This window comes from Coenobita brevimanus, chromosome 97 (assembly GCF_032717465.1).
Source record: "Coenobita brevimanus isolate Jiangsu-jjx chromosome 97, ASM3271746v2, whole genome shotgun sequence".
In the NCBI taxonomy this organism is placed as follows: domain Eukaryota; kingdom Metazoa; phylum Arthropoda; class Malacostraca; order Decapoda; family Coenobitidae; genus Coenobita; species Coenobita brevimanus.
The window spans coordinates 50740253-51018808 of record NC_137050.1 but is presented as its reverse complement, the minus strand read 5'-3'; the positions used below and the strand labels follow the sequence as shown (position 1 = coordinate 51018808).

At 43.1% G+C, this 278556-nt stretch overlaps 2 protein-coding genes across 2 annotated transcripts in view; both read right to left on the bottom strand.

Moving 5' to 3' along the window:
- Nucleotides 1–76518: 76518 nt before the first annotated feature.
- Setd3 (SET domain containing 3) lies at nucleotides 76519–213949 on the bottom strand. Its single transcript, XM_080283360.1, has 12 exons — nucleotides 213875–213949; nucleotides 213092–213204; nucleotides 193685–193792; nucleotides 184920–184996; nucleotides 178689–178830; nucleotides 163805–163996; nucleotides 154807–154930; nucleotides 141078–141201; nucleotides 134086–134227; nucleotides 115959–116144; nucleotides 98110–98261; nucleotides 76519–76714 (listed from the first exon to the last, which is right to left on the bottom strand). The coding sequence occupies exons 2-12, from the start codon at nucleotides 213201–213203 to the stop codon at nucleotides 76592–76594; spliced, it is 1482 nt and encodes a 493-aa protein (XP_080139486.1). The 5' UTR covers nucleotide 213204; nucleotides 213875–213949; the 3' UTR covers nucleotides 76519–76591.
- A 28135-nt stretch (nucleotides 213950–242084) lies between these two features.
- LOC145413696 (putative neural-cadherin 2) overlaps nucleotides 242085–278556 on the bottom strand; it is a 72326-nt gene continuing 35854 nt past the window's right edge. Inside the window, exons 7-27 of the mRNA XM_080283351.1 lie at nucleotides 275648–275881; nucleotides 275206–275381; nucleotides 274702–274848; nucleotides 273263–273439; nucleotides 271919–272318; nucleotides 270434–270636; nucleotides 269070–269233; nucleotides 268529–268697; nucleotides 257248–257463; nucleotides 256800–256943; nucleotides 256273–256403; nucleotides 254179–254524; nucleotides 246434–246667; nucleotides 246007–246345; nucleotides 245522–245861; nucleotides 244598–244775; nucleotides 244159–244391; nucleotides 243814–244002; nucleotides 243489–243668; nucleotides 242436–242603; nucleotides 242085–242200 (exon numbers count right to left, since the gene is read on the bottom strand). Of these exons, the coding sequence (XP_080139477.1) occupies nucleotides 242085–242200; nucleotides 242436–242603; nucleotides 243489–243668; nucleotides 243814–244002; nucleotides 244159–244391; nucleotides 244598–244775; nucleotides 245522–245861; nucleotides 246007–246345; nucleotides 246434–246667; nucleotides 254179–254524; nucleotides 256273–256403; nucleotides 256800–256943; nucleotides 257248–257463; nucleotides 268529–268697; nucleotides 269070–269233; nucleotides 270434–270636; nucleotides 271919–272318; nucleotides 273263–273439; nucleotides 274702–274848; nucleotides 275206–275381; nucleotides 275648–275881 (4484 nt within the window). The remainder of the gene's footprint in view (nucleotides 242201–242435; nucleotides 242604–243488; nucleotides 243669–243813; nucleotides 244003–244158; nucleotides 244392–244597; nucleotides 244776–245521; nucleotides 245862–246006; nucleotides 246346–246433; nucleotides 246668–254178; nucleotides 254525–256272; nucleotides 256404–256799; nucleotides 256944–257247; nucleotides 257464–268528; nucleotides 268698–269069; nucleotides 269234–270433; nucleotides 270637–271918; nucleotides 272319–273262; nucleotides 273440–274701; nucleotides 274849–275205; nucleotides 275382–275647; nucleotides 275882–278556) is intronic.

The window sequence follows — 278556 nt, the reverse complement described above, 5'->3', positions numbered from 1 at the left end:
CAGTCAGACTGGGGAGGGAGATGTCATAATATAAAGAGATTTCACAAAATAAAAAGATGCCACAATGAAGTGAGATGTTACAAAAATGAGAAGGGTCACACAAAGGTTTACGAGACTCCCTATCATCTTCTTACCATTATATTTCTCTGTCATGCTTACATTGTCCATACCAGTAAGGTTTAATTAATCTATCTATCTATTGCCAGATGCCTCAATCCCGTTTGGGGTGGCCACAAACAAATCGCCTCCAAGTCGCCCTGTCCCCCACCATTTCACTCCCCTGCTCCCAACTCACACCCCCCTCTCTCATATACCTCTCCACCCCATGCCTCCATCTCATCCTCGGCCTCCCCCTCCCTCTTCCCCCCTCCACCTCACTCACATACACTCTCTTCGTCAGTCTTTCACCCTCCATCCTCTCCACATGGCCAAACCACCTCAGTGTGTTCCTCATAACGCTCCCTATCACATCCACATCAACACCACAACGTTCCTTTATATCCTCATTTGTCAGCCTATCTCTCCATGTGACTCCACAGGCTCCTCTTAAATAACTCATTTTCCACTGCTCTCACTCTTGACTTGTGTCCTTCCAACAACGTCCAAGCTTCACTTCCGTACGTTAGAGTTGGTATTACAATACTGTCATGTAGTAACTTTTTCACTTCCATGCTCACTTCCCTGTTTCTTATCACTGCTTTCAAAGAACCAGCAACCTTTCTTCCCTGCTGTACCCTTTCAAGCACTTCACCCTCCAAACCTCCATCCTTACTCATCACACTACCCAAGTACTTAAACGTACTCACATTTTCCAATTCCTCACCATCCAACCTCGCTGTCCATTCACTGACTTCACCTCTCTCAAAGACCATCACTTTACTCTTCCCTACATTCACCTTCAGATTCCGTTTCTTACACACTCTCCCAAACTCATCCACCAAGCCTTGCAGCTCCCCTTCGTCTTCACTCAACAACACAGCATCATCTGCAAACAACAGTACAGGGAGTTTCCAAATACTATCCTCTCTCACCAGGACCACTCCAACATCCACTACCCTACCTTGTACCTCTTTTATTACCCCATCCATGTACAGATTGAACAACCATGGAGACATGACACATCCCTTTTTCAACCCAACTTTCAAGGAGAAAAATTCACTTAGTTCACCATCCACACGCACTGCAGCCTTCGCACCATCGTACATACTCTTCACAGCATTCAACAACCTCCCATCTACTCCATATATTCTTAACACTTTCCACAATCCTTGTCTATCCACCCTGTCATATGCTTTCTCCAAATCCATGAAAGCTGCATACAACTTCTTTCCCTTCTCTAGAAACTTTTCCACTAAAGATCTAAGAATGAATATCTGATCTACACAACCTCTTCCCTTCCTAAAGCCTCCCTGTTCTTCTCCAACTAATTTCTCTGTTCTTTCTCTAACTCTGTCAATAAGTATCCTACCATACACTTTTCCTATTATACTAAGAAGACAAATGCCCCTATGATTACCACACACTTCTTTTTCCCTTTACTTTTGTACAAGGGAATAATTATACCTGACTTCCAATCCTCCGGGACTCTACCTTCCTCCCAGGCTAATCTGCACATCTTCCACATCCATTCTACTACTATCTCTCCCCCATGCTTCAGCATTTCACCACACACTCCATCAATTCCTGGGGCTTTCCCAGATTTAACTTTCTTCATTGCTTCCACAACTTCTATCCTACTGATTTCTTCCTGTCTTCTCACCTCCCTCCTTCTCCCAGCCATTCCCCAGCCACTTATACTCGCATTACTTCCATTCTCTACGTTCAACAATTTCTTGAAATGTTCTCTTCATCTGCTCACTTTTTCTCCCTTCTCCACTAGTAATCTACCATTTTCATCTTTCACTCCCCTGCTAACTTCACTTTCACCCTGTCTTACTCTTTTCACCTCTTTCCAGAACATTTTCTTACAGTCCCTCCACTTTACACTCAAATTCCTTCCAAATTCCTCATCCACTCTCTTCTTACTCTCTCTTATCATTTGATAAATAATTTTTCATACAACTAATTAAGTGTGCACTAAGAATACAGATATCCAAATACAGCACTGTAAATCATGATGTGCACGCTTCAGCGTATCAGCATACTGAAACAATATACAAGAAAATTCACTCTGCCATTCTTCATACTGAACTGTACTTCTAAACATATGGTGCTTGGTTGGGAATTAATATTTGGACATTCTACTATTCATATTACTTATGAAGGTTTTGGTGAAGTTGATCGTTTTTCATTTTTGAAGGCTCCAACATGCTTGCATATGTTGGTCTTGGTCACCTAATGGCAGCTTTCCATGCTGCTCGATCTCTGGCAGCTTCCCTATTCAGTCCCTTAACCCTGAGGTCACACTCAATGTTAGCCACTATTAGAGGGATAAATATGAATATGAAAGTAAATACTGTACCAGTACTCTGATTCAAATGAGAAACAGTTGAAAGAATTATTTAGAAAAAATAATGGAAATTATTCTGTTGTTACTGCAATTTTCTGCAATCAAGAAATCCTTCCATTAATACTGAGAGGTGTTACTATATATTCTACTTTCATTACTACATTCTGATTATTCAAGGATATACAGTAATGCTGATTACATTGATACAGAATAACTCATACTTATATCTTATACTGTCACCTGAGAAATTCCTACAGTTCTGTCACTGACAGTTCTCAAACCCATATGTGAGACGTCCACTGCATTAGGAAAAAAAATGAAGTTGTTTACTGTCCTGTGTTGGTGATGATGGCAGCTCTTACATTTATGCTGTGCTTACTGTTTTAGTGTTAACAATAATACTCATTCACTACAATAACTGATGCATGTGATTTGATAACCACATTAACTGAGTTATCGGGTAAAAATACAATTCATTATCTGATAACTTATTCTGGACTTATAAATACACAGTACAGCAATGCTGTCTTTATAAATGTCACACATATCCTGTCTTTTCAGTGTCAGAGTTTATAATGTTCAGTAACTCTGACTTCATCATCCAAGGATACTTTCCATCATAATACTGTATTGTAAGCAATATGCAGAAACCATAACACAGCTGGTTCTCAAATACATCAATTATAAGTTACTATGTACAGAAGTAGAGAAGCAAGCCTTACATTCAGTATTAACACATTCCTGCACCCGGCCTGAGGTGATTCTAATCCTCCATCTCGCACCAGTGTTTTACTAATGAGCGTACCTCACTTTTTTTTTTAACAGATAATGGATGTAAAAATTACTGGTGGAATAAGTCACGACGCTGGGAATTTTAACCTTACTGCCCCACCCTGCATACATTTTTTTTTTTTAACACCTTTCTAAAGCTCTGATTTTAAGCTGAATGCAAAGCAAGGAAAACTCACTTCTCTGGGAAGAAAGTATGGATGAGGAAAAAGAAACCTAAAGTAAATGAAGATAAACATAACTGTAAAGACACAGAATGCAGAGAAAAAAAATTACCATGCCATCCTGATCTTCTTTTGAAAGGAATCCAGACATGGAGGTGATATGTGAAAGGGGAAGGAGTGGAAACGGATTGTTCCAGTCAATCAAATGTGCTGGTCATGGAAGTGTGGGAATTTGTACAGAAAGGGGAAGGGGCTTGGAAATATCTTATTCAGCACAGTATTATTCTTTGTAATAAAACAAAAAGTACTGACTGCCTAATAACCTTTGTACAGTTCTCCTAGGCAGTGGAGGGGTGGCAAGCTTTGCAAATTTGTGGAGGATAAATCTTACTGAGGGGCTGGGTTGATGGGCAGTAAACACAGCAGGGAACAATGCCAGACAAAATCTTGGCTGCTGGCTTTATACTACCATTCTAAAACTGCTTTTGAGCAATTTTCAAACTAATGTTTTTTGGGTGTGATATCACTGTTGCAAAAGTGGGGGTGAAAAAGTAAGATGCAGAGATGACATCATAGGTACAGGGAAGTGTATAACAATGCTTTTATCATTGTGAAAGTCTTGACCCTTCATCTGCTCATCCATAATAATTTCTTGAACATTCTGAAATTTATGACTGATAAATATATTGTTCTCTAAAGAAATATATATATATATATATATATATATATATATATATATACCCCAAAGTTAGTTAACTCTATTACTACTAGGGGTTTCCAAGCAACAAAAATCTGGCATTAACCAGAATCAAATAACTACTGTAGATGTGGAAGGACTTGGGTTATTCGGTATGGTATCCTTAGTGATATACAGTAATGTCAGGATACTCTTGTGCCAGAGAAAACTTAAGCAATGAATCACCTTCCCTCCCTCTTGACAGGTTACAGTGCCTATAACCCTAATGCACTGCAGTTTGTATATTTCAATATTCCTTGTACTAGATCAGGTTTGGTTCACATTTAATTCAATAGTCAATATCTTATCAAAATCTACTGACATACAAAAAATTCATACAATTGGCAACATTTTTATTTACTCACCCACTGGACATAGCCGTTTTATTAACTTCCTAACATCTTTTCTGTATACAATTCATGAACTTATGTACAGATTCTCAAGCAGTACATTACAGTACTGTATACGGTTGGCAAATGCACCTCAGAGCTGCAGTGTTTAAAGGTAAAATTGCTAATTTTCTGCCAACCTTTATGGTAAGAACATTATTTTTTTGGTGTAGAGTCTCAAGACTGCTAGGAAATATTTATATTTTTGAGTGATGTAGATGGATTAGTCTGTGCTGACTTGCACTGTTATGCAGTGTCTGTGCAGCAGAGATTGTACCAGTAAAGAAAATTATAGTACTGTAGAAGGGACATTCTTAGTTTCTAGATAATGTCAAGAGACTGTATTGTGTATGGAAGTGTGTATGAGTACTCACACAAAAAAGCAAAGCAACATTCCAGTGGTAAACACTAGAGCAATTTATGTTCCAAATGTAAATCATATTCTGTTCAATATTTTCCTTTCATATATTGTTCTAAACATTGTAACACAGACTTGTTTGGCTGTGAGTGTGTGTAGCCTATGCAGTGGCCATCCCTTGACAGTATACCACTATTAATTTTTAGTCTCCCTGAGCACAGGAATTAACACTCCTCAGATACCTTACACAGATTAACAGTAATGAAGGAAGAGGTGTTTGGTTCCAAGTGATAAGTTTGCCATGCTGAAGGAGACGAGACATTTAAAGACTGTAAGTGGTAGGGAGAACCCGTACTAATGGAAGCTTGTCTGTTAATATCGTTACCACAAGACAAAATGTAATGTTTCAACACCACAGCTGTGAAAAACCTTGGTAATATCTCATTTACAATAATTAGTGTTCAGTGGGTGAGGGGAAGTTTGGCGTACAAAGTAACCTGTACAGTATACCTGATACTGTAACAAAGCTGTTACAGTTATTAGGCAACTTATATACCATAAACTCTCCATTCACAAGGTCAGTAGTCAGATTCAACATTTTGATGTCTACCTGATCAATCAAACTCAGTGTGTGTGTGCATGCATGCATGCATGTCTCTGTCTTTTGCTCTCTGTCTGTCTTACTTTAAATGTCTGAAGTGAGTCGTCTAGGCCTGGGTCCCTACACTCTGACTGGGGCAATAAAGGATTAGATGATGGATGGATGAGTATACAATCTCTCTTTCAACCAAGATGAATGATTTAAGTAGGTACCACTGAGTTACATACCTCAGTTATTACTGCATGTTAGTCCCAGATCTTTCTAATCAAACACAGCAGCCAAAATCAGAGTTTATGGTCTGTTACCAATGTGCAGTTACACCACTTTGTACTAGGCATATAAGAGGCAAACTTCCCCTTTTAGAGCTGTGAGCAAGAAGATAATTATAAGCCTGTATATAAGACAGATATTTGTGCAGAAACTTCAAGTAGATTTTACCATCAAGTATCAAGAAAATTGTCTGACTTAATGATTGTGATGGAAATGTACAAAATTGTCCAGTATGTCTGTAGGTTATAGGAAAGCTTTTAGTGTCTGCCGTGCTTTTACAAACATGTGACAGTGCTCTAATCACGACAGAATTTTAATGTACAGTGTGTGGTTACTTGTAGTAGTTTATATTTCCTCTCTGTTTTAAGTCCCTACAATCACCAAACCAATGTTAACAGTAACCTTCCTAGTAATCTCAATTCCGTGCTGTATTTCTGTCATTTTGGAGATTTCATAATGCCTCTTTCTTAGCAAAATATTTTGCCTATTACATCTTATTTTCCTCTTGTAAGATGCTGTTATTGTGAATGCCTAATGCCAATCTGTCTGGCTGAGCAGACCCACTGACCACAGGTAAGCAACTGGTTCTATGGATCCGTCCTACAGGTACGGTATAGTACATACACTGTAGAGAGAACTGGTACCCCTTATTGGTAAAAAGTGTTTCACCGGGATAGGACCAGGGTTGTTCTCAGGGCAAGGTGCAGGAAGCATGAGGAGGTTTGGCTCCTGAGTGGACAACTCAGCTGCTCCACCCAGGGTCACAATGCTACCACATGCAGGCTCCTCTTCAGCACCTGCTTTTGTAAATTACTGATGCAAACTAAGGCCATACTTGAAAGAAAGAAATATTAAGGAGAAAGATAAGGTGTAATATGCATACCTTAATTGCAGAGAAAAATGTACTGTATTATGAAATCTCCAGAGCCATTCCAAATATGGCCCTTAGTGTAATGGTTATGTGTAATGATTTGTACAATATCCTGACCATTACCCCTGTACTGCACCAATACACCCACAACATTTGGGTTATGGAGGCACTTGTATCACACCTATCAACAGCCTTACCCTTCTCTACATACACACTTTTATACATCTTGGCAGTTCACATCACTACACATGCACACACACAAATGCTCATCACAACCCTACACAATAGACCTGGCTCACTTACTTGTACATCCCCCTACCTTTACATAATACATCCCTCACTTCCTGGTACCTTTGTCGTAAATTGTTTCTGAAGCCCTATCCACTCGGTTATTGTCGGGTGTCAGTAACTGAACATAATGAGCCCATAATTAGCTAGTGAGCAATCATAACGAGTCCACACTAGAACATCTCGCTCATCCGCACATAACTTAGTGACAACAAAATTACTCTCTTGTGGCTCTATAAACAACAGGATGCTGTTGTGGGGTTCAAATAAATATGTCAATAAAAAATAAATCAATAAAAATCCCAATATCAAGAATGACACTGAGGTTGAAGTACGTCACCAATATGGAATGGAAGAAAAAGCAATTGGACCAGAGATGTGGAATTAGTGAGCTGATTAAAAAATAATAATAATAATATAATAAATTAATAAATAAATAAAGTGAGGTGGTAGGGCTACAGAGGTACATAGTATCTGGTACAAACACATAAATACACAAACCTATACAAGCCATATCTACATCACAACTTTTAACTCCCTCACTCCAATAATATTCATATTTTATTGTTGCTACCGTACTTTCAGAGGTTTAAATTAAGTTTGGCTGAGACTTTTCACACTGGATGGGTTAAGTGGGGCTTGCAATAACCTTTTCAATATGAGAGGCCTTTCTTAATATGAATTTGGAAGTAGCAAGACTAATTTTAACTAACTGATCATCACTGAGTTGTCTTTATCTGTGGCAGTGCGTATGCACCTCTAGATCCTACTAGATATTTTGAACTTTTCTACAAGTTAGCTAGTCAGATCACCAAATATTTTCATGACTCAGAGGCAAATATCTCTTGCCTCTTTCAGGTTTAGAATTTTGTAGAATCAACTGCATTTTTTTTTTTTTTTAATAGGTAAATTTTGCACTGTTCAACCAAAGTGAAAATTCAAACTGTCACTTTACCTAGTTCCAGACTGTGTTATTAGGGTAAAATATTTAAATTTTCTGTTGTGTGTTTTGTCTGATGTGAATGTACTCAGTGCAAGAAGACTACAGGTGTTGCTAAAAATAAGGCTTGTGGAATTTAAAGAATGGCATGCCAGTGTTTATAAGATTTAGAGCATACTGTGAGTTAACTGTACTCAACCATATTAATTTTAGGTCAAACAAAATGAATAACAGGACATGCTGCAGGTTGTACACGAGTGACTACATCATTACTGTAAAGAAATTCAAAAGAGTTACCAGTACTGCACTGTGACTAATCCCTTCAGCCTAACAACTGCTCTGATATTTTACTTTTACTAACCTCCAGACCATTATATTTAATACAGAAGATATTTTTAAAACTTGGGGGGGTTCAATATCAGACAAATTACCTTCTTCTCAGCTAAAGATCCGCCCTATACTGAATAAAATTATCTGGTGGTCGTGTGCTTAGAATACAAAATGCTATCACGTTGAAGGGGTTAACTGATGAGAACCCACTTTACTGACTGGCAAAAGTATGCAGACCCAAGAGCCATTCTTTCTGCACACCCTCTACACACACTTTAGCTGGAGGGTAATAAAGGACAAGACCCTATACCTAATGCATACTTATCTAAAGTTAACACCACCAATGCAGATGGCTGTTATTTTACTCTTACTATCTCCAAGTGATTTTATTTAGCTCAGGAATGATGTTTCAACCTGGGGACACAGATATAGCCTACAATAACCCTATATGACTAAGGTTCTTAAGCTAAATGAAACTGTTCAGCAGCCACAATAATAAAACGTACATTGTTCCGCCCTACCTCACCACATCCTAGGGTTGGAAAAGAGGTTTAGATGATGATGAGGATGAATTATTTAACCGAGTCCAACTGTGAAGTGTTTGGCAGCTCCTGGATATGTAAACAATCTCACACACTACTTAAGCAACAGAAAATTAATGAATATACCCCAAGCCATTTGTAACTCAGTGTACACCTTGCTCATACGTTACTCCTGAGAGGCGTAGTGTTGGTGCTGATACTGTCAATACCTGCAATGTATGGTGAGCAACTGTGCTGGTGTGTGTACGGTAGTGTATGGAAGGAGCGTACTTGGAATACCCTGATATAGTATTAATGATACTCCTGTCTGCTGGTGAAGCACTTAGAAATAACTGAGTATAAAACCAAACACAACATACTTAGTTTCTACTCAACTAGGTCAAATTTTTATCACTTATATTGTACTTATTTCTGCTTCCACATGCTTTTTCCTGACTGTAAGTCTGTGTGTGCCAAAGACAAAATGCATAATAAAGGTCATTGTGACTACATGACTCTTTCTTATCCTATTTTTTTACAGGTAATGAGAGCACTATTTTACAGCATAACACTGGTTTATATTTCATACATACATACATTACTGTACACCATTAATATCAATATTCATCATGATATTTTATGTACTAACTCCAAAATACAGCAGCCATACAACCTCCAGCATGGCTCACACAAATACCTGTCCTCTACCTGGGTGTCAACATCTACTTGGTTTTTCATTCATCCATCCTACAAAACTTCTACTGGTGTCATTCATCACGCATCTGGAATACTGTTCAATAGATCAGCATAAAATAATGGCTATACATTCAGTCATGCCCTTTCTTATAATATCTCACTCTTCAAATTCTTCCATCTCCACAGAGTATATATATTGTGTGTCTGAATTTTCATATTTTTCAGTGTTATGCACTATATACTGTAAGTGCTTGAAAATAATATACAACAGGTTCCAGAAAACTCATGTTATTGGCATAAATGTTAATGACATGATGCTGAAATACATGTAAAAAACATTAACTGGTTCTGCCACTCCTGATTTTGACCTTATATATTTTTCTCTTTTAACTTCCAATGCTTTTATTTTTCTGGATGAAACGGAGATTTGCTAGCAAATCACCTAAATAAGGGCTTTGAATAATACGACACTTCTTACACCAATCAGCTGATGGTGAATTTCACCCTTAGTAAGTCTGACTCATTGAATTCAGACCAGTATTTTAGTAAGTTCAACTCACCTCAATATGGGTTTGTAATTATACCTGGTATCTAACAGATCTAACCCCATTATGCTGTAAGTGCAAGTTTGGCGCTTCAAAGTGTCAAGTTTTAGCTCTGTTCTGCATTATGTATCCTTCAATTCCAATGATGCACTGGCACTTCCTATGAAATCTCCATTATTCAAGTGATACCTAATACTATCTGAGAAAATGGGAAGAGATTTTAAGTTGCTGACATCCGCAGAAAAATTACTGTTGAAGTTGTTATTTGCAGAAGCCTACTGGATATTAAAATAATGTTTGCCACAGAGAGGTATGCAAACACAGAATCCATCCATCCATCATCCAATCCTACATTGCTCCATGAGGAGCGCAGGAGCCCAGGGCTAGGCAGAAAAGTTCTGGTAATCTGAAAATTTGTACTTATCAAGAAGTCATGATGGAAATGGCAAAGATGAAAAACATCACTGTTTAAAACAGCATTATTTTTCACGTCATTTGCTTAGTTCATATGATGCACGTTTTTATACTGGCACAGAGTACTTTATGTGTGTTCAACTTTTGTGATTCTCTTTTTCAGTGACAAATAAAAGGTACCATATCCAGTCTTTCCTTTACATGCAAAGCCCCACATCCACTGCGAGGCTGGACTGCACTGAATTAGGTCTGGCTTACGGAAAACAAGTCTACAGTATTCATTACATGCCAATTCTCCCACCAGTTCTGAGGTTGGGCTATGTGGAATTTGTTTTGACTAGTGGGAAACAAATCTGTAGTGTCCTTCATTGACTTTCATGCTGCCTGATGTAAGCCAAGTCGAATGGGGCCCAGTAAATCTCACAACCACCTACACACACCTCTGCTCATAAATGCTCAAAAGCCTTTACTGCTTTTGCTGAGTACCTGTACTTCAGCACAAATTACATTATGTAATCTTGTACAATACAATCTACTAAATCCACAAAACTGTCTGAACATAGTAGTTACCAGTTAGGCAAAAGGGCAATGGCCAAAGTTGAAAACATGACAGGATGAAGGACTAAAACAACAACAACTATATATACATTAGTAACCTACTGATGAAGCAGTGATGATGCAGGCGTCTGATGATCAAACAGACACTTCTGATGATGGTTTGACATGTTGGGGAAGCTTCTGGAGTTCATGCTGTGGATGATACACTCATTAGCAAAGGAAAAACTATTCAATATTAGGCAATGGCAGCATTAAAAATAAATTACTTGACTGCAATCCAATACACTGATGTTAGTAACAAACCATACAAAGTATGGCTGTATGCACAAGTTAGAGTAAGCACTTCACTCATGCATTAGAAATGATTCTGCTAATTTAGTGCGCTCTGGTATGTATTGTTTACTGGCTTCACTTCATAACTCTAAATTCATGACATGGCACCTGCCGCTCCATAGCTATGCACTCCAATGCCCAGCAATTTCATTACCAAATAATATTTTCTTACACGACACATGGGAGCACCCATCATCCACTCACTCAGTGAAGTACTGCCTTCGGGTCTCTCTACACTACATGACAGGCCAGATGGTTTCTTGTGAACCAAGAAACCATTTACAATGTTGGGTTGGGTAGTGCCTCGCTATGCAGTCCCTTATCCCTGGGGTCACACTCAATTACCTCATCCCCAGTCTTTTTCGGTCTGCCTCTTACAACCCTGCATCAGATGTTCACTCTTCTCACCTTCCCCACCCAACTGTCATTCTCCATCCACTCCCCATGCCCAAACCATCTCAATCCATCCCTCCTCATCACAACACCAATTCACTCCAGTCCCATCCTTCCTCTCAACTCTTCAATCATAATCCCCCCACGACTAGAAGAAAATGACAAATTCCATTTTGCCTTCATCCAAGTGTAGGGACCTGAGATTGGGCTACCATTAATTCAGACCAGAGCCCCTGGTGCCTCAACATGACAGAAAAACCCCTGGCCATCTCCTGGACTTCAACCACAGCATATGCCACAATATGCTCTGACCAGGGCACTCTACTAATTGCACCACCAGATGTAATTTACTTGGACTTGGTAGGGGAGGGAAATGGGGACTTATTGCATAATGATTCCTGACCTTCAGCTCAGATGCACAATGTTCACAACCACCCTGGCTTTCATTCATCAAACATTCAAATTTCAACAATACGCTTAAATGGTTCTCACCCTGGTAACTTTCATAGCGACACCCTCTGGAAGATTACGCTGGATATACTCAAGGTAGGTGTAGCAGTAGACTGTGTGAGGCGCGGGAGTGATAAAGTGAGGAAATGGGTTCTGGCTTCATACTGCACTCGGTGTTTCTTGTGGATGTGCACCGACTTCAGTAATGTCCATCGTTTTATGTGCTTTGTGGGCCAAGCTCTGTGAAAGATATAAGCTTTTATACTGATTTATATTTTTCTCTATTGGGCTATAGAGTTACTTGTGGAGAGGCATACAGATATTTCTTAAACTATATTTCAGTTAAACAGGGAGGCTTGATCCTGCGGCTGGATACCTTCACATGGTGGAACTGACATAGCAAAAACTGCCTGGTTATTCAAACATTCTCAACTCCATCCCAATCCCCCTAAAAGAGGATGGTGAACTGTAAGAGAAATCCAGTTTCAATCTACAGTCCACCCAGATCACATTCAGATAAACCTGGGGTCACAAGTTCACAACAACAACAACAACACAGAGGATTCAACTTTTGTCTTATGGCTTACAGCCTTGGTGGGGAGAAGCTGAGTTTTCAAGTCTGTAATTAATGAAACTTTTTTTTTTTAACCTAGGGATAAAGGAGACTAAATGCCACCAATGAATTCCACATGTTTCACAAGAAGCTACCAAAAGAGGTGAGAGTAGGAGTTTGGAGGTACTGTGTCCCCTCCCCCTTTGTCACGGTGTAGAGATACGACACGCTCACCACCCAACACCTGTGTTTTGAACAACCTCATTCCTCTTATACCATGTAAGGGGAGAATGTACAACTGCAGATGATATTACCACTTCACTCTTTCGTCAAACGGTTAGGTGACCCCACCATAACATTCTGAAACTTTGCTGGGCACCACAGATTGCACCACTGGGTTTTAAAACTCACTGTTCACTAACCTCATTATTTATCCTACTGATTTATAGTATTGAAATGTATCAATATTTATGCCTATAATTCTACCTCAAGATTTCTTTCTCCTTGGCACAAAACAGATGCAACAGCCTTCTTAAACATTTTCCCACCCTATGTGAATGCAAAAAAACTGCTCTAAAATGATGGTGATACTGCCACAATTACAATGCTACTGAATAAGGTAGGTATAAGACTAATCTACTGCCTATCTTTAGCTAACAACCTTTATCCACTACCCAGAAAATGTTACCAAGACAATGAAGGTGTGTAAAAATCAGTCACCAAGTCTCTACGATTACATATTTTTTGTATTACAGTATTTCTTCTGCCTAAAGACATTTACATTCAGCTACGGCAAGATTTAGGATGGGGGTTGGTAGAGATATGTTTACCATGTTGAATAAAACCATCTGAAGGTAACAAGAACAAACTATAAAAGGACGAAGCCATATGGAAAGGTTACGTATAAATGAGGCTTGGGGTGGAAGACAATGAAGTGGACTTATGATTAACAGGAAGGAATGAGCCTAAGTAAAAGAGGGTCACAGTGTCAAGACAATGGGGACATAAAGAGAGAGAGAGAGAGAGAGAGAGAATGTGTGTGTTTAGGGGCTCTGAGTTTTGCTTCCTCATTCTCCAGTGTTTCTTTGGATGTTATTCATGGAAGTTGGTATTTATCAACTTTTTATGTTCACCAAAGGATTGCTTAAAAAAAACTGCACTGATATTTTTGCAACTTAAGCACATATGATGTAGTTCATTTACATAATGTTTTTGACATATCAGATAGAGCCAGGATATCGGGGGCTTGAATGGTGAGCGAATCGAAGCGTGGCCCATTGGATCGGGCAAATTTGGCCTGTCTGGACGTTGTTACTGTGCACTCTGCCCTAGGGTGGGAAAGGAGGTCCGGATGATGATGATGACTGACCTTTTTTCCCACATGGCTAGGGTAAGGTATGATCCTTAACATAATGGATGGATGGAGAAGCTGCAATGAATTATAAATGATATGAAATTGGAGATGCTATGGAACACTTGGAATGAGGAGATGCCAAGAGAGGGGTGGAAAAGTAGTAAGACCAACCCTCCACCCACCTATGTCTCTGTTATGCAATCTTCTCCTCCCCCATCAGGAGCACAGGGGCCTGGGATGGGCTAATTAATTTAGATAATTAAAGCAAGAGTCATTATATCACTCACACTTGAATGGTATTCTGTATGCAATAAACCCCAACTACATCTCATATTTAAAGCCTGATGTGTCACATATGGTTAATAAGACAAAAAGTAGGTTGAACTAACATGTCCTGAACTGTACTTCCGAGGTGAGATGCAGCGGTGGAGAGGAAGGTGAGGTATGATGGTAGCACCGCTGGGTCATGTCCTCGGCACTCCACATCAATTACGCTATACAGACGGTCAGGCTCACCATCATCCACAACCTGCAATAATATCATTACCTATTAACACTTTCACTCCAGTGATGTACTTTATGTTTCTGCTAGCCCTAGATGATGTTATTTAGCCAAGGCAACACTTTTTCACAGTGGAAGGCAAACAATGAATACCTTCAGCCCTTTGCCAAAGGTTAAAATATGCTGCATTAATAAATCTGTCTAGTTTTAGCAAGAATACAATAAAAATGTCACCTGACCAAAGGTGTTAAGAGGAAAAGCTGGTACCGTAACTACTGATCAACATCTTTTTCTTGTCACACACCAGTACAGGGTAGTTACATAAGTCTTGTCATACACAGTCATTCATAATTAAACATGCCTGATTTACTGTACAGCATATATACAAAATATTGTATCCAACTGGAAAAATTAAGCAAAAAAAACATAGTACAGTACTATACCATACTGTACACTTACAACACAATGACATACATCTGCAAACTCTGGTTATATGCAGGATTGTCATTACTTACTTGATTAACTCTGTGATTTACAGAAATCTATCTATCTATCTATTGCCAGACGCCTCAATCCCATTTAGGGTGGCCAAAAACAAATCGCCTTGTCCCCCGCCATTTCACTGCCCCGCTCCCAACTCACACCCCCCTCTCTCATAATTTCCCTGTTCTTTCTCTAACTCTGTCTATAAGTATCCTACCATACACTTTTCCTATTATACTAAGAAGACAAATGCCCCAATGATTACCACACACTTCTTTTTCCCCTTTCCCTTTGTACAAGGGAATAATTTTATGGTATAACTAACAGCTAAACAGAGCATCTTCACACTGTCTTGTATGCAAACAATATCCATATTGAAATTATAAAACATAAAAGAGAACATTAGGCTGAAAGAGACGCCAAAAAGTCTCTTAAGCCCACAAGACTCTGGCCACAAGGGAACAGATGCCTTTTAGCACCTCTTCCTCACTAGTTCACTTTTGAAAAAAAGACATCAATATTCTTTATGTTGTGTAAGCAGTATACATCAATAATAAAGACATGAATGACATACTGTAACGGGGTGTATAAAAGCCCGCACTGCCTAGATGCAAAGAGGGGACCTTCTCTTTGGCTCAGTGGTAACGTGTGTGTGTATCAAGCACGAGGGTCTGAGATCGAATCTTGGTCAGACCAGTGATTAATTTGTTAAGTTTCAGATCAGTTATTACAATACCACTGTATATTTGAGTGTAATGTACTGTGCAAATTAAATAAATGAGTATGAGTACCAGGAAGTCTCCTAAGCTGACGAGACCATAATCAAATGGCAATATTCATATGCTGTCTATCATACAGTACTGGAAGATGCTAAAGATATTGGAAGATGCTAAAGGTGATCAGAAAGAAATTATTATTCTCATATATTATTCTCTTTAGGGAGAAACATCAGCATCATCATCACCATTAAAATCACAATCATCATTACCATCTTCTTGGCCCTTTTTTCCACTTAAAGACAGGGTTATGTAGGATCCAGAAACAAGGAAATAATAAGTACAAAGGTGGTAGAATTATGAACTTTTGTTATTCTTATGCAGTTGGTGTAGCAGAATCCAGACCAGGCCAACCTGTGATTGTCAGAGGCAGAGTAAGTACCACACCTCATTCTGTACATTCCACTCCAGTATCGATGATAGTTCTCTTTTACCTCTCTCTCTCTCTCTGTTACTGGTAGTAACATAAACATCTGGTGTTCATATTCTTGGAAGCCAGGATATGTTGGCTTTACGTAAATGATGCAACCAGTAGAATAGTGCTTCAGTCATGAGGGCCCTACCTGTCCTTTATAAACACAGTATATGATAGGAGAGTGTCCTTATAGTGAGAATGGTTAATGCCCACAACATAATTACTTCTTTTTTAATACATGATGATTATTTCAGGTTGTACATTCACAATCTGTTGGTGCTACAGCAATGCATTCATGGATTGTTGCTACACATGATGGTGTGGTAGTAACAGCACACTGTGACTGCAAAGGTGGTCAAGGTGAAGATTATTTTTGTTTGGATATTATTCATATCAAAACACAAACAATATTACAGTAAAAGTCCAATTCTTCGGCATCCAATTCCCCGGCAAATCTGACATTTCGGCAGTTTTGAGAAATAGTCCCATTTACGAAAATCCCTGATCGTTCGGAAGATTTTCCGATTTTTTTCGTCAGTCTTGAAATTCTCCATGAGTCCTTAGAGCCTGTTGCAGGACCTTCTACTGCTGGGGACTTCTTCCAGCAGTAGCAGAGTCCAATCAACCCCTTCTATTGTACATATGTAATTAAGGAACCTACTATAAGTTTAGGTAAGTGCATGTGAACTTGTAGGCCTACTGTACCATTACATTTATATACAGTATGTTCACTAATTTCTTTATTTTCCATATTCATGTATAGTACTGTATTCATTACAGTATTGTACAGTATCAAACAGTATACAGTACTCTCTCCAAGCACATTTGTAATGATATGAGTAGTGATGATAGTGTTCACCGAAACATATAAGGTATTGAGATGGTAGGGTTTTTGATAATTCGGCACTAGCCTGGTCCCATAGATGCCGAAAAATAGGACTTCTACTGTATTATGTGGTTTCTATAGTTATTAGATAGTAGCTCAGTATTTGTTTTTATATTCATGATTCTTATCTTACAGTAGTTGGCATTTCTGAACACAAAATCCAATTCTCCATAACAGTTACACATCCTTCCCCTCAATTATCACCTTTTTGGGTGCACCACCACCTGTCCCACCCCTCTATTCATTCAACAATATTTACAAATGCTTCTGTCCCCCACCACAACAACTTTAGTTTCCTGCCAATAACCCGAACCCATGAATCGACAGTACCCATTCTACCCCATTTCAGCCAAATACTCATCCTACTGCACTCTTCCACCTTTTCTAATCTTTTTTACCTTTATTACTACCCATTCTACCTATTCTCCCACCACTACAAGCAGCCAACACCCTGCCACAGGTCTAAAAAATAAAAAATGCTTTTTCAAGCTCACCACTCCCACAACACACACACAATCGTAACCCCAACATAACCTTCTCTTCATCCACCATTCTTTTCCTTTCCTGGTACACTTTTTTCTGCACTACACTCCTATTCATTAATCCTACAGCACCTTCCACCCACCATAAATCCAGATCTTGAAAAACCCGAACCCAAAATCACCACACCTAACACCAAGCCAGCCACCTCACTTTTCCAATTACCTTATCCACCCATTCATTTCTCCCTTTTATTCCCATTCATCATCTTTTAGCACATTTGCCTACCTCTACATGCACCCATTTCTCCAGCTCACAGCCAGCCAAAAAATGCATTTCCAACTCACCACCATAATTTTCTCCTTTCTGCAGTTAATTTCTTTCGTGCTTCTCCCTGACTTGGGATCTTCAGTATACCATAATTGGTCTTATTTCCACAGCCGACAATGCAGCAAAAGTGTGGCATTGTTATTCGTTACGAGACAAGTACATACACCACGTATAAGTCTCCAGAATCTGAAAATATTCACCCACGTACCAAACCAAAACACTCACACTCCGCGCGCTAACCCATAATGCACCAGGATGATGACGTCACAAATGTTTATGAATCGCGTTGTTGTACCTCCTACTTTGTGTGGGTTCCATATTTTCTTCATTTCCTTCCTCCCTCCTATTTGGCGCTGTGTCTCTTTTTCCTCGATTACTCATTATCCTCTTGCATGCAGCTTGAGTCGGCACAGAAAATACAAGTGTAGCCACGAGCACATGATTGCAAACTCATCCTCGCCAGTAGTACTAAACACCACCCGTCTGAGGGCCCACGAACGGGACGCTGTTGCACTAAACCGCGGTCAGTTCAAATCGTTTCTTGATGCCCGTCGACTACACTCGTATTCCGAAGTGAAAGGGAATAATTCATAGGACTATAGTCATAAAGCGCAGCGAAAGGGTTATGTCAGATTAGTGTAGGTTCAGTTACGTTAGATTAGTGTGGGTTGTTAATGGTAGATTAGCGTAGATTGTTACATTAGATAAGAAAAATGCAAGAATTATCATCCTGAGAATTACGTTAGATTAAAGAAAAGAAAAAAAATGTAAGAATGATCATCTATTACCAATTTGGAAGTCCCTGGTCCTCCCTAAACTGGAGTACCCGTCTCAGCTGTGGTCTCCACACAAAATTGGTGAAATTCAGCAAGTGGAACAAATACAGAGGGTCTTCACCAGAAAACTGAGACTCATAGGTCAAAATATACAGATGGCAGTTTTGGGCTGTTTAAAGTGAAATGAGTAAAGCAAACTTTGAGCTTTTGAAATCGGCGGGTTGGCGCCAAAATTGTACACGTGCGCGTGGATAAGAATGTTTTATCTTTTTATATTTTTTCTTTCACTGCAAACAAGGTTGGGAAATATTAAACTGGAAAAAATTGGACCAAACTTGTCTTTTTCGGTTAATAGTAATTTGCTAATGGACGTTTTATGAATGCCAAGCAGATCCCGACGCCATTTTGAGAGCGCAGGACAGCGTGGTAAGCATCCGACTTTAATTCACCTTCTTTTATTAGTCACAGTTAATTTGCAAGCATTACTTTATTTACTGATTTTAGGTAGGCTATTGGTGATCACTTGGAGGTGGGTATGGTAGGGAAATGTTGATGCTTTTAGATGACTGATGAAATTGGAACTGGAGACGCCGAAGGAATTGGCTTCGTAAGTATCCGTCCTAATTCAAGTTTTTGACTACTTACACATGTTTTGCCCCCTTTATTCATGTTACTAGTTTTAGTAAAGGTAATAGAGATAACTTTGAATGAGGTATCATAAGGGTTATTGGTGTTTTGAGATGGTAAATGGTGATGGAGTGAAGAGACGCCAAAGAGGCCGGCGTCTCACGTGAACAGACGCCCAAGAGGCCGGCGTCTCACGTACTTAGCTTTGATTCCAAACAACCATTTTCAACCAAGTTAGCTACATTATTGCACTTGTTAAATTTAGACAAGTTAATATTGTTTAGAGGTTAGAATGGTCAGGAAGTTTTAGTGTTTTATGGTGTAAAATTGTTGACTGCTTTTCAGGTTACGTCCCCATCTGAAGGGAGAAACCTGTATTTCGTCCCGGCAAGGATGCTGCACCGCTCCAGTTCCTTTCCTTCCCATATACAGGATACAGGTAATTGACTTACGTTTATCTACATAGTATAATTAGATAACAGCCGTTTGCACTGATGGTGCAAAAGCAATGACAGGCCCAGTAAAAGGTGTTTTGGCTCTTATTAGAAACGTTGCTCCAGGCAGACACTTGCCCTAATAGACGTGCACTTGCAGTAATGAAGATGCCATGCGAACTAAAGTTATGCTGGATGAGGTATTCAAGGTGGTAAATTTCATCAGAGCTAGACCACGAAATTCGCAACTGCGTACGGCACTGCTAGGAGATGGGGCCCAGTCATACTGCTTAGTTACTGCACACGGAGGTGCGCTGGTTATCCCGCGGCAAAATTCTTTCGCGTGTGTGTGATACGAAAGATGCGATTAGAATCTTACAGGAAACAGTTTTTCTCTGTTAAATAGTGACGAAGCCTGGTTAGTGAAACGGCTATCTTACTGTACAGATGTTTTAAAAACTAAATGAACTGCACTTGTCATTGCAAGGCTCAGATGTGACATACTGAAGGTTCAGGACAAAATTGAATCTTCTCAAAGTAAACTTTTAGGTTGATTGTGCAAAGGCAAAACAAAGTGAATGTTTTCCAACTCTTCATCTGTTCCTGACTAAAAATTCCTTGCAGTTGGATGGAAGTTCAGGAGAATGCATTGTTCACCATTTAAGGCAATTAAGTAATACTTTGAGGGAATAATTTCTCAGGCAGGCAGACCCTCTGTCCATTTATGGATTCTGGTTCTGTAATAGGACAAACCCTGTCTGTGAAGGAAAATTAGCAGCTGATTGAAATTTTAATTGATCAAACGCTTAGAACAACATTTGATAAAGACTCGCTGCATACCTTTTGGGCAAAGCTCTTGCACGAGTATCCTGATATTACAAAACGAGCAATGAAACATCTGATGCCATTTGCAACACCGTATAGGTGTGAAGCTGGTTTCTCACGCTATATTGCCACTAAAAACAAATACACAAGTTGGATGTAGAACCTGATAAAGCGCCTGCAACTAACAAGCATCCTTTCAGATAGATAGTCTTTGTCACCAAAAGCAAGCCCATACATCACACTGAAGACTGTAAGAATGACGAAGCTATGCAATGATTTTCAGTTGATTCACATCATTAAGTGTGTGTGTGTGTGTGTGTGTGTGTGTGTGTGTGTGTTTTCGCGCGCGCGCCAAGAAGCAACAGCGATTGAGAAGCGTTCCGGCAGATGTTAAAGTTTGGGAAACACTCTTAGATTTCAGTTAAGGAAATCTTCGTGTTTTTATGAGAATAAATGTAAGAAAGTGTAGATAATTAGCCACCTATAAGTCTGTATATATTGACTTCTTGCGGGTAATTTATGTACAATAATATGCCTGCTAGTGTTAGATAAGCAAATGGAGATAACTAGGATATAAATGTTAAGGGAATTTTTATGTTTTAAGATGAAATTGTGTTACTGTGAGGTGATGAAAGTTATCTTGATATCCTGATCTAACTCTTTATTCACCTTTTTCTGTTATTCATGTTAAATAAGTTATATAATAGGGATAAGGAGGATGAGAGTATGGTAAAGAAATTGGTGTTTTGTGATAAATTATTGACAGGAATAGATAGATTTTAAGTTTTTTCTAGTTGCAGCTATTTTATGAACACGTTCCTGTTTACTGGTAATTATAAGTAAGTGGAAATTAGGATTGATTGAGGCTACGATTGGTGCTATTGTGAGGTGAAGTCTAAGAAAGTTGTTAAGTCCCCATCTCTAATTCCTCCTTTGACCTACTTCCTGGTACAGCTTGTGTATTCAGCTATTGTGAAATCAGTTAATGGAGGTAAGAAAGAGGTGAGTATGGTTAGGGTATTTAAGTGATTATACCATTTTTACCATAAATTGTCACATCTCCGCCTTGAATACTGGGTTTTAACGAGAGATTAACCCAAGAATACGGTGCCAGTCACGAAGAAGTGCTATGGAATGGATGTAGAGCCGTAGAATTGTCTTTTTCTATCATTAAGTTGTGTGAAATATGCTGCAAAGGACACATATCTCAGCCAAGTTAGTGTAAAAACAGTATAGTTATTTATTGATCGTTTTTAAGTCGTTTCAAATTTCGTCCAGTAAGTCACTCTTTATCCCGTTCTCTTCTGCTACTTAGAGGTATTTTGCGCACACTGTTATGCTTACTAATGTTTGAGAAGTGAATGGAGATTAGTAGGATATATGTGAGGATAATCTTGGTGTATTATGTGATTTATTGTGAGAGGTACACAGAAGATGGTTGCCGTGGTAATTTTTCTATTCTGATCACATTTTGACCACATGAATAATTTACTTACATTAATTATACTTATTAATGTTAGAAAAGGTAATGGAGAGACCTAGGATATAAGTATACTAAGGCATTTTTGGATTTTAGGTTGATGAGTTAGTGGTAGGTGGTGGCGACCATCATCCACTCACTTGATGTAGTGCTGCCTACTTCTTCATTAGCCATTATCATTCTTTTTCTGTGCCTGCCCTCCTCTCTTCCTATTTCTCCCATCTTTCCTGTCACTACTTAATGCTCTTCTTTTCGTTACAGGTGGCTTTACATTGAGTGACAAGCCAAATGGTTTCCTGCAAGCCAAGGAACCATTGACAACAGTGGGTGGTAACCATATAACCAAACCATACGTGCTCCCTATGTGTCAAGTGGATTGGTGGAGGGTTAGTGCCCCTCCCTGTAAAACAAATAACTCAGAGTCAAATGGCCACCCCGTATGGGGATTATGGCGTCTGGCAATAGATAGGTTGATAAGTGGTTATATTGTGAGACCAGATACCAAAGGACGTTGCCATAGCAAGTATTCTGAGATAACTTTGTTTTGTCCTCATCACAGGCTATTTACACAATGTATTATACTTATTAATGTTAGATAAGTTGGTGGAGGTAACTAAATTAAAAGTATGGTAAAGGAATTTGCTGTTTTATATGATTAATGGCTGTCGGTTTTTGAGGGTTTGTACCCAGATTTTTAGACAAGAAATTCCTGCTCTGATTTGGCCTTTCTTGCCACTTTAATTTACTCCCATTATTCTACTTACTAATCTGTAAGTTAATAAGATAACTTGGATTTGTTCTTTAGGGGGGAAATTTTGTTGTTTTTGGATAGTTAATAGTTCTCTGCTATTGATAGGAATTTTTGAAATGTTATCCTTTTCCAATTACACTTTTTGTCTACTTGCAGCTGATTTTCTTACATTATCTTATTTATTGCCAGGCACCTTAATCCCGGAGGCGTAGAGGATGGCCACAGACACCTCCACGTGGCCCTGTCCTGTGCCATTTGGCTGTCCCCTCTCCAACTCATCCTCCGCTCACGTCGCCCTGTCCCTGCAGTGTGACTGCCCTCTCCTACATAGCTGCATCCCTCCAACTAGTTGTTAGCATTAAGTGTGCCAGTGCTAGTTGCTGATAATAAATATGTTGCAGGAGGTAAATAGGAGTAAGGCGGTTTTTAATGCTTATGTTTCGCGATCATGTCAAAAAAATATAATAATAATAATAAGTGACAAATGTTAACTTGCTCTAATTACTGGGGACACTTTCCGTTTGCAGCTAATAATCTTACATTGTTATGTACTCTTAACTTTGCCCAGTTTGTTGTCCTTTTGCATCCTATTAATTTCATGTAGCTTAGTGCCAGAATAGGACAGTACTACTGCTTTACATTCTTTCCAACCTGATGAAGCTGATAATCTGGTAGGTCTGATGGTCCCCCCTTGAAGTGGGATTTCAAACACATAAAAGAAAATTAGTGAAGTAGCAGGTTCTAGTCCAAAAAAATGAAAACTCTTTCCATTTTACACTGACTTGGCCCATAATTTCACACCCTTGCATTGCTTTTCTTCATGACGCCCAAATGGTAGGGAAGAACAGCATCAGTGTGTCTTACGTCCCATGTCATTGGTAGTGTATGTTAAATGATAAAAAAGTGTGCGGTGGGCCCAGAGTCGTTCAGTTGGTCCACTTGGTTTGTCCCATTGAACAGGCTATCTGGTATGTACAATGGTTTGTCCAGGGATCTCAAAGCGTCCATTAAATCCCATGTCTGGTGTAGCCAGGTACAGTACAGCCAGGGTTTAGTGTAGTAAAAACAGCTTCAGTACATGTATGTGGGAGTTTAAACCTGGTATCTGGTCTAGTGGGGTTTGGGAAAGCGGGGGTTTACTCTTCTGGAAACAGCTTCAGTATATACTTGCCCCTACCCGACTAATTGTTCCCATCACTTACAGGTACATGATTACGTGTTGGAGTGTGTTATGCAGATGGGGGCAGAAGAACAGTGTGTTACGACAGTGCTACTCAGGAGATCGGAGTGTGTTATTAGTGTTATTCAGAGATCAGAATGTGTTACTAGCATGGTACTGTAAAGATCGGAATGTGTTAAACTGTTAGTCAAAAGATCGCATTGTGTTAACACAGTAGTGTGTAGCTCAAAAGACTGTGTTTATACTGTAGTGCGTAACTGAAAAGATCGAAATTTGTTACTTGTACCTTACTGTGTTACTCAAAAGATCAATGTGTTAATATATACTGTTACTGAAAGGATCAGAACGTTTTACAGGTGTGTTACTGAAAAGACTGGGATGTGTCACTATGTTACTGAAAAGACTGGAATGTGTTGATGTGTTACTCAGTGATCGGAATGTGTTAATAATGTCACTCAAAAGATTGTAATATGTTAATAATTTGTTACTGAAAAGATCGGAAAATGTTAATAATGTGTTACTCAAAGATCAGAATGTGTTTTTATCGTATTCAAAAGATCAGAATGTGTTACTATATATACTCCATTTCACCAAGTTTGGCACCATGAGTGATGTCCTCAACACCTGTAGTACACACATACATTCAAACGTAGCCAAAGTTAATAAATCATGTGCACATGGTTATGTATGTACGTATGTATGCAGTGTCATGTGCACCAAATCCATTACTTTTGGTTACTTATGGTCACGACTCATTACCTTTGGTTACGTATGTACGTAAATATGCATGTAGTCATGTGTACATAATGATCCATTACCTTTATGTGTATATGTATGTATATATGTAGTCATGTGTACATAATGATCCATTTCCTTTGGTCACGTACCGGTATGTATGATGTATACATGTATATATGCACATACGTATTTAGTGTCATGTGTACATATTTATCCACTGACTTTGGTGGTTATATATGTATGTAGGTAGGGTCATGTGTACATAACGATCCATTACCTTTGGTTACGTATGTATGTACAAATGTATGTAGTGTCATGTGCACATAATGAGCCATTAACTTTGGTTACGTATGTATATGTATGTATGTAGTGTCACGTGGCATAATGTTCAATTAACTGGTTATGTATGTATATATGTATGTTTGTGACCAAGGCCGACACATGCAAGCATGTTGGAGCCTTTAAAAAACGACAACGTACCACTGCGTACAGATGACTGGAAGCCAGCCGCTCCACCACCTCGTCGTGCTGTGGTGCACATCTCACTGGCAACTGAGTAGCGTCATGGACCAGCACTCAGGGGTCCAGCGTGCTACCGTTTCGAAACATAGCTCATTACGTGTCTGACTCAGGCTGGCTTACTCTCGTCTGAATGTAGTAATTCTTAAAAACTATACAAACTGTGTTATGAAATAATATGAAATATTTGTTGTCATGCTTCATTTAAAAAACTTTGTACGGTTAATTATGTGTGTAATGGGCGTCAAGAACTGGCCAATGGAGTGGCTTGTTATCGTCGTGCCACAGTGAGCTATTACTGAGTTCATTAGTCATTCCTGATGTCTAATTTGCGCATATTGCTTGTACTTATCTAAAGTGACAAATATAAGGTTATAAGGTTATCGCCCTTATCAGCTTAATGGCTTATGTGCACATGACACTACATACATATACAGTATACATTCATTCGTAACCAAAGGTAATGGATCGTTATGTACAATGACTACCTACCTACATACATACATACATACATACATACATACATACATACGTGGCCAAATGTAATGGATCACTAAGTGTACATGACTACATACATACATATTTACATACATATATACGTAACCAAAGGTCATATGCACATGACATAAGTAACCCAAAGTAATGGATTATGTGCACATGACACTGCATACATACATACATACCTAACCAGGGGTAATTGATCGTTATACACTACTTAGATCCATACAGACGTAACCAGTCAGTGGATCATTATGTGCGGTTCGTACATACATACATAAATAGTTATTGGCTCATGCACATGACTACATATAAATAAATACATGCATATATACAGACAACCGAAGGCAATGGATCATTATGTGCACATGACATACATACATAGATAGATACACACGTAAGCAATGGTAATGGATTATGTGCACATGACACTACGTACATGCATACATAGGTATACACGTAACCATAGGTAATGGATCATGTGCACACGACACATACATACATACATAGGCTAACCAGAGTTAACCCTAGGGAAAAAAATTATACCAAAAATACAAGACTACATTTCATTAGTAGAAATTAAACCATATGGAAATGTAAACATAAGTCATCCTTGATATATTTACCAAAAAATCGTAAAGAAATGGTGCCATTAGTACTATTTTGGACTAAATTCTAAACGGGAACTATAACAAATTAGTGGAATTGGAGTCATTTGTATTGCATTATGAATTAGGGGCAACAAGGCCCCAATTAACCCTTGTTGAACAATCATGAAATGTCTTAGCATGGCTGTCCAGCGAACGCAGCCCTCTACCCTGAGTGAATGAAAGTTGACATTTATTGTACGTGCGTTTTCAGGTTTATGATAGTGATACATATATATGTTATGTACTGTAATGCATTTTGTATGTGAATTTATTGATACATGTGCATTGTGTCATTACAACATGTACACTCGCTCCAGAAAGTATCGGTGCAGAATATGTGTTAAATATTATGACACACTGAACAAAGGAAACTGGAAATTGCGGTTCTGTCCTCCCACACGCAGGCATCTCTGACGATAGATGACTGCTATATCAGGCACCTCTTATGTCCTTCATAATGAGTAGGCAATGGCCGTAAATGTTATAATATATACAGGTCTTAACGGGCTGTCACTGCCACATGGTCCAATCATTCCGGATGACATCGGACCCACAGTGCACCGATACTCTCTGCAGCGAGTGTACATATTACATATATGTATATTTTTCTATTTTCTTATCGGTAAAACTATGTACTGTAGTTACCTGCTACTGCATGCACAGAGTGCAAAGGACACCAGAGTGCCATGGGCCTGGCACTGCTGAGCCACTCCCGGACATTGAGGAGACTGGCACTGCATCTTGTGGTATCACACTAACATTAGGAGGTGCCTTTTGTACGTCACTATAGCACCATTCACAGACATAGCTGTATCTCCCACATTTTCAGTACATTGTATCACAGTCTCCGGTTCTTCACCATCCATGTCAATATCGTGGCTATCGAGGGGTTCCATTATAATTTCCTAAGGGAAAATGGTACTAATGACCATATCCTCCAACTCCAGGTCAGTCAACGCCCGTGGTCTTGAGCGTGACCTAATGACTTATCATGACTGCTGTAAAAATAGAAAACAAAACACACACAAATTAGCCACACACACTGTTAGATGTTATGACTAGTAATATCACCATATTTCAGCTCTAGACACTCGCTGATGTTCAGTAGATTAGCACACAAGCGTAGGTAATGACTGTCAAAATATTTGTGACAGACAAGGTCTACTTCACTATCGGTAACCCTGGTTCATACCACTACTACTTGCCACGACGTAAATTTACAGAGGATGTGGGGATCACGTGTACTCCCTCGCATCTGGTCCAGGACTGCTGGTGCTGCATGCAAGTGTTGCTATGAATGCTTCAATTAACGTGTTATTGGCGGAAGTTCAAAGCCCCGAATCACTGTGGTATCAATTGGATGCAGTTACATGTCATTGGATCGTTATGTGCATATGACAACATACATACATTCATAGATACATGATTACATACATGCATACATTCTTGCATACATCCATATATACGTAACCAAAGGTAAGGGATCATGTGCACATGACACATACATACAGACATAACCAAAGGTAAGGGATCATTGTGTACAGATGACATACATACATTACTAAAATTAATGAATCGTATGCACATGACACACATACATACATGTGTAACCAATGTTGATGGATTGGTATGTGCACATGGCATACAATTATACATACGGTACATAAATAACCAGAGTTATTAGATCATGTGCACATAACACTATATACATATACATACATAGACATAGAGTTAGTGGATCATTATGTGCACATGCCATGGATACATGTGTACTTCACACCAGAAATTCAAGGTCTCATCAGACAACGGGACACATTGCGACACTCCATACACAAGACACCGTACAACAAATACAAATGCAAGAACTCACTCAAATAACCCATAAAATATCAGAACAGCAAGCACTAAACTGGAAAAATTACCTCCAAACACTTGACCGGAAAACAAACAAACAGCAAAGTCTACGAAACACTAAACAGCATCACACTTTCCAACAGCAACACCACACAATCACACGCTGCCATCACAACAAGAGACACCATACCCTCAAACAAACAACAAGCAAACACTCTCATCAATCACTTTTCACAAGTCAGCCATCTAAACCCCCATCCCGAAGACCGACGTATCATCAGACGTAAGAGACAGTTCCCTACAGACCCAGACTACGCACCTTTCACTTACAACCAGATGAAGCACGTCATTAACAACCTCAAACACTCATCTGCCGGTGGACCAGACAACAGAAGCAACATTCACCTTAAACACTTATGACCACAAGGCATACAAGCACTCACCAACATATCAAACTACAGCTACTCACACAACATAATACCCAACATCTGGAAATATGGCAATATATCATCACCATCCCTAAACCCAACAAAGGCCCCACGTTACCCTCCTCACATCGCCCCATCACACTCCTCTGCACCCCTTCTGAAGTCACTGAACGACTGACACTACAACTAGTCACACCTCACATTCCCCTAGCCCAGTCACATCATGGCTTTAGGCCACTACACCCCACAAACACCCTTCTTACAGACCTTACACAGAGTTTTCGATGGCATGAATTCAGCTATGCCACCACACAGAACAATCCTAATCACGCTAGACATTAGCAAAGCTTTTGATGCCATCCCCCGCCACAACCTCACAAACAAAATACTCAAACATGCGCAGTAACAAAACGATGGCTGGCAAACTACTTAGCAGGCAGATGTGCACACGTAACATTTGCCGGTCAGTCTTCTGACCCCCACACTCTTTAACCTATACATGCACGACGTACCCACACACCACAGATACACATAGTTTGCTATGCAGATGATATAACACATGTATGCACCAAAACGCAAACACAGCTGCACACATCATTCAACCTTACCTCAATACACTACACGAATGGTTCACCACAAACAGGCTCAAACTAGCCCTAGCCAAATCTACAGTGACTCTTCTCACAAACTGGACAGCAGAACAGTCACATCCCACACCTCACCATAAACAACACTCCCCTACCACACACACACACACACACAAAATCCTTGGTGTAAAGCCTGGTACACACACGCGAACAGAACATCGTAACGTAACCCCGTCGTGTAACAAAAACGCCTGTGTGGACGGGACCTCGTAACGTCACTGGTAACACCCGAGCGAACATATATGTTACGCGTTGAGGTTCGCTGCCGATCCACCAATTGTCGGTTTTTGCGCGTCGCATCAAAGGATGTTACAGGGTGAGGTTATGCAATGTGTGGACGGGACGTGTGTCCGACACCTATCAACTGGGTACAGCCGCTACACCGAGTCTGCTCAGTAATCAGTATGAGGCTGGTCCCTAAACATAAAAATATATAACACAGGTTCTTAGAGTAATGTACCACTGTGACTGCCCCCATTTTCTTTCCTTTCTCTTCACTGTATGATAATGTATATAAATATACGCGGCAGCTGCGACAGGTAAACTTGCCATTGTCAGTACAACCTCCAAACACGGACTGACTCCGACTGATAGAGGTGGGACGCATGACAGTTCGCGACGCGACGAGGTTCGGTTACGGACTCATCATTTCCACACCTTGTTACCCGAATCTTCGTCGCCCAACACAGCCTTGTTACGATACGGTGTCCTGTTCCCGTGTGTGTACCTGGCTTAACATACAATACATCAGTGTCATTTAAACAACACATCACAAACATTAAAAATAAAATAACACCAAGGCTCAGTGCTTTGAGGTCACTTGCCCATACAACATTCGGACACAACAAAGACACCACCACCACAGTATACAAACAATACATACGTTCAGTGATGAATTATGCAAGCCCTGCCTGGGCTTCTAACCTCACCAAAACACACTACAACACTCTACAGACCATACAGAACAAGGTCCTAAAAATAATCACACGCTGCACTGCTACCACACCCACAGACCACCTACATCAAGAAACCAAAGTCCTCAAAGTCAAGGATCACCTAGACATGAGAGGCACCCAGTTTCTTGCTGCAGCCTCCACAAACCTACAACATCCACTACAGTACATGGCAGCACATCCACCCACACCAAGGAACATCAAAACTACACCCAGCACACGATACCATACACAAATACTGTCATCTCTCCCCTCTCGCCCACCTCAAACCAGCTTCCAGAAGCATATCCACACTCAGATCACTCGCCGCTCCATTCAATCTCTTAAAGACAACACATCTCTTAAAGACACAGCTGCATGCACGGGCTCCTGACATCCACCCTTCTGAATCCTATCTTCCTCGTGAGGACAGGGTCCACCTGGCCAAGCTGAGATGTGGGCACCATCCAGCCCTCTTAAGCTACCATAAGAGGCTGGATGACTCCGTCGCTGATGCCTGTCCAGGATGCAACACAGCACCCCATACTATTAAGCACATTATGGAAGACTGCATTGCACACAATCACCTACGCCAACAACACAACATACACTCTTTGAGAGCTCTGTGGGAAAGCCCTGTCTCGGCCATGGCCTTCCTAAGGGACTCGGGGCTGTTCGGCCAGACTGCCTCGGGAACAACTACTACTACAATTGTGTACTTAATGGATGATGTGCACATTATGTGCACATGACATACATACGTAACAAGTTAATTGATCATTATGTGCACATGACGTACATACACATTCATATGCACATGGATCATTATGTGTACATGAATATGTGCACGACACACACACACACTCACACAAACACCGATATTACGCAAGTATTGCATGGAAGGAGGTATGAAAAACCGTAGACTTTTTTGTATGAAGGCTTTCGCCTATTTGTACCTATTGAACGCCGTTGTTTTTAGCATATTTATTGCTTGGATTCGATAGGTAATGCCTTAATCTGTTGGGTATTTCATTTTGAGACGAATATATATTTACGTCACAAATTCATGTTTTTGTTCCGATATTTTTCCCATTTGTGCCTATTGAACCCAATTGGTTTTAGCATATTTATTAATTGGATTTGATAGGTAATGCATAGATCTACTACCTGTTTCATTTTGAGACGAATCTGTAAGATATTTGCGTCAAAAAATCATTTTTAACCAAAATTACCTATTACCTATTTCCCCTTGAGAGGTAGGTGGATGAAACCTTGCTCAGTCGATCGGGAAGGAAAAAATAGGTCTAGTTTATATTAAGGGGCGACGTGTTCGCTCCATTTTGCTCTAAAATGCACCGTTTTCGAGATATGGCCGATTTTCTGTTTTTTGCCTCAAAATCGGCCTCCAAACCGCTAATTTTCACCGCGATTTTGTGCAAGGTGACCGTCTTCCTCCTCTCTTATCTTCTTCCCTTTCCCTCACCTCGTCCTCCGAATCATTCCTTCTCCCCAAGTCCCCATCCTACGTCTCCTGCTCCTCTTTTTCTTCCCCCCCACCTCCTTCCCTTCCTCCTCCAACCCCTTCTCATCCCCCCCTTCCCTCCCCCTCCTTTCCTTTCATTTCCCCTTCCCTCCTCCTCCTCCTCCCCTCTCCTCTCCCTCCCCTCCTCCTACCCCCTCCCCCTTCTCCCCTCCTTCCCTCTCCCACCTCCGCTCCTCTCCCCTTCCCCTCCGCTCTTCTCTCCCTCTTCCATTCCCCCCTCCTCCTCCTCTTCTCATCCCCCCCTTTCCTCCCCCTCCTCCTTTCCCCTCCCCCTCCGCCCTCTTCCTTCCCCTCCGCACTTCTCTCCCTCCTCCTCCTTCGCCTTCTCATCCCCCCTTTCCTCCCCCTCCGCTCCTCATTCCCCCACCCCCTCTCCTCCTTTCCCCTCTTCCTTCCCCTCCGCATTTCTTTCCCCCCTCCCCTCCTCCTTCCCCCTCCCCTCCTCCTTCCCCTTCTCATCCCCCCTTTACTCCCCCTCTGCTCCTCATTCCCCCTTCCCCCCCTCCCTCCTTCCCCTTCCCCTCCCCCGCATTCCCTCCCCCTCCTCCTTCCCCTTCTCATCCCCCCTTCCCTCCCCCTCCCCTCCTTCCCCTTCTCATCCCCCCTTCCCTCCCCCTCCTCATCCCCCCTTCCCTCCCCCTCCTCTCCTTCCCCTCCTCATCCCCCCTTCCCTCCCCCTCCTCTCCTTCCCCTTCTCATCCCCCCGTCCCTCCCCCTCCTCTCCTTCCCCTTCTCATCCCCCCTTCCCTCCCCCTCCTCTCCTTCCCCTTCTCATCCCCCCTTCCCTCCCCCTCCTCTCCTTCCCCTTCTCATCCCCCCTTCCCTCCCCCTCCTCTCCTTCCCCTTCTCATCCCCCCTTCCCTCCCCCTCCCCTCCTTCCCCTTCTCATCCCCCCTTCCCTCCCCCTCCTCTCCTTCCCCTTCTCATCCCCCCTTCCCTCCTCCTCCTCTCCTTCCCTTTCTCATCCCCCCTTCCCTCCCCCTCCTCTCCTTCCCCTTCTCATCCCCCCTTCCCTCCCCCTCCTCTCCTCTCCTCTCCTTCCCCTTCTCATCCCCCCTTCCCTCCCCCTCCTCTCCTTCCCCTTCTCATCCCCCCTTCCCTCCCCCTCCTCTCCTTCCCCTTCCCTCCCCCTCCTCTCCTCTCCTTCCCCTTCCCTCCCCCTCCTCTCCTCTCCTTCCCCTTCTCATCCCCCCTTCCCTCCCCCTCCCCTCTCCTCTCCCTCCCCTCCTCCTACCCTCCTTCCCTCTCCCACCTCCGCTCCTCTCCCCTTCCCCTCCGTTCTTCTCTCCCTCCTCCATTCCCCCCTCCCCCTCCTTCCTCCCTTTGTCATCCCCATCCCATCCTTTCCCCTCTTCCTTCCCCTCCGCACTTCTCTCCCCCTTCCCCTTCTCATCCCCCCCTTTCTTCCCCCTCCGCTCCTCATTCCCCCTCTTCCTTCCCCCTCCCCTCCTTATCCCCCCTTCCCTCCTCCTTCCCCCTCCCCCTCCCCTCCTTATCCCCCCTTCCCTCCTCCTCCCCTCTTCTCTCCTCTTCCTTCCCCTCCGCACTTCTCTCCCCCCTCCCTTCTTCCTTCCCCTTCTCATCCCCCCTTCCTTCCCCTTCTCATGAAGTAACATGTTGGCTATACACCAGTACTTATGACACAGAAAAACCATTTTGTATGCATCAATTTATTTTGTACTTTTGTGTCAGTTACAATTTAACAATATACTCGTTCATCTTAACCTGGCCGAAAAGGTAAGTAGCACTGAATATGGCTGCTTATAAAAATTCTCAGAAACACCGAACTCAATATATATTACCAGTTCAGACGGGGGGGGGGGAGGAAGAGGGATAGAGACAGGCAGAGGAACTGGGTGAGAGAAAGAGGGGGGGGGGGACAAAGAAAGGGAGCCAGATGGAGTGGGAAAGAAGAGAGAGGCAGTGTAAGGAAAATGATATCAGCCAACAGGTTCCCTGGACCATCCTCTATCTCATCGCAGCCAACAACTAGGGGGCGCGGTAGCGCGCTGGACTTGTAATCGGGGGATTGCAAGTTCGAGCCTCGCCCGGGCTGCCGCGCCGGGAGGGGTAGCTCCCGCCTGTAACCCTAGCGGGGCTATATAGTCCAATACAGGGCTTAGCTCAGGGGAACTCCATTTTCTCCCATTTCATCTCGGCCAACAGCTCCCCTGAATCCTCGATCTCATCTCGGCCAACAGGTCACCTAGGCCGTTTTCGATCTGATTTCAGCCAGCATATTACCTGGGCTGACCTCAGTCTGATCTCGCCCATTACGCATCCTGGGCCGTTTTTGATCATCCATTGGTTCCCTGGGCTGTCTCTGATCTGATCTAAGCCAACAAGTTACCTGGGCAGTCTACGGTCTGATCTTGTCCAATAGGTGTCCTGGGCTGTCTTCAATCCGATCTTAGGCAACATGTCAACTGGGCCACCGCTCCTTGATCAGATCTCAGGCACCAGTTGATAATCAACAAGGTCTCCTCCATCTGAGCTCAAGCACCTCAATAATCGAGGGAACTGGCGTAAGTGCTTCAGCATTCCGCCGAGCGGCACCCTGAGGGACAAAGGTCGGATACAGAGTGGTCATCTGGACAACGCCGAGAGGCCCATTGATGTCCTATTCCCTTGTCCCTCTTCCCAGACCCCTTATTCAGTACCTCATGTGTATGTGTGTGCCCTCTGGTGCTCGGCAGTGGAAGGAGACGGGCAGGGGAGGAAGAGGGTGAGAAAGAGAAAGGGAGGAAGAGGGGGGGGGGAGGAAGTGGAGAGAGAGAGAGAGAGGAAGATGGAAGAGACAGAAAGGGAGGCAGGAAGAGTGGAGAGAGAGAGAGAGAGAGGAAGGGGGTGAGATGGAGAAGGGGAGAAAAGGAGGCAGATGGGGAGTGAGAGAGAGGGGGGGGGGACAGGAGGGGCAGTGAGGGAGAAGGGAGGGGCAATGAGAGCAGGGGACAGTGAGTGAGAGGGGTGGGCAGTGAGAGAGGTGGGACTGAGTGAGAGATGGGGGGGCAGTATGAAAGATAGGCAAGGGGGGGGAGGAGGCAGTGATAGAGGCAGTAAAAGACTGGGGGGAGCAGCGAGGAGGTGATAAGAGAAAGTGGGGGTTCAGTAAGTAGAGGAGGGGGCAGCAAAACAGAGAGAGAGGGGGGGGGACAGTAAGCGAAAGAAGGGAGTTTAGTGAGAGGCAGTATGAGAAAGAGAGGATAGTAAGAGACAAGGGAGTTTAGTGAGGGGAAGTATGAGAGACGATAGTAAGACAGTGATGGGAGTTTAGTGAGAGGCAGTACGAGAAAGAGGGGATAGTGAGGGAGTGAAGGGAGTTTAGTGAGAGGCAGTACGAGAAAGAGAGGATAATGAGAGTGAGAAGGGAGTTTAGTGAGAGGCAGTTCGAGAAAGAGAGGACAGTAAGAGAGAAGGGAGTTTTGTGAGAGGCAGTACAAGGAAGAGGGTTAGTTGGAGAGAAGGGAGTTTTGTGAGAGGCAGTACAAGGAAGAGGGTTAGTTGGAGAGAAGGGAGTTTGGTGAGAGGCAGTTCGAGAAAGAGAGGATAGTAAGAGAGGAGTTTAGTGAGAGGCAGTACAAGAAAGAGGGTTAGTTGGAGAGAAGGGAGTTTAGTGAGAGGCAGTAAGAGAAAGGGGGTGGGGTTCAATAAAAGTGAGTGGGGGTAGTAAGAGAGAAAGGAAGTAAGAGATAGAGAGGGGGCAGCAGGAGGGAAAGGGGGGGATTGCAAAAGGGAAATGGGCGGTTGTTAGAAGAGGAGGGGGCAGAAGAAGAACAATAGGAACCTAGTGCCAAAATCCAGCACAAAGCCGGATCATCGGCTACAAATTGTGTACGTTAGGTGGGCCGGAAGAAATGGATCAATGGAAGGAGTATATCATATCACAGATGGGGCTATTGAAATAAGGAACAGAATTAGATGTCGGAAAGAAGACCAACAGAGGTAAGGAAGGACATGATATTATGGAGGGAAAAATACGATGACTCTCGGAGAAAGTCTGCAAGAACGGGGGGACGTTGGAGGCGAGACAAAAATGGAAATGCAACACGTCGCTGTAGTGTGTAGAGTGGACAATCAAGGAGAATATGGCGTACAGAGAGAATGGTATTGCAACGAGTACAAAAGGGAGGGTGACCACCAGACATCAAATAAGAGTGGGTAAGTCGAGTATGACCAATTCTAAGGCAAGCTAAAGCTGTCTCCCACCTCCTATTACGGTGGCAAAGGGTCGACCATGGAGAAATAAACGGTTTAACAACACATAGTTTGTTATTAGTGATAGAGTCCCAACAAGACTGCCACCGGTGATGAAGGAAGGATGACAGAGCAGGAAGAAGGTCAGAGACTGGATTGAAGAAGGAAGGAGAGACATCCCTGGTAACTCCCATACGAGCCAACTGATCAGCACGTTCATTGCCCACGACGCCCACATGTCCCGGGACCCAACAGAACTGGACTCTTTTACGACGAGAGAAGATACGGAACAACCATTCCAAGATACGAAGAACTAGAGGGTGAGACGCAAAAGGTGACTGAAGAAGGGTTAGAGCACTATATGAATCATATCACAAATGAGGAGGCACGACAAATATACCGTAACGCAAACAAGAGGGCATATAACTCTGCTGTTAGAACACCTGCATAGGTAGGAAGGCTAAAATGATAAAAAGTGTCAGGAAAGAGTATCACGAATCCAACGCCAGCAGGAGTTTTTGAACCATCAGTGTATACAGTATAGGGACTGCAGAGGAATGTTGGGAGAGATGGTCTGAAAACCGAGAACGGAGAATGAATGGAGGAGAATTGGACTTGGAATAAGGGAAAATGGAAGGAGGGGGCAGAGAAAGAGGAAATAAGAGGGGGGAAAGAGTAGTAAGATTGGAGGGGAGAGAGAGAGAGAGAGAGAGAGAAAAAATAGAGTTACAGAAGGTAATTTTGATCTATCAAACTACATACCAATTCCAATAACTTCCATTCTCAGTAAAGTTTTTGAGACACCTCAGGGATCACTCTTGGCGCAAACCCTCTTTCTCATTCATATTAATGACCTATCTGTCATGCACAACCCAATACATTCTTATGCTGATGACTCGACCCTTCACAGTTCTTTCACATTTATTACCTCCTTTACACAATTTGATATTATAAACTCTCAAATAAACACAGCAATTTCTCAGAACCAGGACCTTTTTTAAAATTAATCAATGGGGGAAAAAGAAAAATCTGGTTTCATTTAATGCTCAGAAAACTAAGTACATTCATTTCTCCAACACAAAGAATCCCTCAGACTCTCTCATAATTTTAAATGATGTCAATATTCCCATATCCACTACAATTGATATCCTAGGTGTTACTCTAAACCCCAATCTAAGCTGGACAGCTTATGTTAAATCCCTTGCAAAGGGTGCTTCTAAAAAAAACTGGGACTTATACAGAGTTCGTGAGTTCTTCACTGACGAGCAGATGGCCACAATATACTAAAGTCATGTGTGTTCTCAGATCAAATACTGTTCACCACTGTGGAGTGGATGTGGAGCGGTTGCCTCGAGGCAGTTGGACAAAATTCAAAATAATCCTATTAGATTAATCAATAATCCTGCCATAACACACACATACAAATTCACGTGACATATACTAATGCTCATCTGTTGTAGTAGAAACATAAATATCCCCCAGAAATGTCACTGATATTGCATCCATGTCCACAAACTTGTAACTCTGATTAGTGATTGCACGCAACTTGTAGGGAAACATGAGTACAGCATCCATCATCCAATCCTATGTTGCCCCATGAGCAGCGTAGGAGCCTGGGGCTAGGCATGTTGGTCCTGACATTTAAGATGAGAGTGTAGCAACCCTAAATAATAAACATGTCAACAAGCAGTATTTGTATCAAAACACTGTAAAAGGCAAATTTTCCTCTCACTTCCAAGCTTCCACTGATAGCAGATTGGCAAAGCTTGGAACCTTGGATGACCGAGAATGGATCTAAACTGCCCAGGCTTGTGTAACAGGACCTACCTATATATATTTTGAACGATTTTGTTAATAAATTACATCAATGAAGGATGACACTATCAAGGTCAAGTGGCAGAGCAGCAGGGTAAGTGTATATACTCAGGACAAAGCACCTGTATGCTGGTCAGTCTGCCACATCTGACATACAGTAAACTCTCAATTTTGTGGATCACTGACGGCAAAACCCTGTACACTGTTTGTAAAATATGGCCTCATACCTATGACACCAATTACAAAACTTTATACTGTACAGATATATTTCACTAACATATAAATATACTGTATATGCATTCATAATAATCATGAAAGCTAAAGAAAAACAAAGAAATTAAACATTACAATAATTAATAGTGCATAAAAGAATGCATAAATCTCCCCCACACATCCGGCTTTATCACAAACACAAAAAATGACATCATCCGATATTCTGGTCTTTTATTATCCAAATTTTTTTCTTTTTTAAATAATGAACAAAGACAATAAAAGATATTATAAAAAAGGAATGAGTGAATTTAGAAGAAAGATACTTAGAATGTCATGGAAGGGGATTTACAAACCCAATTTTGGCAGTGTGGAGAGGTGAACAATGTAGTCCTGCTGTTGGTTGGATATCATCATCATTACCTGAACCTCCTTTCCCACCCAAGGGCAGGGTGAAGAGTAGCAATGTCCAGACAGCCCAAATTTACCCAATCCAATAGGCCAGGCTTCCATTCACTCATCATTCAGGCCTCCGGAATCCTGGCTCTATCTGATATGCCAAAAACATCCACCATGTTCTGTAGCTTTACACAAATGTTCCCAATAGGGTCAATACGGACACAGTCACATTAAAAAGGGGTGCCGAATGCCTGATCATGTGCTTCTCCTCACAATATTCATTCAGCCAGCTCAATCTCTTGTCAGTTTCCTAGCCTCACCGACTTCCAAGCCTCTCTTCCTCACACACTCATCCACCATATCCCTTCACCTTCTCCTTAGCCTACCTCACCTCCCCCCTCCTTCAAATTCACTCAGATATACCATTTTCACCACTCTATTGTTATTCATTCATTCCACATGACCAAACCATCTCAGTACACTCTTTGATTCTGGCGTCCACAGACTTCCTCATGCCACATCTTTCACGAATCACATTATTTTGTATCCAATCCACTCTCTGTACTCCACATACATTCCTCATCAGTCCCACCTCCACTGCTCTTACTCTTGACTTTTCATTTCCATGCCACACCATAGTCTCACATCCATATGTTAAAGTTGGCATTAACACTCCTTCATGTAATCCTCGTGCAGCTGCAACACTCAAGCCTCGTTTCTTATCGAGGCCCTCATTACATCAGATACTTTACTTCCTTGTGTCACCCGACTTTTAACTTCTTTTGCACATTTTCCTCCCTTTTTTATCACTGTACCCAGGTATTTGAACTCTCTCACCAACTCCAGTCTCTCTCCATTCACTGTTACACTGCACTGGGAGTCACCTTCTCTCTCAATAACCATCACTTTACTCTTTTCTACATTTACTCTCAAGGCATGACGCTCACAGACATCAGCAAAACTGCACTAGCCTACCAAGTTCTTGTCTGGTATTTGCAAGCAGTACTGCATCATTAGCATACAACAAATTTGAGATATGCCATCCATCACCATTCATTACCAACGCCATCCCTCTCTCCATTACTCGTGTTTTTACTTCTCCCATCACCCCATCCATATACATATAGAACAACCATGGAGACATCACACAACCTTGTCGAACCCCACACCAATCGTGAACCATTCACTCCAATGCCCATTAACCCTTACACATGCTTCACTACCATCATAAAAACTCTTGATGGCACCTAGCAGCTTACCATCTACACCATACATGCACAAAACCTTCCACAATCCTTCTCTTGTCTTCTTTGTCATATGTTTTTTCCAGATCCATGAATACCATAAACTCCTTACAGTCATTCTCACAAGCCTTCTCTCCACTATCTGTCACACTGCAAATATTTGATACTCACATCCTCTGCCACTCCTAAAGCCACCCTGTTCATCAGTCACTAGGACTTCTGATCTCTCTCTTACTTTCTCTAAAATAATTATTCCAAATACCTTCCCTACCACACTCAATAAACTTATGCCACAATCATTCTTGCACTCACTTTGCTCGCCTTTATTATTTGTACAGGGGTACAATCACAGTATAGTTATATAACAACATAAATCAGAAGACTTACTTTATGTACATACAAAGTTGTTTCAATACAACTCTATATCAACATTAATCAGCAGAGACTCACTACATGCATAATTCTTTAAACAGTACATGACAACTCACGGCCTCCACTTCCAACACTCCCTCCTAACCAGTTGGCAGGATTTAAAATGTGATATAAGAACAGCAATTTAAACATGAATTACATCAGCAATTTTTAATACATTAAATGGCATGTCAAAAATACTTAATTTCAGTTGTATTTATTTGTTCACTTATTAAAAATACACAGGCAGTCTTCAACTTACAACAAAGGCCCCATACAGCCTTCACAAGCACTTTCGAGTTGCAACCGACAGCAGTTGTAGTCATCAGTGGTGGCATTCCCGAGGATCGCACACACAATAAACTGATTGTGATGCCAGCGGTATGAATAATGGCACTGAATGTCAAATTAATAATACTGTACATCTGTAATAAACAGCTGTGTCATCAATATATGAATGTACTGTTAATTGTTACATGTTGTTGTTTACAGTGTCTTTTACTGCAAAGATATATATATCACACTGTACACAGTTTGCTACCAAGGATGCACTTGTTTCATCTCAAAGCCAAGCCTACAACCTGTTTTCTATGTGATGCTAAAGAATGTTCCATAACGTCAAGGTGAGGCTGCTGTGCCAACGTGACGGCAGCTGAGACATTCATGGAGGAACTGTTTTTATTTGTTTATTACTGCTGTTCTGCAATTATTTAAATACTCCTCTATATTCTGAGTTAGTTATTTGCAGTATTTATGCACATTATTAACTATAAACGTATCTGCACACATGTGTGACTGTAATGTGTACAATACTGTATGTCAAACTTCTGACAGTACTGTACTGTATAGGCATTTTTGCCATGTGACTGATCCATCAGAAAACAACCCCGTCATAAGTTGACGACTATCTGTATTTAAACTGGCAGCAACTGATAAATAAACATTAAAGTAAATACACAGGTAAACTTGTGTTGGTCAACAAGCTGGCTGGTAACCATATAAGTAGGTACATTTGGAGGTAGGTTAACTGATGAGAGTACAAGTAAATATGTATGTGTGTAAACCAACAAAGGTTACCTGGTAAATATGTATGTGGGTAAACTGAGAAGTATACAAGTAAATATGCAGGTGGGTAAACTGTTAAGTATACAGGTAAATATGTATGTGGGTAAACTGAGAAGTATACAGCTAATATGCAGGTGGGTAAACTGTTAAGTATACAGGTAAATAAGCAGGTTGGTAAACCAGTAAAGGTAACCAGGTAAATATGTAAGTGGGTAAATTGATAAAAAGGTAATCAGATAAAGACAGTTGCATGATTTGGTGAATGGGCAGGTGGGTGAATAGTGGGTACCAATATCACCACTACCAACACCAGTTACCAGTATCACAATTACAACCATCATGAACAACCTTTACAACTACTAGCACCATCACAAACAGCCTTTACAACTGCCAACACCATCACATTTAACAGGATCACAACTATCATCATCACCACCACCAATACCTCCACTAAAATTATCAACATCACAACTACCACCACCAGCACAATTACTATCATCACCAATTTTGAGGGAGACCAATTCCTGGCATAAGGTTATCAGTAACTGTCGGTCCATTAATAACAAATGAACCCATCATAATACACCAATACAGAAATTATCAAAATCAGGCCAACAATCACCACCCGAACTATCCCACACATTTCCTGTGACAGCGTGGACAGCCGCCACTGGCTGACCAACGCTGACACATGCAAGTAGGTTGACGCCTTGATAAAAATGAACGAACAAACGTGTATACTGTACTGAACAACGGTAATATCCCCACTCCTTGTCAAGATATAATCTACGATATTTGTGTGTGACACTGACCTATATCCCTGATACACACACACCTATATCCCTGGCACACAGCATTTACCCTACCCTGACAGAGATCTGTAACCCTTTTCATCTTAGTTGATGGCAAAGTGTCTTCAAACAGGAGGGAAGATTTGACTAACAACCAAGGAGACTACTTCCTAACTAAATAACTAAGGCTCATCATATTTCATGCAACCACAACCTGGTAAACAAGTTGTGGGAGTGGCCCAGTTCTGTCAGATAACAACAAACCACTAGAGTATAACAGGACTGATGATCAGGTGCCAGGCACACAAACCCTAACCATCATTCAAATTAATTTCTTCTGCCATCACACCACCACCATCTTAACACATATAACACCACCACCACTATCAAAACATCATTGAATGGGCCTGGTACAAACCATTAACAATGTCTAGAATAAACCATTAGTAATATCTGGTATAAGTCATAAGAAATGCCTGATATAAACCATTAACACAGCCTGATATAAAGCATTAATAATGTGTGGTATTTTGTTTAAAAATAGTACACAAATAAGGAACCTGCCTTACTGTAGCAGCAGTACATCTAACACCAGTCCATCAGATTATTATTTGTTACTGATGTGCAATGTAAAGAGCCACAGCTACACTGCAATGGCATAAAAGCTGCACACATCTTGTTGCCATCATGAAGCCAGGATGATGAGTTGAGGTGACTCCACTGCTGATGATGGACAACACTGCACTGCAAGATAGTACTAGTTAATGATGCAACACTTCTATTATTACCACCAGTCATAAGGTCCACCTTCATTATAAATCTCTCAAAGTTCATTAAAAAAATATCTACATAAAAGTTCCACTGTCACCCAATAAAGCTGATTTGACAGTTTCCTCCAGTTTACATTATATTGTTGTTTTGTACTCAGTGTGTGGTACTGGGGGTGCTTTTTTGTGGAGGCACTGTTATTTCCCTCACCCTCCTCCCTGTCCCTTGAAAACTGGATAGTGGGCTGCAGGAAAAAGACAAGTTCAGCCTGCAGTCCACCAGATTCACATCCAAATACAGCCAGAATCACATCATCATCAAATCCTGTGTTGCCCCATGAGGAGCATAGAAGCCCAGGGCTAGGCAAGTTGGTCCTGACATTTAAGACGAGAGTGACCAGCCTCACTCATCCCTGAGTGGCATTACGTGGGCAATAAACCCCAACCACCCCTTGGATATAAACCTACACAGAATCAATCCCATTGGAGTGCCATAATTACCCACTAAACCACCAGATGCCATAATCTGGTTATATGGTCATCACCCAGCATGGTAAATGGTTTCCAGGTGTACAGGAAATCATTTGGGTTGTCACTCAGTGTAGAGTCACACACATACAGAAGAAAAAATGAAGGAAAGACTTAGAAAAGAGGAAGGAAGAAAAGAAGGGGCAGGTATCAGAGAACACTACATCAAGTGAGTGGATGGGGAGCAACCCCACCTACCACAATAATTATATATACTGTGGAAAAAAAATAAAAAATAAAGTATGCTTATTAATATTTTCAACATAAATGATTATGAACTGCACATGAATTGTATGTGCACATTACTGAAGATAAACAGGTTATCCTTGTGGCCAGTGATATGGACAATACTTCCATAGCTTATTTAGTCTTCACAGAGATCAAATATATTAAACCCCTGTAGCAACGTTGGGTCTGGTTAGTACTTGGATGGGTGACCGCCAGGGAACACCAGATGCTGTTGGCATCCCTACGTGTCAAGTGGGGTTGGTGGAGGATTAGTGCCCCTCCCTGTAAAACAATTAACTCTAAGCCCTTGACCACCCCGTTTGGGATACATGGCGTCTGGCAATGGATGGATGGGACTAAGAACCCTAACTGAGCTTTAAAAAACTAACTGGGGAAATGTCTAGACTGCCAGGTTAATGCTGAGTGAATACCAGATGTGGCATGTAATTAGCTGGTTTTGGTGTTTGGTTGACCTTTCCAGCCACAGAAAACATCAGCAGTACCAAGGGCCAACCACAGTATGGGATTCCTTGTGAGGAAGCATGGAAGTGATATATTTCATTTTCGTTTTTAAAGGCTCCAACATGCTTGCATGTATCGGCCTTGGTCACCTAATGGTGGCTCTCCACGCTGCACGATCCATTGCAGCCTCCCTGTTCAGTCCCTTAACCCTAAGGTCACACTTAATGACCTTGTCCCATGTCTTTCTTGGTCTACCCCTCATAACCCCACCCCCAATATTAATACTTCTCACCTTCCTCACCCAATGGGGTGCTTTGGAGCCGCCACTGAAGTGGTCAAGCCTGCCACTGACAGTGAACAGTCGCACTCTCATGAATCATTAATAATTTATCTTTGTGTGGACTTATGATTCAAATTAATGTTTGTAATGTGTAGAGGAATTATTTTTTTCTCAAATAATTGAGAAGATATGAAGGCAAACTACTTATTATTTTCATAGTAATACGTAAAAAATATTTATCCAGCTAGACTAGCATCAACTGAACTCCAAGATCCTCATTTATTTTGCATTAGTAGTCTTTTATTGTACTGAAAGAGGTGGAGTTACATTACTCACTATTGGCTGGAACGAAATACTTTGTAATTGCCCTCTTCAAGTCGATTACTAGCCAACATAAGTAAAAAATCGGTACGACGCTCGTAACATCCCAAATATCCAAGTGGCGCATGCGCATTGAAGGTTCAGTCCCAGGGACAAGATAGACTCTGCTTTTGTTTACTAATATTGCGGCACCCAAGATTTCGTAATATTCACATTTGAGGACATCAAGAAATTTCAGAAAGGCTGTCTTAGATAAATATTTTTACAGATCAGCTTCTAACTAACTGCTCTATGCTGCAAGATATTACCAAATTCTTCTGTTACTGTGCTTTCATTTCACCAAAAATTTTGTGTGCATGTGGGACAAGGGGGATGTTGTTGATAGTGAGGTGTGAGTTATGACTGTGTTCTACCATAAAAGAGGCCATTCTGAGTCTTTTTGTAGTACACCAGTCATGAAGTGTGTGTGGGAGTGTTAAGTCATCTGGGTAGGAAGCAGTGTGTACTTTGTGAGTGAAAGTGAAAAGCACATATTTTTATATATATATACATATATTTTTCTATATATACTTATTATAGAGAATATATTCTATTCTGTATTGATTAGCCACTTTGAGAAATATATACATACTGTATATGACACTATATTATCCAAATTGTTTATTTTGTAATTTCATCATTCATAATCTGAGGAAATTGATGGCCACCCCTATTAATGCACAGGGGAACACAACAGTACGATCCTGACATCTCAGATTCTCAGCGTGCGTCCTCTCGACTTCAGTCCAGCCTTCCGACCTCTCTCACAGCAGGCAAAAAATGACTGTTGACCGTTCCTGGATTTGGGACGGTTTGTCGAAATCGTTGATTGAAGGCGAATTTAGCCACTAATAAATTTAAGTCAGTAAATCGTCTCAGAGGAGGAAAATATGACTTTCCTCATTGAAACCATATATTAAGAGATACAAATCTACTCACTTCTAAAGAATTAACATAGAAAACATTAAATTATAAGGGATGAATGAGCTGACTAGTTGCTAGACTTGCCAGATTAGAATATTTTTACCTTTTTGTATGACTCATACAAATGAATAAGCTCTTGTTGTGTGTATTCATCAGAGAGTGTAAGTGGTTTTGTAAGTAGGAATGACATTAATCCTATCACAAGTGCACACAAACAAATGCAGCATATGATTCATAAGCATGCCTGTCCTACGACGTCTGTGGCAGGCTCGACCATGACGATTGTCAATTGTCTTCCACCCCATAAAGTACCCCATTATCATCCCCCATCCTCTCCACATGTCCAAACCACCTCAATCTACCTCTCCTCATCACAACACTAATACACTCCAGTCCCATCCTACCTCTCAACTCTTCCATCGTCAACCCAGCCCCTCCAGGCCTGGGACGCAGAGACGCACTGCACATCCACCTAATCATTGTCATTTCTGTACGTCTGAGCCGGCGAATATCTTCCTCCTTCACTGCCCAGGTCTCACTACCATACAGCATTACACTCCTAACACATGCTGCATAGAAAGACCCCTTAGCATGTAGGGAGAGTCCTCTCAACGTCAGGGGAGGCAAGAGCTCCCTGAACTTCTTCCAACCACTTCTCACCCTAGCCACAGAGCTAGCTCCAGCCCCACCTCCAGCACACAACATGTCTCCTAAATAACAAAACTCTTCCACACACTCAAGAGATTCACCAGCAAGTTCAATCCTTTCACATCTGACAATCTCCACCTGCTCACCCCAGCACACAGTTCACATAAAATCAGCATTATCTCGCAGTCTACCTCTGATACCACTACATCGCTTATGCACCCATTTATCACACACACCGCACAAGATGGAATTACTTCCCAAGCCCTTGTGGCAAACTGCACATGGCCACTCTCCCTCGTCTTTGACAGTACCACCACCAACCCTAGATATCATCACTTTAAGTTTTATCTGCATTTACCCTTAAACCCTTTTGCCCCATACCATCTCTCCACTTCCTAAACCTTTCCTCCGCCTCCCTTTCGTTCTCTGCAATCAACACCAAATCATCAGCATACAACAACTCCCACGGGAGTCCGTTTCTAAAGTCACGTGAAAGGGCTTCAAGTACTATGATAAACAACATGGGACTCAAGACTGACCCCTGATGCACACCAACATTCACAGAATCTGAAATGATATGACTTGACTGCTGTATGAAACACTGGTACAAATTACTGGTACAGTATAAATAGAGTAACTCACCTCTGAAGTTGCAGTGAATATCTCCTTTAGTAAAACAACATCCTTCATATTTCATTCTTGGTACAGCCATATGATTCTGCTGTGGCATACAGGACCCCTCACACAGTACAGATGTTATGGCACAGTGTGGCCAGCACCAGTCAGCCAGGGTCAGTAACTGGTGCCATTGTGACTCCAAGGATGACAATGGTCAAGTCAGTCAGCCACAACATTACTTGTCAACATTACCACCTGCTGCCATCAGCAGGACAAGAGGGTTGAAGGGGCAGGTAACCATCTACTGTTGATATTGGCACACCACTGAAGGAGATGAGTTCAGTTAGTGGTGCAACAGCTGCATAGTATATACTGCTACTACAGCAACACGTTACTACATCAAACTAAAGGAAGGAACACCCAGTCAGATTAGTATAGATTTCCACAAACTTTCACAGTACAATATTAAATGTTGTAGATACAGTAAAAGTCCAATTCTTTGGCATCCAATTCCCCGGCAAATCTGACATTTCGGCAGTTTTGAGAAATAGTCCCATTTACGAAAATCTCTGATCATTCGGCAGATTTTCCGATTTTTTTCGTCAGTCTTGAAATTCTCCATGAGTCCTTAGAGCCTGTTGCAGGACCTTCTACTGCTGGGGACTTCTTCCAGCAGTAGCAGAGTCCAATCAACCCCTTCTATTGTACATATGTAATTAAGGAACCTACTATAAGTTTAGGTAAGTGCATGTGAACTTGTAGGCCTACTGTACCATTACATTTATATACAGTATGTTCACTAATTTCTTTATTTTTCATATTCATGTATAGTACTGTATTCATTACAGTATTGTACAGTATCAGACAGTATACAGTACTTTCTCCAAGCACATCTGTAATGATATGAGTAGTGATGATAGTGTTCACCGAAACATATAAGGTACTGATTGGGTAGGGTTTTTGATAATTCGGCAAATTTTGATTTTTCGGCACTTGCCTGGTCCCATAGATGCCGAAAAATAGGACTTCTACTGTATACTGAACCACAGTCTGGTACAAATGATGAATTTGGTGTAAGCATGTGGGTTTGAGAACCCTTAATATACATACAACATAGCATAAAACACTACACAATCCTGGAAACAAGCACAAGAGTGCAAAGAGCAAGCTATATATACTTAAGCGGTCCAAAACAATAGTGAAGCATCAATTATTCCACAATTTACTGCAGTGGACGATATATGACACAGTGCAACAGGGTAAATGGACAATCGAATACAGCAAAGGTCAATACAGTAAGAGTTTACTGTGCTGTGCTCTCTTGAATAATTACCACAGATTTAAAATATGACCACAACAAAGGCAGCACTGTACAAGATTACAGTACTGTACTGATACAAAATTGGCTAACATGGAAATGGAAAAGTAATTTATAAGAATTTTTATTAAAATATATACAGTATATATATTCTTCAATGAATCCCAGAAAGATCTCCCTGATGCCAAATAAAATTCCCTGGAGTTAGGCAGAATTATATATAACATTATATACACTGACAGCAAGAATATGATACGAAAAGCATCACACTGAATGCAACAATTAAAGTGAACAACCTGGCACTTCAAGCATCAGTGCCATGACCTGTGGTTTTTCACATACAGTATACTGTATAGCCTGTGGGATGGAGCTAAGAATTTCCCAGGACTCAATTATGACTACAAAATAGCACCCTGAGTAAGGAGAAATGGCAGACTCAATTCTGTATGATGGAAAGACAAAGAATTGTGAGTGAATGAACTACACACTGAGGTAGTAAAGTCAAATGGACCAAACACCTGGAGAAGTAACAAGGAGCGAGAAAAAGCCAGGAGGAGTTCCAAGCATTGGGAAAAAGTTACTCCAATGTACACCAATTTAGGTCATAAAACTTAGGGTCAAGGCAAAGCCTTCACAGCTCAGAACATTTAACCTTCAAACTGATGATGTATTTTGTATTGTTTTTGTGATGGACAGTAATGCAGCTTTTACCAACCCCATCACTGCTACACAACTACCCAAAGCTGCATGAAATTGTCCAATACTAACATAACCTGTAAAACACGTATAACACTGGTTTCAAGGATTAATATTAAGACAGTGACCTGCTGCCTTGCCACAGTTTTACATGATGGAGAGAGAAAGAGAGAGAAAGGTGGGGGGGGCCTGTCTCATTTCCACCTTCAGATCACAGGGGTGTGATATTCTGCAACCTTATTCTTGATCATTCAAGGAACCAATGTCCCTGGCAACATCTGTATAGAACTACCCCTTGACACCCATGAAGTCATGTGTCGATGTATGTTTCTTAGCAATCCGGTACATTGCTATAATGATGAACAATAAGTCAGACACATACTGTATTTGGGATAACGACGGCAAAATGGTCACAAACTCACCAGAACGATGACTCCATTATCCTGGTGTCAACTGCCTCTAACCCAAACACTATTCTTCATCTCTTGTACCAACATGTCTCTCTTGGTCATCACATGGTCCTCTGTACTCATCTCCCTCACACTGAAAGAAAAGTGTAAAATTATGACACTACACACCAACTTTTTCTCTTTTAGCACCAACAGGGTACTTAGCTATCAATTAAAATTCCTGTACAGAAAACTCCAAAACCATATAAACACAATTTTCAAATACATTTCAATTACTAGGGAACTGTGCAGCTGAAAACAAACTTCATTACTACCCTGATAATTCTCAGCTGATGAAAAGGTGAGGTAAACAACACACAAGTACTCTGTGTTAAGTCAGGAATGAGTTTCAAAATAGTAACGTTATTATATACTGTACTTAAAGACACTGTAAAGTGATACCAACTGATATAACAGAATAAGAGACAGCAAATACATTCTGTTCATGTTTATAGGAACAAATGAAACTTGAGTCACTTTATATTTAAAAAGATACTGTAAACGACACCAACTGACACCAGAATTACAGACTACAGATACATTCAGTTCAGGTTTATAGCAACCAATGAAACTTTATTAAGCAATTTCTATAGGTTACCAAAGAGTAGCACAATACAACAGAAAATGGTAACTATAGGATGTACCACTATCACAAAATCAAGAATGTGTTTTTCCCTATAAATTAAGCTTCAATTAGTGTTGAGGTGTGCACTTTAATTAATAAACTCTCCCGGTTAGGATCCTCATAAATACAATACCCAGTTTATGACTAACTTATGCCTCACCAGGGCTAGGACTACTGGTATAGATTGTTCTTCTTTGGCTTCCTCCTCCTGGGTTGGTTTGGACTGTGTAACACTGTATTACTATTTACCCTCCCTCTGCTGCAGGAAATGTATGGCCTTCACATGGTGGCACCAAACCAGGCACTTCCTCTGTCCCATTACAGAATCATCCATCACCTCACTCTCTATCCCTCAAGAGGAGAATGGTGAATTGCTGAAGCCCAACTTCACCTATAGTCCATCAGGTGAACGTTCAGTCGAGCCTGGAGCTCCAGCAATGCCTGTGTTTTTACTGAGATACAACCCCTCACTTGGAAAGCTCCTGGCATATGCAGTCAAGCATTAGGCTGTGACCACAACCATGATACATAAACTGTACACATGACATACTAATACAAAATGTAAATCTTATGAACAAATTATGAAAATTTTATGGTAAAGATGAATTTTCACAATTATTTAATTCAATGAGACCCAAGTTCCATGGAAGTAACTAGTATGATCCAATGGTTGAGTTTACTGATACCAGTGGTGGTCCCACAGGGGACAGTGGGTCAATCTGGACCCAAAACCCAACTGTCCCCAAATTGTTCAGGTTAGATTTGCTTTAGCTCCCGGCTGAGGAAGCAATAATTATTCCAAGACAAATCAAATAAGTACTGCCTGAGGGCCTCCCAATCCGCAGCTCCAAAGTGCCACAGTCAACGTTTCTTTGGGCGATCCACAGGCCGTACCGGAACGATAGTACAGGTCAAGGTAATGAGGTTGTGATCGGAGGAGCCTAACGTAAAGGAAAGATTAACAGCGTATGCAGAAGGATGTTGTAAGGAAGAAGTCAGGTCAAGTATGTTGGAGCTCTCCAAGGCAGTCAGGGATACAGGTAGGGTACTGAACAAACTGCTCTTGGTCATTAAGGATAGAAAAGATGTAGGCTTGTTCACCAAGTGGATCAGTGAAAGGGAGAGGAGAGCCAAAGATGGTGGTGAACACTAAAACCTAGAATGGAGATTTCAGAGAAAGGACAAGTGAAAAGAATGTGTTCCATTGTAGAAGATAGTCGAAGAATTTTTCATAGCTACAATACATTAAATCTAAAAACAGTTTATAAATCAACCTGAATACACAATTTTAGACTATCATAAAAAAAAAAAATCATATAATATATACTGTATATATATATATATATATATATATATATATATATAAATATATATATATATATATATAAAAGCCATTGTTAAACTGGCGTTTGGCCACCGTTAGGTGGGGTATGGTGGTATTTCTACCCCAATCGTTAAGCCGGGGGGTGTCACATCTAGGGGTATTATATATTGAGGTATTACTGTAATATGGTCTGCTGGCTACATGTAACAAAACATTAAGAAGACTTACCGTAACTGATTTTGTCATCAGGTGCCTGGCTTCAGGCTGGAGCAGAGCAGCAGAGTACGAGGCAAAGCAGGAAGCAGACGATTCTGGGTGTCAAAATTATCTTCTCCAAAGGCAGGACCAACAACTGAAAATAAAGTCTGTGCTGTATACATTATCATATTAAAATAACCTTCCAACTCTAATCCACTCATTAAGCAATTCTGCCAGTGATAAAACCCTCCTACTTCAGTGGATCCTTTCTCACCCAGTCTTCAGGTGCAGTTCCTGGTAAAGAGACCTTTGGGCCCTGGTGCTAATAAGGACTCCAGAAAGTACGCTGGAGTGAATTTCCCCCCGCAAAATTGACTAAGTGACAGTGCATTTTTACTACAGTACCCTCGCGTCCAACATGGTAATATTGTCATGCATGGGTCACGTGTTGGACTAACAATAGAGCTTATGGGGAAAAATGAATTATGTCAGCAACCCAAGGAAAAGTCACCCTAAATACCTACCATATACCTATACATATATTGGTACTACTGTAATTATAATAAATGTTACTGTACTATGAATGATAACTAACCTTTTAGGATAGTGCTGGTGGGCTTGCTGGGAATGGAAGGTGATATCCAAGGCTGTAGGTAGTCCTACTGGTTCCCCCAAAGATGGCTGTTGGCGTCACTAGCGGGTAATGGCTGCTGCTCCTCCTCAACCTCCCTCATAAATCCTTCGAAATCACATTCAGAATCACTATCCTCGTCCACATCCATGGAAGGTCCTGCTTCTGCCTGTTCTAGCACTCTTCTCTCTTCCTCCTTTTGCTGGAAGAAGCTAGTGATGAGTGTCTGAGTCCTCTTGTTAATGTGTCTCCTGTACAGATCAGCATAGTAACGCACACTGTTTTCCACGGTATGTATCACTTCCTGGCGTCGGATTTCATTAGGATCCCTGTTCATGGCCTCCTTGAGAATTTCAACAGCATGAAGGATCTCGGTAACAGCCTGCATCTTCAGGGGTGGAGCTGGAGGTGCGCTGGAGTCTGCAGCAGTGATTCTCACCTCCTCTACCTGCGCCTCGTCAACTGCAGCAACTCGACGAACAGCTTCGTCCAAGGTGGTCTCCTCTCGGCGTTGCACAAGGTCTGTTAAGTCCTCCTCTGCAACCTCCTCACAGCCTGGGACCCTCTGAAGTTCTGCCAAGGTTGCCTGCCTGCTGTCCTCAGGGCGCTGAAGTGAATCTTGTTGGTGAGAAGTGGTGAAGTACGGAGTTAGCTTGTGCCAGGCATGGTTGATTGTTGCCACGTTAACACTATCCCAGGCAGCCACAATATTGTCAACACAATTTTTCATGTTGTACTTTTTCCAAAACTGTACAACAGTCATAGCAGCAGGGTTACTTGAAGTAGTTGACGTCATGGCAGGGTGGGGATATTCCTAAGGTGGTGATGCTGGCAGTGGTGTGGCAGCGCTTGTTCCTGGTACAGGTGAGTCAAGTTCAGGTGAGGACGAGCGAGATGATGCTGGTGAACTGTCGGGGCTTCCACCCAATTCTGCCTCCATCTGCTTCACTTCTGAAAAAGTTTCTGTTGCTTTCTGAAGATGTCGGCTTAGTCTCTGATTGTAAAACATCTTGAAGTTACTTATGACCTCCTGGTCAAGAGGCTGCATAAGTGACGTGGTGTTGGCTGGTAAAAACACCACCTTCACTGCTGGGTCTACGTCAGCCAAGATCTGAGGATGTCCACGGGCATTATCTGCTAACAGGAGGATTTTCTCAGGAAGTTTCAGAGCTCTCATCTTGCATTTTGCATCAGGGATGAAGTGTTTCTTAAACCATTCTATACAGGATACTACCGTCATCCAACCTGAGTCATTTTTATGTCAGATAACATCCAGATCTGCCATAGAGCGGTTGTAGAAGCACCTGGGGTGTGCCACCTTGCTTATCAAAAATGGTCTCATTTTATGAAACCCGGAGCCATTGACGGTTAGGAGTAGAGATACACGGGACTTGTCGACCTTCCTGCCTCGTCCCTGGCAGCTGGTTTTCATGATGTAAGTGTTGTTAGGCATCTTCTTCCATTGTAGTCCCGTCTCGTCCATATTGTACACTTGATGTGCTGTGTACCCTTCCTTCTCTATGATGTTCTTCAGTAGAGCTGGGAATTCTGAGGCAGCAATGTGGTCTGCTGAAGCAGTTTCTCCATGCAACTTGGCCCGCCATATCTCCTTCCTTTTCAAAAACGATGCAAACCACCCTGTAGAGGCACGGAATGAGTTAGGCTGTGACCCAGTCCTCCTCGTAGCCACACTATAGAACTTCTTCGCCATCTCCCTGATGTTCAAAGAATCTACAGGAACACCCTCTGCCTCCTTCCTCCGTGTGTACATACTGAGGTACCGCTCCATTATAATGATTGCTGAGTCAGTAGGCCTGCACCTGGAGTCAAGTGGCCCGCCTCCGTAAGCCTTCACTGCCGCCAGGATCTTGTCTTGGTTTTTTATTATTGTTCTCACGCTGGCTTCATTCTCGTCATAGGCCTTGGCGATGTCCACATTCCTCTCCCCTTTCTTCTTCCTCTCAATAATTTCTAGCTTGGTGGCCTGAGGGAGGTGCTGCCGCTTCTTGGGGTTCTCAGAAGGCTTCCTAGGCATCGTGAGTGGGATAAAATGCAGTACCAAGGGCAGAAATTTAGAAAATGCTGCGAGAAAAAAGCACCGTCCAGTGCGAATTAGGAGTGGAGCTGTGGCGGGAGAAATTTAAACAAAACATCACGTGACAGCAGAACCGTTTTTAATTGGGCGGCATCACGATCACGTCACGATAGCAGGCGGGGAAGGCTACTTGATCAGAAGTTTTCATTGGCTATCATCATCATGGGAATGTCCAGTATGGCCGTGTTGGACTGGGGGTGATCGTGCTAGAGTGAACTCTGCGGATTTGGCCCACTTCTCGGAGCTCTGTGCGTGTTATGCTAACACACTCGTGTTGCAATAATTAAATAATATTAATTAATTGCTCACCGTGCTGGACTCGAATCGTGCTGGACTAACGCATGCTGGACGCGAGGGTACTGTACAAAACTTAGGGAAACATTAAAAATTCACCCCTATTTCTACTGTACACTTTAGGATGTCTTAAATATATCACCAAGCCTCTAAATCTCCCCGAACTTCTACGTAACATTGGCAAGTACCTAAACGTAACCTAACCTTTCGATGTCAACAGTACCAGGGTTCAACATCCTTTCCATAGGCCTTCATTATTAGCACCATATTTTACTGATCATGATCCTCAACATTCAAGATGGAGAGATGGCAAGTTTACGCCTAGATAAAATAAACTGAGCATAGCTGATGTCTAATGGGTTACGGCACTGCAGTAGGATGAGGCCCGTGAGAGCTTATATCTGAGAGACAGTTGAGGTTTACTTATTCCAGTGCCATTTAAGAGTAAATGAGTCTGGTCATCCTTGCCCTAACCTCTCTGTGGCAGGGAACATAAATATACGGTACACAATGTGTATCCTGCATGTCCAGCTTATTTCAAGTGTTGGTGGCAAGGCTGGACTGCAGTGCCATCAAATAAACTCCTATTTTTATGCCTGCCACCCTCACAACAACAATTAAAGACTGAGGATCACTTAAGAAGTTAACCTACTGCTTCTTCCAAACAACAGAGTAGTATCAAGGTCACATGTAAAGCCTGTATCACCAAACCAAAGCAACAACCACCACTTCACTGACAAAGGTCACCTCAAAACCAAACAAAAATAACTGATAGCAAAAATAAACTAAAAATAATATCATTGAATACAAAACTGTAGCTACTTTGTGTAAATCTGAGCCAAGCTTAGGTGGAAGAACTACAAGAAGACAGAAACTAACCAGAGGATTAAAGAGGAGATAACATTTCTGTACTGCCCTTGTAAATCTGAGTCAAGTAAAAGCCAAAGGACCATGGAAAGTGACTAATAAAGGTGAAAAAGTACTGCATTGTTCATTAATATCTGGGCCAAGTTAAGGTGAAATGACTATAGAAACAGGGTTACTGGATACAAGGCATGAAGTACCCGATTGTTCATGACATGAATGACGTACACTACATACACAATACAGTATCTTCCTACTGATATTGCTAATGATGTCATGATGTTTTAAGCCTAGGTTATTAGGTTAATTTGTGTGTAATTTTTTTTTTTTTTTATACTAGGAAGGAACAAAAGGCCAGGAGCCTGCAAACTGTTCCTTCTATAAAAAAAAAAAAAAAAAAAAAAAGCCAAATTAAAGATATGATCATCTCAAGGTGGGTAAATATGATCAGGAGGGCAGGTGGGTACACTAGAGACTGGATGGTTAGGGGACGAGTGGGTGGGACGTAGGACAGGATTAAGATAGGAGGTTGAATAAGTGTTCAGTGGAGGGTCGGAGGGAGGGAGGGTGTGGGGCGGGTGATCATTGTGTGTGTGTGTGTGTGTGTGTGTGTGTGTGTGTGTGTGTGTGTGTGTCGGCTTGAAGTATGAGTGACAAGACAGTTTGAGTAGGTGTGGACGGATAAAATCATGTATTCCGTGGTTAGGACCGTTAGAAAATAGATGAGAATGGGGTTGCTAAAGGAGAGAATGGGTAGACTGTGGGTAAGTGTGTCGACATAAAGGATGTGTAGCCAGTGTCAGGAGATAATATGGATGAGTGTGGGTAGGGGGCGGTGGGTGTAGTGCACGTACACTGAATATGTGAAGTGAATACAGTTGTTCCTTAGCTGAAGGCGCTTAAAACAAAAACCTGCTCTCCCTAGAACACATGCACAAGGCCTGGCTGAAGGACATGACCGCCGGAAGTTGGTTTTACGTTTTCACTTCGTTTTAGGTATAGGCTGGTGGGACTAGAGGTGTGACCTTGCCGGCAGTGTGGCCCCAACTTGTAAATGTTGTCCCTACCCCCAAAAAATCAGCAGAACGTAGTTGTTACCAATGTCGTTCACATTTTAATTCCTGGGTACTTTGCATAGGAAAGAACGTAGATCGTCGGCAGTGCCAAAGATAGAATGATGATAACTGTTCCATAACTGACCAGTCAATCCTGTATTAAACATCAGAACAGAAGTGTGGTTGGGCTGTGTGGATAGTTGGTGCAAAGTAATCCTAGGTGAGTGGAGGTGGAGCCAGAGTTCAGAAAAGCAGAGTCGAGTTTGGTAACCATACCAGAGCGAGAACACTGCAGCTAAGAGAAAGCAAAATTGAAGGGCGTCAGTGAGAAGAAAGGGAATGTAAAGGGAAAAGTCTGTAATTTCACTTTGTTCAGAAGAGCAGTATGTGGAGAGCCTCTTGCACATGAGGATGTAAAGGGAAAAGTTTGTAATTTCAATTTGTTTAGAAGAGCTGTATGTGGAGAGCCTTTAACACATGAGAACGCCAGAAGAGGATAAAAAATATCCTTATCATTTTCCCCGCTGCGACTCTACGTGTCAAGTGGGGTTGGTGGAGGATTAGTGCCCCTCCCTGTAAAACAATTAACTCTAAGCCCTTGACCACCCCGTTTGGGATACATGGCGTCTGGCAATGGATGGATGGATCATTTCAAGATGCGTGGACACACTGCGTTTGAAAGACTAGAGATCATAGCTAGCAGGAAATACAGAGGGAGACAGTTCCAGAGTTGACCTGTTGTATGTGGGACTGGGAGTAACAGATAACTCTTGCTTTGTGCACAACTAATTAAAAAAAAAAAACTATCTACACTATAAATTATAACTAGGAATAAATTCCCATCTCTCCCTACAACTAAAAATAAATGAACAACAGAATATGATGCTAGTCATTCCATACCTTACTAGGTAAGACTGTACTGGAGGATTATGTACAGCCTTCACTAACCTCATACCAGGGGACTGATGCTGGAGTAGGGAACCTTCATGTGGTGGCACTGGCTTCTACACGGGAAGAGACCATGTTTGTTTACATTTCGCCACGGCCGGCTTAGTGACGTCATTGCATACCATCTATAACCAGTCTCTGAAACTTTATGATAATTCGCTGCATATTACGTGGCTATCTTTTGATGCCCTTGATATATAATGAGTGTTTTTGCGGCTAGTGTGAGGAAATTCAACGGTGTGCATTTGTCACCTGGCCGCGGCTTACCTGGGCCCACACTTCACACGGAGGAATTTCCTCACATTATCCGTAAAAACACTTTCATTATACATCACAAAAACCACAAGATACCTACGCAATAGGGAGTGAATCATCACTATGTCTCTGACACAGATTATTGGCGATATACGGTAATTACACTGCACCAACCGCAATGCATCTAACCTCCGTCGTCAACCAAACCAGGTTCCAATAATGTTGCAACAGTGCACAGCATATATTACATACAAACATTTCTTGTACCTGTAAGTTCAAATACAGCTTTTCCTAAATTGTATATATATATTTTCTAATGCAATGATCTTTTCTACGGCAGTAAATACGTTCATTAACTGCCGAAATCTCCAAGTGTCTGTATGTGTCGAAGGATTTGATGTTTTCAGAGGAGTTATGGTGAAGGCGGGAAACCTTCGAATTTTGGGAAAACTTCAAGGGTCGTTTCCAAGCATAATAATATCGCCTAAATGTAGAAAGATTAAGCTAGAAATAAGGCTGTCTATTTAAAGGGTTAATGGAGATGATGAAATCCTGCAGTATGAGATATTTTACCTAAATAAATATGATGAAAGTTGTGTAGATCAGATATTCATTCTTAGATCTCTAGTGGAAAAGTTTCTATAGAAGGGAAAGAAGTTGTACATCAGTTAAATATGTATATACATACAGTATACACCATCTTCTTCATCATCCAATCCTACGTTGCCCTATGAGAAGCATTGGAGCCCAGGGTTAGGCAAGTTGGTCCTGACATTTAAGATGAGAAAGACCAGCCTCACTCATCCCTGAGTATTATTATGTGAGCAATAAACCCCAACCACCTCTTGGATATAAGCCTTCATCAGCTCAATCTGATTGGAGAGCCATAATTACCCACTAAACCACCAGGTGCCAAAATTTGGTTATATGGTTACCACCCATAGTAGTAAATGGCTTCCTGGTGTACAGGAAACCATTTGGCTTGTCACTCAGTGTAGTCACCCACAGGCAGAAGGAAGAAGACATTAAATCACCCAGGGGCATGAGGTTCATGGAATGTGGGAAGCTTGAGGGGAAGTCGTTGAAGCATTCAGTAGGAGATGGGTGGATGTGGCCTGTTTGCAGGAAGTCCGGAATTAGTTGCAGAAGAACAGGGAGGTTTTAGAAAGGGAAGAGGTTGTGTAGATCAGATATTTATTCTTAGGTCTTAAGCAGAAAAGTATCTAGAGAAGGGAAAGAAGTTGTATGCAGCCTTCATGGATTTGGAGACAGCATATGACAGGGTGGATAGACAAGGATTGTGGAAAGTATTAAGAAAATATGGAGTAGATGGGAAGTTGTTGAAGGCCGTGAAGAGTATGTATGAGGGTGAAAGGATGATAAGGCTGCAGTGCGTGTGGATAGTGAATTGAGTGAATTTTTCTATTTGAAGGTTGGATTGAAACAAGGATGTGTCATGTCTCCAGGGCTGTTCAATCTGTTTAGGGCCTGGGCGGGTATACCAGAGCCTGGGCAAATATACCAGGGCCTGAGCGGGTATACCAGGTTCTGGGCAGGTATACCAGGTTCTGGGCAGGTATACCAGGGCGTGGGAGGATATACCAGGACCTTGGCGCGTATTCCAGGGCCTTAACGAGTATCCCAGGACCTTAATAAGTTTACAAAAGCCTGGGCGGGTATACCAGGGCCTGGGCGGGTATATCAGAGCCTGTGTGAGTACACCATTGCATGACCGGGTATACCAAACTTTAGACTGGTATATCAAAGCCTGGGCGGGTATATCACGGCCTGGGAGGGTATACCAGGGCCTGAAGAGGTATACCAGGGCATAGGCGGGTATACTAGGGCTTTGCTGGTATACCAAGGCCAAGGCGAGTATACCAGGGCCTGCGCGGATATAGCAGGGCCTGGTCGGGTTTACAACGATCTGGGCAGATATACAAGGGCCCAGGAGGGTATACCAGAGCCTGGGCGGGAATACAATGGCCTTGACGAGTATACCAGGCCCTAGGTGGGTATACCAGTGCCTGGGCGGATATACCAGGGCCTGGGCGAGTATTCCAGGCCCTAAACGGGTATACCAGGGCCTGGAAAGGTAAACCAGGGCCTAGGCGAGTATACCAGGGCCTTGGCAAGTATACCAGGGGATAAGCGGGTATACCAGGGAATGGGCGGGTATACCAGGGCCTGGGAGGGTATACCAGGGCCTGGACGGGTATACCAGGGCCTGAACGAGTATACCAGGGCCTGGAAGAGTATCCCAGGGATTGCGTGGGTATACTATAGCCTTAATGAGTATACCAGGGCCTTAACGAGTATACCAAAGCCTGGGCGTGTATACCAGGGCCTTGGAAAGTGTACCAGGGCCTTGGCGGATATACCAGGGCCTGGGCGTGTATACCAGGGCCTGGGCGAGTATACTGGGGTCTGGACGGGTATTCCAGGCACTGGACGGGTATACCAGGGCCTCGGCGAGTATTCCAGGGCCTGGGCGGGTTTGCCAGGGCCAGGGCGGGTATACTAGGGCATAGGCCGGTATACCAGGGACTAGTCGGGTATACCAGGGCCTGGACAGGTATACCAGGGAACGGGCGGGTATACCAGGGCTTGGGCTTGTGTGCCAGAGCCAGGGCGGGTATACCAGGGCCTTGGCGGATTTACCAAGGCCTTGGAGGGTATACCAGAGCCTGGGTGGGTATACCATTTCTTGGGTGGGTATTCCAGGCCCTGGGTGGGTATACCAGCGCTTGGGCGAGTATACCAAAGCCTGGGAGGTTATACCAGGTCCAAGGCGGGTATCCCACGTCCTTAACGAGTATACCAAAGCCTAGCCGGGTATACAAGGGCCTTGGCAAGTATACCATGGCCTTGGAGGGTATACCAGGGCCGGGGCGAGTATACCAGGGCCTGGGCGGGTATACCAGGGCCTGAGCGAGTACACCAGGGCCTTAACAAGTATACTAGGGCCTATGCAAGTATACCATGACCTGGGCGGGTATACCATGGCCTGGGCGGGTATTCCATGGCCTGGGCGAGCATACCAGGGCCTGGGCGGGTATACCAGGTCTTGTACGTGTATAAAAGGGCGCGGGCAAGTATACCTGGACCTGGGCGGGTATTCCTGGACCTGGGCGGGTATACCAGGGCCTCGGCGGGTATATCAGGGCCTTAGTCGGTATACCAGGGCCTGGGCGGGTATACCAGGGCCTGGGCGGCTATTCCAGGGTCTTAATGAGTATACCAGGGCCTGAGCGAGTATACCAGGGCTTGGCAAGTATACGAGTGCCTTGGCGGTTATATCAGGGCAAGATCGGGTATAACAGGGCCTTTACGAGTATACCAGGGCTTTGGCGGATATACCAGGGCCTTGGCGGGTATACCAGGGCCAGATCAGGTATACCAGGGCCTGGGAGGGTATACCAGGGCCTTTTCGAGTATACCAGGGCCTTTACTAGTATACAAGGGCTTTGGCGGGTATACAAGGGCCTTGGCGGGTATACAAGGGCCTTGGCGAGTATACCAGGATCTGGGCGGGTATACCAGGGCCTGGGTGGGTATACCAGGGCCTGAGCGAGTCTACCAGGGCTTTAGCAGGTATACCAAGGCCTGGGCTGATATACCAGGGTCTGGGCGGGTATAGCAGAGCCTGAGGAGGTATGCCAGGGCCTGGGCGGGTATACCAGGGCCTGGGCGGGTATACCAGAGCCTGGGCAAATATACCAGGGCCTGGGCGGGTATACCAGGTCCTGGGCAGGTATACCAGGGCCTGGGAGGATATAACAGAACCTTGGCGCGTATTCCAGGGCCTTAACGAGTATACCAGGACCTTAACAAGTATAAAAAAGCCTGGGCGGGTATACCAGGGCCTTGGCGGGTATACCAGGGCCTGGGCGGGTATATCAGAGCCTGTGTGAGTATACCATTGCATGACCGGGTATACCAAACTTTAGACTGGTATATCAAAGCCTGGGCGGATATACCACGCCCTGGGAGGGTATACCAGGGCCTGGGCGGGTATACGGGGCCTGGGTGAGTATATCAGGGGATTGGCGGGTATACCAGGGCCTGGGCGGGTATACCAGGGCCTGGGAGGGTATACAGGGCCTGGGTGGGTATACCAGAGCTCTAATGAGTATAGGCTACCAGGGCCTTAACGAGTATAGCAAAGCCTGGGCGAGTATGCCAGGGCCTTGGCAAGTATACCAGGGCCCTTGGAGGATATACAAGGGATTGGGAGGGTATACCAGGGCCTGGACAAGTATTCCAGGGCCTGGGCGCGTATACCAGGCCCTGGACGGGTATACCAGGCCCTGGACGGGTATACCAGGGCCTGGGCGAGTATACCAGGGCCTGGCCGGGTATGCCAGGGCCTGGCCGGGTATGCCAGGGCCTGGGCGGGTATACAAGGGCCTGGGCGGGTATACAAGGGCCTGGGAGAGTATATCAGAGCATGGGTGGGTATGCCAGGGCCTGGGCGGGTATACCAGGGCCTTACCTGGTATACCAGGGACTGGGCGGGTATACCAGGGTCTAGACAGGTATACCAGGGCATGGGCGGGTATACCAGAGCTTGGGCTGATATACCAGGGCCTGGGCGGGTATACGAGGGCCCTGGCGGATATACCAGGGCCTAGGAGGGTATACCAGAGCTTGGGTGGGTATACCATGGCCTGGGCAGGTATACCAGGCCCTGGGTGGTATACCTGGGACTGGGTGGGTATTCCAGGGTCTGGGCGGTTATACCAGGTCCAGGGCGGGTATACCAGGGCCTTAACGAGTAAACCAAAGCCCGGGCGAGTATACCAGTTCCTTGGCAAGTATACCAGGGCCTTGGCGGATATACCAGGGCCGTGACGGGTGTACCAGGGCTGGGCGAGTACACCAGGGCCTGGGCGAGTATACAAAGGCCTGGGCGGGTATACCAGGGCCTGGGCGGGTATACCAGGGAATGGACAGGTATACCAGGGCCTTAACGGGTATACCAACGCCTGGGCCGGTATACCAGGGCCTGGGAGGATATACCAGGGCCTGGACGGGTATACCAGGGCCTGGACGGGTATACCAGGGCCTAGGTAGGTATACCAGGGCCTAGGTAGGTATACCAGGGACTGAGCGGGTGTACCAGGGCCACGGCGGGTATACCAGGGCCACGGCGGGTATACCAGGGCCTCGGCGGGTATACCAAGGCCACGGCGGGTATACCAGGGCCTGGGCGGGTATACCAGTTCCTGGGAGGGTATACCAGGGAATGGGCAGCTATACCAGGGCCTTAGCGGGTATGACAACGCATGGGCCGGTATACCAGGGCCTGAGCGGATATACCAGGGCCTGGGCTGGTATACCTGTGCCTGGGCGTGTATACCTGTGCCTGGGCGGGTATACCAGGGCCTGGGCGGGTATACCAGGGCCTGAGCATATATACCGTGGAATGGGCGGGTATTCCAGTTCCTGGGCAGGTATATCAGGGCCCGGGCGGGTATACCAGGGACTTGGCGGGTATACCACAGTGTTGCCGGGTTCACCAGGGCCTTGGCGGATATACCAGGGCCTGGGTGGGTATACTAGGGCATGGGTCCGTATACCAGGGCCTGGGAGGGTATACCAGGGTTTCGGGGGTATACCAGTGCCTCGGCGAGTATACAAGGGCCTGAACGAGTATACCAGGGCCTTGGCGGGTATACCAGGGTTTGGGAGGGTATACCAGGGTTTGGGCGGGTATACCAGGGCCTGAGCATGTATACCAGGGCTTGGGCTAGTATACCAGGGTCTGGGCGGGTATACCAGGGCTTGGGCGGGTATACCAGGGCCTGGACAGGTATACCAGGGCCTAGGCGGGTATACCAGGGCTTTGGGCGGGTATACCAGGGCCTGGCAGGTATACGAGACCCTGGGCGTGTATACTTCGGCCTAGGCGGGTATACCACGGATTTGGCGGGTATAAAATGGCCTGGGCAGGTATAAAACGGCCTGGGCGGGTATACCAGGGCCTGGGCGGGTATACCAGGGCATAGGCGGGTATACCACGGCCTAGGCGGGTATACTAGGGCCTGATCGGGTATACCAGGGCCGGGGCGAGTATACCAGGGCCGGGGCGGGTATGTCAGGGCCTAGGCGGGTATACCAGGGCCTGGGCGGGTTTACCAGGGCCTGGACGGGTATACTAGGGCCTGGGCCGGTATACCAGGCCCTGGGTGGGTATACCAGGGAATGAGCGGGTATTCCAGGGCCTGGACGGGTATATTAGGGCCTGGGCGGGTATACCAGGGCCTTGGCGAGTATACCACGGCCTTGGCGAGTATACCACGGCCTTTGCGGGTGTACCAGGGACTGGGCGGGTATACTAGGGCCTGGGCCGGTATACCAGGGTCTGGGCTTGTATACCAGGGTCTGGGCTTGTATACCAGGGTCTGGGCGGGTATACCAGGGCCTGGGCGGGTATACCAGGGTTCGGGCGGGTATACCAGAGCCTGGGCGGGTATACCAGGGCCTGGACGGGTATACCAGGGCCTGGGCGGGTATCCAAGGGCCTGGGCGGGTTTACTAAGGCCTGGGCAGGCATACCAGGGCCATGGCGGGTATACCAGGGCCTGGGCGGGTATATCAGGATCTGGGCTTGTATACCAGGGCCTGGGCGAGTATACCAGGGCCTGGGCGGGTATACCAGGGCCTGGGCGGGTATACCCGAGTCTGGGCGGGTATACCAGGGTTCGGGCAGGTATACCAGGGCCATGGCGGGTATACCAGGGCCATGGCGGGTATACCAGGGTCTGGGCGGGTATACCAGAGTCTGGGCTTGTATACCAGGGCCTGGGCGAGTATACCAGGGCCTGGGCGGGTATACCAGTCAGGGCGGGTATACCAGGGTTCGGGCGGGTATACCAGGGCCTGGACGGGTATACCAGGGTCTGGGCGGGTATCCAAGGGTCTGGGCGGGTTTACCAAGGCCTGGGCAGGCATAGCAGGGCCATGGCGGGTATACCAGGGCCATGGCGGGTATACCATGGCCTGGGCTGATTTATCAGGGCCTGAGCGGGTTTATCAGGGCCTGGGCGGGTTTATCAGGGTCTGGGCGGATTTGTTAGGGCGTGGGCGGGTTTATCAGGGCCTGGGTGGGTTTATCAGCATCTGAGGAGGGATTATTAGGGTATGAGGAGGGTTTATCAGGGCCTTGGTGGGTTTATCAGGGCCTGGGTGGGTTTATCAGGGCTTGGGCGGGTTTACCAGGGCCTGGGTGGGTTTATCAGGGCCTGGGCGGGTTTATCAGGGCCTGGGCGGGTTTATCAGGGTCTGAGGAGGGTTAATCAGGGTCTGAGGAGGATTTATCAGGGCCTTCGCGGGTTTATCAGGGTCTGGGCGGGTTTATCAGGGTCTGAAGAGGGTTTATCAGGGTTTGAGGAGGATTTATCAGGGCCTGCGCGGGTTTATCTGGGCTTGGGCGGGTTTATCAGGGCCTGGGCGGGTTTATCAGGAAGTGAGGAGGGTTTATCAGGGTCTGAGGAGGGTTTATCTGGGCCTGGGAAGGTTTATCTGGGCCTGGGAAGGTTTATCAGGGCCTGGGATGGTTTATCAGGGCCTTGGTGGGTTAATCAGGGTCTGGGCGGGTTTATCAGGGCCTGGGCGAGTTTATCAGGGCCTGGCCGGGTTTATCAGGGTTTTGGTGGGTTTATCAGGGCCTGGGAGGATTTATTAGGGTCTGAGGAGGGTTTATCAGGGTCCTAAGAGGGTTTATCAGGGTCCTAAGAGGGTTTATCAGGGCCCTGGGCGGGTTTATCAGGGCCTGGGCGGGTTTATCAGGGCCTGGGAGGGCTTATCAGTGCCTGGGCGGGTTTATCAGGACCTGGGCTGGTTTATAAGGGCGTGGGCTGGTTTATAAGGGCCTGGGCGGGTTTATGAGAGCCTGGACGGTTCTATGAGGGCCTGGGCGGGTTTATGACGGCCTGGACGGGTTCCTGAGGGCCTGGGCGGGTTCATGATGGCCTGGACGGGTTCCTGAGGGCCTGGGCAAGTCTATGAGGGCCTTCACGGGTTTATGAGGGCCTGGGTGGGTTTCTGAAGGCCTTTTCTTGCTTCTGAGAGCCTGGGCGGGTGTCTGAGGGCCTGGGCGGGTTTACAAGGCCTGGGCGGGTTTATGAGGCCTGGGCGGGTTTATAAGGGCCTGAGCAGGTTTATGAGGGGCTGGGAGGGTTTATGAAGGCCTGGGCGAATTTTTGAGGACCTGGGCCGGTTTATGAGGGCCTAGGCGGGTGTATGAGGACCTGGGGGTTTATGAGGGTCTGGGCGGGTTTATAAGGTCTGGGCCTGTTTATGAGGGCCTGGGAGGCTTTATGACGGCCTTGGCCTGTTTATGAGGGCCTGGGCGGGTTTATGAAGGCCAGGGTGGGCTTATGATGTCCTGCGCAGCTTCATGACAGCCTGGGGTGCTTCCTGAGGGCCTGGGCGGGTTTATAAGGGGTTGGACGGGTTTATGAGGGCCTGGGCGGATTTATGAGTTTGGGATGGTTTCTGAGGCCCTAGGCATTTTATGATGGTCTGGGCCGGTTTCTGAGGGCCGGGACGGAAAGCCTGGGCGGGTTTATGACGGCCTGGGCAGCTTCATGACAGCCTGGGCTGGTTCCTGAGAGCCTGGGCGGGTTTATGAGGGCCTGGGCCTGCTTATGAGGGCCTGGGCGGGTTTAAGAGGGCCTGGGCGGGTTTATGAGGGCCTGGGCAGCTTTATGAGGGCTTGGGCGGGTTTATGAGGGCCTGGGCATGTTTATGAGGGCCTGGGCGGGTTTATGAGGGCCTGGGCAGGTTTATGAGGGCCTGGGCGGGTTTATGAGGGCCTGGGCAGGTTTATGAGGGCCTGGGCAGGTTTATGAAGGCCTGGGCGGGTTTATGAGGGCCTGGGCGGGTTTATGAGGGCCTGGGCGGGTTTATGAGGGCCTGGGCGGGTTTATGAGGGCCTGGGTGGGTTTATGAGGGTCTGGGTGGCTTTATGAGGGTCTGGGTGGGTTTCAGAGGGCCTGGGTGGGTTTACGATGGCTAAGGTAGGTTTATGAAGGTCTGGGCGGGTTTATGAGGGCCTGGGCGGGTTTGAGGGCTTGGGTGAGTTTATTCGAGTCTGGGCGGGATTATGAGGGCATCGGCGGGTTTTTGAGCATCTGGGCAGGTTTGTTGGGATTTGGGCAGATTTATGAGGGTCTTGGTGGGTTTACGAGGGCCTGCCCGGGTTTATGAGGCCTGGGCAGGTTTATGAAGCCCTGGGTGGGTTTATAAGGGTTTGGGCAGGTTTATGAGGGCCTGGGCGGGTTTATGAGTGTGGATTGGTTTGTGAGGGCCTGGGCGGATTTATGAGTATGTAGATTGGTTTGTGAGGGCCTGGGCGGATTTAGGAGTATGTAGATTGGTTTGTGAGGGCCTGGGCGGGTTTGTGAGGGCCTGGGCAGGATTATGAGGGCCTGGGCGGGTTTATAAGAGCCTGGGCAGGTTCATGAGGGCCTGGGCATGTTTATGACTACCTGGGCAGGATTGTGAGAGCCTGGCCGAGTTTTTGAGGGCCTGGGTGAGTTTATGAGGCACTGGGCAGATTTATCAGGGCCTGAGCGGGTTTCTGAGGGCCTGGGCGGGTTTCTGAGGGCCTGGGCGGGTTTCTGAGGGCCTGGGCGGGTTTCTGAGGGCCTAGGCGGGTTCTAGAGGGCCTGGGCAGGTTCTAGAGGGCCTGGGAAGGTTCATGGGGGCCTGGGCAGGTTCATACGGACCTGGGCGGGTTTATGAGGGCCTGGGCGGGTTTATGAGGGCCTGGGCGGGTTTATGAGGGTCTGGGCAGGTTTATGAGGCCCTGGTCAGGTTTTTAAGGGCCTGGGCAGGAACTACACAGGGAGGCTGCCAGAGATTGAGAAGCATGAAATGACCAAGGCTGATGCATGAATGTTGGAGCCTTTATAACTGAATGAATAAACAAAGTCATCCCTTCACTTGATGTAGTGCGGCCTACTTCTTCCTTAGCCTTTATCATTCTTTTTCTGTGCCTGCCCTCCTCTCTTCCTATTTCTCCCATCTTTCCTGTCACTACTTAATGCTTTTCTTTCCGTTACAGGTGGCCTTACATTGAGTGACAAGCCAAAAGGTTTCCTGTAAGCCAAGAAACCATTTACAACGCTGGGTGGTAACCATATAACCAAACCATACGTGCTCCCTACGTGTCAAGTGGGTTGGTGGAGGGTTAGTGCCCCTTGCTGTAAAACAAGTAACTCAGAGTCAAATGGCCACCCCATACGGGATTATGGCAACTGGCAATAGAATTTTTTTTCCCCTTTCCGGTGAATAAAGAATCATTACAATACTACTACGTGGAAAACAAAACTATTTTTCCATTATAAATTTATAATAAACAGACCTTTCACTATACACAGGCCATGACTTTATAAATTGTACAGACTTTGTAATAATTTGTTACTTCTCAAGTTAGCCTTCATGTAACTGATACCTACACAGTATATGACCAGGAGCAGTATTCATTTACTGGTATGCATAATTGCTGTACAATCTGAAGACCGTGATATTACAATGGCCACAAAAGAAATATAAACATCGAACTTAAAAGTGGGATCTGTACATGCAACTGTTTCCACTTGCACCACAGCCACGTCCTTGATCGGTCTAGATTGATCATATGCCAGGCAGTCAAGTACTTCTCTTGTCCTGGGCAAGCAGCGGTGCTCAATGACATGCTGTTGGTTGAAGGGGGATGATCTGTGCTGTGTTCAACCTTTGGTTATCTCACCCTTCCCATACACTTTTTATTATTGCCCTATTTTCTCCACCAAGTCAGAACAGGTCTCAAGAAGCTGACATGAGAGGGGAAGGCCCATGTTTTGACCCAACTGCAGGTCAGGTTTGTTATCTAAGTAGCCCATGACATCAGTGTGTGAGGCTGGCTATTTATGAGCTGAAGATTGTGGTGGCATCCCTTCCATCAAGCAAGGTACCTGGGAGAAAGATGGGCACTAGAGGAAAGAGAAAGACTTCCCCAAGGACTGACAAGGTCTCAAAAGCTTGAAGAACTCTCAAACTGTTTAAACAAATGTCAGTCCTTGGGGAACTCTTTGTCTTGCCTCCAAAACCTTCTTTCTCCTAGATACTTTGTTTGCAGGGAGGGATGCTGCTGCCTCCTTCAGCTGATAAGCAGCCAGCCTTACACAAGAGGTCATGGGATATGTAGAAAAGACTTAACCTGCCCCAGCAACATCAAAGAAAGTGTTTTCTCCTCTCTTCTCAGCTTACAACCTATGCTGACTGATGGTGAACAAAGAGTTGTGGCTAAAACTATAAGGGAAGGACAGCTACTCTAGGACTGAGCAAAGCACACCTCCTCCTCCTTCCCTGACCATCAGTGTTTCACTGATGTCCACTACTTGGTTACCTGCCTGGAAGGGTAGAGGGTACAGGACTGTGTGGTATACGATCAGTCTAAACTGACCACGGACATGGCTGTGGTGCAATTGTAAACAGTTGCTTGTACAGACTTCCCTTACGATTTTCATGTCAAAATTTCATTTGTTGCCATACTAAACACAGGTACTTTTCAACAGATTAGGAACCTCAGGGGAGGAAAGTTCAGCTTAGTATAGTACAGTACTTAGCAAAACATCACCACTATACTTTTATAATTAAAGTAGCAGTGGCAAGGGAATGGCACCTTGCTAAATCATCAACATGCAATCAAACCATGATTTGGTGGTCAAGGATTCGCTGGATTATTGGATTTAGCAACCAGGAAGTCACTCATCAAAGTAATTGTTAAAGTTTCTACTGCTCTGGATTTTTTCCACTTGGACAGCAAGACACTGGAAAATTCTAGATGATATTATCTTGTTTGCATTCATGGTCACTCCAGATGCAAAGACAGATTTATGCTTTCTTTTAAGAGGTAGAAGTAGTAGTAGTAGCAGTAGTAGTAGTAGTAATAATAATATTAATAATAATAATAATAATAATAATAATAATAATAATAATAACTCATTCACTCATCATCTAATATGGTAAAAATAACAATATCAATATTAACTTATTTTGTTTTTTATTATTATGACTGCTTATGTTAGTGATTGAAATTCTGTGATTTATTTGGTAGGTAGGGGGAGCTGCTTTGCAAATAATGGACACTTGGCATCAATGGAGAGGCTATTGCCACTATTAGTCTGCTATACTGATGTCACTACCAAATACTGAACACCAAAATTATACTAATCAATGCTCTAAGATTGAGAGAGAATTTAAAAACAGAGATTCATGTCTAAACTTTCACTGTTCTTGCCTCATATGTTAAACTTTTTAATTTATGACAATGGAAGAAAATTCAGAATTTCTTTATCAATTAATCTGCTGCCTGACAACATGTTTCACAATTTCATCCAATCTGACAATTACAAGAGAACTTTGTGACCTTAGCCAGGCTCACCAGTAAACTCTTCATTCCATCTTGGCCTAACATCAACCAAGGCTCTATAAATTTTTCTACATGGATGAAATGAAGCTGGAAAATCAGAGGTGATAATTATACTCCCTACTCTCATTAGTTTTATAACTAATCTCAAAGACCAACTGAGCGAGGCATGAGAGCAATATAAATATATATACTGTACTGTTAATTGAACATATGCTTCATAAATTATAAATGTAACTTTTTTATTTTTTAATTTATTTTTTTTGTAAGGGTATGAGAAGATTAGCATTATACTGCTAATATCTAATTCAATTAAAAATTCAACAAAAATGCTTATACAACATCCTAAGTACATTCGACCCTCCATGCCTAAAGGATCAAAAGACTGCGAGATTCACTTTGTATGTTCTTCAACATAAACACAATTTCAGCAACCACAACAGAAAATCACATGCACAATCTAGCTTAAAAAAATAAATAAATAAATAAATAAAATAAAGATAACACTTTTACATCCAGTGGCTCCAACGCATTTCATGAATTGCTGTGAGCCCATTCATGTGATCATTCTATGTATACAGGGGAAAATCAACAGCAAGGGGTATACAAGGTAAAATCACAAGAATTAATTTAAGTAATAAAAAAGCTTAATGTCCAACACCAAGGGGCGGCACTGCAATACAGTAAAAACTCACAAATCTGAAATGCTTAGGTTCAGAGGACTTCTAGAAAATAAAATACTGTACTTCGGAAAGCAGTCACAAAGATAACTATGAGAAAATTATGTAAAAAAAAACAGTCAAGAGTACCATGAATAGTAAATGCAATGAGGTACCTTGTATTAATAATATATCATTTGTATCTATAATGGCTAATAATAAACTTTGTGTTCAAATATGCATTGACTGTTTAACCCCTTCATGGCCGTAGGTCTGGAATTTTACGTGCGCCCCTGGCCGACACCAGGACCATTTTCTGGAGTTTCGAAAATTTATTTTTTTTCCTTGCCATATTGATGAGGAAGTTCCGATGCACCTGGCAGTGAAAATTGCAGCTTCCTGGACCTTTCCTGTGGCGTGCAATTAAACGTGGAAGTTGCGTAAACTTAGGCAGCTGATACCAGTCACATGTAGGTATTGCCATGACCCAACACTGCACTTTTTTTCTTTTTTTTTAAACATTGTCAATGGTGCTGAAAAGGTGTTAAATAGCTAGATATGCATATTTTGAGGTTTTTCAGTACATAATATGCGAGGTTTGATTTTTAAAAATTATATTATGAATTTATTTTGCATTTTTCGGTGTTTATTGTGTTTATGGAAGAAGTATCGACTTATTTTTGTAGTCTGGATGGTGGAGTTTGTTGGAAACAGAAGGTGAGAGTTTCTGTTTTCAGACCTAAATGAGATAAACATTATCCCTTCAGTGTACAGGCCGGACAGTGAGGGTTGAAATGCAAGACAACCTGCCATTCGCACCTCATACGAGCTGATTAGCAGGAAGGGAAAGGAGGCCTTTCCACCCACAAAAGCATCACGTGAACATGGAAAACTTTCCTGTTATGCTTTTAAAAGGCAAAGAATATTTAAAATTATTCAAAACAGTACCACAAACCTGAGCAAATAGGTAAAGATACCAAACAAAAATTAATTTTATTTTATATTCATGTTTTTTTTTGGTTTATGCCTGTGTTTACTTATAATCGTAAGCAGGGTGGCTGTGTTTGTTTCACATGGGAGAAGAAAGATATTTTCTGTCTGGGTTGAGATAATGAGTATAACTATGTGTGTTTAGGCATGGTCAAGAGCGAAAAATTTGTTCATTCACTCACCACGGCAGAAGGTGGTGAACTGACAAATGAAGTGTGAGAGCGTGAAGTGAAGGTCAGTCTCATGTCCAATATTCATTCACTTCCCAAAAGTTTTCACAGTTTTCTACAAGTCACACTGCACTGAATGATCAAAACCAGTACAAGAAATCAGAGCAAACAGGTAAAGATACCAAGACTAAAACGTATTTTTTTCTTATTATCGTGTCTTTTTTTGCTTATGCCTGTATTTATTCACAGTCGTAAAATGGGTGGTTGTGTGTGTTTTGCAAGGGAGGACAAAGATGGCATTTTCTGTCTGGGTCGAGATAATGGGTGTAGTTGTGCTTGTTTAGGCATGGCCACGAACGAAAAAATCGAAAATCCACTCGTCACAGCAGCAGGCTCAGAACTGCTTGATGGGATGTATGGAGTTGTAGTGTAGGTCAGTCTGAAGACGTTCAGAACATTCGTTCACTTCACCAAAATTTTTGCCGTTGTTTATAGGCCACGCTCAAACCACACCTCGTTTTCGTTTTCGTTTTTAAAGGCTCCAACATGCTTGCATGTGTTGGCCTTGGTCACCTAATGGTGGCTCTCCATGCTACACGATACATTGCAGCCTCCCTGTTCAGTCCCTTAACCCTGAGGTCACACTTAATGACCTCGTCCCATGTCTTTCTCGGTCTATCCCTCATAACCCCACCCCCAATATTAACACTTTTCCTCTCCACATGTCCAAGCCATCTCAATCTACCTCTCCTCATCACAACACCAATACACACCAGTCCCATCCTCCCTCTCAACTCTTCCATCGTAAACCCAGCCCCTCCAGGCCTTGGACGCACTGCACATCCACCTAATCATTGTCATTTCTGTACGTCTGAGCCGGCGAATATCTTCCTCCTTCACTGCCCAGGTCTCACTACCATACAGCATTACACTCCTAACACATGTTGCATACAAAAACCCCTTAGCACGTAGGGAGAGTCCTCTCAATGTCAGGAGAGGCAAGAGCTCCCTGAACTTCTTCCAACCACTTCTCACCCTAGCCACAGAGCTAGCTCCAGCCCTACCTCCAGCACACAACATGTCTCCCAAATAACAAAACTCTTCCACACACTCAAGAGATTCACCAGCAAGTTCAATCCTTTCACGTCTGACAATCTCCACCTGCTCACCCTGACACGCCGTACACATAAGATCAGCATTATCTCGCAGTCTACCTCTGATACCACTACATCTCTTATGCACCCATTTATCACACTCACCGCACAAGATGGAATTACTTCCCACGCCCTTGTGGCAAACTGCACATGGCCACTCTCCCTCATCTTTGACAGTACCGCCACCAACCCTACATATCATCACTTTTGTTTTATCTGCATTTACCCTTAAACCCTTGTGCCCCATACCATCTCTCCACTTCCTAAACCTTTCCTCCGCCTCCCTTTCGTTCTCTGCAATCAACACCAAATCATCAGCATACAACAACTCCCATGGGAGTCCGTTTCTAAAGCCACGTGAAAGGGCTTCAAGTACCATGATAAACAACATGGGACTCAAGACTGACCCCTGATGCACACCAACATTCACGGAAAACTCATCACTCAAATCTCCATTCACTCTTACCTGGGTGTGAGCACCCACATACACAGCCATAACCACCCTAACCAGCCACTCCTCCAAGCCAAGCTTTCTCATTGCCCACTTCACCACCTCTCTAGGGACTCTGTCAAAGGCCTTTTCCAAATCAGCCAAAAAAAAATAAAGATCCCTTCTCCTACCAATATATTTTTCCTGAAGCTGTCAAACAATGAATATAGCATCAGTGGTCCCCTTACCTGGCATAAACCCAAACTGCATCTCATCAATATTCACTCTTTCTCTAATCATACCTTCTAAAACTCTCTCCATTACCTTCATTATCTGATCTAAAAGCTTTATACCTCTATAATTTCCTCTTTCCTGGGTATCACCCTTCCCTTTATACACATTTACAATTACACTCTTCAGCCAATCATCTGGGACAACACACTCATAAGTAATCCTAATTATCAGGTCAGTGACTAAACTCACCCCTATATCGCCTGAGGCCTTCAACATTTCGGCAGTCAATCCAGACACACCTGCTGCCTTCCCCACCATCATCCTGACTATTGCCTCACTCACAGTAGCAGTATCAAAGGCCAAGGGCCAGACACTGGATCTGCTGGCTCCAAACCTTCCCTGTCCCAGTCAAACTCCTCATTCAACAACCGGTTATAATGCTCTCTCCATGCATCTTTAATATCCTCACTGTTCACCACTACCCTTCCTTCATCATTCTTCACACACTGCTCACCTATAATATCCCGATTATCCCTCTTCACTTGTCCTGCCACCCTAAATATCATATTTTTCCTTTCCCCATGATTTAGGTTATCAAGTAATAGTCTCTGTGACTCAGACTTTGCCCTGTATAACTCTCTTCTAGCCCTATGCTTGGCAGCCAAATATTCCTCTTTGCTACCACCCTTCCTCCATTCCCGGAAGAACCTTCTTTTCTCCTTAACTGCAGCTTCTACACCCTCATCCCACCACCAAGTTACTTTATGTCTTGGTGGTCCTCTTGTCCAACTGCATGTTACATCAGTAACTCTCAAGAAATTGTTCTTGAGGGCTCTGTACTGTTCATTAACGCCTCTGTCTACAGCTCCCTGTTCAGCCACCACCCTCCTCAACTCGCTACAGAAGGCATCCCTTACTACTTGGTTTTTCAGCTTCCATATTTTCCTTCTAGGTACATAAGTCCTCTTTTTCATCATTTGTTCTTTAAGCACCATATCACAAATCAATAGTTTGTGCTGCTGCACACACTCCTCACTTCCTATAACTTTAACATCCCTCACTAACCTCCTATCGGCCCTCCTAACCAGAAAATAATCTATCTGACTGCTATTTCCCCCAGACTCATATGTAATTAACCTACTGTCTCTTTTCCTAAAATATGTGTTGCACACAATCATGTCCGTTGCCTCCCCAAACTCGAGTATCCTTTCCCCTTCTGCATTCCTTAGACCATACGCACATCCCCCATGCACTCCTCCATTGTGGCCATTTATCGGCTAGATGTCATTCGACGCTGGTGGCCACAGAGAGGTTAAGGACAGATGGCATCACCACCTCCTGCATGAAAATATATTGCAGAAAGTGGAGGATTTTGGAAACTGGATGTTCAGATCTGGGAGGCTGTACTGTACTATATCTGGAAGAGCTGATGGAAGCGCTGGACTTCACAGCTGAGTCAACAAGTTAAACCATTCTATTTACCCACCGAAACTGACTACCTTAAGTGAGTGGCTGTTGCTGTCTATACACAGATGGGTTCCATTATACGGGCATCAGCCATACGAGAAAATGATGATACAAGAATGGGCAATTTTGAACCAAATTCAGTGACACCAGCAGAGTTAGTTAACCTGACCCTATTTTTCCCATAAGTTATATACAGTACTCTCTTATACGAGTTTCATGATCCTTTCTTTTCTTTTTTTTTTTCTTTTTGTTTATTGATCCGTTAAGAGTATCTGCTATCTGTGCGGTCCTTCATTAACACATCCCACTCATATAACAGGACCCGCCTGTACATATGTAATCTTACATTCATTGTTGGCGCGTAAGTAGTTTCATTAGTTAGACTGCTGCCCACAACGTTAACTTAATAATATTCATACATGGTACAGTTGTGGGCAGCAATCTTACTAATGAAACTACTTAGCCACCAACAACGAATGCACAATCACGTATGTACAAGTGGGTCCCGTTATACGAGTGGGATGTGTTATTGGAGGCCTGCTTGAATTGCAGATACTCATATAAAACAGATTAAAAAAAAGAAAGGATTGTGAAACTCATATGACGTAGTATCATAAAGGCTGTAATTATTCTGTCACATACACTGTAATAAGGTGCTGAAAAAATGGTGTCAGAAGAACCACTACGCATTTTAGGGTAAGATCTCACAGACCATTCCTGCTATTCTGTTCTTCCCTAAGTTATTCCCTGCCATGAAAACAAGTTTATCATGCTCTTTCACACACACAGAGTATCTCTGTAAACATGGAGGTCGAGTGTACAGGAACATAATGCAACATAAGTAGCACCAATCAATATCTATATTATCATGAAATCAGTCTCAAGAAACAAAGCCTGTCAGTATAAAAAAAAAAAAAAAATTATAATAATTACTGGTAACTGTTCTAATATTATGAAATACTGTATGTCATGTGTATTTAAGACTGTCAGGATATAAAACTTAAGAATTTAATAATTTAATCACACTAATATAAAATTAACACACTCACAACAAAAACATACTAAAATACTATACCAACTTTTGTCCAGTTAACAAATTCAATAAAGCTCTTGTGAATATCAGCTATCCCATCCCGATCATTCTGAAGCAGTATTGACGCATGAAAGGGACAAGCTGAGGGGCGGAGGGAAATAATATCCGGTCAGGGTAAGGTAAGTTAGGCTAGATCCTTCAATTTTAGGCTGCATTCACAACAGATGCAGGAGGGTGTGTGAGGAAACTACTATTGGCTACAGTGATGCAGACATCCTGCTCACAACTGCTGGTGCCAGCAAGAACTTAGTGTGAACACAGCTTTAGAGGTCCCTCCTAAAATGAGTATAATAATCTGAAAAAGATGTTATTAGCATAAAGGTAAAGCAAGACATAAAAGGCAAATTGTAAGTTCAGATACAAAAGGGTAAGACAGGGCAGCTCTGAATTTTATGTGTGCCACTGGAATAGTATAGGAGAAATATGTAAAGCAGTGTAGGACTAAACACTGCATAGATAGAATGGTAAGGTTAAGGTGCAGATAGTATGTAAGAAAAAAGGATGAGTAGGAAGAGTGTTCACTTGGGGAGGCGTGAGGCTAGGTAGGTGGCGGCGTCCCTGAGGATCCTCTTCTCACACACCAGCAGAGACAGGATCAGTGCAGGGAAGTCTGAAGCAGTTGCCAGCGCTGCCTCGTCATCCTAGGAGATCATGGGTAGCAGTTACATATACAACAACCATGACTCTACGGGGTGCTACAAACTGTGCTGAGTTCTGAACTGAAAATACTCCCAATTCTGTCAGTTTCTGAATGTTGAAGTTCTACAGCATACGTAAACAGGTAAACTGGAATACCATGGCACAGCTTTCTGTGTGGGTGTATATATATATATATATATATATATATATATATATACACAGTAATCCCTGTACTTTCTGGACGCCCACTTTCCGGACACCCCACTTACCAGACATTGTGGGCCTGGACCTTCAAAAAAAAAATCCCCCCCAAATCCGATTTTTTCCTGCCCATAATTTGAAATTGTCACGCGGAGCCGAATAGCTGTTATACCATGGACCCTTCACCCCTTCCTTCCTCCCCCCTTCCGCCTCCCCTGTCAGGATTGCCATTTGGTATTTTTCATTACCAAATGTGGGCCAATTTGGTAATGAAAAATTTGTTCGGTAATGAATCAGAATAATGCAATACCAAATGGATTTTTCACATGTGTGGGGATACACAGGATGGAGATGGTGGATTGTTTGCTCTCTCTGATTAATCTGCTACCCTACATAGCGTGAATATAATCAAGATGCTGTTAATTATAAGAAGAGTGATTACATGAATTTCCACTTGTATATATAATTAGTGAAGAATACCGGTAAATGCTAGCTTTACGAATTTGGTAATGAAAATTGAGGAGTTTGGTAATGTGGCCGTTGTGATCTGGCAATTCTGTTACCCCATCATCAACAGTCACAGCCTAACTCCGATTGAGAGCAGATGCTTATCGTAATGGAAGCCACATGTGCTCATTTTTTGTGAATAAACAGTGAATAAACTTCTATACCTCGCCACTAGACCACACGGGAATTTACAGTGTCGTGCTGTGTTAAGAAATTAGAATTTAGAGTGCAAAGGATTAACTGTGGAGTGCACACTGGCGGTTGAAACTGGTGTGATGCAATTAACAATGTGCAGTGTTAAACAATTATAACTCACAGTGCAAAGAATTACTGTAAGTGCAGCACAACACTGGATTACTGTACGTGATTCAAGAGCATTTTCACCACTGCCACAGCCAGATAAGGCAGCCACAGACGTGCTGTAAGTACCCAGGCTTCCTTTTCATTTATTTCATGCTTCATGTCCATTATTGGTGTGAACAGGGTCTTAAACAGGTTTAAGTATGTACTATGCATGTCCGGTAGGGAGTTATTTAGGTGGCTTTCAAAGTTAGGCTGGGTTAGGATCCTTAAGTACCAGTCCAAGAGCCAGGGACTTGTTGTAAGTACCCAGAATGTTTAATATTGTATAAACTCACCTCTAAAACCTCATTCTCTGGTTCTTTTGCATTTATTTCAGTCTTTTATGTCCCTTATTGGTGTGATTAGAGTCTTACATAGGTGCAATGCATGTCCAGCAGGGAGTTGTACAGGTGTTTTTCTAAGTCAGGGTAGGTTAGGGTCCATAAGTACAAGTCCAGGAGGCTAGGGCCCACTTTCCGGACGGGACCACTTTCCAGACAAGAATTTGGCTCTATTACATCGGAAAGTGGAAGGATTACTGTTGAGAGAGAGAGAGAGAGAGACACAGAGAGACAGAGAGAGAGTAAAAGTCCTCCAATCTGGCCACTGACGATCAGAAAATTCCAATACTTCAAACTCGTCAAGGCAAAATTTTTCTAATTTTTCTCGACTATTTTCACATTTTTCTGGGCTTCATCTAAGGATTTATATGGTTTGGATTTGCTCTTGGATTTGGATGTACCTGCCTGCAACTATCCCAGTGAATAATACAATAGCCCATATCAATTTAAGTGCTTATTTAATGATCATGTACATATTTCTACTGTTTTCAAAGAGCTCTCCCAATAGTCTGAAAAAAACAATAGTCCGAAAGACCCTTGGTCCCCTGCAATTCGCATTACAAGACTCTTACTGTATATGGTATATATATATATATATATATATATATATATATATGTAGTGCTCCTCAGAAGTATCGAGCGCCCTGCGTCCCTCCTACGAAACAAACCTTTCAACATTGAAAAAACATATAAATAATGCATTTTATTTACCTTTAATGCTTCGTAGGGTATCCTTTACACTTCTTCACGGACCTGAGACGTCTTGGAAGTGAAAGGGCGAGGTTCCTGAGGTGCTGGAGGGGTATTTTGTCTCAGGAGTCACGAATGGCGGCTTCCAGCTTAGGCAGAGAGCTCACGTCCTTCCCTTGGAGATTCTTCTTTACGAGGTACCAGAGGTTTTCAATCAGGTTGAGGTCTGGGCTATTTCCTGGCCAGTCTTTCATGAATGATACCTTGCAGTCACGAAGCCAATTGGTGACCGATTTGGCCTTATGAGCAGGTGCACCGTCCTGCTGAAACACTCGTGCACCTGTTAGCTCAAAGGGCTCAGGTAAATGATCACACAGAAGCTCCAGATAAACATCCTGATTCACTCTGCAGTTCTTGGGAAGCACAACAAGCTTCCCACAAGCTTCCCCAAACCTTTACCAGAATAACAACCCCATACCATGAGTGAATCAGGATGTTTAACTGTGCTTCCAACGTACCGTGGGTCAAGTGGGTCACTACCTTTGTGCTGGTACACACATGCTCCTCTGTTACAGGTAACACTAAACGTTGCCTCATCAGACCTCAACACTGACAACCATTGCTCCTCACCCCAGTTAAGGTATTTGTTAGCAAAGGCAAGCCTATGAAGTCGCTGGTAACGAGTGAGAAGAGGTTTTCTCACAGGCCTGTGACTTGTGTAACCAAGTTCATGGACCCTTCGAGAGACTGTGCGCACAGAAACCTCACCAAACACTTCCGGGTTGCTCTCCTTTATTTTCTTTGCACTCACACAAGGATTAGACTCCACTGCACGTTTTAAAACATTAACAGACCTTGGGGATGTTTTCCTAGGCCTACCAGACCGCGGTTTATTTGTGGGAACGTCACCACTGTTTTCCACTCGAAAACGCATGCACCACCTATGCACTGTCGATCGAGCCACACCAACCAATTCACTAATTTCCTTCGTTTGATGGCCTGCCTCCTTTAGAGCAATGATCTAGGATATGATTTCACTCGATAGTTCACGGGTAGGTGCCATAACAAAGTGGGGAAAGCCAAAACACTGCGGGACACTCGGTAAAAAATGGCGCAAAAAGAGAGGGAGACGCGGCGGAGTTCGTCTCTCTCAGGCAGCCCGTAGGCAACTGAGGCGGGAACCAACCAGCACATACGAAGGCCTCAGGGTACAATAACGTCATACTAGCGCCGCAAACTTCTGGCTCAATTTTTACTACCAAAAACAGGTGATTCTTTTTTGGCCATAAGTATTGAACACCCGGCCATAGGCACTCGATACTTCTGATGAGCACTGTATATATATATATATATATATATATATATATATATGTATGTATAGATATAGATATACACTCGACCCTCGATTTGGCGGACCCCTGTTTCCCGGATTTTGGATTTCCCCGACATGAACTGAGGCTGGACAATAATATCAAATGCCAGACAAATGCCCATACAAGTCCGGGAATCCCAACAAAAGTCCAGCCATTATTCTCTCATATAAAACTATAAGCAGTCTGCTGCACAACACAGTATAATTTTAGCAAGGCTGACTCGATAAAGGCCATTTGTAACACACGTGAGAAATTATTTTCATACATGTGCATCTTGGCCACCAACCTGCTTCATGCCACCAGCTCCTAACTCATGGCAATATCCCATTTGCCTCTTACCTTTCTCAAATGCCACTATAAATAGTTTATTGCATAACACAGTAAAGTTTAAAGGAGGCTTGGACACAATAAAATTCACAGGTAATAAAAAATATATACTGTACTTTCTTACGGATGAAGTCAATGAGATACATTCTTACTCACTTAGCTCACCCAACTCATCATTCATTCATTGCCAGACGCCATGTATCCCAAACGGGGTGGCCAAGGGCTTAGAGTTAATTGTTTTTACAGGGAGGGGTACTAATCCTCCACCAACCCCACTTGACATGTAGGGAGAAAAAATGTGACTAAATACCAAATCAGCACTTTTCACTGGAAAATATTTTAATTTTTTTCGCCACAGTGGCTTATACACACCTAATTATCTGAAATCTACCTTAAAAATTTTACTTAATATAACAATTTAAAAAATAGGTTTCAGAGCTAAAATGCACGAATGTTAGCAGATATTTCCCCTTCAGATTGTGTGTTTATATCTCGGTCAGCTGATGAGTGGTTGGCCAATGTTGGCAGGTATTTCTCCTTCAGATCATCAGCACACCTTGACAGCTGTTTTGCATAAATATTTATTTTGAGTACAAAAAAATGTACCTGCATTGTAAATTGATATTTATCCAAAACAAAAGTACATCAAGGTGAGACGTTGGGCTAGAGGCAAAACACTACCGCTAACTTTAAGAAATTTTTACTCTGAATCCTGATTTTCTATTAATAATTAAATTAAGCACAAACTTTTGACTGAATTTCAAATAATTAGGTGGTAAACCTATATGGTGATCAAGATTGAAATATTTTCCAATTAAAATTCTGATTCGGTCCAAGATTGCATGTTTGTATCTCGGTCAGCTGATTAGTGGTTGGCTGACCTTGTGGTGCTCCATTCCTTGCTCATTTTCCTGTTTTTCCTCAGCTTTCTGATCTTCTTCTATCATACCCTCCACAATCTTGTCAACAACTGTCTAAACAACCATTCTTAGGGTTGTAGCTAGCAAAATACAGGTATTGTGTCAGTTATTATTATTGATACTGCATCAGTGTTACTATTTTATGCACTGTGTATGTTAATTATGTTGGTACAGGCAGCCAGAATGCTCCAGATTATCGGAATAATTGCCGGACAATATTGGAGAATTTGGACAAAGTATGGTAATAGTCCGGGGAATGTTATGTGGGGCCGGACTTTTGCCTTTCCCGGACTGGTCTCCCCCCCTTTTAGTCCAGCAAATCGAGGGTAAAGTTTATATATATATATACAGTAAAAGTCCATTAATCTGAACACCGATAATCCGAAAATCCCAATAATCCGAATTTTTGAAGATAGGTGACAAAAACTCCAAAGGTAAAAAAAAAAAATCAAAATTCAAACTGGGCGCCAAATGCACTGAAGTGCCAAGCGGTGTGGTCATGGATCAGGTAATGCATGGATTGGCAACTCCTCGTAAACAACTGACCATTTTGGATTGGTACTGTAGGTTTAAGGAATTTTCAACAGTAATACATATTAAGTTTTTGTGCTTTTACAATACGTGCATATTATTATTATTAACCCTGGACTTACTCTCTCTAAGTGGATTTACCTGCTTACAACTGTTGTTTTCAATACTACGCATTACTGGTGAGTTAAACTACCCATAACATCTCTCAAATTACCAATTACAGTTCGTGTCTTCGGTAATACTGTACATTATTAAGTAAAAAATTTGTTTAATACATAAAATAATGTTAATATGTGCCATATCGTATTATGAATAAATGAAAAGTGATCCATTTGGTAATATTTCAGTTTAAACATGAAATTAAGTGCCATAGGGGTCCCACCCAAAAATCCGAAAAATCTGAAATCCCAATGATTCTCGGTCCACTACCGTTCGGATTAATGGATTTTACTGTATACCCATCCATCCATAATCCAATCCTATGCTTTTCCACGAGAAGCGTAGGAGCACGGGGATAGGCAAGTTGGTCTTGACATTTAAGATGAGAGTGACAAGCCTCACTCATCCTTGAGTGGCATTATGTGAGCAATAAACCTCAACTACCCCTTGGATATAAACCTTAACTGGCTCAATCCGATTGGAGCACCATAATTACCCACTAAACCACCAGGTGCCCAAATTTAGTTATATGGCTACCACCCAGCATAGTAAATGGATTCCTGGTGAACAGGAAACCATTTGGCTTGTCACTCAGTATAGAGTCACCCACAGGCTGAAGGAAGAGGAAAGAATGAAGGAAAGAAAGACAGGAGAGGGAATGTGAAGTCACCTGTAGGCAGAAGGACAAGGAAAGAATGAAGGAAAGAAAGACAGAAGAGGATGGAATGAAAGAAGGATATATACTGTATATCTCCTCCTCTTACTGACTCCCTTCAACCTCTGTCTCTTCGCCGCACTTTAGCATCTTTATCTCTTTTCTCTCACTACTTCAATGGTCACTGCTCCTCTGAACTGTCTGCATGCATTCCTCCACCTCTACAACGGGCACGTAGCACCCGTCTAGCAGCAAACTCTCTTCCATTTTCTGTCCAACTCTCTAGTGCAAGAGTTGACCGTTTCTCCCAGTCCTTCATTTGTGCAACAGGTCAACTCTGGAACTGTCTCCCTCTGTGTGAATTTCCTGCTTTCTATGATCTCCAGCCTTTCAAACGCAGTGTGTCCAGGCATCTCGAAATGATCTCTTGAATTTGGCTCTCTCTTGTATTTTGTTTTTCTCTTGGAAGGAACAGTTTTGCAGGCTTGTTGCCTTTGGTCCCTTCTTCATCACAAAATATATGCTGTATATATATACATATATATATATATATATATATATATATATATACAGTACCCTCGCGTCCAGCACGCGTTAGTCTAGCACGGTGAGCAATTAATTAGTATTATTTAATACGATTTAATTACTGCAACACGAGTGTGTTAGCATAACACGCGCAGAGCTCCGAGAAGTGGGCCAAATCCACAGAGTTCACTCTAGCACGATCACCCCCAGTCCAACACGGCCATACTGGACATTCCCATGATGATGATAGCCAATGAAAAACTTCTGATCAAGTAGCCTTCCCCGCCCGCTATCGTGACGTGATCGTGATGCCGCCCAATTAAAAACGCTTCTGCTGTCACGTGATGTTTTGTTTAAATTTCTCCCGCCACAAAGCCACTCAGTCGCATAATTGCATTGGAAGGTGCTTTTTTCTTGCTGCATTTTCTGCCCTTGTTACTGCATTTTACCCTGCTCACGATGCCTAGGAAGCCTTCTGAGAACCCCAAGAAGCGTCGGCACCTCCCTCAGGCCACCAAGCTAGAAAGCATCGAGAGGAAGAAGAAAGGGGAGAAGAAAGTTGACACTGCCAAGACCTACGACATGAATGAAGCCAATATGATCATAATAAAAAACTTAAGACAAGATCCTGGCAGCCGAAGGCTATCACATGGCACTTCATACCAGGTTTGCCGAGGATACGATGGTAAATCGGAACGGTAACGTGGTAAAATTGCCGACGATACCACGGGCATTTGGAATTCATCTGGATGGATTCCTGCCGAACATACGATGGGGAAAACAGTGTGACCAAAACCCAGGCGACTCGACGGAGAATGTATCGTACTACAGCATTGAACACTTAGCCTGACACTGAATACATATTACAGTAATATTTTAGAATAAATATCAATCGTTTTGAAACCCTTCTCATCGGCGTGCGTACCAGTTTATAAACAAAGTTGCTTCTCCTTATTCTCTACCGAGTCAGCGACAGCGATCACTTTCCACAGTCACGAGACGGGGCTCTGGCAACAGTGTGAGAAGCATGCACTTTGCCGAGGATTACATTACAGAGTGCTAGGACAGGCAGAAGCAGGACCTTCCATGGCTGTGGACAAAGACAGTGATTCTGAGTGTGATTTCGAAGGGTTTATGAGGGAGGTTTGATTTCGAAGGATTTATGAGGAAGGTTGAGGAGGAGCAACAGCCACTACCCGCTAGTGACACCAGTAGCCATCCTCTGGGGACCCAGTAGGACTACCTACAGCCTTGGATACCACCTTCCATTCCCAGCAAGCCCACCAACACTATCCTAAAAGGTTAGTTATCATTCATAGCACAGTACCATTTATTATAATTACAATAGTACCAATATATGTATAGGTATATGGTAGGTATTTAAGGTGACTTTTCCTAGGGTTGCTGACATAATTCATTTTTCCCCATAAGCTCTATTGTCAGTCCAACACGTTTTTGGTCCAACACGTGACCCATGCATGACAATATTACCGTGTTGGATGCGAGGGTACTATATATATGTATATATACTGTATATATATATATACATACAGTATATATATATATATATATATATATATATATATATATATATACTGTAGATATACAGTAGAACCCCAATCATCTGGAAGTTAAAAAACCAGCAGTTTTAAAAAAAACAGCAAATTCAGAGTGTATAAAAATGACGTGAAAAAATTAAATAAATTTGAATTTTGCGCGCTTCTATGGCCGCACCGGGTTGATGGTTCTGTCTGTGCTGGGTAGGTGGTTCTAGGTTGCGCTAGGTGGATGGCCCCACACGTGGATGACCTTGTACAGTACAAAGCGGCGCGACCTTTGTCTGCACTGTCACCGAGCTGAGTAGGTCACTGCTGCCGCTCTGCTACTATCTCCGTGTTTTGTGCTGCTTTTACAAGAAAAGTCTATCACAAAATCATCCAGCAATGCCTAAGGACAATTCTAACAAGAGAAAAAGGGTGGTGTTAACTCTAAAACAGAAACTAGAGATATGTAAGAAAATTGAAAGTGGTGTGAAATGCAGTGTGTTGATGAAAGAGTACAACATCGGTTCAGCCACCGTTTATGATATCAAAGCACAGTCGCAAAAACTGAAAGAATTTTTCATGAAAACTGAAACATCTGATGGCACTGAAAAGCGACGAACACTGCGCACAGCAAAGTTAGAGGACCTCGATCGTGCTTTGTATGAGTGGTTCCAGACAATGAGGTCTGAGGGCGCGTGCATTTCGGGTCCTCTGTTGATTGAAAAAGCAAAAGAATTTCATGAAAAAATGAACACAGAAGAGAAGTGTGTCTTTTCAAGCAGTTGGTTAAGTCGCTTCAAAATTCGTCACGGAATAAGGCAGCTGGATATCTCGGGGGAACAGAAGTCTGCCGACACAGTCTCTGCAGACGAATTTTTAAGCAAATTTAGTGCTCTTGTTTCTGAATACGGATTGACTGCAGAGCTAATATATAACGCCGATGAAACTGGGCTGATGTGGCGATGCTTACCAACATCAACTCTTGCATGTGGCCATGAGAAAGTTGCACATGGATTCAAACAAAATAAGGATAGAGTGACTGTGCTTGCCTGTGCAAATGCGGCGCGTACACACAAACTCAAGCTGCTGGTTATTGGCAAGTACAGCAAGCCACGGTGTTTTAAAGGGTTATCTGATTTGCCAGTTTATTACAAAGCACAGAATAATGCCTGGATGGACTGTGAAATTTTTCTTTGGTGGTTTCACCACGTGTTTGTTACAAGTGTTAAGAACCATCTTAAGAAAACTGGTAAGCCAGAGGACAGTAAAGTGGTGCTTGTGCTTGATAACTGCCGAGCGCATCCCCCAGCTGATCAGCTTGTAAATGGTAACATTTTTGCAGTGTTCATGCCACCCAATATTACCAGCCTTGTTCAACCCATGGACCAGGGTGTCATTCAAAACATCAAGGTGTTGTACAAGCGGGACTTTATGCGTAAAGTCCTAAATGCTGATGGGAAAATTGGTGAGTTTCAAAAGGAGTTTAACTTAAGAGAAGCTATTTACACTCTGGCAGTCGCGTGGAAAAATGTGAAGAAACAAACCCTCAGTAGGTGTTGGCGCAAAATGTGGCCTAGGGTTATTATTGAATCAGAAAGCTCTGACGACGACGAACAATTTGAGGGCTTTCTGACCGAAAAAACATCGAGTGAGGATCTTCAGCAGGAGGTATGCGACTTGGCAGGCCATTGTTCCCCAGAAAGAATTTAGGGAGTGGTTGAAAGTTGATGAAAATATTCCTGTCACCCATAATTTCAGCACCAAGCAAATAAGAGATGTAGTGATGAACAGTGGAAAAGAAAACACCAAGGACCAAGAAAGTGACGAGGAAGAGCCTGAAGAGACTAAAGTTTCATGGAGTGAGGGAATAAATGCACTGAACACCGTCATCAAGTTTGCCAAGACGAAACCATTTTTTTCCTCACAATCCATAATGTTTCTGCACCAACTGAATAACCAGATGATTACTGTGAGGTGCAAGAAAATTAAACAAAGTGACCTTAGAACGATGTTCTAGAAAGCTGCACAGCAGTCATCAAAACTGCCGCGGCAGCCAGAACCAGTGCCACCCACATCACCTGTGGATGTGGAGGATGACCATTCAGCTGTCCTTCGACTCTAACAATGTTCGTAAGGATGAGTGAGTACTTACACAATATTTTATCAGTAGGCTGCGGAGTTGCATTATATATTATCGTTCTTCTTACCAGATTTCTTGCTCAAAAAAAGATTAGACTAACACATTGTTTCCCTAGTCACTTGCTCCCGCCAGCTTAAGTTACCGAAGTCACTTGCCAACAAAAACATCATTTATCTTAACGTATTGGTTTTGTAGTTCAGCCAGCATATGACTGTGTTTGAAAATTCTCAGTATGAGGTGGGATATCAACTGCAAAGTGGAATGCTTAATTAAAGTTTTCATTCCACGGGCTTCTTAGGAATGAGCATGGGTGCAGGGAGACGGACGACAGTCACTCACAAAAATTGCATAACCTGCTCCTGACAACATTTGAATGTGTGTTCCAGCCAGCAGAGGTCCTTCCGTATTTTATTACGGTACTCCTGACACATTCAGACAACGTGTGTTCCAGCCAGCAGGGATAATTAAGAAATAAATGTTTATGAGTCATTAGCACGGAAAAACATGCATTCGCCTGGCAACAATCGGACAACGTGTGTTTAAGCTTCATAAATATACAGTATTTTATGAGCCATGTCTGTGAATTCTTTCATTTATTACTTTAAATAAATAGTGTGCTGCAGCATGTGAACATTTATTTATTCCAGACCTACCTTTTGATAAGAGGTTAATGACTTTTCTCAAAGCTAAGAATAATGAAATACAGTAACCACTCCAATATCCGGATCAATAGAGCCATCGGTAGGTTCGGATATTGGTTTTGTCCGGATATTGGGCCCCAGCTTATGGACTTGTACTTACGGACCCTAACACAGAGAAACACCTATACAACTCCCTCCGGACATGCATAGCACCTATTTAACACCCAAATCACACCAATAAGGCACATAAATGACTGAAATAAATGCAATAGACACATAAAATGTGGGTTTAGAAGTATGTTCATACATTAATAAACATTCTGGTACTTATGGACTCTAACCGAACCTAACCTAACCGAACCTAACCGAACTCTGAAAAACACATTCCTACTGCACATGCATGAGGTAAGTTTAGTATGGAAAGAAGTACAGTATGACACTTTCTGGTAAGTATAGTATGGGAAAAAATACAATATGAAACATTCTGGTAAATATAGTATGGAAAATAGTACAACATGAAACATTTTGGCTACTTACAGCAAGTCCCTGGCCACCTCGATGAATAACCGCCTCCTCTCGGACTCTGACAGTAAGAACGATTTCCTGAAGCACTTGCACTACACTCTTCCTGAAGTCTTGCACTGAACTTAGTCACTAACACAAAGAAGTCCGTTCTTTTCACAGTGTTCACTTTAGTCCAAATAATGTTCCATTAAATTTAAGTGTTGCACATTAACTTTTCCCAAGTTTTTTTAAGTTTCCAAAGCCCAAACAAAGAAGGTTAGTTACGTTAAATTTCTTTTCTACTTAGTCTTTTCTCCCAACTTGAAAACCTTAACACAACACACCGTTTTTTTCACTGCACAACACTCAAAATTCCCGTGTGGTCTAGTGGAGAAGTTCTTGCTGTTTATTCACTGTCAGAGCCCGAGAGTATCACTGGCAGGCGTCCAAGGGGTGCATCGGTGGGTAGTGGTGATGGCGTACCGACTACAGAAGACTCTGAAGACAGCCGCAAACTCACGTCGAGCGGTGACTCCACTGTAGCTGATGTGCTGGGCTGTGGCTCGGAGCATGAGGGCCTGTCTTGGGGAGGCAACGGAGTGGAACCAGGGCTTGGCACAGCGGGGTCACGGGCCAGAAAAAACTGTCAATCGTTGACTGACGCAAGGACCGACGATTCTGGCGATTGATGATGCGCTGCCGGAAAGCACGCACTTCCTCCACGAGTCCCAAGGGCCCCATCTCCCTGTCGCAGTCCGGGTGTTCCAGGTAGTCTAGGACGAACTCTCGATGTTCCCAGAGTGCGCTCAGCTTGGGGATGGCTGGAGTAGTGTCCTGCTGGGCGGAGTCTGCATCATCATCGCCTTCGTCGTCGGAATCTTCAAGTTCGGGACTGACACCAGCAACCGAAGACGCGATCTCGATATCAGACAACGTCTGATACCCAGGATCGCCCTCGTCGTCGTCCAACCACTCACGAACATCGTCCACATCAACATCGTCGCCGTACGTACGTAGCCGTGCATGGAAGTCATCCACGTCAAACCCTAGGAAATCGTACTCCACATCTGTTCCGAGAAGCAGACGAGACCAACCATTTTCAAGAGTTTTCACAGGGACTTCCTTCCATGCACTAGCCCAGTTGTACAGCGCAGACTTGATGTTGTAGCGGCGAAGGTTTTCCAAAGTCCGCTTGCCTCGAGTGTCACGTCCTTCCCTGCGCTCGTCCTCGTCCTCGAGAACCACCATCACCTCGTCCAGGAACTTCCGACGGTACAGGCGCTTTGTTGCCACGATCACTCCTTGGTCCATTGGTTGAATGAGAGCAGTCGTATTAGGTGGCAGAAACATGCACCTAATACGGCCATTCTCAGCAACCAAGTCCTTGTCGCACGGGTGGGCAGGTGCATTGTCGAGGAGAAGGAGAGCCTTTACCTGGTCGCGAGGAATTCCCAGTGTCTCGTCTGGTAATGTATGACCTCCTTGGACGAAGTGATGGTGAAACCAGTCTTTGAAAATCACAGCTGTGAACCATGCTTTCAAAGAATGGTACCATACGACAGGAAGGACATCCATCACCCCACGAAGGCACCGAGGCTGCTTTGCACGGCCAACAATAACGGGCTTAAGCCGGTGCATGCCGTTAGCATTGGCACAACACAAAGCAGATATCCGTTCCTTAGAAAGCTTGCGGCCAGGTACACGCTTCTCCGTCTCATCGGCGAGAGTGTTCGTTGGCACCGAGCGATAGAATAGGCCAGTTTCGTCAGCGTTATAGACTTGACCGAGAGTGAGGCCCTCCCTGTCGATCAAGCCTTTCACCTTGTGCCGAAACTCGTCCACTCCATCCTCGTTAGCGTCCAATGCTTCGCCATGTGCTTTACGGTTAGTAAGGCCATGTCGCAACTTGAACGCGAAGAGCCAACCCTCGGATGCCTTGAAGTCTAGGGCGTCGTGAAGCCTTGCAAACTTCTCAGCAGCAGCCTTCAGCTCCGTTCCACTGCACCATCACACCAGCTGCATGTTGCTGTCGATACCAAATCAACGTGGAGCGGTCGATCTCTGCATACTTGGGAGTAAACATAACCTTCCTCTCCACGTTGCGTTTGCTTCTCGACGAGAAGTCAGCCGTGTACTGCATGAGCTTGTCTCGGGAACGCTTGATATCAAACAAAGTCGACCGGGCCAGGTTGAACTCGCGGAGAATGCGAGAGGAAGACCAACCCGCATCAACCTTCTCCAATATCTCCCGTTTCTTCTCCAGAGTCAACACCACTCTCTTCCTTTTCTCAGGAGGCGGGGCCATCATCACACACACTAAGAGTAGGGCAGAGAGCAGCAGGAGGCCTTGCAGCAAGTACGGCACCACCACAAAAGCGAGCACGTGGGCAGCCATGACGAAGAGCGTAGGTCTTGTCGCGGTAAGAGACAGGCGGGAAGTGGGGAGGATGCAGCGGCGCTCTATCGGACGTCGGAGGAATGACGAACCAAAACAATGCTCTCACGCGGCGCGCGCGGCAAGTTCAAATTACGGACGGCAAAAAATCGATTTTTTTTCCAATTTTTTTGGATTTTCGGACCATTTTGGGAATGTTTGATCCCAGGACGATAAGGTTCGGTTAGTGGGGATGTTCGGTTATTGGGCGTCCGGATATTAGAGGGATTACTGTAATATAGTTACTTACCCGAATCTGAGCAACAAATATTGGGTATACAGGTAAGCCCTTAATTCACGCGAACTTTTTTCACGCGATTTCGGTTACCCACAAATTTTTCGTACAATAATTAAAACATAAAATTATAGTATTCAAATAAATAATTTTAATATACAAGAGAAATAAATAAAATATAAAAATGCCTACCTGCTGCCCGTTTGCATAAATGTGTGTGTGTGTCTGTGTGTCTGTGTGTGTGTGTGTGGGAGGTCGGTCTACCACGCACCACACAGTCAGTTTGAATCCGACAGTCGAAATATGCTTGACTTGCGAATCGTTATTTGTGGCTTATTTTTCTGCCTTCCAGTAATTGCTTGCCTTGTCTGCCAACATGAGGCCTAAGCACAGTGCTAGTGACGCATGTGGTAACACACCAAAACGGACTAGTAAAGTGATGTTGCTAACAGAGAAAGTTAAAGTGTTGGACAAACTTAATGGATGAATGTTGGCGACAATTCTCTGTCAGGACGATTCCCCGTCATTTACTTACATACCAGTTTATTTAGCAAGTACAGTACACTAGTTTTTTACTTATATGAGTTATAAAATTCCCCTGGAAATTAGTTACTAAAGTATTAATTAATCAATAATAAGTATATTTATAAAATGACAGGAAATCATCCATGTTTTGATGGTGAATTGACTTCGTGGTGAATTGTCTTGGAATCGTGTGTTTGGGGTGAGTCAACTGTTCTTACAATAAAGAAGGCAGAACGTAGCATACGGGAGGCAGTGAGGGCTAGTGTACCAGACTGTGCTGAAGTGTCTCCACCTACGCCTGTGAACTGGCTTGGAACCGTATTTTTGGGGTGAATGAGTCAACCGTTTGGACAATAAAGAAGACAGAATGTAGCATATGGGAGGAGTGAGGGCTTGTGCACAAGACTGTTGAAGTGTCTCCACCTACGCCTGTGCTTGTCAGGTTTCAGTGTTAAATTTCTTACATTTTTGTTGTCTTTCATACTTTATGCTAGTTTATAAGGTGTATGTAGTGCTTAAACAGTATTATTCAGATGTAATATACTTAGTAGACATGCATAATTATGTGCACACAAGGGCAGAACATATACGCGAATTTGCCACATGCGCGAAGGGTCTGGGAACGTAACCCTCGCGTGAATTAAGGGCTTACCTGTATAAGGTGATACAAACATTCAACTCGATAGAAATACGTGGTAGGACGGCGCCATGAGTGTTAGGTATACAGCAGGGTGCCAAAAAATGCTTAAATAACCTACCCACAGGAGTAGTTCTCATACATCCGGTAGAAATACTTAACCGGCACTTTCAAATTCCCATTAGTGCCGGTTGATGGGGGTTCTATTGTATGTATGTATGTATATATATATATATATATATATATATCTGTCTGTTGCCAGAAGCCTCAATCCCGTTTGGGGTGGCCACAAACAAATCGCCTCCAAGTCACCCTGTCCCCTGCCAATTCACTGCCCTGCTCCCAACTCACACACCCCCTCTCTCATATACCTCTCCACCCCATCCCTCCATCTCATCCTCGGCCTCCCCCTCCCTCTTCCCCCCTCCACCTCACTCACATTCACTCTCTTCGTCAGTCTTTCACCCTCCATCCTCTCCACATGGCCAAACCACCTCAGTGTGTTCCTCATAACGCTTCCTATCACATCCACATCCACACCACAATGCTCCTTTATATCCTCATTTGTCAGCCTGTCTCTCCATGTGACTCCACAGGCTTCTCTTAAATAACTCATTTCCACTGCTCTCACTCTTGACTTGTGTCCTTCCAACAACGTCCAAGCTTCACTTCCATACGTTAGAGTTGGTATCACAATATCGTCATGTAGTAACTTTTTCACTTCCATGCTCACTTCCATGTTTCTTATCACTGCTTTCAAAGAACCAGCAACCTTTCTTCCCTGCTGTACCCTTTCAAGCACTTCACCCTCCAAACCTCCATCCTTACTCATCACACTACCCAAGTACTTAAACATACACACATTTTCCAATTCCTCACCATCCAACCTCGCTGTACATTCACTGACCTCACCTCTCTCAAAGACCATCACTTTACTCTTCCCTACATTCACCTTTAGATTCCGTTTCTTACACACTCTCCCAAACTCATCCACCAAGCCTTGCAGCTCCCCTTCGTCTTCACTCAACAACACAGTATCATCTGCAAACAACAGTACAGGGAGTTTCCAAACACTATCCTCTCTCACCAGGGCCACTCCAACATCAACTACCCTACCTTGTACCTCTTTTATTACCCCATCCATGTACAGATTGAACAACCATGGAGACATGACACATTCCTGTTTCAACCCAACAAAGAGAAAAATTCACTTAGTTTACCATCCACACGCACTGCAGCCTTCGCACCATCGTACATACTCTTCACAGCATTCAACAACTTCCCATCTACTCCATATATTCTTAACACTTTCCACAATCCTTGTCTATCCACCCTGTCATATGCTTTCTCCAAATCCATGAAAGCCGCATACAACTTCTTTCCCTTCTCTAGAAACTATTCCACTAAAGATCTAAGAATGAATATCTGATCTACACAACCTCTTCCCTTCCTAAAGCCTCCTTGTTCTTCTCCAACTAATTTCTCTGTTCTTTCTCTAACTCTGTCAATAAGTATCCTACCATACACTTTTCCTATTATACTAAGAAGACAAATGCCCCTATGATTACCACACACTTCTTTTTCCCCTTTTCCTTTGTACAAGGGAATAATTGTACCTGACTTCCAATCCTCCGGGACTCTACCTTCCTCCCAGGCTAATCTGCACATCTTCCACATCCATTCTACTACTATCTCTCCCCCATGCTTCAGCATTTCATCACACACTCCATCAATTCCTGGGGCTTTCCCCAATTTAACTTTCTTCATTGCTTCCACAACTTCTATCCTACTGATTTCTTCCTGTCTTCTCACCTCCCTCCTTCTCCCAGCCATTCCCCAGCCACTTATACTCGCATTACTTCCATCTTCTATGTTCAACAATTCCTTAAAGTGTTCTCTCCATCTGCTCACTTTTTCTCCCTTCTCCACTAGTAATCTACCATTTTTATCTTTCACTCCCCTGCTAACTTCACTTCCACCCTGTCTTACTCTTTTCACCTCTTTCCAGAACATTTTCTTACAGTCCCTCCACTTTACACTCAAATTCCTTCCAAATTCCTCATCCACTCTCTTCTTACTCTCTCATACTAATCTTTTCACCTCTCTCTTCCTTTCTACATATAACTCTCTCTTCTGCCTCTCAACTTCTTCCACGCCCCTATTTCTCATTCATTCATTGTATGCTTTCTTCTTTTGTGCCACAGCCTGTTTCACCTCTTCAGTCCACCATGCTGTTCCTTGCACCCCCCTCCATCTTCTCTTCCTTCCACACACCACATCACATGCTGCACATATTTCTTCTGTAAATATCCTACACACACCTTCCACGTCTCCCATCTGCTCTAATTCATATTTGCCCAATCGTTCCTCCACTTCTCTCTTATACTCTGCCTTTTTCTCATCCTCTTGTAACCTTTCCACTCTCCTTGCAACTACTCCTTCCTCTCGTCTTTCCCTTCTTCTATTCCTCCATCCTACTTGAATCCTAATTCTGGCCACCACCAAGTAGTGGTCAGAAAGTCCACTCTCCCAACCTCTATAAACTCTTGCATCCATTACACATCTTCGCATCCTTTCATCCACACACACATAATCAATTATTGCCTTCCTTTCATTCAGTTCACCACCCACCCTTCTCATCACTCGCCATGTATACCTGTGGATCATTTTATGCCTGAAGAGGGTATTGGCTACCACCAACCCCCTCCCAGCACAAATGTCCACTAACGCACTCCCATTCTCATCTATCTCAGCAGGCACACCCCACTCACCAACTATTCCATCCACCTTCGCATTTCCAACTTTATCATTCATATCACCAATCAAAAACACTCTCTCATTCCTTCCAAACTTTTCCATGCACACTTCTACATTTGTCCAGAACTCTTCTCTCACTCTTCTAGCACGATCTTGCGTTGGCGCATACACGCACACAATCGCCCACATTTGTATTCCAACTTTCAACTTTACCCACACAATCCTTGACCCAACTGATCCATACTGTCTTCTGCTCTTCTTCCATCTTTTACTCACAACTATACATACTCCTTCCTTTGCCCTCTCATTCTCACCTACTCCTGCACATATACCCCATCCATACTCCCATTCTCTCACACTTTCTCCTCTCCATTTTGTTTCAGTTATTCCACGTACATCCACTTTCGCACCCTCAAGCACCTGGACAATCTCTCTCTCTTTCACCTCATCATTCGCTCCTCTTACATTCCAAGTACCCATTACCAAGTCCTTTGTCCGGTCCTGGGTCGTCATCGTTTGGTAAGTCCTTGTCCGAGACTTATTGTTTGTTTTTTTAGTTAGTTGTTTTCCGGGGAGGGGCACTAACCCTCCGCCATCAATATAATCAAATCCAACACAACCAGACTTCCACTGTATGGATAATCATTCATCATATCATCATCCGGACCTCCTTTCCCACCCTAGGGCAGGGTGAGGAGTACCACATCTAGATAGCCTAAGTTTGCCCAATCCAATGGGCCACATAAATTCACTCATCATTCAAGCCCCCGGAATCCTGGCTCTATCTGATGCACCAAAAACATTTACCACATTCCGTAGCTTCACATAAATGTAACGATTCAGAAATAAAACGTTTTTATCTAAGCCACATGTACAGCTTCCCTGGCATACTGGGGGAAAAAAAAAAAAAAAAAAAAAAAAAAAAAAAAGTCTTGTAAAATGAACTGTAACAAAAAATATATGACAAACTTCACTTGGACAATGGCAAAGATTCAGTGCTTGAAGCTGCAAGGTTTCAGTACAGTAATTCTTACATTATCCTGGGGATAAGCTTAGGAAAAAAATACTACTCATTTACCCTGTCACCGAGATAACATGAGGAGATGCAAGAAAAATATTTAAGATACATCTCCCAAGAATGTAAAACTTTAAGGGTACATGTTGCCATATAAACTAATGCCCCCCAGCAAAAACCTCTGTTTAATGATGCATGCTCTAATATAGTACTGTACTTCTTACAAGAAGGTGGCTTTCAAAAAGGTTCCATTGATAACTTATCTTCAAATCACATGCACTTTAAGCTTCAGCCTTGAATTGTTTTACATTTGTCCCTCATGTAATCACAAACAACCAAACACATTCTCAGTGCAATAAGCATTCCAGTAAACCCTTCCTGCACCTTCTGTCACCATTCCAAAAACTTCTCCATGAACTTTATATTCACAGATGGTTCTACTGCCATAAACCTAAAATTTTTACACTTATTTTTGCTCTTACTTCCACTCTGGATATTACCAGTGCAATTTCTCCATCTCCCCCCTCCTCAAAACTTTCTCAAGTTCGATTCTAGTACTTCTACAGATGTACGGTATCTTTTGTTTCACTAGGCCCTGACATTAAAAATGTGATTTGTCCTAATGTGTCCCTCCTGTTATCCTTGAGAACTAGGTTTCTTTGTCTGTTTCGATACACCTTTCCTTCTTGCTGAAAACTGCTCTCATTCACCCTTTCTCAGAGAAGAGCAACTATTCCAAACCCTCTAACACTCAACTGTTGTACTCGACTGGGAGGGAGAGAGGGAGAGCTCCATAAGTACAAATTTCCAGTGCACAGACAAAAATGCAGTACAGTACTAAAAATATCATACGCATGGAAAATCATGACAAATGTGTGCGCCCATACTGGACTGAGCTGATGCCCATCCAATGTCCATGTAAGTTCAGGCTGCAGAACATCTTAAGCTGCCCACACAGTGATGTCATGGCCACCATGATGGTCCCACAATCCTCTGCCCATTCTTCTCTTCACCCCAGTTAAGCATCCGTAATGACAATTGCAACCAGAGTTGATCCACTATGCTGAAGTGTTCTATTTCTTTCCACCATGTTATAGCACTTTTACTCTGCTGTGTCTTGTGGCACTGTGCTGTGCACTGTATTGTGATCTAGCATGGGTTACCCAGGAGGTGGTGGGCCTAAGCAGAAGGGCCCTTCTCTACCAATGAAAAAGTTAATGTTGCACTGCATTGACAACCATGAACAAGTGTGTGACACAGGTAGGGCCTGTGCTATAAATAATTCTACTGTGACAACGGTGTGGAAGAAGTGAGATAGTACCGAGTGTGCCTTTGAGGCTGGCAACTGTGGATGTGAATGAAATGTGAAAAATAGTGGCTGACACAGCAAAAATTAAGACAGAATAGTTTTTGATGAGGTGTGTGTTTGGCCAAAGTTGCTTATATTTGTGGGTGGCATAACCTTTACACCAAAAGCTATAAGAATTCTATAAAATGATGGCTCACATAATACAAAATGAAAGTTTCCAGTATTCACGGCATCTAGAGAGGTTTTGAAGTCTGTGTGCCATAAAAAGTTGCATTATCACATGCACCAAAGTGAAGCTAATCTGGAACAGACACAGCAGTGGCAAAGTCCTTTTCTTTCAAGCTTCACAGGATTGTAGAGGAAAGGGGTCATAAGCTGTGCCAGATTTTTTACATGGACAAGACTAGTCTGTTCTGGAAACACATGCATTCCTCTACATTCCTGACGTGGGAGGAAAGTGGTGCTCCCAGTTTCAAGGCTAGTAAAAAAAAAATGCCTCATCAGTCTCTAGGCAGTAGATGCAATGGGAGAGTGTAAAGTAAAACCTGTGATCATTCATCACAATGCCTGTCCCAAGCCACTTGGAGTTTTTTCTGAGTAACTGGGTATCCTCTGGCAACACAACATCAAGGGGCAAATTATGGTTTTCAACAATGCAAAAATTAAAATAAAAGTATAAGTCACATCTAACTGACAGTCACCTGAATAACTGCATGAAAATGGCACTTACAAATTACACCCCCAAGACACCCATGCCAGCAGAAACAGTGCAAAGTCAACCTTTTCACTATGCCTAAAGAAAAGCACACACACACACACACACACACTATACAGATAGATGGATAGCTACCATATACACAAACACAGTCACTTGTGTAAATCTGCAAATACCTAAGTACATGAATTTGTGAGTTTATTTTTCTGCCTGTGGTGCTTTGCAAACGACCAGTCAGTATAGATATGCATAGCAGATCTGTATAAATGGAGGCTTTACTGTATTTTGTCTCTGAGCTATATGCAAAACTTTGTTACACTAGTCATCATCTAAAAATCTTCCCATTGACATGATAGGGGATATCAGTCACCTCAAGCGATGTAGGATATGCACGTGTGAGGAGAGTGACACGTGTGTGAAGGAATTTCCAGGTCTTGTCCTGAGTAGGGGTGCCTACATCACAATCTTCATGAAGCAGACCTTTGGCTCGCTCTCCATCGCCACACCATTTGTCCAGGGAATCTGTCAGGTCATATCCAAAACATTACAATACTGCACATGATATTTCCAAACATCTACAATGGCAGTCATACTCTCTACAGTGAAGCATTACCACTGAAACTGGCACTACTTTTTTTTTTTTCCTTAAATGAATTTTATTTTATGAACACCTTTAAAGCCTGTGTGTGTGTGTGTGTGTGTGTATATCTATATATATATATACAGTAATCCCTCTAATATCCGAACGCCCAATATCCGAACATCCCCACTAACCGGACATAATCCTCCTGGGATCCAATATTCCCAAAATGGGCCAAAAACCGCAAAAAATTCGAAAAAAATCTGACTTTTTTCCCTCCCATAATTTGAAATTCCCGCCTTGCGCCAAACAGCTGGTACACCATGGTCCCTTCACCCCTTACTTCCACCCCCCGCCCCCCTCCCCTTTCAGTTTGCAATTTGGTTTTTTTCATTACCACGTGTGGGCCCATTTGGTAATGAAAACTTCGTTTGGTAATGAATTAGAATAATGCATTACCAAATGGATTTTTCACATGTATGAGGATACACAGGATGGAGATGGTGGATTGTTTGCTCTCTCTGATTAATCTGCTACCCTACATAGTGTGAAAATAATCAACATGGTGTTAGTTATATGAGAGTGATTACATGTATTTCCACTTGTATATATAATTAGTGAAGAATATATGCTAGCTTTACGAATTTGGTAATGAAAAGTTATATTTGACAATGAAAGTGAGGAGATTGGTAATGTGGCTGTTGCTGCATCTGGCAACTCTGTTACCCCACCAACATCAACAGTCACAGCTTAACTCCGATGGAGAGCAGATACTCATAACAGTGCAAGCCACAGGTGCTTGTTTTTGGTGAATAAACAGTGAATAAACTGCAACACCTTGCCACTAGAACACACAGGAATTTACAGTGTTGTGCAGTGTTAAGAAATTAGAATTTAGAGTGCAGAGGATTAACTGTGGACTGCAAACTGGCGGTTCAAACCAGTCCAAGAGGAAGGGACTTGTAAGTACCCAGAATGTTTAATATTGTATAAACTCACCTCTAAAACCTCATTTTATGGTTCTTTTGCATTTATTTCAGTCTTTTATGTCCCTTATTGGTGTGATTTGGGTCTTAAATAGGTGCAATGCATGTCCAGAGGGAGTTGTATAGGTGTTTTTCAGACTTAGGGTCCATAAGTACTAGTCCATAAGCTGGGGCCCAATATCCGGACAGGACCACTATCCGGACCTGCCTATGGCTCTATTGATCCGGATATTGGAGGGGTTACTTATATATATATGCAGTATACACACACACACACACACACACACACACACACACACACAATGAAGTCTGTCCAAAAAGAAAAACTTTTCAAAAAACAAATTTGTTGATTGACTTACAACTTGATCACTTAACTCCTTCAAATACCTCCTCCAATGTACAAACAAAATTTCCAACATTTGAGGACGCGCATGCGAATTCATACCAAGCGACATTTTTTTAAAAAGCCAGAAATCGCATTTAAAGTTTGTGAATATTATAAACGATCATAACTCCGTCGATTTTAAAGACAGAGACTTCTTTCAAAGACTAAAATGAAGGGTAAAGTATGCTGAATATGCCCATGTTGTTAGTCACTGAAAATCTATCCATCTATCTATCTATAGCCTGATGCCCTAATCCCGCAAAGGGTGGCCGCAGACAAAACGTCTCCAAGTCGCTCTGTCACCCACCATTTGACTACCCTCCACCCAACTCACCCCCCCCCTCCCTCATATACCTCTCAACTCCATCCCTCCACCTCATCCTCGGTCTACCCCTCCCTCTCCCTCCCTCCACCTCACCTACATATACCCTCTTAGTCAGTCATTCATTCTCCATTCTCTCCCTATGTCCGAACCACCTCAGTGTATTTCTCCTAATCTTTTCAACCACATCCACATCCACCCCACAACGTTCCTTCACTTCTTCATTCGTTAACCTGTCCCTCCATGTCATTCCACATGCTCCTCTCAATTAACTCATTTCTACTCCTCTCACTCTTGACTTGTTCCCCTCTTGCAGGGTCCACGCCTCGCTTCCATACATCAGGGTAGGGATCACAATACTATCATGCAGTGACTTCTTGACTTCCATACTCACCTCCCTATTTCTCATCACTGCTTTCAGTGTACCAACAACCTTCCTTCCCTTCTGTACTCTTTCACACACTTCATCCCCCAAAGTTCCATCCTTACTCATCACACTACCCAAGTACTTGAATGCACTCACATTCTCCATATCCTCACCATCCAACCTTACTGTACATTCTGTGACTTCATTCCTCTCAAACACCATAACTTTACTCTTGTTTACATTAACTTTCAGATTCCTCCTCCTACACAGTCCCAAATTCATTCACCAAACCTTGCAACTCCCATTCATCTTCACTCAACAATACTGTATCATCAGCAAACAGCAACACCGGAATCTTCCAAATCTCACCCTCATTCATCAGACCCACCCCCACATCCACTGCCCTACCTTGCACCTCCTTTACAACCCCATCCATGTATATATTAAACAGCCATGGAGACATCACATAACCCTGTTTCAGTCCCACATTGAGATCAAAGAACTCACTCAGCTCACCATCCACTCGCACCGTAGCCCTAGCTCCTTCGTACATACTCTTCACAGCACTCAACAATTTCCCCTCCACTCCATATATTCTTAATACCTTCCACATACCTTGCCTATCTATTGTCATAAGCTTTCTCAAAGTCCATGAAGGCAGCATACACTTTCTTTCCCTTCTCTAGATACTTCTCCACTAAACCTCTTAGAACAAATATCTGAGCTACACACCCTTTTCCCTTCCTAAATCCCCCTTGTTCTTCTCCAACTAGCTCCTCTGTCATATGCCTAACCCTATCAATGAGTATTCTACCATATATTTTACCAGTCACACTAAGAAGGCAAATACCCCTATGGTTACCACATACTTCTCTCTCCCCTTTTCCTTTGTATAAAGGAACAATTATACCTGATTTCCAGTCCTCTGGAACCCTTCCCTCTTCCCAAGCCAATCTACACAACTTCCATATCCACTCCACAACAATCTCACCCCCATACCTCAGCATTTCACCACACACTCCACCAATTCCTGGGGCCTTTCCCAACTTGATCTTCTTCATTGCTTCCACTACTTCTGCCCTACTGATCTCTTCCTCCCTCCTCTCATCTCTTCTCCCAGTCATTCCCCAACCACTTATCCGCATACTGCTCTCACTCTCTACATTCAAGAAATCCTCAAAGTGCTCCTTCCATCTCCTCAATTTCTCTCTCTTCTCCACCAACAATCTATTATTCCTATCTTTCACTCCCCTACTATTTCCCCTTTCACACTGCCTTACTTTCTTTACCTCCTTCCAAAACAATTTCTTACTCTCCCTCCATTTCACACTCAGATTCCTTCCAAACTCTTCATCCACTTTCTTCTTACTCTCCTTCACCAGTCTCTTCACCTCCCTTCTCCTGCTCACATATACCTCTCTCTTCCCTCTCTCATCTTCACCCCTACCTGTACTCGCTAACCATTCACTATATGCCTTCTTCTTTTGTTCTACAGCTCGTTTCACCTCATCATTCTACCATGCTGTCCCTTGCACACTCTTGCATCTCCTCCTCAATCCACAAACCACCTCATACGCAGCGCCTATCTCTTCCGTGAATATTTTACATACGTGTACCACCCCTTCCACCTGCTCTAGCTCATACCTTCCCAATCTTTTTTCCACTATGCTCTTATACTCTGCCATTCTCTCACTATCTTACAAATTCTTGCTCTTCTCACAGGAGCTGTTTCCTCCTGTCTTCCCCTTCGTCTCCTCAACCATTTTCTTTGCAGCTCTACCTTGGCCATCACTAAGTGATAGTCCGAGACTCCATTCCCCCACCCTCTCCAAACTCTTGCATCCAACACTCGTCTTCTCATTCACTCATCCACACACACATAGTCTATCATTGCCCTTCGTTCAACAAGTTCACCATCCATCCTTCTCATTACTCTCCATGTATACCGGTGGATCATCTTATGCCGAAAGTAGGTGTTGGCTATTGCCAACTCCTTAACAGCACAGATGTCCACCAACGCACTACCATTCCCATCTACTTCAGCTGGCACACCCCACTGACCAACCACTCCATCCACTTGTACATTCCCAACTTTGCCATTCATGTCACTGAAAATAATATATGCAAATATATGAAAATATAGTTTTTTTTCGAAATGACGAATAATCAGCGATTTTTAGTGTACAACTTCAATGAAGTATAACTCCATTATTAATAAAGCTAGACATGCCATTAAAAAACCATAGTAAAGAGGAAAGGATGCAGATTATGAATATATGAACAGATTTTGGATAAACCAATTAGTGCAAGAGAAAACACCTATCTGGTAGGTGGTGGCGACCATCATCCACTCACTTGATGTGGTGCTACCTACCTCTTCCTTAGCCTTTATCATTCTTTTTCTGTGTCTGTCCTTCTCTCTTCCTATTTCTCCCATCTTTCCTGTTACTTCTTATTGCTTTTCTTTCCTTCACAGGTGGCTTTACATTGAGTGACAAGCCAAATGGTTTCCTGTAAGCCAAGAAACCATTTACAATGCTGGGTGGTTACCATATAACCAACCCGTACGTGCTCCCTACATGTCAACAAGTGGGTTGGTGAAGGGTTAATGCCCCTCCCTGTAAAACAGGTAACTCAAAGTCAAGTGACCACCCCTTACAGGATTATGGCGTCTGGCAATAGATAGATAGATAGAAAACACCTGTTTTCCAAGTGTGACAGAATTTTCACTCAAAGTTCATGATCACAAAACCATTCAGTGCATAGTTGTTAATGGACATAAAGACATCAAATATGCACTACGGGGTGGTGATAATGCACTAGGCTACCACGCGCATTATCACCACCCCCCGTGCCCTCAAGTAGTGCCACACATCCACCATTATCACCATCGTCGTCACTACTATCACTACCATCACCACCAACCCCATCACTTTCACCACCACGAACTATGGCACCAGGAGCCATATCACCATTGCCAGCACCCTCACATAATGCCATACTAGCTGCACCATTATCACCACCATCACTATGACTATCACCACTCTCCAAAGCAGCCACACTGACACCATGTGCTCCATCCCTAAGACCAGGGCAACTTTAAAAGACTTGGAGCCTTCAGCAGGGCTGCTCTCTTGCACCCCTGAGGGCCCAGTGGTAGGGTCATCAACATACTCACTATCAGAAGACATTAAGGGCACAATGAACACATTAAAAAAAAAAAGCAGGGAAAAGTGTTGCTTTTGTACGCGGAGAATGACACGCGAGGCAAAACTTGGCCTTCGCAGTACCACCAACAGCATGCGCTGGAAATGCTGAAAATAGCACGTAGCCATATCAGTAGCATAAGAGTTTCTGGGATAATGAGAAACAATATTGACCTTATTTAACTTGTCAGAGCATTGGCAAAATTTACTTAATAATCAGTCAGTCAATCATTTCCTGTGGCACCCTCGGGGATGCATAGGGCCTCGATGAACTCACACCACCACATCCTATCTTGTGCTAACTCCTCAAGATCTCCCCAACACTCATCTCCAGCTTCCCGTCTCATTGTCCTCACCCACGTCTCTTTTGGCCTTCCTCTTCCTCTCCTACCAAGTGCCACCCACCCTGGTGTACCTCGTACTATTCCCTGTCTCCTATACACATGTCCTAGCCACTTCCATCGTGAGAACCTAACATATTCATCGACCGGCTGCACTCCCGTTATTTCTCTAATTCTACTATTTGGTATCCTTTCCCACCACTTAACTCCTAATATTCTTCTAAGTGCTTTGTTTTCAAACACCAAGAATTTATTTTCCATAGTCACTGTGCTGTACCAAGACTCGTGTCCATAAATTAAGATACTCCTAACCATTACCTTATAAAGTTTGATTTTTGTATGCACAGAAAAATTTTTATTATTCCAAATATTTTTAAGCATTCCCATTGCCTGATTAGCCTTCTTTAACCTTTCCTCGAATTCAAAGTTCAAAGAACCATCCTTGGCTAAATAAGTACCTAAATATTTAAACCTATCAACTTGCTTTACAACCATACCTCCAATTACACATTCCTGCGCATTTTCCATATTCATATTGATTATTTCAGTTTTTCCACAATTAATAACCAAACCCACCTTGCGACCTTCACTCACCAAACAGTCCAACACTCTGCATCTCTTCTGGCCCATCACAAATCAAAACTGTATCATCTGCATAATCTAAATCCAAAAGTTTCCTGTTCTCTCCCCAAAGTATACCTGCACCGGTTTCTGTTCCAACGCGTTTCATAATGTAATCAATGACCAATATAAATAGTAAAGGCGATAGAACACCACCTTGAATTACTCCGGACTTGACTTCAAACGAATCACTCAGACAACCATCAACCATCACTTTACAAAATGTGTCCTCATGCATGTTCATAATGACCCTCACAAACTCCTCTGGTATTCCATAATGTCTCATGATCTTCCCCATAGTCTCTCTCGAAACACTATCAAAAGCCTTTTCAAAATCAACAAAACAAAGACTTAACGGTACTCTCATTTCATTAACTTGCTGCATCAAATGCCTAACTATAAAGATCTGATCATTGCAACCACGTCCCTTTCTAAAAACCAGCCTGTTCATCCCTCAGAATACCCTCAACCACCGGCTCCAACCTATTTAACAACACTCTACTGAAAACTTTCAAAGCTATCGGTGACAAAGAGATTCCCCTCCAATTACCACATTCACTCAGGTCTCCCTTCTTCGGAACTTTAACAATTACACCATTCTTCCAAACTGATGGTAGTAACCCCGTCACCCATATCTTATTGAATAGCTTGGTCAAGATCATTATTAATCTATCCCCCTCCACTTTAAACATTTCCGGAAATAAACCATCCTCCCCTGGTGCCTTATTATTCTTTAACTGTTTTACTGCTTTCTCCACTTCTGCAAGCCTCAACTCGCCTGTTTCTATATTTAAATCTTCCTGAGCAGACGGTATATCCTCTTCTGGTGGTATTGGTCTATTAAGAACTGTCTCAAAATACTCTTTCCATCTATTTTTAATATCTCCATCTTTGGTCAATAAATTTCCTTCCCTGTCTCTAACTGGTATTTCCTTGCATTTACCTGCATTACCACTCAGTTCTCTAATCGATTCATATGCTATTCTTTGACTCTGTCCATCATTTTTGTTTATTAAGATTTCAGTCTCTGCAACCTTTTCATCCACACATCTTCTTTTATCTCTCCTAGCTAACCTTCTTACTTCTGAATTCAAACTCCAGTACGCAGCTCTTGCTAATTCAATCTCTCGTTCATCAACGCATTGCATCTCACTCCTCAATTTAGCCTCACCTCTCTTTTTTATCATATCCCACGTTTCCTCTGATATCCCTTTCTTTCTCCTGAATCTATGTCTCCTTCCAATCGTACATTCAGCAGTCTCATGCAAAACTTTTGTTCACATCCTCCCACATCTCATCTACACTTCTCTCCTTCTTCCAACGTTTCCAACACCAAAAACCTATTTCTGCATTCTAATCTGAATTCCTCCTTTCTTCTCCTTCCCTTCTAAGCTTAACAATATCGTATCTACCAACACCAGATTTTTCCTTCTTCTGATTTTTAAGTTTAAACATTATTTTTGCAGTGCTGAGTTGATGGTCACTACCAATATCCGCTCCCGTTTAACATGAACATCTAGCAGAGAACTTCTATGCCTCCTACTGATAGCGATGTGATCAATCTGATTTTTTATATTTTTCCACACGGCGACACCCAAGTTGTCTTGTGTATATTGCAATGCTGAAAGAGTGTGCCCCCGACGACTAAGTCACTTGCTAGACAGAAGCTTCCAAACCTCACTCCGTTTTCACTCATCCTACTACCAACTCCCATCTTACCCATACATGCCTCAAATCCCTCATTTGAACAGCCCATTACTGCATTAAAGTCTCCAACGCAGATCAAAACATCATGTCTAGGTACCCTTCCTACTCCTTCTTGCAACTTTTCATAAAATGTGTCTTTCCTTTCATCGAGTGCATCATTAGTAGGTGCATAACACACAAACAGACTGATGTTGCCATGATTTGATTTAAACCGTGCGTATAGCAATCGCTCATCTATAGGATCCCACTCACATAAAGCCTTATTTGCTTTACAACCCAGCAACAATCCTACTCCCTGATAATGCATTCCGTCCTGTCGACCAGATATCAATAAACGTATACCATCCTCCAAATCCAACTTATCAACTCCAGTTAATCTAGTTTCTGTCAGAGCACAAATATCAAGTCCGTAATTTTGAAAAACCTTCACTAACTCATCGATTTTACCGTCATGATTAAGCGTTCTCACATTCCAGTTACCAATTTTAATTGTATTTTTTGCATTGACAAAGGAATTAGATAATCTGGTGCATAAATTTAAATTATATTCATAACAATTGTTAGATGCTAACAATAGCTAACAATGTATAGCAAGTGGATTGGCAGTGACTCACTGTGTTGGTGTTGCTTGGTACAAACTTGCCCACGTTGGCGGTCTGTCACCTATCCTCACCTCACAAATCGATTTCAGTGTTGTATTTTGGAGGACTTTCAACCTTATGTCTAGTTCGATATTGTACCAAGTGACATGCCTGGGATATAAAAGAATTGTCAAAATAGTGATATGACATGAAAATGCATGATCGGCTTGAGTGGCGCTTGGTACAAACTCGCATGCGCGGCCTCATTTTATCCAGTTCTGGAATGCATTTTCATATTCCACTCAATGTTCATAAAATATTCCCAAAATTTTATCCAGTTCTGCAATGCATTTTCAGGGATGGTGTGCAATTCTTGCAGCGAATTTTCTTCTATCTCTTGTATCATCTAAAACTGGCAAACTTTCAGGATGAATTTCAACTGGTGGGGTGGGGGGAAGGGGCAGTCTGCTGGAGCCAAATCAGGAAAGTAGGGGGGCTGGGGGAAACAGTCATCTTCTACCAGTCATCTTCTACTTCACCAAAATGTCACGGATAGGGAGTGACGTGTGAGCAGGTTCATTGTCATGTTGCTGCATCCAAGTTTTGTTTGTCCATGCCTCAGGCCTCTTCCTTTGCACTGCCTCCCTCAAATGCTTCAGGACATGCAAGTAAAGCTCTTTATTAACCGTTTGACCACATGGAACAAACTCATGATGAATGATGCATATCCAGTAAAAAAAGACTATCAATATTACCTTCACATTTGAGCAACTATCGCATGCTTTTTTTGGTTGCAGTGATGATGTTCCAACCCACTGTGACGACTGCCTTTTTGTTTTGACATTGTAGCCGTACACCCACTTGTATCACCTGTTATGACATTTTACAGAAAGTTTTCATCAGCATTCGAACAGTCAAACAGCTGTTCTCTTAATGCTCAATCTGTCAGCTGACACAGCACAAATTTTGCAGCAACATGATGCATCTTCAGTTTTCTCTTTAACCTGTGGATTGCAAGCCACAACTGAGGCTGGGAAGCGCCGCGATGTGAGCCACAGCTCAGGCTGTGCTGAGTTCAAAAAATTCTCTCAAAAGTTCCTACCACAGTAGAAACCTCCACCCTTAGGCAAACTTATGCATGGCACTATGCAAAGACGAAGAGACAGAGATTTTTTATTTCCCCACCAGATGATACCCTGGATGTTTATCTTGAAGTTTAAAATAAACAATTTTTTTTTTTTTTTTTTTTGTGCACACCACGGGGTGGGATAAAAAAGGTAATTGCACAATCCACGGGTTAAAATCATGTGGCACAAACTTTCACTGATGCCAACTTCTTCAGAAATTTCACAGGCAGTCAGGTGACAATTTTCACAGATCAAAGCACACACTTTCTCAATGTGATCGTCATCTGTTGATGTGGAAGGCTGTCCAGATCTGGTGTCATCTTTGGTGGACATTCTTTTCGACTTGAACTACTGGAACTGCTTGTGACATTGCGTACAGCTCAAACAATCCTCTCCACATGCCTGTTGCAACATCTGAAAAGTCTGAAAAAGTTTTTCCCAATCTGAAACAGAATCCTGCACAAACACATTGCTCTTCAAGAGCCTTCATTGTTCAACTTGCAACAAACCACCATGTGCACTAAACACACTTTCACTGATGCACACGTACCTAACGACTAAGAGATGTGGCATGATGGGCAAGTGTTAGATTACAGCTCAAAATCACCGCTGCACAGTGCTACCATTGCAAGCATGCTATGCCGGCTTGTCGGCGAGCTATTTAAAAAGTCTGGTTTCTTTTTGGATAGGCCTCGTACTTCTACCTCTTCATCAACTTCTTATTTCTTAGAGTGGGACAGTTTCATGTGGTGGCACCAATAAACGATAACTGGGTGAATCACCTGTCTTGTTATACAAATGTCCCTTATCTATAGTACAGAACTTCCCTTCCCCCAAAAGGAGGATGGCAGACTGCAGGACAAGAGTAACTTAAGCTTGTAGTCCACCAGGTTCAAGTTTCAGATGAACCTACAGCTAATAATAATAATAATAATAATAATAATAATAATAATCTGGCCTTCTGTTTATCAAAAGTGCCAGTTCTTCCTTTGGGAATTCACTAGTATTCGACACACACACACTATTTTTACAATTACAAGAAACGTGACATTTCTCGTACATAATACAAGCTACATCACATATACAGTATATATGAAAGTGGCAATAATTAAACCCTACAATCATCCATCATAGTACCTCTCTCCAGGTCATAGCATTTTGAAAAAAGAAATGCTTTCAGCTATCTCTTAAAGGATTCAATGGAAGAGAGTTGTCTTGTGGACAATGGCAATCTGTTATATAATCTTGGAGCTCTACAGTATACACAAAAGAACAATCAGAGAAAGATGACTGGTGAATAGCTCCTGGCTCGTCACGATGCAAGGAATCATCTTCACTGTGTAACATCACACCCGGGCGTGCCAATGGGAGTTTTAACAATTCAGCATGATACTTCGGTTCACCAAACTTAAGAACCTTGAATGTAATAAGACACAGTTTAAATTCAATTCTAGCCTTTACTGGTAACCAATGCAACTCAATCAGAAATAGGGTAGTTGAGGTTCTCAGGGGGAGATCAAAGATAAGCCGTGCTGCCCTGTTCAACACAGACTGGACTGTTGTTAGTATATTATTTGGAAGACCAACCCACAGTGAATTACAATAATCAACACAAGACAAGACCACTGCATGGACCAACGTTAAGAGGCACCGTCTATTCAGGAATTTTCTCACAGAGTACAGATTTCTGATATGCAAGTTACACCCTCTGACAACCTGATTAATATGTTCTATGTACTTTAACTTTTAATTAAAATAAACACCCAGAGTTCGAACAGAGCTGACTGGATGAAGCTGTGACATGCCAATGTTCATAGCCAAGGCATTATCAGTGTCATCACTCCTCCTGTTTCCTCTGATGATAATGATCCCAGTATTACCATCATTCAGCTTAAGTTTCCTATTAGCCCCCCCTGGGGGTAGAGGGGTTTTTCAAGAATACTACTCCAGTATCCCTGCTTGTTGTAAAAGGAGACTGAAAGGGTTGGCGGAGGGTTAGTGCCACTCCCCGGAAAACAACTAACTAAAAAAACAAACAAGAAGCCTCGGACATGGACTGACCTAACGATGACGACCCAGGACTGGACAAAGGACTTGGTAATGGCTACATGGAATGTAAGAGGAGCGAATGATGAGGTGAGAGAGAAAGACATTGTCCAGGTGCTTCAGGGTGCAAAAGTGGATGTATGTGGAATAACTGAAACAAAATGGAGAGGAGAAAGTGTGAGAGAATGGGAGTATGGATGGGGTATATGTGCAGGAGTAGGTGAGAATTAGAGGGCAAAGGAAGGAGTATGTATAGTCGAGAGTAAAAGATTGAAGAAGAGCATAAGACAGTATGGATCAGTTGGGTCAGGGACTGTGTGGGTAAAGTTGAAAGTTGGAATACAAATGTGGGAGACTGTGTGTGTGTATGCGCCAATGCAAGATCGTGCTAGCAGAGTGAGAGAAGAGTTCTGGACAAATGTGGAAGTGTGCATGGAAAAGTTTGGAAGGAATGAGAGAGTGTTTTTGATCGGTGATATGAATGGTAAAGTAGGGAATGTGAAGGCGGACGGAATAGTTGGTGAGTGGGGTGTGCCTGCTGAGATAGATGAGAATGGGAGTGCGTTAGTGGACATTTGTGCTGGGAGGGGGTTGGTGATAACCAATACCCTCTTCAGGCATAAAATGATCCACAGGTATACATGGCGAGTGATGAGAAGGGTGGGTGGTGAACTGAATGAAAGGAAGGCAATGATTGATTATGTGTGTGTGGATGAAAGGATGCGAAGATGTGTAATGGATGCAAGAGCTTATAGAGGTTTGGGGGAGTGGACTTTCTGACCACTACTTGGTGGTGGCCAGAATTAGGATCCAAGTAAGATGGAGGAATAGAAGAAGGGAAAGACGAGAGGAAGGAGTAGTTGCAAGGAGATTGGAAAGGTTGCAAGAGGATGTGAAAAAGGCAGAGTATAAGAGAGAAGTGAAGGAATGATTGGGCAAATATGAATTGGAGCAGATGGGGGACGTGGAAGGTGTGTGCAGGATATTTACAGAAGAAACATGTGCAGCATGTGATGTGGTGTGTGGGAGGAAGAGAAGATGGAGGGGGGTGCAAGGAACAGCATGGTGGACTGAAGAGGTGAAACAGGCTGTGGCACAAAAGAAGAAAGCATACAATGAATGGATAAGAAATAGGGGCGTGGAAGAAGTTGAGAGGCAGAAGAGAGAGTTATATGAAGAAAGAAAGAGAGAGGTGAAAAGATTAGTAAGAGAGAGTAAGAAGAGAGTGGATGAGGAATTTGGAAGGAATTTGAGTGTAAAGTGGAGGGACTGTAAGAAAATGTTCTGGAAAGAGGTGAAAAGAGTAAGACAGGGTGGAAGTGAGGTTAGCAGGGGAGTGAAAGATAAAAATGGTAGATTACTAGTGGAGAAGCGAGAAAAAGTGAGCAGATGGAGAGAACACTTTAAGGAATTGTTGAACATAGAAGATGGAAGTAATGCGAGTAAAAGTGGCTGGGGAATGGCTGGGAGAAGGAGGGAGGTGAGAAGACAGGAAGAAATCAGTAGGACAGAAGTTGTGGAAGCAATGAAGAAAGTTAAATTGGGGAAAACCCCAGGAATTGATGGAGTGTGTGGTGAAATGCTGAAGCACGGGGGAGAGATAGTAGTAGAATGGATGTGGAAGATGCGCAGATTGGCCTGGGAGGAAGGTAGAGTCCCGGAGGATTGGAAGTCAGGTATAATTATTCCCTTGTACAAAGGAAAACGGGAAAAAGAAGTGTGTGGTAATCATGGGGGCATTTGTCTTCTTAGTATAATAGGAAAAGTGTATGGTGGGATACTTATTGACAGAGTTAGAGAAAGAACAGAGGAATTAGTTGGAGAAGAACAGGGAGGCTTTAGGAAGGGAAGAGGTTGTGTAGATCAGATATTCATTCTTAGATCTTTAGTGGAAAAGTTTCTAGAGAAGTGAAAGAAATTGTATGCGGCTTTCATGGATTTGGAGAAAGCACATGACAGGGTGGATAGACAAGGATTGTGGAAAGTGTTAAGAATATATGGAGTAGATGGGAAGTTGTTGAATGCTGTGAAGAGTATGTATGATGATGCTAAGGCTGCAGTGCGTGTGGATGGTGAACTAAGTGAATTTTTTTCTTTGAAGATTGGGTTGAAACAGGGATGTGTCATGTCTCTATGGTTGTTCAATCTGTACATGGATGGGGTAATAAAAGAGGTACAAGGTAGGGTAGCTGATGTTGGAGTGGCCCTGGTGAGAGAGGATAGTGTTTGGAAACTCCCTGTACTGTTGTTTGCAGATGATACTGTGTTGTTGACTGAAGACAAAGGGGAGCTGCAAGGCTTGGTGGATGAGTTTGGGAGAGTGTGTATGAAACGAAATCTAAAGGTGAATGTAGGGAAGAGTAAAGTGATGGTCTTTGACAGAGGTGAAGTCAGTGAATGTACAGTGAGACTGGATGGTGAGGAATTGGAAAATGTGGGTATGTTTAAGTACTTGGGTAGTGTGATGAGTAAGGATGGAGGTTTGGAGGGTGAAGTGCTTGAAAGGGTACAGCAGGGAAGAAAGGTTGCTGGTTCTTTGAAAGCAGTGATAAGAAACAGGGAAGTGAGCATGGAAGTGAAAAAGTTACTACATGACAGTATTGTGATACCAACTCTAACGTATGGAAGTGAAGCTTGGACATTGTTGGAAGGACACAAGTCAAGAGTGAGAGCAGTGGAAATGAGTTATTTAAGAGGAGCCTGTGGAGTCACATGGAGAGAAAGGCTGACGAATGAGGATATAAAGGAGCGTTGTGGTGAGGATGTGAATGTGATAGGAAGCGTTATGAGGAACCTACTGAGGTAGTTTGGTCATGTGGAGAGGATGGAGGGTGAGAGACTGACGAAGAGAGTGTATGTGAGTGAGGTGGAGGGGGGAAGAGGGAGGGGGAGGCCGAGGATGAGATGGAGGGATGGGGTGGAGAGGTATATGAGAGAGGGGGGTGTGAGTTGGGAGCAGGGCAGTGAAATGGCAGGGGACATAGCGACGTGGAGGCGATTTGTTTGTGGCCATCCCAAACGGGATTGAGGCGTCTGGCAATAGATAGATAGATAGATAAAGAATCAAGATTTGTCTTAGCATCGTTGATATCTGACATCTTAACATAGAGCTGGGTGTCATCTCATGAAAATGATAGGACACCTCATGAGCATCAAGTAGAGACGATAAACTACTTGTGTAGATAGTAAACAGAATTGGACCCAAAACTGATCCCTGAGGGACTCCAAATAGAAGTGGAGCAGAATCAGAGCTAGCATAATCAACAACCACTCTCCGAGATCCGTCTGACAGATACGACTTAAGGAGCAAAAGGGCACTATCACGAATGCCATAAAAATACAGATCATCCAGCAACAGTTTATGATCTACTGTATCAAAAGCTGCAGACAGATCCAACAGAACTAGGAGGGAGGACATCCCACTACAAGTGTTTGCCACCAAGTAACTATGAATCCTTGTTAGTGCAGTTTCAGTTGCATGGTATTTTCTGTATGCTGACTAAACAACAGGAACAACTCTGTTGTGTTTCAGTAGTGGTACGAGTTGATCGAGTATGGCCTGCTCAATAATCTTGGATAAAAAAGACAGGTTAGAGAGGGACGATAATTTGTCATGCTCTTGACATCAAGGCCAGGTTTCTTAATTAGGGGCCTAAGCAAAGCACGTTTCTCAGACTGCACAAAATTACTTTCTAAGAAGCATCTATTTATTATGTTGCAGATAAATTCTGCAGCATGCTCATACACATCAGGCAGTTGTGACATGTTACACGGATTGAGTGAGCAAAATGTTTTATTAAGTTCTCTGATGTAACATTTGACTTTGTTTACATCCAGTAGATAATATGTTGAAAGCAAATGATCCCCGGCACACCGTGGCTGGAAGTCAACCGAGTACACTGCCTTAACCACTTCTTATGTGAGATATCCTAGTTGTAAAAAATGAAGCAAAATCAGAAGCCAATTGGGCATCAGATACAGAAGTTGGTTTAACAATTACATTCCGCCTACCAACCAAACTGATCACAACTGTAGACAGTTTTTTTTTATCCCCACAACATGGATCAACTTTATTTTGATAATACTTAGCCTTTTGGGCTTTTACAGTGTGAACGACTGCTCCTCGCAAAAAACATAACGTAAACGAGTTACTTCGGTCCGCTGCAAACACCACTCATGTTCTGCCTTTCTACGTTGTCTATGCAAAGAATTAATGGATGGACCATACCATGGAGAATTATCAAGTACAGTTATTGTTTTTACTACCTCAGGACAATAATGGTCAAAAATTGACCTAAGCTCGTTGTTGTAAATATCAACTAATTCATCTGAAGAAAGATTTGAAGAATCAATGTGGTTTAAACGCTGATCAATTTCAAGACACATCAACTGGAGATCAAGATTTGTGTAATTTCTGAACCTGATGACCTTTTTATATGAAGGGGATTTCGGGACATCAAAACTAAGAGTGATCAGAGCATGATCAGAGCTGAGGGGGTCAAATGAGTCAACCTCCACATCTGATACGCTCCTGCAACCAACAGGGGACAAGCTCAAGTCAAGGACATGTCCTGAGACATGAGTTGGAGTACTCATGACTGAAAAAAATTTTCTGGGTGATCAACTCAAGGAATTCTGAAGAAAATGGTTTTGACTCTGGACTGTCAACCCAATAATTGAAATCACCACAAACACCACTGCTATTAGCCTATACAACTGTACATCATCTTACTCCATTCCAACACCACCACCATACCCACCACCAGCACCTCCCTCTCTCTTTTTCCTTTTTCTCACTCATCCTTCCCTCCCAACCACTATCACTATTCCCTACCATTACTATCACCAATTAGTGGTAGGTGGTGGTGACCTTCATCTACCCACTTGGTGGAAGGCTGTGGTGACCACCATCCACCCGCTTGATGTTATGCTGCCTACTTCTTCCTCCAGCTTTATCATTTTTTTTCTGAGTCTGCCCTCCTGTCTTCCCATTTCTCCCATCTTTCCTGTCGCTTTTTAATATTCTTCTTTCCACTTCCGGTGGCTCTGCAACAAGCGACAAGCCTAATGGTTTCCTGTAACCTAGGAATCCAATTTTAATGCTGGATGGTAACCACATAACCACGAGCTGATGTGAAGCAATATAAGATGGTCCTGTTAAATATGTTTGCCTCTATCTATCTATAGCCAGATGCCATAATCATGTACGGGGTGGCCATTTGTCTTTGAGTTAGTTGTTTTACAGGGAGGGGCACTAACCCTCCACCAACCCACGTGTTGACATGTAGGGAACATGTATGGAATGGTTATGTGGTTACTGCCCAGTGTTGTAACTACTGTAGTTTTCTGGCTTACAGGAAACCATCAGACTTGTCACTCAATGTAAAGTCACCTTAAGAGGAAAGAAGGGTAACAAAATGTGACAGAAAAATGGCAGAAATAGGAAAAGAGGGCAGACACAGAAAAGGAATGATCAAGGTGAAGGAAGAAGTACAGTAGGCAACACAACATCAAGTGAGTGGATGACAGTCACCACCACCTACTGAATGTAAATGCAAATAACATCGGCTCACTGCACGTGATAGCCCTGCTGGGGAGAATGCTTGCCCGCAGTCAATAGGTCTACTTGGCCAGAAGGACAAAGTTTACTCAACAACAATCATCATCATTATTTCTCCCCCTCCCCCCATTGCCACAACCATTCATCTTCTCCCTCCCTCTCTCCTATCCCTTCTTACTCCTTACCTCTTACCTCTCCAGCACCACCTCTCTCCATCACTACTATTACCAAATCAACCACTCCGACCACCACCACCATCCATCTGCTCCCTCTCTTCCATCTCTTCTCACTTCTCCTTCCCCATCCCCCACTCCACCATCATTACTATCATCAATTCACCCATCCCAACCACCACCACCCACATCCCTTCACCAGCACCTTATGACCTACCCTTATCCATGCTGAAGATGCGAGTGAAAGCGAGGAGTGCGGGCGAGATTGGGTGAGCCCCAGGCACCAGGAGGAAGGTCCCAGAGGAGGGTAGACCAAGGCAGTTTAGTAAATCAACCTTTTCTTGGTAGAGTGGGTCCTTTTTGCTCACTCCAAGCTTCACTCCTAAACTGTCACTGGGGTTCTCTGGGGAGGAAAGCATATATAGGGATATTAACCACTTCAGTCTGGTGATACCGTATAATGGGGTATTATTGTATTTGTGGGGTAGTATTGGCAATTTTTTTTTTTTAATCATAATCATCATCATCATCATCATCATCATCCGGACCTTCTTTCCCACCCTAGGGCAGGGTGAGGAGTAGCAAAGTCCAGACAAAACAAATTTGCCCAAGCCAATGCACCATGCTTCCATTCACTCATCATTCAAGCCCCCGGAATCCTGGCTCTATTGGATACGCCAAAAAACGTTCTGTAGCTTCACATAATCATATCCGATAGAGTCAATCCAAACGCTGCCATGTTGAAAAGGGGTGCCAAAATCCCTGATCATGCACTTCTCCTCACAACATTCATCCAGCCAGCTCCATCTCCTGTCAGTTCCCTAGCCTCACCGACTTCCAAAACTCTCTTCGCCACACATTCATCCACCTTATCTCTCCACCTTCTCCTTGGCCTACCTCTTTTTTTTTTTTTTTTTTTTTTAATGCGAAGAAGAAGGAAGCAAAAGCCACAAGCCCACAATAACTGTTCCTTCCAAAAGAAAATCAAAATACATGCGAGAGCCAAATTCATTTTGAGATGCTTGGACACACTGCATTTGAAAGACTGGAGATCATAGGAAGCAGGAAATACAGACAGAGGGAGACAGTTCCAGAGGTGACCTGTTGCATAAATGAAGGACTGGGAGTAATGGTTAACGGTTAACTCCTGCATTCAAATTCGCTCAGATATACCTTTTTCACCACTCTATTGTTATCCATTTCTCCACATGACCATACCATCTCGGTGCACTCTCTTCGATTCTGGTGTCCACCAACTTCCCCATTCCGCATCTTTCACGAATCACATTATTTTGTATCCCATCCACCCTCTGTACTCCACATACATTCCTCAGCAGTCCCATCTCCACTGCTCTTACTCTTGACTTTTTATTTTCATGCCACACCATAGTCTCACATCCATGTTAAAGTTGGCACTAACACTCCTTCATGTGAGCCTCATGCAGCTGCAACACACAAGCCTCTGTTTCTTATCAAGGCCTTCATTGCACCAGCTACTTTTCTTCCTTGTGTCACTCTACTTTTGTGGTAGGAGAGGGTGCCCATCATCCACTCACTCAATGTAGAGCTGCCATATGATCTCTACACTGAGTGACAAGCCAAATGGTTTCCCGTACCCATGAAACCATTTATTATGCTGGGTAGTAACCATATAAACGGGGTTTCTAGCAGGGTTAAGTGTTCCCCAGATTCCCCTATCCAAAATTGTTTAATCATGGCAGTCTTTTTTTTTTTTAATTCAGAAAAAAAAAAAACACACACACTTTAGAAAAATATTTTTTTCCTAATACTGACTGTGTTCCATATAATACATTCAGTTTGTAATAAATTTTGGGTTCATTAGGTTGCACACTGCTGACTAACAAAAAGACATGAGATGTTTCAAAGACTGAAAATTGTGCTGAGAAAGAAGGTTGTGTGGCATCCAGACAGAAATCCACCTGAATGAAACCTTTATACCTCCTACTTACTATGGATTCTATAAGGAACCTTTAACCCATAAACGGTCAGCTGATAACTAGTACTACACAGATATGTTGGCCTTGTTCCATGGTTGGGTAATATCAGCATACCTGGTGGGGTAATACCTGCATCAGTTTAAATAATAAAATTCTACCTGAAGGAGCTAAATTAAGTGCTAACAAGCGATATTTCTAATCTGTAAACTTGTATATATATATGGAGAGGACAGAGTTATGTTGGGGATGATCTGGCAACTGCTGAATTAACAGAGGAGTCAGATGAGGTATTGCTTGTATCAGTAGCAGTGTCTGAGGTTCAAATCCAAGAAGACAGAGGCAAAAACCAGTAACACAGAGGATAAAACAACGACAATGGAGTGTGAAAACTGTACCGTGACCATAGATTTGGAGTTAAATTACAAGGACTATGAACTACTTCATCTCATCTAACAAGAGAAGATCCTTAACCCCTTAACCGCGGGGCGTCACTTTCGTGACGCTTGGGAGCAAGGGATCATACCTTGGGGCGTCGCTTTTGTGATTCTGTGTTATTTTGAATTCACCCGGGCTTCCAAGTGGGGGCTTGTATCATCTATCAGTACTGCCAATGTCCAACACTAGTCAGCACTCCTAATCTCATCGGTACTCCCATCCATTGTTGACAATTTAGCCATTTCTCCCCGTTCTTGACTCCCCTCCCTACCCCCCCTCCATTACCCTATCCTCTCGCCTGCCCGGCCGTGCTACGCTAAGTAAATCTTCCCTGGAATTTTTCACTGATTTCATCCATTGAAATAAGCCCTATGCCCTATTCTTATACCAAATAATATATACAAGAAAGAAATAAGGTAAGTGAGAGTGCCATACACCTGGAATTGGCTAATTATCACCTGACAACACCTCACGTGCACTCGTTCGCTAATTTTCGCTGTTTTTTTCCCCTTGAAATATGCCATATAATCTATTTTCGTAATAAATATACATATAAGGAGGGAAGGGAGAAGCCTAAGTGATATTTACATTCACCTGGAACTACCTAATTTATAATGTATTGTCTAGATTTCCTGCCAATCATTTCAGTGAAATACATAGCTGTTTCAAGAGCTACGTTGGTAGTACTGAATATCCCCTAAGTAGGCCTCTACCCGGGCCGGCCCTCCCTTATCAGTTCTCTCTCATCTTCCAAAGAAGAGGTACGTCTGTTCCTCTTGCTGACTTCAGGGCCTTTTTCACCCCCATGCAATGGGCCCTGTGACCTTTACCCCCTACTAAACCTCGTGTGGAAAGAGGTAAAGGGCTGACAATTGATAAAAGAGTGACTACGATCTTTCTATTGAGTAAAACAGTGCAAGTGGAATTGTAAATAATGTGTAAATAATGTGTAAACAGCAAGTGAAAGCAATGAATGTAAATATACGTGAACAATGGAAAATTGTTTTATAAGTTACTTCAAGTGACAGTGCATAACACAGTGTAAATAAAATAGAAATGTAAATAACGTAAATAAAATAGAGAACGTAAATAGAAATGTAAATTAGTAGTATTATAAGAATACGAGTATATACCCTACGAGTAATGAAAGTGAAAGTTTCACTCTAGCATGTCTGAATACTATGAGTTATGAGAGTGAAGATGAAAGTGACATTCACTCTCAATGCCAGTATACAGGACGAGAAAGTGAATGCTATGTATTTTACTGAAAGAAATTGAATCCCTACAGTGACAATAAACTAATACTACTGAGGGAAACTTATGGATAAAGACTGTAGATATATATAAGTGTTATATAGTAATAGAAATATAAAGTGTGAGGGGTTTTATGAATAATAAATGACAGAGTACCAAGAGCGAACTAGTGCAAGTGCGGCGGTCAGACGCGCTCATAATTTTCATTGCTTTCACAGTGGGTTTTTTTTTGGAGTATGGATCCCAAACTACTTGAAAATCATAGAGTAGTGTTTATAGTGTTAATATCTGGCTGTGGTAATCATATTACGGGTTGTCGGGAAGTGTAAAGTGGAGACTTCGTTACCCAACTTCAGAGGTCTCCACAAGTCCTACGTAACTGACGAAGGCTCAACAAACATTCCAGGAGAAAGCTGACGGTATGTGGCATAAGCATATGTAATTTTAATATTCTAGGACTAATAACTGATTTTTGGCAAATATTTTTTGAGAGTCTGTCGGAGCCCGAATAACCCCGCGGCACACGCAAAACATCGGTAAACATGCCCGCGGTGTAGGGGTTAAGCTTTTGAAAGCTGGCAGTAGACTGGTTACAGTTACTATTTCTGAAAATAAGATGGTGCAAATGAAAATTTTATATATATATATATATATATATATATATACAGTATATATATATATATATATATATATATATATATATATATGTATGTATATATATATATATATATATATATATATATATATATATATATATATATATATATATATACTGTATATATATATATATATATATATATATATATACTGTATATATATATATATATATATATATATATATATATATATATATACTGTACTGTATATATATATATATATATATATATATATATATATATATATACTGTACTGTATATATATATATATATATATATATATATATATATAAATATATATATATATATACATATATATATATACATATATATATATATATACATATATATATATATATATGTATATATATATATATATATATATAAAACTATCTATCTATATAATTTTATATATATATATTTATATATATACAAGTATTTATATTTATAAATATATATATATATATATATATATACACAATCAATCCTCGTAAATCGCGGCAATTTCGGTCTGGACCACTGCCGTGATTTATGAATTCCGTGATTTATGAATAATAACTCTTATGTGAAAAATTAATTTGGGTCTGGACTTTGGCCAACTCGCCACCACAGCACCTACGCCTATCTAGGCACCATCAAACACAATCATACAAATTTAGGAATATTCAGTGCATGTACTAAGGGATCTCACCTTAATCCTATGACGAAATTGCTTAAGTGCATGGAGTGGGGTGGTGTTGGGAAGAACTTAGAACCTCTCAGCACTTGTTCTTCCCAAACTCTTTCACCAGCTTTGAAAACTTCTCTCCCTTCTCAACACGACAAATGAGCTCCAAACATTGACTGTACGACAACTGCGGCAGCTTCTTGACACCATACTGCTTAGAGCGCTTCATTGGGGGCTCGGGAGGGGCCATGACAGGTAGGAGGCGGGGGGAAGTTGCACAAAAAAGACAGATAACTCTCATACTCCACGGTGACGATCTGTTGTGTGCGGACTGGAGGGACAAGAACAACAACAACATGGCGGCATTAGTATGCACATATGCCATCAGGGACGTGTGGTGATTGGTTGTTGGGTCGCGATTTTCAGTTTGAATGCCGGGGTTTACGGTTCTCTTAGGAAAAGGCCCACTTGGGTGCCTAGATTCGCGATTTTCGTGACTTAACAGTGATTTAAGGTTGCCAGCAGTCTGACAGCCACCTAGCCGTGATTTACGAACACGCAATTTACGAGGACTGAGTGCATACAGTCATCCCTGTACTATCCGGATGCCCACCTTCCGGACACTTCACTTACCGTAAAACACCCTAACTTCAGACACTTTTCATGTGTTTTAATGAATAACTCTGTGTAAAATGGTGCAGTTTTATCCCTGTTGGTGTCCTGTGGTAGCCAGGGACAGTACCTACTGAGTCCATATAATAAAAAAAATTAGCTACGGTAAACTCACGTGTTTATTTTTCATTTTCAAGTGTCCGAAGTTAGGAACAAATTTCCTAACTTCGGACAGCTCTTCCAAACTTCGGACATCCAAGTATTTGCCCTTTAAACATGAGAAAGGTTAATAGCACCTGTCTCCGGACACACTGGCCAAACTTCGGACACTTTAAAAGTTTTTAAAAAATCTCAAAAAAAATATTGTGCACTCGTGGCCCAAGTTATACAAATATAAAGAAAAATATCCAAAAATATCTTCTTTTTTGAGCTCATAATTTGAGATCACATTAAGATGCATCATATCACATTGTAGTGAGGTATTCTGGCCATAAATATAACTAAGAACTCTTCAAGAACTTTTTCAGACGAAAAAAATATATAAAAATGCACTGCATACATTCCAAACTGTAAGGGGAACTGATCCCTTTTTCCTAACCAAAACTTCACGTAATTATCAAGTAGATATCTCACTGACTCAACAAATGCATACTTCTATCTATCTATCTATAGCCCGATGCCCTAATTCCACAAAGGGTGGCCGCAGACAAAACGCCTCCAAGTCGCTCTGTCAGCCACCATTTGACTACCCTCCCCCCAACTCACCCCCCCCTCCCTCATATACATCTCAACTCCATCCCTCCACCTCATCCTCGGTCTACCTCTCCCTCTCCCTCCCTCCACCTCACCTACATACACCCTCTTAGTCAGTCTTTCATTCTCCATTCTCTTCACATGTCCAAACCACCTCAGTGTATTTCTCCTAATCTTCTCAACCACATCCACATCCACCCCACAGCGTTCCTTCACTTCTTCATTCGTCAACCTGTCCCTCCACATGCTCCTCTCAAGTAACTCATTTCCACTGCTCTCACTCTTGACTTGTTCCCCTCTTGCAAGGTCCATGCCTTGCTTCCATACGTCAGGGTAGGGATCACAATACTATCATGCAGTGACTTCTTAACTTCCATACTCACCTCCCTATTTCTCATCACTGCTTTCAGTGTACCAACAACCTTCCTTCCCTGCTGTACCCTTTCATGCACTTCATCCCCCAAAGTTCCATCCTTACTCATCACACTACCCAAGTACTTGAATGCACTCACATTCTCCATATCCTCACCATCCAACCTCACTCCACACTCTGTGACTTCATTCCTCTCAAACACCATAACTTTACTTTTGTTTACATTAACTTTCAGATTCCTCCTCCTACACACTGTCCCAAATTCATTCACCAAACCTTGCAACTCCCATTCATCTTCACTCAACAGTACTGTATCATCAGCAAACAGCAACACCGGAAGCTTCCAAATCTCACCCTCATTCATTAGAGCCATCCCCACATCCACTGCCCTACCCTGCACCTCCTTTACAACCCCATCCATGTATATATTAAACAGCCATGGAGACATCACATAACCCTGTTTCAGTCCCACATTGAGATCAAAGAACTCACTCAGCTCACCATCCACTCGCACCGTAACCCTAGCTCCCTCGTACATACTCTTCACAGCACTCAACAATTTCCCCTCCACTCCATATATTCTTAATACCTTCCACATACCTTGCCTATCTATTCTGTCATAAGCTTTCTCCAAGTCCATGAAGGCAGCATACACTTTCCTTCCCTTCTCTAGATACTTCTCCACTAAACATCTTAGAACAAATATCTGATCTACACACCCTTTTCCCTTCCTAAATCCCCCTTGTTCTTCGCCAACTAGCTCCTCTGTCATATGCCTAACCCTATCAATGAGTATTCTACCATATATTTTACCAGTCACACTAAGTAGGCAAATACCCCTATGGTTACCACATACTTCTCTCTCTCCTTTTCCTTTGTATAAAGGAACAATTATACCTGATTTCCAGTCCTCTGGAACCCTTCCCTCTTCCCAAGCCAATCTACACAACTTCCATATCCACTCCACAACAATCTCACCCCCATACCTAAGCATTTCACCACACACTCCATCAATTCCTGGGGCCTTTCCCAACTTAATATTCTTCATCACTTCCACTACTTCCGCCCTACTGATCTCTTCCTCCCTCCTCTCATCTCTTCTTCTCCCAGCCATTCCCCAACCACTTATACTTGCACTGCTCTCACTCTCCACATTCAGCAAATCCTCAAAGTGCTCCTTCCATCTCCTCAGTTTCTCTCTCTTCTCCACCAACAATCTATTATTCCTGTCTTTCACTCCCCTACTATTTCCCCTTTCACACTGCCTTACTTTCTTTACCTCCTTCCAAAACAATTTCTTACTCTCCCTCCATTTCACACTCAGATTCCTCCCAAACTCTTCATCCACTTTCTTTTTACTCTCCTTCACCAGTCTCTTAACCTCCCTTCTCCTGCTCACATATATCTCTCTTTTCTCTCTCATCTTCTCCCCTACCTCTACTCGCTAACTATTCACTATATGCCTTCTTCTTTTGTTCCACAGCTCGTTTCACCTCATCATTCCACCATGCTGTCCCTTGCATCTCCTCCTCACTCTACAAACCACCTCACACCCACTAACATGCACACAAATCAACAGACACACGCACACGCAGGCACATGTTATGACAGCACTATGAAATGTATTAATGAGCTACACACTTTGGTCTTAAACATACATACATACATACATACATACATGCATACATACAAACACACCACACACACACACACACACACACACACACACACACACACACTTTCCTAATAGGCCTGTGCTTGTAAAACATACACACACACACACACACACACACACACACACACACACACACACACACACACACTTTCCTAATAGGCCTGTGCTTCTAAAACACACACACACACACACACACACACACCTATAGTCTGTATTTTTCCAGTAATTTGTCTGTCCGAATTTAGGAATTTTTTCTGAAAAATGTAAAACAACTAACTCAGTGTCAAATGGCCACCCTTTGCGGGATTGTGGTGTCTGGCAATAGATAGATAGATAGATAGATAGAAAATACAGAGATATTCATTAAAACAGTCATAGCAAGATTATGCATGTATATATTTTAAAACAGTTTACTGCCCAGTACTTACAACACTTTTCCACATATAATCGTACTAATCACGTTCTTACAAATGAAACTGTTTGTTCTGTGTGAACAAAGTTTTGCAGGGTTAGGAATTGTCGATTTTTTCCATCTGATTCATAAACTTTTTTTCACCCGCACATATTCAAGCTAGTTTAATAGCACTTATACATAATAATCTTTAAAGATTACCGTACCTACCCATACCATTATTTTTTTGCAAATATCGCACGCTTTTCCAGAAAACTTCAATTATTACATTTTTTTGCAAAATATCCGAAATTTGGGCGCTGTCCGAAGTTACGGTGTTTTACAGTACTGGACATTGTGGGCCTGGACCTTCAGAACCCAAAAATGGCCAAAAATAAAAAAAAAGAAAAAAAATCCCCCCAAAATCCGATTATTTTCCCACCCGTAATTTGAAATTGCCGCACGGCGCCGAACAAGTGTTTACACCACGGCCCCTTCACCCCTTCCTTCCTCCCCCCTTCCCCCTCCCCTGTCAGGGTTGCCATTTGGTATTTTTCATTACCAAATGTGGGCCAATTTGGTAATGAAAAATTCATTTGGTAATGAATCAGAATAATGCATTACCAAATGGATTTTTCACATGTGTGGGGATACACAGGATGGAAATGGTTGATTGTCTGCTCTCTCTGATCAATCTGCTAGCCTACATAGTGTGAAAATAATCAACATGCTGTCAATTATGAGGAGAGTGATTACATCTATTTCCACTTTATATAATTAGTGAAGAATAAATGCTAGCTTTGCGAATTTGGTAATTAAAAGTTAAATTTGGTAATGAAAACTGAGGAGTTTGGTAATGTGGCTGAGCTCAGATCTGGCAACCCTGTCCCCAGTTACTGCCAAACCACTGCCGAGGGTGGATGATTATCACGATGGATGCCACACGTGCTCCATTTTGTGAATAAACAGTGAATAAACTGCAATACTTCGCCACTAGACCACAAGGGAATTTACAGTGTTGTGCAGTGTTAAGAAATTAGAATTTAGAGTGCAAAGGATTAAGTGTGTAGCGCAAAGTGGCGGTTGAAACTGGCGTGGTGCAATTAAGAACAGAATATGCAGTGTTAAACAATTATAACTCACAGTGCAAAGAATTAAGTGTAGCACAACACTGGATTACTGTACGTGATTCAAGAGCATGTTCAAAACTACCAGAGCCTTAGAGGAGGTGACCACAGACGTGCTGTAAGTAAACTGTACACTGCTAAGTATTTTCCATACTTCTAATTCATCATTCTCTGGTTCCTTTTCATTTATTTCATGCTTTATGGCCATTATTGGTGTGAATAGGGTCTTAAATAGGTAAAGTGCTATGCATGTCCAGTAGGGAGTTATTTAGGTGGCTTTCAAAGTTAGGCTGGGTTAGGTTCATAAGTACCACTCCAACAAGCAGGGGCCCACTATCCGGACGGGACCATTTTCCGGACGTGCCTTTGGCTCTATTACGTCAGATAATAGAGAGATTACTGTGTATATATATATATATATATATATATATATATATATATATATATAAAATCCATCATCATCATCAGCCGTTTGAGTATCCACTGCAGGACTGGCCTATCCCGACCGAAGTCGGGACGATACAGCCATTGTATCTCTCCCAAGTGGCTTAAGCTGTCTGGTAGAGATTGTATGTAGGGTGAGAAGTGCTTGTATGTGTAATTGTAGTGTTGGAGTGGCTTTGGATGTGTGTGTAGTCTGTGAACCAAGTGTAATCGGCCCACGCAAGCCAACTGGGTGCAAGCATACTTTACAGTAAGCGACACTGGTCCAACCACAGCACCCCTTGTGTCCGCCAATGTACACACACATATATATATATATATATATATATATATATATATATATATATATACTGTATATATATATATATATATATATATATATATATATATATATATATATATATATATATATGACTCAATCCTCGTAAATCACGGCAATTTGGGTCTGGACCACTGCCGTGATTTACAAATTCCGTGGTTTATAAATAATAACTCTCATGTGAAAAATGAATTTGGGTCTGGACTTTGGCCAACCACCCCCCCGAGCACCCTACCTACACCTATCTAGGCACCATCAAACACAAACATACAAATTTAGGAATATTCAGTGCATGTATTAATACAAATATGCAATGTTAAGGGATCTCACCTTAATCCTATGACGATATTGCTTAAGTGAATGGAGTGGGATGGTGCTGGGAAGAACTTAGAACCTCTCAGCATGAGGTGGGGGTGCTCCCTTCTCAACACGACAAATGAGCTCCAAACGTCGACTGTATGATAATGGCAGCTGCTTCTTGATGCCATACTGCTTAACGCACTTCATTGGGAGGTCGGGAGGGGCCATGGCAAGTAGGAGGCGGGGGGCAAGGTGTACAAAAAAGGGCAGGTAGCTCTTGTACTCCATGGCGATGGTCTGTAGTGTGCGGACTGGCGGGAAGAACAACAACAATGTCATCATTAGTATGCACACTTGCCACCAGGGATGGGTGGTGATTGGTTGTTGGGTCGCGATTTTCAAACTGAATGCTGCGGTTTACGATTCTCTTCGGAAAAGGCCCACTTCGGTGTCTAGGTCCGCGATTTTCGTGACTTAACAGCGATTTAAGGGTGCCGGCAGTCTGACAGCCACTTAGTCATGATTTACGAATTCGTGATTTATAAACACGCGATTTACGAGGACTGAGTTGTGTATATATACAGTATATATATATATATATATACATATACATATACATTATATATACATATACATATACATTATATATATATATATATATATATATATATATATATATATGAGGCGTCTAGAGCCAAAGGGGCATCCCCACCAATATACTGGTTTTGAGTTAGGTATGGGAGACAACAGGCTTAACCCTCTTCTCAGTGACAGCACTGGTTGCCATACAAGATTCGGCCTTCTGGACAGTGGTAGAGGGGCTCAAAGTCACGTGGGTTTGTCCATGCTTCCGGGCGAACAAATCAGAGCAGGCAGGCATCTAAACCACACAGCCCAAACCAATCAGCATTCTCACTCACTGCCACTCCCCCAGAGCAGCCAATCAGCAAACGTGTGGCCCGCCTGGTGTGACGGTGAGGTTCCTTCCCGTGTTCACCGAGGTGTATGATTATTACGTATTGGATTTTTACCCCATTTATCGTGGATTATTGGTGACAAGATGAGGTGTTGTTATTGGGGTTGAAGGGGGGGTGACAAGATGAGTTCATCACATAGTTACAGTGAGGAGGTGGTGCCTATAACCTCTCGTAAGTGTCAGAAGTGTGTGGAGAAGTGGAAAAAGGTAGAAAGGAAGAGGAAAAGAGAGTGGTGAGGGGAGACAGCGGGAGGGGGCGTGGCACCGAGGAGGCAGAGGTGGATGTCGTTCTCCTAGATGACGACCCCACCATTTAACCCCCCACTACCCCTTCTCAATTTACTTAAGCACTACACTACTTTTTTTTTTTTTTAGAGTTATTATTTCAATCTATTATGGTAGAGGAAAAATAATAACTGCATTGATTTCAGTTTTAGTTGTAAAAAACTTGAAATTACAGTAATAATTATTCGTTTAATAATATTAAGTGAACTGGAATCTTCAGTTAATAAAGTTTTGTACATTAATACATTCGTTGATGTTTTTTCTGCTATGTTTTTAAATCCCTACAATATGTTAGGGGGTTTAGTTTACTGCCTATTTTGTGGTTACGGTTATTATTGTTTTGTTTTTTTGGCTTTACATGTAAAGCATAGGTGCTGATGATCATTTTGATGTATAAAAGGTTTGTTTATTGCCTTCTGGCTATGACGTTGCCATAAACACAACTTTAAAGCGTCATAACTCAAAAGTACATTTTGGCGCCGATGCCCCTTTGGTTCTAGACGCCTCATATATATGTATATATATATATATATATATATATATATATATATATATATATATATATATATATAGTGTATATATATATATATATATATATATATATATATATATATATATATGTGTATATATATATATATATATATATATATATATATATATATATATATATATATATATATATATATATATATATATATATATATATATATATATATATATATATATATATATGTATATATATATATATATATATATATATATATATATACAGTAACCCCTCCAATATCCGGATCAATAGAGCCATAGGCAGGTCCGGATAGTGGTCCTGTCCGGATATTGGGCCCCAGCTTATGGACTTGTACTTATGGACCCTAACTCTGAAAAACACCTATACAACTCCCTCTGGACATGAATTGCACCTATTTAAGACCCAAATCACACCAATAAGGGACATAAAAGACTGAAATAAATGCAAAAGAACCATAAAATGAGGTTTTAGAGGTGAGTTTATACAATATTAAACATTCTGGGTACTTACAAGTCCCTTGCTCTTGGACTGGTTTGAACCGCCAGTTTGCAGTCCACAGTTAATCCTCTGCACTCTAAATTCTAATTTCTTAACACTGCACAACACTGTAAATTCCCGTGTGTTCTAGTGGCAAGGTATTGCAGTTTATTCACTGTTTATTCACAAAAAACAAGCACCTGTGGCTTGCACTGTTATGAGTATCTGCTCTCCATCGGAGTTAAGCTGTGACTGTTGATGTTGGTGGGGTAACAGAGTTGCCAGATCGCAACAGCCACATTACCAATCTCCTCAACTTTCATTGTCAAATATAACTTTTCATTACCAAATTCGTAAAGCTAGCATATATTCTTCACTAATTATATATACAAGTGGAAATACATGTAATCACTCTCCTTATAACTAACACTATGTTGATTATTTTCACACTATGTAGGGTAGCAGATTAATCAGAGAGAGCAAACAATCCACCATCTCCATCCTGTGTATCCTCATACATGTGAAAAATCCATTTGGTAATGCATTATTCTAATGCATTACCAAACGAATTTTTCATTACCAAATTGGCCCACACTTGGTAATGAAAAATACCAAATGGCAACCTGACAGGGGAGGGGGAAGGGGGGAGGAAGGAAGGGGTGAAGGGACCATGGTGTAACAGCTGTTTGGTGCCAGGTGGGAATTTCAAATTATGGGAGGGAAAAAAAGTCAGATTTTTTTCGAATTTTTTGCGGATTTTGGCCCATTTGGGCAATATTGGATCCCAGGAGGATTATGTCCGGTTAGTGGGGATGTTCGGATATTGGGCGTTCGGATATTAGAGGGATTACTGTACAGTATATATATATATATATATATATATATACAGTAAGCCCCCGCATTTGGCGATCCAATTAGTCTGGCGAAACTACCGCCAAATGCGAATTTCGCCAAACGCGAGTTCTTTTTACCATATAAATTGCCTATAAAGTGCCTCAATCAGTCTTTGGTCATTGCCAAAGTCCCCCTTTTGACCCCTAAAACACCATCTTTCGAGCTGAAATAAAATCTTTTGCCTTCACATATTAATACACATGTAGAAAACAGACCAATAAACAATAAATAAAGCTAATAAGACATGATATAAAGGTTGTAACTAACCGTAAATACAGTGAAGATAGGCTTGCTTGGCTGGGGACGTCGGAGTGGCAGTGGGGGCAGCTTAGTTGCTACCACCACTTTCCTCATCACTCTCCCCCTCCTCCCCCATAACCCCCTTAGCAACCATTTGTCTCGATCATCCACTTCATCGAAGCCAGAAAAGTAAGCATCCAGCTTAAAGAGGGCAGCGAAGCTTGGCTGGGGAGGTTGGGGTGGCTGGGGAGGTTCGGATGGCTGGGGAGGTTGCGGCTGTTCTTGTGGCTGTTCTTGTGGCTGCTTTTGGGGCTGTTCTTGTGGCACATCGAGTGGGGGGTACCACCAAGTTTGAATTCAAATCGCCAAGCGCGCATTCGGTGGTCCGTGGCCACCCTACCGCCAAAAGTGAGTTTCGCCAAGTTGAAATTCGCCAAACGCGGGGGCTTACTGTATATATATACTGGTAGTTATTTTCATAGATAAATTTTCAAAGGGGGTTTCCAAAGTCTATCAAAGGGCCTAGATAAGTGTGAAATTTATAGTTCTGCCAAATCAATATACAGTACCCCCGAGATATAGTGAACTAATTGACACCAGACCCTCGACTTTAAAGCCGATAGTTCGTTACAGCTCAATACCATGCTGTTCGGTAATTTCCCAGGCATCATAGCTTTTACTGAGAAAAGATTGTTAATTATTAAGTGCCATTCGGCTATACAGTCGAACACAAGAACATACAGCTAGATCTAAGTCCCTCTTCTCAATAAAGGCTCTATTTATGGCTCCTCTCATGATGCTGGTCACCCAGAGATTGATGCAGCATTCTGTGGTGTGTGTGTGTGTGTGTGTGTGTGTGTGTGCGTGCGTGCGTGCGTTGGGACGCCACACTGGTTGATGTTTCCTGTGTGTCCATTCATTTACTGAACAAAATTTGTTAAATGAAGAAAACATTCAGCCAGCTCAAGGTGGTAGTTAAAACCGAAATTCATTAAGTGTTTTTTTTTATATAGAGGGTGTACTGTATTGTTGTAATGATGTATAATTTACCTTAATATGGAAAAAAATCAAGGATCTCTTTCCATTCACTCATCATTGAAGCCCAAAGAATCCTGGCTCCATCAGATTGGCCAAAAAAATTTGACCAAGTTCTGTAGCCTCACTTCTAAAATACTGTACATCGTTACTAAAGGATGCACTCAGACAACCAATCATCTGCCAACTCTCAAAATCTTAAGGCTCTTCTCTTCCCAACGAGGTTGAATAGGCTATATGTGCTGATAGTATTCAGCTACAGCAAGTGCCAGAGGCCTAGTCCGGACATATTCTGATGATGACCAAGCAAGAAGGTGACAAGTACATGATGAAATATAACAGAATTACAAAGACAAATAGCAACGAGGAAGGTCGATTATATCTAAGGAGTTAAGAGCCAAGGCAACTACCCCATTGACATAAAATGTATTGAGGGAAAACTGAGGTTGTATTCTTTCAGTAAGAGTGGGAAAGTGTTGTTTACGAATGGCTTTGGGTCACTGATAATTCCGTGAATGAATGGAGGAAAAAAATAAATAAAGTGTGTGTTATTTACTGCCCATTCTTGTGCTGATGATGGTTAGGAAAAAAGTTTAGAATTTATGGAAAAGGATGATATAAAATGATGAACCGTGCAGTATATGACCAATGTATTTCTTACTGTATTTACAGACTAATGGTATGTGGTTTATGGAACTACAAAACTTACCAATAGTCTGTTTTCTATGCTTAAAAAACATTTGTACCCTCTGTTTTCTCCCTACTGGTTTCATTTTTGAAGGCTCCAACATGTTTGCAAGCATCAGCCTTAGTCACCTAATGGCAGCTCTCCATGCTGCTCGATCTTTGGTAGTCTCCCTGTTCAGTCCCTTAACCTGAGGTCACATTTAATGACCTCGTCCCACATCTTTTTCGGTCTACCCCTCGCAACCCCACCCCTAATATTAACGCTTCTCACTTTCTGCACCCAATCATCATCCCCCATCCTCTCCACATGTCCAAACCACCTCAATCTACCTCTCCTCATCACATCACCAATACACTCCAGTCTCATCCTACCTCTCATAAACTCAGCCCCCCCATGCCTTGCACGCAGGGATGCACTGCACATCCACCTAATCATTGTCATTTCTGTACATTTGAGCCTGCGAATATCCTCTTCCTTTACTCCCCAGGTCTCACTACCATACAGTATTACACTTCTAACACATGCTGCATACACAGACCCCTTAGCATGCAAGAAGAGCCCTCTCAATGTCAAAACATTTCTGATGTTTGTGAAATAAAGTACGGCAAGTGTCCTTTGTTTTTACAAGCTTATAACATTATTTACTTCAAAGAAAATATGTAGTACTTGAAAATGTGTGTTTTGCTAGAATATCTAAGTTTTTGCATAACAACCACTTTAATATGCTGTTGTACCTGATTTTACGGGGGGGGGGGGGAAGGAACACCGCTGTCCCCCCATTCGTGTGGTAATACTGGCAGGGGTTTTCAAATATTGGCCAAAGTTAATTTTAAACAGATAATGATAGTTTTGGGCCATGTGGAGAGGATGGAGGGTGAAAGACTGACGAAGAGAGTGTATGTGAGTGAGGTGGAGGGGGGAAGAGGGAGGGGGAGGCCGAGGATAAGATGGAGGGATGGGGTGGAGAGGTATATGAGAGAGGGGGGGTGTGAGTTGGGAGCAGGGCAGTGAAATGGCAGGGGACAGGGCGACGTGGAGGCGATTTGTTTGTGGCCACCCCAAACGGGATTGAGGCGTCTGGCAATAGATAGATAGAGAGATAGAACTTTAAAATATAGTATGTAGCTTCCATATATGCTTTTCCCACCACAGAGATGTTTAATCTGCAGTGATGGCAACCAAAAATTATGAAAACTTTTTTTTTTACCCCACCTTATGGTATGTTGGATGTACTTAGTCTTCCTGCCTCCTGATAATTGTATTCAGCTTAGGGGGAGACATTTTGTAGTGATGGAGTAAATGAACGCTATACCTAACCTTTCCACTTGAAAAAATATATATTTCCAGTCTTGAACAAGTGCTCATGGGCCCTTCGGGCCCCTCGCACTTGCTCCTGTAGAGGGCTCTCGCGTTTATGTGCTGTTCTAGTGTAACGCTGTCACTTGGATTTTTTGCAGCTAATCAACTGATCGTGTTATTTGCAGCTTCGGGAATGGAACCCAAGTTGTCCGAACACAAGTCCGAAATACTTTAGTTGTACCTGTGGGCACAAAATTCTACAGAGATCCTATGCCGGGCGCCAGGAGTGGCGTTTTTTGGTCAAAATGTGATCGCTCATTAAATATAGTAATAGTTTTTCAATCATGATGGGACCAAGTGTTTTCACTTCATCGAATTTTTTGCAACCTTTGTGCCAATTTTCGTGCAATTTGAATGTGTAGTTTCGGCTGCCCAAAATACACACACACATAGACACACAGCCAGTACTATAGTATATTAGAAGAACAAGAATTTAATGAACAGTGTCTGCAGCCATACATTTTATAAAAATACTTCAATGATACTGAACACAATGACACCACTGAATTAACAGACACAAACAAATACACTCCAATATTCAATGCTCTTAAACACTGACAGGTACTAACTCTGAGTATTAAAAAGAAAAAAAAAAAAAAAAAAAAAAAAATGGGACAAGATCAGTAAGAGCCTAAATCAACTTCATATAGACACAACTTGTAAATCATACATCAGAACACCTCAAACAATCATAATAAAGTGTTCTCTCCATCCTGAATGCTGAACTGTAACAGAGCATCCTGGCAACACAAGAATATGGTGCTAGTCATGAAAAAGTGTTATGGAAACGGTTAAGAGCCATAACACTGTGTTCTTCTGCCACTAAGATACAGGATTTAAGCTGCAAAAGTAGAAAAATCTCCACCTTAGTTAAACTGACTGAACTGCAGTACCCACCAAAATCTACAAATCCATTATGGAGGAAGAGGTCTGAGTTAGGACGATGAGTGTAGTGTATGGTGAACTGCTCCCCTGCCTTAAAGTCTCTCTGGGCCAAACATACACTCAGCTGCTTTTCACAGTTGTAATCGGTTGAATACTGTGAAAGAGAGGGGAAGGTAAAACAGCCAATCCCAAATTACCTCCTTGAAAGTGTTAGGCCAGGAGGACTGGCTACCATTAAAGTCCAGCATATCTAAGTGTATAATGACCAGCCTCCATCTCCTATGGCATTATATGATAGAAAATCCTACTCTCACCTCTTGAGAATTGAAACAATGCCAGGCCATAACTTCAAATGGGGTGATATATCATAAGACAACCAGGCCTGGAGAAGGAGGATTAAGATAATGCAGGGCAGGACAAGGTGAGATGGGTTAAGAAGGCATGGGGGAGAACAAGGTAAGCTGGATCTAAATGATGCAGTGCAGGACAAAGTAAGGAGGGTTAACAGCTTTACATATCAAATGCAGTGATATGGCATGTTTTAAGGGACAGAAAAAACGTAACACTACCTTACCAGTTGTGAATACCTCGAGGCATGGCTTTCAGTATCAATGAAATTACCAGTCTGATTAGTGTGATTTTAGGACTGGCATGCCATTTGCGTCAAGTTGAGTGGAACTAGAATGTAGCAGATGATGGCAGCTCTGAAAGAGAGAAGAGGGAAGCCACCCACCGTCTCTCTTAGTACGTGACTGGACTCCGAATGTTAAGGTAGTGCTGGGCCGGCCCTTTTGAATCTACACTCACACTGGCCTTGGATGTCTTGGGATTTTTTTTTTTTTTTTTTTTTTTTTTTTTTTTAAAGAATATTCCATGAACATATAGTTATGATTGGAGAGTTTAGCCACAGGTATATGAAATGATTACGTGATTGGTAATGAAATAAGGCATCGGTTATTTGTTGGAAAATGACCAACTGCATGAAAGCCTAGGTGAGTTGTGAGTCTTTGCAGTACTATAATTTGGTTACTCTTTGCACTATCATATTTCTCTGTTTGATCATTCCATCTTTTGTCTTCCTTTCCTTCATTCTTTCCTCTTCCTTCTGCCTGTGAGTGACTCTGCAGTCAGTGACATGCCAAATGGTTTCCAGTACACTAAGCTGGGAGGTAACCATATAACTAAATTATGATGTCTGGTGGTTTAGCGGGTAATTAAGGCGTTCCAATTGGATTGAGCCTGTATAGGTTTATATCCAAAGGATGGTTGGGGTTTATTGCTCAAGTAATGTACTCAGGGATGAGTGAGGCTGGTCACTCTAATATTAAATGTCAGGACCAACTTGCCTAGCTCCGGGCTCCTACTATCTTCATGGGGCAACATGGAATTGGATGATGGATGGATGGAATTAATAATTTTCCTCATGATTTTTCCTTTTCTATCCACGTGTATATCACAATGATATTACATAAAGTCAGTTCACCTATAACGTGCAGCAGTTTGTCTGATAACATGCAGTGTTATGTCAATCTGTACTAAGGAATCCACAGGGCCAATCAGAAAACGGCAATTTGGTTACCACTACAGTAAAACCTCGATATAATGGACTTCAACAGACCGGAATTCGCTTTTATCGGACTCGAGGAGCTATCAGACTAAATTCCTACATATCGGAAATAGTCCAATAAAGCCAGAAGCAGTCTGGACTGCCTGACCACTTCAGCTATGTTCACCACGAGGTGAATAAGACATGTATATGAGTGCACAGTACAGTATTATTCTATATATTATACCATTTGATTAATGCAGTAAAGTTACAACACAGTACAGTACAGCAATGGTAGTCAAAAGTGTAAAAACCGTTTGTGCGATCCAGAATAAAGTCTGATATGTTGGAAAAAGTCCGGGTTAGCAGGGGGAAGTCCAGATGTCGCTTTTATCAGCATTTCCACTTTTTGGAATGGCTTGGGCCCCAATTAGTCTGTTATAGTGAGGTCTTACTGTATTTCCATCGTCATGGCCAATGGCCCCCTAAGCCTGCCCTAACCTTCCCCAGATTGGCCTTTAAAGTACCGAACCTTCATAATGAAGCCTAACAAAATGCTGACATGCACAATTAAACCTCTCCGTGGTCGCCAGCGTCGAATGACATTTGGCCGATAAATGGCTGCAGGCATCGTTAGAGCGTGGCCTATTAAAAAAATGGCTAAAATTTTGGGGAAGTGAACGAATATTCTGAACGTCTTCAGACTGACCTACCCAACACTCCCATACACCCCACACGTCAGTTCACCGCGCACTTCCGTGATAAGTGGATGTCCGAGTTCCGCCTCTCTCCCTGCCCCTACCCCGACCCAGCGCCATCCTCTCCGACTAGGCTGCTCACCAGTTCCATGATCAGGGGGGAGCTGTATCCCCTTGGAGGGGAAAGCGACAAGGACCGAATTGGGTCTGACCTGGAGGTGAAGAGTATGGTGGAGAGTAGTGACGACAGTGGTGATGAGTGGTATCACTCTCCTACTACCGAGGAGGACAACAGCAACATCTACTCGGAGAGAGAGGAGAAGCCACCACCACTGCGCCGTAAGCTCCACCACCACCGAAGAGGAGACGGACGGTAGTGAAGCAGCTCTTCATTGAGGGAAAGGAGGAGGAGGAAGGGAAGGCTGAGTGCAGGTGCACTCACCCTGCACCGCCTCGCCACTGCACGCACCACCTCACCACGCCACACCACCTCTCGCGCCACCTCACCACTTCCTACCACTTCATGGGCAGTGCAGTGTATATAGTGTATATTACTTAGTGTAGCATTACAAAGTAAGATACAGAAGTGTAAGATAGTGGTAATGTGTAAAGTACTCTACTGCTATGTTTTGTAAGTGACTTTTGTACAAGACTGTGTTTCCCAGACAATGACTTGTCTCTATTGACTTTTGACCTGCTAGGGGAGGGCAGAGATGGGTCAAGGTTCGCCTACACTGACTCCTGTCATTGCATCATGCACCTGAGGTGAGGAATTATTCTGCTCTGTATTTATTTCTCAGATGCCAGCCCCCATGTATTTCCTTATAATCTGACCAGGTGAAGTGTAGGCAAACACACAGCTTTACCTTTTTTCCTTATCCAGGCAGAAAATAACATACTTACCCAAACTCACAACACACAGACAGCAGCATATACCTATCTATCTATCTATTGCCAGATGCCTCAACCCCGTAAGGGGTGACCACAAACAAATCGCCTCCAAGTCACCCAGTCCCCTGCCATTTCACTGCCCTGCTCCCAACTCACACCCCCCTCTCTCATATACCTCTCCACCCCATCCTTCCATCTCATCCTCGACCTCCCCCTTCCTCTCCCCCCCTCCACCTCACTCACATACACTCTCCTTATCAGTCTCTCACCCTCAATCCTCTCCACATGGCCAAACCACCTAAGTGTGTTCCTCCTAATGCTTCCTATCACATCCATATCCACACCACAACGCTCCTTTATATCCTCATTTGTCAGTCTGTCTCCCCATGTGACTCCACAGGCCCCTCTTAAATAACTCATTTCCACTGCTCTCACTTTTGACTTGTGTCCTTCCAACAACGTCCAAGCTTCACTTCTATACGTTAGAGTTGGTATCACAATACTGTCATGTAGTAACTTTTTCACTTCCATGCTCACTTTCCTGTTTCTTATAACTGCTTTCAAGGAACCAGCAACCTTTCTTCCTTGTTGTACCCTTTCAAGCACTTCACCCTCCAAACTTCCATCTTTACTCATCACACTACCCAAGTACTTAAACATACTCACATTTTCCATTTCCTCACCATCCAACCTCATTGTACATTCACTGACTTCACCTCTCTCAAAGACCATCACTTTACTCATTCACCTTTAGATTCCATTTCTTACACTCTCTCCCAAACTCATCCACCAACCCTTGCAGCTCTCCTTCGTCTTCACTCAACAACATAGTATCATCTGTAAACAACAGTACAGGGAGTTTCCAAACACTACCCACTCTCACCAGGGCCACTCCAACATCCACTGCCCTACCTTGTACCTCTTTTATTACCCCATCCATGTACAGATTGAACAACCATGGAGACATGACACATCCCTGTTTCAACCCAACCTTCAAAGATAAAAATTCACTCAGTTCACCATCCACACGCACTGCAGCCTTAGCACCATCATACATACTCTTCACAGCATTCAACAACTTCCCATCTACTCCATATATTCTTAATACTGTACTTTCCACAATTCTTGTCTATCCACCCTGTCATATGCTTTCTCCAAATCCATGAAAGCCGCATACAACTTCTTTCTCTTCTCTAGAAACTTTTCCACTAAAGATCTAAGAATGAATATCTGATCTACACAACCTCTCCCCTTCCTAAAGCCTCCCTGTTCTTCTCCAACTAATTCCTCTGTTCTTTCACTAACTGTCAATAAGTATCCTACCATACACTTTTCCTATTATAATAAGAAGACAAATTCCCCTATGATTACCTCACACTTCTTTTTCCCCTTTTCCTTTGTACAAGGGAATAATTATACCTGACTTCCAATCCTCCTGCACTCTACCTTCCTCCCAGGCCAATCTGCACATCTTCCACATCCATTCTACTACTCTCTCTCCTCCATGCTTCAGCATTTCACCACACTCCATCAATTCCTGGGGCTTTCCCCAATTTGACTTTCTTCATTGCTTCCACAACTTCTATCCTACTGATTGCAAAAATAACAAAGTAAAATGACTGGAAAATGTAAATGTGTTATTAGGGGAAATATATGTTTATTCCCATCTGTATACTGGCACATATTTATTTCTGTTTTGTCTCCCTATTCGTAATAATCTGACTTATTCATGGTTTTGAACCTGCATTATGATTCTATATATTGCAAAAATAACAAAGTACAGTAAGACCTCACTGTAATGGACTAATTGGGGTCCAAACCATTCTGAAAAATGAGAAATTCAGATAAAAGCGACATCCGGACTTCCCCCTGCTAATCCAGACTTTTTCCGATATATCAGACATTAGTCCAGATCGCATGAACAGTTTTTAAACTGTTTTGACTACCGTTGTGGTGGTGTACTGTTATAACTTCAGTACATTAATTAAATGGTATAATATATATAATACTGTACTGTACACTGACAAACATGTCTTTTTTATTTACCTTATTGTGATGAACATAGCTGAAGTGGTCAGACAGTCCGGACTGCTTCTGGCTTTATCAGATTTTTTTCCGATATATAGGAATTTAGTCCTGTAGCTCCTTGAGTCCGATAAAAGCGAATTCCAGTCTACTGAAGTCCGCTATATCGAGGTTTTACTGCAAAATGATAGAGAAATGTAAACGTGTTATTAAAGGAAAAATACATTCTTTTCCCGTCTGTGTACATATTTACATCTGCTTTGTCTCTCCACTCCCCTATCCCTAATTGGACCTGACCAGGTGCTAATCCACCCGATCCTCCACTTTCATCCCCCATGTGAGAGCCTACCCTCGGGGGACCGGCAATTTTCTTATTTAGTACTGAATATTCAACCCTTTCACTCCCTCTTCTGACCATACTTACACTGCTAATTAGCAAAATAACTCAAAACTACCATAAACATATTGTATGTCAAAAATGTGAAAAAATATTCATGATGATTTTTTTTTTTTTAAAGCAAATCCTAACATATTATGTACTGAAATAATTCAATATCATCATACCCAATATATGCGCAACATTTCAGCACCATTCACACTGTTTTTTTTTTTTGGGGGAAAAAAAAACACGTGCATTGTTGCAATGCAGCAATACACCACAGCGGCAGATATCCGTAGCCGATATTTCTGCAACTTACGCGCTCCATTGCAAGCCACAGAATGGGTCTAGGAAGCTGGGATTTGCATTGTTAGGTGCATCTGAACTTCCTCTTCAACATGGCAAGGGAAAAAAATCAATTTTCAAAACTTCAGAAAATGGCCCTGGCATTGGCCAGGGGCACACGTAAAATTTCGGACCTGCGGCCACGGAAGGGATTGTACTTAGAATACACTGTGATGGCAGATGGGCCTTGTGTGACAGAGGGAGGAGGTGTGCAGTGGACCTCTGAACAATGACATGTTGTGTACGGAAAGGAAAGGCACAAGCAATGGCTGGAAATGACACATTTGAGCATGTCTGAGCTTGTGTCATATGCCATAACTTCTATGCATGCTACGAATGCATTCTGAATCTAACCAACAACCTTGCATATTTTTGTACAATGTCACAGGCAAACTGACCGTCTATGTAAATCATACTATGCAAGCTTCAGTCATCTGTCATTCACTGGTTCACCTTGCCTTGGCTGCTTGTGGGTGTGTGCCTGGAGCAGCTAGGCAGTGAATGGGATTACAGTTCAAAGTGGTGGGAAACAGCCAAGATGGCACAGTACTTGCTGAACTGGCTTTCATCAACCATTCAGTGCAATGGATCTTTCCTAAGCTGAATAAAACTGTCTGGGGAGAGCAAGAATGTAACAAAAACATGTCACCAAAGTGAATGGGTTTAGATGATGCAGGGCAATGCAGTAAGAGACAACAGGCCAGAATATGGAATATCAAAGCAGAGAACAGTAAAAACACCAAGTGACACACACAACAATATGATAAAGTGGTGCAGGGTATGCCATACCAATGAGTGGGATACAAAGATTTGGCAAGACAGTACGGACATAAAATTTTAAAAGAAACAGGAATAACAGAATTAAAAAGGATGAGGAGTTTGTGAAGCAAAAATAAATAAATAAATAAATAAATAAACAAATAAATAAAATAAAAGTAGCATAATGGAATTATATGAACAACAAAAATAGCAAAAGGAATAATAAAATCAACAGAACTTAGAATTCACTGCTATCATCTGCAGAGGTGCTATATATATAGTAACTGACAGACAAATGTATATCCTTCAATACGGCATACTGACATAATTTAATCAATTACTTATATTCCACACAACTCACTGTGCCTTGCTGATGATTACACATATCCCAGGCTGGTATAAGTGCCATCTGTCCACCACTAGTGTCTTCACTGTTACCAACTGGGATGCGATTCTGCCGTGTCATCACCGTAGACACCGCCCATCTAGTGGAGTGAATGTGTATTGAAAGATAAGTGCTGTATGGTAATAATAAGAGATGAAAGCAAGTTGGTGAAGGGTGATTAGACTGACTGTTACTAAAGGCATGTAGCAATAACAGGTTCATAGTATAGCCCTGATGATAGTTCTTTTAACACTAACTTAGCCAAGATTTTTATCATTTTGCAGCTCACTTCACATACATCACAGTGGCCCCAGCAGATGATGCTATAGCTCTACATTGGGGATGTATCGGATATCTGCATCCACAGCCGCATCCACATCTGCATCTGCGCTTATGTAAAAATATACACCAGCATCTGCATCCGCATTGGCATATTAATAAACATCTGCATCCGCATTGGCATTTTAATAAATATCCGCATCCGCATCCGCATCTGAATGAGACATAAAGCGGATGTGGTGGATATGCAAAATATTACGCCTTCATTATAAACAAAACATTAGTGTTTTTCCGTGATGCGACTTGTTTGCTGTGTTTACTGTTTACATTGTTAGGCGGTCATAAGGGCGAAAATTTTGTAGGGATTCCATAGTGCTTTGGTCTGTACAAGACCAAAGTGCTGTGACTAACTCCACCAAGTTGATACGAGTCATATGGGTAATATGTGTCCCTTGGTGCTTTGTAATGTCAAACAGGGTTAATAGGAGTCAAAATGCATTTATATTGGTGTGTATGGCTGTAAGCGTGTGCATGTGTGCGTGTGCATGTGCACGTGTGTGTGTGCATGTGTGTGTGCATGTGTGCGTGCATGTGTTATGGAGACTATGGGTAGGGAAGTGTCACAGTAAGTTAAAGAAAGGTGCTGAAAGTACCACTCTCTGAAAACACTGCATTTCTTACAGTAGCTGAGTTCATTATGAATATTTTAAAAGTAAGAAAAAATCATTTCCCATGGCCGGGATAATAAGGGATAGGTGGCTGTCCCCAAGGGCCGAGCTTTAGTTAAATGATTATGCAACAATATATCCTGAAAACATCCACATCCGCAAGGATGTCATAGTTTCACATCCATATCTGCATCCGCAATTTTTAGAAACAGACATCCACATCCGTATCCGCAAGATACAGAAACATGATATCCACATTCACATCCGCAGATGTTTAAATTCTGACATCCGATACATCCCTACTCTACATCCTTTCCACAGCTCTTCTACATGCCCAGTGCCATATTCTTATTGTTATAATTCATCATTCAACATGGAGAGATGGAAGTTTTGGCCCAGGTTAAAGTAAAAAGGATATAGTGTCAGTGAGGTGAGATCAGGGAAGGCATTCACGGAACTGTCTGACAGTTATACACTGTGTTACAGAGGCAGACATGAAAAGAAAGAACATGGTGAAGGATATCAGTATAATAAATACTATGTGGAAAATTGACAGTATTGAATTATTCTTAGTAAAAATGAGATTGTATGTCTAATAGTAAAATTGAATAAGATATAACATACAAGATAAAGTTAATCCAAGTTTATGCAAATCATCTTATGAACACAAAGAAATTAAAAAAAAATGAAGATATAAAGGAAGCTCACTTGATGTAGTGCTGCTCGGGTGCCTGCCCTTTCCCTTCTTCCTTCCTTATTTCTTTCCTTCCTCTTCTGTCTTTCCTTCCTTCATTCTTTCCTCTTCCTTCTGTCTAGGGGTGACTCTACACTGAATGACAAGCCAAATGGTTTCCTCTTCACCAGGAAACCATTTACTATGCTGGGTAGTAACCATGTAACCAAATTATAGCACCTGGTGGTTTTGTGGGTAATTAAGGCGCTCCAATCGGACTGACCCGGTGCAGGTTTATATCAAAGGAGTGGTTGGGGTTTATTGCTCATGCAATGCCACTCTGGGATAAGTGAGGCTGGTCACTATCATCTTAAATGTCAGGACCAATCTGCCTAGCCCCAGGCTCCTATGCTTATCATGGGGCAACACTTGATTAGATGATGAATGAATGAATGAATGAATAAAGGAAGATATGAAAAAGGCAAAACCTAGACTACATCTGTGGTGGGAAACTTCAATGCAAAGTAGGCAAGAACAGAGTAGGTGAGACTGCAGTAGGGCTGTTTGGATGTCAAGAGATGAAATGTTAGTGAGTTTGCAGAGAAAAGTCTTAGGGTGGTGAATATCTTTTTGTAAAAGAAACAATGTGAGAAGTGGACTTCAAAGGACCAAATGGTGAAACAAACAATGAAATAGAATTCATCCACAATGACAAAGCACATGGTGGTCAAGGTGACAGAGCACAGTCAAATATTCCATACAACGATTAGTGGGTGGGGGTGTTGCACTATCTTAGTGCCTATTATTTTTGTTTCGTTTTTCTTGGTAGATGAGGGTGCCCACCATCAACTCACTCAATGTAGAGGTGCCATATGATCTCTACACTGAGTGACAAGCCAAATGGTTTCCTGTACCCAGGAAACCATTTACTATGCTGGGTGGTAACCATATAACTGGGGTTCCTGGCAGGGTTAAGTGTCCCCCAGATTCCCCTGTCCAAAATCACTTATCATGGCAGTTGTTTCAGAGAGCTTTGGAGGGCCCAATACCTGCCTAGGGTCCCAACCAAATGGCCAGATTCACGTGGCCATATGGAATGTGAGAGATGTGAATGAGGAGAGCAAGAGGGTGGAAGTGGTGAATGTGTTCAAGGATGCAAGATATGCCGTGATGGAATTGTGTGAAACGAGGATGAAAGGGTGCAAAGTGGAGGAGCGGGAGGGTGTGAAATGTGTAAGATCGGGAATGAATAGGAGAGGAAGATGCAGGGAAGGAGTTGCTTTGTTGATGAATGAGGTGTGGCAGAGCGGAATGAGAGATTAGAAATGTCTCAGCGCAAGGTGTATGTATCGAGCTTGAGAAGGTGAAAGTGGCAGTAATTGTAGCATATGTACCGTGTGAGGACAGGAGTGAGAAAGACAAGTTTTGGGATGAGCTGGGTGAAGTAATGGGAGAAATACCCAGGAGCTATAAAGTGACTGTGATGGGGGATATGAATGGAAGAATAAGCACTGGTCCTGAGGATGAAATAATGTTTTGTTATGAAGTACAAGGAGAAAATGATAATGGGAATTGACTAAAAGATATGTGTCAGGAGAGGAGGTTGTGCATTTGTAACTCGTATTTCAAACACAGAGATGCACATAAATATACATGGTAAAGAGGGAACAGCGATAGTGTTGAAAGATGCCTGTGTGATTACGTGCTCGTAGAGAGGTCAATAATGGGAATGGTTGCTGATATGAGGGCCGTGAGAGGATGATGCGTCAGATCACATGATTGTGGTATGCAAGATTAAGCTGAGAGGAGTGAGGTGGATCAAGAGAGAGAGGAGCAGTCAGGGAGAAAGACTGAAAGTTGAGAAACTGAGGATCAAAGAAAGGGCAGATGATTACAGGATAAAAGCAGAGAAGGAGTTAGAATTACTGAACTGGAATGAAATGGATCTGGACACCCTGTGGAATGCATATAGGGATTACTTAGTTAGGAATGCTAAAGTGGTGTGGCAAGAGTAACAACAAAGAAGAAAGGTACGGCATGGTGGGATGAGGAGGTAAAGAGAGCAGTGGAGGAAAAGAGGAAGAAGTGGCTAAAGTAGTTACAGAACAGGAGTTCAGTTGAAATAAGAACTGAATATGCTAAGAGCAAGTAGCACGTAAAGAGACTGGTGAGGAGGAAAAAGAATTAGGTCAATGAGGATGGAAGAAAAATGAATGCAAACTACTCTGAAAATAGAAAGTTATTCTGGAAAGAGGTGCAGAAATGTAGAAGTGAAAGCGGAAAGAAATATGTTGGTGTGAAGGATGTAGGTGGTAGATTATTAACCCATGGAGATGAAGTAAGGACCAGAGGGAAAGAATATTTTGAAAGCCTGATGAATGGAAATAGAGAGAGCAGAGCAGCTGTAAACATGATTGGTTTTGGGGGTGTGCAGAAAAGGAATGCAGTACCAGGAGAAGTGACACTCGCACAGGTGAAGAGTACTGAGAAGCAGCTGAAAAATGGGAAAGCAGCTGGGGTTGATGAGGTGCATGCAGAGATGCTTAAGTGTAGTGGAGACAGTGGAATGAAGTACTTGTTGGAGATATGCAGGAGGGCATGGAGGAGTGAAACTGTGCCTGCAGAGTGGAAGAAAGCCGTGATTGTACCCCTGTACAAAAATAAAGGTGAACGAAGTGAGTGCAAGAATTATTGTGGCATAAGTTTATTGAGTGTGGTAGGGAAGGTATATGGAAAAATTATTATAGAGAAAGTAAGAGAGATATCAGAAGTCCTAGTGAGTGATGAGCAGGGTGGCTTTATGTGTGGCAAAGGATGTGTGGACCAAATATTTGCAGTGAGACAGATAGTAGAGAAAGCTTGTGGGAAGGACCATAAGGTGTTTATGGCATTCATGGACCTAGAAAAAGCATACGACAGAGTGAACAGAGAAGGATTGTGGAAAGTTCTGCGCATGTACGGTATAAGATGGTAAGCTGCTTGGTGCCGTCAAGAGTTTTTATGATGGTAGAGAAGCATGTGTAAGGGTTAATGGGCATCTAAGTGAATGGTTCACAATCAGTGTGGGCGTGCGACAAGGTTGTGTGATGTTCCCATGGTTGTTCAATATATATATGGATGGGGTGATGAGAGAAGTAAAAACAGGAGTAATGGAGAAAAGGATGGTGTTGGTAATGAATGGTGATAGATGGAATATCTCAAATTTGTTATATGCTAATGATGCAGTACTGCTTCCAAGTACTGGACAAGAGCTTGGTAGGCTAGTGCAGAGTTTTGCTGATGTCTGTACGCATCGTGCCTTGAAAGTCTATCTATCTATATACCTAGGCTGCTTCCCCCATGGAAAGGGAGGTAGCCGAGACAGGACAACACACTCCCCATTTACTCATCCATTCAAACACAGTCATTCGCATCTTAGCCCCGAAGGGAAGAAGGGACAGATCCTCACCGCACCACACCACACATGGGTCAACTGCGCAGTGCAATCAGTGACATCCACAGCAGGGCCCGACAGCAGAGCTGGTTTACCCCTGCCACATCATAACAGACCCATCCCCTTACTCGCACCTGACCTAACTAGCTAATCAGACCAAATGCGGGAGAATATCCACTCAAGGCTGCGCCATCACTTATTCATTCACAATTTCTCTCCATTTATTTCTGTCACACACAGCCACTCTTCCTTGCTCAACAGACATCCCTCTCGCATCCAGCGCTCTCTTCACATTGTCCATCCATCCTATTTGTGGTCTCCCTCTCAGCCTTACACCTCTCACATCAGATCTCGTTATCTTTTTCACCAATCGCTCATTATCCATTCTCTCCATATGCCCAAACCATCACAACACCCTCTGCTCAACTCTACCAGCCATCTCCCGAACAACTCCAGTTCTCCTTCGCACTTCATCATTTCGCACTTGATCCATACGCGTCACTCCACACATACTCCTCAGACACCTCATCTCCATTACATTCAAACTTTTCCTCTCTGCTACACCCATATTCCATGTTTCAGCCCCATATAACGCAGTCAGTACCACAACACCCTCATACAACCTTCTCTTTACATCCATTCTAAGCGAACGACATCTAAACTCTTTTTTCATTCCTCCCAGCACCTTTCCTACTTCATTTATTCTAAACTTCACTTCTGCATCTATTCTTCCATCCATGGCAACATGCGACCCTAAATATTTAAGACTCCACCTCCTCAAGCAACTCACCATTCAAAACTATATTCATCCCCCTTGAAAGTAAATGTAGAAAAGAGTAAAGTGATGGCTACTGAAAGAGAAGGTGACTCCCAGTGTGATGTAACAGTGAATGGAGAGAGACTGGAATTGGTGAGAGAGTTCAAAAACCTGAGTACAGTGATAGAAAAGAGAAGAAAATGTGCAAAAGAAGTTGAAAGTAGAATGACACAACGAAGAAACGTAGCTGGTGCAATGAAGGCCTTGATAAGAAACAGAGGCTTGAGTGTTACAGTTGCAATGAGGTTTACATGAAGGAGTGTTAGTGCCAACTTTGACATATGGATATGAGACTATGGTGTGGCATGAAAATGAAAAGTCAAAAGAGCAGTGGAGATGGTACTGCTGAGGAATGTATGTGGAGTACAGAGGGTGGATAAGATATGAAATACTGTGATTCATGAAAGATGTGGAGTGAGGAAGTCAAGGGACACCAGAATCGAAGAGAGTGTACTGAGATGGTATGGTCACGTGGAGAGAATGGATAACAATAGAGTGGTGAAAAAGGTATATCTGAGTGAATCTGAAGGAGGGAGAAGGCGAGGTAGGCCAAGGAGATGGCGGAGAGATATGGTGGACGAATGTGTGAGGAAGAGAGGTTTGGAAGTCAGTGAGGCTAGGGAACTGACAGGAGATTGAGCTGGCCGGATGAATGTTGTGAGAAGAAGTGAATGATAAGGGATTCTGGCACCTCTTTTGAACATGGCAGCATCTGGACTGACTCTATTGGATACGGCTATATGAAGCTACAGAACGTGGTGAACGTTCTTGGCGTACCTGACAGAGCCAGGATTTCGGGGGCTTGAATGATGAGTGAATGGAGACGTGGGCCACTGGAATGAGAAAATTTGGGCTGTCTGGACATTGCTACACCTCACCCTGCCCTAGGGTGGGAAAGGAGGTTCACATGATGATGATGATGATGATGATTTTCTTGAAAGGAACAACCCTGCAGGCTCCTAGCCTTTGTTTTTATTCTTTTTTACATTAAAAAAATAGGTTGCAACTGCAGAACTGAGAATCCAAGTACCATTATACTAAATCTCAAGAGAGAGGGGAGAGGCTAATCTGAAGGAAACAATTAAACCTTGTAACAATGAAAGAGCCAGCATAAGAATTCAGGTGACGGATATCATATATATTGACAACATGTTAATGAAAACTTCATGAGGACAGTAACTGAAGCAGCTATTGAAGTATGAAGTAGGAAATCCCTAGATATCCACAGCGAACTCCGTAGTGTAGAAAAGAACTTCTAAAGAAGGAACAGAATTATATGGACAAGGAGGAATCATAATCAAGCAGCTGAATTACAGAAAATAACTGACAAGATGAAAAATTAACACATCTCAAAAGCATAATATAACCACAACTGATGAAAGTTTAGGGAATAGATCAAGCCTGAGGGCAACCCAGCAAAGGCTTGGTACAGGAAAAACCAAGTGACTGTTCTGAAAGACTGTAACAAAAGAGATACAAACTACAGAAATAACATTAACACTTTCAAATGTGGGCGATTGTGTGTGTATGCCCCAACGCAATATCGTGCTAGGAGAGTGAGAGAAGAGTTCTGGACAAATGTGGAAGTGTGCATGGAAAAGTTTGGAAGGAATGAGAGAGTGTTTTTGATTGGTGATATGAATGGTAAAGTTGGGAATGTGAAGGTGGATGGAATAGTTGGTGAGTGGGGTGTGCCTGCTGAGATAGATGAGACTGGCAGTACGTTAGTGGACATTTGTGCTGGGAGGGGGTTGGTGATAGCTAACACCCTCTTCTGGCATAAAATGATCCACAGGTATACATGGCGAGTGATGAAAAAGGTGGGTGGTGAACTGAATGAAAGGAAGGAAATGATTGATTATGTGTGTGTGGATGAAAGGATGCGAAGATGTGTAATGGATGCAAGAGCTTACAGAGGCTGGGGGAGTGGACTTTCTGACCACTACTTGGTGGTGGCCAGAATTAGGATTCAAGTAAGATGGAGGAATAGAAGAAGGGAAAGACGAGAGGAAGGAGTAGTTGCAAGAAGAGTGGAAAGGTCACAAGAGGATGAGAAAAAGGCAGAGTATAAGAGAGAAGTGGAGGAACGATTGGGCAAATATGAATTGGAGCAGATGGGGGACGTGGAAGGTGCGTGTAGGATATTTACAGAACAAATATGTGCAGCATGTGATGTGGTGTGTGGAAGGAAGAGAAGACGGAGGGGGGTGCAAGGAACAGCGTGGTGGACTGAAGAGGTGAGACAGGCTGTGGCACAAAAGAAGAAAGCATACAATGAATGGGTGAGAAATACGGGTGTGGAAGACGTTGAGAGGCGGAAGAGAGTTATATGAAGAAAGAAAGAGAGAGGTGAAAAGATTAGTAAAAGAGAGTAAGAAGAGAGTGGATGAGGAATTTGGAAGGAATTTGAGTGTAAAGCGGAGGGACTGTAAGAAAATGTTCTGGAAAGAGGTGAAAAGAATAAGACAGGGTGGAAGTGAAGTTAGCAGGGGAGTGAAAGATAAAAATGGTAGATTACTAGTGGAGAAGGGAGAAAACGTGAGCAAATGGAGAGAACACTTTAAGGAATTGTTGAACATAGAGGATGGAAGTAATGCGAGTATAAGTGGCTGGGGAATGGCTGGGAGAAGGAGGGAGGTGAGAAGACAGGAAGAAATCAGTAGGACAGAAGTTGTGGAAGCAATGAAGAAAGTTAAATCGGGGAAAGCCCCAGGAATTGATGGAGTGTGTGGTGAAATACTGAAGCATGGGGGAGAGATAGTAGTAGAATGGATGTGGAAGATGTGCAGATTGGCCTGGGAGGAAGGTAGAGTCCCGGAGGATTGGAAGTCAGGTATAATTATTCCCTTGTACAAAGGAAAAGGGGAAAAAGAAGAGTGTGGTAATCATAGGGGCATTTGTCTTCTTAGTATAATAGGAAAAGTGTATGGTAGGATACTTACTGACAGAGTTAGAGAAAGAACAGAGAAATTAGTTGGAGAAGAACAGAGAGGCTTTAGGAAGGGAAGAGGCTGTGTAGATCAGATATTCATTCTTAGATCTTTAGTGGAAAAGTTTCTAGAGAAGGGAAAGAAGTTGTATGCAGCTTTCATGGATTTGGAGAAAGCATATGACAGGGTGGATAGACAAGGATTGTGGAAAGTATTAAGAATATATGGACTAGATGGGAAGTTGTTGAATGCTGTGAAGAGTATGTATGATGGTGCGAAAGCTGCAGCGCGTGTGGATGGTGAAAGTTGGGTTGAAACAGGGATGTGTCATATCTCCATGGTTGTTCAATCTGTACATGGATGGGGTAATAAAAGAGGTACAAGGTAGGGTAGTGGATGTTGGAGTGGCCCTGGTGAGAGAGGATAGTGTTTGGAAACTCCCTGTACTGTTGTTTGCAGATGATACTGTGTTGTTGAGTGAAGACGAAGGGGAGCTGCAAGGCTTGGTGGATGAGTTTGGGAGAGTGTGTAAGAAACGGAATCTAAAGGTGAATGTAAGGAAGAGTAAAGTGTTGGTCTTTGAGAGAGGTGAAGTCAGTGAATGTACAGCGAGGTTGGATGGTAAGGAATTGGAAAATGTGAGTACGTTTAAGTACTTGGGTAGTGTGATGAGTAAGGATGGAGGTTTGCAGGGTGAAGTGCTTGAAAGGGTACAGCAGGGAAGAAATGTTGCTGGTTCTTTGAAAGCAGTGATAAGAAACAGGGAAGTGAGCATGGACGTGAAAAAATTACTACATGACAGTATTGTGATACCAACTCTAACGTACGGAAGTGAAGCTTGGACGTCATTGGAAGGACACAAGTCAAGAGTGAGAGCAGTGGAAATGAGTTATTTAAGAGGAGCCTGTGGAGTTACATGGACAGACAGGCTGACAAATGAGGATATAAAGGAGCGTTGTGATGTGGATGTGATAGGAAGCGTTATGAGGAACACACTGAGGTGGTTTGGCCATGTGGAGAGGATGGAGGGTGAAAGACTGACGAAGAGAGTGTACTGTATGTGAGTGAGGTGGAGGGGTGAAGAGGGAGGGGGAGGTCGAGGATGAGATGGAAGGATGGGGTGGAGAGGTATATGAGAGAGGGAGGTGTGAGTTGGAAGCAGGGCAGTGAAATGGCGGGGAACAGGGCGACTTGGAGGTGATTTGTTTGTGGCCACCCCAAACGGGATTGAGGCATCAGGCAATAGATAGATAGATAGATAGATAGACTTTCATGGTCTTTGGACACGGATCCACGCCAACCTGAAAATGTCCAACCTGTCTTTTCAACGCGGATCCACATCCAAACAAAGAAATATTCACCATAAATCAGGAACCGCTTCTAGCATTCTGAAATTTGGTCTGATATCAGCCTGACTGAATTTCCAGTTCGGTGATACTACAGTAGCCTACACCCATACCACAAATTCCGACACACTGAAAACCAATGATTGGCTAGACTGAATAAAAGAAAGGGTGTAACATTCCCACAATCCGTACAGCCATCGATTCGCTAGTCCAAACACTCCACCGCTCCCTAGGTTTGAAACAAGCATGTCTGAACAGGATGTGGTGGTGTACATGGCTCTCCCTGTCCTCCCTCCATCCCCTCTCTTCTCCTCCCCATCCTTCCCTCATCCCCTCTCTTCTCCCTCGATCCCTCCTTCATCCCTTCTCTTCTCCCTCCATCCCTCCTCTATCCACCACTACACTCAGCACTGCCAGGCATGTCTCCCTCTCCATCCCCCTGCCCTACCCCATCCCCGGTTATCTAACTCCCCGTACCCCCACCCTCCCCCACCCCAGCTTGTCTCGTGTATTTACCTATTTGTAGTATACAGGAATTGAGCAATGCTCGTGTTGTCCTGTCTCCATATCCACATTTATCAAGTCTACCTTTACACACATGAATGTTTTTCTCAGGCACCACCTCTTTGTCTAGGTTGTTCCAAATATTTAGGTATTTACCTAATATACCTAATTGTGATATACACGGAATGTACTATGCTCGTGGGTTTCCGTCGCTGTTTCTCAATAAGTCGAATTTAGCTTTAAACTCGTTTAAGTTTCTAGACTGGACGATCTCTTTGTCCAGGCTATTCCATAAGTCTATACTTCTGTAAGGAAAGCTATATTTCTTGATATCCTTCAAGCAGCTTGACTTTTTCAATTTCATTCCATGTCCTCTTGTTGCTCTCTTATCCCATACAAACAGATCTTCTCTGTCAATTTTATCTACTCCCACCATGGTCCTGAACACCGCAATCATGTCTCCCCTCTTTCTCCTTTCCTCTAACAAAGGCAAATCCAGTTTTTCCAGCCTCTCTCTGTATGACAGGTCTGTCAGACTGGGGACCATCTTGGTTGCTGTTCTTTGTATTCTCTCAATCTTGTTTATATCTTTCTTTTTGTGTGGGGACCACACTACCGCTGCATATTCTAACCTGGGGCAGATCATTGCCACTATCAATTTTTTCATCATTTCCTCATCCATATAATGAAATGCTACTCTTATGTTAGTCAAGAGTTTATAAGTCTCTCCAACTATCTTGTTAATGTGCTTTTCTGGTGACAAACTATCTTGGACCAACACTCCCAAATCTTTCTCTTCTCTCCTTTTTGTGATTAATTCATTAATAAAAATAATTCAGTGATGGTCTCCTGGTACTTTTACCCATTTCCAATATTTTACATTTCTTTACGTTAAATTTCATTTCCCACGTCCGGCTCCAATTGTGTATCCTATCCAAATCCTCCTGCAGTATTTTACAATCCTCCTCAACCTCTATCTTCCTCAAGATCTTTACATCATCAGCAACCAGACTTGCATAACTGTTCACTCCATCTACCATATCATTTACGTAAATCAGGAACATTACTGGCGCCAACACTGAGCCTTGAGGGACTCCACTTGTTACTTCCCTCCATCCAGACATCTTTTCCTTTATTACTGTCCTCATTTGTCTGTCTCTCAAAAAGTCTCTCATCCATTCCAGAAGTTTCCCCTTTAGTCCTCCTATATATTCTAGTTTCCACATTAGTCTCTTATGAGGTACCTTGTCAAAGGCCTTCTCTAAGTCTAAGTACACACAATCCACCCAACCATCTCTCTCCTGTACCACATCAATCGCTCTTGAGTAAAAGCTCAACAACTTTGAAACACATGACCTTCCACTTCTGAATCCAAACTGACATTCAGCCAAAATATTCATCTCTTCCAGATATTTTATCCATCTGTCTTTCAGGATTCTCTCACACAATTTTGCAACCATGCTGGTTAGAAACACTGGTCTATAATTCAGGGGTTCTTCCCTGTTTCCTCCCTTGTAAATTGGTACCACATTTGCCCTCTTCCATTCTTTGTGTGTGTGTGTGTGTGTGTGTGTGTGTGTGTGTGTGTGTGTGTGTATTTACCTAGTTGTATTTACCTAATTGTGATATACAGGGAATGTGCTACACACATGGGGTCCCATCTCTTTTTCTCAGTGTCAAATTTTGCTCTGAACTTGTTTAAGTTTTTAGACTGGACGATCTCTTTGCCCAGGCTATTCCACAGGTCTATGCATCTATATGGAAAGCTATATTTCTTAATATCCTTCAAGCAACTTGACTTTTTCAATTTCATCCCTTGTCCTCTTGTTACTCTCCCATCCCATAAAAAACAGATCTTTTCTATCAATTTTATCTACTCCCATCATGGCCCTGAACACTGAAATCACATCGCCCCTCTCTCTCCTTTCTTCTAAGGAAGGCAGATCCAGCTTTTCCAGCCTCTCTCTGTACGACAGATCTGCCAGGCTGGGGACCATCTTGGTTGCTGTTCTTTGTATTCCCTTGATCTTATTTATATCTTTCTTTTTGTGTGGGGACCACACTACTGCCACATATTCCAACCTGGGGCAGATCATGGCCACTATTAATTTTTTCATCATCTCATCCATGTAATGAAATGCCACCCTAATGTTAGTCAAGAGATTGTACGTCTCTCTATGTTGTTAATATGTTTATCCAGTGACAAACTATCCTGGACCAGCACTCCCAAATCTTTCTCTTCTCTCACTTTTGTGATTGGTTCATTACCTATCATCTAATTAAGTGATGGCCTCTTGGTATTTTTACCCATTTCCAATACAGTATTTTACATTTTTTTGCACTGAATTTCATTTCCCACGTCTGGCTCCAATCATGAATCCTATCCAGGTCTTCCTGCAGCATTTTAGTCATCCTCGACTTCTACTCTCCTCTAGATCTTTGCATCATCAGTGAACAGACTTGCATACCTGTTCATTCCATCTACCATATCGTTAATGTAAATCAGGAACATTACTTGCGCTAACACCGAGCCCCTGGGGACTCCACTTAATACTTCCCTCCATCCAGACAAATCTGCTAATCCAGATATTTCAGGATGAAAAAATGATTGGAAGAGAAAACACTTGAGCAAGTGGCAGGGTTGGAGGGGAGGAGGGCAAGAAGGAGGGTTCTGCTGGCTGCAGGGGGGTGTCGGGCCACGAAAGTGTCAATCAAAACTGCAAAATTTTCTTCAAAGTTTTTCAGTAGTAATACTGTACCATGGTAAATAAAAAAAAAATCACAATAAGATGGAGATGTGGTAGACACAGTGATTTCCAGCATATCAAGGGTAATTGGAACCCAACTGATGAACCAGGATCTACTGGTACTGTAAAACAGTCAAATAATACCAAAAAGTTGTACAGTATCTTCAACACAACACCTGCAGTAAGGAAAGAACAAAAAAAACTAAAGTAAGAAATATGGAAAAAAAAAAAAAAATACAAGATGCAATACATTAATTTTCATTTTCTTGGCCACATCATATCACACACTTGCAACCTGTCATACCCACCTATATGCATCAAAAGTGAAATAGTCCCTAATTGGCCAGCTCTTGGCTTCAGGGGAGGAGTGGAGAATGCGGTAGAAATAGGAGTACTGGCGGGTGATATTGCGGAACTGCTTTATCGCCTCCTCTGTGGAAAACATCTGAAATAGAGTATTCCTACTTGGACTATACAAACTGTTTTTACTGAGATTCCTATTTTTTCCAGCAAAACAAATTTTCTTACTTTCTTAAATGAGTGTGTGTAAGAGGTCACATGATCAATAAAAGTGGTCCTAGTAAGGAACATGTCAGACAAGATTAGAAATATTTTTTTCAAAACAATACCAGAAGACAGTAGATTGACCAAAAAACAAAGATTTAAGACAAGGCTGTGTTACATCCCTGCTAGACAGGAGATTGGGAACCCATAGCCCACTGGCTGTGGCCATTGGTTGTACCAATGACCTCAGAACATCATGCCAGGGAAGCCACAGGGACACTCTTCATGCACGCCTTGGCACCGTCATCAGAACTGGGAACTTCCATAAACCGCAAATTCTGCAATTGCGGAAGTGCGATTTTGTATGCGGATTTGTGTTTGCAACAAATTTTACGCTAATTCGCGGTTTTGCATTTGCAGAAGTACTTAAATATAATTTTATAGGTGGCAGGTGGGGGCCCTCACCATCCACACTCAATGTAGTGCCGCTCTGGGGTGCCTGCCTTTTCCTCTCTTCCTTCCTTCCTCTTAAGTCATTCTTTCTTTCCTTCTTTCTTCCTTCTATGTATGGTCGACTCTACAGTGAGTGACAAGCCAAATGGTTTCCTGCACACCATGAAACCATTCACTACACAGGGTGGTAACCACATAACCAAACTATGGCACCTAGTGGTTGAGTGGGTAATTAAGGTGCTCTAACCGGACTGAGCCTGTGTCGGTTCATATCCAAGGTGTGGTTGGGGTTTATTGCTCACATAATGCAACATCACGGGGCAACACAGGTGTAGATGATGGATGGATTGATAGATAATTTTATATAGCCCATTCAGTACAACAAACAATTACCAAACTTCATAAAATCACATATTGTTAGTCAGAGTAAAGTAAATAAAGATAAAATTGTAGTGGTTGAGTACCCAGAGACGATTTTTAACCCCTTGATTACGAAGAATATCATCTGTATTATAATAATATCCTCTAATTGTATCCAGAACAAAATGAAACTGAAGTCATGGTACTGAAAGGGATACAAATGGTCTGCGTTTGCGTTAGCATTCGCGGAACCGCAAATTTCAAGAAGTTTGCAGATTTGTAGTTGCGGAAAGTAATGGTCTGAGTTTGTTAATTTGTGTTTGCAGAGGTGAATTTTTGTTTGCAGTGCCCAGCTCTGTCTGTGACTGCCCTGCAATTATGCACCCAATGATAGGACAGCCTCCTGGGGTTTACTCTAGTGGCTGCCTGGGAATTGCAATGCCCTGTACCTTTTGGCACAGGTCCAGCCCCAGTCCCAGCCAGACCCAAAGCTGTGCCAACAGACACTGCCCCACACCTCACCTTATGTCTGTCACTAGGTTGGAGGGCAAAAATTTCTAGATGCATAGCATTGTTGGTGCCAACCTTGTGACACTAGGATATGGTGAAAATGACCAGAGGTTTTTGGTGAATGTTAGTGTGCATCAAGGGTCAGTCTTAACCCTTCTGAGCATCCGTTGGGTGTGTCAGACCCGACGCTATGGAAATCATGTAATAACTGCATGGGTTTAGGGGAAGTGAGGCTGCCCGCTCCAGTGTCTTCAGCATTTGTCCAGTAGTGGACAGGGAAGGTAGTGTCGCTTGGCTCTCTCTCTGGGTTTTTTCCATATATCTATTTTGGGGGTACCACACCCAAAATATAGCCCCTGTTTTTTTGCCTCTGTCACAGTAAATGAATGTGCCAGAGGGTTGTGGCAGCCACAGCAGATTCCTCAGGGACCTGTAAGACTGTGAAGTGAAGGATAAGTCTTAAGTGTTATTCTAATAAGATTATTAGATTTTACTCTAAACCCCTATGGTAAGTTTTGTCATTTTTCGTGTTTTTCTTTAGTCACCCCTGAAGAAGTAGGTGTTCTTTTAACTGAATTATTTGGGGCTTCAGATTAAAGGAGAGAGGTTAAATTTTGTGTGTATTTCTTCAGATCTATTAAAGTTTGATTATAAATGTGCTATCATTTTTCCAAAAATTTTTTTTTGTCAGACCCAACGAATGTCGGGAAGAGTTATGTAATGAACAAATACTCCAAAGGGTTAAGCTCCTTATTGTTTAACACAGTGCCTGAAGCTCTCTCATGTGATTTCAGGAGAAAGTTTCCAAGGGAGATGTTGTGTTCTGACGGCTTGGTGTTGATTACAGAGAATGACAGGGAGGTGGAGGAAACATTTAGGAACATGGAAGTGAGGAAATGGCATACGAAGGTTTGAGAGTAAAAGGAGATAAAACAAAAGTTATGATATCTAGGGCAGGTAGTGGCAGTGCTAAAAGCTGAAGCAGAGGGATTGTGGCCATGAGCAGTTTGGTACAAGGGTGTGGGAAGTAACTCCACCTTGTGCAATGTTTGCAATAGTGGTTGCATAAGAGATGAAGTGGTATTAGAGGTGGCTGCATAATAATGTCGCTTTTGTGTCTGTGCTGGAGAGTCTCTTGAGTGAATGGGGGATTATTATTATTTGAGGGACATGATTGGTGGGGGCGCTCATAATCCACTCACTCAATGTAGTGCTGCTCTCGGATACCTGCCCTTTCCTCTCTTCCTTCTTTCCATCCTTCCTCTTCTGTCTTTCCTTCCTTCATTCTTTCCTCTTTCTTCTGTCTGTGGGTGACTCTACACTGGGTCTCAAGCCAAATGGTTTCCTGTACACCAGGAAACCATTTACTATGCTGGGTGGTAACTGTACAACCAAATTATGGCACCTAGTGGTTTACTGGACAAATAAGGCGCTCCAATCAGATTGACCCGGTGCAGGTTTATATTCAGTGGGTGGTTAGACTTTACTGCTCATGTAATGCCACTCAGGGATGAGTGAGGCCAGTCACACTCATCTTAAATGTCAGGAACAACCTGCCTAGCCTCAGGCTGCTACGTTCCTCATGGGGCAACACTGGATTAGATGTTGAATTTATTGACATGATATGAGATGGGGGTGTGGCTACAGCTAGCGAGGTAACAAGGGTAAGGAGTAGACTGTAGCACCAGTCGACTGTAGCACCAGTCGAGCAGGGCAGTACTCCCGAGGTGGATGGAAAGCTGATGTCAGGGAGTGCTGGAGCTCCCGTTTCATCAGCCCTCAGGACTAGTTCCTGACCATCCCCCTTTGGTGAACTTTTTCAGTGTCTCATTTACACAGAGAGTAGGCCAGCATCCTCTCCAGTACAAATTTCTCTAACTATCTTCACCAAACTACATGCACAGTACACACTACACTTCCTATTCAAAATTCAACAAAAATGGCGTCGATTAATCAAGCCTCGGAGTCCCCAGGTGGGGGGACCATAAATGCCCCCGCCATCTGCCCCTCTCCCGGTGACGACTCGAGGTGCCTGGAACCACTGTCTGACTCTCCTTCTTCATTTCTGCAACATTCGCGGCCTTTCATCTAACTTTCGCTCTGTTGAGCACCACCTCTCCTCCTCTAACCCTCACCTTCTTTTTCTGACGGAGACTCAGCTGTCTGAGGCAACCAACAGCCAACCCTTTTCTGTATCCTCCTACTTTCTCTATACTCATTTCAAAGCCAAAGGTGGCTGTTGTGTATACATACGCAACGACTTATCTTGCTCTCGTGTTCCTGAACTTGATTCTTCTGAATTCTCCACACTCTGGCTTCGGCTTTCCTGTCATTCTCTGACTAAATATATCTGTGCTGTTTACTTATCCCCTAATTCTACTGACTATCAAAAATTCTTCGACTATCTTACTTCTACGATGGAACACATTCTCCTTTCTCTGAAATCTCCATTCTTGGAGATTTCAGTGTTCACCACCACCTTTGGTTTCAATGTTCACCACCACCTTTGGCTCTCCTCTCCTTTCACGGATCCACCTGGTGAACATGCCTACATCTTTTCTATCCTTAATGACCTAGAGCAGCTTGTACAGCACCCTACCCGTATCCCTGACCGCCTTGGAGAGAGCTCCAACATACTTGACCTCTTCCTCACAACTAATCCTTCTGCTTACTCTGTTAATCTTTTCTCTCCACTGGGCTCCTCCGATCACAACCTTATTACCTTAACCTGTCCTATCACTCCGGTACGGCCTGTGGACCCTCCAGGGAAACGTCGTCTGTGGCATTTTGGAGCCGCAAACTGGGAGGCCCTCAGGCAGTACTTCTTTGATTTTCCCTGGAATGATTATTGCTTCCATGGCCGTGAGCCATCTGAGTGTGCCTTGCGCATTACGGAGGTTATTCTCTCGGGCATGGAAGCATACATTCCTTTCTCATATCCTTTGACTTATGCAAGAAAGCCTTGGTTTAATCACGCTTGTTCTAATGCTGTCCGCAACAAGGAGAGGGCCTACAAAAGGTACCGGAGCCAACCCACCCCTGAATCACATCATCTTTACATTTCTGCCCGGAATCGTGCTAAGTCTGTTCTTCGCTCTACTAAAAATAATTTCATCCATACTAAATGCTCTCAACTCTCCAACTCGAATTCTTCCCGCTCCTTCTGGCACCTTGCCAAAAATCTTTCTAACAACTTTACCTCATCATCCTTCCCTCCTCTTTTCTACTCTGATGGTTCTGTAGCTATTTCTTCTACTGATAAAGCAGATCTCTTCGCACAGACTTTCTCCTCCAATTCCACCTTAGACGATTCCGGTGCTGTTCCTCCATCACTTCTCCCCTCTGACTTCCTCATGGCTGACATTAAAATTTCTTCAGTTGATGTATTTTCTGCCATCACTGGCCTCAGTACTAACAAGGCATATGGGCCTGATGGGGTCCCTCCTGTTGTTCTCAAGAACTGTGCTTCTGTGCTTACACCCTGCCTAGGCAAACTCTTTCGCCTTTGTCTGTCAACTTGTACCTTTCCTTCTTGCTGGAAGTTTGCTCACATTCAGCCAGTCCCAAAGAAGGGTGACCACTCCCAACCCTCCAACTATCGTCCAATTGCTTTAACGTCCTGTATTTCAAAAGTTTTCGAGTCAATTCTTAATAGAAAAATTTTAAGGCATCTTTCCTATCACAACCTTCTTTCCGATCGTCAGTATGGGCTCCGTCAGGGACGCTCCACTGGCGATCTTCTCACCTACCTTTCAGACTCCTGGTCATCCTCCTTTCGGGACTTTGGCGAAAGCTTTGCCACTGCACTTGACAACTCAAAGGCTTTCGATCGAGTCTGGCATAAATCTTTAATTTCCAAACTGCCCTCCTACGGTTTCTATCCTTCTATCTGTGCCTTCATCGCTAGCTTCCTTTCTGGTCGTTCTATAGCCGTGGTTGTAGACGGCCATCGTTCTTCTCCTAGATCTATCAACAGTGGTGTTCCTCAGGGCTCTGTCCTATCACCAACTCTCTTCCTTTTATTCATCAATGATCTTCTAAGCTGTACATCTAACCCTATCCACTCATACGCTGATGACTCCACCCTTCACCTTTCCATTCGGTTCCCGCAACGCCCATCTCAACAGTTACTTCAAGAAACAAGGGATGAGGCTATGGCACACCTAATGTCTGACTTGGCTCGTATCTCTGACTGGGGTAAAAATAATATGGTTGTCTTTAATGCATCTAAGACTCAGTTCTTACACCTATCAACCTGACAAAATCTTCCACAGGCATACCCATTAATGTTTAATAATATTCAGCTTAATCCTGCATCATCCTTGAACATGCTTGGGGTTTCATTTACTCGAGACTTATCTTGGAAAGATCATATTACATCTCTTGTAAAATCTGCTTCCAAGAGATTGGGTGTGCTAAGCCGACTCCGCTCTTTCTTTACCCCTGCACAATTGTTGACTCTATACAGGGGTTTTATCCGCCTCTGTGTGGAGTACAACTCTCATGTGTGGGGAGGCTCCCCACATACAGCTCTTCTCAATAGGGTGGAGTCAAAGGCTTTTCGTCTCATTAACTCTCCTCCTCTTACTGACTCCCTTCAACCTCTGTTTCTTCGCCGCACTGTTGCATCTTTATCTCTTTTTCTATCGCTACTTTAATGGTCACTGCTCCTCTGAACTGTCTGCTTGCATTCCTCCACCTCTATGACGGGCGCGTAGCACCCGTCTGGCAGCAAACTCTCATCCCTTTTCTGTCCAACTCTCTAATGCAAGAGTTAACCGTTACTCCCAGTCTTTCATTTATGCAACAGGTCAACTCTGGAACTGTCTCCCTCTATCTGTATTTCCTGCTGCCTATGATCTCCAGTCTTTCAAACGCAGTGTGTCCAGGCATCTCAAAATGATCAGATCTTGAATTTGGCTCTCTATTGTATTTTGTTTTTCTCTTGGAGGGAACTGTTACTGTGGGCTCATGGCCTTTGGTTCCTTCTTCCTCGCATTTAAAAAAAAAAAAAAAAAAAAAAGGTGGAATAAGCGAGAGTTATCTGCCCCTCTTGACACAGAGAGGGCTCTCCCTCTGTGCTATGGGGTCCTTATATGCAGCATGGGTTACAAGTGTAATGCCATATGGTAGCAAGACTCAGGCAGTGACGGTGGAGGATAATCACAGGCTCAAATATAGAGATGAGGATGATTACCGGTACATGGCTATGTGGTGCACTCTTGAATGATAGGCCGGGATTGTGAATGAAGAGTTGAGTGAAATGTGTTGTGATGTGAAGGGATAAACTGAGGTGGTTTGGGAATGTAAAGAGGACAGAGGTTGAGAAAGGTGAGAGGTGTGGAGGTTGTAGAGTTGCAAGAGGCATACTGAAAGAGACTTGAGATGAGGTCACAGTGTGATCTCAAGGAGAAGGGGCTGAAGAGAGAGGCTGCTAAAGACTGGGCACTGTGGAGAGTCCCCATTAGGTGATCAAAGCTGACACATGCAAACACATTAGAGCCTTTAATGAATGAGCCACACAATCATTACTAAGTCCTCTTCAACAACATCCTACCTCCAGATATTCACACACTGGCAATGAAAAAACACCTACATACTCATTTCACATGCAGGGTAATACAGCATCTCAACCAGAATGCTATACTGTAAGCCCCCTCATGACATCTATCCAGCAAAGGTACCCTTAATCAGAGCTGATCCAGGTTACCTGGCTAGGTTTAGACCAGGACACCACCCAGCCCTTCTGTTACCAGCTTGGATTTGGGTTGGTTGGCATCACGGATGACATGTGCCCCCCTTGTCAAATAGGCCCACATAACATAACTCACATTATACAGCACATGTCATTCTAATACACCAACTTATCAACAGTGCAGGGAACCTATCTGATGACCCAGGACAGTTGCTTACCTGTGATCAAGGGATCTACTCAACCAGGCAGACTGGGGCTGAGCAACAACAAGAACGTCAAATATGCTAAAACCCTTCCATAAATCACTCCACTCCACCACTGCAAAAATCCTCATCAAATTTATGACTGAAATGCAGTTTTTTACTTTCTAATAAACATTTTTCAACTAGCTACAGTATTCTATCTATCTATCTATTGCCAGATGCCTCAATCCCGTTTGGGATGGCCACAAACAAATCGCCTCCAAGTCGCCCTGTCCCCCGCCATTTCGCTGCCCTGCTCTCAACTCACACCCCCCTCTCTCATATACCTCTCCACCCCATCCCTCCATCTCATCCTCGGCCTCCCCCTCCCTCTCCCCCCCTCCACCTCACTCATATACACTCTCTTCGTCAGTCTTTCACCCTCCATCCTCTCCACATGGCCAAACCACCTCAGTGTGTTCCTCATAACGCTTCCTATCACATCCACATCCACACCACAACGCTCCTTTATATCCTCGTTCGTCACCCTGTCTCTCCATGTAACTCCACAGGCTCCACTTAAATAACTCATTTCCACTGCTCTCACTCTTGACTTGTGTCCTTCCAACAACGTCCAAGCTTCACTTCCATACGTTAGAGTTGGTATCACAATACTGTCATGTAGTAACTTTTTCACTTCCATGCTCAATTCCCTGTTTCTTATCACTGCTTTCAAAGAACCAGCAACCTTTCTTCCCTGCTGTACCCTTTCAAGCACTTCACCCTCCAAACCTCCATCCTTACTCATCACACTACCGAAGTACAGTACTTAAACGTACTCACATTTTCCAATTCCTCACCATCCAACCTCGCTGTATTGCTACCTCAAAATTCACACCTCAAAAGTTCACAGCTATTTGACATTTGAATACTACAATATTTGAAATAACTTGCATTTTAGCTTACAAAATGAGCCATCAGATTCTAATTACTGCCAAAGTAAGTTTCTATAATTGGCTGGTACACTGACTGACCTCACTACCAAACATCAGGATGGTCAGGTTACTCATAACCTTGGATGTGTCCAGACAATGAGATATGACGAATAGTCAATTAAATACTACTAAGAGTATACAACAAAAATAACAACAGTAGCTTAGACCATCTGGCCTGCAAAATTTATGTCCAGACTATGACAGATGACAGAGACGGCCAGATACATACCAGTATTACTTTTAAAATTCAAAATTTTCAAAAGTTTGAGCTACCCTTGGCCATATTCACTCTGAATTTTTGAGGTTGTACTGTACCATCCGCGCTATAGAAGTCTGACCTATAAATCCCATACTCTTTCTATATGCCCTTTATTCCCCACCACTTGCCTTCTGTATTTCTTTTTATCCTCTCTGTAAGTACTCCATCACAGACCTTCCCTCATATGCACAACAAGCCTCTAGATGATTCTCAATTTCTTCTTTATAGCAATCCTCTTTATATAAATGGATCTACCAATGCTTTATCCCAGCTTCCTGAGTATCAGGGGGGAAAAAAAAAAAAAAAAAGCCAGGTAAGTGGCCCTTCCCTGCCTTACCACTAACTTACCCTGAACCAGTGATCCCTTGAGGCTCTGGAGGTGTTGTGGTGTGCAATACAGGACAGTGGGGTAGGTGTGGGGAAGGAGGCGGATATAAGGGAGCCACTCTGACTGTGGGTTGACCCGCTCCCCCAACACGTGCAGTGCCAGACACACATTGCCCATATGCTGCAGAATGGGATCTCGCTTCATCAGAGAACCTGCACAGGAAGTTACCAGGTACCAGTATTAGTTACCACATTCTCACAAACCAATACTGTACAGGCACCAGCCACTACACAATTTTCTGGTTTACCAGACTGCACTTTAACGATCATAAAGTTTTGACACTACCAGAAATGATCATCCAATTCTCAGCTTCTGCTTGAAAAGCTGTAGCCCACCACCAACACAACCATTACCTTGAGCCACAGTGTGCCACAGTTATTCTTAGTACAATTCTGATCGATGATTTATATTTTCTGAGCTTTAAAGTGACAAAACTTGAGTGAAATATGCGAAATGAAATATAACAATATTTATCAGCTGATCACTAGATGGGAACTGGGCAAAAAATAGTCCAACTAAACAAAGGGATACCATCACCCCACTGCTGCAAAGTTTAGTTTACATATAGTGATAGCTGTCATCAATATGATCTCTGCATTACAATTTGAATGACAATTTATAGTTTATGGGGCTCTAAAGTGGCATATATTATGTGATATTTCAGAACCATAACATAAAAGTACTAAGCCCTCTGAACAGTAGATCACTTGGTGGGAGATGGACTGAGTGTTGACAAAAAGCAAGATTTCACCATGTTTTATACTCAATAATCTATCTGCAATAGTTTATAGTCCCAGTAAAAGGATATTGTAGCGTTGCATGGGTTATAAACTTGGGTAGTCTGGTCTGGGGCTTAGGTAGTGTTATGTAATGCTACAAAAGAGCAGTCCTGTCTGCTCACCTGATATATTACCACTGAACTCATGTTATAACACTGTCAATTTTCCCAAACAGATCCCAGTCATAAATCAAGAGGTGCCTGTATCATAACAAATGTATTTATATTACACAGTAATTAGCATGATGAATGAGCTTACATAGTCAATTCACATTCCACCATCAACTACACACCAATAACTTTCACTAAGGCCAAAGACATTTTTAGTTAGTCCTTAAGAGGAAAATATTCAGTATCAAAACTAGGATCTGTAAAAGAAAAAATATATAAATAATATATAATAAATAATATTAATAATAACAATGAATCACAGAGATTATATGGTCTTGGTATATTCTACATTTCCAAATGAACAGTTTGCATCAAACTTCTGAAGGTGTAGGTCAAACTTTTCTTTTCTCAAAGTAATTCATTTATCAATGGATTTCTATTGAATTACTGAAGTCTTATATGCAGTACATGTGGGGGGGAAAAAAAAAAAAAAAAAAAAAGGTAAATACTAAAGCTACCACTCAACACATGGTACCACAGTGTGTGTGTGTGTGTGTGTGTGTGTGTGTGTGTGTGTGTGTGTGTGTGTGTGTGTGTGTGTGTGTGTGTGTGTGTATTTACCTAATTGTGATATACAGGAAATGAGCTATGCTCTTGGGGTCCCGTCTCTGTTTCTCAATACAGTATGTCAAATTTTGCTTTAAACTCGTTCAAGTTTTTAGACTGGACAATCTCTTTGCCCAGGCTATTCCACAGGTCTATGCATCTATTAGGAAAACTATATTTCTTGATATCCTTCAAGCGGCTAGGCTTCTTTAGTTTCATTCCGTGTCCTCTTGTTACTCTCTTATCCCATGCAAACAGATCTTTTCTGTCAATTTTATCTACTTCCATCATGGTCCTGAACTTTGCAATCATGTCACCCCTCTCTCTCCTTTCCTCTAAGGAAGGCAAATCCAGCTTTTCCAGCCTCTCCTTGTATGGCAGATCTGCCTGACTGGGGACCATCTTGGCTGCTGTTCTTTGCATTCTCTCAATCTTGTTTATATCTTTCTTTTTGTTTGGGGACCACACTACTGCTGCATATTCTAACCTGGGGCAGATCATGGCCACTATCAATTTTTCATCATCTCCTCATCCATGTAATGAAATGCTACTCTAATGTTAGTCAAGAGTTTATACATCTCTCTAACTGTCTTGTTAATATGTTTTTCAGGTGACAAACTATCCTGGACCAGCACTCCCAAATCTTTCTCTTCTCTCGCTTTTGTGACTGGTTCATTACCCATCAGATATATCATTAATGGTCTCTTGGTACTTTTACACATTTCCAATATCTTACATTTCTTTGCGTTCAATTTCATTTCCCACATCCAGCTCCAATCACGTATCCTATCCCGATCCTCCTGCAGCATTTTACAGTCCTCCTCAGCCTCTACCTTCCTTAAGATCTTTGCATCATCAGCAAACAGACTTGCATAACTGTTCACTCCATCTACCATATCATTTACGTAAATCAGGAACATTACTGGCGCCAACACCAAGCTCTGTGGGACTCCATTTGTTACTTCCCTCCATCCAGACATCCTCTCCTTCATTACTGTCCTCATTTGTCTGTCTCTCAAAAAGTCTCTCATCCATTCCAGGAGGTTTCTCTTCAGTCCTATATGCTCTAGTTTCCACATTAGTCTCTTATGGGGTACCTTGTCGAAGGCCTTCTCCAAATCTAAATACAGGTACACACAATCTACCCAACCGTCTCTCTCCTGTAGCATGTCAATCGCTCGAGTAAAAGCTCAACAAGTTGGAAACACATGACCTTCCACTTCTGAATCCAAACCAACTTTCAGCCAAAATATTCATCTCTTCCAGATTTCAGGATCCTCTTGCACAATTTTGTGACTATGCTGGTTAGGGACACTGGCCTATAAATCAGGGGTTCTTCCTTGTTTCCTCCCTTATACCCTGGTGCCACATTTGCCTTCTGCTAATCTTGAGGCACTTTCTCCTCTTCCAGAGAACACACAATTAAACTGTGAATCTTATCCGTCAGTTGTTCTCTGCATTCAGTGTGTGTATTTACCTATTTGTATTTACCTATTTGTAGTATACAGGAACTGAGCAATGCTCGTGTTGTCCTGTCTCCATATCCACATTTATCAAGTCTACCTTTACACACATGAATGTTTTTCTCATGCACCACCTCTTTGTCTAAGTCGTTCCAAATATTTAAGTATATACCTAATTGTGATATACACGGAATGTACTATGCTCGTGGGTTTCCGTCGCTGTTTCTCAATAAGTCAAATTTAACTTTAAACTCGTTTATGTTTTTAGACTGGACGATCTCTTTGTCCAGGCTATTCCATAAGTCTATACTTCTGTAAGGAAAGCTATATTTCTTGATATCCTTCAAGCAGCTTGACTTTTTCAATTTCATTCCATGTCCTCTTGTTGCTCTCTTATCCCATACAAACAGATCTTCTCTGTCAATTTTATCTACTCCCACCATGGTCCTGAACACCACAATCATGTCTCCCCTCTTTCTCCTTTCCTCTAACAAAGGCAAATCCAGTTTTTCCAGCCTCTCTCTGTATGACAGGTCTGTCAGACTGGGGACCATCTTGGTTGCTGTTCTTTGTATTCTCTCAATCTTGTTTATATCTTTCTTTTTGTGTGGGCACCACACTACCACTGCATATTCTAACCTGGGGCGGATCATGGCCACTATCAATTTTTTCATCATTTCCTCATCCATATAATGAAATGCTACTCTTATGTTAGTCAAGAGCTTATAAGTCTCACCAACTATCTTGTTAATGTGCTTTTCTGGTGACAAACTATCTTGGACCAGCACTCCCAAATCTTTCCCTTCTCTCCTTTTTGTGATTAATTCATTACCCAAAAAATAATTCAGTGATGGTCTCCTGGTACTTTTACCCATTTCCAATATTTTACATTTCTTTACATTAAATTTCATTTCCCACGTCCGGCTCCAATTGTGTATCCTATCCAAATCCTCCTGCAGTATTTTACAATCCTCCTCAACCTCTATCTTCCTCAAGATCTTTACATCATCAGCAAACAGACTTGCATAACAGTTCACTCCATCTACCATATCATTTACGTAAATCAGGAACATTACTGGCGCCAACACTGAGCCTTGAGGGACTCCACTTGTTACTTCCCTCCATCCAGACATCTTTTCCTTTATTACTGTCCTCATTTGTCTGTCTCTCAAAAAGTCTCTCATCCATTCCAGAAGTTTCCCCTTTAGTCCTCCTACATATTCTAGTTTCCACATTAGTCTCTTATGAGGCACCTTGTCAAAGGCCTTCTCTAAGTCTAAGTACACACAATCCACCCAACCATCTCTCTCCTGTACCACATCAATCGCTCTTGAGTAAAAGCTCAACAACTTTGAAACACATGACCTTCCACTTCTGAATCCAAACTGACATTCAGCCAAAATATTCATCTCTTCCAGATATTTTATCCATCTGTCTTTCAGGATTCTCTCACACAATTTTGCAACCATGCTGGTTAGAAACACTGGTCTATAATTCAGGGGTTCTTCCCTGTTTCCTCCCTTGTAAATTGGTACCACATTTTCCCTCTTCCATTCTTTTGGCACTTTCCCCTCTTCCAGTGAGCATACAATTAAGCTGTGAATTTTATCCGCCAGTTGTTCACTGCATTCCTTCAGTACCCAATTAGAAATTCCATCAGGTCCTGGGGCTTTCCTTACATCTTGAGTATCCAGTAATTTATACACTTCCTGTACCTCCACTTTTAGGTCTTTCATCACCGGAACATTTCTAATCACTCCCTCCCCTTCCACAAGCTCCTTTTCTTTAGTGAAAACTGACTGGAAACGTTTGTTCATTATTTCTGCTTGCATTGCCGCATCCTTAAAGACCTCTCCTTCTACTTTCAGCTTGGTGATTCCTTCCTTTTGTTTCAGTTTAGCATTAACAAATCTATAAAAGAGTTTGGGTTCATCCTTGCATTGGTCAATTATACCTTTTTCAAAATTCCTTTCTTCTTCTCTACGTATTCTTGTGTATTCATTTCTTGTTCTTTTATATTCTTCCTTTGTTCTGTCGTTACCTCTCTTTCTCCAATTGTTCCACGCCTTATCTCTCTCTTTTTTTGCTATCATACACCTTCTATTAAACCACTCCTTTTTCCTGTTTTCTTTCCCTCTTACTCTTGGTACAAATTTTTCCACTCCCAAATTATAAAGGTCTAGAAAGATATCCCACTTCCTCTGTATCTCTCTTGTTTCTCTGAATTTTCTCCAATCCGCATTTTCAAAAAAGTTTCTCAATCCTGTAAAATTTGCTTTGCCAAAGTTGTATCTTCCCTGTCTATGAAGCTCGTCTCTTGGCTCGACGTTTCCTATTAACATCTTGAACTCAATGACCACGTGATCACTTTTTCCCAAAGGACAGAGATATTCCAATGATTCTATTACATCTGGTTCTTTGGTGAACAGTAAATCTAACCTTGCTGGTGTGTCCTCACCTCGAAACCGTGTCTCTTCTTTTACCCATTGCGTCATCACATTATTCATTATTATATTTAATAACATAGTGCCCCACGAATCCTCGCCGCCTCCCGAGTACCATTCCTCCCAGTTCACCTCTTTACAATTAAAGTCACCCACCAAAATTATATTATTGCTTTTCTCAATTATTTTTTGCAAGTAGCTAGCCATATCTGACAACATCTCATGGTATTCGTCATCCTTCCATGCTCTCGTCTTTGGGGGAGCATACACTACCGCCATATCTCTCTTAACATTCTCTCCAGTTTCTAATTTCATATATATCACTTCAGCCCTGCCTTCTCCCATTTCCACAGTATCTACATTTATGTTGTTCTTCACTGCTATCATCACTCCTCCTCCCTTTTTTTTTTTTTCTGTCTTTTCTCCACAGTTTGTATTTACCATCTCCCAAATGAACATCAATATCTTCTCTTAATTTGGTCTCTACAAAGCACATGACATCAGGTTCATGTTCTCTCAAGAAATCATTAATTTCGATCCTTGTCGATATGAAACCATCAACATTAGTATATATCACCTTCAAATTATTTTTGACATTATTAATACCCTCTTTTCTCCTACTCTCTGTCCGTACCACTTCCTCAACTTCTGATCTTTCACAACCATCCCCCTTAGTTTCCTTCACTTCTATTTCCTTAAATACCATTTCCTTACTTTCATATCCAATACTCTCCAAAAAAAAGTATTATGTTCTTCCTCTGTCCTCTTATCATTTTTTTCCTTTACTTCTTCCTTTAATGATTTTAAAACTTCTCTTTCTTCTTCATTCAGATCTTTTCTTATTATAATATTTTCCATCCCCGCCTCTTTGCTTAATTTCCAGGTCACTTTAAGTATCTCATTTATTACACTTTCTGATGTAAACTTGACTCTCATTGGTCTTGTTTCCCCTTTCTTATAAGGCCCTATCCTCCTTACTTCCTCAATTTCTTTTATCCACTTGTCTCCTTTGGGGTCAATCTTGCCTAATATTCCTCTCACCATGTTCGTGTCTCTCTCGAGTCTTACGAACCTAACCTTTTCTTCCTCTTCCCTGTTTCCAAATACTACCACACATCTGTTCCTTTCTACAGTTTCTCTCACTATTTTCTCTTTTTTCTTCAGTATTTTCACTACATTTTCTTCCATTTCTTTCTTGTTCATTTCCCTTTCTTCCTGGATGATCTCTCTTAAGCTGACCACTTCTTTCTGTTCTTCTTCTAAGTGTGCCCACTTTGCCTTATGTTCTTCTAATACATTACTCAACTTCTCCGTTTTATTAGTACTCTCTTCTAGTTTCCTCCTCAGTTCAACATTTTCCCGCTTCAAATTCCTAATCTCTTCATTGGCTGTTTCATTGGACTGGATCAGACTCTGTATGGTGGTTTCCGTATTTACTGACACATCCTTTATCACTAGATTCTCTACTTTCTTTTCGAGTTCACTAATCCTCATAATTAATGTTTTCACCAGGTCCATGACATTAGTATTAGCATCAAATCCTTGAAATTCCATTCCCTCACTGTTTACATTTTCGGCCATGTTTAATGTAAAGTACCAAAACAGCTGTTACCGAATAAACCACAAACATTCATGTATACTATAGCCAACAAATCTTACATTTTTGGTAGTCTACTAACTTTCATTATTTTAAATTTAAAGAAAGACCCTAGGAGACAGGACAGACAAAATTCCTGAAACTACTCAAGGTTAAGAGCGATGGCAGGGACGTCTGGTCTCTCCGGCTGTTCGTGTGTGTGTGTGTGTGTGTGTGTGTGTGTGTGTAAGAGATAAACTAGTACTGGGTAGCAGTTAACCCATGCCAGCCATTTTTAGCCCTATGGGTTGCCCCAGTGCCGGGCATCTTTCAACCTTTTTTTTTTGGCTAAAATGATAGATTTTGATGTGGAAACAACGATTTTCGCCATTAAAGTGCTCACCGAGGCTCAGGAAGGGGTTTTATTGTCCTGCATATTCGTATACAGGTATAGCCGCTCTCTCATGCTCACCACGGTGGTGAGAGAATGCCATTTTCAATGCAAGGTATATTAAGGTATTTATGCTGGGAAGGTATAGCAATGTTCAGTACACTTTTCTGATTACTTATTACTTCAACATCTATCACAATTTGTGTGTCTTTCTCACTATGAATGCATTATCTTACAATTATCTGAATATAGGTAAAACCTGACTTCATTATGTATAGTCCTGGCACTTACAAGAAGGTATTTACAACTTGACTGCACTATATAGTCCTTACATTTATAAGAAAATATTTACAACTTACACTTACATGAAACTATTTACAAAATCCCTTCACTATGTATAGCACTGGGTGAGGCACACAGGAAGAGTGAGGCAGAGTGAGGCAAAGCGAGCGTGACGGGGGGAACGAGTGAGTGTATGGCCTTGACAGCCTGGGGGATGGTAGAGGAACAGTTACCATACATGACTGCCAATTTTTACCCACGGAAAGTAGGTGGTGGCGACCATCATCCACTCACTTGATGTAGTGCTGCCTACTTCTTGCTTAGCCTTTATCATTCTTTTTCTGTGCCTGCCCTCCTCTCTTCCTATTTCTCCCATCTTTCCTGTCACTTCTTATTGCTTTTCTTTCCGTTACAGGTGGCTTTACATTGAGTGACAAGCCAAATGGTTTCCTGTAAGCCAAGAAACCATTTACAACGCTGGGTGGTAACCATATAACCAAACCATACGTGCTCCCTACATGTCAACAAGTGGGTTGGTGGAAGGTTAGTGCCCCTCCCTGTAAACAAATAACTCAGAGTCAAATGGCCACCCCTTACGGGATTATGGCGTCTGGCAATAGACAAAATAGATAGAATCTTGAAAAATGCGGTCACAGTGAATTTTTAAATTTTAAACCGTTTTAAAACAGCAGCAGGTGTGTCTGGGTTGACTGCTGAAATGTTGAAGGCCTCAGGCGATATAGGGGTGAGTTTAGTTACTGACCTGATAAATAGGATTATTTATGAGTGTGTTGTCCCAGATGATTGGCTGAAGAGTGTAATTGTAAATGTGTATAAAGGGAAGGGTGAGGCCCTGGAAAGAGGACATTATAGAGGTATAAAGCTTTTAGATCAGATAATGAAGGTAATGGAGAGAGTTTTAGAAGGTATGATTAGAGAATGAGTGAATATTGATGAGATGCAGTTTGGGTTTATGCCAGGTAGGGGGACCACTGATGCCATATTCATTGTTCGACAGCTTTGGGAAAAATATATTGGTAGGAGAAGGGATCTTTATTTTGTTTTTGTTGATTTGGAAAAGGCCTTTGACAGAATCCCTAGAGAGGTGGTGAAGTGGGCAATGAGAAAGCTTGGCTTGGAGGAGTGGTTGGTTAGGGTGGTTATGGCCATGTATGTGGGTGCTCACACCCAGGTAAGGGTGAATGGAGATTTGAGTGATGAGTTTTCCGTGAATGTTGGTGTGCATCAGGGGTCAGTCTTGAGTCCCATGTTGTTTATCATGGTACTTGAAGCCCTTTCACGTGACTTTAGAAACAGACTCCCATGGGAGTTGTTGTATACTGATGATTTGGTGTTGATTGCAGAGAACGAAAGGGAGGTGGAGGAAAGGTTTAGGAAGTGGAGAGATGGTATAAGGCAAAAGGGTTAAAGGGTAAATGCAGATAAACAAAAGTGATGATATCTACTGTCAAAGACGAGGGAGAGTGGCCATGTGCAGTTTGCCACAAGGGCGTGGGAAGTAATTCCATCTTGTGCGGTGTGTGTGATAAATGGGTGCATAAGAGATGTAGTGGTATCAGAGGTAGACTGCGAGATAATGCTGATTTTATGTGTACGGCGTGCCGGGGTGAGCAGGTGGAGATTGTCAGACGTGAAAGGATTGAACTTGCTGGTGAATCTCTTGAGTGTGTGGAAGAGTTTTGTTATTTGGGAGACATGTTGTGTGCTGGAGGTGGGGCTGGAGCTAGCTCTGTGGCTAGGGTGAGAAGTGGTTGGAAGAAGTTCAGGGAGCTCTTGCCTCTCCTGACATTGAGAGGGCTCTCCCTACATGCTAAGGGGTCTTTGTATGCAGCATGTGTTAGGAGTGTAATGCTGTATGGTAGTGAGACCTGGGCAGTGAAGGAGGAAGATATTCGCCGGCTCAGACGTACAGAAATGACAATGATTAGGTGGATGTGCAGTGCATCCCCGAGTCCAAGGCCTAGAGGGGCTGGGTTTACAATGGAAGAGTTGAGAGGTAGGATGGGATTGGAGTGTATTGGTGTTGTGATGAGGAGAGGTAGATTGAGGTGGTTTGGACTATGCCCAGAGTCGGTCACATAATAAAAAAAAAAAAAATAAAAAAAAAAAAAAAAAAGACCGAGAAAGACATGGGACGAGGGACCGAGAAAGACATGGGACGAGGTCATTAAGTGTGACCTTAGGGTTAGGGGACTGAACAGGGAGGCTGCAATGGATCGTGCAGCGTGGAGAGACGCCATTAGGTGACCAAGGCCGACACATGCAAGCATGTTGAAGCCTTTAAAAACAAAACGAAACGAAACTGGCACTGGCCAGAGAATTATGTCAGACTGTTTTAAAATGGCACTGGCAAGCAGCGGGTTAATGCTTTCCTCTGTCATACAGTATGTGTGGTTTTATTATATATACTGTCCAATATACAACTGCTTGAAAAATCTGTTGAACAAGTGAATACCATTCCTAGGGTTGTCTCGTGTCACTACAGGGAGAGAGAGAGAGAGAGAGAGAGAGAGAGTGCAGCAAGACAGCAAGGGTGCTAGAGTATGTGTGTGTGTTCAACAGCACAAATAATGTCTATCCATTGCTCACTTAATTCAGGAATGAAGAAGAAATGGACATTCCTTCACCACTAATGCTCTGATTTTCTATATATACAAAATACAACAGCACAAAAAGTGGTGGCAGCAGTGCTCGATCCTGGCCTCTGTACGAGGCACAACTTTGTTCCTGTCATAACAACGTGACTGCCTTTCTGCTTGAATTTCTGCTGTTTTGCTACATATTACTGTATTTATATGATGCTGGTACTCTTCACGTCTGATGTACACTACCTGAACAGCCTCCAACATTTGCTTAAATTCCTTGTTAAGCCTAATGAATCTGACTCACTGCTTTGGTATAGTTAACTATGCAGCTACAACTTGTGCCTAATTAACTCCTACTGTAAGTTTAAGTTCACTGTTTCAATGTGTCATCTGTCTATGTCAAGTATCCTTCAACTCATTATAATCACAGCAGTAAACCTACATATGTTTTCTTTGTAGGAGCAAATACTAATACCTAAGGTTAACTTATTTCATTCATTCATTCATTCATTCATCATCTAATCCTGTGTTGACCCATGAGAAGCATAAGTCCCTGAGGCTAGGCAAATTTATCCTGACATTTAAGATGAGAGTGACCAGACTCACTCATCCTTGAGTGGCATTACATGAGCAATTAACCCCAACCATCCCATGGATATAAACCTGCACAGGCTCAATCTGATTGGAGCTCCTTAATTACCCACTAAACTATCAGGCGCCCTAATATGGTTATATGGTTACCACTCGGCGTGGTAAATGGTTTCCTAGTATTCAGGAAACCATCTGGCTTGCCAATCGGTGCAGAGTCACCTATAGACAGAAGGAAGAGGAAAGAATGAAGGAAAGAAAGACAGAAGAGGAAGGAAGGAAGAGAGGAAAGGGCAGTCACCCGAAAGCAGTACAGTACTGATCGAGTGAGTGCATGGTGAGCGCCCCCACCAACCACAAGGTACTGAAAATATTCAAACCAGTGAACTAAGCCCACAAAATAGTTGGCTGAACTAATGGGCCTGAACTCACTGAGATGAAAACAGCAAACCACAAGCCTCTGATGAGGTGATGAGCAGATCCAAATCCTGCCCTACCAAAGAATACACAACAGTTGTATATGGCAAATACCATTTACTGGTTATTAAGTATCACAAGATTATCTATGGATGATAAATATATGATACATAAAGTCTGACTGTCACTTAACATCATGTAAGTGTGTCTGCTGATGATCAGTAAGTAGATTATAAGGGCTGATGATGATTGCAAATACTTATGTAACTTTTGGCCACTGCTGTTATGCAAACTGTGCTGATTGCCATGTATATGGGGGCAGGGTAAAGATTGATATTACCATGCAAATCATGTTTTGTGTACAAGTCAAAGCTAAATACAGGCCCACTATGTATATGCTATATATTATATATATATATATATATATATATATAGGGATATAAGTACACTCGACCCTCCATTTGCCGGACTAAAAGGGGGGTAGACCAGTCCGGGAATGGCAAAAGTCCGGTCCTGCATACCATTCCCCGGACTATTACCATACTTTGTCCGAATTCTCCAATATTGTCCAGCAATTATTCCGATAATATAGAGCATTCTGGAATGCAGGCTACCTATGCCAACATAACTAACATACACAGTACATAAAATAATAACACTGATGAAATAACAATAATAATATCTGACACAATAGCTGTACTTTGCTAGCTACAACCCTAAGAATGGTTGTTTAGACAGTTGTTGACGAGAATGTGGTGGGTATGATAGAAGAAGTTCAGAAAGCTGAGGAAAAACAGGAAAATGAGCAAGGAATGGAGCACCACAAGGTCAGCCAACCACTAATCAGCTGACCGAGATACAAACACGCAATCTTGGACCGAATCGGCAATTTTAATTAGAAAATATTTTAATCTTTATCATCATACTGTATAGGTTTGCACACCTAATTATTTGAAATTCAGTAAAAAATTTGTGCTTAATTAAATTATTAATAGAAAACCAGGATTCAGAGCAAAAATTTCTTAAAGTTAGCGTAAGTGTTTTGCCTCTAACCCAACGACTCGCCTTGACAGACTTTTGTTTTGTAATAAATATCGATTTACAATGAAGATACAGTAATCCCTCTAATATCCGGACGCCCAATAACCGAACATCCCCACTAACCGAACCTTATCGTCCTGGGATCAAACATTCCCAAAATGGTCCGAAAATCCAAAAAAATTGGAAAAAAAATCGATTTTTTGCCGTCCATAATTTGAACTTGCCGCGCGCGCCGCATGAGAGCATTGTTTTGGTTCGTCATTCCTCCGACGTCCGATAGAGCGCCGCTGCATCCTCCCCACTTCCCGCCTGTCTCTCACCGCGACAAGACCTGCGCTATTCGCCATGGCTGCCCACGTGCTCGCTTTTGTGGTGGTGCCGTACTTGCTGCAAGGCCTCCTGCTGCTCTCTGCCCTACTCTTAGTGTGTGTGATGATGGCCCCGCCTCCTGAGAAAAGGAAGAGAGTGGTGTTGACTCTGGAGAAGAAACGGGAGATATTGGAGAAGGTTGATGCGGGTTGGTCTTCCTCTCGCATTCTCCGCGAGTTCAACCTGGCTCGGTCGACTAAAGTGAACACTGTGAAAAGAACGGACTTCTGTGTGTTAGTGACTAAGTTCAGTGCAAGACTTCACGAAGAGTGTAGTGCAAGTGCTTCAGGAAATCGTTCTTACTGTCAGAGTCCGAGAGGAGGCGGTTATTCATCGAGGTGGCCAGGGACTTGCTGTAAGTAGCCAGAATGTTTCATGTTGTACTATTTTCCATACTATATTTACCAGAATGTTTCATATTTTATTTTTTCCCATACTATACTTACCAGAAAGTGTCATACTGTACTTCTTTCCATACTAAACTTACCTCATGCATGTGCAGTAGGAATGTGTTTTTCAGAGTTCGGTTAGGTTCGGTTAGGTTAGGTTCGGTTAGAGTCCATAAGTACCAGAATGTTTATTAATGTATGAATATACTTCTAAACCCACATTTTATGTTTCTATTGCATTTATTTCAGTCATTTATGTGCCTTATTGGTGTGATTTGGGTGTTAAATAGGTGCTATGCATGTCCGGAGGGAGTTGTATAGGTGTTTCTCTGTGTTAGGGTCCGTAAGTACAAGTCCATAAGCTGGGGCCCAATATCCGGACAGAACCAATATCCGAACCTACCGATGGCTCTATTGATCCGGATATTGGAGGGGTTACTGTACATTTTTTTGTACTCAAAATAAATATATATGCAAAATAGAAGTCTGTCGAGGCATCCTGATGATCTGAAGGGGAAATATCTGCTAACATTGGCCAACTACTAATCAGCTGATCGAGATACTGTACAATCATCGAATGTGATCTCAATCTTGGATAGAATCGGCAATTTTAATTGGAAAATATTTTAATCTTTATCACCACATTGGTTTGCACACCTAATTATTTGAAATTCAGTCAAAAGTTTGTGCTTAATTTAACTATTAACAGAAAATCAGGATTCAGAGAGAAAGCTTCTTAAAGTTAGCAGAAGTGTTTTGCCTCTAGCCTAAGAACTCACCTTGACGGACTTTTGTTTTGGATAAATATCGGTTTACAATGCAGATACATTTTTTTTTTACTCAAAATAAATATTTATACAAAACAGATGTCTGGCAAGGTGTGCTGATGATCTGAAGGGAAAATACCAGCTAACATTAGCCAACCACTCATCAGCTGACCAAGATATAAACACTGACGATCTGAAGGTGATTTATCAGCTAACATTTGTGCATTTCAGCTCTGAAACCTAAATTTAAATTAAGTTATATTAAGTAAAATTTTTAAAGTAGATTTCAGATAATTAGGTGTGTATGAGCCACTGTGGGGAAAAAAATTAAAATATTTTCCAGTGAAAAGTGCCGATTCAGTATTTAGTCACACCGAGTCGGGTGAGCTAAGTGAGTAGCAATGGATCTCATCGACTTTGTCCGTAACAAAATACTGTATTTCTTTTTATTACCTATGAATATTATTGTGTCCAAGCCTTCCTTAAACTTTACTGTGTTATGCAATAAACTATTTACAGTGGCATTTGAGAAAAGTAAGAGGCAAATGGGATATTGTCATGAGTTGGGAGCTGGTGACGTGAAGCAGGTTGGTGGCCAAGATGCGCTTCATATATGAAAATAATTTCTTACGTGTGTTACAAATGGCCTTTATCGAGTCAAAACACTGGTAAAATTATACTGTGTTGTGCAGCAGACTGCTTATAGCTTTATATGAGAGAATAATGGCTGGACTTTTGCTGAGAATCCTGGACTTGTACGGGCATTTGTCTGCCATTTGCTAATATTATCCGGCCTCAGCCCGCATCTGGAAAATCCAAAATCCGGGAAATAGGGGTCCGCCAAATCGAGGGTCGAGTGTACTAAATACAGTAAATGTATATATTTATGTATGTTATAACAGACACAATCATCATAATCTGCACATATCAACCAATCAAGTATCATCCACTAACAAATAAACCACAGTATCAACACATAAATCTACTGGTATATGTGTCATCAGGTTCTTTCTCACCTAGGTAAGACTTCTTGGCAGAATCTTCAGTAAGCATGGCCTCAAGTGGAACAGTTAGCACCTCCTGTCCTTGCTTCAGGTCCTCAGCCACACACATACCCAGGCCTTGCTCACCAAAGTCACCAATCTTGACACCCTTTACCTACGAAAAGGCAGTCATTAAAAATTTTCCACATATCAAGATGCACTTAGATCATCATTTCGAGAACTGTATATAAGAGTTTCTCAGCAAATGGAAATTTTTAGCCAGTAAATATTTTAAAAATGTTTTGCTTAGCCACCTCACTTCAATGAAACTTTTCTTTTTCTTGCTACCTCCAAACTATTCTACCTGCTTAAGAGACCTTTTTCAATACTGAAAGGTTAGATACAACTTTCCTTAACCTTTTCACTACTGTGATGCTCTTCTAAATGGAAGGGGGGGGGATGAATAAATCCAGGGGATGAATTGTCTGGAAGTTGTGGGGAAAAAAACAAAAAAATTGAATGGTAGGTGAGGGCACTCACCATACACTCACTCGATATAGTGCTGCTTTGGATGTCCGCCCTTTCCTCCCTTCCATCCTTCCCCTTCTGTCTTTCCTTCAATCTTTCCTCTTTCTTCTGCCTATGGGTGAATTACACTCCCTCTTCTGTCTTTCTTTCTTTCATTCTTCCCTCTTCCTTCTGTCCATGGGTAACTCTACACTGAATGACAAGCTAAATGGTTTCCTGTACACCAGGAAACCATTTACTATGCTGGGTGGTAACCATTAACCAAATTATGGCAACTGGTGGTTTAGTGGGTAATTGAGGTGCTCCAGTCGGACTGAGCCCGTGTAGGTTTACATCCATAGGGTAGTTAGGGTTAATTGCTGATGTAATGCCACTCAGGGATGAGTGAGGCTGGTCACTATCACCTGAAGTGTCAGGGCCAACTTGCCTAGCCCCAGGTTCCTACGCTCCTCATGGGGTGACATAAGACTAGATGATGGATGGATGGATCGATTGACTTAAGGAGTTAATGATTTCACATGCAACAGCCACACTCCGTTTATTTTGGTACTATCAAACAAGTTCATTAAGCTGAGGAAAGCCCATCTCGTACAAGAACTGGGCATTTATTCATGTCACTGAAGGTATACTTTTTATACTTTAAATCAAAACTGCCAACTCCCCATCTTGAATCTTGATTTGTAACAACAGATAACACTAGAATATGATGCTTGTCACAGAAGAGTGATGGGGAAAGGATACAGAGCCAAAGCACTGTCTTTTTCTGTCACTGGTGTACAGGATAACACTAGAATATGATGCTTGTCACAAAGAGGTGATGGGGAAAGAATACAGAGCCAATGCACTGTCTTTTTCTGTCACTGGCGTACGGGAGACACGCTGCAGGAGGAAAAAAATCTGGGCTAACTTACAGCGAAGGAAGTATGGTCACTAATGCAGTTTTGGCTGCATACAGCAGACCTTTATTCTGCACCACTGGTGTATTCATGAAAGATGTTGCACATATTAAATCATCTACAGGCCTACCCTAGTTTAACGATATAACTGGTTAGGTAAAACCCCACTGTTAAGCAGGGTATCGTATATCGGGGTACTTTTAACATGTAAAGTAATGTGGAGCGTTTATCAGCCTTGGGTTTCCCCCCAAACCAAACCTAAAACCCACCCAAATAAGCCCAAAAACAAGTTTAAAGCCAATCTAAATGGCCTAACAGCTGTCAAAGAAGCTAACCTAAGCCTAACACCTGTAAGTAACTCTCTAAAACCACCAAATAAAATCTGAAAATCGTCAAATATGTCTGGAAAAATCAAGCTTAGTAAACTGTACCCCACAATGTCAATGCTCACCCCACCTATGGCTAAAACACATCAATCTAAGTCTAAAAACAGTCTATAAATCAAACTAAACACTTTTAGTCTAAAATATCATCAAAATCGGTAAAAAAAATAAAAACCCATCGTTAAACCAGGGTTTTACCATCTTTAGGTGGGGTATGGTGGTATTTCTACCCCATCGTTAAGCCAGGGTATCATATCTAGGGGTATCATATATCGAGGTATTACTGTATATTGTTGCAGAAGAACCACTGCTACTTGACTTATTTGGCTGAGGAAATCTGAAAATTTTTAAAGTATTTTGGCCCAGCTTCTTGAAAAACTTATCCCACCAAATACATGGATAAAAATATAAGATCATCATTAGGCAAAAGAACGTGAACAAATAAGAAAAAAATGGAAGAATTTCAACTCTCTTTGATACTGCAGACAAGGAAGTGGTGGATGCATTGGGAGGGGGGTACAGTATCTAAGGCTGAGGGGCTTGAGGAGGGGAAATAAGCAGTGCCTCTGACCCCCTCAAGGGCTGAGGCTAGGCCTCAAAACCCTCAAAGTCACCCCTCCTGGATTCTATCTGTCTATTTATTGCCAGACACCTTAATCCCTTAAGGGATGGCCACAAACAAATCGCCTCCATGTCGTCCTGTACCCAACCATTTCACTGCCCTGCTCCCAGCTCACACCCTCCTTTCTCATATACTCATACCTTTTCACTCCATCTCATCCTTGGCTTCCCCCTCCCTCTCCCCCCTCCACCTCACTCATACACTCTCCTTGTCAGTCTCTCACTCTCCATCCTCTCCACATGGCCAAACCACCTCAATGTGTTTCTCCTAACAGTTCCTATCACATCCACATCCACACCATAATGCTCCTTCACATCCTCATTTGTCAGTCTGTCTTTCCATGTGACTCCACATGCTCCTCTAAAATAACTCATTTCCACTGCTCTCACTCTTGACTTCTGTCCCTCCAACAAGGTTCAAGCTTCACTTCCATACATTAGAGTTGGTATCACAATATTGTCATGTACTGCAGTAACTTTTTCACTTCCATGCTCACATCCCAGTTTCTTATCACTGCTTTCAGGGAACCAGCAACCTTCCTTCCTTGTTGTACCCTTTCAAGCACTTAGCCCTCCAAACTTCCATCCTTACTCATCACACCACCCAAGTATTTAAACGCACTCACATTTTCCATTTCCTCCTCATCCAACCTCACTGTACATTCATTGACTTCACTTCCCTCAAAGACAATAACTTTACTCTTCCTTACATTCATTAACTTTACTCTTCCTTACATTCACCTTTAGATTCCGTTTCTTTCATATGCTCTGATTGTGCAAAATACTTTTTATGCGGCACTGTCAGCCTGTACCCCAACCTGTTTTATGAAGCAAAATAGCCTCCTGGATTCATCAGAGGCTATTTTGCTGCATAAAACAGGTTGGGGTTGAGGCTGACGATGCCATATAAATAGAACTTTGCACAATCAAAGCGTACACAAGACAAAGGTCTACTGTAGCTGTTTATTTCAGAATCCAAGATACTGTACCCGTGTATAAGTCAACTGCAGCTACTAAACATACTGTACTTTAACTATACTTAATATATTCTGATTATGTCAACAAATGATAACTACATTTTTGTAGAATATATGAGCTACTATAAATATTACAAAGGAACCATAAAAAAAAAAAAATCCTTTTCCATGTATAAAGCAATAAATGAACAGTAATACAAAAAGCAGTTACGTCAAGAATATAAAATTCAAACTACACACTGAGTAAGAGACAGTAAGAAGAAAGCAGATGAGGAATTTGGAAGGAACTTGAGTGTAAAGTGGAGGGACTGTAAGAAAATGTTCTGGAAAGAGGTGAAAAGAGAAAGGCAGAGTGGAAGTGAAGTTAGCAGAGGAGTGAAAGATAAAAATGGTAGATTACTAATGGAGAAGGGAGAAAATGTGAGCAGATGGAGAGAACACTTTAAGGAATTGTTGAACATAGAGGATGGAAGTAATGCGAGTATAAGTGGCTGGGGAATGGCTGGGAGAGGAAGGGAGGTGAGAAGACAGGAAGAAATCAGTAGGATAGAAGTTGTGGAAGCAATGAAGAAAGTTAAATTGGGGAAAGCCCCAGGAACTGATGGAGTGTGTGGTGAAATGCTGAAGCATGGGGGAGAGATAGTAGTAGAATGGATGTGGAAAATGTGCAGATTGGACTGGGAGGAAGGTAGAGTCCCGGAGGATTGGAAGTCAGGTATAATTATTCCCTTGTACAAAGGAAAAGGGGAAAAAGAAGTGTGTGGTAATCAAAGGGGCATCTGTCTTCTTAGTGTAATAGGAAAAATGTATGGTGAGATACTTATTGACAGAGTCAGAGAAAGAACAGAGGAATTAGTTGGAGAAGAATAGGGAGGCTTTAGGAAGGGATGAGGTTGTGTAGATCAGATATTCATTCTTAGATCTTTAGTGGAAAAGTTTCTAGAGAAGGGAAGGAAGTTGAATGCAGCTTTCATGGATTTGGAGAAAGCACATGACAGGGTGGATAGACAAGGATTGTGGAAAGTATTAAGAATATATGGAGTAGATGGGAAGTTGTTGAATGCTGTGAAGAGTACGTATGATGGTGCTAAGGCTGCAGTGCGTGTGGATGGTGAACTGAGTGAATTTTTCTCTTTGAAGGTTGGGTTGAAACAGGGATGTGTCATGTCTCCATGGTTGTTCACTCTGTACATGGATGGGGTAATAAAAGAGGTACAAGGTAGAGTAGTGGAAGATGGGAAGTTGTTGAATGCTGTGAAGAGTACGTATGATGGTGCTAAGGCTGCAGTGCGTGTGGATGGTGAACTGAGTGAATTTTTCTCTTTGAAGGTTGGGTTGAAACAGGGATGTGTCATGTCTCCATGGTTGTTCACTCTGTACATGGATGAGGTAATAAAAGAGGTACAAGGTAGGGTAGTGGATGTTTGAGTAGCCCTGGTGAGAGAGGGTAGTGTTTGGAAACTCCCTGTACTGTTTTTGCAGATGATACTGTGTTGTTGAGTGAAGACGAAGGAGAGCCGCAAGGGTTGGTGGATGAGTTTGGGAGAGTGTGTAAGAAACGGAATCTAAAGGTGAATGTAGGGAAGAGCAAAGTGGTCATCTTTGACTGAGGTGAAGTCAGTGAATGTACAGCGAGGTTGGATGGTGAGGAATTGAAAAATGTGAGTACGTTTAAGTACTTGGGTAGTGTGATGAGTAGGGATGAAGGTTTGGAGGGTGAAGTGCTTGAAAAGGTACAGCAGGGAAGAAAGGTTGCTGGATCCTTGAAAGCAGTGATAAGAAACAGGGAAGTGAGCATGGAAGTGAAAAGTTACTACATGACAGTATTGTGATACCAACTCTACCGTATGGAAGTGAAGCTTGGACGTTGCTGGAAGGACACAAGTCAAGAGTGAGAGCAGTGGAAATGAGTTATTTAAGAGGAGCCTGTGGAGTCACATGGAGAGACAGGCTGACAAATGAGGATATATAGAAGCGTTGTGGTGTGGATGTGGATGTGATGGGAAGCGTTAGGAGGAACACACTGAGGTGGTTTGGCCATGTGGAGAGGATGGAGGGTGAAAGACTGGCGAAGTGAGCGTATGTGAGTGAGGTGGAGGGGGGAAGAGGGAGGGGGAGGCCGAGGATGAGATGGAGGGATGGGGTGGAGAGGTATACGAGAGAGGGGGGTGTGAGCTGGGAGCAGGGCAGTGAAATGGCAGGGGACAGGGCGACGTGGAGGCTATCTGTTTGTGGCCACCCCGAACGGGATTGAGGCATCTGGCAATAGACAGACAGATAGATAGACACACTAACCTAACACAGTTATAAATACAACAAAACCCTCATTACTTCAGATTAATCATGGGAAAGGCTATTCTGTAAGTTCCATCATCCATGTACAGGGCAATATAAATGCAAATACAAACACACTAAAAGTCCAAAACATCTGTACAGAAATATTACTTGTATCAGGGGATTAGCGATTATTGTTGCCAACCAAACCAACATGCACCAAACTTTATTAACTTCTCTTATGATGAAGGAATAATACTCTGAAATATTCATAAATTAAAACTTGGCAACTGTAATTTTCAACAAAGCAGAGCTAAATAAGAGTAACTGCATTATCCAACAATGTACAATGTCTCAATGCCAACAATATGATACATCTCTGACAATGAGGAGTTAGTTACTTTACTCAGTAATAATGTTTCCCTCTGTCAAGTGTAGCTTAACAAAATGAAGCATTGGTGCAAGCAGTGTTGCATAGTACTTAGTAAAACGTTCCTTCTAACAAAAGGTTTTCAATCAGATTTATCTCAATTATAAAATGAATAACCCATGTACAGTACATGAACAGCTAGCAGACTACCTCACCATGATATTCTTCTCTTTGGCCCAGGACATGAAGGGGTCAACTTGTTCCAAACGAGAGTATGTAGGAAGCTGGATGTCTGCAATATACCAGTGACTCAGTCAAGAACTGTAAAGTACTGCATTACCAAATGATCCAAAGTCTTCATTCCAGAGTTAATTTTATATTTTAAGAACAAAATAACCAGTAGCAATTAAGGCTATGGCATAGGCTGCTGAAAAACACAAAAGTAACATTACAGCATATACATAATAATTATGAGTGAAAAGTATGTTGCGAGATATTTTCAAAACAAGTTGAAGAATGTAAACAGTGATTCTGAGCATGATGAAATGGAAGAACAGTGCTAAAGCTACAATATGTTTCAAATGATGCAAAATTGCCTGTAGCAATGTGATGAATATAGAAGTGAACTAATCCCATCTAGATTTCTAACTGCTATAATTACAACACTGACAACACGAATCCTACATTGATACAAGTAAACGCAGTTAGGTAAAATGTAGCAAACACAGGAATCCAGAGTTATTACAAAGTACTGTACTGTACTTTTAACAAACATGAACACCTCTTCATCCCCATCCAATTTTCCACAATTACCAATGAGGTAGTCTGAATCCTGTGACAAGAATAGGAAAACACAAAAGTGGGAGGAACTATCAACACAAAGCTCAATGAACAAGCCCATACATTCATTCAAGCCTTCTAATTTCTTGGCTTCATCCCACATGTGAAAACAGTTACAAGTGATATACTGTACTTTACATTCTTACATTCGTGTCACAACAACTGTAAAGCAGAACACTTCCACTGTTTAGTTTCTTTCAGGCATGCATGGCTTGTCCTATGCGCCTCAATATATAGAGTAAACTACTTCTTACATTTAGTTCCATTCCTAAATCCTTTTGCCTCATAAATGCTAATACGGTACATCCCCCTAGTACGCGCCTATATGGGCAGCAGAGGATGTCGCGTACTAGGAATTCGCGTACTGTGAATACATGAACTTATGGGAAAAATTACATATGGGCGGCATCCCCCTTCATGGGCAACCCTTGAGATGCCTTTCAGACCTAAGTATTGTACTATACAGGGAAACTATCTAAGACATAATATCTAAGATAAAGTAAACCCAAGATCATGGCTTTACTAGGTAAATCATTGGTGGTAGGTGGTGGTGACCATCATCCACTCACTTGATGTAGTGTTGCCTACTTCTTCCTTAGCCTTTATCATTCTATTTCTGAGCCTGCCCTCCTCTCTTCCTATATCTACCATCTTTCCTGTCACTTCTTATTGCTCTTTTTTTCTTTACAGGTGGCTTTACATTGAGTGACAAGCCAAATGGTTTCCTGTAAGCCAAGAAACCATTTACAATGCTGGGTGGTAACCATATAACCAACCCATATGTGCTCCCAACATGTCAACAAGTGGGTTGGTGGAGGGTTAGTGCCCCTCCCCGTAAAACCAATAACTCAAAGTCAAATGGCCACCCCTTACGGGATTATGGCGTCCGGCAATAGACAGACAGATAGACAGACCTTTACCTGTTATCGCTTCTTGGGGGGGCAATGTCGCATACTCGGGGTAACCCCAGATTTGGGCCACTCTTCACTGCCCGTCTCGCTTACAAGGAGTTCAATTCATGTACTAATAAAAAATACACTAAAATAAAAACATGTACATGGGGGATCGCTTACTTGGAACTTGCGTACTGTGGGGATGTACTGTGTTTGTTTTTCTCACAAATTTCCATAAAATATTAAGCTATTTTCTTTGTCTTCCAACTTCACATTCCATTAACCTTTTCATTACCCACATTTATTATTTTGATAGATCCTTACAGTACAATGCAATAAAAAATTCTTCTACCCACTTACCCGAACATTTACTTACTCCTCATCTTTAAAGAACTTTGGTTTAATTTCACTTATAAAGGGTGTCCATATTTTTTATCCTAAGGAGTTTTTGTAAGCAGCATGTGATAGGAGTGTAATGCTGTAAGGTAGTGAGACCTGGGTAATACTGAAAGTGGATATTCGTAGCCTCAAACATACAGTGATGACAATGATTACACGTGTAAGGTGTCCTTGAATGCAAGGCCTTGGGGGGGTGGGAGGGCTAGGATTGTGGTTGAAAAGCTGAGAGTAAGGTTGGGACTTGAATGTACTGGTGTTGTAATGAGGAGGCATAGACTGAGATGGTCTTGGCATCTTGAGAGGATGGAAGATGACAGTTGGGTACAAAAGGTGAAAAACGTGAATGTTAGGCATGGGGCTGCATGAAATAGATAAAAACAAGACTTGGGATGAAGTTATTGAGTGTGACCTCAGAGAAATGGGACTGAATAGGGAGGCTGCCAGATCATGCAGTGTGGAGAGCTGCTATTAGGTGACCAATGCCAACACATGCAGGCAAGTTGGAGCCCCTACAAACGATATAATGATCCAATCTACGCAACCCACATATTTTCACATGTAGTCTCTTAACCATCCCTTGAGTGTACAGGCTAAACAGTGAGGGTTGAAATTCGAGATGACTTGCAATTCGCACCTTGCACGGGATGATTAGTAGGAAGGGAAAGGAGGCTTTTCCACCCACCAAAACTTCATGTGAACATGGCAAACGTTGCTGTAATGCTAATGCAGGGCAAAAAAAACATGCAAAATGATCCAAAACAGTATAAAAAACCTGGGCAAATACATAGATACAAAAAAAATAAAATAAAATAAAAGGAATATTCTCTTATATTATGTCTTTTTTGCTTATGCCTGCATTTATTTATCATCATAAACAGGGTGGTTGTGTGTGTTGCAAAGGAGAAGAAAGCTGATATTTTTTGTCTGGGTCCAGATAATGGCTGTAGTAGGTGTGTGTTTAGGCATAGCTACGAGCGAAAATTGACCATCCACTCATCACGGCAGCAGGTTGCTGAACTGACATATGGGGTGTGTGGGAGTGTAGTGTAGGTGAGTCTCAAGACATCTGAGGCATTCATTCACTTCCCAAGAGTTTTTGCACTTTCCAACAAGTTGCACTGCATTGAAGCCAGCGGTCACGCTACGGTTAAACATTATTCGATGCCGGTGGCCACGGAGGGGTTAAGCATAGGATAAACTATCCTGAGATGTTAGCTATAACTTTGATTAACCCCTTCTCTATCAGTGGGATCTCCTAAGTGGAATGATATTATCTAGCAGTGGCAATATGAACTACCAGAAAGTTACTATACTGAAGGGGTTACTCATCTGAAGGAAACACCCATGATCCACATGGTTACTCTGACTGTACCATCATTACCCAATAGCGTACATTACACAAGTGGGAAAATCTACAATGAATCACAAAAAAACATAAGTCCCAAGTACAACCTCTCCTCTTATGTGAGAAGTGGGAAAATCTACAATGAATCACAAAAAAACACAAGTCCCAAGTACAACCTCTCCTCTTATGTCAGAGGAGGTACAATGTGGCTTGCAATCTGTACAAGTGTTAGGCAGTGTGGTAACTATACTCCTACACCAGTACAAAGTACACAAATTTTCAGACTCCACAACTTGTACCCTCCTCCTACAGTGTCTCATACCCACACTTCCAACTGTCAGTCTTGCTGAGGAAATAAGTTCAAACCACTTTGTGCACTGGTTAAGATGGGTTAACCTGATGGCATGGACTGTAAACACCTGAAGCCATGAAATGAATACCTTAAAACTCATAAACAGTTTGGTCAGATAGTGTGTGGACTGGCTTACATGCCTTATTCGGCTAGGCTGGACCTTCACTGCTGCTGCAATAGATGTTTTGACATGCTCCTACCCTAATACAATCTAATAAGTATCACGCACGAGGAGTACAATGATACAGTATCCAAAATTATCAGTATAGCTTGAGAAGTCCCAAGGAGATCAATTTATTATCACTGGCATATGCATATGATAATAATACTGACTGAAAAATGCAACAAACAAGCATTATATGACATCCTTATGAAAGCAAGTTTATCAATGTTGGGAAAAAATCATCAGGTGTTTTTCAGTGGCCATCACCAACTGTGTCATATTATTTCATGTTGTGTCTCACTGACTGACTGTCTGTAAATGAATATTACATGAAAATACGGACTGAGGATACAAAACTGTCATGAACATCCATGCATGAGGAATATACAATGCAGTGGATATTCAAACAGAAACAAACACCAGCAAACTCTACAAAACACTAAACAGCATCACACTCTCCAACAGCAACACTACACAATCACATGCTGCCATCACAACAACAGACACCATACCTTCAAACAAACAATAAGCAAACACTCTCATCAATCACTTTTCACATGTGAGCCATCTAAACCCCCATCGTGATGACCGATGTATCATCCAACATAAGAGTTCCCCACAGACCCAGACTTTGTACATTTCACTTGCAATGGTTTGGGCATATGGAGAGAATGGATAATGTGTGATTGGTGAAAAAGATAACTAGATCTGATGTGAGAGGTGTAAGACTGAGAGGAAGACAACGAATAGGATGGATGGACAGTGTGAAGAGAGTGCTGGATGCGAGAGGGACGTCTGGTGAGCAAGGAAGAGTGGCTGTGCATGACAGAAATAAATGGAGAGAAATTGTGAATGAATAAGTGATGACGCAGCATTGAGGGGATATTCTCCCGCATTTGGTCTGATCAGCTTTCAGGTCAGGTGCAGGTAAGGGGATGGGTCTGTTATGATGTGGCAGGGGTAAACCAGCTCTGCTGTCGGGCCCTGCTGCGGATGTCACTGATTGCATTGCGCAGTTGACCCTTGTGTGGTGTGGTGTGGTGAGGATCTGTCCGTTCTCCCCTTTGGGGCTAAGATGCGAATCAATGTGTTTGAATGGATGAGTAAATGGGGAGTGTGTCGTCCTGTCTCGGCTACCTCCCTTTCCTTGGGGGAAGCAGCCTAGGTATATAGATAGATAGACTTACAACCAGATGAAGCAGATCATTAGCAACCTTAAGTACTCATCTGCCTGTGGACCAGATAACATAAGCAACATTCACCTTAAACACCTAGGACCACAAGGCATACAAGCACTCACCAACGTATCAAACTAAAGCTACTCACACAGCTTAATACCCAAAACATGGAAACATGGTATCACCATTACTATCTCTAAACCCAACAAAGACCCCACGTTACCTTACTCACACCGCCCCATCACACTCCTCTGCACCCCCTCTAGTCACTGAACGACTGGTATTACAACAAGTTACACCTCACACACCCCTAGCCTAATCACACCATGGATTTAGGCCACTACACTCCACAAACACTCTTCTTACAGACCTTACACAAAGAGTTTTTGATGGCATGAATTCACCTACGCCACCACACAGAACACTCCTAGTCACACGAGACATCAGCAAAGATTTTGATACAATCCCCCACCACAATCTCACAAACAAAATATTCAACACAAACATGCACAATAACACAAAAAGATGACTGGGAAAATACTTAGCAGGCAGATGTGCACATGTAACATTTGCTGGTCAGTCTTCGAACATCAGAAACTTCACCAATGGTGTCGGGACTTTGGCGAAAGCTTTGCCATCGCACTTGACATCTCAAAGGCTTTCGATCGAGTCTGGCATAAATTTTTAATTTCCAAACTGCCCTCTCACAGTTTCTATCTTTCTATCTGTGCCTTCATCTCTAGCTTCCTTTCTGGTCTTTCTATAGCCACTGTTGTAGACGGCCATCGTTCCTCTCCTAGATCTATCAACAGTGGTGTTCCTCAGGGCTCTGTCCTATCACCAACTCTCTTCCTTTTATTCATCAACGACCTTCTAAGCTGTAAATCTAATCCTATCCATTCGTATGCTGATGACTCCACTCTTCATCATTTCCATTCGGTTTCCACAACATCCATCTCGGCGGTTACTTCAGCAAACAAGGGATGAGACTATGGCACACCTAATGTCTAACTTGGCTCGTATCTCTGACTGGGGTAAAAACAATCTTGTTCTTTTTAATGCATCAAAGCCTCAGTTCTTACACCTATCAACCTGACAAAATCTTCTACAGGTGTATCCACTAATGTTTAATAATATCCAGCTTAATCCTGCATCATCCTTGAACGTGCTTGGGGTTTCATTCACACGGAACTTATCTTGGAAAGATCATATTACATCTCCTATAAAATCTGCTTCCAAGAGATTAGGTGTGCTAAGCCAACTCCATTCCTTTTACCCCCGCACAACTGTTGACTCTATACACAGGTTTTATCTGCCCCTGCGTGGAGAACAGCTCGCATGTGTGAGGAGGTTCCCCGCATACAGTTCTCAATAGGGTGGAGTCAAAGGCGTTTTGTCTCATTAACTCTCCTCCTCTTACTGGCTCCCTTCAACCTTTGTCTCTTCCCCGCACTGTTGCCTCTTTATCTCTTTTCTATCGCTACTTCAATGGACACTGCTCCTCAGAACTGTCTGCTTGCATTCCTCCACCTCTATGATGGGCGCGTAGCACCCGTCTATCAGCAAACTCTCATCCCTTTTCTGTCCAACTCTCTAATGCAAGAGTAAACCGGTACTCCCAGTCCTTCATTTATGCAACAGGTAAACTCTGGAACTGTCTCCCTCTGTCTGTATTTCCTGCTTATGATCTCTAGTCTTTCAAACGCAGTGTGTCCAGGCATCTCGAAATGATCATATCTTGAATTTGGCTCTCTCTTGTATTTTGTTTTTCTCTTGGAAGGAACAATTATTGCAGGCTCGTGGCCTCTGGTTCCTTCTTTCTAGCATAAAAAAAAAAATAAAAAAAAAATAAAAAAAAAAAACATGCATGACATACCCACAACCCACACACCACAGATACACATAGCTTTCTATGCAGATGATATAACACGTACATGTACACACCAAAACACAAACACAGCTGCACACATCCTCCAGCCCTACCACAAAACACTACACGAATGGTTCACCACAAGCAGGCTCAAAATAGCCCCAACCAAATCTACAGTGACCCTTCTCACAAACTGGACAGCAGAACACAGTTACATTCCACACTTCACCATAAACAACACTCCCCTACCACACACACAAACACACAAAATCCTTGGTGTAACACACAATACATCAATGTCATTTAAACAACACATCACAAACATTAAAAATAAAGTAACACCAAGACTCAATGCCTTGAGGTCACTTGCCCATAAAACTTTCGGACACAACAAAGAAACCACCACCACAGTATACAAACAATATATACATTCAGTGATGAATTATGCAAGCCCAGCTTGGGCTTCTAACCTCACTAAAACACACTACAACACTCTACAGACCATACTGCATAAGGCCATAAAAATAATCACAGGCTGCACAGCTACTACACCCACAGACCACCTACATCAGGAAACAGATGATCTCAAGGTCAAGGATCACCTAGACATGAGAGGCACCCCAATTCTCGCTGCAGCCTCCAGAAACCCACAGCATCCACTACACTACATGGCAGTACATCCACACACACACCAAGAAACATCAAAACAACACCCAGCACACGATACCATACACAAATACTGTCATCTCTGCCCTCTTGCCCGCCTCAGACAAGCTTCCAGAAGCATATCCACACTCAAATCACTCGCAGCTCCATTCAGTCACGTAAAGACAACACACAGCTGCATGCACGGCCTCCTGATATCCACCCTTCTGAATCCTATCTCCCTCATGAGGAAATGATCCACCTGGCCAGGCTGAGATGTGGGCATCATCCAGCCCTCTTCAGTTACCAGAAGAAGCTGGATGACTCTGTCGCTGATGCCTGTCCAGGATGTAACATAGCACCCCATACTATTAAGCACATTATGGAAGACTGCATTGCACATTATCACCTACACCAACAACACAACATACACTCCTTGAGAGCTCTGTGGGAGAGCCCGGTCTCAGCCGTGACCTTCCTTAGGGACTCGGGACTGTTCGGCCAGACTGCCTAGAGAACAAATACTACTACTACTACTACTACTACTACCACTGAAACATGAGGGTAGTGACCTATGACATTCCCAATAATGAAGTAAAATGTAAAGGCGAAATGCACCACTTTTCATGAGCTGGCCTTCTTTTTCACTATGGTAAATACCCCTCAACTCAAAAACAATGTCCTGGGAGGCAAGTGTGCTGTGATGGCTATCCCTGTGTACAAACTGGGGTCCAGCCTCACCGTAAAATTGAACTGTGTACGAGCTAACACCATATTCCATATGCCTTCAGTTCAGTCAAGACTGTCAGTTCAAACTGTGTGTGCACAGGGCTTAACCCCATCTATCTAATGCCTTTTTTTTTTTTTTCCCCAGATTATTTTACTCAGCTTAGGAAACTTTTCAAACTGGAGGGGTAAGATACTGGTAACAAATTAATTAACCTCTTCATTATTTGAGATCCTTCCAAAAAAATAAGGATGTCCCTGGACTGAAGGGGTTGTCATTCTTCACGACAAACAGAGAACACCCTGTCCCAAGGCAAGGCACAGATTACAAGCTTCCAGTATGCCTTCACTGCCACAATATCTTTTGTCTTTGATTGTTTACGGCCAGAAAATCATCAGCTTGGGAGAGAGACATTACAGTATAATGACTGGGTTAGGACCATCTTCATTAACCTCTTCAGTATGATGACACCTTAATAATGTTATTCTGGCTATGAACAAATAAGTGTATTCAACTTAGGATAGACATTTTATGGTAAAAGGACAAAACCTCTTTCCATACTACCCACCTTTCTCAAGCTCACGAACTTTCTCAATGAGCTGATACACCTCCATGTACTCCGCCCATTCCTGGCCTGGGGTGGAGGCAGTCACGGTGCGTGGCAGCTTTGTACACCCTGACCAAAGAAAGATTTGTTAATAAATACTCTCTGGCACCCTTTTATAACCTAGCTGACATGTTGGCTATATCTGCCTGGTCATATGAAATGCAACTATAAATAATAGTGAATGAATGAGTGTTTGGCCCATTTCATTGGATGTGCTGTAGTTTGTTCTCCCTCTACTGTGCATTCTCTTTCCTTGCTTTATGGACACTGCCTTCCTTAGGATGGAAAAGAAATCAGTATGACGATAATGACGATGATACCCTATGATACTGACAGGCATGTCCAGCACATGCAAACTTCTGAACATAAAAATTGAGTGCAGCTACTGACATACACTAACACCTAAAGAGTAATAACTCTATTCTGCATCATGATCATCATGACCCATACCTCTCTTTCCACTTAAGGATGACGTGATGTAAGTTCCAGTGAGCAAGAAGTAACCTGACCAAGGGAAATTAACCAAAAGTAGCTGTTGCTGCTTAACTCAGGCCTGTCTGGCTGAATAAACCTGTCAAACACAGGTAAGCAACTGCTTCTACAGGGCCATCCTACAGATACAGTACAGCAGCTATGTTCAAAAAGTAAGGATTTGGCATCCCCTTCTGGCAGACAGCACCTCACCAGGGTCCTGCCCACAGTGAGGTGCAGGGCAATATAAGAAGGTCTGGCTTCTGGGTGGACATCACAGCTGCTTTACCCCTTCCAGCTACCTGGCACCACTACATGTAGGCTCTTGTTCAGTCTGTCCATTAAACAGGCCACACTCTCATTTACTCACCATTCACACCCCCAGAATCCTGCCTCCACTTCACAGGCAGAAACATCCAATCTTAAGTGTTTCATACCACCTATCAGCTTGAGTCAGTCTGATCATTACAATTTCACTGGGAAAGAACAAGGGTGCCAAACCCTAGTCATACACTCCTCCTAGACAGAATCTTCCAACCAGCTCAAGCCAGATTCTTAGCATCATCACCTTCCATAGTTCACTTCTCTTTAGTTTTTCCTTCATTACAACAGCAGAATAAAGAAACAATTTTAAAAAAATGTTAGTGGTGCCTGGCAAAAAGTACCGTACCTTCTTCTGACCTTTACTCAATATTATAAGCTTACAGTACTGTATTATATTTTACGTTACATATACCACAATAATTACAGGCATAAAAAGGGCAACTTATGAAGAACCATTTTGGAAGAGCCAAGGAAGAAAAAATGGAACACCAGAATACTATGAGGTGGGAATGAGATCAAAATGACAATGATTATGATGACTGTGGAATAATGGGGTTACCAGATGCAGTACACTCATCACCGATTCCTCCAATATTTCATTTTTTTTTTTTTTTTTTTATGCGAGGAAGAAGGAACCAAAGGCCATGAGCCCGCAGTAACAGTTCCCTCCAAGAGAAAAACAAAACACAATAGAGAGTCAAATTCAAGATCCGATCATTTTGAGATGCCTAGACACACTGCGTTTGAAAGACTGGAGATCATAGGCAGCAGGAAATACAGACAGAGGGAGACAGTTCCAGAGCTGACCTGTTGCATAAATGAAAGACTGGGAGTAACGGTTAACTCTTGCATTAGAGAGTTGGACAGAAAAGGGATGAGAGTTTGTTGCCAGACGGGTGCTACGCGCCCGTCGTAGAGGTGGAGGAATGCAAGCAGACAGTTCAGAGGAGCAGTGACCATTAAAGTAGCGATAGAAAAGAGATAAAGATGCAACAGTGCGGCGAAGAGACAGAGGTTGAAGGGAGTCAGTAAGAGGAGGAGAGTTAATGAGATGAAAAGCCTTTGACTCCACCCTATTGAGAAGAGCTGTATGTGGGGAGCCTCCCCACACATGAGAGTTGTACTCCACACAGGGGCGGATAAAACCCCTGTATAGAGTCAACAATTGTGCAGGGGTAAAGAAAGAGCGGAGTCAGCTTAGCACACCCAATCTCAATTTGTTTTATGTAAGTATAAAAATCAGTATGGTTACTACAAGGGGAAAAAAAAAAAAAGACAGAACATACTGTATGAAGGTACTTCAGTGACTGACAGCTTAACCAGATGCCGTATTTTAATATTTGTGAAAAGCAGGGTCTTGTTTAATTTACTGTGTGTCTATCTATTTCTGTATCTATGTAAACAGTATTAATCAGTTTTTATTCAATTTTAACCAAACTTAGTTCAAAGAAAGAGGGTCAGCAAAGGACCTGACCTACTGTTCTAAGAACAATAAGTCACAGCTAGGTTAAGATCACACAATAAGGTCAACTTATATTAATTTTATTCAATTTAGACCAAACTTGCTGGAAGGATTCTGGCTAATGCAAACATGAAAGGATCTGATTTTAATAACAATCAGTCAACAGTCAATGTCACAGGGGAAAATCAAAGTTCAGTCTGTGCATGTCTGTGTATGAACAAAATAATGAAAACAGTTCTGTTCTAATTTGGTGGAAAGTCTGAGAGTCATGCAAGGGACTGAGCTAAAGTTTTCTTAACACAACAGGTCAGTGGTCAAAGTCACAGGACAAGGTCAACTTAGTTTTTACCTGATTTTGATCAAAGTTGGTGGAAGGGTTCAGGGTATAACAAAGTGAGAGGAGTTGATTTTGATAACGATCACTCAAACATCAAGGTAATATTATTCTATAGATAAAACTTGGTGGAACCGTTGAAAGACAGCCAAAGATGTGGGGATCTGATTTTTTTTTTTTTTTTTTTTATGCGAGGAAGAAGGAACCAAAGGCCATGAGCCCGCAGTAACAGTTCCCTCCAAGAGAAAAACAAAATACAATAGAGAGCCAAATTCAAGATCCGATCATTTTGAGATGCCTGGACACACTGCGTTTGAAAGACTGGAGATCATAGGCAGGAGGAAATACAGACAGAGGGAGACAGTTCCAGAGCTGACCTGTTGCATGAATGAAAGACTGGGAGTAACGGTTAACTCTTGCATTAGAGAGTTGGACAGAAAAGGGATGAGAGTTTGCTGCCAGACGGGTGCTACGCGCCCGTCGTAGAGGTGGAGGAATGCAAGCAGACAGTTCAGAGGAGCAGTGACCATTAAAGTAGCGATAGAAAAGAGATAAAGATGAAACAGTGCGGCGAAGAGACAGAGGTTGAAGGGAGTCAGTAAGAGGAGGAGAGTTAATGAGACGAAAAGCCTTTGACTCCACCCTATTGAGAAGAGCTGTATGTGGGGAGCCTCCCCACACATGAGAGTTGTACTCCACACAGGGGCGGATAAAACCCCTGTATAGAGTCAACAATTGTGCAGGGGTAAAGAAAGAGCGGAGTCGGCTTAGCACACCCAATCTCTTGGAAGCAGATTTTACAAGAGATGTAATATGATCTTTCCAAGATTGTGGGAACAATCGGATGGATGTTGAGGTTACAGGGCAAAGACAAATGTTTGTTTCTTATACCAATTGTAGGGCATGGGTGTTGCACTCTGAATGCTTCTTCTGTCTCCAAATGATTATGTTCAACTACAGAAAGATCTCTTGTACTGCAGTGGTTTATTAAGGCTCTACCTAACCCTTCATGTTGGAAAGGTCTCTCCCATGCTAAATATAACTGCTTGAAGGTAACACGACTTAAAAAAAAATGTGCATCATCAGACTTACGAGGTTCAGCAGGGGGTCATCAGGAAACTTCCACAGTTAGATGGGTTTGACGCAAGCTTGCTGAAAAGAATATCTTGGAGTGTTTTATGCATTTCAGTGACTGAGGTTCCCTAAAAAATGGGCTAGTATCAAGTCATATAAAGCACACGAAGAAAACCTCTTAGAATTATGCACTAAGTTCACTTCATTTTATGGTTTCTGTCATAGAGTGTGACCTCAGGGATAAGGGACTGAACAGGGAGGCTGCCAGAGATTGAGCTGCGTGCATAGTCACCATTAGCTGACCAAGGCCAATGCATACAAACAAGTTGGAGCCTTTATAAATGACACAATATGATACAAGAGACCTACACATGGTGGCACTGTGCATCCTGGGTGGAGAAACTGCAGCATCCACTCATGAGCCAAACTAACTCACATTTCACTGCATCTCACAATGGGAAGGACCCTGGTCTGACTCTGGTGAGGCATTACCTACCATAGAGGAGAAGACTGTAGCACCAGTCAAGCAGGGCAGTACTCCCAAGGTCGATGGATAGCTGATAACAGGGATAGCTGGAGCTCCCATTTCATCAGCCCTCAGGACTAGTTCCTGACCATCCCCCTTTGCTGAACTTTTTCAGTGTTTCAGTAACACAGAGAGTAGGCCAGCATGCTCTCCAATACATGTTTCTCTATCAACACCAAACTACATGCACAGTACTCACTACCTTTTCAAAAAAAAAAAAAAAAAAAAAAAAAAAAAAAAAAAGGCGCACTACAGCAATGCCTCGGAGTCCCCGGAAGGGGGGCAATAAATGCCCCCACCATCCACCCCTCTCCTGGTGACAACTCTTTGAGCTGCCTGAATCCATTGTCTGACACTTCATTTCTGCAACATTCGCGGCCTTTCCTCTAACTTTCTGTCTGTCGAACACCACATCTCCTCCTACAAACCTCACCTTCTCTTCCTTACTGAGACTCAGCTGTCTGAGGCAACTGACAGCAAACCCTTTTCTGTATCCTCCTGCTTTCTCTATATTCATTTCAAAGCCAAAGGTGGATGTTGTGTATATGTACGCAACAACCTATCTTGCTCTCGTGTTCCTGAACTTGATTCTTCTGAATTCTCTACTCTCTGGCTTCGGCTCTCCTGTCATTCGCTGACTAAATATATCTGCGCTGTTTACCTATCCCCTAATTCTACTGACTATTAAAAATTCTTTGACTATCTTACTTCTACGATGGAACACATTCTATCCATTTGTCCCTTCTCTGAAATCTCCATTCTAGGAGATTTCAATGTTCACCACCATCTTTGGCTCTCCTCTCCTTTCACTGATCCACCTGGTGAACAAGCCTACATCATTTCTATTCTAAATGACTTAGAGCAGCTTGTACAGCACCCTACCTGTATCCTTGACCACCTTGGAGAGAGCTCCAACATACCTGACTTCATCTTTACAACTAATCTTTCTGCTTACACCGCTAATCTCTTCTCTCCATTGGGCTCCTCCGATCCTAACCTTGTTACCTTAACCTGTCCTATCGCTCCGGTGAGGCCTGTGGACCCTACAAAGAAACGTTGTCTGTGGCACTTTGGAGCCGCAAACTGGGAGGCCCTCAGGCAGTACTTCTTTCATTTTCCCTGGAATGATTATTACTTCCATGACCGGGAGCCACCTGAGTGTGCCTTGCGCATTACGGAGGTTATTCTCTCGGGCATGGAAGCATACATTCTTTTCTCATATCCTTTGACTAATGCAAGAAAGCCTTGGTTTAATCACGCTTGTTCTAATGCTGTCCGCAACAAGGAGAAGGCCTATAAAAGATACTGGAGCCAACCCACCCCTGAATCATATCTTTTTTATGTTTTTGCCCGGAATCGTGCTAAGTCTGTTCTTTGCTATATTAAAAATAGTTTCATCCGTACTAAATGCTCTCAACTCTCCAACTCGAATTCTTCCCGCTCCTTCTGGCACCTTGCCAAAAACCTCTCTAACAACTTTACCTCATCCTTCCCTCCTCTTTTCTACTCTGATGGCTCTGTAGCTATTTCTTCTACTGATAAAGAAGATCTCGTCGCTCAGACGTTCTCCTCCATTTTCACCTTAGACGATTCCAGTGCTGTTCCTTCATCACTTCCTCCCTCATGACTAACATTAAAATTTCCTCAGCTGATGTATTTTCTGCCATCACTGGCCTCAATACTAACAAGGCATATAGACCTGATGGAGTCCATCCTGTTGTCCTCAAGAACTGTGCTTCATTGCTTACACTCTACCTACATAAACTCTTTTGCCTTAGACTTTGACTTGTACCTTTCCTTCTTGCCAGAAGTTTGCTCTCATTCAGCCAGTCCCAAAGAAGGGTGACCATTCCCAACCCTCTAACTATCGTCCAACTGCTTTAACATCCTGTATCTCAAAAGTTTTTGAGTCTATTCTTAACAAAAAAATTTTTAAGCATCTTTCCTATCTCAACTTTCTTTCTGATCGTCAGTATGGGTTCCGTCAGGGACGCTCCACTGGCGATCTTCTCACCTACCTTTCAGACTCATGGTCATCCTCCTTTCCGGACTTTGGCAAAAGCTTTGCCGATGCACTTGACATCTCAAAGGCTTTCGATCGAGTCTGGCATAAATTTTTAATTTCCAAACTGCCCTCTTATGGTTTCTATCCTTCTATCTGTGCTTTCATCTCTAGCTTCCTTTCTGGTCGTTCTATAGCAACTGTTGTAGACGGCCATTGTTCTTCTCCTAGATCTATCAACAGTGGTGTTCCTCAGGGCTCTGTCCTATCACCAACTCTCTTCCTTTTATTAATCAATGATCTTCTAAGTTGTACATCTAATCCTATCCACTCATATGCTGATGATTCCATCCTTCACCTTTCCATTCAGATCCCGCAACATCCATCTCAGCAGTTACTTCAACAAACAAGGGATGAGGCTATGGCATACCTAATGTCTGACTTGGCTGTATATCTGACTGGGGTAAAAATAATCTTGTTCTTTTTAATGCATCAAAGACTCAGTTTTTACACTTATTAAACCGTCAAATTTTTCCACAGGAGTACCCACTAATGTTTAATAATATCCAGCTCAAGCCTGCATCATCCTTGAACATGCTTGGGGTTTCAATCACACGGGACTTATCTTGGAAAGATAATATTACATCTCTTGTAAAATCTGCTTCCAAGAGATTAGGTGTGCTAAGCCGACTCCGTACCTTCTTTATCCCTGCACAGTAGTTGACTTTACAGTATACACGGGTTTTATTCGCCCCTGTTTAGAGTACAACTCTCATGTGTGGGGAGGCTCCCCATATACAGCTCTTCTCAACAGGGTAAGTCAAAGGCTATTCGTCTCATCCATTCTCCTCTTACTGGCTCCCTTCAACCTCTGTGTCTTCCCTGCACCGTTGCCTCTTTATCTCTTTTCTATCGCTACTTCAATGGTCACTGCTCCTCTGAAATGTCTGCTTGCAACCCTCCACCTCTAAGATGGGCGCGTAGCACTCGTCTAGCAACAAACTCTCATCCCGTTTCTGTCCAACTCTCTAATGCAAGAGTTAACCGGTACTCCCAGTCCTTCATTTATGCAACAGGTCAACTCTGAAACTGTCTCCCTCTGTCTGTATTTCCCACTTCCTATGATCTCCAGTCTTTAAAATGCAGTGTGTCCAGGCATCCCAAAATGAATGGATCTTGAATTTGGATCTCTTTTGTATTATTTTTGTTTTTGTTTTTTTCTTGGAAGGAATATTCATGCGGGCTCAGACTTTGGTTCTTTCTTCCTTGTATAAAAAAAAAAAAAAAATATGGGGGTGCCAGATCCCTACATCGTGTATGTACTGTACTGTGCTGTACTTGTAAGACACTCCCAATGAAGCAGTTGCTTATCTGTAGCTGATGGGTCTGCTTGACCTGACGGACCAAAGTTAAGCAACAGCATCAACTTATGTATAGGCTACAGGACCTGGAGCAGTGGCATCTTCATCATGGGTCTACCCCTCAGAGGATGTCAAAGCAGAAGAGGAGGACAGTATGAGGGTCAAACCACTGCAAATCCCCCCGGCCCCTCACGGGGCCCAAGAACCTGGGAGTGGCTTAGGTCGCCTGGGCAAGTACCACATCTCTCAGCACAAGACATAAAACACCGTTTTTTCTACACCAAGAAATGACTCTCCAGTACAGTAGTGCACCAACTTTCGCTACAGCAGGATTCGCGGAATCCACTTTCGCGGCATGCACCAAATATTCCCTAACTTCCACTTTTGCTTGAAAAAAATCGATTTTCGCGCACAAATTTTGGGTTTGGGACAATATTTTGAACTTTGAATTTCCTGCACCGCCCACCCGCAACCCACCGCCATCTTGAATGACGTCATGTCAACACTCTGTCCACCCATTCCCGCCATTGTGTACGAGCGTGCTAGCTCCATTGTGTTGGATTCTCACGGTTCAATGGCCTCTACTATACCTGGTAGTGTGGGGAAAGGGCCTGGTGGTGTGGGTGGAGAGCCTGGTGGTGTGGGGGTAGGGCCGTGAGGCAGTGGTGGTGATAAAAAGTGGCCGGGACATTCAAAGTCGGGAGGAAAGGCCAAGGCTAAAAGAGAGTATCATGTTGGAGTGAAGAAACGGCAGTATAATAATGAAATGAAAAGGAAGATAGTTGAGCACATGGACAAGGGCGCAAAAAACAGTGAAATCTGCCGTATATTTAACATCCCAGAATCGACAGTGCGTAGTATGAGGAAACAGCATGGTGGTAGCGAGGCAGCAAGAGGTGGCGCCAATACGTCTGGCGTGGCTAAATAAGCCCGCCACGCGCCTCGGATACTTACCCCCAACATCCATTAAACACCTCAACCTGGTCTCTGTGGTATGTTTCTCCTCATATAATGTGTACTGTACAGTTTTTATTGTTTGTATCTCACAATGCAATGTACAATAGTGATTTGATGTACTGTATTGCAAGTGAAAATGAAAATCTGATGTTACTTTAGGATAACCGGGAACCAATTAGCCTTTTTGCCATAAAGACAATGCCCCAATTTTCGCTAATTCTACTTTCGCGCATTATTTTTGGACCCAATTAGGCGCGAAAATTGGTGCCCCACTGTAGTTATTTCTCAACGACTTTTTCTAGCCAGGGACATTAAGAGCAATCCAGGACCCATCAAGAAATTCATATGTCCAACATGCTCAAAACCTATCGCATCGAGCTGACAGACAAAGGGTTCAGTTTAGTGATATTCCTGCAAGAACAGGACCCATTACACATGCACAACACTTGCATCCAGAAAACATTACACAAACACCTCAACCTGCTCCTTATGCTCCTTCCCCCCACCAACCCTACTCCTAATTCCTCTGCACCACCTATACTTAACCCACCAATCCTTCCCACACCATCCAATCCCCCAACCCCTACCATTCCACCCCATCCAAATCCACCCCAACCCTTACCTCCATCACAACCTTCTCCTACCCCTTCCCCTCCACCCACACACCACCACTTCCTCCCCGTGCTGCAGCAACCAACACACATCGTACACAGAACATAAACATTCTTCAATTAAACATACATGGCATAAACACCAAAAAACAAGAACTCACATAATTCATCAAAGAACAAAACACACACACTGCCATCTTACAAATAACAAAACTACACAGAGTACAGAAAACACCTACATTTCATAATTTCACCACCATTCGACAAGACCGGGCTGACAGCGGTGGCAGTGGACTCATCACCCTGGTACACAAATCCATCAACTTCTCAGATACCAGTGCACACACAGTCACTTCTCCCCACACACGACACCACAACAGAACTACAATCAATTAAAATATGCACTGGTAACAAATCACATACAACAATCACCAACACATACATTCCCCACCAATTATCCCCCACAGTACCACACAATTTTACACCAAATCATTAACATACCCAACATCATCCTGGGTGGTGATTTCAATGCCAAAGCACCTGCCTGGCATGTCAACAACGGAGACACTGACAAAGGGCTGGTACCACAATCCCATCTTTTCATACTGAATAATCTCCATCAATATACCCATATCCCACACCAAGCCCTCTTCCTCCCATCACCCCCAGACATCACCTTTTGCTCCCCAAACCTCGCCAGCACAACATCCTGGAGAGTGGTCAAAACCCTTGGATCTGATCACCTCCCAATCATCATCACCACAAAAACCAGATTCACCCCAGCTGGCCACAGCCACACATACACTAATTATAAGAGAACCAACTGGGAGGCCTTCACAACTGAAACAGAACAACATTTCGAAACATTAAACAGAAATCCATCACAGACATCAACACCGCTGTGCACACTTTCAATACAATTATACAAAACACAGACAAAAGACACATCCCTAAAGGCAACAGAAAGAGAGACAACCCCAACTTCACACCAGAAATTCAAGGTTTCATCAGTCAACAGGACACACTACAACACTCCCCAACACTCCATACACAAGACACCATACAACAAATACAAGAACTCAACACTCAATCATCATCATCATCATCATCATCATCCGGACCTCCTTTCCCACCCAAGGGCAGGGTGAGGAGTAGCAATGTCCAGACAGCCCAAAATTGCCCAATCCAATGGGCCACGCTTCCATTCACTCATCATTTACGCCCCCAGAATCCTGGCTCTATCGGATACGCCAAAAACATTCATCGCGTTCTGTAGCTTCACATATTGTATCCGACAGAGTCAATCCAGACGCTGACACGTTAAAAAGAGGGGCCAAAAATCCCTGATCATGCATATCTCCTCACAAAATTCATCCAGCCAGCTCGATCTCCTGTCAGTTCCCTAGCCTCACCAACTTCCAAAACTCTCTTCCTCACACATTCATCCACCATATCTCTCCACCTTCTCCTTGGCCTACCTCGCCTCCTCCCTCCTTTTAATTCGCTCAGAGATACCTTCTATACCACTCTATTGTTATCCATTCTCTCCACATGACCATACCATCTCAGTACACTCTCTTCGATTCTGGTGTCCACTGACTTCCTCACTCCGCATCTTTCACGAATCACATTTTTTCATATCCTATCCACCCTCTGTACTCCACATACATTCCTCAGCAGTCCCATCTCCACTGCTCTTACTCTTGACTTTTCATTTTCATGCCACACCATAGTCTCACATCCATATGTTAAAGTTGGCACTAACACTCCTTCGTGTAAGCCTCGTGCAGCTGCAACACTCAAGCCTCTGTTTCTTATCAAGGCCTTCATTGCACCAGCTACTTTTCTTCCTTGTGTCAATCTACTTTCAACTTCTTTTGCACATTTTCCTCTCTTTTCTATCACTGTACCCAGGTATTTGAACTCTCTCACCAATTCCAGTCTCTCTCCATTCACTGTTACATTGCACTGGGAGTCACCTCCTCTCTCAATAACCATCACTTTACTCTTTTCTACATTTACTCTCAAGGAACGACTCTTACAGACATCAGCAGCAAAACTCTGCACTAGCCTACCAAGTTCTTGTCCGGTACTTGCAAGCAGTACTGCATCATCAGCATACAACAAATTTGAGATATTCCATCCATCACCATTCATTACCAATGCCATCCCTCTCTCCATTACTCATGTTTTCACTTCTCTTATCACCCCATCCATATATACATTGAACAACCATGGGGACATCACACAACCTTGTCGCACGCCTACACTGATTGTGAACCATTCACTTAGATGCCCATTAACCCTGACACATGCTTCTCTACCATCATAAAAACTCTTGACAGCACCTAACAGCTTACCCTCTACACCATACATGCGCAAAACTTTCCACAATCCTTCTCTGTCCACTTTGTCATATGCTTTCTCCAGATCCATGAATGCCATAAACACCTTATGGTCCTTCTCACAAGCCTTCTCTACTATCTGTCTCACCGCAAATATTTGGTCCAAACATCCTCTGCCACTCCTAAAGCCACCCTGTTCATCACTCACTAGGACTTCTGATATCTCTCTTACTTTCTCTATAATAATTTTTCCATATACCTTCCCTACCACACTCAGTAACCTTATGCCACGATAATTCTTGCACTCACTTCGTTCACCTTTATTTTTGTACAGGGGTACAATCACAGTCTTTTTCCACTCTGCAGGCACAGTTTCACTTATCCATGCCTTCTTACATGTCTCCAACAAGTACTTCATTCCATTCTCTCCACCACATTTAAGCATCTCTGCATACACCTCATCAACCCCAGCTGCTTTCCCATTTTTCAGCCGCTTCACAGCACTCTTCACCTGTGCAAGTGTCACATCTCCTGGCACTGCATTCCTTTTCTGCACACCCCCAAAACCAATCATGTTTACAGCTGCTCTGCTCTCTCTACTCCCATTCATCAGGCTTTCAAAATATTCTTTCCATCTGGTCCTTACTTCATCTCCATGGGTTAATAATCTACCACCTGCATCCTTCACACCATCCCATTTCTTACCGCTTTCACTTCAACATTTCCGCACATCTTTCCAGAATAACTTTCTATTTTCAGAGTAGTTCGCATTCATTTTTCTTCCTAGATCCTCATGTACCTCCTTCTTTTTCCTCTTCACTAGTCTCTTTATGTGCTTCTTGCTCTCAACATATTCAGTTCTTATTTCAACTGAACCCCTATCCTGTAACCACTTTAGCCACTTCTTCCTCTTTTCCTCCACCACTCTCTTTACCTCCTCATCGCACCATGCCATACCTTTCTTCTTTGTTGTTACTCTTGTCACACCACATACCGCTTTAGCTTTCCTAACTACGCAATCCCTATATGCATTCCACAGTTTGTCCAGATCCATTTCATTCCAATTCAGAAATTCTAACTCCTCCTCTACTTTGGTCCTGTATTCATCTGCCATTTCTTTGATTCTCAGCTTCTCAACTTTTAGTCTTTCTCCCTGACTGCTTCTCTTTCTCCTGATCCATCTTACTCCTTTCAGCTTGAGCTTGCATACCACAATCATATGATCTGACAGACCTCCACATCGTCCTCTCACGGCTCTCGTATCAGCAACCATTCCCATCATCGACCTCTCTACGAGCACGTAGTCAATCAGGCTTCTTTCAACACGATCCCCACTCCCTCTATACCATGTATATTTATGTGCATCTCTGTGTTTGAAATATGAGTTACAAATGCACAACCTCCTCTCCTGACACATATCCTTTAGTCTCTTCCCATTATCATTTTCTCCTGGTACTCCATAGCAACCCATTATGTCATCCTCCAGACCGGTGCCTACTCTTCCATTCATATCCCCCATCACAATCACTTTATAGCTCCTGGGCATTTCTCCCACTACTTCACCCAGCTCATCCCAAAACCTGTCTTTCTCTCTCTCACTCCTGTCCTCACATGGTGCATATGCTACAATCACTGCCACTTTCACCTTCTCAAACTTGAACTTGACATACATACATCTCGAGCTAACACATTTGTAGTCTCTCATTCCACTCTGCCACACCTCATTCATCAACAAAGCAACTCCTCGACGCTCAAATAAATGATAAAATATCAGAACAGCAAACACTAAACTGGATAATTATCTCCAAACACTTCACCACAAAACAAACACCAGCAAATTCTACAAAATACTGAACAGCATCACACACTCCAACACCAACCCTACACAATCACACGCTGCCATAACAACAACAGACACCATACCTTCAAACAAACAACAAGCAAACACTCTCATCAATCACTTTTCACATATCAGTCATCTAAACCCCCATCGCGACGACCGACGTACCATCCAACGTAAGAGACAGTTCCCCAAAGACCCAGACTTTGCACCTTTCACTTACAACCAGACGAAGCAAATCATTAGCAACCTTAAGTATTCATCTGCCTGTGGACCAGACAACAAAAGCAACATTCACCTTCAACATCTTGGACCACAAGGCATACAAGCACTCACCAACGTATCAAAACTACAGCTGCTCACACAACATAATACTCAACATCTGGAAACATGGCATCATCATCACACTCCCTAAACCCAACAAAGACCCCACGTTACCTTCCTCACAACGCCCCATCACACTCCTCTGCACCCCCTCTAAAGTCACTGAACGACTGGTATTACAACTAGTTACACCTCACACCCCCATAGCCCAATCACAACATGGCTTCAGGCCACAACACTCCACAAACACTCTTCTTACAGACCTTACACAGAGAGTTTTTGATGGCATGAATTCAGCTATGCCACCACACAGAACACCCCTAGTCACACTCGACATTAGCAAAGCTTTTGATGCCATCCCCCGCCACAACCTCACAAACAAAATATTCAATGCAAACATGCACAATAACACAAAAAGATGGCTGGCAAACTACTTAGCAGGCAGATGTGCACATGTAACGTTTGCCGGTCAGTCTTCGAACATCAGAAACTTCACAAACGGCGTCCCCCAAGGATCTGTTTTGTCCTCTACACCCTTTAACATATACATGCACGGCATACCCACACCCCACAGATACACACAGCTTCCTATGCAGATGATACAATGCTTACATGTACACACCAAAACACAAACACAGCTGCACACATCCACCAGCCCTTCTTCAATACACTACACGAATGGTTCACCACAAACAGCTCAAAATAGTCCCAGCCAAATCTACAGTGACCCTTCTCACAAACTGGACAGCAGAACATGGTCACATTCCACACCTCACCATAAACAACACTCCCCTACCACACACACACACACAAAATCCTTGGTGTAACATACAACACATCAATATCATTTAAACAACACATCACAAACATTAAAAATATAATTGCACCAAGACTCAATGCCTTGAGGTCACTTGCCCATACAACACTTGGACACAACAAAGAAACCATCACCACAGCATACAAACAATATATATGTTTAGTGATGAATTATGCAAGCCCAGCTTGGGCTTCTAACCTCACTAAAACACACTACAACACTCTGCAGACCATACAGAACAAATTCCTAAAAATAATCACAGGCTGCACAACTACTACACCTACAGAATACTTACATCAAGAAACCAAAGTCCTCAAAATCAAGTACCACTTAGACATGAGAGGCACCCAAATTCTTGCTGCAGCCTCCACAAACCCACAACATCCACTACAGTACATGGCAGCACATCTACACACACCAAGGAACAGCAAAACAACACCCAGCACACGATATCATACACAAATACTGTCATATCTCCCCCCTTGTCCACCTCAGACCAGCTTCCAGAAGCACACCCATACTCAAATCACTCGCCGCTCCATCCAGTCCCTTAAAGACAACACACAGCTGCATGCATGACCTCTTGATATCCACCCTTCTGAATCCTATCTCCCTCGTGAGGACTGGGTCCACCTGGCCACGCTGAGATGTGGGCATCATCCAGCCCTCTTAGGTTACCAGAAGAGGCTGGGTGACTCCATCACAGATGCCTGTCCAAAATGTAACAGCACCCCATACTATTAAGCACATTATGGAAGACAGTATTGCACACAATCACCTATGCCAATAACACAACATACATTCCTTGAGAGGTCTGTGGGAAAGCCTGGTCTCAGTCGTGGCCTTCCTTAGGGACTCGGGGCTGTTCGGCCAGACTGCCTAGGGAACAACTACTACTTATGTATACAGTACTGAAGAATAGTATACAAATATGCCTTTAATATTCTTGTACTGAGAATGACTGCAATAAAGTGCAATGGCTACCACACTCTGAAAATGATGGCCAAGAATACCTAGACAACAGGGTACAGTACAAGGAAGTTATGGAACATCCTAGATATGACATGCAATCAACAACCCATTTTCTTCTTGAGTTCAATTAACTACAGAACATTATATTGCTACATCTTTGACTACAGGTAAAAATACATAAATGAACAAATAAAAATAACTATAGAAATACAAATTTATAAAGTATACAAGGTCTGAAACACTGATGTTACTTCTCAGTGGCCTGCATCAATGTAAACATTGGTGGCAAGCCCCAGCTAGCTAAGAAGTGACATCATGATTTAGCATAATTTAAAAGTTATACCCTTTTTGAAATTTAAAAAAAAAATGGTTGCGATTTTGCTAGAACAATATTTTCAATGGCCGCCCCCATGAATCTCTTGTGGATGTGGTGACACACGCAAGCTGACAGTCAGCTGTCTAAGCAAAGAGAGTCACTCAGTGCTTACATGCGCAGAATCCCCATCTTGGGTCGGTGCAGGCAGCAGCCTACATCCCAACCTTCTAAGTCTCACATGCCCAATCACTCACATGTCTTGAGCCAACGATCATCTACCTCACTCTCCGAGTTACCCAACCTTCTTGGTCGCATAAGATCCTCGCAGTGCCATTGCTATCATCAAGTAACAGTGCAAGTACACTACAAATACTACTGCATGCGATAGTAAGTGGAGTGAGAACTCTGAGTGTGTGAAATAAGTGAAACTCTGAATTTGGAAATCATATCTGATGCAAGCTCCGGTGGAAAGTATGGTGCTACTGATGCTTGAGAAATTAGATACTGCTAAGCATCACACTGAGGAACAGGGACAAAGCAAGAATGCTGATGTCCTAAAGCTGCCCCAGTCCACAGTCTTGACAGTCACAGAGAAATCAGACAGTATTATTACAGCATTGCAGAATGTGCCTTCCCTAACCACAAACAGTCTAACAAAAGCAAGGAAGCCTATTCTGAAGGAGACAGGGCATCTCCTGACTCTGTGTATCAATGACCTGAACCAAGCAAACCAGCCTCCACCACTCCTTCATTTGCAGTAAGGCTCTAGATCTGAGGAAAGACCTTAAAGATAAGGAAGGTATGGAGGCCAAGGAGGCCTTCAATGCCAGCACAGGTTGGTTTGAGTGTTTCAAGGCCCATGCAGGCGTTAAACATATAACTGTGTGTGGCAAGATTGCTAGCACAAACCATGTGGCAGCTGAGGCCTTCTCTACATAGATAATGGCTATTACAGAGGAGGGGGGATACTCTCCTAAGCAGTTCTTAAACTCTGACAAAACAGGACTGTTTTGGAAGTGAATTTCAAGGAAGATCTGCATCAGCCAGGAAGAAAGACTTGCACCTGAGTTCTAGGCAGCAAAGGACTGCCTTGACTTCCTCCTTGGTGCCAATGCAGAGGGGGACATCTCGCTCAAGCCGCTTCTTGTGTACCACTGGGAGAACCCCCAAGCGCTGGCAGGGTTCGTAAAGAAGCTTGTGGTTATTTGGAGAAGCAACCCCATGGCCTAGCTGACCTCTGCACTTTGCCAGTTGAACATGGCGGGACACCTGTCCCCTCGCCAGCATGACTGCCAATAGCAGCAACCTTGCCAACCATTTCCTCCTGTTAGTGGACAATGCCCTGAGACACCCTGAATGCATGAAGAACTGGGTGGATAACACCAAAGTGGTGCACCTGCTCCCCAACACCACATCACTGTTCCAGCCAATGGACTAGGACATCATCACGACTTTCAAGGCATACTACCTCCGCTGCACCATGGAGCAGATGTTGAGAACAATGTGGTGCTGAGATTTTGGAAGAAGTTTAACATCATGCACGGCATCAACAATACCACGGCACTATGGAAGGAGGTGCTGCCAACCACAATGAAGGCTGTCCGGTGCAAGGTGTGGTCGAAATGTGTGTACTTCTTCACAGGGTTCCCGGCAGTGGAGAACATCTGTCGAGACACAATCAACCTCTTTCATGAGAAGGATGTGCAAGAAGTTCTGGACAGCCACACCATGCAGCTGTCCACAGAGGAGCACACTGAACTCTGGGAATGAGTGATGGAGGCACATGAAGGTGACAAGGATGGCAAATTGAATGGGGACCTTTGTGTTAGGGATATTAAAACTCTGAAGGAGTTTCATTTGTGATACTGTAATGGACAAGAGCACTGCATTCATCTGGGACAAAGACCCAAGCCCAGCGTGGAGTGACACAACAATGCATGACATCAACAACACCTGAAGCTGTACAGTAAGCTCCTGGCACTTAAGAAAAAGGCAGCATACCAAACCACCATCACCTCCTTCTTCTCCCCTGCCAGCAGCACTGGAGGAGAGTCAAGGTCATCTACATGTGGTGTGCAAATGCAATGTCCTGCATCACCTGCCTCCACTATATTTGTCGTCCTCATCACTGCCTGGCACACCTGTATGCCATGCTCTCCCTTACCCTCACCCTCACCGCTCCACTCTCCATTGGTCTCACTGTATCACTCTCCCTTGGCCTCAGTGCATCATTCTCCCCGTCACTCTTCACCTCCTCCTGAGAACCTGGAGTGATCATCCAGGCCCACCAGCCTCAATGGGGGACCCTTGGTGACTTGGTCTGACCAAACACAAACTTCAGGTGGGTGGCACAGATCTTTAGGGGTATTTTAGAGTTTGCAGTCAAGGTCACCTTACCTAACCCCATTGAACCCATGTTACCTGTTATGCAATAAATTGCCACGTGACAAGTTTTCACTTGATGCAACCCTATTGAATTGCAAGACCGGACTGCTCTTTTACTGGTAACACTGCAAGAACCGCACCATCTTGTAGATAAAAAATATGAAATCCTGTATTAATGAAACCTGCATTTTACTGCAATAGCTCAAGGTCACTAACCGATGGATGCAAATACAGTAGCTCTTTCAGAAAGGCACATACAGTAGCTCTTTCACAAATGTACATACAGTAGCTCTTTCACAAATGTACATACAGTAGCTCTTTCTGAAAAGAGAGCAATCACCAAGAATACAAGCTGGGTTAGGTATACTTGGACAAAAAAAATTGCATAAGGGCAATCCTGATTTAAAGTCATGGATGTATACCAAAATATTCTCGTTTTTTCCTTACAATGGGATGATTTAAACTGGGGCAAACTGGCAAATCAGCTTTATGTGTAACAATGAACTTTGATGGTAATTTTTCCATAATGAACGTAGATTTCATGAAAAAAAAAAAAATTGCTTATAACTAGAACTTACTGGTACTGTAATATTAGGAAATTCTATTCTGTATGATGGGTAAGGATGGAGGTTTGGAGGGTGAAGTGCTTGAAAGGGTACAGCAGGGAAGAAAGGTTGCTGGTTCTTTGAAAGCAGTGATAAGAAACAGGGAAGTGAGCATGGAAGTGAAAAAGTTACAACATGAGAGTATTGTGATACCAACTCTAACGTATGGAAGTGAAGCTTGGACGTTGTTGGAAGGACACAAGTCAAGAGTGAGAGCAGTGGAAATGAGTTATTTAAGAGGAGCCTGTGGAGTCACATGGAAAGACAGGCTGACGAATGAGGATATAAAGGAGCGTTGTGGTGTGGATGTGGATGTGATAGGAAGCGTTAGGAGGAACACACTGAGGTGGTTTGGCCATGTGGAGAGGATGGAGGGTGAGAGACTGACGAAGAGAGTGTATGTGAGTGAGGTGGAGGGGGGAAGAGGCAGGGGGAGGCTGAGGATGAGATGGAGGGATGGGGTGGAGAGGTACAGTATATGAGAGAGGGGGGTGCGAGTTGGGAGCAGGGCAGTGAAATGGCGGGGTACAGGGCGACGTGGAGGCGATTTGTTTGTGGCCACCCCAAACGGGATTGAGGCGTCTGGCAATAGACAGATAGATAGTATTCTATTAGCACTGATCTCCGAGCTTGTACACTCACGTTTGAAGATGTCATCCACAAGAGCCGAGAGCTGTGTACGGGCATGAGGCAGCAACTTGGTAACCCCACCACCACGACTACCACCCTTCTTGGCATTACTCTTCTTACCCATCCTATTGTCAAAAGATGAAATGTAATAATAAAAGATTAATACAGATGCAGCTGAGTTCATAAGTCATTTGCACACAGGCTGGGATTGTCAGCCTCTGAAGATAAACAAGTGATAAGTAACCCCAACAGTCTCACCACTATTAAAAGCTTATTTCAGGCTATTCAATCTGATGTACTACCACTCCCATGACTTACACTCATCACCCTTCTCATATCGTGTAGAGTTAGGCTACACATTTTACAGTACCATGGCAACTTCTAGTGGGTGTAATTTCGGTAAATTTGCCATTTCAGTTAGGGTTATTCTGATTTTTTTCTTATCTAATTTAACCTAACTAGCCTAAGTGAGGTGTGACTGCCTGAAACTGCAAAATATACCATGTGCTTCCATGTATGGCATCTCGACTGGTTTAACCTTAATAAATTATCTATAAACATTCCACACAGACTTAAAGGATCTCAATGGCTGTAAATATATTGACAATCCCAATGCCTGCTGCATGGTGTTTTAAAACATCAAAAATTTACCTAGTTAGTCAGCTGTCAGCGAAGGTACCAGGCCCTGGCCTGTTCAACACACACTAATACCTACTACTCCCACTATAAATTTCCCTTATTTACCTTCCTAAATATAAAATAACTACATACACAGTCGCTCACGTGTATGCTTACCTTCTAAGTTTGATTCTGTGTCAGTATGAAAGCGTCAACAAGATCATGTGCGGTCTGCTCTAGTTTCTATTTTGGTAAACAGCTGTCTAAACGCAACAGATGACGATCGCCATCCGCATAGAAAGTACGGTACGGTAGATTGATAGGGAGTAGGGTACAGTAGACTCAAAACGAGTGCGGTAGAGTCGATTGAGATGCAATATGGCACAACTGATTGAAAAAGAGTAAGGTAGAGTAGATTGGCAGCAGCAAAAGAAGTAAGTTTAGGTAAAGAAGACTGATAGCCGCAAAGGTGTGTTCCAAACTCTTACAGAAACTATCTACTCTACCGTACTCCTTTTGCGACGAACCGATCTACTCTACTCATGCAGCGTTTTTGCGACTGTCATCCTACCCAACCATACTCCTTTTGGCGCTGTCTGCCTATTCTACCGTACTCCTTTTGCGGCTATTGAACGACTCCACCGTAGAGTACAGTAGATCGACAGTCCCCAAAGCAGAGCAGACCGACGGCCTTAAAAAGTGTAGAGTCCATCGGGAGCAGTAAAGGCTGGTAGAATTTTGAGTGAACTAATCCCCTAAATCCCTCAAATGGGGACCTCTGTTATACGATGAGAATTAGGTGCAATGTACCAAAACTAATCGAAATATTTTAACACACACACACACACACACACACACATACACACACCGCTCGCTGGTGCAGTGGTAACGCTCTCGCTTGCCAACTGGTGGACTGGAGTTCGTGCCTCGCTCAGGTTGCGAAAAGTTTCGCTGACGAAGTGGGTGGTTACTGTCCCCCTTGAGCAAGCGGACGGGTGTGTAGGTGTGTGAAGGTCACAGCCTTGCCCTTAGATCGGACTATATGAGCTCTCAGCTCCCTTCCGGGAGGGTAAAAGCTGACGATCACGACCATCAAGTGATCCTGACCGACCCGGTGAATTACACACACACACACACACACACACACACACGGGTCGAAATTTGACCTTGCTGTGCGACCTTGACCTTTGCTTGTAAACTTCCCGTCCCTCTAACGCCTACTGTACGGCTGGGTTCTCTTTCTCCGGAGCTTAGACAAATAAGAGAGTGGCAGGACACAAAAATTCAAGGCAACAACCTTACATGCGTATTGCTAAATTCTACAGTGGAACGGGCAGATGTCACACATACGGGTATACTGGACAATTATAATTCTAAGGCCTAGATATGGGGTGTTAGTATCACGCAGGATACTACTCGGGACAAGATCGGGAAAGGTGAATAGCACTTAGGGCAGCGAGGTTATGCACTATTATTGTAGGAAAGTCTAGGTTCTGTGTACTGGTGGAGTTGGTGGCACTACTTCACTGCGGGTAGGCTAACAGGTTCGTTGGTCAGGTCGTTAATTATTACTTTTACACTGGGGCCTCCGTATGATCTTAGTGTGAGGCGGTGTCACTATCTGGCGGCGTGTTCACTGAGATAGACCCGTATTTCACTGCCTTGCCGTGTTCACTGTTTCACTGTTATCTTGCTTATTCCACCACTCTTTTATATTATTACTGGTGCTTTTCTCACCGACTTCCCCTATTCTGTTAACTCACTGTTCTGTCCTTACTTCACTATGTCATGGACACTGCTTTCACTGTCACTCACTTTCGGGTCTGGGCGTAGTGGCGGTCATGTACAGTACAAGGGCGACGGAGGTGACTCAGCCTCACTACTGACGGGGGTGAGTTCCGCCAGGGGCCTCTGTATTCAGGGGCCACGGGATCACGCGTACGGGCGTCCTCTCTCGTCCGGGGCTGTTGGTGGCGAAGGGTCCCGCACTTTCAGGGCTTGGGGAGGGAGTCTGGCCCTCAGGACTGGGGCTGAATAGCTGCCTGAACTTCTCGCTCAGGTGCCTGACGGAGGACGAAGATCTCCGGGGTCGGGGTGTAAGGAGGTCCTGCCCGGGGGTCCTGGGGGCGGTCCGGAGGTCCTAAGGGCTGCAGTCCCCGGCGGTCGTGGACACCGTCAGGAGGGGGCTGCGGCATTGTCCTACGTTGGAGTCCATCAGGCGAGTCCTCTCAGGAACCGGCTGCAGGTAGAAGAGCCTGGTGGCAGTCACGGGGCCTCTCCAGTACTCCTCCAGGCTGGGGGTTCCTGCTGGGTCATAGGTTGGTGGGCAGGAGTCAGCACCTGACGGAGGAGCGGCTACCGGCCGTCTCCTACTGTAGGGCCCAGCTACTGGCCGTGGCCTTTAAGGGGCGCAGCTACCAGCCATCGCTAAGGCCCGGCTACTGGCTGTAGCCTGGGGAAGGGAGCAGCTACATACCGACTCAGGGGCACCTTTGGAGTGGCTACTGGCCATCTCCTGACGAAGGCAGGAGCGGCTACCAGCCATCTCCTTGTTACCTCTGGAGAGGCTGCAGGCCGTCTCCTGTAGGAGGGTCAAGCGGCTACAGGCTGTCTCTTGAGGGGTATCTTCAGAGTGGCTACCGGCCGTCTCCTGATGAAGGAGGGAGTGGCTACCAGCTGTCTCCTTGTTACCTCTGGAGTGGCTGCAGGCCATCTGCTGTAGGAGGATCGAGTGGCTTCCGGCTGTCTCGTTCAGGGCACCTTCAGAGCGGCTACCGGCCGTCTCCTTGTTACCTCCGGAGCAGCTTCAGGCCGTCTCCTGTAGGAGGGTCGAGCGGCTACCGGCCGCCTCATTAGGGGCACCTTCAGAGCGGCTTCTGGCCATCTCCTGACGAAGGCGGGGGCAGCTACCAGCCGTCTCCTTGTTACCTCCGGAGCGGCTGCAGGCAGTCTACTGTAGGAGGGTTGAGTGGCTACTGGCCCTCTCAGGGATGCTGACTGAAGCTGGAGTAACAGCTCCACCTGGTGGTTGTCTGTGGTCGGCTCGCCCTGAAGGTAGTCTCGTATTCCTGCTATTGTGGCGGCGGGCGAGCTCCGGGTCATAGGGGCACGCGGCCCGGGCGGACTTATGTCCCTGTCGCCCGGAGTCCAGGCGCGCTGTATATGCTCCTCTGTGGGCTCCTTCTGGGGGTGTTGGGTTGCCCTCGGTGATACTATACTGCATTTTATTGACAATGCTCTCATTAATAACAGTTTTTGTCATGGGCTGATCCTCAACTCATCCACCAAGTTTGGGTAAAATCCGATTAAAAACTGCTTAAATTATCTTATGGTTGGAACCATTCCCACGGGAGGAACGCCCATGAAGTTCCTACCATAAGAGAACTCAGTTTTTATGCGCTTTTAACCAAACTTGGTGGAACGACTGAAAGACAGCCTTTGACAAATCTTACTTTTTTTTTTTTTTTTTTTTGGGGGGGAATAAAGGTAAAGGTTTCAGGGTTAGGTAAAACTTTGAGAGAAAAAGACCAACTTAACTACATAGAATTCATTATAGATTAAACCTGGGGGAAAGTTTGATGATAAGACAAAAATGAAGTGACTGGCTCTTGAGGACAAACACTGAGAGGTCAAGTCACAAGGCATGGTCAAATTTGGTGTGTGGTGGGGGGGGGTAAATAAGATAATTCTGTTTTGATTAGATTTTGGCCAGATTTGGGAGAAGGATGACAATGTCAGATTTGCAAGGTTGCGTTCATCACCGGATCAGCATTCACTCATACTACTGCTACTGCTACTACTACTACTACTACTACTACTACTACTGCTACTACTACTGCTACTACTACTACCACCATTATTATTATTATTATTATTATTATTATTATTATGGTAGGTGGGGGTGCCCATCATCCACTCACTCAATGTAGAGTGATGGCATATGAGCTCTACACTGAGTGACAAGCCAAATGGTTTCCTGTACCCGGGAAACCATTTACTACGCTGGGTGGTAACCATATAACCGGGGTTTCTGGGAGGGGTAAGTGTCCCCCAGATTCCCCTATCCAAAATCACTTAATCATGGCAGTCGTTTCAGAGAGCCTCGGAGGGCCCAATACAGTATCTGCCCAGGGCGCTAACCAAATGGGCAGACTCGCGTGGCCATGTGGAATGTGAAAAGTGTGAATGAGGAGAGCAAGAGGGTTGAAGTGGTGAATGTGTTCAAGAGTGCGAGATATGCTGTGATGGTATTGTGTGAAACGAAATTGAAAGGGTGCAAAGTGGAGGAGTGGGAGGGTGTGAAATGTGTAAGATTGGGAATGAATGGGAGAGGAAGATGTAAGGAAGGAGTTGCATTGTTGATGAATGAGGTGTGGCAGAGTGGAATGAGAGATTACAAACGTATGAGTGCGAGGTGTGTGTATGTCAAGTTCAAGTCTGAGAAGGTGAAAGTGGCAGTGATTGTAGCGTACGCACCGTATGAGGACAGGAGTGAAAGAGAGAAAGACAGGTTTTGGAGATGCCTGGACACACTGCATTTGAAAGACTGGAGATCACAGGAAGTAGGAAATACAGACAGAGGGAGACAGTTCCAGAGTTGACCTGCTGCATAAATGAAGGACTGGGAGTATTGGTTAACTTACCTACCTACCTATCTGCACTCGAGATCACAGGAAGCAGGAAATACAGACAGAGGGAGACAGTTCCAGAGTTGACCTGCTGCATAAATGAAGGACTGGGAGTATTGGTTAACTTACCTACCTACCTACCTGCACTGGAGGTCATAGGCAGTAGGAAATACGGACAGAGGGAGACAGTTCCAGAGATGACATGGATGCTCTCTGTTCCCACCACCTCTCCCTCTAAATTATTTCAACTGTCTATAGTTCTGTGTGGAAAACTAAATTTCTTTGTATCACCGAGGCATTGCATCTTCTTCAACTTGAACTGAAGTCCTCTTGTTCTTCCATCATCTTTCACAAACAGGTCCCCTCTGTCCACATGTTCTATTCCTCTTACTCCTCTAAACTATCTAGCTATCTATTGCCAGACACCTTAATCCCTTACAGGGTGGCCACAAACAAATCGCCTCCACATATCCCAGTCCCCCGCAACTTCACTGCCCTGCTCCCAACTCATCCCCCCCCCCTCTCTCATATACCTCTCCACTCCATCCCTCCATTTCATCCTTGGCCTCCCCCTCCCTCTCTCTCCCTCCACCTCACTCAAATACACTCTCCTCGTCAGTCTCTCACTCTCCATCCTCTCCAAATGTCCAAACCACCTCAGTGTGGAATCATTAAGGAATCTTACCTTTTAATCACTGCACTTACACCTTCTCCAATAGACAGGGGAGACTGTAACCCTCTCATCTACCCTTCCTCATTCATCCAGTTCATCCAAGGAGCAGATCCTGAAAAAATTTTAACTTTAGACAAAGGATATGGATGAATGATATCTTAATCTCAAAAAAGGGTGGCCGTTTGTCTGAGATAGCTGTTTTACTGGAAAGCACTAACCCTACGCCAACCTACTGACACGTAGGAAACACATGTCTTGCCACAATACATGGCATTAGATCACATCAGTCATGTCTGAATTCTAGGCATTAGATCGTTTCAGTCTTGCCATAGTACGTGGCATTAGATCATTTCAATCTTGCCATAGTACATGGCATTAGATCATTTCAATCTTGCCATAGTGCATGGCATTAGATCGTTTCAATCTTGCCATAGTACATGGCATTAGATCGTTTCAATCTTGCCATAGTGCATGGCATTAGATCGTTTTAATATTGCCATAGTACGTGGCATTAGATCATTTCAATCTTGCCATAGTACATGGCATTAGATCATTTCAGTATTGCCACAGTATATGGCATTAGATCGCTTCAGTCTTGCCACAGTACATGGCATTAGATCATTTCAGTCTTCCCCAAATACATGACAGATCATTTCAGTCTTGCCACTGGGCATTAGATAAAAAAAAAAAAAAAAAAAAAAAAAACTTAATCATGTCCCATGCGTAAAACAAAAAATGTCCTCCCGATCAAGAAGTTTGGCCACACATACCTTTCTGATCCCAGGGGTAATTTAATAGCCCATATGCATGTTCGAGGAAGTGTCAGTGGCAGAGCTAGTCTGGAAATTAATGACAGTAATTAGGCAAAACAATTAAGTATAAAAAAAACAAGCAATGAAAAGCCATGAAAAAGCCTCCTACAAATTCTGCAATCGTCCTACGTTTTTGACCCCTTGAGCGTTAAAGACTGAGTTAGTCGAGGTTAATAGCAGGTGGTGTGTTACAGACATTCGCGGTCCAGCAGCAGCAGCAGCAACATCATCTCTCTCCAGCATGGCCTCTACTTCTGCCACACCTCGCGACCCGTTGAGGGGGGCTGATACTGGCAGCATCGGGCCTGAAGGAGGAGTGCAGACCATCACCATCACCGGCACCGTGAAGTGGTACAGCGTTACGGCGAAGTACGGGTTCATCCGGCGCCAGGATACTGGTGCCGATGTATTCGTGCATCGCTCAGGGATCGCTGCTCCCTCTTCACGGCGCCTCTCGCTCTCGTTACGCCAGGGTAAGGGCGAGACAGTGGAGTTCCACATTCACCAGACACCGAAGGGTCCCGAGGCTAGAGGCGTCACTGGACCGGGAGGTGCAGCTGTGCAAGGCTCTGCCTATGCACAGCGGCGCCCCACGGCCCAAGGGCGCCGGCCTGTGGATCCCCGATGTCCTGGGGATGTGGATACCATTGTCGTCATGTGCATCGCGAAGGCGAAGGCTTTGTGTGGCGATGACAAGGCAGCGATGCTCGTTCTTCTCCCACAGCTGTTTGAGAAGAACGGGCTGCCGCGCCTTGTCATCCCACAGAGTTTCGCTCATGATACACAGGCAGCCCCTCGTCAGGAGCGTCGTTCCCCCACGCTGCAGCCTCCACGACCCCGCACAACACCGCGGAAAAGGCTGCAGCTCGACGCTCCTCTCAACAGAGCGACTGCCTCCTCCACCACCACCTCTGCCGTTGCCATGGACACCACCGACGCTCAGGACAGCCCAGAGTCTCAACACTCGCCGCCTGCAGCCGTGGAGAGAGTTGCTTCTCCTGCTCCTTCCATCCAGCAGGAAGACGACTCTCCTCTCCCATCACCACGTGCCACATCTCCTGCTGAGGCTCCAGTGTCATCTCCACCTAAGAAAAAGCAGAAAAAGAAGAAGGGCAAACGCCAGGGCAAGCCTCCATCCATTGCCCAGCGCATCTCCAAAGCCCTTCCTCCCCTCGATTCTCCAACGGCCGCCCACCTCGCCTCCTGCAATGACACTGACCTCCAGGAGATTCTCCTCGACCTGTTCACGCCAGACGACCCCGACGACGCTTCTGCTCCTCGTTACAGGCAACTGTACGTCGACCTGAGGGAGGCGTCCATTGCACAGTCCATCCCTGCCAGCCTCGAGTCACGACTGTTTGACAGTTTAGCTGCAGATCCTCCGCGGCCTGCAGTCCTAAATTTATTGCTTCACAGCTGCTCTCATAGAGCCCTCATGTATCACCATCGATCATCTCTGACGGGCTTCCATCATCCGCCCGTGTCCACTCTTCTCAGTAAGGTGGACAAATCTACACACACACACACACACACACACACACACACACACACACACACACACACACACGGTGTGTTACAGATCATGTGATCGTGACTGCATACATCGCTTGGATCTGACTCTTTGCTACCGGTACCTTGCCTTTGTTCTTTTCTTGATGGGAACAATCTTGCGGGTACAACAATCATATTAATTACCAATACAGCTTCCGTGGGAGACCAAATCCCATTTTACACTCCCATAACATCGATGCTCCAGCACTGGGACGAAACAACCATGACTTAACCGGAAAGCACTACGTAACCATGAAGAAAACTCACATGTACCATTAGACAGCTAAATTCCTCATCACATCCTACCTAAATGCTAGAACTAGTGTTTGTTTCATTCCTTTTTTCCTAACACTCTCCCTGCCCCACCCATCCACCTAGCAGTCTAAAAAACATGTAGATCTTTAAGTAGCTGTTCTATCTAGCCTAACTGCCACCATGGGGAGGAAGATAGATTAGTGCATATGTAAATTAAAATAGTAAACAAAAGTAAAATTCTCTAAACTGAAAATATTATTGATATTCTACGTTATATTTAAAATATAACTACACTCTCACCAAGTTAAAGATTCGTAACAAAAGATAGACAGGCCTCCAGTGATTTAAAGACAGAAGGGGTAACTTATCCATTCTTGCGTCGGACGGTGTGTGTGTGGCAGGCTGGTGGAGTTCCGCTTGGATCTGCACGGAATCAGGCGCGTGGAGTCCCTGGTGGTGTCCAGTCATCCACCATGGTAGCCAACAACACAGACTTTCATCAAATTCAGAGAGGGAGGAACTGCAAATACTGCGTCGCACGAGTAACTAGATAAAATGAAGGTGAGAAGGCAAGGAGAAAAACTGAAGACCGAGAAGGACAGATGGTAGAGGAAGAGAAGACAGACAGAACCTATTCTATGTGACTTAAAGCCAATTTGAATACGAGCCAAGAGACGTGAAGAGGAGCATGCTGACAGGATGTGAGATAAGTGGGTGCAGAGGGCAAGGTGTTAACGTTGAGGGCAGAGGTGAGATGCAGAACAAGAGAGACTTGGGATGAGGTCATGCTGTGTGACCTCAGGGTTAAGGGACCTAACTGAGAGGATGCCAGAGATCAAGCAGTGCCTTCGGGGATCCGGCCAACCATCCCACACACCACCATCCGCTCGTGTGCTAACCACCAATCCTGAAACTTAAAATTTGTTAGAACTATATAAAAAAAACATTAGGTACCATCCACATCATATGCTTGCTGGTTTGTTTGTGTGGTGCGTGTCTGAGTGCGTCTGTCAATTCTGCATCACTAACCACAGTTCAAGTTCAACCATTACATATGCTTTAATGAATGAGGGGCTCCTATAATCTGGTGTATGATCATTTTTTTAACTTTTCCACTATACAAGTATCCACTGTCCAAGCAGTCCCCCATCATCGTATCCCACCCGCACAACCGTACCCGCCTCTAGAGAAAATAGCCCCATATGGTCACTCACTTGACGTAGTGTTGCCTACTTCTTCCTTCACCTTTATTCTTTTTCAGTGTGTTCTCCTCTTATTTCTCACCATCCACTCACTCAATGTTGTGCTGCTGCCTACTTCTTCCATCATCATTCCTTTTCTATCTGTCCTCCTCTCTTCCTATTCCCCACCATCATCCACTCACCTATTTCTTCCTCCACCTTTCTCTTTCTCTTTCTGTGTCTGCCCTTCTCTCTTCCCATTTCTCACCATCATCCACTCCATGTGCTGCCTCCTTCTTCCTTCACCTTTATCATTCATTTTTTGTTTTTGCCCTCCTCTTCCCATTTCTCACCATCATCCACTCGATGTGGTGCTGCCTACTTCTTCCTTCACCATCATTCTTTTTCAGTCTGTCCTCCTCTCTCCCTATTTATTACCATCATCCACTCATTTGATGTTGTACTGCCTACTTCTTCCTTCACCTTTTTCCTTTCTTCTTCTGTGTGTTCTCCTCTCTCCCTATTTCTCACCATCATCCTCTCACTCGATGTAGTGCTGCTGCCTACTTCATTCTTCACCATCATTCTTTTTCAGTCTGTCCTCCTCTCCCTATTTCTCACCATCATCCACTCACTTTATGTACCGTAGTGCTGCCTACTACTTTCACCTTTATCATTCTTTTTCTGTGTCTGTCCTCCTCTCTTCCCATTTCTCACCATCATCCACTCGACGTAGTGCTGCTTACTTCTTCACTTTTATCATTCTTTTTCAGTGTCTGTCCTCCTCTCTTCCTATTTCTCACCATCATCCACTCACTTGATGCAGTACTATGCCTTCTTTTTCCTTCACCTTTCTCTTTCTCTTCCTATGACTGCCCTCCTCTCTTACCATCGTTCCCATCTTTCCTGTCACTTTTTAGTACTCATCTTTTCAGGCGCCTTTACATTTAGTGACTAACTTAATGGTTTGCTGTCAGCCAGGACCCCATTTACAACGCCGGTGGCAACGATATAACCAACCTAGACGTTTTCCCTGCGTGTCAGTAAGTGGGTTGGTGAAGGTCAGTGCCCCTCCCAGAAAAACAACCAACTCAAAGACAAATTGTAACCCATTAAATTAAAGGATTATGGCGTCTGGCTACAGATAGGTAAATATATAGATAAATAGATATGGACAGATAAGACACAAAGAGACATAACTATATAGACCGACGGACAGATGGACAGTTTGATATACAGAACTACCCTGAACTCAAAATTATGTGTATCAGTCTATCTACTGCCAGATTTCTTTATCCCAGGAGAAGCACACAGACACACACACACACACACAGACACAGACACAGACACAGACACAGACACACACACACACACACACACACACACACACACACACACACACACACACACACACACACACACACACACACACACACACACACACACACACACACACACACACACACACACACAAAATGCATCATAGGAAAAACTTGGCCATACCATTCATTTTCTATCTATGCATCTACCTATCTATGTATATTTAGCTAGACGCCTCAATCCCTTTAGGGGTGGCCACAAACAAGTCCCCTCCATGTTACCCTGTCCCCTGCCATTTTCCTGCCCTCCCCTCAGCTCACACCAGCCCCTTCTCATATACCTCTCCACTCCATCCCCCCGTCAAAACATAAACCAGCTCTGCACTCTAACTTGATCTATATTATGGCAGTTTTGTTAATTATTCCAAGGAGTTCTGTGCCAGAGGACAGTGTTACGGCTCGATGTACTTCCCACGGCACTTCCTCATGACTAGCATATTCACATGTTCTTCTACAGTTACAGCTCTGTATTGAGGATGTGTAGATGGCAGATTTAGGCCAATTTAGAGTAGTGGACTAAACTCATCCCACTTAAAATTAAAGAACTAGATCATAGTAACTCACCTGTCTATCTATCTATCTATCTATCTATAGCCAGACACCTTAATCCCGTAAGGGGTGGCCACGAACAAGTCCCCTCCATGCCGCCCTGTCCCCTGACATCTTGCTGCCCTTCCCCCAACTCAGCCACCTCTCGTATATCTCTCCACTCCACCCCTCCATCTCAACCTCTTCCACTGGCAATACGCTGGCCTCCCCCCAACTCACATCCACCTCATAAGGCTCTCCACTCCACTCCATCGCTCCATCTCATCCTCTGCCTCCCCCTCCTTTTTCGGTACCAACAACTCGTTCAACTTAAGCTGGATAACATGAGAATTTCAAAAGCGAAGAATTAAGTAATCGGAAAAATAAAAACGATACAGTGTATGTACGACTAAGGTTCCTATTTTTGTCAGTTAAGGAAGCTCCCTAACACCTTTTCATTATCGATTTATTTTTTGCATGTGGCTGGTTAATATTTTGTAGGTTATTTATGCGAAAGATGGTGCTACTGGAAGGATTTATGTAACAAGAGGGCAGTACGGTGTAATAAACAAAATAAACCACTTAGGAGAAGGTGTTTGGGAGCCTCAGTACCCAACAAGAATAATGTTGTAATTTGGGTAACCTTCCCGCCACACCCTTAAAATAATCTTACTAATAATCTTAAGACGAACACTTATTTTAGTACACTTTTTTCCTGACAAAAATTAGGCCTAAGAAATAAACGCAACAGTAACAGCAACCGCTTAAAAAATATCTATCTATCTATCTATCTATAGCCAGACGCCTTAATCCCGTAAGGGGTGGCCACAAACAAATCTCCATGTCGCCTTGTCCCCCGCCATTTCACTGCCCTGCTCCCAGCTCACACACTCCTCTCACATAAATTTTCCTAACAAAAATTAGGCTTACAAAATAAATGCACCAGCAACAACTTTTAAAAATCTATATCTGTCTGTAGCCAGACGCCTTAATCCCATAAGAAGTGGCCACAAACAAATCTCCTCCATATCGCCCGGTCCCATGCCATTTCGCTGCCCTCCAGTTCACACACCTCCTCATACTCATACTTCTCTACTGCATCCCTCCATTTCATCCTTAGTTTCCCTCTCCATCTCCTCCCCCCTTCTCATTCTTACGTAATTCAGCGCAAAAACACTTCTTTTAGTCATGAATTTCACCAGATTTTCGCTTCAACAAAAACATACAAAACCAGAATGTCTCTCAGTAAAGCGCCTACCTCCGCCATCAACATCCATGCAATATTCACTGAAAAATTTACGAAAATGTCGAAAAACGCCCTATCTCGCAATGTTAATGAATGTAGAAAAAAAAAAATTCCTGGATCCGCACCTTTCTCCGGATCCGCCCGAAAATTTAATGGAGTCTCTATCTGGGCCAAGGCCCATCCTTCTACCAAATTTCGTGGAAATCTGTCCAATAATTTTTGTATAATCTTGCTCACAAACCAACCAACAAACAAACAAATAAACGGACAGGGGTGAAAACAACCTCCATGGTGGCGGTAATAACGCAGTGACTCAGTTTCGGTGGTGGTGACTATCATCTACTCACTCAAAGTAGTGCTACCTACTTCTTCATTCACCTTTATTCTTTTTCGATCTACCCTGTTTTTCTATTTCTCCCATCTTTCCTATCACTTTATTACCCTTCTGTCCCTTTCAGGTCGTTTTACACTGAGTGGCAAGCCTGATGGTTCCTATAAGTCAGGAAACCATTTACAACGCTCGGTGGTAACCATATGACCAACCCATATGCGTTCCTTACTTGTCAACAAGTGGGTTGGCGGAGGGTTAGTGACCCTCGTCGTAAAACAACTAACTCAAGGACAAACGGCCACCCCATATGGGATAATGGGAACTGGCTATAGACAGACGGATAGATAGTAACTCAGTGTGAAGTCACCAAACAGTTAAACACTATCATTCAGCACCAACCCATTTAACGTCAAGTAATTTCACTAGATTAGCTTATGTGAAAAAAAATACAGATAAAAAAAAGAATGGGAGAGGCTTACTAAATCTATCTACCTACAGTATATATCTAATTGTCTGTTACCAGATCCCTAAATCCCTTAAGGGGAAGGCACAAACATATCGCCTCCATGTCACTATGTGTCCCGCTATTTCGCTAAATCAAGGACCTAAATCAATCTATCGATCTGTTGCCAGACGCCTTAATCCCTTAAGGAGTGGCCACAAACAAATCGCCTCCATGTCGCCCAGTCCCCCACCATTTCACTGCCCTGCTCCCAGCTCTCACAACCCTCTTTCATATACCTCTCCACTTCATCCTTCCACCTCATCTTTGGCTTCCCCCTCCCTCTCTCCCCCTCCACCTCACTCACCTCTTCAGTCTCTCGCTCTCCATCCTCTCCATATGGCCAAATCACCTCAGTGTGTTCCTCCTAACGCTTCCTATCACATCCACATCCACACCACAACGCTCCTTCACTTCCTCATTTGTTAGTCTCTCTCTCCATGTGTCTCCACATACTCCTCTCGAATATCTCAATTCCACTGCTCTCACTCATGACTTGTGCCCCTCCAGCAAGGTCCAAGCTTCACTTCCATACGTTAGAGTTGGTATCACAATACTGTCATGCAGCAATTTTTTCACTTCCATGCTCACTTCCCTGTTTCATATCACTGCTTTCAAGGAACCAGCAATCTTTCTTGTTGTACCCTCTCTAGCACTTCCTCTAAACTTCCATCCTTACTCATCACACTATTCAAGTACCTAAACTTACTCACGTTTTCCATTTCCTCCTCATCCAACCTCACTGTACATTCAGTGACTTCATTTCTCTCGAAAACCATAACTTTACTCTTCCCTACACTCACCTTTAGATTTTGTTTCTTACACTCTCCCAAACTCATTCACTAAGCCTTCCAGCTCCCCTTCTTCACTTAACAACACAGTATCATCTGCAAACAACAGTACACAGAGTTTCCAAACATTTCCTTTTCTCATTAGGGCCGCTCCAACATCCACTGCCCTATCTTGTATCTCTTATGACCCCATCCATATACTGATTGAACAACCACGGAGACATGACATCCCTGTTTCAATCCAACTTCCGAATAGAAAAATTCACTCTGTTCACTATCTATCCACACGCACTGCAGCCTTAGCACCCTCATACATACTCTTCACGGCCTTCAACAATTTCCCATCTACTCCATATATTCTTAATACTTCCCACAATCCTTGTCTACCCACCCCGTCATAAGCTTTCTCCAAATCCATGAAGGTTGCATACAGCTTCTTTCCCTTCTCTAGAAACTTTTCCACTAAATACATAAGAATGAATATGTGATCTACATAACTTTTTCCTTTCCTAAATCCTCCCGGTTCTTCAACTAATTCCTCTGTTCTTTCACTAACTCTTTCGATAAGTATCCTACCATATACTTTTCCTATTACACTAAGCAGACAAATGCCTTTATGATTACCACATTTCTTTTGGACAGAGGAATAATTATACCCGACTTCCAATTCTCCGGGACTACCTTTCTCTCAGGCCAATCTGCACATCTTCCACATCCATCCTACTACTATCTCTCCCCCATACTTCCAGTGGTGGTCAGAATTCCAAGAGATTAGGTGTGCTAAGCCGACTCCGTGCCTGCTTTACCCCTGTACAGTTTTTTACTTTATACACGGGTTTTATTCGCCCCTGTTTAGAGTACAACTCTCATGTGTGGGGAGGCTCCCCACATACAGCTCTTCTCAATAGGGTGGAGTCAAAGGCTATTCGTCTCATCAACTCTCCTCCTCTTACTGGCTCCCTTCGACGTCTGTCTCTTTGCCGCACTGGTGACTCTTTATCTCTTTTCTATCACTACTTCAATGGTCACTGCTCCTCTGAACTGACTGCTTGCATCCCTCCACCTCTACGACAGGCGCGTAGCACCCGTCTAGCAACAAACTCTCATCCCTTTTCTGTTCAACGTTCTAATGCAAGAATTAACCGCTTCTCCCAGTCCTTCATCTATGCAACAGGTCAACTCTGGAACTGTCTACCTCTGTCTGTATTCCCTGCTTCCTATGATCTCCAGTCTTTCAAACGCAGTGTGTCCAGGCATCTCGAAATGAATGGATATTGAATTTGGCTCTCTTTTGTATTTTTTTTTTCTTGGAAGGAACGTTTTGCGGGCTCAGCCTTTGGTTCCCTCTTCCTCGCATTAAAAAAAAAAAAAAAGTGTATTTTTCAGTTCATCATACCTTTACCTGTTTTTAGACCATTTGTGTCGGGAAGCTGTTGATTTCTTGGAAGTGTTATACGAATGTACTCTTGTTAGGAGTAGGGTATATTTATAAGCTGTTAATTTCCTGCAGGTCTGATACAAATGTACTCCTGTTAAGAGCGAGTATACTTATAGGTAAGATAAAAAGAAATTCAAATGTCTATGCATTCCCATATGTATCGTTTGTCAGCTAAGTAGGGATAAACACAAATTTTGACGAAGTATTTCTCCACGACGTGAATTATTGGTCATCTATGAACACAATCACACACCTCGTGACTAAGTGGAATGGACTCCATGAAAAATTCGCCAAGTTTCCATCCAACACGTCACCTGTAAAACCACTGACCTTCCCTGCATCCACCCTTGAATCTGTAAATCCATCCACAGATGCATGTATACCGGCGATCATTAAAGAAGAAACTATCATAAACCTGAGGTCAGAAAGATGTTGCCAACTGAACAGAGGTCTGGCTAATAGTCAGAACAACTCTTATTCTATGCTAGCTATTGCAAGACTATTTTATCTGGCTGACACTGAGCATAGGAGCCTGATAGTGTTATCCAATACAGAACTGGAACGTCCTTTGTTTTATTCTAGCTATTTTCTGACTTTTATTTAGTTTAGGAGGGATTTTAAAAAACAAAAGCGGCTCGATACAGCCTTAATATGTTCCTTTCAGGTAGAAAGGCCTTACCAAGGGTGAATAAAATCGTTTGGTACGAGCAAGAAGAAAAGAAAAAGGGCAACACTTGCATTCAAGGGATCTGAGCTAAGTAGCTATGGATCCTGACGCAAGACAAAGAAAGACACATCATATCCGCTGGACAGCCCGGTTCCTGGTACTTGCAAGATGAAGAAAGGGTCAGAAAAAAACAAGAGCCAGCGGGAAAAGTTTAGAGATAACTTGAGCGATGGGAAAGTTAAGGAGAAAAACTTTCGTAAGAAGACTGGCTGTACGTGGAGAGAGAAAGGTGGGTTGCAGATCAAAGCTTGAGTGTAAACAGCTGTGTCCTGCTGGAGCACTCTGAGCTGCTAAGCTGATAAGAACACGTTTCCTTTTTTTTTTTTTTTTTTTTTTTAACGAACCGAAACAGTTTGTAGCATTGTGAGCTCTGCAGTGCGATTTCACTAGTTGTGAGAAACATTTCCTCCTGAGCATTTCAGTTGGCATTAGCCAACGTACCAGGCTTTGTCGGGTACTGAGTAAAAGTACATCTGTAATTTCGGACGGTTATCAAAACTTTCAATGTCATTACTGTTGCTAATGTCACTGATGTTATCACAATCATTATTGTCATCATTATCACTGTCAACTACCAACGTCCAACTGTCGCCACTGCCACCATCATGATTACCGTTATCAGTACTTTCACAGCTCAGTCACTTAAAATATTAGTGTTCTAGATCAATGGATCAGCGACAGTTGCACATTCAGCTCAAACGTCATATCCCATTTCCAAGACAAATAGGCCATTTCCACCGGGACATTTAGTCTAGTTGATGTGTAAACTTTGGTGCCAATTTCTCCAGTTGTTTGGTCATAACTATGTATTTGAAGAAGCACAGTTGGAAGTCTTTAAAAAGTGTCACGTTCATCTTTATCAAGAAACAAATTTGTTAATGTGCTAGCAGTTGTACAAACTTCCGGTATTTTAGCAAATGAATATGTGCAACCAGAGACGGCATTTAGGAACATAAAATGAAGGAGTCTGTGTTTAACCAAAGATGCAGTTTGATTTGTGCATCAATTATCGCCTATTAGAATGAGTGCAGCGCACGCACGCACACGCAAGCAAGCATTCACGCACGCACAAGCATACGCGCACACAGATATTGTCTTATTCATCAGATGGCGGTAACATTAGGCAGTGGTCGTTAGGGATAATCATCACAAGACATCCTTTATATGGCCTACTGGTTCTGTCATATGAACAGACTTCAAAGATATTCATAATTGTGCTTCAACTCCAGCACTGAGAGACAAAGTACAGACACATAGCTACCCCGTCTTCCAGAAAAACAAACGCTGACTAAAAAAAAAAAAAAAAAAAGTGTAATAACTTTTAGGATATAATTTTTCATCTTAACACATACGTAGGCAATGGATCCACTTGAGATTGAATGGTTCATATATGGACGCATATATCAAACAGACGAAACCCCCGTAGCAGTTATATGGCTGAAGATACATCGTTTATCTAACCACAAGTTTGTCCGCTGCTGCTTTCTGACGCTGGGACACTTTAGGAAGTGAATGAGGTCATTAAAATGTTGCCAGCAGCCTACCCACACTCTTCCCTCCTCTCCTCTCCTCTCAGACATCATCCTCTTTGGTGACACAGCTAACCAAACAGCTAGCAGGAAAGGAAAGGTCTGGCCTTGAAGGGAGGATTCACTGACTTCCAAACACTTACTTGCTCTCACTCACTCATTCAACTCTTACACTTTCTTAGCCTACCTTCCTCAGACATAGTCCTCCTGTTAGTCTCTCAGTCTCACCTGTTCTGACACTCACTCACCCACCCACTCATTCACTCTAGTAGTCAGTCTATCCTTATTTTCAACTTTCACATTACTCGGTGCCTGTCACTCTTTCATTCTCGTTCAGTTTCTACCTCTCCCTTCCACTTACATTCCCCCTTTGTAATTCGCCAGCATATCTTGTGATCTTTTCTACATTACATATCACTCACTAACTCACTCTCATTCACTTTCTCAGGTTCACGCTCAACTCTAACGTTTACTCTGTGTTGTACTCGCACACTTTACTTTCTCTCAGTCACTCTCACTTTATCTCACTCTTATGCACTCCCATACTGACTCAAACTTTCACGCATTGGTAGGGCTAGTGTGTGTGTACACACACACACACACACACACACACACACACACACACACACACACACACACACACACACACACACACACACACACACACACACACACACACACACACACATACACACGCGCGCGCGCGCAATATTTTGACTGTCCTAGTGCTTAAAGCGAGGTCTGGGTACTTCCACACTAGTCAAATTAGGCGCGCGTGTTTCCTATGATTTTGGTCAGAAGGGGTGGCGAGATGGCGTTTCCTTGATGATGATGATGATGATGATGGCGATGGTGATGATGATGTCGATGATGATGATGATGATGATGATGATGGCGATGATGATGGCGATGATGATGATGATGGCGATGATGATGATGATGGCGATGATGATGATGATGATGATGATGATGATGATGATGATGACGTGGAGGAGGAGGAGGAGGAGGAGAAGGAGGAGGAACACATCCTGTATTTGTTATGTGTTGTTATTTTAGGCAAAGAAAGAAAAAGAAATTCAACCGTAGGATGTGGAGCAAACAGTGGCTGCAACAGTAAGTCCATTTTTGTAAACAACTCACTCCAAACTACACGCCCATGAAACACAGCATCCACGAACTCGAGCCAGTGTATATCAGTTTATATGTTTGAAATGACAGATGAAATTAAGCACGTGCAAACCCCCACGGACCAATCACACTTAGGAACCATTAAACTCGCCCAGTCGCAGTCTTTCACTCACGTCATACTCCCACATTGTCTTATTTCCAAATTCACTCTCTCACACTGTCATCTACTCCCACTCTCTCTTGCTCCATCACTCGTCACTCACACTTTCCCCAACCGTCACTATCTCACCTGTACTCTCTCACTCACCCTCACAGTCCACTGCAGGAAAACCATAATTTATAGTTGGTTTCTTTCATATTCAACGCACCAGAGATTAGAGGACCAGCTTTATCCCACGGAAGAAAGGCTTGGATTATGCCTATTGTTTAAACGAGGATCATAAAGGAAGACCATATCAGCTTTTGCAAACTCCCATATTCCCATCAAATACGACTCCCAGCGTTTATGTTAGATTACAGTCCCCAGTTGTACTGATAGGTGAGCAGGTACACAAGGGAAACAAACTTCGTCCAAGAGACTGACCGGCCTTAGATTTGACACTGGGTACTTTAGTTAGACGTGTTAACCCATGAACAGTTGGCAACATATGAACCTGGGACAGTGTCTGTGTGAGGTGAAGGTCTAGCTATAATTTCCGACGTTCATGCATCACCGTTACTTGGTGGCATCAACTAACATTTGACACCTCCGTTCATTCATGTTAGTGCCACCAAGAAAGATGTGATTTTGTTAAGGTTGTCAGGTGTAAAACACCAGGCCTGTTACACACTGATGCCGTCCCAGGTTCATATATTGCCAACTGTACCACAAGCTCCCCCTCAGTGGGTCAGAAGTTGATGGGCAGGATATAGCGACTGCTGGACAAGAAGATTTTAGGAACTTTATGCAATATAGGTGAACTTGGGAAATCAAAGTGTTGAGAATAATGCACTTAAGTTAACCATTAATCCGGGAAACTTTTTATGGACTGAAATGAGATCATTTATCGTAATCTTGAATGGTGTAAGAAGCTCTACCCTCAGTAAAAATGTTTATCATGATAGTATTTCATACAACGAGTACAGTGAATATAACACACTCACAACAATAGCTTACCGAACTGGAAAAAAAAATGTATTTTGCATGAAAAGGGATAAAATTATTTCCCCATGGTGTTCTCCACTGTACCACGCTTATAATTCGTGCGTAAAAAAGTGCTAACGCTGGTACGGTATATATTTTTGTGCTACATGGACCACAAATTGGAAAGAAAGTTTGTACTGCGTTTTTTCCGCTTTGATATTTCACGCTCAGCCCTGTAGTACTGAACGCCTCATATTACCGATATGTAATATTATAATGTAGGGGTACAGTGAGTGAGTAACCTATCTAAAATGCATGGCTTACAACATAGTGCCCCCGAGATGGAAGCAGGGGAGGAATACCATAGTGCCTCCGACAACGAGACGAGTGGTATACAGCCCAGTGTGCCCGGGAACGTACCGACACCCCCACCCGGACCCCACGGAGTAGCCGCCACCAGTCAAAGGGATACACAGCAACACCGACATATGTCAGTCCGGGCCGTGCGCCCCTATGTCACCCAGCCATCGTGCCGTCACCATCATAGGAGAAAGACACTACCTTCAGGGAGTGGGATTGCTGAATCAGCTAGGGGTGGAGTTGCTCTCATAACTCCAGACAGCGCCCCTCAGGAGACGGCCTACTGCCGCTCCCGCCTTCGCCAGATGGCCTACTGCCGCTCCGAAGGTGCTGCCCTGGAGAAGGCCTACTGCCGCTCCCCTCTCTGGCCGAAGGAGACGGCCTACTGCCGCTCCCACCTTCGTCAGACGGCCAATTGCCGCTCCAAAGGTGGTGCCCTCGAGACGGCCTACTGCCGCTCCTCCCTCCGGCAGAAGGAGACGGCCTACTGCCGCTCCCGCCTTCGTCAGATGGCCAATTGCCGCTCCGAAGGTGCTGCCCCTGAGACGGCCAATTGCCGTTCCTCCCTCCTGAAGCAGGAGACGGCCTACTACCGCTCCCGCCTTCGCCAGACGGCCTACTGCCGCTCCGAAGGTGTACAGAGGTGCGCTGACTCCCCTACTCAGGCCACGGCCAATTGCTGGGCCCTGGCACCTGATAGTCGTGCCCCTGGGCAGCCACGACCAATTGCAGGGCCCCACAGACAAAAGGAGGTATTGAGTGAGTCATCGCCCCGGCAGGAGACAAGAGCCCGGACCTCCCATACCAGAGCATCCCAGCCAGGCCTCACAGCCTCCCCTGGCCTCCGCTCCCTACGCCTGGCTCTGGAGCAGACTCACCTGACGGACCCCAGTGTAAGCCAGTGCCGCAGTCCTACCCTGTTGGCGCCCCTAGACTCTGGGGACCGCAGTCCTCAGCCTCTCCTGACCCTCCCCAGGACGCCCAGGCGTGATCTCCCTACGCCCCCAATACGGCGTAAGACTCCCACCTCCGGCCGAGACTTACACCAGAGGTTTCTGGAGCTGTTCGACCCCAGTCCTGAGGGCCACACCCCTGAGCCCAGCCCGGAAACTGCGGGCCCCTTTGCCACCTGTAGCCCAGGACGCGAGAGGACGCCCCTACGAGTTGTCCCGTGCCCTCTCAGCACGCCTCCCCTTGGTGGTGCCCCTACCCCGGCAGAATTGACGCCGGCGTGTTTCTCCCCCGCCCCCCACGATGAGTGACTCATGATAAGTGTGGTGATGCCCCAATAATAAGTGAAAGTGATTTAGGTTTAGTGTGACGTTGCCTTAGAAAACAGGTTACAGTGATATAGTGACTAAATGTATGTTCAGTGGCAGGGCGAGTGAAATCACGGGCGAGTGAGTAAGGATGAGAACAGTGAGTGAATCCCGAGAACTGTGACTCATAAGTGACGCCCTCGTAAGAAACCTGTAAGAACTCTTCCCCTGAAGAAGTCTCTGTAGTGAAAGTATACATATGTCCCTTGCTGTCAGAAAACCATAGAAAGTGAGAATAATATCCGTCCCTTTGTATTACCGTAAATACAGTGAATATCCAGTGTTCCGCTATTCCCACTCTCCCTACAACATCATCTCCCCATAACTAACGTAATATAAACGAGTGATAGATCAAATGTCAAAACCCTTTTTCTATCAAGTGATACTAAGAGTAAATTAGAAAGACGTATCCTTTCCCAATATTACTATAACTCTGTTCCGGCTCGTCACGAGTCCTTCCCCTCCCCCCCCTCCCGTGTGAACTCCCCCTCCCGCGCTCTCACGCGCGCCCGTGTTCCCTGTACACCTGTTCACTAGACTTTCTGTATTGGCAACCGTAGTGGTTAAGTCAGTATCCTGCGAGATACTAATATCCTAAGTAATGTTTTATTTCTGTGTCACTATTCGTGTTGTAATGTCTGTATTTTGTCCTGTGTCTGGCTGTGGGAATATACGTGTAAAAGGTTATTGCCTAGAGCTTTTGTGTCCTGCCTCTTTCATTGCACTAAGCTCCGGTCACGAAAGAGTACCCCGCTACACGTTAGGTGTTTTAGGACCGAGGAGTCGGGCCTTTTTCACCTAGCATTACACTATCATTATTATAGAGTTACTGAAAATGATACAACTGACTCTCCGCTCAAAGATGGTCAATTTCTTTCTTAATCTTCCTGGACCAAGCGATTATGCAAAGCTTAGAAGGGCATCCTAGTACTGAAGGGGTTAATGAAGGCTGTATCTAACCCACCGAGCTCGAAAGGTCTCTCCTGAGCTGAAAGAAATACTGTGCTGATGGCAAGAACATAAAGGGACAATCACAGTGAGCAGTAACGTTACGCCTTAAATTTGTGAGAACTTCGTCCTCTCGTCGTCTGCAGACCATAACAGTCTTATACGTGGGAAGGGATAGGTCGGATCATTGACTACCACCGAAGTTTAAGTGATCGCTTCCAGAAGGAAACACAGGGCGGTATATCCCGGAGAATGGCCCAAGTCTACTCAACTTCTGCAATTGACTGCGAAAGCCTCAGCCTGTTCGCTGCCAAGTCAACCAAATTACAGAGATACTTCGGATTTTAGCAGTGGATGTGTGATCATGTGCTACACGTACGATCGAGTCCCCCAAATAGTGGCTGAAAGATTTTAGATAACATTATATAACTGTGTATATCAGTCACCTACAGTAAAACGTAAGTGCTCTGTAATACATTAGCCTACCCACGGATCAATACATTTGCTCCCGTCCCGGTATTACATGATATGACTGCCTGAAGCACTGACATTATGACAAAAGATTCAGTGGTGTGTGAAGCGAAAGCTCTCAGGCTTTATAGCAAGAGGATTAACCCTTAATTAGGTGACATTCTATTTGTGTATTCTCAACTGACACCGGTATATTCAAATCCCCCAGTTTGAAAATTCTTTCCCACACTTAGTAAAACAATTTGGGCTCTGCAAGACTTAGGCAGTACTTTATCTGACTGAGGTAAAGAAAAACAGACGTACGATCCTGTAACCTACACCTGAAGAAACACTCCACTTACCTCGCATTTACCAATTACTAGTCTTGGAGTCGCAGAGTGGCTTTTGCAGAGTTCGTACAACTTGCTCCTGAGCGAGTTATTCTATATATCACGCCTCGGTATCCTGCTGTATGTTGCAGAACGAAACTATGCCAGTATAAAAACGATATACAAAAGAATGTAAACGTGTAATATACAAAATAAATCGCTAACAAAAAGGAGCAACGAAGCCTACGATGCGTCTTGTATTACGCGCTTAAAATCTTTCTTAAAAGGTCAAAAACAATGTTTGATGTTTTTCATTTTGAGTTTTTAATTTTTGTTTATCATTATTTCATTTATACTATTTTATGAATCTCTCTCTCTCTCTCTCTCTCCTGTGTGTGTGTGTGTGTGTGTGTGTGTGTGTGTGTGTGTGTGTGTGTGTGTGTGTGTGCGTGCGCGCGCGTTCGTGCGTGCGTGTGTGTTTATGTTATAAGGGCGTGTCGTAGTTGCCTGAATAGTGCTGGACAAGGTACAATGAAGTTCCCAGTTATTGCTGCCGTACTAGCAACTTGAACCCTGGACGGAACCCTGCAGCGACTCGTTTCCTCTCGTATATCATCTTTCGAGCAGGTGTGTCCCTGCCTTGAGAAATGTTTGTTGCAACTGCTCATGTCATTAGTGATGTAAGTTATATAAAAGTGCTAAGGCAACGAAAACAGTCAATAGAGAACTATATGTATGTATGTATGCATGCATGTCTATATGTATAGCTATGTATAATGCATGTGGAAATGTGTATGTATGTATGTATGTATTGTGAGGGACGATTTGCACACGCCTAACCTTATAAGGCAGCTCTACTATGTACATTTATACAGTATTTTCAGTCTTAAATGGCAACCAATCCACAGAGCTGAAAACACTACTTTGCCACTGCCTGCGCCCAGTGCGTCGCACATGGGATATGGCTGTGGAAGGTTTAGGTTTGTAATTTACGTTATAGTGACTGTGTTTGTGAGGGATCAGGTCACTCAGGAACCTCGATAGGCTGAGAACATGCTAAATCCCATGCAAGGACATACGACTCGCCCTCTTAAATGTTCACTTCTGAGTGAGATTGTACCAGTAGAAAAATGTGGGTGTGCAGGTTATCCACCCGACCGCCGTAATCTCCAACAGAATAGTAAAACAAGTGCTCGTGGGCCCTTCGGGCCCCTCACACTTGCTTCTGTGGAGGGATCTCGCGTTTGTGTGCTGTTCTAGTGCAACGTTGTCACTTGGATTTTTTGCAACTAACCAATTGATCGTGTTATTTGCAGCTTATGGAATGGAACCCAAGCTGTCCGAACGCAAGTCCGAAGTACACACACAGACACACGGCTACTGCTACAGTTTATTTTAGTTCTACCTCTGGGCAAAAAATTCCACGGAGATCCTATGCCGGGCTCCGGGAGCTGCGCGTTTTGGTCAATATGTGATAGCTCATTAAATGTAGTAAGTTTTTCAATCGTGATGGGACCAAGTTTTTTCACATCAGCGATTTTTTTGCGATTTTTGTGCCAATTTTGGTGCGATTTGAATGTGTAGTTTCAGATGCCCAAAACACACACACACACACACACACACACACGGCAACTGCTATAGTATATTAAAAGAAAAGGAGGTATTTATTTCCTTTATTGCCGTTTCTTTAGCGGGCAATCTTACCATGGCCAGTGGATTTGTGCTATTGTATGCCTGTATGTGTTTTTTGTGTGCAAATGAATATTACCGAATCTTGCTCAACATACTGAAAGATGGATTTCGTTTTCCAACATCCCAACTGGATGCTGGGTTAGGTTAGGTTAGGTTAGGTTAGATTAAATTATTAGGTACAGTTAAGCTAGGTAAGGTTAGGTTTAAACACTTAGATTAGGCCCAAGATTGTCATGGTCATATTATGGTTATTATTCATTTGCACAACAAATAAGGCCTCAAAACACTTAAATGAACTAAAAAAAACTATCATGGAAAAAAACAAACAAAAAAATAGGAAACGGTAATAATGGAAATATTTACCGAAAAACACCCAAAAGAAAATATCTCAACTGAAAGTATGCAGTATGAAACCAAAAACAGTAAGAAACCAATATTGTGAAATGAAAAATAAATAAAGTCAGTACAAACTTAGAAAAGGATAACTCCCAGTTAAAATAAGGGAAGTAAATACATAATAATGCACTAACAAACCACAATAATGTTCCCAAGAGACAAAATTCCCATACCCTTTGACTCCGATGATGTACGTAATTTAACTAAGGCTGCCACTAGCGATTCTAATCATCTTGAGTCTTCTAGTGAAGCGGTTTATGAAGATTACCTAACCCTTCCAGTTCACACTCATACATTGAATAAAATCGTCTGGTAGTAACAATAACGCCAATAAAAAGTCGAAAAGGAGTGGCAAAGGGGCTTCACGGAAAATGTGGCGTTGGAGTAAGGTTACGGCACATGTTCTGCTAAGCTTCGACACTGATAGGTCAGGTTGTGATACGGTTCTGTACCTTTCATGGCAGCGTTGGAGTTAGCTATTTTTAGCTTTAACTTCACTCTCATCTCTACAGGACACATATGCCACGAATAAAGAGAGGAAAACAAATGTCATTAACACTGGTCCCATGTAGAAAATGGCTACCTTACCTGCAGTTGCTGTTGTCCTCTAACATCTGCGTCTTGGCTGGTATCTCGTTCTTGTAAGCAGCTTTACTTTCGTGGGCTAAACGTATTTGTCTACAACCGTCACCAGGAAGAATAACTTGTTTTTGTTTTGTATATGGGTGTTCTACAAGGTTTAACAACGAACGCAGTAGCTACCCCGTTCACTTGATGAATGCACAGCATCAACTGCTCTGATCTCGCTTGTTCGACTTGGTTACCTCTCTGGCCGCTACTGCTTCACTCAAAACCTGAACGAAACACCACACTACTATCAGAATCAAACTCTTTATTTGATGATTTATTTTAACAAGTACACTTTAAAACATTTTCTACAACGAAGGGTAACATTGTAAAATATAGGGAAGCTTTCTTTAATAATGAAGAAAGTGGCTCTGTTTCCGGGACGCTTGTTACTACCACTGTCGATAACATCGCTGCGTCCTCAGAAACAACTCTATTTGCTCATCCTTTTGTACTACTAAGGAACAGAATTTCTATACTCGCCTGAGATATCGCGGGGCTTAAAAATGACAGCCTCAGTACTGATTGGTGGAGTTTCGAATCTTCAGTGGTTGGCTTCATTTCCAGCTTTAAGCGGGATCAGAGTATTTTATCAGCCTCTTACATTCGCACATTTTGCACCTTCCCTACAGCTAAGCCCTTCTCCTTTAGCTCACTTCATATACATTCTATTCTCCCCATTTTCCCTCGTCCTATTGTCCTCTTTCCGTCAACTTGTATTTCCTTACCCACTTAGTCCAGACCCTTCCCCATAACTTGAACATGCCGCCGTAATCCTCTATTCTTTACTTTTTAGATAACTCATATTTTAGTTGTATATACTTCTAATTCTTTCATCCCTAATCTCATAACTTCGTACATTCATCTTGGCAATTTCATCTCTACTGCGCTCGATTCGCTTTTCCGTGTTTTATCACAGGTCAAATTCCACTACACTTCATCGCGGGTCTTAGCACAGTTTTACATACTATTACTACTACTGCTACTGTTTGTACTACTCTCTCTCTCTCTCTCTCTCTAAGCTGATTGGATTCACAAGGGATTGCATCCATTCCGTGGCTAAGGCTTATTACTCATTTCATACCAATCAGGGGCAATAGTTACTTTCGCCTTATTTCGCGACTAGGAAGCCTACTCCGAGGACTCTACGCTCCTCATGGGGCAATTAAAGATTGGATGATAGACTGACATACATACAGACAAAAAATCGACGACACGAAGCGCACTATACTTAACGCATTATTCGAAAGTCCACCTAGCAGTAACAGAACACTTATTTTTGCCCCGGGTAATATTACAAAAAAGGTATAAACGTTATATTTTCCAACTCTACTCAAGGGCCTTATCATGCATATCTCCTTGTTTTTCTCTCCCTTTTCTTCCACACCCAAGGATGTGCATGGAAATTTCGAAGATCAGAACAATTAATGAAAGAAAGAGAATGAAAGACTGACTAAGAGGGTGTATGTAGAAATGGAGGGTGGAAGTGGGAAGGGGAGACCGAGGATGTGGTGGAGGGGTGGAGTTGGGAGGTATATGAGGGTGGGGGGAGTCAGCTGGGGTGAGAGAAATAAAATAGTGGGTGACAGAGCAACTTGGAGGGGTTTTGTCTGCGGCCACCCTTTGCGGGATTAGGGCGTCGGAATATAGATATAGAATAGTGAAATGCTTGATAATAAGAAAACTACATTGCTGGTTCAAAAGTATATTTCGTAGAGTCTATAAATGTATAAAAGGCGATACCGGAATACTGTCGAAGTTGGTACCATGATCAGAAAATTAATTCCTGTGACTCGATAACATATTCACAGCCAGACCTTCCTTTTATTATTATTCACATTATTCTTCTTGATGTTACGGAGAAATATAAATTAGGTTAAAATGTTGATCCCAACTTTTTATAATTATGTTTTATCATATACAGAAAAGTAAAGATGATTATGCATCGATGCCTTATATGTACTCACTCTCACTCTCTCTCGAAGTCGTTAGTCTCACGATATCATGCTAATCCCTGAGAGAACACTATATTTCCTATACAACAGGGGCTATACATACACTATAATTCCCTTTGACTCCTTGAAGGGATCACTGTATCAAGTTCTTATCAGTCTAGAAAACTTTATTATCAAGCACACACGTTTCAGATATCAGTGTTTGTGACCGTGTGACGCGACGTGGTTCTGTACGGAGTGGTCAGTTTATGTCTGTGTGTCGTGGCTCAGCAGGCCGTGGTCAACTCAGCAGGCCGTCGTTAACTCAGCAGGCCATAGTCAACTCAACAGCCTGTGGTCAACTTAGTAGGCCGTGGTTAACTTAGCAGGTCGTGGTTAACTTATCAGGCCATGGTTAACTCAGCAGGCCATGGCTAACTCAGCAGGTCATGGTTAACTCAGCAGGTCATGGTTAACTCAGCAGGCCGTGGTCAACTCAGCTGCCCGTGGTCAAATCGTGGCAGCGGGGTGTGGTGATGGTGAGGGGGGTCGACAGTCCTCGCGGGACAGCGCCGTAGTGGTGGACTCTTGTGGGGCGGGGACAGGGGCGGGTGAGGGGTAGGGGCCTGGGGGAGAGGCAGGCCCTTGTCAGAACACACAAGGATGAGTAGCAGTGGGCGTTTACAAAGAGGTGTGTTAGTTTGAAAGAAGATAGTTAGTTATTACTACAAAATTACAATAGTGACCATAGCCTTTCCCCAAGAAAAAGAATTTACCGGCTGCATCAATTAAGAATATACACATCAGTTAAGACTACGGCCGTCCATCCAGCTACAGTTCTTACTTCCCAACAACTCTTACCTTTCTGCGTCTCTCCTTCACCGGGGTCCTGCTTGAGATCTGGCGGTTTGGGCCTGAGCAACGGCGACCGGACGGCCTCAGGAAGGTTTCTGAGGAGGTCCATCACTTCCAAGAATCCCGGCGTGACGTGCATTATGCTCTCTCCCTCCAGTGTCTCCTCTCTCACACCTGTTGGGCATTATAAGCAGAGGTGAGCATGGGGTAAAATCTTGATCTCACCTCCTGTCAGTGATATGTTACCTCTTAACATTACAAGAAAACACAAAATCATTTAAATAAATAAATAAGTACAGAGAAGTGCCGTTGTAATGGCAATGGTTCTCTATTATCAACAGAACTGAACTTAACCTTTATGATGGAATGATTATACTGCAACATTTTAAGTATTTCAAAGGAGGGTATCAAGACTAGCTTCCAACAGAACTTGTAAGTATAACCCCCTCATCCACATAAGGAATTAGACTCGCGCAGGGGTTGGCTCGGAGGGTGTAGCGTTTTGCTGTGTGTGTGTGTGTGTGTGTGTGTGTGTGTGTGTGTGTGAGAGAGAGAGAGAGAGAGAGAGAGAGAGAGAGAGAGAGAGAGAGAGAGAGAGAGAGAGAGAGAGACAGACAGACAGAGAGACAGAGAGAGAGAGAGAGAGAGAGAGAGAGAGAGAGAGACCTTTACCTCTGCCCTACTGTATTCTTAAAATCGTTGGCGGATCCTCAACCCTCTCACCGAGTTCCGTCAAAACCAAGTTAAAACTATTAGGATTGGCCTTTTCCAATGACCGTGATGATGGCTTCCAACTGTCAGAATCAAATCACTACCACCTTATCTGTCATACCCTTCTACTTAACACTTCAGATCGGATCAAGAGAGTTATACCGTTCGCACACAGAGACAGACGACACAGAGACAGACAGAGAAAGACAGACAGAGTAACACACACACACACACACACACACACACACACACACACACACACACACACAGTACAGGTGTATTAAACTTATAATCTCAGTTTGCGAAAGGAGTTAAATAATGTATCCTGGTCATAGTTTTGGTACTGACCGGACAGCGCTGAAGACAAGGAGTCAGCACTGGACCCATCTCCTTCGTAAGCATAGGCTCTGAGGTCGTCCTTGGCTGGCAGCGGTTTGGGCCACGTGACTTTGCCCTTCAACCCAGCCGCTTCAGCAGCCTCACTGTTGCCGTCCACCTCACTATCGTTTTTACTTGTCTGCACTTTTCCTGGAAGGCGAAAGATAATTAGGCCTACTGCATGTGATGTTTTGAACAGAACTTTGTCTCTAAGAAAAGACATATATCGAATGCTTCATACATTTTACATTTTAATATATGGCAAGGCAGAGATGAATTCGTACAAGATCTGTACCTTGATACTGTCTGGTGGTGGTTGGAGAGAGTCTGAGTCGTTTGAGCAGGGTGTAGTGGGGTTCATCTCCTTGCAAGATGGTGCCGCCCTCCTGGTCTGTCCCCTCTTGCGTCTCCTTGTGGTCACCTTTCTGCCCCAGCGTGAACCACTGGTGTCGGAGTTTCACTGAAATAAATACGCCAGCAACCACTGGCAAGGGCAAGACAAAATTCTTGTAATGTATTATATTACCAGCTGCAAAAAATGGAAATGATACTCCATATTTCATCCATATCATGGTTGGCCATATTTCTTTAAGGTATTTTTTATCACTTAATACAAATGTTTAGCATTTGTGAAGCATACCAATGATAAGTATAGATAGTGTGACTGCGGCAATAACCAAAGGAACTGTGAGAGGGTGTGGTGCGGTTGCGATGTGTGTCCACTGGCAGTGGTCCCCTGTGTGGGTGGGCCCGCACACACACTGGTAGCCGGGCTGCAGGTTGTGGCAGGACCCACCGTGCAGACACGGCTGCCACAGGCACTCGTCCACGTCACGGCAGCTATGGCCCACCACCTGACGCCCAGGACCGCAGCTGCACCATGGTCACGTCAACAATAGGTCATTTGTGGGCACATGAAGTGAAAACATATCTTATTATCTGATATACTTGGTAATAAAGGAGGAAAAAATCTGGGACACGTTTCTCTGTGGTGATGAACTAAGATTATTTGTTGGAAAGGGCCAGGCATATCAGAATACATAGCATGATACATTATCTCGAGTTAATTTGTACAACACCTGCAAGTTGCAATGCCCCAGGTGGAGACGCATGTGAGAGGTGGGAGGCAGGTGGTGTTCCGACAAGCGTCAGGGGCGGAGCAACCGGCCTCCAGGCCCCACCTGCTGTCATTCGTGGTAGGGAGCAGCGGAACAGCATACCCAAACACCCGCACGTCATCTACACACACTGACACATCTGCAAAAATATCATAGAAAAATGGAACATGCTAAAGAAATAAATTTGGTCTTAGCACATAATTAACATTATCTCAATAAGAATGGATGGCAATATCGTTCATGCAAACATGTTTCTAGAGCATGGAGAGGAAACACCCGTTACATACATTCTCAGGTTAAATTGTGAATCTCATGAAACATACTGAAATACAACTATTTATTCAGCTTTATTGCATAATAATTAAAAAAATCATTTATTATTGCCCTCAATGTCCAGGTCCTATAATCGAACTGTTAATAGGCTGGAATTAACACCTGTCGCACTAATCCATCCTGATGTCGCAAAAGTGAACTACTGTATTCTGGATACCGCCAAATTATTTTTTTCAGAATAGAAGTTACTTCTTGCACTGTAAGGGATGAAAATCAAACATGACTAGCTTTTACAGGTTTGACTAAGGAAGGAGGAGGAGGGTTATCCGTGGAGGAGAATGATGAAAGCTGAACAGGCAAATTACAAAGGCATGGAGTATCACTATTTTGACTGTGATTGCTTAGCATTTAGACAGCACTCATGCTTGTGGAGCTTATAAAAAAAAGGTATTTTTATTCTGTAGTTTAATGTGGTTTAATGTTGCTGTACCGATGTGGTTAGCAAATAAGCACTTGGATCTGTTTTATCGAAGATACCTGCAAACAGTGCAGAAATGATCGTTCCACTCGTTGATCTATTTGACAATAAATATTACAGCAAACAACACTTACTGTCATCTGGGTCATCCAATGGATCTGCAAGATTCTGTCTCAGATATTCCGGGACCTCGCCGCCCAGCATCACCGTGTCACTGTCATCAAAGAGTGGAGGCACTGACGGTAAGTGAACCAGTGTTCTCAGGTGATCCTCTCCTGAAGCAGCCAGAGAGACAAGGGACTCGTTGTGACGCCAACCATCACCATCATCCACGGTGATCATTAAGTTGAAGTGGTGGTATTCAGCCGTCACCATGTGCCACTCACCATCATCCAGTGGCTGGCTCTCCACACAGGCAGAGTTACCTGGCCATCCTTCACCGAACACTCGAACGCACGCTATCCCCGCCTGTAGCTGAGGGGGACCATGGGGTGAACCTTGAACCCCTACAGTGCAAACAGTTCTGTAGCAACACTGTTATATTATGAACAACTTCATTGCAAACGCTGCATCCTTCTGACAAATTATTGCTCTTGTCAAAAAGGAAAGAATGACTCACGTGCAATAAGAAGACAGCATCCTGATGGCGGGTTAGCAGGCTAAGAAGAATGATACTGCCACTATCTCTGATCCTGAACCTCAGTTGTGCTGTCAGGATATGCGATGCAGGCGTTAAACTTAGGGCCAGCCTGAAGTAAGATGCAGAGACGAGGGTAGCCGGGAGTGTGGATACTGTACATCCTGGCCCCGTCCACCCTGGGTCACACACACACTGCGGCTGATGCAGGCCGCCCACACACTGACCCCGGTGTCCACAACCACCCTTACACATCTCTTCCTGGGGCTGGCAACCACTTCGGCCGCCCCTGCTGTAGGCTGGCTCGCCCAGGTCCACCAGCTGCAACAAAACTACGGAACAGTAAGGGTTGCTGTGCCTCAGGAAAAATGAAAATCAATAGTCACACCTTTAAACTATAAATTCTTACCTGACCGTTGAGGCGGAGGTGAGAGATGCATCCAGCCAGTGGTCGTGGTGTGGGTGCATTTTTCCACCCATGGTGAGTAGAGCTCGGAGGATCGTGGGCCAGGCCACCCACCTGCAGAGGCCAAGTTTCCAGTCGCCTCAGGTCACGCCAGGACGTCCGTGCTGCACAGTGAGAATCATCCAACGACGAGTTTTGAAGACCACGGCCACACAGGTCAACCACCACAGCCATACCCTGTGAGCAAGAACTTTACAATTACCTGTTACAAACTAGGACTGTATTCTCTGGTATTTCCTTTTGTCAGATGATGAAACTGTTTCACCTCCTCTGCAAACCGTAAAATTCTCTCACTCCATCATTACTAAATCTTTCGAATCCTCAGTTGCTGGTGCTTTTTTTACTCCCATTTTTATTATGGACCTTAAATTTAGTTCTCGGTTCTCCGTTCGAATTTCAATAAATGGAATTAAACGAAAGTACAAAATTTATTTTTATCATGGTTCAATAGAGGGACGCCTTCATATGGTGGGACAGAAATAATCAGGGCACAACTGCCTGGTTATACTATTATCCCTCAACCACTTCTCCATCCCCTAAAATGAGGAGGATGTACTGGAGAAGTAGAGTTATTTAAGTCTGCATATCAGTGGATTCACGTTTCAGATAAGCCTGACGTTGCCGCCGCCGCCGCCACCACCACCACCAACACCACCACCACTACTACTACTACTACTACTAGTTTTGATATTAAATGAGTATAGCATGAGTCTGAGAAATGATCAGTGGGAGGAGTGGAAAGTGGAACTGATCAGAAATGCATGTGGGTGGCGTTGGTTGGATAGGATATAGAACACAGAGAACCATGAAATATGTGGAGTAAGGAAGTCTATCGATCGAAGTGTGTGTGTTTAGATGGTATAGTTATCAATGGGAAAATGAATGGAAACAAGGTGGTAAAATATTGTGTGTCATTATGAGTGTAGGTGTAAAGAGGGTTGGAAGGTCAAAAAGATGACTGGATATGGTAAATGACTGACAACGCGTATGGCGGTTAAGGTGAAAAAGAATTAACACAGGACAGAAACAGACCAATTTAATATTTATGGAGAGGTATCAGCTGGCGGAATGGTGTATCCAATTGTGAAGCACATCTAAGAAAAGAAAATGTGGACAATTTTTGCGTCTACATTGGAGCTGAGATCTCGAAGGCCGGAATGATGAGTGAAAAACTGTGTGGTCCACCTCATCTAACACTCTACTGATAGTTCTCGTGGTTTTATATAACCTCTTTCTTATTTTTCGAGTCCTATCAACTCCGTTTTTAGTTATATAGGGTTCGGATAAAAATGATCTCACTTTGCTGTGTAACCAGGAAGTTGATTCAGTGGATTATCAATGGATACTGAAACATCTTTATGAGTACGTCACATCGCCTATATATAAAGGTCATTAAAAAATAGCAAGAGCTCAGAAAGCCGAATGACCCCGCGCTGGAACACTGACCTTCACCCGCGACAACCTTTTATCCATTGCACCAAAATCGAATAACTTTTTCACATCACCATACACAATGTATGTACCAAGTTTGAACTAGATCAGACCAAGCATCCATGATAATGGCATTTCTTGAACTTTATTCTTGACCCTTGATCTGATATTTAGGGTGGCAGGTCAAGTGAAGAGGGATAATCGGGATATCATAGGCGAGCAGTGTGTGAAGAATGATGAAGGAAGGGTAGTGGTGAACAGTGAGGATATTAAAGATGCATGGAGAAAGCATTATAACCGGTTGTTGAATGAGGAGTTATACTGGGACAGGGAAGGAGGTATAGAAAGTAAGTCAGTGTGAAAGGGGAAATAGTAGGGGAGTGAAAGATAGGAATAACAGATTGTTGGTGGAGAATAGAGAGAAATTGAGGAGATGGAAGGAGCACTTTGAGGATTTGCTGAATGTGGAGAGTGAGAGCAGTGTGCGTATAAGTGGTTGGGGAATGGCTGGGAGAAGAAGAGATGAGAGGAGGGAGGAAGAGATCAGTAGGGCGGAAGTAGTGGAAGCGATGAAGAAGATTAAGTTGGGAAAGGCCCCAGGAATTGATGGAGTGTGTGGTGAAATGCTTAGGTATGGGGGTGAGATTGTTGTGGAGTGGATATGGAAGTTGTGTAGAATGGCTTGGGAAGAGGGAAGGGTTCCAGAGGACTGGAAATCAGGTATAAATGTTCCTTTATACAAAGGAAAAGGGGAGAGAGAAGTATGTGGTAACCATAGAGGTATTTGCCTTCTTAGTGTGACTGGTAAAATATATGGTAGAATACTCAATGACAGGGTTAGTCATATGACAGAGGAGCTAGTTGGAGACGAACAAGGGGGATTTAGGAAGGGAAAAGGGTGTGTAGATCAGACATTTGTTCTAAGATGTTTAGTGGAGAAGTATCTAGAGAAGGGAAGGAAAGTGTATGCTGCCTTCATGGACTTGGAGAAACCTTATGACAGAATAGACAGGCAAGGTATGTGGAAGGTATTAAGACTATATGGATTGGAGGGGAAATTGTTGAGTGCTGTGAAGAGTATGTACGAGGGAGCTAGGGCTACGGTGCGAGTGGATGGTGAGCTGAGTAAGTTCTTTGATCTCAATGTGGGACTGAAACAGGGTTGTGTGATGTCTCCACGGTTGTTTAATATATACATGGATGGGGTTGTAAAGGAGGTGCAAGGTAGGGTAGTGGATGTGGTGCTGGCCCTAATGAATGAGGGTGAGATTTGGAAGCTTCCGGTGTTGCTGTTTGCTGATGGTACAGTACTGTTGAGTGAGGATGAATGGGAGTTGCAAGGTTTGGTGAATGAATTTGGGACAGTGTGTAGGAGAAGGAATCTGAAAGTTAATGTAAACAAAAGTAAAGTTATGGTGTTTGAGAGGAATGAAGTCACAGAGTGTGCAGTGAGGTTGGATGGTGAGGATATGGAGAATGTGAGTGCATTCAAGTACTTGGGTACTGTGATGAGTAAGGATGGAACTCTGGGGGATGAAGTGCGTGAAAGGGTACAGCAGGGAAGGAAGGTTGTTGGTACACTGAAAGCAGTGATGAGAAATAGGGAGGTGAGTATGGAATTTAAGAAGTCACTGCATGATAGTATTGTGATCCCTACCCTGACGTATGGAAGCAATGCGTGGACCTTGCAAGAGGGGAACAAATCAAGAGTGAGAGCAGTGGAAATAAGTTACTTGAGAGGAGCATGTGGAGTGACGTGGAGGGACAGGTTGACGAATGAAGAAATGAAGGAACGTTGTGGGGTAGATGTGGATGTGGTTGAGAAGATTAGGAGAAATACACTGAGGTGGTTTGGACATGTGGAGGGAATAGAGAATGAAAGACTGACTAAAAGGGTGTATGTGGGTGAGGTGGAGGGAGGGAGAGGGAGGGGTAGACCGAGGATGAGGTGGAGGGATGGAGTTGAGAGGTATATGAGGGAGGGGGGGGTGAGCTGGGGGAAGGGTAGTCAAATGGTGGGTGACAGCGACTTGGAGGCGTTTTGTCTGCGGCCACCCTTTGCGGGATTAGGGCGTCGGGCTATAGATAGATAGATCCAGTGTCTGGCCCTTGGCCTTTGATTGATACTGCTATTGTGAGTGAGGCAATAGGCAGGATGAGGGTGGGGAAGGCAGCAGGTGTGTCTGGGTTGACTGCCGAAATGTTGAAGGCCTCAGGCGATATAGGGGTGAGTTTAGTCACTGACCTGATAAATAGGATTATTTATGAGTGTGTTGTCCCAGATGATTGGCTGAAGAGTGTAATTGTAAATGTGTATAAAGGGAAGGGTGATGCCCTGGAAAGAGGAAATTATAGAGGTATAAAGCTTTTAGATCAGATAATGAAGGTAGTGGAGAGAGTTTTAGACGGTATGATTAGAGAAAGAGTGAATATTGATGAGATGCAGTTTGGGTTTATGCCAGGTAGGGGGACCACTGATGCCATATTCTTTGTTCGACAGCTTCCGGAAAAATATATTGGTAGGAGAAGGGAACTTTATTTTGTTTTTGTTGATTTGGAAAAGGCCTTTGACAGAGTCCCTAGAGAGGTGGTGAAGTGGGCAATGAGAAAGCTTGGCTTGGAGGAGTGGCTGGTTAGGGTGGTTATGGCTATGTATGTGGGTGCTCACACCCAGGTAAGAGTGAATGGAGATTTGAGTGATGGGTTTTTCGTGAATGTTGGTGTGCATCAGGGGTCAGTCTTGAGTCCCATGTTGTTTATCATGGTACTTGAAGCCCTTTCACGTGACTTTAGAAACGGACTCCCGTGGGAGTTGTTGTATGCTGATGATTTGCTGTTGATTGCAGAGAACGAAAGGGAGGCGGAGGAAAGGTTTAGGAAATGGAGAGATGGTATGGGGCAAAAGGGTTTAAGGGTAAATGCAGATAAAACAAAAGTGATGATATCTAGGGTTGGTGGCGGTACTGTCAAAGACGAGGGAGAGTGGCCATGTGCAGTTTGCCACAAGGGCGTGGGAAGTAATTCCATCTTGTGCGGTGTGTGTGATAAATGGGTGCATAAGAGATGTAGTGGTATCAGAGGTGGACTGCGAGATAATGCTGATTTTATGTGTACGGGGTGGAGATTGTCAGACGTGAAAGGATTGAACTTGCTGGTGAATCTCTTGAGTGTGTGGAAGAGTTTTGTTATTTGGGAGACATGTTGTGTGCTGGAGGTGGGGCTGGAGCTAGCTCTGTGGCTAGGGTGAGAAGTGGTTGGAAGAAGTTCAGGGAGCTCTTGCCTCTCCTGACATTGAGAGGACTCTCCCTACGTGCTAAGGGGTCTTTGTATGCAGCATGTGTTAGGAGTGTAATGCTGTTAGGTTGTGAGACCTGGGCAGTGAAGGAGGAAGATATTTTCCGGCTCAGACATACAGAAATGACAATGATTAGGTGGATGTGCAGTGCGTCCCTGCGTCCAAGGCCTGGAGGGGCAGGGTTTACGATGGAAGAGTTGAGAGGTAGGATGTGATTGGAGTGTACTGGTGTTGTGATGAGGCGAGGTAGATTGAGATGGTTTGGACATGTGGAGAGGATGGGGGATGATAATTGGGTGAGGAAGGTGAGAAGTGTTAATATTGGGGGTGGGGTTGTGAGGGGTAGACCGAGAAAGACATGGGACGAGGTCATTAAGTGTGACCTCAGGGTTAAGGGACTGAACAGGGAGGCTGCAATGGATCGTGCAGCGTGGAAAGCCGCCATTTGGTGACCAAGGCCGACACATGCAAGCATGTTGGAGCCTTTAAAAACGAAAACGAAAACGAAACTGATCAGCATCAAAAGTGAACATGTTTCCAGATCCACACACAGAACTTTGATCCAAATCGGATTATATTCATGAAACAGAACACATACATACATACATATACATACATACATACATGAGACAGGTTCAATGACAGTACTTCCTGACTTCGGCGTCGCTAAAAATTTACATAAATTAAACAAAGTACCACTACTTTGTTTCGTACAATAATGGAACATGTTCTGAAGTCATTTTCTAGTTGACACGAGCTGCAAATGTAATAAATATGACACGCGTGCACGTGTGAACCTTAGTCATCTTCAAGGTGGATCTAGATTTTGATGAAGTCTTCTCCAGAATTTTTCCAATATTTTTGCCGAGTTGTCTATAAGATATATTAAAACACACACTGTACCACCGCCTAGGAGCTTTGAAGGTACGAATAAACAAGTACCAAAACAATACAGACTCCACACGTGTGTCGCACGGTATATAGTAAAACCATTAAAAATAAAAATAATTTTCATAATGTCAGGGGAGGAACTAGACAATGAAAAAGAGTTTCGTATTTTCAAACGGCTATTTACGATACTTTGACACACACACACACACACACACACACACACACACACACACACCTTTGCAATATTCTGCACCCTCATGAATGTGGGCAGCTGTGTGGAGAACTGACATACAAACGTTTGGAAGAAGCTCTGAGGCTCAAGGCCATGATTATTTTGCATAAGATGTCCTTGTAAATGAAGCAGCTGAGACATCTTCCACTAAGTATCGAGATTATGGTCAACACCAGATACAGCTCCCTACAAACATTAAATTTCTTTTGTGTGTGTGTGTGTGTGTGTGTGTGTGTGTGTGTGTGTGTGTGTGTGTGTGTGTGTAACCGATATGATCAAACTAGGTGGTAGGGTTGAGGGAATACCAAGGACTAAACATACTCTTCTTTAAAACAACGGGTCAAAGGTCAAGGTAACAGATTACGGTCAACTTAAAATTTACGTGAGGGGCCAAACTTTGATTTTTTTTTTTTACGTGTCCGACTCTGGGCAAAGGCTTCAGGGCCTATTTCTTGGGGGCAGTGACCTATTCCAAGGCCCAGTAGTCCTCCTACATCTCCACATGTCACCACATCGGCGCTAACACCCACCATCCATACTGAATACGTGCTAGGGCTGTCTCATACAGGACTGGTGTACTGGTATTAGCGGGGGTACTTTTAACAACATGTCGGCGGTCATCTGGTAGATCAGGAAAGTCTGCTTTTCAGGAAATTCAAATTCTTAAACTGTTCCCTGCCCCAGCCGGGATTCGATCCTGGGTCCATTAGGACTGCAGGCCGCCTCTCTACCGATTCAGCCACCGCCTCCCCCAAAGATAAGGTTGAAGATAAGGCAAGAATAAAAGGATTCCTGGGGTCACGCTTACAAAGAAAGGTCAAAGGTTAAGGTCACAGGACATGAAATACTGGAAGGGTTACAGATCTGACAACAATCAACAATCATTTAGTTTTGAAGGCAATCTGTCAAAGGTCAAGGTCACAGAGCAAGGGCAAAGATCGACCAGTATGTCTGTGCGTCAACAAAATAATAGAGTTCTGATACGATATGGAACAAATTTGGTGGATGGATTAAGGGTCACCAAAGGGGTTGACTGGTGTTCAGAACAATGGATAAAGGGTCAAGGTCACACTGCAAGGTCAGCTTACAGTGTTTATCCAACTGAGACTGAACTCTGCTCGAGGGTTACGGTTTAAATAAGACTAAAGACATTCAATTTCGCAACCAACCAGTTAAACATCAAGATCACTGGGAAAGGTCAAAGGCTAAGGCCACTGCGCACCGTAAATTCAAACAGTTTTTATATTATCTGAACCATATTCGGTGAAAAGACTACGGACTGGGCAAGAATGTAGTAATTCGGCTGAGGTATCAGTTGAGGGCCAGGATCACAAGGCAATGTCAAATATTTGGCCTATAGACCACTTGGTGGGAGGTGTTGCACTCTTGCAATGCTTCTTGTTGTACTGTTGTGTATCTCGATTTATTCGTCTTATTCTTGTTATCATCCTACATATTTTCCCGTTTTCCCACTTGCATACATTTTCTCGTGTGCTATAGTCACTGACGATCATAAAACCCAGCTACCATTTATTAACAAACCTAACCAAACTGGCCTGAAATAACCTAACCTACCGGTTAGGTCTTCCCGTTAAACTGGACTTGCAACAGAAGGGAATCGTAAAACACTTTCGGTTGAGGGAGACCACATGGAAGTGGAAAGGCACTGCAGAAACACCGGGGAAGCAATAAGAGGCAACAGTCGTCGTGTACGGAAGAGAGGAAAATACGGAACATCATCAGTAGGACGAAAGAAACCCTTTGAATACTTGACAGAGGTGATTATAAATTCCATTATTATTTACCTGTGTTGCTAATTTATGAGACACTGTGACTTACCTGAGTGCTGAGTCTGATGTGTAGTGTGTGCCACTCGCCGTCACTGACCACAGTGGGGACTTCCAACACAACAGGCCTCGCCCCGCCTTCCACCATGACCTGTGGGCGGCCGCGCAACAGCTGGAGGGCCAACATGGGCGTGGGTGGGTGATGGGGTTGGCGTGGCAGCGGCGCCAGGGGCCCCGAGTAGAGCAACAGGGCGTGGGGGCGGCGGGTGAGGACACGGAGGGAGATGGTCAGGGGAAGGCAGGGTGGCAGTGGTCGCACCCAGGCCCAGTCCTTCCCAGAGAACGTACGGCTCAGGATCTTGCACTGGGGCCCCCATGACCCACCGGGACACACACACCTGACAATCACATGCTTCTGTACATCGGGCATGCAAATCCTTACACACGTGCTGCATAATAGGTACAACACTTTACTCTGCAAACAGATTTTTTTCCCCTTCTAGGAATCAACTCATGAGTTTCTTAAGGGACAGTGCACATTACATTTAACCAGCTTCACTGTTATAATATTATACACTTAATTCTTACTACCATCTGAGGTTTTCGCTACACTTAGGGAACTTCCGGAGTGAAGAGACGGGAAATAATGCTGACTAACCATTTTGAAAAGTAACCATTTGAAACGTTCTGTATTTATTATTTTCTTTTTGCTGTTACCACGTGATTTTACTGTATGGATACGGTAAAAATATTAACAGAAATAGTTTAAATGAGATGGAGCAAAATGTCCTTCGTCTAAGCTTTGCTGATGTGACTATTCTTGTCTACAATTCGTTTATTAATTCTTGCACTATGTGGTCAAAAGAGTAGCAAAATACGGTCTGCCTTTCATAAATGGCCTTGTCCGTCACTAGAACCGCCAATGATAAAAAAGCAGCCATTCACTTTCAAATATACAAAATTATTCTTACACTGGCCAGGTCCGTCACTGAATGATTAAAAAAAAAAAAAAAATGCCATTTCCCTATCAGATAAGCAAAATTATAAATACACCAGCCTCTGTGATCTGTATGATAATCCAGAGACCAAACACAAAAGAAGAAAGTAAAGGCATACGTCCACAGTGCTTCCCATGTGTTACAGTTTTGTTTACAATCAAGTAAATCTTAACCTGTTCCGTTGTATTCTACCACGTGCAATTTTTCATCGATATTGTCGTCTTTATTCCCAATATATGAGAAAACAAACCACGATACACCAACGTTAATTTCAATCCGGCAAAGCACTTTACATCTTATTCTTGCTTTCTCCAGACGATTTTATTTTCTCCAGAAGAGACTTTTGAAACTAGAGAGGCTAAGTATACCCATAATTAATCCCATCAATACTAGAGATCTTTGGTAAGCTGCATAAAACTGTCGTTCATAACTTGATCAACATAGGAGGCGTCATTGCACTGAAGTGGTTAAAATATGAATCTCAACTGTGTTTGGCTCAAGAAATTCGACAAATGTCCCGATGTGGCCCGCCAGCTAAAACACTAATTTTTTCAACCTGATAATGCTCTTCCTTTAATTTTTCTTTATTTTATGCTAGAATATGTCCATAAACCTGACGGTCATTTCCTGAGGCCCACCAGTCCTCCTCAGTGCCACACACGAACACACACCACTTCAGCGTTAATGCCCACCATCCATACTGAATACGGGCTATCTCATTCATAACGGGTGCTTTAGACTACGTTATGCTGATGTACGGAAGCAGGGATGTAGTGACTGCACTGTTCGGCACTGCGATAAATGTACCTTTGCAACTTCAACAGCACAGGCAGGAAGAATGTACATATTATGTGACAGTTTCGTCTTTTGAAACTGGATCAGTCTATAAATAGGCTAGCATAAATCGACAGACATCACAGTATCAATCAGTTTGTCTAGTTACTGTTGGGAAGCAATCAATTTGTTTACCGGTACACAAATCATCTACTAGCGCTAACTCTAGTAAGGGGGCTTCTTATGCAAAGGCAAAGCGTCGTTCAGACTGATTAATATGAAAAACAGTTTGCAAGAAAACATAAACTTCACTATTAAGCTCAAACTGATCTCTCTACTCTTCTGTTGCTAAGACTTCAAAGACTCAAATCTACCTGTCCCCGGGAATGCAGCGACCACCGTTGAGGCAGGGTGTGTCAGCGCAGGTGTGGTGGTGGTGAACTATGCAGCTGTGGGCCCGGCTGAGGCGCGGAGTCACCAGGGCAGTGGAGTTAGTGTCCACCACCTGCACACAAACACATACAAATACATATACACACATGCTTAACGATTGACAATACCTGTTCTAATATATAATTATGTTCACGTCAAAAACGATTAGTTCACACAACTTTCATAATATAAATGTTGCCCAGACAATGATGAATGTTAAGCAAAAGAATATGATCAATAACAACGCAGAGAGAGACAGGGATGTGAGCTGGGAGCAAGGCAGCAAAATGGCGGGGGAGAGGACGACATGGAAACAATTTGTATGTGGCCACTCCTTAATGGATGAAGGTGTCTGGCAATAGACAGACACTGAACAACGCAAAAAAATAATGTATAATTATTAAGATCTAGCTGATTACTCAGCACCGATATATTCTAAAGTTCGACATGAATGAAAACTTTACTGTACCTGGAGCGAGAGAGAGGTTGAGGCCCGAGAGGCGGCAGAGGAAGGGTCTAGGGGGCCTCCTGGGTGTCGTGGATGATGGTTGTCACGTATGTCCACTGCTGCAGTTGTGTCCATTACCACAGTCAGGTTGGTTGAGGCCTGCAGCTATGGCATATACGATGTCATTATAATAACTGGATGCATCAGGTCTCGGTGAAAGTAGGTGTACTAAACTCATCTCATTGTCGAGAAACATTCAAGAATCAGGCACGAACATAATCCATATCAAATAAGAGTGAAATGCGCGCGACACACACACACACACACACACACACACACACACACACACACACACACACACACACACACACACACAAAGCTTATCTCAAATTCTGATTACAACACTTAGGTAAATTCACACACACACACACACACACACACACACACACACACACACACACACACACACCTGCTTGGCATGGAGCAACAAAAGGCCTTGTAGCTTGATGGGGTCCATGTAACGTGCATTGGTTTCCCTGACGCAGAGCCACACGACCACTGCTGGTGCGGTGTCCTGGGAGCGATGGGCTGGGCGACCCTCAACACTAACGATCTCAACTTCTGCTTCCTCGCCCACCACCTGCTGAACCCCCTCCACCACCCGGCTCAGCCCTCCTCCACCATGCTGAAATTACAAGAGAATGCGAGTTGTAAGCTGCACTGGTGTCTTCGTAGCACAGTTTACTAAACGAATTATACTGCATACTGCACCTTACCATTCCCTTCTATTTTATTTGCATCGGTTTTATATTGACACACTGCTACAGTAATATACATACGCGTACTGGAGGAACAATCTGTCAGGACTCTAGATTTTGGCTCCTCCTTCCCTGCATTAAAAACAAAATTATATGGAGAATACGAGTAAATTGGCCACGAAAGGAAGCTACGAAGCCTACAGAGCACGTTAGGATACGACTGTTAAAGTGAATCTCCTTGGCCTAGCTCGTTAACCCCTGCATTACTGTGGTTTCTCTCAGTACAGGTGGGAAAAATTGGGACTAACTTCTATCGACTATATGATACTCGCTCCTCAATACCGTATACTCCTTTGCTCTTCCTCAACCCTCCTCCACCACGATGACAGGACAAGAGAGAAGGCTTGAGGTTCATGCTTTGCCTGTGAGATCCATTACCCTCTTTACTACACAAGTGAAGAAAATTGAGGATGAATGGCCATCGACGGTACGAAGATAACGTCTTCAATGCGGTCATCTCTTATTTGTCTTTTTCAGCCATCTTTCATCACGGTGACAACAGAGGAGTGTAAAAGGTTTAGGATTAACGCCTATCAACTGCGCGAGAATCATCTAGTAGTAAAGACATTAAACGAGGACTATACCTAACCCCTCCATATCGAAAAGTATCCTGGCTATCTATCTAACTATTGCCAGGCGCCTTAATCCCGTTAGGGGTGGCTACAAACAAATCGCCTCCATGTCGCCCTGACCTCCGCTATTTCGCTGCCCTCCCCCTAGCTCACACCCCCCTCTCTCATATACCTCTCCACTCCATCCCTCCATCTCAGCCTCGGTCTCCTCTTCCCTCCCCCCATTCAACCTCACATACACTCTCCTCGTTAGTCTCTCGCTCTCCATGCTCTCCACATGGCCAAACCACCTCAATGTATTTCTCTTAAACGAAATAAAACCGTGAGGAGACAGCAAAAAAACAATAATGACAACCTAAGACCCAAAGGATAAAAGAAAAAAAAAACTCAGGATAACACCGTAGAGTGCCGAGTATAAACCAGCTTTTTTTTTTTTTTTTTTTAACGCTATCTCCAGACCATTTTATTCAGTTCAGGAGATAGGCTTGGAACTGGCTGGTTTTACGTACTGCCTTCACTAACTCCTCCATTAAGCGCAATATTTCCTTTGCGGGATAAAATTGGATGGAGGTGGCATGAATAATAAAGAATGCATCACCATAGGGAAGGGGTTTAGATCGTGGGTAACATCACTTGCTATCTGTAAAGGGAAAAACAGAAGGAGGGGGAAAGAGAGGTGAAGGACGGAAGGCGTGGGGGGAACAGACAGAGGAAAGAGAGAGGGGGAAATAGAGGTGTACGGAGGAGGGAAAGTGTGAAGGAGGATGAAGTGCTGGGAAGTTGGAAGAAAAGAAGAGCGAGGGAGAGGGAAGAAGTGTGAAAGAGGAGGGAAGAAGTGTGAAAAAGGAGGGGGGAAGGAGAAAGCAGGAAAGGGGAAGGGGATGGGAGAGGAAAGGAGAGTGAAGGAGGTTGAAGGAAAGGGAATGAAAGTACAAAGGAAGGTAGAATGGAAAGGGAGGGAGGGGGGGGAGGGGGAGAGACTGAGGGGGAGAGACTGAGGGGGAAGGAAGGGGGAAGGATGTGGACAGAAGAGGGAGGATTAAGTAAAGGGAGGGAGGGACGAAAAGGAGATGGGGGGAGAGAGAAGAAACAGACTATGTTAATACTACAACAAATCTCAAAAGAGCTTTATTGCAAGTCAGTATCATGAAAAGTTATATTATGAAGCGCCTCTGTGGCCTGATTGAACTGACACAGATCTTGGGTGTCAAAACAGTGTGTGTTGATTCACTTCGGATCGAATCGTGGACACAGTCGAAGTTTTATGTTCGCCTACTTAACTACTGCCAGGGACATGGAGCGATGTCCGACGGCCTAAATGATCTGGACTACAGTGTACCAGCATCAGATCCTCCCACACACACGGCCCGTCGGGGATCCCAAAAGGATAATGAATAACGTACTAATTTTTTAACATCATCATCACCAGACAACATGAAGGAGGTAAACAGGAAGTACAGACAACACGAAGGTAAACAGGAAGTACAGACAACATGAAGGAGGTAAACAGGAAGTACAGACAACATGACGGAGGTAAACAGGAAGTACAGACAACATGGAGGAGATAAACAGGAAGTACAGACAACATGAAGGAGGTAAACAGGAAGTACAGACAACATGACGGAGGTAAACAGGCTCTACCACCTTTTCCTAAGCGATTTATGTTATTTAATGCACCTTACTGTCCCATTCTGTGTTATGTAAATCCTTCAAACATCGCCATATTCTGCATAAATAACGTACAAAAGTATATTAACTAGCCATACCCAAAAATAAATCGCTAAGGAAGAGGTGCTAGGGAGCCTCCTTACCCGACGAGAATGTGAGCCTTTGAGTGGAGGCGGACGAAGAGTAAGAGGAGTTCGAGTCATGAAATAAAAAGCAGGAAAATCTGTCGCTAAAGAGGAGGTGGCTAAGTCCTGCCTCCCTCACCTCGACCCTTCTCCCACACCTTGACCCCTCACAGTTCTCTCTCTGTCCCTCCCGCCTTCTCTGTTTTGTCTCTTTCCTCCCTTACTCCCATCCCTTCACATCTCAGGTGGGTATGACCTCCCGTAACAACAGGATGAGGGCGGTGACGATGATAACCTTCTTCAAGACACTGACGAAGGCGAAGGAGAGGGTGAGCCAGAGGGGGCGGGGATCTTAGCCAACCATCCTCTAGTACCAGCTGCACATGCTCTTGAAGCAGGCTAATCGGGTCAAGGAGAGTAAGACTATGGTGAGCATCGTCCACATCTCGAAGCAACACACCATGAACTACACAAACGAGATCATGGTGAATTTTGGGGATGCTAAACACAAAATTAAGTGACACGAGCTAATGGTGACAAACGTTCATGTTTCTGAATGACAAGGGTAGTTTTGGGGATGGTCAGTACAGTATAATGAAACAGGGAGAGAAATGACACCGGTTTAAAGAAAATATTTTAAGATATTTACAAATTGCAGAGTGATGCATAAAGAGACCATACATGAGTAATCCACTGCAAGTTTTAGTAACATTTTCAACTTAACTGGATAAAGCTCAAGAAAAGAAATAGAAAGGAGGTAAAAAAAAAATGTGATCACTAGCGCTTAGAACGTGGACCACAACAACACTTCCCGTACCATCTTTTACGCAGGTGGGTAAATTCTTGAGGCATTAGTAAAATGATTAATTACTGGGAAAGGAAGAGCTAGGAAGGTGTACATTGAAAAGAGGAAGACACACGTTGGCTATATAAAAAAACAGGAACAAGGCTAAAATGTTAAGTATGACTATAGAGTAGAAGTAATAGGGGTATGCGTGCCGGCAGCAGAAGCGGAAGCAATAAGTGTTGAATCTTAGAAGGAGCAGTTACAGTAGAAGAAAATTAAGAGGAACAGTATGAGATGTAGAGCAGCACAAGTAACGAAGAAGTATAACAGTAGCACAAGTAGGAGGAGGGCGTGAGAGTAGTAACGGTAGAAGTATACTGAGCACATTATGAGGTGAGCGAAGTTTCAAAGCAGAACCAAATCAAAAATAAAATCAATGAAACAAAATAAACGTGAAACAGAAAACCCTTCATCATCACATAATTCAATGTCCATGGTGAGACAGCGGAAGGGTGGTGATGACACGAGGTTACAGCTTCAAACTGGCTGATAATCCTACCCCTCAAGGAAAAAAATTGATCTGTGCCTCATTACACAAGATCCAAAGTCGTCATAGGATTTACAACTTCGTATCATTTTTCTACCTGTCGCTCCAAGAAAAAGTGTGTGTGTGTGTGTGTGTGTGTGTGTGTGTGTGTGTGTGTGTGTGTGTGTGTGTGTGTGTGTGTGTGTGTGTGTGTGTGTGTGTGTGTGTGTGTGTGTGTGTGTGTGTGTGTGTGTGTGTGTGTGTGTGTGTGTGTGTGTGTGTGTGTGTGTGTGTGTGTGTGTGTGTGTGTGTGTGTGTGTGTGTGTGTGTGTGTGTGTGTGTGTGTGTGTGTGTGTGTGTGTGTGTGTGTGTGTGTGTGTGTGTGTGTGTGTGTGTGTGTGTGTGTGTGTGTGTGTGTGTGTGTGTGTGTGTGTGTGTGTGTGTGTGTGTGTGTGTGTGTGTGTGTGTGTGTGTGTGTGTGTGTGTGTGTGTGTGTGTGTGTGTGTGTGTGTGTGTGTGTGTGTGTGTGAGAGAGAGAGAGAGAGAGAGAGAGAGAGAGAGAGAGAGAGAGAGAGAGAGAGAGAGAGAGAGAAATATCCAAGTGCGTAACTTCAGTGGCAAGACACTGCTAAAGTGTATCGATAAAACTGTTCCTACATCGTCTACAGGGAATGCCCTGCCTGGTGCTGAAGTAGAGAATGAGCAAAAACTATGGCTCACGAGTTCACTCTGGGACGACGGATCTACCCCGGAGCCTCGTCGTGGATTGGAAGAGGTGCGGACTCTAATTTTCCCTCGTCAGCTTCACACTCACCTGTCTCAGGGGAACCAGATAACGAGCCGGTAGGCATAACTGGTTGACCGTGGTGGAGGGTCTTGCTGTCCACTGGCACGGATAACTTAAGGATGTAAGAATCAGCCTAAGGGAATAAAGATGTAATGTTGCGCAGAAGTATTTAGTTTTAAATGAAATAAAGAGAAACTGAAAATGGAAACAGAGATCCGAGAGACGCTGGGCTCGTGGGGGGCGACGTCATGGAGAGACAGCTATGGAGAAGGCGGACTGTAGGAACCAACAGATAACGACAGGGAATAGCTATTGAGGAGGAGGAGGAGGAGTTAGTAGCAACAGCAGCAGTAGCAGCACAAGAGGCAGGAACAGTTTCAGCAGGAGGAAGAGGAGGAGGGTAATACAGATAAAGGGTTTCATTAAGAGTGGAAGTTGTACGAGTATAAGCAGGAAGAGAAAGAGGGGAAAGCGGTGTCCATTTTTTGCTGTGTTTACGACTGCCTCCCTCGTTATATGCTCTCTTATCCCTCCCTTCCTGCATACCCTACTCCAGGCCCAGGAAATTCTGACACCCTAGGTCCAGCATTTTCCTCCTCATTCTTTCTTTCTTTTTTTTTTTTTCCTTCTTTTCAGTCCGCTGTTTAGAATACTTTAATGAAGAATGAATAGGTACAGTAAGCGGCACAGTCTACTAAGCATAATAATCGTCTCTCATACTTACTCATTTCTTTTTTTTTTCTGTTTTCTGGATCCTACCATCTTGTGTACTGCTAGTCAATAATTCACTTACACTACTAGGATTTCTAACTAATGAATCAAGACTGCACCAAATTGTTTTTAATAAATTTATAAGAGACAGGTAGGTTTTAACGTTGTTTTATTATTATTATTATTATAATTATTATTTAATTTGCGGTAGGTAGGGGCACTCACCATCCACTCACTCGATGTAGTGCTGCTCTCAGGTGATTACCCGTTCCTCTCTTCCTTCTTTTTTCCTTCCGTCCTCGTCTGTCTTTCCTTCATTCTTTCCTCTTCCTTATGCCTACGGGTGACTCTACACTCCCTCTTCTGTCTATTTTTCCTTCATTCTTTCTTCTTCCTTCTGCCTATGGGTGACTCTAGTGACAAGCTAAATGGTTTCCTGTACACAAGGAAACCATTTACTATGCTGGGTAGTAACCATATAACCAAATTATGGCGCCTGGTGGTTTAGTGGGTAATTAGGGCGCTCCAGTCGGAATGAGTCTGTACAGGTGTATATCCAAGAGGTGGTTGGGATTTATTGCTCACGTAATGCCACCCAGGGATGAGTGAGGCTGGTCACTCTAATCTGAAATGTCAGGACCAACTTGCCTAGCCCCGGGCTCCTAAGCTCCTCATGGGGCAATGCAGGATTAGATGATGATGATGATGATGATGATCATGATAATTACTGTTGTTGTTGTTATACATTTTATGTCAGCTTCATATATAACATATCTGAGAACACAACAGTATGCTGCTAGTAAGCGATACTAATAAACACTGTGTTAATGTTTCCATATAATTATGTTCATCTACCCCAGCTTTGCCCTACCAACACATTTTAGCTAAATATTAAAACATTAGGGAGATGTGACGCTATAGTGAGGGCAGCCAACAAGCCGTGTCAGCGATTATGGCTGCGTTAATTACAAGTGCTTAACTTACCACACACTACAGCGCTTTGGAGGAAAATGTGCTAGGATGTTCTAATGTGTGAGTTAACTGCTGCTATGCGTAAGTGTTGGTTCTTGATAAATATGAGGTAAATATTGGTAACAGTGAATCAGTTCTGGGTGATGTGAATCTTAAGTGGTACGGTACTAAATATGTATGTGAAATTAATGTACTGTGCGTGCCACTGTTGCTTCTCAGCGAACAGTGCAAGGGGGGGAAACTACATTAGTCCACCAGTCTAACCGGCTCGAGAATCAAACTATTTTTCATTTTCAGACACAAAATGGATACGCTAACCGATGGCAAACGTGTGATTAAAAACTATAACAAGGGGAGGGGGCTGGTGGCTTAACTCCCTCTTCCCCCATCCCTCCCTCCCAGTACAAGAGAGGGCCGGTGTGTATGGTATTTGGCTTTTCCATTTAGTTCATACACCCCAAAAGATATTAAATTACAGCAAGACGTAATGGTGCTGGTATAATAAGGGAACTAAATAGTGACTTCTACTTAATCTAAGCTGACCTACTCCATGCCAAAGTGGAAAATACGATTACGAAAATAAAGATGGTGATACTACTTTCTAGGAGTCAAAATCGCAGTTGGGTAAACAGCGTAGTTTATTTAAAATGCTGACCGTAACGCCAAGCGCCATATTGTCGTGAGTGGCAGATTTCCTTAAAGTCTGTTGAAATTTCTAAACCCCCACTAAAGTATTCTACAGATCAAACTTTACATATATATATATATATATATATATATATATATATATATATATATATATATATATATATATATATATGGCCCTCATTGCTTATTCAGTGCTTAGGAACTTTCCAATTATACAGGCCAGTGGTACGATATGATACCGGCGTTATCGCAGTGAAGCTGATTTCGGGTCCCTTTGAAGCTTTGTTTTGTTTGACAGAGCACGACATATTATTAGTCTCTCTGACAAGGAGAATATGTTTTCATCCATGTATGTCTGTGTGTTAGTTTGTCTGTTAGCAGGATTACTCAAAAACTACAAAAAGAGGTCTGGAGCAAATTTAGTGGGTAGATGCCCATGTCTCAGGGAACAATCGATTAACTTTTGGGACCAATCCGGATCGTATTACAGATTCTGGATCCGGAAAAGAATTTTTGTGAAACCCTAATCACTGATGAGAAAACCAAACCTATTATGACGAGTGGTTTGGAAATTACGTTGCCATTGTCGGAAAGAGGCGCTCCACTGAGTGCCCCTCTTGTAAATTAGTAATGTAATTTATCATTTTACGTAAAAATACTCTCAATAGTATGAACTGTTGAGGAGGAAATATCTCGTCACAACTGTGGATCTTCTTTTAGCCTTTCAATACAAGACCAACAGCTGAATGAAAACGACTGCTGGTTGTAATGACAGATTCTAATAAGGCGTCATCGCTCTGAAAGGGTTAATGGCTATTGTTTAACCCTTTCAGCACGACGCCTTTCCTAATTTTAAAAACTACTTCAATAACTACTTAAATAACTATATGGTGATAACTTGAAAAACACAGCAAGACGTAATGGTGTCGGCAGAATTTAGCAACTCAATAGTCAATTCTCTCGTACTTAAGTTATCATGGGAAGGGTTCATTAGGCTACAGGATGTCTAAATAACAACAAATAAATAAATGTAAGCAGTTGGTAGTGAAACACTGTACAGTACTAGCATTTCAGATGAAAAGTTGTTCGTGGAATACTTTCTGTTTCTTGCACAAAACTTTGAAAAAAAAAAAAAAAAAAAAAAAAACAGTAATAACCAAGCTGCTAACCCACCACATACAATAATATGTTCCAGTAACATCAGAAAAATTCTCTCTCTCTCTCTCAGTATTGGTGGTGTACCCGTTCTTATCAACGTTCTGTGCCACGTCCACAAACCTTATTTCTGGGCCAATTGGTTTGAAAATTTCCAAGAATGTACAGTTTCTGGGCGTAGTAGCTCCGAATGCCATTCTCATATATTTTTTATTTCGACGTTTAAAATGATTTTTCGCGCCGCCAAACTGTAAAAAAGACGGGCAAGTAAACACCGGAAGACGCGCACAAAAAACATCACACACCAAAACCACCACTCCATTATAGGTGTTTTATTCGGCTTCAATCGTAATTTTACGGTACGGAGCCAGTTTAATTCGAACGGCCTTCTAGCCTGTTTATTCCGGGATTCGTTCGCTTCATATCAGCTGCTAATGCAAGCAAGTAAACGTATTTACGTAAGTAATGAACTCTGGGATATGTCTGCGCCTTTGATCGCATTTTCTGTTTATTTAATTTAATGATGCCTTCCTGTTTTAGCAGATTCACATTTTTTTTCTTATCCACCCAGTGAACCAAGTGGTAAATGAGAGTTTATGAGAGATAATACTGAGTTTTTTACTGAGTATGAGAGGCAGTAGCAAGAAAGTGAAGTGAGGCGACAAGCTTAGTACACATCCACATAATCATCGCTCCTAGGCGGGACACATTCAGCCACAAGTTACTGGGTCAAAGTTCAAGCTGAAACCCGCACGCTGTTACAATGTTACACACTTTAGATTTTTTCTCCGACAGCTTCCAGCAAGAGTTGGAAATAAGTTAGCTGGATCTGGCACCTGGTTTAGCTTCCAGTCCAGGGAAAACAGCTGTATCAAGGCTAACCCCAACATGAGGGTTTCTTTATGAGGAAGCATGGCGTCATTTCCATGTATGTCGAGTCACTAAGCTCAAGGACGTCTTTTTCAGTAGGTCTACAGTACATTCTTATCTCTGACGATTTTTCTTAACTCTGACTATTTTACTACCTCCGTCAACGAAGTTGGAGGAGGTTATGTATTCACCCCTGTTTGGCTTGTTTGTCTGTCCATATGATTTCAAAAAGTTACTGATGGATATCAGTGAAATTCTGTTAACAGTTTATTAAATTCTGGTGATGATATGAGTTCAAGTCCCGCTTCAGTACTTGTTTACCTGCAAGATATTTACAAAAAAAAGTTATGGATGGATTTTAGTGAAATTTTGTGGGTCATGGGCCAAGGAAGATGTTTATAAACCTTCAGTGGTGATCTGAGTTCACCAGTATATCCGTTGGCAGAGGTATGCGTTCTCTGAGCGCGCTTAAGATTTTAATAGACTTTTTGAACCGGAGGGGTTGGATACTATGTTAACAAACCTCTTCGATACAGGAATAATTTCCGAAACTGAAGAGAATCACCTGGTAGCAGCCACAAAAAACTACAAATGACGTCTCCCGGAAACGAATTCCAACAATCTTATCCCCCCCCCCCTGCCATGATTAAGTCAACTCTAGTATTCTCTTCTGCCTCACACCTGACAACTGTAGTGTACTGAGGTAAGATCTAGGAGCTTGAGTATGTTAATATTATCACCAGTATTCCTCTCTTGGCCTGGTCAACTCTCCTACTCTATTCTGTCAGACACCAGACGGTTTTATTCAGCCAAGAGGGAGGCAGAGGAGTCCGAGAGTGTTAACTTGTAAAACAGGGCATGATCTGAAGGAAGGAAGAAGGTGAGGGGCAAAGAGTAACAACGCAGAGTATGACGTAAATTTATTTTTTTTTATGCGAGGAAGAAGGAACCAAAGGCCATGAGCCCGCAGTAACAGTTCCCTCAAAGAGAAAAACAAAATACAATAGAGAGCCAAATTCAAGATCCGATCATTTTGAGATGCCTGGACACACTGCGTTTGAAAGACTGGAGATCATAGGCAGCAGGAAATACAGACAGAGCGGTTATTGATAAAAAAAACCCTTAGAAATTGCTAAGTGAGGGAGAGGGTAATTGTGTTCGCTAAGAAACACACAAATTAAAGGCAAAACACATTCAGGAAAGAGAAAATGAACCTAACTTATCCTAAAACAACCCGACCTAACCTAACCCAACCTAACCTTACCTACTCACACCAAACCTAACCCATCCGAAACTAATCTAGCCAAAACTAACTCACCCTACCCTAACATAATCTATCATAACCAACAGTGACCCAGACGAAGAAGAATGGAAGGGGGTTAAGTAAGTGAAAAAGAATGTGTACTTACCCTGTCTCGCCAAACTTCCAAAAAAAAAAAGTTCATATATGCAACGATTAAAGTTTGTCAATAATTCCTGCCGGCACCGTATGCGAATGAGGTGGAGGGGAGGGATAGGGAGGGGGAGGTCGAGGATGAGATGGAGGGATGGAGTAGAGAGGTGTATGAGAGGGGGGGGGGGTGAATTGGGAGCAAGGCAGTGAAGCGGCAGTGGACAGAGCGACAGGGAGGCGATTTATTTGTGGCCACCTTTTCCGGGACTTAGGCGTCTGCCAATAGATAGATAGATAGATTGTTTACTGTTTTCTATATTTGTCATTCCTCCTCGAACATCAGAGGGTGGCCTTCCTTCTAATATTCTTCTGCTGTATGCCTGTGTGCTTTATATTGTTACCCTGGAAAAATATTCCATACACTCTTCATCGACAAGGCCGGAGGGAAGTGTCAGCTAACGTTTGATCTTGACAGTAGTGTGGTTAAGTACTACAATGGATTTTACAGTGTACTTGTAATGACCATTATACGTATGTCCCGCCCCTAAAACTGATTTTCAAAAATGCAAAAGGGTGGCACTGTTCAGCTGGGATGTAACATCTTTTCAAACGTGAACAGCACTACTGGTGGTAAAATTTCTCCAGTACTGAGACATCTGCAGAAAGGTACTTGTAATGGGGCTGTGAGTCCAGCTTGGGTAGGAAGAGGTGGTGTTACCTGAGGGGTCCATCCTCGGGTGAAGGCCTCGGGTGTGGTGGGGGCGAGGGTAAGGGGGGCAGCGTGAGCCAGGGCGTCAGGGGGCAGCACCCGCACCACCACCGTCACGTTGGCACCCACGTCCTTCTGGCCCCACAGCTGATCACTCACCGCCAGACGCAGCTCATATCTGCACGTACACAATGATGGCGTTACCGACAGCCTACGTGCATTAACAGTTACCCTGCATTTCTGCATTACCTGCCAGGAATGCAGTGAGGTATTACATGCTGGTAGTTTTAGGGGGTTTAATCAGACAGCAGGAGCCTTAGGTAGTTTATGGAATGAGTAGGTAGAACAATGCATGAAATACTAAATCCAAGAACAGAAATTTACACTTATTTGTGCATCCTTCAAATGGTGGAATACAGACTGACGTCTAGCGTCTCATTAATGCTTTATAAATGCAGTGTTATAACTTTAAAACTGGTAACTTCTAGGTGTTTCATAACAGCTCTCACGTTTGAAGCTAAGAAAACAATGAGTGTAAGGACTGAATCACCTTCCCTCCCTGACTTGGCTGGATGCCAAGAGGTCCCCAGTGTGGGTGTTGAGGGAGAACAGCGGGTGTGGGGAGCCAACCCAACTGAACGTTTTGTCGTTCAAGTCCCAGTCGTCTGGGTCCTCCACGAATACTCGTCCCAGCGGGGCTTCCGCTGCACCACCCTGCCAAGAAAAATTAAACTTTGAACCCCTTAATGCGCAACTGGGCAGCTACAGGAAGTGCTGAGTTATTAAAGGCGATAATACAAGTACACAATAAAATCAAACGATAACCCTAACTTTTGAGCTCAAAGTTAATGACAGTCTTTTGCTGCATCACATACTTTTCAAGGACCTTCTAAGAACGTCTGCCTACGGGGTTACCATTTACTCTCGACTGCCTGCTGGGCAGATATACACTGCCAGCAAATGTTCAGACCCAGTCGATTCACTCTAATGACATATACTGCCTCATGCAAAAACAAAAACAACAAAAACAACACTTCAATTTTCATATTCATTGTTCTCAACAGACATTCCTTTCTCTTTCCTAGCTGGCCAGTTATGAAGAAAGATTATTTCTGGATATTACTCTTCCCTCCGACTCGATGGTTCGGTCTTGCAGTGGACCTCAAGAGGACTGTTGTAAATACGCATAACATATGGGAATGGAATGTGGGTAGTGATGGAAGGAGAGAATCATGTATGAAGATGGTATAGATGAGCTATATGGGAGTGCTTGTGCAGATACTTGGAGTTATTACATAGGAGTGCCTGTGCAGATACTTGAAGTAATTATATAGGAGTGTTTGTGGAGCAACCTTAGGGGTGGACAAATGTATGAGTATTTGTGTATAAACCGGAGCAGAGCCTGGCATTAAAAGTGGTTTGAAAGAATATACTGAAATTAGCACGACTAAAACTAGTTGTTCTTTAAATCGAAAGGCAGTATGAAACCACTGCCCCTCTCTGCCTACATTTTGGTAACATTCCGGTACAAAAAATCGTGGAGATGGAATGAGTATTGGAAAGGAGGGAAGAAAGAGGAGCAGGGAATATGGAAGAAGAGGAAGCATGGAGAACTAAGGAAAGAAGGGAACAAGAAACTAATGAAAATGTCTGGCATAATAATTTTCACCCCAGCATATTATATACTGTTAAATGGAGAAACTTTTTTTGAATGCATTGGTTAAGTTACCGCCAGAACTGCCACGCGATGAATACTGAGTAAACAATCACGTGTAAATAATTTTATAGGAAAAAATGTCCATGAACAAGAACGAACGTACACACACACACACACACACACACACACACACACACAAACTGAAGCGCATGCTCACCTCTCCCCACAGGATACACTAACACTGAGGATCAACTCACCATGGGCTTCCAGAGGTAGACTGTCTTGGTCCCAGGCTTCATGGGGTTGTCATTGACATCGTCGATGACGACTGTGACGATATGCGTGGCAGAGACACCACCAGCATCAGTTACCAGCACCGCCACCCGCAGTTGTGGAAATTCTTCACGATCCACTGGAGTCACTGTCCGCAAAACCGCCCCGCCACGCCCGCTGTCCAGATCTGCCACAAACATGCGAACAAACAAATACTACTGTCATCAGGTGGACAAAGGTGGGTGAGGTGTGCGAGGGGTGAGGAAGACGGGAGAAAAGAAACATTAACTGACCGTGGCAAATCAATCAAAAATATGCGACCGTGTTAAGAGTGGCTGAAGACGCTCATTTACTTCAGAATGTGACGTGATGCCATCCTATATAATACGTATTACAAATCCCACCAAATCTCCTTCAGAAGACGTCTCCGCCTTTTCTGCGCTAACTGTTCAAGACATTTTAAATTTTTAACTCAAGAGCCTACACATCCAGCCATGAGTAAGTAATTCCACCTTCTGTTCTCTGAATGTACAACAATGATGATTTGATACATCTACAGCTAACAATTATCAAAAGTATAAATAAAAATTATATAATCGCTTTTAAAATAAGCCCAGCACAATAGCCTATAGTAACATAACAACAATGAACTGTTTCTAAATACTAAACTGTTAGTGGGAGCTAGAGGTAAAATGCGTGGTTATAATAGTTTTCATTTTTTATTTTTTATGGAAGAGCAATAACCATCTACTATAAAATTTAAACTTGCTACTATTCCATGGCAATCCTGGTCTGAACTCACGACCTTGTGATCCCCATTTTACTACTTCATAAGCGCCTCGGTGTCATGGTGGGTCGAAGTCTTGGGTCTAGCCAAAATCCAATCCAAGAGGCAGAGGAAGATTTTAGGTGGGGGAGCGTCTTTTGGAACGGCTATGTCCGTCTGCCTCTCTCTAACGATTTCCGGAAGCAAGGTGCCTCACTGACGTAGACTTTAGCGACTCTTGCAAAGCCACACCATTATCACACCACCACACTATACAGTACACCATACCACCTTCTCACACCACACCACACCAAGGGCATTACCAGCAGGGCTTGAACTCCCGCATCTAGTACTTTAGTACCTTTTCTTCTGTCTAAACGCTGCTCAGGACACAGACTGGCCTGCTACTGCACAGACTGGCCAGCTACTGCCTAGCTTTGCGCCTTTCTACGCCCCCAAACCCTCGGGGGTCCCTAGAGGAACAACAAAAGGCTGTCTCATACGGCTTTTATCCCTAAATTGCTTACATTCGGTTTCTGGTCGGATGATGATGATTCCTTTAAATACAGTAGGCAATAGTTTATGAATATTTCATTGGTCTTTTAGGCTAATATATATACACATTACATTATCTGTCTGTCTCTCTGTCTGAGTCTCTCTCTCTCTCTCTCTCTCTCTCTCTCTCTATTCTGATGAAACTTACGTGGGTCAAAATCGAGGGCCACATGATGGCAGACGTGCTGTGGGTTGGTTGGTGCTAAAGACAGCGTGTATGGCGGGCCATGGCCCAGTGCCCACACGTCCTCGTCAGTGGCCGTGAGGACCCCCAGGCGGGTTTGGGCTGCATCCTCAGTGACGTGGAACAGGGTGGGTGGCAAGAGGTGGGGCGGAGTGTCGTTGACGTCGGTGAGGGTGATGGTGAGTGTGGCAGTGGCGGTGAGGGGTGGGTGGCCACGGTCCACACCCAGGATCCTGGCCACACCCATAGCACCATCAGGGGCCTCGCGGTCCAGGGCAGTGCGCAGGCTGACTCCACCTGTAGTGTCCACAGTGAAGGCGTCCCATCCACCCTCTACATGATACTCAACCGCCTGATGCCCGTCCTGCACAATAAAGGGAACAGGAACTCTGTTACAGATTTCAAGTAAGAGAGCATGACTGTGCCAAGTGCATGCTTGTGTTATTTTCAGTAACTGGAGGAATTAATTACAAAAGTTACATAGTAAACTACCCAAAATTCTAGCTACTAGTTATGAAAATTTTGTTACTTGATATTTACACGAATGTGTTTTTAATATCTACTCTGAAATCGCCATAAAGAAGTCTGACTAGATTTGATTTTGGTTCTCAGTATTCAGTACATTTCATTCTACCTTTGAGAGGAATGAAAAAACTTGTATTACTGTACTGAAGCCGCAGGACCTATGCATAGGCTGATCGTTGTTAGTTGTGCGCCCTCTTCAATCAATCATTTGAAACGACTACATGCTCCTTAAGGATTCTTGTGATTAAGGTTCGCCATGGTACAATTTGTTTTTTACAAGGAGTGGAGGCTAAACTACCAGCCAAAAACACTCTGTTTCCCAACACTTGCTGGACCCATTGGGGGGAGGGGGGGGAGAAATCAGACTAGTAACAATGAGGGACTCTCAGCTTGGACTTTTTGTACTTGTGGTTGAGTTACCTGCCTAAGAATAATGACTGTGTGGCTAGTAACCAAGCCTGTAGGCACACTTCGGTCTCATGGCAGTACCTTCCAGGGTCAACGGTAGCTGTATAAAACCCACCCATAACTCAACGGAAAAAGGAGATAGCATGACGAACAGTGAGGTATACAAGTTAACCGCTTCTTTCTCCAAATTTAACAGCTCTTGTTGGTTATTTCACTTCTTTCTGCTGATGTGAATGATTGTGCAGACTATTTCAGGGCATACTGGTACTACTGCTGTGCTTTCTCTTTGCTCAATTGTAATTCCTACCCTAACCCCTGCCTTGGAAAGAAAAAAAAAAAGTCAAGATGATGTGTATCACAAGCAGTGCAGCTTACACCGTCTGGGTCCCGTGCGGGGAGGTTGGCCAGCATCGTGCCTGGAGCAGCATCCTCACTGACGGTGATGTGGACATTCTGGCGCTGGAACTGAGGCGGGTTGTCGTTGATGTCTCGCAGCCACACCACCACCCACGCCGAGTCCAAGTGTCGGGCGTCCTCCCATCCGCCGCGACCCTGTGCCAGAACATTGACTCCTTCACTACCATGACGTAGTTTGCATCAGAATCAGTCCACTACCAGACGATTTCATCCAACCTGCTAAGGATCTCTAGCAGGGAAACGGTTAATGAAAGCTATATCGAACCCCTCCAATTGGAAAAATCTCTCAAAAGCTGAAGTAAATCCTCCGTAGATACCAGGAATAATATATAAAAGACAATCTGTGGCTGTTAAGGCTAAGGGAGCTGGGGTGTATGTGGCAAACTCCCTCTGTCTAACTATAACGTGTTACCCACAAAACAAGCGGCATTTGACCCACTGACAAAGTAAATGCAGCTGCCAACCTGATTTACTATGCAAACACTGTGATATTACTCTTAATTATTACACTCTCATATGACAGCTTCTTCGAGCCTACAGGATCTTCGGGTGGAATGCGATCATTAAGAAAACAACTTAATACCATATGAATACCTTAACGACATCATGTTATCAATTTCTTCTGATTCGTGCCGTATTTGTATTTCATCTTTTCAAAGTATGATGCTGTTCATAATCTTCAAGAAACTGTTCGAGGCAAGGATGGGATTTAACAAGATTTCAAAAAGTGTATAAGCACAACAGATATATTTCTTAAAGATCCTTCCTGGGTTGGAAAAAAAAAACGTGCAATATAAGCCATACAAAAATACAGTACAATACACGTCATCATAATCAGGAACTTAAACTCTGAAAGATATGTTGTTATGCCTGCCTGTCTGTCTAACTACTAAAACACCGTTCCCTAACTGAATACAATTACGAAAGCTGTGAGAAAAGTTTATAAGGATGCAGTAATTATACTGGAAAAGAAGGTCCTGAAACAAGGGTACAGCTGTGTTTTCAGTAAATCAGAGTGTACAGGATGCATGATACTGACCTAAATAAATGACTGACAGAACTTCTAACAAGGTCAACTCAACTACCCTGCATGAAATACTGAGCGTAGAGGAGGTATGTAGGCTACTTTATTTAACGTCATCCTTATGCGTTAATTATCATTCAGCTAAGGTCCGTCATTTTATCTTGTACTGCAAAGAGAGAAAACACGAATTATATGAAGGTAAGCTCACATCAGCAGTTCATGCCAGAGAATGAAAATACTAAGAGAGGTAGTACCAAGCTTTATAGCAAACGATAATACTTTCCTTTGACGAGGGACCCCGACCAATCTCTCAAGTTTTTAAGGTCATACCCTAAGTCAGCCTAACCAGTTGACAGTCCTGGCAAACACTCACCCTGTCAGTGACCTGCACCAAGAAGCGGAAGCCCCGGCGGTGAGCTTCGTCCTCATAGTCCAGCGCTTGACGGGCGTAGATGTGACCCACGGCGCCCACTGACCTCACGCCGAAGTGCTGCCATCCCCATCCGCTGGCATGAACAACCTGAGGCAAGTACATGTGAAAAGTACTGCAAGTGTCCGTAGCGCATGCTGGTACATCTCTCTTCACATAGCTTAAGTAAAGTTACCAAATAAGAATACCATGCATTACATATTTAATTTCAACCAGCATTTAATCCCTTCAGTCGTGCGACCTTTTAAAACCATTTCATTCGCCATAAGAGACTTCGCGAACTGGAGAAGCGATTGACAGCCTCCATTAACCACTTAATTACGACAGATCATTTCTCAGCTGAATGAAGTCTTCTGGCTTTAGCTGAACTAAACTACACTAGTACGTCACCCACTGAAGGAGTTACTAAAACTGACTAATGGATTAAAAAAGAAAAAAAAAAATCACCCTGTAGTAGAAATAATTGGATGTGTCTGGATCAAGGACTGAGATGCTGAGGACTGTGGAGTTATCAGGGGGACCATCACCCCACGTCTCGTCCACTTCCACCTCCCACAGCTTCTCCTCTAGCTGGGGTGCGTTGTCATTGACGTCAGCCAAACGCACCACCACCACACCCGTCCCTGAGGCCATAGAAGGGGGGACTGAGTATTAACATGCAATTGGTGAGACAGGACTAGCAACATAATAATAATAACCTTTGCTTTTCAACTTTCCAATCTTAGAATGTGTGTCCGTACTTAATTACTACTGTACTAGAATGAATAACATGGTCATCTGATATATATTGTACGTGTTTTTGTACTGGCAACCATTTGCTAAATATCTTCGATGAATCAGTGAATTCTGAACTGTTACGGGGTGAAAATATAAATGAACTTTTCCTCACCTTGCAGACCGCCTCCATCCGTGGCCACCACCTGGATTTGGTACTGGGTCGTGGTTTCCCGGTCCAGACAGCAGACAGCCGTCCGCACCAGGCCTGACTCCGGGTGTATGGAGAATATGGCCTCGCCTGTGCCTTCATGTATGGCGTTCTCCTTAATGCCGTACGTGATTTTGGCGTTGGATCCTTCAGAGTCGTCATCTGCATCCCAGGCAGCCACCACGACTACCGACAAATCTGGGTGGGCAGTGGTTGGTAGGATGGTGAGCAACTAAATACAACACCACAGGCTTCTTTGCCCGTGTGTGTGTGTGTGTGTGTGTGTGTGTGTGTCCGATTCTGGGCAAAGTCTTCAGGGCCTATATCTCGGGGGCAGTAGCCTATCCCAAGGCCCAGTAGTCCTCCTACACCTCCACATGTCACCACTTCGGCGCTAACACCCACCCTCCATATTGAATACATGCTAGGGCTGTCTCATACAGGACTAGTGTATTGGTATTAGCGGGGGTACTTTTACGACATGTCGGCGGGTCTTCTGGTAGATCAGGAAAGCCTGTTTTTTTTTTTTTTTTTTTTTTTTTTTTTTTAATGAAATTCAAATCCTTAAACTGTTCCCTGCCCCAGCCGGGATTCGAGCCTGGGTTCATCAGGATTGCGGTCCGCCTCTCTACCGATTCTGACATATATATTCATCTTAGGGAAGACTTTTCAAAATGGAGGCGTTTGACATAAGCTGGTTCTTATTAACCACACCAGAATAAGTGATGTTCCCTAAGCTGAACGTAGCAGTAGGAATAAAATACGAAAGTAATCTCAGCTGCTGCTTAACCCATATCTGCCTGGTCGAGCAGACCCATAAACCGCACGCATGCTACCGTCCTTATGGGGTCGTCCCAGAGGTTTCTTACACCGCTGATGCTGTCTGAGTCTTAGTGTGACATTCCGTGCAGTGCATCAATGTGTGTGTGTGTGTGTGTGTGTGTGTGTGTGTGTGTGTGTGTGTGTGTGTGTGTGTGTGTGTGTGTGTGTGTGTGTGTGTGTGTGTGTGTGTGTGTGTGTGCTTATTCTACAGGCGGGGAACGTGTCATCTGTAGTTCTACCCAACCCAGTGTAAGCTGGTAACTGAGGATGGCCAAGTGATGTCTTGATCCAAACGCTGATAAGTGTACTCGATGGATGAATGTCAGGAGGGAAGGCTATTAGTACAGTGTTCAAACAGAGGTGTGGTATTGGCCTACTCGTGAAATGTGTAAATAGACGTTTCTTCATTGCTAGTGTTGACTGTCTGAAGGTATGATGCTGCTGACGATGATCTGGTAATAACTGTATGGCGATTTATTTTATGTGCTATGAGGTTCTGCCGAGTACCGAAAGGGGTGATGATGATGATGATGATGATGATGATGATGATGATGATGATGACAAAAAACAACAAACTGAGATGGAAAGAATTCAAACAACGAAAATCAAATGAGTATGCATTACGAAACGATATATATGAATACTACGATGGAAAAAACGAAACTTATCACTTGAGCACGGCGGTCGGTGGTCTGTACAAACGGGGTAAAGCCTTTTGAAGTCCTGGGTTATCCCCAGTAATACCCGATTCACAGGTGTCCCGCGGCCTCACCTGGCACGTCTTAGCGGGCGTCTGAGCTGGTGTGGGAGCCCAGCCGCCTGACACACAAGTTGAGTGAACTGCAAACCATTTCAGTACGTCCTGTTTTTCTTTTGTATTTTCTTTTCCTGTATACCAGTGTGATCGAGAATTCTGTGTGTGTGTGTGTGTGTGTGTGTGTGTGTGTGTGTGTGTGTGTGTGTGTGTGTGTGTGTGTGTGTGTGTGTGTGTGTGTGTGTGCAGAAAAACGCAGTCCTGTGCGTAACAAAATTCAAGAATTTCATATTTCATCCCCCAAAACGAAGCTTTAAGCACTCATGGCACAGCAATAAACACAACATACAGACAGCGGTGAAAATTGATGAAAGTCTAATTAATTATTCGCTTGTAAGTTTGAGAAGAGGACACTTGTTTGTGTTATTAGAAAAAGGTGTGAAAGAAGACAGTTCAGAAAATTATATGAGTATATTATTGTAGTATTAGACCAATACTGAGAAGGCCATGGAAAAAAATACGAGAGGGGTAATTAGACAACTAAAATCCAAGGAGTAATTGAAAGTAAAAGCAGAATACAGGGAAGGAGTGAGGACAGTATACTCGCCCTGTTAGGAAGCTGATTAACACTTCTTCCTTACGGGTTTATTTTTGATTCTGCCCCGCTACTATATCCCTGTGTGTTAGCCATGAAATTACGTCGACATTAAAAAGATATAAGAAGGAAAAAATAGTATGTTAATGGGTAATCGTTAAGGTGCCAGGGAGCTTCCTTTACCAACTGTTACTGATTTGGGAATATGTGAATTTTGAAAAACTGTGACTATTGTATGAATGTCTGGGTAAGAACGTAAAAGCAAGGATGGTGTTGAAAGTAATAACTAGTGAGAGAGGAAAACGAGATGAAGCAGAGAGAGCCGTGGGCGAGAAAAGGAAAACTGAACTACATAAAAATGAGACAATTATTCGAATGAAAATGGGAGAAATGGCGTTCCCTCGAGCTAGACCCTGTACTGGATCATATGGCCCCGCTAAGGTACAGGAGTGCGCTACCACTCCCGGCACGGCAGTCCCGGCGAGGCTCGAACTCACAATCCCCCGATTACGAGTTTGATGCTCTACCACTGAGCCACCATGCCCCCTTATTCGAATGAACTGAGAAGGAAAGATGCTAAGAAGTGTGAAAAAGAGATTAGGGAATAGAAAGAGAAATGTACATGAACAAGCTGAGAGAAAACTGAACTAGCTTTCCTGCGTTGAACTTGGGAATCAAATCTGGAAAGATGTACAAAGTAAT

Excerpts from the sequence above, each read along its gene's own strand:
- Setd3 (XM_080283360.1), bottom strand. The coding sequence starts at position 213,203 with ATGGGTAAGAAGAGTAATGCCAAGAAGGGTGGTAGTCGTGGTGGTGGG. Across the intron at positions 141,202-154,806 it reads TTCACTTTTGATGCATATAG|ATGGGCGGTGTCTACGGTGA; the intron begins GTGGGTATGACA and ends TCACTCCACTAG. Across the intron at positions 116,145-134,085 it reads TAATGGATTTGTAGATTTTG|AGAACCCCAGTGACAGTTTA; the intron begins GTGGGTACTGCA and ends TTTCCTCCCCAG.